This window comes from Bombina bombina, chromosome 4, assembly GCF_027579735.1.
Source record: "Bombina bombina isolate aBomBom1 chromosome 4, aBomBom1.pri, whole genome shotgun sequence".
NCBI classification, from domain to species: domain Eukaryota; kingdom Metazoa; phylum Chordata; class Amphibia; order Anura; family Bombinatoridae; genus Bombina; species Bombina bombina.
In genome coordinates, this window is record NC_069502.1 from 644,244,830 (window position 1) to 644,533,187 (window position 288,358).

General features: G+C 37.7%; 2 protein-coding genes across 2 annotated transcripts in view; both read left to right on the plus strand.

Annotated features, from left to right (window-relative positions):
* The first annotated feature begins 66,721 nt into the window (after positions 1–66,721).
* Positions 66,722–209,499, plus strand: TMEM244 (transmembrane protein 244). The gene is made up of 6 exons (XM_053710690.1): positions 66,722–66,808; positions 72,689–72,774; positions 74,214–74,287; positions 130,203–130,328; positions 182,467–182,511; positions 209,405–209,499. Exons 1-6 carry the CDS (start codon positions 66,776–66,778, stop codon positions 209,497–209,499), a joined length of 459 nt encoding a protein of 152 aa, XP_053566665.1. The 5' UTR covers positions 66,722–66,775.
* Positions 209,500–258,339: 48,840 nt separating this feature from the next.
* The window catches only part of ARHGAP18 (Rho GTPase activating protein 18), a 492,802-nt gene continuing 462,783 nt past the window's right edge, over positions 258,340–288,358 (plus strand). Inside the window, exon 1 of the mRNA XM_053710692.1 lies at positions 258,340–258,621. Within this exon, the coding sequence (XP_053566667.1) occupies positions 258,548–258,621 (74 nt within the window). The 5' untranslated portion in view covers positions 258,340–258,547. The remainder of the gene's footprint in view (positions 258,622–288,358) is intronic.

Consider the following 288,358-nt stretch of genomic DNA (forward strand, 5'->3'; position numbering starts at 1 on the left):
GGAGTTAGTTAGGAGTTTTTAGACTGGACTTGTTCCAGGAAGGATCTGAAAGAGTCTTGTTTCTGATTTGAGGAGGAATATTGTTGGTTCCTTGATTGACGAAAGGAATGAAAACCATTTGAAGATTTACTTTTTCCCTTAGACTTCACCTGAAGGAGAAAAGCACCATTATTTGCAGTAACAGTGGAAATTATAATCTCTTAAACATCCTCCATACCTGTATGGGTGTCCACACCAGGTCCAAATAAAATCTTCAGCTTGAAAGGTAGAGTTTGAAGTCTTTACTTTGACACCATGGGGCTGAATTATCATGCTCTGAATGGAGCTTGATGCCCCTGTTTCTGTGCGAGCCTTCAGGCTCACCGGAAACAGTAGCTATGAAGCAGCGGTCTAAAGACTGCTGCTCCATAACTTGTCTGCTGCCTCTGAGGGTGCGGTTTTCGATCCGCCCAATCCTATACAATCGGGCGGATTGACACCCCCTGCTAGCGGACGATTGCCTGCGAATCTGAAGGGGGCAGCATTGCACAAGCAGTTCACCAGAACTGCTTGTGCAATGATAAATTTGTGGTGGGGGGTGGTGTATGGGGCTGTGGCAGTTTAGGGATTATTTGGTTAGGTGGTGTTTGCAGTGGGTGTTTGTGGTGGTTTAAAGGTTAATAGGTTAGGGGTAGTTTGCGGTTGGGGTATTGGCAACATAAGCATTATGTAGTGTAGGAGTAGTTTGCTATGCGGTTATGATGGTATTGGGTGTTAAAAAAAAGTCAATACCAAAATTGTTATTGCTTAAAAATGCCTTTACTACCCATTCCCCAGCTTTGCACAACCAACATTGTTATATTAATATACTTTATAACCTTTAAACCTCTAAATTTCTGCATGAACTTTCTAAGCTTCTACAGACAGCCTCTTATCCCATGCTTTTTTATTTGCTTTTCACAACAGGAGACTGCTAGTTCATGTGGGCCATATAGATAACATTGTTCTCACGCCTGTGAAGTTGTGCACAACAAGTATATTAATATTACCATGTTGGCTGTGCAAAACTGGGGAATGGGTAATAAAGAGATTATCTATCTTCTTAAACAATAACATTTTTAGAGTTAACTGTCCCTTTAAGTAGTGTAGAGGTTATTGCAGTGGGGGTCATGGTGGTATAGGGGTTAGGTAGTATAGGAGTTATAGAGTTGGGGGTCATGGTGATATAGGGGTTTAGTAGTGTAGGAGTTATAGCGGTGGGGGGTCATGGTGTTATATGGGTTAAGTAAGTAGAATAGGGATTATTGCAATGGGGGTTATGGCAGTATAGGGGTTATGTAGTGTAGGGGTTATCGCGGTGGGGAGTTATGACGGTATAGGGGTTAAGTAGTATAGGGGTTATTGTGGTGGGTGGGTGTGGCAGTATAGTGGCTTATTAGTGTAGGGGTTGTTGCGGTGGGTGGTTATGGTGGTTTGGCACTTATTAGTCTAGGCTGTGCAATATATTTAAAAGGGATCCTTTACTTTACATTGCCAATATAGGTGTCAATGCTGCTTGCAATATACTAGCATCGCCACCCCTTTGCAATGTATAGTAAAACGCCTTTCAGCGATGCTGCCTTTTGTATGTACTATCAGGGTCTTTATACCATTTTCACAATAGTACAGGCACTTTTAAAATATTTATTATATATAAGGGTTTAGAAGGCCTCAAAAAACATATATTGGGTGGGTTGGTACAGCTTTTGGATGAAGGCTTAATGCAGTTTATCCATAGATCTATCGTGACAGATGTCAGCTTATAAGTGATTGATATATGTGTATCATATTATTATCACTCATAATAAAGTTACCTAAAAATATACACATAAAAATATATACAATAGTGCATGTTGGACAGCAAAATCAACTAAAACAAAGGGCTAGATTAAAAGTGGAGCCCTAATTTGCCTGTTTACAAAGTCAGACCTCTGGTTAATTTTCTAAATGTCCCCAAATTGACCCCTTTTTTAAAAATAGAACATAGTAGCATTTTGTTTTATTAGCAAAAACAGCACTAAGCAAAAAGTTAAAAGTGCCTTTTCATAGCGGTCTATGGGAACTGTGTGTTCCCTGTAAATATATATGTATATGAATATATACTGTATATTTATGTGTTAATATGTGTGTATATACATATTAACACATAAATATGTATGTATATATTCATATTCATATATATCTAAATCTGCTACCCCCTTCACTGCACTAGTTCTCATGACGTGTCTCACGGCCATTGGAGTCTATAGAAGCGCAAGGTTGCGTTCACATTGCAGGCCACTTAAAATACCAGCACAAAATTGCATGTGCTGGTATTGCGAGTGGAGAGCAATTATTGTAATTGCGCACAATTTTGCGCTCCACTCGCAATCTGACCCAAAATGTGTTAAGGTACAAGGAAAATAAGACTGATGTCCTTAGATGCTTTCAACAACATATTGCCAGTGCGAACATGTTCAGAAGGAGATAGTTCTATGTTAAACATCTGAGCTGCACCTCATTTTAAAAATGGTGGCTAATTGGCATCAAAAAAGTGACTCAACTAAGTGCTTATGTACAGAGCCTAATTAGTTCCCTTCTCCTTAAATCAATATCTGTGCTGCTATATGCTGGGCTACTAATCACACATAGTAGCTTTAGGGCTGTAGAACCAGTGCTGGTTATGGCACAGAGGTATATTCAGCCAATTCACATTGAGTCTGCAACTGATATTAATGAAGCAGCCGTTTAAACCGTTGCTTCATAAACTTGTTTATCCTGTCCGCTCACAAATTGATAAATCTTGGCGAAAGTATAATTATAAGAACACTATTTTTTTTGGTGTATTAAATTGGCAGTTAATAGAGATATAGATAAACAAATCACCCCCACCAAAAATCTTTCAAATGTAAAAAACATGGCCTAAAATGTTGACAATAAATAGGACAACAAAATATGTTTCATAAATATATATGTAAAGAATAGGTAAGTGGATGTCACAGTGATTCCCTTATAGTTTAATGCTCCAAACTCAGGAGAATGACGTTAACAGGTTCTTTAAAGCAATTAGAATGATTAATATTGATCCAATCATATTTCTTTTACTCTCCAGTAGATATCTAGCACAAAAACATAATGTTACCATGGAAACATGACATGCTGAATCTTGAGTACCTGCATTTATAAATGAAATAAGGACAATGTGACCAGCTAATGAAATGTATTCCTGACCAGGCAGAAATTATATTAATAAATTCATATTATGCTGTCAAAACTAATTGTATATGGTTGTGGTACACATGAATCCCAGAAGAGAGCTGTATATCGGTGAAACACTGCCAAAACCTTTACCATACCAGAAGCCTCAAACATCAAAATACCTGAAAACATATGTCTAAATTGTTAGTGCAATACAGTTCTGTTTTACAAGTGATGTGTACAGTTTGTGCAAAATAAATCCAAATTTATAAATATAATTAACAACCAATTAGTTTAATAATAAATAGTAAAAAAATGAAAAAGATAAGTTAGCACTGTCTGTAAAATGGTCATAAGAAGCAAAGCAGTAAATTCTCAAAATCACACAGATGAACTCATACAACTCTAGCTAAACTATATAGAATGAGACCTGGGCCTCCCTGCTGCTTCCTTTTATCTTAGACATTGTGTTTCTCTTAAAAATAAAACTAGTACTGTATATAAACTTATTTTATAATAGTCACCAAGAGATAGTAGTCTGTTTGTCTAGCCATGAAAAAGTTGAATTCCTTAAGGGATTAAATGCCATACACTCCTCTGTGGGAAACTTAAATAATAACGTAACTATTTACATAATAACATTTACATTAAACTGTAACCTTATTTCTAACATAGAAATAACAACGCAACAACTTATTGGTTATGAAACCTGCAGGTCATGTTTATTTTAGCAACACAAGGAACCCAACGAACAGCTCAAATAACATGGACCAGGGGGGCGGCAATCAGGTACTAGCTAATGCACAGTAACCCATGCTAACAAGATAGGCAGTACCAGGGATACAGGAGAGTAAGCAGAGTGTAGCTCAATACTAGAATGGCTTAGGGAGTTCTCGGCTTTGGATCGCACAGACAGGGGACCCCCCACAAGCATGTCTGAGGATTTCACCTCTGTCCGTAAGTGGCTGTCACTCTACCTCAATCACATCCTGTCCCCTGACACCGTCCAACCGCCATGAGATTGCCCACATATTCAGGGCAACTCTCGCCGCCACCCACAACTCACACAAATAGGAGTAGGCACTGTCTCAAATCCTCAATAAACCCACCGGATGCACGTCTGAGAAGGCCTTCAGCAAAGCATAAGGGCAACTTAAAGTTCCCTGGTTTGTAGGAAGCCACATTCATGCGCCCCTACTTTCCTGATCCACTTTGGATTGAGGGATAAATAGCAATACCCTATTTTCAGCAAATTTAACATGCTCACACAATACCCCTCCAACTTTTGCAATTTTTGACTGTGGTACTAATTCTCCTACTCTAAGGGCTCTGTGAACAGGGCCGGACTGGGAAATCAGACCAGCCCTGCAAATTTGTATAGACCGGCCCAGCCCCGCCCCCTCCAGTCTAGCCACGTCCACTCCAGCCCAGCCACGCCCCTGGTTTTCCCTTCAACGCACACACATATATATATATATATATCTATATATATCTATATATATATATATATATATAATACTGTATATAATATAATATATATAATATATATATTATATATATATATATATATATATATATATATATATATATAATAGAAGGAAAAAAAAGTGCAGACGACTTTTCCAAATATCCAAAACTCGATTTTATTGCAGTAATAAATCCATGTGTACACGATCAGAGAGCATGTCTCACAATTCCAGCATAGACTTGTTGAAAAACTGCTGCTGACATGTTTCGCCACTCACGGCGTAATCATAGCTACAGATAAGATCCCTGCTTACCTATTTAAGGTAGCAGGGAAAACCTAATTGGTTAAAACTTAATTGGCAAGGAATGCTGGAGTAGGTGTTTAACCCTATGTATACTTTGAACATCCATAACACTAAAGCCCTTTATAATTCAATATGCAGTTTCCTATTCACAATGAATTTGCATAAATTGGGTGGCATAAGTTTGCTTCAGAGTACATCTGAAAAGCATCTAGACCCAATACTGACAGTCACACTGTCCCACAGTGAGTGAAAGTTACTAGTTGCGGAGTCAGAGTGAGGCTGAGGCAGCAGCGGACAGCGGTCGGATGGAGGGGTTAACAATATAAAAAAAAATAACTTAGAAAGAACTGAAGTAATAAATTAATAACTTTTACTAATTACTACACGGATCGGATGCTGACTGTTCACAACAAGAACTTACTTAGAGCAATTTAGCTTAAGCTGCAATAATATACAGCAGCCATGCCACCAGCCCAGCTGAGCTGCTGGTCGGCGGCCCACCGGGATTTTTCCCGGTATCCCAGCTGCCCAATCTGGCCCTGCCCGTGAAATGCCATCACAAATGCTGCGGAAAAGAGTTGCACTTCATAATGGAGCAGACCTCAGGCAGAACCTAGAGTAAAAGGAGTAACCTATCAGCAGTTATGGGTTCATGTATGTCCTTTCATTGTACCTCTGACCTCCCCCAGCCCCGAAGAATTTTGTGAACCAAAAACGTCTTGGAAGAGTCAGTCAGGGTAAACAACTTACAGAAAAAGGATACCACTGCTAGCCTAGCTGTTACCGCCCCCTTTTTTACCTGTCTACCTCTGAGCTCCACGAGCCATTGCAACAACCAATCTTGCTCACTTGTGCAGAATGAAAATCCCTGAACTTCACAGAAGAAAACCCATTCTTCACAATACCTCACGTATGATTTCCAAGTGGAAGGTGCCAGTGAAGCCTTCAGCAGCTGTATCAGTGATTGCCATCCAGGGCCACCTGCCAAAGGAAAGGATGACAGGGAACAACGTGAGTTGCAGCGTTAGGCACAACCCTCCTAAAAGTATCCCATTGAAAACAGGAAAGCACATCAGCTATGATATTAGAAATCCCAGGGACATGCCTCACCTGAAACTTAATGTTCTGCTTAAGGCATCCCAAGACCAGAATCCCAAGATATCTTACCACAGCTGGGGACGATGAAGAGAGTCTATTAATGGTGAAGACCACACTCATGTTGTCTGTCCAAAAAACAACTGAACTATCCCTCAGTTTGTTACCCCATATCTCCAATGCAACCAATATGGGGAAGAGCTCCAGGAGGCAAAGGTTCCTGGTAAGCCCTCTGTCCATTCCACAGGCCATGGCTCTGCACTCCACTTACAGTTTAGGTAAGCTCCATAGCCAAAGGATACTGCAGCATAGGTAAATAAATGGATGGAATGCGAGGACGTCTGAGGTTTGCATCAAATTTAAACCCCATTGAAATCCCTCAGAAACTGATCCCAAATCTGGAGATCATTCCAATCCTTGTCTTCGGGGAAGTCACTCCTGGTAACAAGTGCTCCATTCTATTTAGAAAAATTCTTCCCATAGGGATAACTCGCCCCGCGAAGTTGAGCAGGCCCAAAAGTGATTGCAACTCTTTCAGCATGCAGAAGGCAGAAGAAGCATTTCTTCTAACCTCTGCCAGCATCAAAGTAAGTGCAGGAGATCGAACACCCCATTGGGAGACAGCAATCAACATAGAAGGATCCATTGAAAAAACAACCCATTAAGTAAAAAGAAGTTGGGTGAATTGGCTGTAATCGGAAAGCTGACTCCACATCTAACTTTGCCAGCAGGGGACCTCATCCTGCCTTCTGAACTACCATTAGTGCGTTGTAGAAGCACTAATAGTGCACCATGCTCAGCTAAACCTGGATGCATCATTCACCGACTTACCCTTGGGAAATTAAAGGTGTTAAATCATCATAAATTTCCCTGGATCCTTCTTCGGCACCACTCCTAATAGGGAAATAACTAACCTCGGTATTGACTTTTCCTAAAAGAGCCTGCCATATGACCCAGCAAAAATTCCTTATCCAACTTCTCCTTCAGTGCATCAGGGATCTGGTATGCAGATTTCAAATTCCTGTGCGTTGTGGAGCTTGTAACCTTACCCTGAACAGGAATGACAAAGCCCTCCTGAAGGCCATCCCTCAATAAGGCAGCTGCACAAATCAGGTTACAAAGCGAGCCATGGCCTTACTTCGGCCACTTTCAGTGGGCTGGCCACCCTTACCAGCAGCAGCGCCTCTTGGTCCTGCCCTCTCCTGTTTTTCTAATTTTTTAACGCAATCTGCAGCTGGGTGAGGCCCCCCACAGTTGCGGCATATGTGCCGAAAGATACACAAAGTTCCCAGTGCGCAATGCTTGTCCTGGAATTTTCAGCAGACCTCAGTGGGACGCCTCTGAAATCTGTTGGCTGAACGTACCTGTGGTGTACCTGTTGGAGAAGCAGAAGTCCTAGGGACCCTTTCTGGAACCAGACAGGCCCAGAGCTGCATCTACACACATCCAAAGTCCAGGAGAGGGTCACCTACCATTTTCCTACGAAAGGCCTCTTTGTAATCATGCCAGGCTCCTTCGCGATAGTTCTCCTCAATAATCTCCATGTTTTTCATGTATTTTAATATGGCCAAATTCTGATCAGGTCTCTTCTCCAAATAGCAAGAAGAGTAGACCCTGAAACATCTTCTACACTCTCGGAATGTATTCGGGCGCTGGAATTTCTTAGGCCCTGTCCCATCCTTGGCTCTCTCCTTTTGCCAATAGGCTTCAACAGAGAGTTTGAAGATGTTAACATACTTCCCGTCCTGAATGCGCTTGACCTTCTTAGTTTTAAGATGCTCATGCTGATCATATGAGGACCAGGAGTGTGTGTCACCATGGAGTGCCACTGTGCGGTTGGCAGGTCCACGTACGTCAGTGAGTCTGGTTTGCGGTTGGGATGCCCTGGCTGATATGTCAGAGGTAACAGGCTCTAATGACGTTTGTAACACTTTCCTAGCAGCCTCTTTATTCTCTGTCAACCACCTAAGCATCCTGTACTTACGTTATGCCCTTTGGCGTCTAAACCCGAAGCCTTGTCATTCTCAGAACCGAAGTCATCCGAAGATGACGCAAAACCCCTAAAACCCACTGAAACTAAGGCCTCAATGGCCTGTGTCCCCATCCTGGATGGTATAGCCACCACACCCGATATCAATGGATGCTCATTCTCTGACACGATGGAATCAGCACCAGTCTCCATACCTCTTTCCAGGACAATCCAAGTCCACATTATCTGCCACATTCTAACTAGGTGCTTCCTCACCTTTATTGCGGCCTGTAGTGGCCTTTGCCGCCGATCGCGCACTTGCGCTTTTATTGTCCACTTTTTGCCTTGTTTCTGAACCCATTCTGGTCCCAGCTTGCCCCACAATAGTTCCGCTGCCCTCTTTTTATCAGCACTAAGCCTCTGTGCCTGGGATAGCCTGCCACCTACCACCCCTTGAGGTTTTCCCCCCGTAGCTAAAGTTGCCCCTACACGGCACTACTTTCTTACCTATGGAGCCACGTGGGGAACTCAATGGCTCCTCTTCATGACTGGGTGTCGAATGGCAATTCTGGAAGTGACATCACTGAGACGAGTACCCGAGACCAGAAGTTGTCTCGAAGAAGACTGTAGCCACCGGAGGAGCACACAGACCACTGGCAGATGGACCCTGGACTGAAGAGGACCCACCCGGAGCCCTGGCCACCACCAGCATCTGGAAGAGGGACACTGCCGCCGAGATGGAGTCACTTGACAAAGCCGATGAAGGCCTAGGTAATGCCCCGGCGCTCCCACACTACCCATCACTGATCAAAGTGAATGATATGGGCCAAGGGGGAATGGTAAAATTACGAAAGAGACCAACGACCACATCGCCTATAACTTGTAAAGACCCAGCCTGGGCCATAGGGCTCAAAAATTCAGATGCTGCATCTGAAGGGCCTAAATCCTCTTGAGCCCCCCAACCACCCTCCAAATCAACGGCCTCCAACAAGGCCTAGTCCAAAATTTTGGGGATAATCGTGGAGTTGCCCCCCTAACCATATCCACCCACAGTGGGAAGGGACATGGGGGGATTAAGTAATGGAGTATGACCCACCACATCAGGTGAAGGTGCGATCCATTCATCTGCTTCTGCTTCACTTTCCTCCACGACTTATTTTTCTGCAGATTCCTCTGGGGCCTCCATGAATCAGGCTGACAAGGGGGGCTGTATAGTTGTCATGGGGAGGGCTGACTACATAAAAGAGGCCCTACAACAGCTTACAGATATTCAAGTATATAGTGAATTAAGCTACAACCCTACGGAAAGATTTGGTATTGAGTTACGGCACCTCTTGGACGATGGCCTGATTAAGGTTTTTTTCAATCTAGATACATTTAATTACTTGCTAGTCCAATGACCAGTAATTCCTATATTCCATCACCTCCCCGAGGTGCATAAAACCTTGGTGGAGGTGCTAGGGAGGCTGATTGTTTCAGGTATCGGGTCTCTCTTTGAAAAATTATCAGACTGGATCGAATCCCTACTACAGCCTGTCGTTCAATTTTTGCCATCCTACCTGAAAGACAAACACCTGTTAAATGTCATGGAAGGTGTAAATTGGGAAGATAATTGTATGTGGTTAACGGTAGATGTAGTGGGCCTCTACTATGCCGCATGAACATGGTATTAAAGCGGTGAAATACATGTTATTACAATTTAGTAACTATGATGTGGATCTATATATTGGAGGTCCTCTCGTTCCTTCTTGCCCACAATTATTTTAAATTTGAGGAGACCTTTTATCTCCAGAGATGTGGGACAGTGATGGGGGCTAAATTTGCCCAATCATACACCAACCTTTTTATGGGTTTGTGGGAGCTGTCCCACGTCTTTGGAGATATCAACCTATTCAGAGACAAGATAAGATCCTTTAAGAGGTTCATAGGTGACCTCTTATTTAGCAATATAGCACAGGAATTCATGATCTACCTTAATGCCAATGAAGTGGGCCTTGAATTTACCTCACAGATTGAAGAAAATATCATACCTTACCTGGATGTCACATTGATAGGAGATACCATAAGTGGAAGTATTCTTACCGCCTTGTATCACAAACCTATTACATCAAATTCATTACTCCATGCAAGGAGTAATCATCCATGCCATTCAGGGTTTGGGGTAGCCAAGGGGCAGTTGATGAGGATTAAAAGGAACTGCTCCTTGGAGGCTGATTTCATCAAACAAAGTGAAGTGTTAAAACAACTCTTGACAGAGAGGGGGTACACACAGAAAATGACCTAGAGGTTAGTAGAATGGATAGGAACATCATGTTAAAAGATACCCCCACTATATCTAACAGGAATAGAAATGATGCACTCAGACCAACTTTTGTTACCACATACAGTCTGCAATTTAATGACATCTGTAATAGAGTTAATAAACATTTACCTATATTAACAGCTGAGGATAGTTTAAAAGAATATGTGGCTAAGGGATGTAACTTTGTATCAAGACCTGCGTGAACTATTGGTAATTTGGTGGCCCCGGGCATGCTAAAGAGTAAGACAAAGACTGGCAGTAGCTGGCTCAATGTTAAAGGGCATTTTAGATGCCATTACTCAAAGTGCATAGCATGTAAACACTGCAAAGTTACCTCCCAATTCCAGTCAAGAACCACTAATCGAATTTTCAATCTTACAAGCTGTGCCAACTGTAGGACCACGTTTGTGGTATACCTTATAGAGTGTTCACTATGTGACGGCCAGTATGTGGGTTGTACAACCAGGGAGGCTCGCTCCAGAATTAGGGAGCATCTTAATGACATCTCCAATGATGATGAATGCTCCGGTCTTTCTAGACACTTTATATCCATACATTGGGGTGATGTTTCATCACTATCGTGGCAGGTTATAGAGTGTGTTCGTAACCCCAGTAGGGGAGGTGATAGATCAGCCCAGTTGTTGTTACGTGAAGCATTCTGGATTTTTAAATTGAAAACCACGAGACCTTATGGTTTCAACATTGATGGCGATGTCATTAATTTTTGGAGAAGAAACTGAAAATTTCACTACAAGTCTCTCTTAGGGAGTACGGACAGATTTAATTATATGGTTAGCACCCTTATATGTATGTTTACATTTTTCTATATCAATAGAATTGATGAATGAGATAATTCATAATGATTTTTTTCATAAGTCCCTCACCCTACTCTCCCCCCCCCTCTTCTTGTATAAATGAGCAATTGGCAGTGTTCTTATTTCCATTAGCTTTAAGCATGCATATGCATATAGTATGGTAAAGCACATGTTTAATAACATCCAAGTCTTGTGTTACAGTCTGCGTTTATACGGTGTATACCATAGCTATACTGTTGTTACCTACTTGGTTATAGCATTTTGTATAAGGTATCACAAGAATTATAGCATTGTGAGTGGGAACCTGTCTAGCCTAGGACCCATATCTGTTTATGGTGACATTATTTGCAAAATAACGTGAGGAAAAAAATTATCCTGTGTGGTAGATTGGCAAAACTACATTAAGAATACGTTAGATTTGTTATTAATGTGAAGTCATGAAGTGAGACTGTTTAAGCTATTATATTTGTTCTCATTATTGGGAAGAAAATTGCCAACTAATCAGGATAATATAATAAAAACACAGATGTTTTTGCAAAGTGAGTTAATGTCACCATTCATTACTAAATGTACCTCAAGTAGTTAATATTATAAGGTATGTCAGTTTTATCCAATAGGATATGAGTATAGTGTATATAAGGCAGAGGAAGCGTTAGCCAATCATGTCTATGATTAAGGCAAGAGCAGCCGAAACATGGAGGATGGATTGGTGCCTTGTCTTGACATATCTTTTCAGCAGTGATTTAAAGGATCTGATGTTTTTCCATGTTTTTTGAATATAGAAGTTTTTTAAGGATTGCTGTGTTTTCCTGTTTGTTTGCCTCCATGAATCGTTCTGGAGATACTTTTACTCTCTTAGAACGCTTCATATGAAAACTTCAAAGAAACAAGCAGAAAGAGTACTTGGACTTACTGTACTGGTCTTAAAAAGGTAAGCCAAACCCCTCCTCTCTAACTGCAACATTTGTTTCACTCACACACACAAAAGAACACTCCCACTCCGTCCTGGCCTTAAACCTTATGTGCATTCCAGGCAATTTGCCTTACATTTCCTGAATGGGAGATCACATACACTCATGTTAACCAAAACACCAGTTTATTTATTTATCTACCATAGACAATACATGTTTGTAATCATTATCAGATTAGTGATAATATGTGTAGTCCCTAATATCTCTCTTTATCTAATTTATAATCTACACTAATTAAAAGAGAAATGTGACCAGAATGTCTGGTAACTGTTACATGCATGTCGCAGGCATCCTCTGAACACTTTCATAGCTCCCAGATACCACTAAGCGTTTCTTGAGGATCAAGCAGCCCCTTACACCCTTCCTTTTACAGCACCGTGTGTTGTGCAGACTTGTGGGAGCACAGAGTGGTGTAATAGGTAGGTTTCACAAACATTCCTGCTTCACTATGGGCTTCTATGCCAATACAAATAGAATTTCCTGTGCTTGATTATGTTCAATACATGCTGCATTTACTGTGTAGCCTTCTGTTTCAGTATGAATTCCTGTTTCAGTATGAACTCCCGCAAAATATCATCTCCAGTGCAAATTCCAGCAATTCTTGGGTAAGCGCTAGAGCATGTTTTTCTGCTCTACCGATATTCCATTCCCCTGAAACAAAGTCCCAGCATTAAGACCATATCTCCTAGATTTATATTTGTAATACTGGGACTGAGAGGCTAAGGATAGAGTCAGGGTAGCCCAGGGTGGAGTTTTGTGGTCTGGGTGCATAACTGGGCAGAGTTGGTGGGCAAAGTTGGTCACTGGGCATGATGGAGTCAAGGTGTATATTGTTTTCATAGATCTTAGCTTGTTCAAATTTGCAAAAACCTATGTGCACATTACTAAAACAGTGACCTATTCACAGTTTGATACATTTATGTGATAGTCATATACGTGGGCAGTCTTTTTCACTATTATATCTGCTATGGAAATGATTTATTATTATTTTTAATATATTTGCATATTTTTATGTGCTCTGTATTCCACTAATCACCATTTATTGATGGAGTAGCCACCAATTAATCTCACTTTTAAGATGAGGTTTTATAGCATAGTTTGGGGAAAATAGTATTTTATCTGAGGTTGACAATCACTACGGATTGATCATTTTTGAGGTATCGACTACAGAATAAAACAGTTTAACAGTTTTCATCAGATTTGCCAGGGAGATTAGTTAGGTTAGCCTCTGATGCTTTTTAAAATAAGAAATAAAAAATCAGTATTTTGAAAGGGTATTTTTTGGCAGTATAGTTTCCCCATTTATGAACTCTGGACAGACTAACTTCCCAGGCAGATCTCTTTTGTGCAATCCCGCCCCCTGCTTTTGTGCAACCAATCACCTAGGAACATTGTTGTCACTCACCCAGGTCAGATCAGTCTGTCATCTCTAATGAGAGGCTAGGAAGCCGGTTCAGTATGGATGCATCTCCTTAACTTGCAATTGCAAGCTTGCATAAAGTGAACCTGAACCACAAGAGGGGGTTTATTTATGATAGTGCGGACCAGCATGATACAATGTAGCGTATCATGTCCGCGGCACATTGATAAATGCCGACAGCATACGCTGTCGGAATTTATCATTGCACCAGTAGTTCTTGTGAACTGCTGGTGCAATGCCGCCCCCTGCAGATTTGCGGCCAATCGGCCGCTAGCAGGGGGTGTCAATCAAGCCGATCGTATTCGATCTGGTTGATTTCTATCCGCCGCAGGCGGACAGGTTATGGATCAGTGGTCTTTAGACTGCTGCTTCACAACTTGTGTTTCTGGTGAGCCTGAAGGCTTGCCAGAAACACGGGCCTTCAAGCTCCACACGGAGCTTGATAAATAGGCCCCGAGCTCTGAAGCTACAAGTGCAGATTCATAAATGAAGGTCATAGTGGTTTTCTGTACATAATTAGTATATATTACCAGTGTTAGTGTTTAAGGACATCTGCAGAATTGTTTTTGAGGGCAAGGGCAAAAAAATAGAAATAAAAGGGCAAAATATAAAATCGTGGCTCAGTGACAAATGTGACATCAAACAAGTTTCTGAAGTGGGTATTTATGTTAAAATAAAAACATTTCAGCGTGGCTTTAATACCTATTTCCTCCCCACCAGACATTCTACTGGTGTACAAGAACAGTAGGGTTTTTGCAAACAGAAAGTGGTTTTCTTACATGGGGACTTATTTTGTAGACATTTCCCATTACTTTACGGAGACAATTTACAAAAAGTAAATCAACACTATTTGGATATTGTTCCAGGGAATGGAGAAAGAACTAATCAGCTTAGTTATGCTCTCAGGGACCCAAAGTGGGGCAATATGGACATTATGGACATTATGGAGAAGTTTAGCTATGTTCTTTTTTGACCCTGATAGCTCATTTGAATTCAAATGAATTGGGTAGTAATGCCTTTACTACCCATTCCCCAGATATCTGCCTGTTTCTAAGCCCCTCTTATCTCAGTGTATGTTATCCCTTTTCACAACCAGACAGCGCTAGTTCACGTGTGCCATATAGATAACATTGTGCTCAGTCCCATGGAGTTATACTGGAACCAGACCTAATTGTCTAAAATACAATTTTTAAAAAGCATAAGAAAAAGGGACAGTCTGTAGAGGCTTAGATACAAGGTAAAAAGTATATTAATATAACGTTGTTGTTATGCAAAACTGGGGCAAGGGTAATAAATTGATATCTATCTTTTTAAACAATAAACATTTTCAAGTAGACTGTCCCTTTAATACTTGTGTAATTAGCTAGACTAAATAAACTATTTAAATATTTTCCCCAGGAAGTAAGCAGAATCAAATCTCCTGGCAAAATTATGTTTATGTACAGCTCACATGTAACTGAGTTTTCAGTTGATTCTAAAATGTAATCATGGACATATTTTATATCTAATATTAAACTAATATATGAAGACTACAAAAAAGTGCTAGCAATATTACACCGCTTATGTTATTATCTTGTTTTTCATGGTTTATAGATGGAGCCCTGTTGGAGCTAAATATGTCTGGATCAGTGATTTTTAGCAATAACTTTCTATCACGGCTGCTAATCAAATGCCCTAACAAAATAAGCATGCACTAAGCAGTGGGCTAGATTACGAGTGGCGTGCTAACAGTTGTGCACGAGTGATGACTTGACGTATGTTTTTTTTCCCACTTTTCATAGAAGCAAGTTGGGTAATACATTAGCGTTGTTGTGATATTTTAACTTCATTTTTTTGCACGTGTTTTGGATTAGCATGTGAACAAAAACATTTTACTTTCAACTTGTAATAAGCCAGGTACCTGCACCCCCAGTTAATCCATAAGCGGGACTGATTAATAGGGCCCCAATAGTTATCTAGCCCAGTGTATCTGACCTGATCTTGCTTGCCTTGTCAACTTTATCAGTTCAACTCATAAAAGTAATTTTATTATAGAACAATCAAACTACGCTTATAAATAAGAAAATTCATAGAAATTCAAAATTCAAATGTTAATCAAGGAGTTTTACATTTATTGTTAAAAGGCCAATACTTTCATGAATTTAAATTCTTCCTTATGGGAACCCCCATCATTTTTGAAAATTATATTTTAAACAATTATTCAGAAATACATTTTTCATTACTGATATTAGTCCACATATAACAGTAACACTTGGAATCACAATCTACCCTTGATTCTGTATTCAGATGCCACTTTATGCAAAGTATGTCTACTGTTCTTATAAGGGTGTGGGCTTTCATTTACACAATATGTCCTGCAATATAGGTGATCTCATGAGTTTACATGCTAAATTACATAAGAGAAATTGTTTAGATAAAAGTTGATGGATTTTTTTTAACCTACACAAAGGAGTTTTAGGCAACACATGAACCTGAAAGCTTGAAGCAAGTCTCACTGAGAAAATCATTGCAAAGTATAGGAGCAGTATGAAAATAATCTTGTAGACAGGTTTTTAAAGATGTAGTGATAAAGAAGGAATGGAGAAGGTCTTAGGCACAGTGAATGAAGGTGTAGACAAAGGCAGATATGTTGGAAGATGTAGTGTTACACAGTGTTATGCAGTGGTTTAGTACTTTAGGGGGGTCGGAGCCTACTTCTGAAGCGGCAGGACACGCCTCTATGAAGGTCCTGGATTTAGATTAGTTTTTTGGGGATATTATTTGATATAATTACCTATTGGTAATTTCTTTAAACCTGCTAAGTTGAAAATAGACTTGTGCTGCACACCAAGGGCAAGATTACATATAAGGCGCAGGTTTATGTGCAAGTGCTGAAGCCCACACTGCCCGTAATTTCACCTCGCAAGTCAGGGTGTTACATAAACCCCGCCGGCATTTCATAAAGTCCTGTAAGTCGGATAAACTAGCGATGTCCAGAAATGACTGTAAATACAAATTTTTGGAGTCACCAGTGACTTTAGAAACTGCCGGCACCTAAGAAAATTCCCACCTCCCAAAAATAAACCAGACACGTAAAACCCCTATATCCGAAATCAAGCCCACATCAGAACTAATAATAAAAAAATATTATCCCCTAAACCGACAACCCCCCTCAACGCAATATGCCTAATTAAACTATTAACCCCTAATCCGCAATTCACCCACATCGCACCTACCTAATAAAAGTTTTAACCCCTAAATCCCCCAACCCCAAAATTACAAACTACCTATTAAAACAATTAACCCTTGCTGCCCGGTATCCGTGACAACTCCCCCCTTCCAGTTCGGCAGACCCGGCTAGATCCACACGGGTCTACTTGGGGCTGTCCGACTAGCATTCTATTTCAGTCTGCCGGGAAAGTCCATCGGCATTCCCATTGCTCTTTCCCGGCCTATACTGAATGTCGAAGTTAAAGGGCTGCAGGGCTAAACTCCACCTTAGTAAATGTCCATTATCTCCTGACACTAGGTTAAGCCACACCACGGGGTTGTGATTGGGCCCCAATAGTTATCTAGCCCAGTGTAGCTGACCTGTTGTCTTGCTTGCCTTGTCAACTTTATCAGTTCAACTCATAAAAGTAATTTTATTATAGAACAATCAAACTACGCTTATAAATAAGAAAATTCATAGAAATTCAAAATTCAAATGTTAATCAAGAAGTTTTACATTTATTGTGAAAAGGCCAATACTTTCATGAATTAAAATTCTTCCTTATGGGAACCCCAATCATTTTTGAAAATTAGATTTTAAACAATTATTGAGAAATACATTTTTCATTACTGATATTAGTCCACATATAACAGTAACACTTGGAATCACAATCTACCCTTGATTCTATATTTCTGATGCCACTTTTATCACTACATCCTCAAACACCTGTCTACAAGATTATTTTCATACTGCTCCTATACTTTGCAATGATTTTCTCAGTGAGACTTGCTTCAAGCAGAATAACTAGACATACTAGCATTCAGGTGAAACAGGAACTGATTTTATTGTAAAACATACACTCCTTTTATACACACAGCTCATCTTGATAAGACCCTGGACAATACCACAATTATCCCGCCCCTCCAGACCGACCGGCACCTCCATAGAAGCCACAGTCCCACAGAATCCCAGTACCTAGGGGTGGCTGTTTTGGGGTGATCAGTGTCACTTCTAGGGTGTCATTTTAAAGCTCTCAGTCCCCAGATGCCACAGTCCAAACATCAGTGTGATTAGTTACTGGGGACTGGAGTTACAGTCCATTGAAGTTATGGGGTTAGGGGTGTCCAAAACCCCCGGTTCCCAAAGGAGCTCCCCTCCGATAATTCCCCCAGCTCTTGTACTCCCCAGGGGCTACCAATCCCCAAAAGAGTGGAGCTCTGGGGCAAAGGGCGGCTGGAGCGACCAGGGGTAAAGTTAGCGGGTGTCCTGCTGTCCTGTGGCCGACCAGGAGTTCTAGGAGCCCGGCCAGCCTGAGAGCGGTTAGGCGGGTGTCTGTTGTGAGGCGGCCGACCGGGATTTCCAGGAGCCTGGCCAGCCTAGGAGCCAGCCTAGGAGCGCTTTCCCGGTCATAGAACAAGCCAACAAAAAGCAAACAAAAAACCACTGAGAAACAACAGGGGTGAGGTTGTAGGGGGGTAGGGGTTTAACCCTTGAAGCCCGGTATCCGTGACAAAGCCCACACATGCTAAACCATCAAAGCCAAGGACTATGAGAGATGGACTCAATAGAGCAATGGTTCTGTCTTACTTACTGTTTGTAAATAGTCCAACATATTGGAAGCAAGACAATTTATCAGAGTACAATCTTGTTCTTGAATTGGATTTTTTACCTTTTACCTTGGAGACCGCATACAAGGAATTGGTTAGATACACCACAACAGTGCTCTTTATACTAATTTTAGTTGAGAAAAGACAATAGTTAGTTGTGTGGACTAATTGACCTAAGTGCTTAGCCTTGTGTCCTAATACCATACATGAGTGTCTATATATTTTTAAGTAGGTGTTCTCATGCAGCTTAGATGCTGAATTCCGAGTTTTAGTTACTGTGCCCTTTTCTTTTTCTGCTTAGAGTCCTGTTAAGAATCTATGTAACTTCTAATGCTCTGCAGTTTAGCTAGGTGTTGAAATTGTCTGCTGCCAGTGTTACACTGTGACTTTAATGAGACATGCATCATAACTTTTATACCTCTCTCTCACTGCCGCTTAGGGCTTTTATTCAATTTAGGCATAGGTGATTTCAAGAAATAAGTATTGATTATTTTATTTTAGTCTATTAAAGCAGTCAGTTCAATACTTAGAAATATAAAATGTACCCTCATGTATGTTGTTCTTAATATATATGGTCGGTTTATATGCTTCAGCTTAATGCAAAGAAACTAATGACATGCCATAGGTTAGAAATGTTTGTAGCTGATCTCATCTAAATTCCCTAATCTGATAAGTGTAAGGTTCCTCTCCTAGCCGCTGTTGCGGCAAACTTAGTAGATGTGGAGAGACGCCAAGACCAGTCTGCCAGCAGCTGCGCCTGCAACGCTGTAGGCATGCGCAGTCGCATGCTGCCTAGATTTAAAGAGCTAGTCATCAATTACAGGAACTCCCACCTGGAAGACACAGGTGTGGGAGTCGCTATAAAAGACTACTTAGTGCCTCACTCTGTACTGAGTTATTGAATAGGAAGGTCTTGCTTCCTTCTCCTCTGTGGTGATACTTGTGTATGCTTAAACTGCTGCTGAGACCAAAGACCTCTGCCGTGATACTTGTGTATGCTTATACTACTGCTGAGACCAAAGACCCTTGCTGTGATACTTGTGTATGCTTTTACTCAGGGGTCAAGTCCTACAAAGAATGTGTGGGAACTCACCAAGACTTCCATCCACCATCACCATTAACATTATATATATATATATATATATATATATATATATATATATATATGTATATATATATATATATATATACATATATATATAAGCAATTAGTTCAGTCCAAAATCTATTAGACAATAAGTCAAGACTAAATAGTCTTATAAGTGCCCCAAGATGCAAATGCCCATAGATCCCCTATGCAGTGGCAAAGCTTGGTAATTATCCATTAATATATACACAGTCTCATTAATGCAAAAAGCCCACAGAGGTTTGTCAGGGCTGCTTCATTCCCCAAACATGAGATAACATCAGTATGGGTCTTACTAAAGAAACAACTGAATCCGTGTCAGTGTAAAAAACGCTATGCGGCTGTGCCCACTTACCGGTCTTATAGTCCTTCATCAAACCGGACAAATACCTTTGCGGCTCCTGGTTCTGTATGCCAAAGTATTCTCTGTTCAGTGTCTGTTCCTTCCGTATCAAGAGCTTTGCGTGTATTCACAACCATGTGATCCAGCCCATCCAATTAGACATCCGGATGAACAAAAGGTTAGGCCAATGAGCTGTAAGCCTCCTGCAAGCATTAGCCCAGGGTCTAGCTGTCAGTGCATCAAGGGGCAAATGGAGCGAAAAAATGCATACCCCCTCTGCTATCCTTGTAAAATTGCAATTAGAGTACAAGAAAGTTCTGCAGAGGCGGAAATGCAGTTTAAAACTTCAAATTTATTTATTCTATTCAAAAATGGCTAATAAAGACATAGACCTAGATTTGGAGTTTGGCGGTAGCCGTGAAAACCAGCGTTAGAGGCTCCTAACGCTGGTTTTAGGCCACCGCCGGTATTTAGAGTCACTCAAAATAGGGTCTAACGCTCACTTTTCAGCCGCGACTTTTCCATACCGCAGATCCCCTTACGTCAATTGCGTATCCTATCTTTTCAATGGGATCTTCCTAACTCCGGTATTTAGAGTCGTTTCTGAAGTGAGCGTTAGACATCTAACGACAAAACTCCAGCCGCAGGAAAAAAGTCAGTAGTTAAGAGCTTTCTGGGCTAACGCCGGTTCATAAAGCTCTTAACTACTGTACTCTAAAGTACACTAACACCCATAAACTACCTATGTACCCCTAAACCGAGGTCCCCCCACATTGCCGCCACTCGATTAAATTTTTTTAACCCCTAATCTGCCGACCGCCACCTACATTATCCCTATGTACCCCTAATCTGCTGCCCCTAACACCGCCGACCCCTATATTATATTTATTAACCCCTAATCTGCCCCCCACAACGTCGCCTCCACCTGCCTACACTTATTAACCCCTAATCTGCCGAGCGGACCTGAGCGTTACTATAATAAAGTTATTAACCCCTAATCCGCCTCACTAACCCTATAATAAATAGTATTAACCCCTAATCTGCCCTCCCTAACATCGCCGACACCTAACTTCAATTATTAACCCCTAATCTGCCGACCGGAGCTCACCGCTATTCTAATAAATGTATTAACCCCTAAAGCTAAGTCTAACCCTAACACTAACACCCCCCTAAGTTAAATATAATTTAAATCTAACGAAATAAATTAACTCTTATTAAATAAATGATTCCTATTTAAAGCTAAATACTTACCTGTAAAATAAATCCTAATATAGCTACAATATAAATTATATTTATATTATAGCTATTTTAGGATTTATATTTATTTTACAGGTAACTTTGTATTTATTTTAACCAGGTACAATAGCTATTAAATAGTTAAGAACTATTTAATAGCTAAAATAGTTAAAATAATTACAAATTTACCTGTAAAAGAAATCCTAAACTAAGTTACAATTAAAACTAACACTATACTATCAATAAATTAATTAAATAAACTACCTACAATTACCTACAATTAACCTAACACTACACTATCAATAAATTAATTAAATACAATTGCTACAAATAGATACAATTAAATAAACTTGCTAAAGTACAAAAAATAAAAAAGAACTAAGTTACAAAAAATAAAAAAATATCTACAAACATAAGAAAAATATTACAACAATGTTAAACTAATTACACCTACTCTAAGCCCCCTAATAAAACAACAAAGCCCCCCAAAATAAAAAATTCCCTACCCTATTCTAAATTACTAAAGTTAAAAGCTCTTTTACCTTACCAGCCCTGAACAGGGCCCTTTGCGGGGCATGCCCCAAGAAGTTCAGCTCTTTTGCCTGTAAAAAAAAACATACAATACCCAAGCCCCCCAACATTACAACCCACCACCCACATACCCCTAATCTAACCCAAACCCCCCTTAAATAAACCTAACACTAAGCCCCTGAAGATCATCCTACCTTGTCTTCACCATACCAGGTTCACCGATCGGTCCAGAAGAGCTCCTCCGATGTCCTGATCCAAGCCCAAGCGGGGGGCTGAAGAGGTCCATGATCTGGCTGAAGTCTTCATCCAAGCGGGGCAGAAGAGTTCTTCCATCCGATTGAAGTCTTCATCCAAGCGGCATCCATCCGGAGCGAAGCGGCAGCATCCTGAAGACCTCCACCGCGGAACATCCATCCTGGCCGACGACTGAACGACGAATGACGGTTCCTTTAAATGACATCATCCAAGATGGCGTCCCTCGAATTCCGATTGGCTGATAGGATTCTATCAGCCAATCGGAATTAAGGTAGGAATATTCTGATTGGCTGATGGAATCAGCCAATCAGAATCAAGTTCAATCCGATTGGCTGAGCCAATCGGATTGAACTTGATTCTGATTGGCTGATTCCATCAGCCAATCAGAATATTCCTACCTTAATTCCGATTGGCTGATAGAATCCTATCAGCCAATCGGAATTCGAGGGACGCCATCTTGGATGACGTCATTTAAAGGAACCGTCATTCGTCGTTCAGTCGTCGGCCAGGATGGATGTTCCGCGGTGGAGGTCTTCAGGATACTGCCGCTTCGCTCCGGATGGATGCCGCTTGGATGAAGACTTCAATCGGATGGAAGAACTCTTCTGCCCCGCTTGGATGAAGACTTCAGCCGGATCATGGACCTCTTCAGCCCCCCGCTTGGGCTTGGATCAGGACATCGGAGGAGCTCTTCTGGACCGATCGGTGAACCTGGTATGGTGAAGACAAGGTAGGATGATCTTCAGGGGCTTAGTGTTAGGTTTATTTAAGGGGGGTTTGGGTTAGATTAGGGGTATGTGGGTGGTGGGTTGTAATGTTGGGGGGCTTGGGTATTGTATGTTTTTTTTTACAGGCAAAAGAGCTGAACTTCTTGGGGCATGCCCCGCAAAGGGCCCTGTTCAGGGCTGGTAAGGTAAAAGAGCTTTGAACTGTAGTAATTTAGAATAGGGTAGGGCATTTTTTTATTTTGGGGGGCTTTGTTATTTTATTAGGGGGCTTAGAGTAGGTGTAATTATTTTAAAATTGTTGTAATATTTTTCTTATGTTTGTAAATATTTTTTTATTTTTTGTAACTTAGTTCTTTGTTATTTTTTGTACTTTAGCTAGTTTATTTAATTGTATTTATTTGTAGCAATTGAATTTAATTAATTTATTGATAGTGTAGTGTTAGGTTAATTGTAGGTAATTGTAGGTAGTTTATTTAATTAATTTATTGATAGTCTAGTGTTAGGTTTATTTGTAACTTAGGTTAGGATTTCTTTTACAGGTAAATTTGTAATTATTTTAACTATTTTAGCTATTAAATAGTTCTTAACTATTTAATAGCTATTGTACCTGGTTAAAATAAATACAAAGTTACCTGTAAAATAAATATAAATCCTAAAATAGCTATAATATAATTATAATTTATATTGTAGCTATATTAGGATTTATTTTACAGGTAAGTATTTAGCTTTAAATAGGAATAATTTATTTAATAAGAGTTAATTAATTTCGTTAGATTTCAATTATATTTAACTTAGGGGGGTGTTAGTATTAGGGTTAGACTTAGCTTTAGGGGTTAATACATTTATTAGAATAGCGGCGAGATTCGGTCGGCAGATTAGGGGTTAATGTTTGAAGTTAGGTGTCGGCGATGTTAGGGAGGGCAGATTAGGGGTTAATACTATTTATGATAGGGTTAGTGAGGCGGATTAGGGGTTAATAACTTTATTATAATAGCGGTGCGGTCCGGTCGGCAGATTAGGGGTTAATAAGTGTAGGCAGGTGGAGGCGACGTTGTGGGGGGCAGATTAGGGGTTAATAAATATAATATAGGGGTCGGCGGTGTTAGGGGCAGCAGATTAGGGGTACATAAGGATAATGTAAGTAGAGGCGGTTTACGGAGCGGCAGATTAGGGGTTAAAAATAATATGCAGGGGTCAGCGATAGCGGGAGCGGCAGATTAGGGGTTAATAAGTGTAAGGTTAGGGGTGTTTAGACTCGGGGTACATGTTAGAGTGTTAAGTGCAGACGTCGGAAGGGTTACCGCATAGCAAACAATGGGGCTGCGTTAGGAGCTGAACGCGGCTTTTTTGCAGGTGTTAGTTTTTTTTTCAGCTAAAACAGCCCCATTGTTTCCTATGGGAGAATCGTGCACGAGCACGTTTTTGAGGCTGGCCGCGTCCGTAAGCAACTCTGGTATCGAGAGTTGAAGCTGCGTTAAAAATGCTCTACGCTCCTTTTTTGGAGCCTAACGCAGCCTTTATGTGGACTCTCGATACCAGAGTTATTTTTATGGTGCGGCCAGTAAAACGCGGGCGTTAGTTTTTCGGGTCGTTACCGACAAAACTCCAAATCTAGCCGATATGGAGGTATCTTAACAAACAATCTTTTTTTTTTTTTTTTTTGGTTTTCAAAGCTTTATTAAGATTCAATGAAAAGAACAGTACATACATCAAAAAAGAAATGATAGGTTACATAATGTTAGACTGATCTTCCACCACACTATCTACAACAGAGCCATAAAGTCATCAAAGTTCTTGAGTGGAATGGAAGAGGCGGATAGGGCGGATACAGCTCCACCCTTTTGCTTATGCATGCATTGACGTATAACCAAAAAAAAGAAATGTCACAACTGTTCTACAATTTGTAACCTGGTTATGTACAGGTTATGCAAGTAAGAGAGATGAGAATTCCCGGAACAGCAACAAGGGAACTCTCAAAGAGAAAAGAGAGCAAGAGAAGGGGGAAAGAGAGAGAAGAAGAAAGAAAGAGAAAAAAAAAAAAAAAAGGGGGGGGGGATGGGGAGGATGTCCCCGCCAGCCACAATAAAGCAAGTTAGAACACAATATCAGGTAATCAAGGACGTCTCTATGTACTTGCACCTGAGACAGAAGACGCCTGTTTCCAGCGGTCGAGCATATATTCGTGAATTTCTGCCCTATCATCTCTCAAGAATCTGTATCTCTCAAGTGACAGGTATCTTTCTACTTGTGTGAACCACTCCCGGACTGTGGGGGTTTCGACACTCTTCCATTTCCTCGGGACGAGGGATTTAGCGCTATTAATCATTATGAGAAACAGCTGTTTTGTTGGTTTATCTCTAAATTTGGGGAGCTCGTGATACAATAATAGGTTGGGTGTTCTAGGGACGGGGGATCCGATTATTGTCTCCATTTTATCCAACACTGAGTGCCAATATTGTTCAATGTACCTACAACCCCACCATATGTGTGTGAGGGTGCCCCTCTTAACAAACAATCTAAGCATGAAAAAATGCTAACATGTTTTGGCACTAGACCGTAATCATAGCTAATGGGTACACCTGTTTCATGACATATGTACCCTACAGAAACTTGTCATTGGTTAAAAACAAATCATGCTGTTCTCTGTAAATACCATATTTAAAAGTATATTTGTCATACATTGTTATTAAATGCCTGTGTTTACTCCAAATAAATGTTAATGTATTTATATTTTTTTAACTTTTTTTTACTAACTGTCATCAAAAAAAGACTTTATAAATATAGTTACACACAGACTAGAACGGGAATTACATGAAAAGCACTTATATATTTATAATAGCAAAATAAATACATCTAACCAATTTCAGAATGTCAACAATGTGTCTGTGTCTAAGGTGTAATAAATTGTTAGTTGAGTTTCAAATTCACTTAGAAATTAACTGTATGACTGACATAACAAAAAACTCTCATACTATACCAAAACTGCAGCTTACGCTCATTTGTTAACATGAGACACAATGTTTATTTCCAGTAATTAATTAAATTGTTTTCAGAATTCATCCCAAACGGAACTCGTGTAAAATGCTGGACAAGAGGGCTAGTGGCCTCTCCCGAACTGATAGTTGATAAGTGGTTTCTAATGGTTAACCTTACATATTGGATTAAACATTCTGTACATGTTATTACATAAACAACATATAAAGTTGTGCAGTTCCGGCATGACTCAATGCGAAAAACCTCCCCTGTATTCATAGACTGAAAATTCCCTGAGATCAGGGCATATTCACAAGGTCTTCATCTTCCCTTACCGCATCTAAACATGCCCTTGTGCTGAAGCCATGAGCTCTGGGCCCTGTTATCCTTTTTTAGCAAACAGGAGGGGGATAAAAAATTCCCCAAAGTTTTGCACTTTCTGTATGAGCATTTAAACCCCCTATCAACACTGCTGACCAGCCCATCATCTGCAGCTAGGAGTCTGAAGTGTTTCTTGACAATCTTACAGATATCTCTATATTGGGCACTATAGTCTGTAACAAAATAAGTACCCTCACTTTTCTTTTTGTGTGTTTAGTATTGATCATTCTGTTGTCAAGAAGAGTCTTTCTGTCTAGACTAGCCACCTGTTTTTGAGCTCTATCCAATATTGTTTCTGAGTAGCCCCTTTCTTTGAGTCTTTTTCTCAGTTCATCAATCTGCCTACCATAAGCCTCATCCTCAGTGCAATTCCTTTTTAATCTTATGAACTGCTCTTTAGCGACCGAAAATGGCACATGCAGAGGATGACAGCTTCTGGCGTGCAGAAGTGTATTACGTGTGATTGGCTTACGATGGGTATCACTCGTAATATACCCATTCTTATTGCCTGTCAAAGCCAAATAAAAAAATAAATATATTATTTACATGATGTTCAAACGTGAATTTCAGACCCATATCATTGTTGACAACATAAAAAGACAGCAGCGCCACATGGCCTAGAATTGTTTGACTGAGTGATGATATGAATAATAAATATTACACTCACATTGGGTAGAGTACCCCTTGTGGTGCCAGGGAAGCAGACTGGGATCAAAACAGTCACTCAGCAGACTGACCTCCGGTGTTGTTACAGCAATCTGTAGGTGATGTAGAAAAACATATACGCCAATATGGCCTAGTATTGTTTGGTACAACAAGAGTATGTGTAGTTAAAGTTATACATGTGATAGAGCACCCCTCTTGGTACAAATGTGGCAGGCTGGGATCAAACAGTCACCCAGCAGACTGATCTCCGATGGAACAGGATACTTGAAAAGCTCACCAGTGGAGTCCAAAGAGGTGTATATATATATTATATTGACAAAGTGATGTGACAAATGATGATGTGAACTCACATAAAATGGTATTAAAAAAATAAAAAATAAAATAGAAATAAAAATAAAACTGGATAAAATAAAATAAAAATATGGCAGCAAGTGGTAAGTTTCCAAACTTACTTTAATAGAGATAAAATCAAGCAACACTTTTCTCAACACTGGTTGTTTTCATCAGGCTTCATAACAACAATAAAAGAACACTTGCCATATATACCATACAATCTATCAAACAGCAATGGGCAACACCTGGTGGGGGTGTTGACCACCTAAGGGAATCATAATGACCACATGATACAAAACAAGACATCCATAAGTAACATCAATAGTGGTGTAATACATGAGAAATAGATATGCAAGCTAGTAAATATAAAATGCATCTATTAATGTACAAACTTGATGAACAACATTCTTATCACATGTTAACATAAAAATTGACTTTTTACACAAATTGGCAATCTAATTAAAACAATAATGTACACCACCCATCTAATCCTGGAAAAATAGTATCATTAAAAAACAGCATGTCTGTGTAATTGTATATATTAGCAAATATTGCAAATTATCATTTTAATACAATAGTGCATTATAATGGACCCATTATTGGAATTCGTAATGACACAATATAATGTGCAAGAACTGTCAATTTATTATTAACAACTGCAAAAGTTTGTCTATGTGTATATACATACTACAAATAATACTTCACACATCTGACAAAACCCTGACACTCAGCCCTTTGTGGGAGGGGAGAAAAGCGTCATGACTGAGCATGCACGGAAGGTGATCAGCTGAGAACTGATTCTGTGGCACTTGGAGTTAATGAGAACGCTGAAGCGTACTCTGTAGGTAAGTAAGTGAAGAAGCCAGCCGTAGCTAAAAGGACTCTCACACTGATTCAACTGTGATGCAGGTACCTGTGAAGTTGTTAAGTGCTTGGGCTTAAAAGTCTTGCGGTTTGACAGCCTGGTTTTGTCTTGTCAGTGTACATTGTGCATTCTCCCTCAAAAGACGTAGTCTAATTCATTCACGGGTCCAATTCACTGTGTGGAGCAACCAATTTATGAACTCTGTTGTTAAGCTGCAATATCGTATTAACATATTGAAGGTCTAGTTCAGAACCAGAGCGTGTGTCTACACTTATGAGCCTGGGATATGGACATTTATTAATGATCTCAACAGCTGCAACTTTGGGGCCCCATTCTAAGATTTATGGACTGGAATAATTGTATCTCAGTTCTACATGATTAGTAATCTATAACAGTTGATACTTTGTATATGTTGAACGTGAGAGTGATATGAATATGACATAGATCTTGTGAGTTTGCCAGGTCTGTTCGTATGCAAGTGTATTTTATTGGGTTTGTTAACTGCAACTAAGGAAAAGGGTGGAGGGTAGACATTCTGATTTGTTTGTTTTTGTTTGGAGGTACTTAGTAATAAAGCTTCTGGGAGACTACGTGCAGCCGGTGTCCCTCTTTGATTGACTGATAATATTGTTCAATCCTGTCTCTTTAAGTGGAAATGTGTATATACATAGTATCTAGAGGTTTGTGGGTGTGGTTACTAACCGTGACATTATTTGTCCTTGAAAAAAAAAACAGAAATGGTTTGATCTATGTTTGGCAATGAAGTGCAGAATGAAACAGTCAATAATGGAGTCTCCACCGATCTAAAACACTACCAGTTAGTGGGCAAATGAATAGACACACGTCTATTTTCTCAATGCTACGGAGCAAGAGGGTGGCGGGACAAGCACAGATGGAATTCGTAACGCAATTGGATGCTACAATAGGCGTCACATTGATTAAACACCAATAACATGGGTGGAGTTCACACGCCCATTATATGACATGTTAATTCACAAGGGGTCCCCTTGAAAAAATAATATCCAATAGCGCAAACAACAATAAAAAAAACCTGATCTGAAAGCCTCACCAGATCATTGATGATGAAGACTCTGGAACATATATTAATGATACATACTATAGACAGGGTTATGTCCAAATCACGTCAACTGTCTATAATAATAATTGGACTGAGAAACTCCCATTCTATACGCCCATCTCTATGACAGAGTATGAGAGCTGGGGGACTAATTGGTGGGGAATGGTAAAAAAGACGTACGCCCATTTCGGAATTACATAGTAAGCGGCTAAGGAGATATAGTGACAACAGCACCACTATTGTAGTGATAGATGGTAAATCTATTCACAAAGGTGATTCAGTCCTTAGCCATAATGCTAAATGCACTGAATCAATAACAAACTTATTTCAATATGTGATGAGAGAAAGCGCGAGACTACACAAAGTGGGGACAAGAGTGAACACAAAATATCTAACTACTAGAGCGGGTAGTGATTGGAACAGTTAATAGTTACAATTGAGTGTGCCTATAACTATAACATGATAAGTGTCAAAGTGGCTATAAATGGTCAGGTTATAATAAATATTTTTGTTATATAACATGTTTGTGACGGTTGCTATACAAAATCTTGTGAATGGCTTAATGGTGACTAATATAATGAGTGTGAAAAGAGGAGTGTATCTACTAGACTAATGTGAAATTATTATGTAAAAAGTGATTAATCTGTATATAAATAATATATTAGATCATATAATAAGTGCAGTGATATCTAATAAATAGATAATAACCTGTACACTTGTGCAAAGGTGATTAGATCTAATATGATAGGAGGTACAATCACCAATAAACTATATAATGAATTAACTATAGTATATATGTATCTAAAGGGCGTAACATGTGTATGACACTAATGATGTTGATGTCACAAAATGTGACCGTGTTATTTAGACTATGTGATAATAGTATATGAGGAATGGTCACCTGAGGTGATAAGTGTTACATCAAGGTGATATAGACCACCTAAATATGAATCATGGGCTTGTGTCCCCTAAACACTGATGGTGAGTAAATATTCGAAAGTGTGACTAATAGAGTGATGGATAAATGAAAAGTTAAAGAGCAAAGGCTGCAAGATCCACACATTCATTTAAACCTTCTGGGGTTAAGGTATGTAGCTTGTGGATCCAGTATGTCTCCCTATGTCTCAAAAGAAGCATGGGATTATAATTATTTCTAGAAATTTGTTCAATCAGAAAAATAGATAATGTTTTGGAACTTCCCCTATGAACATATGTACAATGTCTTGAAGCACTATGTTTCAAAAAATTTTTTTTGACATTGAGGATGTGTTCACTCCAACATTTTCTTATTTTACAACTCGTACGTCCTACATATTGGGCCCCACATAAGCAGTAGCACTGTATTAAATATGTAACATATGTGGACTCACATGTGAGGCACTTCTTAATGATACATTTTTCTCCTGTAGTACTAGACTGGAAGGTCTTGGTGCCACTTTTGACAATCTTACACATATTACATCTGGATTTATGACACTTGAAAACACCACAGCTTGGTACAAAATTGCCCAGAAAGGTTTTTTGTTAGTGGTAATGTTGGTACCCATGGTTTTATTTAGATGTATTTTATCCCTAACTATTTTGCTTGATGCCAATTTGTTTTTAATCGTAGGGGCTCTTTTAAAAACTATTTTAGGCTTGGCAGAAATATGGTTTTTCAAGAAAGGATCATCACATATGATGGACCAATGTTTAGAGATGATTTTTTTAATTTCACGATGATGGCTACTAAAACCAGTGATAAATAAAGGCGTATTGGACACATCTGAAGATTTTTTAATGATCGTATTATGCTTGATATTCTTATTTGTATTTTTAGTAAAATATTTAGTTCTATCTTCATGTAATGCTCTGAGGTAACCTTTTTGTATAAGATCTAATGGATATCCTTTTTCCAGGAATCTATCTTTGAGGATAATTGCTTGTGATATATAACTCTCCCTAGTACTGCAATTCCTTCGTATTTTTCTAAATTGTCCATATGGAACATTTTTTTTCCAGCTTAGATAATGGTTGCTATTGAAGTCTAAAAAGCTATTGCAATAAACTTTCTTGAAAAAAGTTTCAGACACAATATGGCTAGAAGATGAAAATGACAATGTTAGATCAAGATAATCACTCTTTGTAGATTAAATGTTGCTAGTGAATTCCAGACCATAATCATTAGAATTGAGAGAATCACTAAATCTAATTGCTTCTTCATAGGGCCCCTTATATAAGAAAATTAAATCATCAATGTAACAGCCAAAGAAAACCAGACTTGGCCCCTCGGAGGAATTGTATATACAAATATCTTCAAAATGGCCCGTATACAGGTTAGCAAAACTGAGGGCAAACCTGGTGCCCATGGTCGTACCCTTGATTTGTAAATAATAACATCCCTGATACTTAAAATAATTGTGATGTAAAATGAAGTGAATAAGGTCACTAATGTAATTTTGTTGTTTGACTGGCAAAAATATGTATCCTAGGTAAGATAGGATAGTGAGAAGGCCTTTGTCGTGCGGGATATTAGAATATAAGGAGCTAACATCACTAGTGATACACCAAAGATCTTCATTGGTTTTTTACAATTCCTAGATTGGTGAGTTTTTTTAAAAGCTCTGTAGAATCTTTAATAATGGACGGCAATGCTATAACATGCTTTTGTTAAAAAGAGTCAATATATGCAGATAAATGATCCGTAAGGCTACCGATCCCAGCTATAATAGAGTGCCCGGTAGGATATAGTGCATTTTTATGCACTTTTGGTAAGTGATAGTAAAATGCTGTGTTAGAATCTTTCGGGTATAAATAATCTGTTTATTTTTTTGTGAGAATGCCCTCCTCAAGGCCTTCTTGTAACAAAGAATATATATATTTTTTTTTTAAAAAGAGCAGTGGGATCATTAGGTAAACACCTGTAATAGCTGGTATCGGTAAGAATACGGTCAGTTTCTGTGAAATAGTCCACTGTGTTTTGGAGGACTATACCACCCCCTTTGTGCACCTGACGGATAACTATATGTTTGTTATTTTTCAGGGTCTTTAGCGCCAGGGTCTTTAGTTCACCTGAGCTCAGGTTATGTTTATATTTAATTTTTTTAGGGAGTTTTTCTAAATCTTTCAGAACCATTGACTGAAAAATAAGAATATGTGAATTTTTAGTTCTTGGGGGATTGAAACTAGATTTTGGCTTAAAATCAGTATGTTGGTAATTTTTGATCAATTGATCTAAAAGAGTGCTATTGGATATATTATTTTTTCTAGGGGACCCCTTGTTGTGAATTAACACGTCATATAATGGGTGTGTGAACTCCACCAATGTCATTGGTGTTTAATCAATGTGACGCTTATTGTAGCATCCAATTGCGTTACAGATTCCATCCGTGCTTGTCCCGCCTCCCTCTTGCTCTTGCTCCATAGCATTGAGAAAATAGATGGTGGAGGCTCCATTAGTGACTGTTTCATTCTGCACTTCATTGCCAAACATAGATCAAACCATTTCTGGGGTTTTTCAATGAAAAATAACGTCACAGTTAGTAACCACACCCACAAACCTCTAGATACTATGTATATACACATACACAAACTTTTGCAGTTGTTAATAATAAATTGACAGTTATTGCACATTATATTGTCTCATTATGAATTCCAATAATGGGTCCATTATAATGCACTCTTGTATTAAAATTATCATTTACAATATTTGGTAATATATACAATTACACAGACATGGCGTTTTTTAATGATACTATTTTTCCAGGATTAGATGGGTGGTGTACATTATTGTTTTAATTAGATTGCCAATTTGTGTGAAAAGTCAATTTTTATGTTAGCATGTGATAAGAATGTTGTTCATCAAGTTTGTACTTTAATAGATGCATTTTATATTTACTAGCTTGCATATCTATTGCTCATATATTACACCACTATTGATGTTACTTATGGATGTTTTGTTTTGTATCATGTGGTCATTATGACTTCCTTACTTGGTCAACACCCCCACCAGGTGTTGCCCATTGCTGTTTGATAGATTGTATGGTATATATGGCAAGTGTTCTTTTATTGTTGTTATGAAGCCTGATGAAACAACCTGTGTTTGGTTGAGAAACGCGTTGCTTGATTTTATCTCTATTAAAGTAAGTTTGAAAACTTACCACTTGCTGCCATATTTTTATTTTATTTTATCCAGTTTTATTTTTATTTCTATTTTATTTTTTATATTTTTATACCATTTTATGTGAGTTCTCATCATCATATGTCATACCACTTTGACAATATAATATATATACACCTCTTTGGACTCCACTGGTGAGCTTTTCAAGTATCCTGTTCCACCGGGGATCAGTCTGCTGGGTGACTGTTTGATCCCAGCCTGCCACATTTGCACCAAGCAGGGTGCTCTATCACATGTGAGTGTAACTTTAACTACACACATTCATGCTGTACCAAACAATACTAGGCCATATTGGCGTATATGTTTTTCTACATTACCTACAGATTGCTGTAACAACACCGGAGGTCAGTCTGCTGGGTGACTGTTTTGATCCCTGTCTGCTTCCCTGACACCACAAGGGATGCTCTAATCAATGTGAGTGTAATGTTTATTATTCACATCATCACTCAGTCAAACAATACTAGGCCATGTGGTGCTGCTGTCTTTTTATGTTGTCTACAGATTGCTGTTTTTGGATTGGGACCTTGATCCACTCACAGATAGCTGCCTGGACCTAACACTTGAATTTCCTTTGGGATTATACATCTATACCTCTATTTATTTGGGACATTTTGTTATATCTGTTTTATTAGTGTCACTACATCGCAACCGGCAATTGTTATTTTGGTAAGCTAGTCTGGGCTTGGTTATCTTCCGAGCCTAGATATTACATATTTTATATATATTACTTTATCTATATTTTTCTGTCATTTTAATTGATATATATATATATATATTTATCAGAGTCCATCCGACTCTTGAGTCCACGATTACAGCGTATGCCTTAAACATTTGATATTTATATTTGTGGCCATTATACACCAAAGGCCCCCCCTATATTTATCATTTCACCATATCATTGTTGTTGATATCATTTATAAATGACCCCAGCTCTTCTTATGTACCTTGCCATATGAGCAACAGGTCATCTATGTATCTCCTGTAAAACACAATGTTATCTTTATAACTGTTCCCATCTCCAAAGATGTGGGACAGCTCCCACCATCCCATATACAGCTTGGCAAACGATGGTGCAAATTTAGCACCCATCACAGTCCCACACCTTTGGAGATAAAGCTGCCTTTCAAAACTGAAGTAATTGTGTGTCAGGAGATACATAGTTACTCTTAGTATAAATTTCCTCAGATTTTCTGTAAAATCCATACAAGTTCTCAAGAAAAGAGACATTGGGGCCTATCTATCAAGCTCCGAATGGAGCTTGATGCCCCATGTTTCTGGTGAGCCTGCAGGCTCGCCAGAAACAGCAGTTGTGAAGCAGCAGTCACAAAGACCGCTGCTCCATAACCTGTCCGCCTGCTCTGAGCAGGCGGACAGACATCGCCAGAATTCAACCTGATCGAGTACGATCGGGTTGATTGACACCTTCCTGCTGGTGGCCCATTGGCCGCGAGTCTGCCAGGGGTGGCGTTGCACCAGCAGCTCTTGTGAGCTGCTGGTGCAATGCTGAATACGGAGAGCGTATTGCTCTCCGTATTCAGCGAGGTCTGGCGGACCTGATCCGCACTGTCGGATCAGGTCCGCCAGACTTTCTTAAATAGAGGCTATTGCCTCAAGCCTCTTTTCATGGGGAATAGAGTGCCGTCACATCAATCGTTAACCACCTGTAATGGCCTTCAATCCATTCCTTTTCCCCCAGCAAGTTAATAATGTGTTTTGTGTCCCTCAAGTAACTATGCAGCCTAGTTACCAGAGGGTTTAGAATAGCGTCTAATCATTTGGATAGATGCTTTGATACAGAGCCAATACCACTCACAATTGGGCGACCTTGTACATTGTCAAGGGTCGTGTGAACATTCGGAAGATGGTGGAAGATGTGAACCACAGGGTGTTCAATGAAAAGATAATCCCTTGTGGACTGATTTATGTGCCCATCTTCCAAACCATCATCCAAAAGTGTTCTCAATACTCCCTGATACAGCTTAGTGGGGTCATCCTGAAGGGGAACATAGTTTTTGGTGTCCTGTAATTGGCGAAAAGCCTCATTAATGTAATCTACTCTACTCAAGACAACTATTAAACCCCCTTTGTCGGCCTTGCGTATAACTACATCATCCATACATTTGAGTTCATTAAGGGCTTTTCTTTCCCTATGGGATAAATGATATATTACATTCCAGTTTACTGCCCCTTTATGCAAGGACATTCCAGATGCCAGGAGGCATTTTATCTAAGATTTTTACATCTGCATAAAATGTTATATAGGCTAAGATTGCTTAGTGTTTGAAATGAGACAGGTTAACATATCACTGTTCAGTTTACACTAAAGCTGACTTAAGTTTGAAATACATGCAAACAATCCTAAATCCTGCATTTATTCAGATCTTATGGTATAAGACTGAGTACGGCAGCTTATGGTTCCACCAAGACCATATAGAGTACAGCATTTTCAAAATCCATAAGTACAGCTGACAGATGGGAACATTTGTACACCAGATTTGAAGTGGTGCTCTTAGTTGGGGAAAATGGAAAAAAACGAAAAAACAAAAATAAGTCAGCCCTTTAAAAGTACTTTTCTTCATCTACCCATTCTGACAGATCATTAATGTACAATTTTGAATTCACAGAAGTATTTTTGTTTGCACATTTACAAATATGATTCTTTAAAAAGTGATCTCTTAATTTCTGCTATGTTTTTTTATCATGCATTTCACACACTGTTAATTTAGGGGATGGCAATGTGCAGAACTTTTACCTCCTGTGAGTGATTCTGTGGGTGTCTGTGTTTATGTATTTTTGCTTTTGTTGGTGTCTCTATGAGTGTGTATGTATTTTTTTCTGTGGGGCCTCTCTGTGAGGGTATGTGTGTCTTTGTGCATTTTCTTTGGATGTTTCTGTGAGGGTATGTATGTCTTTGTGTATTTTCTGTGGATGTCTCTGTAAGGGTGTGTGCATATGTATTTGTGCATTTTCTGTGGATGCCTCTGTGAGGGTGGGCATGTATGTCTTTGTGTGTTTTCTGTGGATGTCTCTGTGAGGGTGTGTGCATGTGTGTGTGTGCGTATGTCTTTGTGTGTTTTCTGTAGATGTTTCTGTGAGGGTGTGTGTGTTTGTCTTTGTGCATTTTATGTGGGTGTTTCTGTAAGGGTGTGTGTGTATTTATTTGTGCACTTTCTGTGGGTGTCTTTGTGAGGGTGTGTGTGTGTGTGTATGTGTGTCTTTGTGTATTTTCTGTGGATGCCTCTGTGAGGGTGGGTGTGTATGTCTGTGTGTTTTCTGTGGATGTCTATGTGAGGGTGTGTGTGTGTGTGTATGTATGTCTGTGTTTTATGTGGATGTCTCTGTAAAGGTGTGTGTGTATTTCTTTGTGCATTTTCTGTGGGTGTCTCTGTGAGGGTGTGTGTGTGTATGTATGTTTTTGTGTATTTTCTGTGGATGCTTCTGTGACGGTATGTGCATATGTCTTTGTCCATTTTCTGTGGGTGTCTCTGTGAGGTTGTGTGCATATGTCTGTGTGTTTTCTGTGGGTGTCTTTATGATGGTGTGTGCATATGTCTATGTATTTTCTGTGGGTGTCTCTGTAAAGGTGTTTGCATAACCCAGAAATGCTACCCACCCCTTCTATTAACAAAAATCTATGATACTTCCCTTCTGTAAGAAGAAGAAGTCTCTGCACTCCTATCCTTGGCTCATCTCACAACCTGCCCACTTGACCCTATTCCTTCAAGACTTATTCCCTCTCTCTCTCTGCTTCACTAACCCCTACCCTAACTCATCTATTTAACCAATCTCTCACTGCTGGCACATTTCCTGACACATTCAAGCATGTGTCAATCATACCAATCCTAATAAAGCACTCGCTTGACCCCTCCATGCCTTCTAACTATCGACCGGTCTACTTACTTCGTCAGCAAAAGTTTGCAAAGCCCAAAAAACGTTGTATCGCCTTTTTACTGTCTGGAGTAGGCCAATTGATTATGGCCTAAATCTTCTTGGAGTCCATACATATTTTTCCAGGTGTTAAGATGAAGCCTAGGAATTCAACTGATATAGTGTTGAAGATGCATTTTTCAAGTTTTGCATATAGATTATTGCTTCTTAGAAGGGATAATAATGTTGATACATGCTCATGGTGCAGTTGTTCAGTAGAGGAGTAAATGAGTATGTCATCAAGGTAAGCTATCACAAAGATATTCAGGAAAGATATTGACAAACCACTGGAAGGTAACAGGGGCATTGGATAACCCAAAAGGTATACTCATAGTCCCCATAACATGAACGAAAAGCGGTTTTCCATTCATCTCCTCTTCTTACTCTAACGAGGTTGTAAGCGCCTCTTAGGTCAATCTTGCTAAAGATGACAGCTGATTCAGTCGATCCATTAGCTCTGGAATGAGTGATAAGGAATATTTGTTTTTGACTGTAATGGCGTTGAGATCCCTGTAATCAATGCAGGGGCAAAGTCCTCCATCCTTTTTGCTGACAAAGTACTAATATATATATAAAGGGACATACATAAGCTTCATGATTGTTTTCTTTATTTGCGTCTGTATTTTGAGACATTGCATGTACTTACTTTCTTTCATATAACAAGCTTAAGAAGAGCTATATCTATTAATTTGCATTAAAACAATGATTCATTAGGTATTTATATAATTCTTCCTCATGTTATCTTACAAATTTAATTTATATAGTTACATTTAGCCAAATACTGATATAAAGCAATTTACATTAATGTTAGCTTAAATGGTTAGAAACCTTTTCAAATTTGTATGAATAAAAAATACATTATAAGATACCTCAATACTAAAACTTTTAAATGCACTTACTTTAAATCCAAAAACAAAGCTTCTAATCATAAATAAATAATTTATTTTTTCCTTCTAATAATGGCTCTAACGACGGCCCATAAAAAAAGCTGGAATTTTCAGTAATGAATTATCTCACATGCTCCAATCACACTGCCATATGACGCTTCTAATTTGAATATTCATGATGTTATGCTTCTTGTAAAATCACATGTGCTATATAATTTAAGGGCAATCGCATGCGCGCTGTACATTTTAACTCCTGTTCGCCATTTTTATGTATCTGGTCCCACACATTGGCAGACATAATATAAAGTCATAATCACACTGATCAAATATGCTTGTCAGTCTAGGGGTTTCTAAATACTTACCTCTGTGCGCTTCTCTATGTCTGACTGGTGTCCGTTCTGTCTTCTGAACTCTGGTGTGCCCTCCCACAATGTCACAACCTTCGTCATCATTCAGTGCAGGGTTGATGACGCACCTGCTGACACTAAACTAGTAAAAATCAATTTGTGCATGCGTGGGTCAGATACCATTGGAAATGCGCATGCGGGCCGCCATGATTGTTCTACTCAGGTAGAACACGCTAATATGCTATTAATAAAAAGGATAAAAAATGGACTTGGGCAGCAATAATAATTTTGTCAGGAAACTACAAGTAAACCATAAAAATTTGCTTATACATGTTATTTGCACTATATAAGTATTTGATAAGAGGTTTTGAAATGTGGAAAGTTTTTGTTTTGGGGTTTACTATCCCTTTAAGATGTTTCCTAGACCTTAACACATGGAAATATATATATATATATATATTATTTTTATTTTTTTTATTTTCAGGAGAATGATGAAAAACAAAATGTTATTTCAATATTTTGCAGAAGTGAAACAAAAATACAAAAACAAGATGTAGTTTTTTGGTGAAATTATATTTCTTTTGTATATATGTTGTTAATAGTTAAATCACATGTGGCATTATAAAATAGTTTATTACTGACATTGTTGAACAGAAGGCATATAAGACAACAGATAATACCACATCATTGTTGCTTTGTAAAGGAGAAGATAAATAGGTTACCATCTACCACTGCAGGATTCTTCAATGAGTGTTTATAATTAAGAAAATATATTTTAGAACAAAATGCCAACACACCACAGCAAATCCAACAATGCCAATAAAAAAAGTATTTAATATATACCATTGCTATAAGACCAGTGACTAGGCTATAAAGATAGTACTGCTAGTTAAAGTGAAGGTAAACTGAAAGCCCAGTTTTTAAAAATACTATTAAAAACAGGGGCACTTTCATTCATCAAAGTTTAGAAAGCAGTCGTTTTGTTTAAAAACTTACTTTTGGTTTTTTTTTCACAGCCAAAGCAGCTTTCCCCACCCGGAGATCCTCTCTTCACACGTCAGCAATGACTAATCTGGTTTCCTCCAATCACGGCATGGCCACAGGCAATGACTCCTCTGGGGGGAAAGCGTGATTGGAGGAAGCCAGATTAGTCATTGCTGACATGTGAAGAGAGGATCTCCAGGTGAGGGAAGCTGCTCCAGCTGTGAAAAGAAGAAAGGTAAGTTTTTAAACAAAACGGCTGCTTTCTAAACTTTGATGAATGAAAGTACCCGTTTTTAATAGTATTTTTAAAAACCGGGCTTTCATTCATCAAAGTTTACCTTCACTTTAAACAGAAGTATAATAATAATTAAAAAAAAACGGATATCACATATCAAAATTTTAAAGGACAATTTAGACTGTGTTCATTGACTATAAATATATATATACTGTATACATGGCATGATTTTTTAAATATTTTTTTATTAAGAGCAAAATGTATGGTCTAATGCAAACATTTGAATTATGGTGCTGAGCCCCAGAAAATGTTGATTTGTTTGTTTAGCTGCACAGGGTATATTTACCAATCTTATATAAAAATCTTAAAAAGATATATGTAAGTTAATTGGCAAAAACATACATTTATGCCAGTGTTCTCACTTATCGGAAAATAGGGGAAATTATGGTCTTACATTCGCGTAATGGAAATTAGAAATTTGAACTCTGTTCTACCACCTTTCCCCAATTATAAATTTGTGAATAAATAAAGAGATTATCAATAAGTATGGGTAGTAAAAACATTTTATTCATTAGAAAAGTGCACATTTTTTTAAGAATCATACTGTAAATTACAAGTTAGCAACTCACATTGCTCTCTGTTTTACAGCTAAAGTATATATTCTAGATGTAAGAGTGAAAATACCATAATCAAATGTTGCCTCTGTCTTTATACTGACAGGGAAATGATGATTATTTTCAGTCAGTTTTCATTCCCACAGTGCATTATTGTTAGTGTCCATGACTTTATTCTGTAAATGTAACACACAGTGTACATTTCAACATAATTTATTCCGCACTGCATTGTACTAATGAATGATTTTGACTAGCAAAGTATTTGACTAGCAGCTTACAGAACATCAGTCAACATACGTGGAAGCATATTTTTTACGTAAATCAAAAGATTGATTGGTCACATATAATAAAATCTTTTACTGGAAATTAAATATAGTAATTGTAGAGGTCTACAGTTCTTATAAAAATTACCATCTTCCCACTCATACTTCAGTAAATTAGAAGTTAAACAAAAGTGAACAATTATTTTGCAAGGAATGTATAACTTCAGTTTCAGTATGCTTTAAGTTGGTGCCAATTAAAATGTTCCTAAGATTTATAATAAAAAACCTTGAAAAATGAAAAGCTGTAATTTATGGAATTAAATAGCTCTGCTTCATTTTGCTTTGAAACATATTTGACCTACACTGTGATATACCTAACCTAGTTTGATCTTCAGGGAATTTATAACATTAAAGGGACATGAAACCCAACATTTTTTTATTCTTATTTTTCATGATTGAAACAGAACATGTGATTTTAAACAACTTTCCAATTTACTTATTTTATCCAATTTGCTTCCTTTTCTTGGTATTCTTTTTTGAATGAGCAGCTATGCAATACTGGGAGCTATCTGAAGACATCTGGTGAACCATTTAAATGAGGCATTTTTCTGCAGCCACCAATCAGCAGCTAGCCCCCAGTAATGCATTGCTGCTCCTGAGCCTACCTTGATCTGCTTTTCAACTAAGGATACCAAGAGAATAAAGCAATTAAGATAATAGAAGCAAAATGGAAAGTTGTTTAAAATCACATGCTCTGTCTGAATCATGAAATACAATGTTTGGGTTTAATGTCCCTTTAAGAGCTAGAATACAAATAGAGCACTAAATTATCTCGTGCCTGCAAATGGCAAATTTATAATCCATTATATGTGGCTGATTATTGCTACCGCGAGTTTGTGGCAGCAATTAGCGCTTATAAAATTAACCAGAGATCAGATCTCTGATTCATTTTATAAATCTGCCCCAAAGCCCCCAGAATATTGTGCAGTGTATTTTATTAAAAAATAAAGATGGTAGCATCTTTATTTTTTAATAAAATAACTGCACTAGGCAGTATTTTGAGGTTAAAGTTGGGGGAGTGGAATGTAGGAAAAATATGGCCCTGAAAACTGTCTTTACATGGCGGTCTATGGGAACTGTGTGTTCCCAGTAAATATATATGTATATGATTATATACTGTACATATATATGTATGTTTTAATGTGTGTATATACACATATTAACACATACATATATATGTATATAATCATATACATTTATATTTATATTTGCTGCCATCGCTGTGCTACTTACTTCCTGACGGCATCAGAACGAGGCTCCCATAGGAGCCTATGGAAGTGCGCTCTCATGAGCGCAATGCTTCCCAGTGATGCCAACTTATAATACCAGCACACATTAGAGTGCCCTGGTATTACAAAGTGGAGTGCAAATATTGCTTTTATGAAAGCTATATTTAACGGCCCACTTGTAATCTGGCCCTAAAAGTACTAGGAAAAGAAATGAAAGGAAAAGGAATTTTTGAATAAGTGATTTATGTCCTGCAAACTTTGTAATGTTCCTGCAACATTGCATCAAGAGATCTGCTTGATGACATGCTGTTAGAGTTTAGGGGAACTTTAGAGATGTATGAGGGACTTCATCACCTGTTCAAACGTTTACTCTGTGTAAGCTCAACTTGAAATCTTTATTTTTTAAACTGATTTTGTGGAGTTCAACAAAACCCATCCAAATGATTTTACCACTCTGCACATGCAGAAACATCTAGATGTGGGTTATCTATGCCTAGAGAAGGAGCAGGGGAAATAGGGCGGCATAATTAGACCACAGGTACAGAATATGGAGAGAAACAGTATAACCCTGATCAAAGGATCTTCTAATACCATGGCTAGGCACATGGAGGAAAGGAACTTCATATACAGCCCGACTCTGCTCAGTCCTGCCCAAATAACACCTACAACATCTCCTTTACTTACCCTGACTCTTTCCACTAAAACACCCGTGACTCTGTCCACATGTCTCCCTGATTCACTCTCCAGGCTCCTGAAACTTTTGAGGGTAAGTAAATGTTTTCCCTACCAATTGTTATTTACTAGAATATCCTGTTATCAGGGGTCTCATATTGTTTTAAGACTTAATATGTTAATATCAGTATTAATCTGTGTAAGAAAAAAATGTTATAGCAAATGTATCATAACATTTAGAAGTCTTTAAGCCATTAAATGTGCAATAAAGCACAATAATGATCCATAGTTAAAGTATAAACAGAGATAAAATAAAATCTGCTTTTGTTGTTATATCTGTGGAAAAATATAAAATTTAATTTATTTGGCTCTTTGACCAGCATGCTCTTCTGGCTGTTGAAATAAATAATGCTCCTCTTAGCTCCATCTCTTGCTCCTTCAGGGCCTCGGGTGTTATTTGGATGTCATTAAGAAAGAGCACTATTGATGTGCCCTATTGTGAAGAAATCAATATGTCACAACCATTTGGACCAGCATCTCTGCTGAGTACTGCACTACCTATAAGGATTATGGTGTCTTTAACAGGATGAAGCCCAAAGGCAGGAGTAGAGGAAAGCTGGGCAGATTTCATAGCAATAGACTCAATTATATAACAGTCTTATTTATTAGGAGGGAGTAAGGAGCAAGGAACTTTTGGGTCAAGCAAATGAGTGCCTACTTCAGGGCCAGCAAAGGAATGCCTGTTTCTGAGCCAAGCAAAGAATGCCAGGGTGCTGAATACTGGATGCCAGCAACAGCAGACAGAGGCAGAGTTGGAGAAAGGATAATCAAATATTATTCCACAAACTCCTGCAGGAAAACATCTTCTAGTGGCACAACCGGAGCCAGCCAGAATCTGAACCTGGAGTCTCCTCGTTAGCTCCCAGGAAGGGCACAGTGAGGGAAGCTACTATCGTCACCCTTGGCATGTCCAATATTAGAAATGAGAAACAAACTGGGAGAAAAACATTTTACCAGTTGTCTTCTGTTTTGGGGGATATAAACAAAATGCTTTAAAAATGTAGGTTTTGACTCTGCTGGGAATTCCTTTAAATTTCTGAAAAGTTCCAGATAACATAAAGCATACCATGTACTTATCTACTTGAGTCTGACTTTGGTTCCATTTGTAGTCTTAACAAATTATAGAGTTGTATAAGCTAATCTCTCATTAACCCTGTAATGTTCTAACTTTAATATCAGTAAGGGTATTAAGATCCACTCTAACACTAGCAATATTTGGGGCACATACTCTCCAAAAGAGTTTAGGAACAAAAATAAGTTTTTCATGCCCTTCTTTTCATTTGTGTCCATGCTTGTAAATGAGAATAACAAAGGCTTCTATAGCTGGGCGATTATTTAACGGGCGTGTCAGTCAACTTGACCCAATAGAGGCATAGATTCCAAATGGAGTGAAAAAATATTATCGCTATTAAGCACTAATACTGATTAAGTTAAAATAATAGCACTCCTATTTTTGCGCTTATATTACAAGTTGAAAGTAAAAAGCTATCACTAGAGCGAAACCTGCAGCTCAGATAGCACGGCCACGATATGTCCTTCTCCTTGTAGACTTCTATGGGATGCCCTACAGAACCCTGTTCTGGCTTTTACTCAATCGCTAAATATAGCATGAGCTAAGCCAATGTAAGCAAAAGCTGACATTTCATTAAGAAAAATAGCATTGCTCTTCACTCAGAAGAAAATGTTATATATATATATATATATATATATATATATATATATAAAGAAAAGAGGAAAACGGCGCTAGAAAATAGACAGACCAAGAGATGTACTAATATGTGACTCTCACAGACAAATGTATATCTCTCTATGTGTGTATGAATCACAGAGCTATAATATATAAAAAAAAAAATAGTCTGTATATAAATCCAGAAGTCACCAGATCTCTACACCTCCACTGAATACATAGGATATATGAGTAAAACAATGTAGGGATGATCACTACTTATAATGAAGCAGCACCCGAAATTAAAAAGATCCTGAAAAAATATTGGCCCATCTTACAACAGGACAAATACCTGAAAAAAGTATAGGACAAGCCCAAAAAGTTATTTTCAGAAGAAACAAAAACCTAAAACAAATTTTGGCACTGAGCAAACTAAAACAACAAACAATTAAAACATATTAGCTCACCAATAAAAGTAAAGGGTTCTTTAAATACAATAGGGCAAATTGCAAAGGATGCGAACAAGCCTATGACCAGAAAAAAACAACTAAAGTGGTATTTTGTAATATCCTCCCTAATAAAAGCTGTACTATTAATAATTTAACTAATTGTAAGAACACCTACATAGTCTATCTTTTCGAATGTAGTTGCAACGTACAAAAAGCCCCTACAAAATACGTCTCTTAGAACACATCAAAAACATTGAGGCAAGTTTCAAGGGACATAGTCTATCTCGACATTTAAAAAAAATACATAATCAGCACCCTAAACATCTTAAATGTACTATACTAGAACATGTACAATTATCAGGTCGGGGGGGGGGGGGGCAGATTTAAAAAATTAAGACAGAGAGAGACCTATTGGATTCACTATATGGGGATGATGAATCCAATGGTTCTCAATGAAGATATGGATCTAGTGGCCTTTCTCTGATAGACATGGTCACCAACTTCTATAAAGGCTCTAACAGATTACCTCAAGGATTTTTTAGGGTGTCTCATCACCCCCACTAGGTTTAAATTGAATAATGATATGACTAATCTTTCCATTATGAGTAACAAGCCCCAAAATAAACTACCTTTACTATACAAATGGATAGTAGTAGAGAAAGACAGGAAGCGAGACGATAAGTACAATAAGCGATAGCCTCTGAATTGAGAGACTTAAAGGTCCTTTAACACTGGGGAACCATACTTTCACAAAACACTTGATGTGTTGTCTATTATATAACACAAGTTAAGGCAGTAATGCTGTAAAAGGGAAATACAAGTACAATCATAAAATAAGCTATAAGTATGAAAATAGCTTCTAAACAGGTAAAAAAATTCCTGTTTTTCATTAAGTTCGTAAATACACACTATAGCCGCTGAATTTGTGTAACATTTGAGCCTAAGACATTTAAGAACAGCCCTTTCCATGCTATTTAAATTTACAGGTTTAGATTCTTTTATAATAGTGCATATTTCTCTCTTGAGTATGTATAAGCAATCTTTTTTAAACAGTGTACAAAAGAAGCAGGTATCCATTTCTATAACAACCAAGTAAACATTGCTTCTGTGTGGTTATTCGGAAATCACGTGATGCATGACGTCAGACACCGGAAAAATAATGCCCACTCATTTAGCTCTTTAAAATTTGTGCCGGGTAATCTGAAAATCCTACTCACCTCTGACAAAGAAGTGAAAGTAATAGTTTGAAATGCGTAAGATTACACCGAGTGGGCTTTCAGAACTATATGTACCAGCAGTTTTTATTTAAAAAGTGACTTAGCTTTTTTAGCAGCAACCAGTTTTAGACTTGCTTCAATTATCCATCACGTAATTTTGTATGAGGGACGAACTATTGTGAATAGTCTCTGTTGATCGGGAGATGACTGGGATATTTTATTGCTTTATAGCTTTCCTCAATATGGATTGAGGTTTTTTTCTGTAAGTGTATATATATGTCTAAAAATAAATCCTATACAGTGTATACAGCAGGGGCATATTAAGGCATAGGCCAACAAGGCCCGTGCCTAGTGCAGCAGATTTTAGGGGCGGCACTTGCCCCCGGTTGCTGTACTGACTATGGAGCTAAAAAAATATATAAAATTGTAATCACCGGCTTTCCGACAACATTTTCCACCTGCCGCCTGCTGTCTACATTTCAGACTGACAGCACACAGTTAACAGGCTAAGCACAACACACACGCTGTAGGTGAGTGAACTGGAAACTACACCTCAGACTGACCGCGCGCAGCACTTAGCTTGGTAACCAGCACCTGCCTCTGCCTGCCCTCCTCTTATTTACAAATGCTGTGTGCGGTCAGTTTGAGGTGTAGTTTCCACTCACCTACAGCGTGTGTGTTGTGCTTAGCTTGTTAACTGGCGCCCGCACTATGGACATAGTAAGTGGTGACAGTGGAGGGCGGCCGATATTCTCCTGAGAGGTCTGTGTCTAGTTTCCCTTTCAGGGAGCACGGAGTCACCAAACCAGAGTACAGGTGGCCCTCGTTTTACAACGGTTCAATTTACACCGTTTCAGAATAACAACCTTTTTTTCCAGTCATGTGACTGCTATTGAAAAGCATTGAGAAGCAGTGCATTTATTAAAACAGCCAGTAGGTGGAGCTGTCCGCTTGTGTTGCAGAAAAAGCCAAGCAAGCTGAAATTAATCAGTTTAACAAGACCTGAGCTATCGAGCAGATTTCAAAGGAACAAGATCTTCTTGTCTATAAATCAGTCCAGATTGGAATGCATAGAAAGAACTGTTTGCAGAAAAATGCAAGTGAAGTCTGTGTTGTGTGATTATTTTATTAGGCTTATAATACTGTTTAGCAAATGTTTTTGTTCATTTTGCTTAGTTTAATTATATATTCTGTGTTGTGTGATTATTTTATTAGGTTTATAATGCTGTTTAGCATTTAAAGTCTTCATTTCAAAGCTTTAAAAATAATGTATTTGATGTTACTTATGACAATTTTGAGAGGGGCCTGGAACCTATCTCCCTCACTTCCCATTGACTTACATTATAAACTGGGTTTCAATTTACAACGGTTTCGATTTACAACCATTCCTTCTGGAACCTAACCCTGGCGTAAACTGAGGGCTACCTGTATTATGAAGAATTAAGAATCTCCAAACTGTCCAATGACATGGACGTCAATCTGAGGTACCGGCACATTTCTCCCTTAGACTTTATGCAGGTTAAGGTAATGTTTTACAATAACTATTGAATTGTTCAGATCATTATGCAAACAGTAAATTAGCTATTTTTATGAAAGCACTATCTGTGTTTGCGTGGTACAACACATGAGTGCTGATGTCAGAGTGGCCATTTATGTTTACAGCACTGTACTGAAACCACAGCAAGGGCAGACATCAATTAAAAATTGTATGATAACTCTCATGCCCTCTTGCAATTCCTCATTATATACTGTCTTGGAAGCTTTTCATAAAATATGTTCCATAACAGCATACTTCCTCTAGTATATCCCCATATCCCTCTCTCACATACAAACAGAAATGCACTCATAAAAATGTCAATGTCAATGCCAATATATATATATATATATATATATATATATATATATATATATATATATATATATATATATATATATATATATATATATATATATAACCTGGGTGTATGCAAGTGTGTTGCATGTCCTAATAAATATTTCCTTAAAAAAGTCCTGTTATACCCTGACCAAAAATATTATGGCCTCAAACTTGGGGGGGTGGGAGCAGAATTATGAGTGCCTAGGTCAGCAGTAATCCTAAATATGCCACTGGTATACAGTGTTACGCTATGTGATTTATGTTTTTCATCCACATCCACACCATTTCTGGATTAAATCATCTACAACTGAGGGTTAAGGGAGCAGAGATCACCACTTACGAATACCACAGCAGAGATATAGAAGGGTGGATTCAGATTCCTCTCCCCATAAAGAGCTTTAACCTTACCTCATACGATTGAGGTGAGATCTGGAAAGCAGTATTACACTCACCTGTGTGTGATTATCTGCACTTAGAGTTTGGGAAAAGGGATAGTGTCACGATTACATATTGCCTAAGAACAACCTGTTACTTTTACTGAGAATATGCCTTTAATTGTCTGATCAATTCACCTGCTATGCTATTTAAGCCTCCTCCCCCTCTCCACTTTGCTTGTTATTGTTTTCCACTCACCATAGTGTGATTCAAACAGAGCTCTAGTATTTTGTTACCTCTTGGGATTTTATCCAAAAATCTACCATTCCGGATTCACCAACTCCTCCTGCTGAAACTAGCCTACCTCTCTTGATACCGGATTGACTCTTTGACCAGCCGTTGCTGTCAGCTTGCTCCATTCAGCTGAATCTTCCGCCCTGCATCGTGGAGCTGTGACGTCGCAAGCCAACCTGTTCGGCACCAGCGCTGCAACCGCTTCTCCGCTTCAAGCTGTGAGATTTCTCTTCAACTCTCTAAAACTTTGTTTTACCTTCCAGGTACATTCAGTAACCTCATGCCTTTTTTCAAGCTGCTACCTTTTGATACAATATCTCCTACCCAAATTTACTCATAATTTCTGATATATTGTGGGTGAGGTCTATTTTGACATTGTAGCTATTTTTTGTTGTGTTAACACTGTTTCATTTTTTCTCTGGTTATAGACACGGTTTTTCTGTTGTTCCAACAGTAATCATTTACTCGAGACAGCTATAGAAATATCTAATGCTATTTATCCTTATAACAAATTGCTAAGTTTATACTCGGATTCTGACATTACTTCTTTTAGTAATTCATGTTATTATCCAGTTTAAACCTTGCTACAAATCCTATGATCTCAGCAGTTGTGATTCATTTAAATTATTGCATACTACAACATAGTATCTTTGACATTACAGAATAACAAGCCTTAAAACATGGATCCAGCTGAGATGTCTAATCAGATACAAACTCTCTCTCAAAAAGTGGATGCTTTAACTGATGGCCTCAATACTCTCAAACAAGAAAACCAGGGACTGAAAACTTATATTAAAGACTCTGTAGATAGTAGAACTCGTTTTCAGGAACCACAAGTTAGTCTCCCAGATATATTCTCAGGGGATAGAAAACAATTTAGAGATTTTAAAAACTCTTGCCTTTTGCTGTTTGCACTAAAACCATACACATATCCCACTGACAGAGTTAAGGTGATGACTACCATTTCCTATTTAAGAGCAGAACCCAGAAGCTGGGCTAATTCCTTCCTGGAGACAAACGATGATTTACTTAACTCTCTAGATTCCTTCTTTTCTACCCTTGGTCAGCTTTATGACGACCCTTACAAACAACTAACCGCTGAAACTGCCATGCGCTCTCTTAAGCACAAAAGAAGGGATGTAGAAGATTATATTGCAGACTTTAAGAGGCTAGCTACTGACACCCAATGGAATAATTTGTCGCTAAAAAAACAGTTTAGATTGGGTTTGTCAGAATCTATTAAAGACGAACTCTCTCGCATTGAAATTCCTCACACTTTGGAGGAACTAATTAATCTCAGTATCAGTATTGACAGAAGGCTTAGGGAGAGACAACACGAGAAAGTTTATCATGAGTCAACACATAAGAAACAAAACCCTTCTTTACCTACACACTCTCATGTTAAAAACACCACTGAACCTATGGAAATTGGTTTTCTTAAAGGCCCTTTAAGCAACCAAGAAAAGTTAAGAAGGCGCTCCCAGAATTTATGCATGTACTGTGCATCAGAAGAGCATACTGTCAAAGCCTGTCCCATTCTCCAAAAACAGAATAAGGGTAAGAACTCCCATCCTTTTTATTCCTTAAACGCTGTATCAAACTCTGCAAGCTACTGTAACCTATGCCTTTTCTTGCAGTGGGATCAACTTCGAGTGAACGTTTCAGGGATAATTGACTCTGGTGCTTCTGCCTCTTACATTAATGTGTGTTTTGCCACAAAAAATAAAATTCCACTTATAAAAAAAAAAGGCTCCTGTACCTTTAAGGGGAATTGATGGGGAGGTTTTGTCCTCTGGACCGGTAATTTACGAAACAATACCACTACTCCTATCCACACCAGACCACCATAGGGATTACATTTCCTTTGATGTCATTACATCCCCCGTCTTCCCTCTTATTCTAGGCCTACAATGGTTAAAATTACATAACCCTCTGATATCATGGTCCAATCTCACTGTACAGCTTAATTCTGATTACTGCTTATCCACTTGCTACCCTACTCTGCTTTTACAACCACCTCAAATCTCCACTGATATAGAGATACCTAATGTTTATGCCGACTTTATTGATGTTTTCAGTAAAAAAGAATCCCAAAACCTACCGCCGCATCGTATCTATGACTGCCCTATTGATTTACTTCCAGGTGCAGTCATACCCTGCGGCCATGTGTTCCCGTTGTCCAAACCTGAACTGGAACACTTAAAATCATATATTGAGGAAAATCTAGAGAAGGGATTCATCAGACCATCTACTTCCCCCGCTGCTGCCGGTATGTTTTTTGTAAAAAATAAAGATGGCAGTTTAAGACCCATAGTGGACTACCGGCAGCTGAACAAGGTTACTGTTAAAAACCGGTATCCTTTGCCCCTTATCCCAGAGCTAATTGAGCGTTTGGAAGGTGCCAAGGTCTTCACTAAACTTGACCTGCGAGGTGCGTATAATCTCGTTCGTATGAGGGCTGGAGACGAATGGCTGACGGCGTTCCGTACTCGCTATGGCTTGTACGAATACACCGTCATGCCATTCGGTCTCTGCAACGCCCCGGCAACCTTCCAACACTTTATTAACGATATCTTTAAAGATATTCTTGACACCTATATTGTGATCTATCTTGACGATATTTTGATCTATTCAAAAACACTAGAAGAACACACAAAACACGTCAGACAGGTATTATCATGCTTACGCTCACATTCTTTATATGCTAAAGCCGAGAAATGTATATTTCATACAAAACAGATCACCTTTCTTGGTTATCAGATTTCGGAATTTGGTATACAGATGGACGACTCTAAAATCACTACTATTCGACAGTGGCCAGAGCCAAGTAATAAGAAACAGGTACAAAGCTTTCTAGGCTTTGCAAATTTTTACCGAAAATTTATAAACAATTTCGCAGCAATTGCCAAACCACTTACCAACCTCACAAAATCAAACATTAAGTTCCTCTGGACTGCAGAATCCCAAAAGGCTTTCGATCTCCTAAAACAAAAATTCACCTCTGCACCTATATTACGCTACCCAAATAACCAACTCCAATACGTATTGGAGGTCGATGCCTCCGATTACGCTATTGGAGCTGTTCTTTCACAAAGAGAACACCTAAAGAAACCTCTACATCCTGTAGCTTTTTATTCACGATGTTTGACGGCTCCTGAGTTGCACTACCCTGTGGGTGATAAAGAGTTACTGGCTATCAAGGTTGCTTTTGAACAGTGGCGTCATCTCCTTGAGGGAGTGACATATCCAACCATAGTGTATACTGATCATAGGAATTTACAGTACCTAAAATGTACGAAAACCCTCACTGCACGACATGTTCGTTGGAATCTGTATTTCTCCAGATTTGATTTCCTTATCACTTACAGACCGGCTACTAAGAACAAGAAGGCAGACGCTCTGTCACGCCTGCCTACTCCTTCGGATCTCTCTCTTCCAAAAGAATCTGTAATTCCTGAGAACAAATACCTGTTGTTTCTCATTGATTCTATTCCATTCCTAAGAGATGAACAACATAAAGATCAAACTAAGCCTCTTCAACAGTTACGAATGAAACAGGATTCCCTTTATTACTTTGATGAGAAGTTATATATATGTACCCCCTTCTATCAGAGATTTGATATTACATTCAGCTCATGAATCCTTATTCGCTGGACACACCGGAATCCACAAGACACAGGAGCTTATTAAAAGGAGCTATTGGTGGCCTGATATGAATACCGACATAACGAAGTACATTAACACCTGTTCAGTGTGTGCTACCACTAAAAGGTCAAAACATAGGCCCTATGGATTACTCATGCCTTTACCCACTCCAACACGACCTTGGGCAGACATAGCCTTGGATTATGTTGTTGATCTCCCCATATACTCCAATAATATTACTATCCTTGTCGTGGTTGACTTGTTCAGTAAGATGATACATCTCATACCCTACCACAAGCTACCTACTGCTGCCGAAACTATACATTTGCTCCTACTACACGTCTTCAGACTTCACAGTCTCCCTCGACGGATCTTAACAGACCATGGCTCGCAGTTTACTAGTTCTCTCTGGACGGAATTTTGCATGATTTTCAGTATTGACAAAAGACTTTCAACCTCTTATCACCCTCAGACTAATGGTCAGACTGAAAGGTCTAACCAAAGCATTGAACAATTCCTAAGGTCTTACTGTCATTCCGACCAACACTCTTGGTCTCAACACCTGCCCTATGCCGAATTTACCTTCAACAACACAGTACATTCCACAACCAACCAGACTCCATTCTTCATTAACTATGGATTCCATCCAACATTTCAACTACTACCCCAAATCAGTTCACTACCATATATCGGTGATCTAACAAGTTCCATCACTTCTAATTTTGCAAAAGTCAGCACCGCTATTGAACAAGCTAAAACCAAACAGAAACATTATTACGACTTAAGAAGGATGGCTCCACCACAGTACTCCCTTGGAGATCTAGTTTGGCTGTCAACCAAAAACTTGCATCTTAATACTCCGAGCAAGAAACTTTCACCATTATTCATTGGTCCTTTTCAGATAATCAAAATCATAAATGAGAATGCAGTTCGTTTACAGTTACCCAGCACTCTGAAAATACACCCTACCTTCCATGTTTCCCTACTGAAACCCTACCGATCTGTACGAAATGCCACTTCACGCCAATGTATACCTCCTGTTTCCATTGATCCCAACATTGAATATGAGGTTAAATCCATACTTGACTCTAGAATGTACCGGGGTAACTTACAGTATCTGATAAGTTGGAAAGGCTACACTTCAGAACATGACTCTTGGGAGCCAGCTGTTAATATTTCTGCCCCCAGACTCATCTCGCGCTTCCATCAGCGGAATCCGGATCGTCCTCATCCCTGATCCACGTAGTGGCTCATTTGGGGGAGCATCCTGTCACGATTACATATTGCCTAAGAACAACCTGTTACTTTTACTGAGAATATGCCTTTAATTGTCTGATCAATTCACCTGCTATGCTATTTAAGCCTCCTCCCCCCTCTCCACTTTGCTTGTTATTGTTTTCCACTCACCATAGTGTGATTCAAACAGAGCTCTAGTATTTTGTTACCTCTTGGGATTTTATCCAAAAATCTACCATTCCGGATTCACCAACTCCTCCTGCTGAAACTAGCCTACCTCTCTTGATACCGGATTGACTCTTTGACCAGCCGTTGCTGTCAGCTTGCTCCATTCAGCTGAATCTTCCGCCCTGCATCGTGGAGCTGTGACGTCACACGCCAACCTGTTCGGCACCAGCGCTGCAACCGCTTCTCCGCTTCAAGCTGTGAGATTTCTCTTCAACTCTCTAAAACTTTGTTTTACCTTCCAGGTACATTCAGTAACCTCATGCCTTTTTTCAAGCTGCTACCTTTTGATACAATATCTCCTACCCAAATTTACTCATAATTTCTGATATATTGTGGGTGAGGTCTATTTTGACATTGTAGCTATTTTTTGTTGTGTTAACACTGTTTCATTTTTTCTCTGGTTATAGACACGGTTTTTCTGTTGTTCCTCCAGTAATCATTTACTCGAGACAGCTATAGAAATATCTAATGCTATTTATCCTTATAACAAATTGCTAAGTTTATACTCGGATTCTGACATTACTTCTTTTAGTAATTCATGTTATTATCCAGTTTAAACCTTGCTACAAATCCTATGATCTCAGCAGTTGTGATTCATTTAAATTATTGCATACTACAACATAGTATCTTTGACATTACATATAGTCTCCACAGAATTGCAACACTTGGACTTTATACTATAACCATAAGTAGAGACTGTTTCTGTGCGCTTACACAGTTTTTGATTTTCTATTTATTTTTGATATATATATATATTTATATACATATATATATATATATATACACTCACTAACCACTTTATTAGGTACACCTGTTCAATTGCTTGGTAACACAAATTGCTAATCAGCCTATCACATGGCAGCAACTCAATGCATTTAGGCATCTAGACGTGGTTAAGACAACTTGCTGAAGTTCAAACCGATCATCAGAATGGGGAAGAAAGGGGATTTAAGTGACTTTGGACATGGCTTTGAACGTGGCATGGTTGTTGGTGCTAGATGGGCTGGTCTGAGTATATCAAAAACTGCTGATCTACTGTGATTTTCATGCACAACTATCTCTAGGGTTTAAAGAGAATAATCAGAAAAAGAGAAAATATTCAGTGAGCGGCAGTTGTGTGGACGACAATGCCTTGTTGATGTCAGAGGTCAGATGAGAATGGGCAGACTGGTTTGTGATGATAGAAAGGCAACAGTAATTTAAATTACTACTCGTTACAACCAAGGTATGCTGAATAGCATCTCTGAATGCACAACACATCGAGCCTTGAAGCAAAGGGGCTACAGCAGCAGAAGACAACACCGGGTGCCACTCCTGTCAGCTAAGAATGGGAAACTGAGGCTACAATTCACACAGGCTTAACAAAATTGGACAATAGAAGATTGGAAAAACGTTGCCTGGTTTGATGAGTCTCAATTTCAGCTGTGACATTCAGATGGTAGGGTCAGAATTTGGCGTAAAAAAACATGAAAGCATGGATCCATCCTGCCTTTAGGCTGGTGGTGGTGTAATGGTGTGGGGTATATTTTCTTGGCACACTTTGAGCCCCTTAGTACCAATTGAGCATCATTTAAATGCCACGGCCTACCTTAGTATTGTTGCTGACCATGTCCATCCTTTTATGACTACAGTGTACCCATCTTCTGATGGCTACTTCCAGCAGGATAATGCACCATGTCACAAAGCACAAATCATCTCAAACTGGTTTCTTGAACATGACAATGAGTTCACAGTACTCAAATGGCCGCCACAGTCACCAGATCTCAATCCAATAGAGCACCTTTGAGATGTGGTAGAACGGGAGATTCACATCATGGATGTGCAGCGGGCAAATCTGCAGCAACTGCGTAATGCTACCATGTTAATATGGACCAAAATCTCTGATGAATGTTTCCAACAGCTTTTTGAATCTATGCCACAAAGATCAAAGGCAGTTCTGAAGACAAAAGGGAGTCCAACCCGGTACTAGCAAAGTGTACCTAATAAAGTGGCCAGTGAGTGTGTGAGGTACTTAACCGCAGCTGCTCCCAGTCTCAATGAAAGCTGAGGATGATCTCTTCAGTCTCAGCATCTCATGTGGAGGAACGCAGAGACTCAACTCCAGCTACTGCAGCCTTCTAGGCACAAATGGCCACACGCTGCCTAGATTTAAAGAGGCCATGCCTTAATTATCGCAACTCCCTCCTGGAGCCAATAGGAGTGGGAATTCCTATAAAAGGTCACTCAGCCCATCTCTCTGGGCTGAGTTATTGTGTAACCTACCTGGTTTCTGAAAGCCAAGCATACTTACATATTATCTGTTTATGCTCACCTTGTTCCAGAGACCAAGCATACTTGCCTTGTACCTGCTTATGCTCACCTTGTTCCTGAAAGCCAAGCATATTTACCTGATACCTTTGAATGCTCACCTTGTTCTTCAAGCTGTACCTAGCTGGTATCCACTGAAAGTCTCACCAACAGTACCGCTGGGTATCATGTGCCTACTGAGTATCCTGTGTCTGCTATTCCAGTGCCAGCTTTCCTCAAACCAGCTGTGCCTGCCTACCTACCTGGTATCCCTTGACAGTCTCACCAACAGTACTCGCTAGTTATTCTGTGCCTGCTGAGTGTCCTATGTCTGCTATACCAGTGACAGTTTTCCTCAAACCAGCTGTGCCTGCTACACATACCTGGTATTCTGTGACTATCTCACCAACAGTACTCGCTGGGTATTCTGTGCCTACTGAGTATTCTGAGTTTGCTATACCAGTGACAACTTTCCTTAAACCAGCTGTGCCAGGTAGGTTATCTTGTGACAGTCTCATTATCTATACCATTGGGTGTATTGCACAATTAAAGCATCAGTGTTCACTGGACTTTGCTATTGCAACCTACCAAAGAAATTTTTTTGAACAGGACTGTTCTGTCTTGGGCCTATGTTCAAATTTGCTGTTTCTTTGATCTTCAATTTAAACTACCAATTGCTCTTTTGCTTATCATTCAGTAAAGCTTTTAAAAGTCTTTTGGTGTTTAGTGTTTCTGTTCCTGCTTTCTGAGAATATATATATATATATATTGCAGTTAAAGCACTCAATGATTTAACACAAAGAAATGTGTAAACCTTTATTGATGTTTTGGAGACTTCAATCCCCATCCTCAGAAGGGGATTGAAGTCCCTGAAATGTCAATAATGTTTTTACACATTACTTTGTCATAAATCCTGAGAATGCTTTTGTTGGATTATATATTTTACTATATTAGCACCTAGGTCCTTTTTCCTAATTTGGAAAGCAGATTCATTGCTGCATTTATTTATTTATATGTATATGTGTGTATATTTGTACATGTATGTGTATGTAATACTGTATGTGTATGTATGTGTGCACATATACTGTATATGTACACATACATACACATACATACACACACATACACATACATACACATACATACATACATACAGATACATACATACATACACATACATACATACACACATACATACACACATACATACATACACATACATACATACACATACATACATACATACATACATACATACACATACATACATATACATACACACATACACATACATACACATACATACATACAGATACATACATACATACACATACATACATACACACATACATACACACATACATACATACACACATACACATACATACACATACATACATACAGATACATACATACATACACATACATACATACACACATACATACACACATACATACATACACACATACATACATACACATACATACATACATACATACATACATACACATACATACATACACATACATACATACATACATACACATGCATGTATGCACATACATACATACATACATACATACATACATACACATACATACAAAAGCAAATATTAACCAAAAATGACAAGTGAACAATCTCAAAAAAATTGGCAATATATTTCTTATCTTACTTCCATAAATGTGAGTGAACCTAGTTAACCAGCAAGGAAATAACATTAAGAGTAATGAATATGCTAGATAAGAAATTAAAGTATTTATGCACCATACAGGTAGGGTCTTTATCACTGATGTCATGGTGCATAAGAAAATCTTAGTGTATAAAATAGCACTTCACTATTGACAATTGTGACTTTGGCTGCATTAGAGGAGGTAACAGCGCAACTTTGGAATGAATAAAGTAAAATCAAGTGATATCTGAACCTCTGTACAAAAATCAACATTACTGACATAGTATTCTCAGAAGGCAGATTACATTTAGCAGGGGAAACATCAAAGTAAAATACACATAAAGCAAAATACTATTTTAGTAGCTAATAGTGTAGGTTGGTTTTTTAATTGTTTGCAACCTACACATCATGTGTAGGATTCATACTTTAAGGGACCTCAGCATAATAATTAGCTACTAAAATAGTATTTTGCTTTAGGTGTATTTTACTTGTAGGGAATCAAATAATCTTGTAAATATCACACTTAACGCATATGTAATATGCCCCATATTGCCCAAGTTCTGTGTCTGACTTAGTAAAGACCAAATAGCGTCAGAATGTATAGCTGACTTCACGACAGCCAGGGAGATTAAGTAACCTGATCCAGGAAGGTTATTGCCAAAAGAGATATGGATGGCCAAAACTACAGCCACTAATAATTCAGACTTGGGGCCCGATCCGATATGCAGGGTCGCCCACAAAAGCCGGCGATGCCAAATTTTGCACTGGTTTGGTATTCTATATACGGCGTAACATAGAAGTTACGCTCGTATATATTTCACCCTTCGTCCGTAGTTTTTTGGCCCATAGAGTGATATACCAAACTCGCGCAGTTTGGTATCCAATATACAGCGTAAGGACTTACGTGGCGAAAATGGAGAAATCTTACTCCATTTTCACCTCGCCACAAAATGCAGGCGTAGTAAGCCTTACGCTGAGTATTGGAGTCCCGTAACTCCCTAAACTGCCTGCAAAATAAAACCTAACACCTAACGCATGCGCAATGTCTATCTACCTGTCAACCGCAATCCCCCACCGCAATACCTAATAAAGTGTTTAACCCCTAAACCGCCGCTTCCGGACCCCGCCGCCACCTATATTATATGTACTACCCCCTAATCTGACCCCCCTACACCGCCGCCACCTATATTAAATATATTAACCCCTAATCTGATCCCCCTACACCGCCGCCACCTATTTTAAATATATTACCTCCTAATCTGATCCCCCTACACCGCTGCCCCCTTTTTTTAAAATATATTAACCCCTAATATGATCCCCCTACACCGCCGCCACCTATTTTAAATATATTAACCCCTAATATGATCCCCCTACAGCGCTGCCAGCTGCATTAAATATATTAACCCCTAATCTAATCCCCCTACACCGCCGCCATCTATATTAACTATATTAACCCCTAATCTGAGCCCCTACACTGCCGCCACCTATTTTAAATATATTAACCCCTAAACCTAAGTCTAACCCTAACACCCCCTAACTTAATTATTATTGAAATAAATCTAAATAATATTAATATTAACTAAATTATTCCTATTTAAAACTAAATACTTACCTATAAAATAAACCCTAAGATAGCTACAATATAATTAATAATTACATTGTAGCTAGCCTAGGGTTTATTTTTATTTTACAGGTAACTTTGTATTTATTTTAACTAGGTACAATAGCTATTAAATAGTTATTAACTATTTAATAGTTACCTAGTTAAAATAATTACCAAATTACCTGTAAAATTAATCTTAACCTAAGTTACCATTACGCCTAACACTACACTATCAATAAATTAACTAAATAAACTACAATTATCTAAACTAAAATACAATTAAATAAACTAAACTATATTACAAAAAACAAACAAACACTAAATTACAAAAAATAAGAAAAGATTACAAGAATTTTAAGATAATTACACCTAATCTAAGCCCCCTAATAAAATAAAAAAGCCCCCCCAAAATAATAACATTTCCCTACCCTAAGCTAAATTACAAAAGTAATCAGCTCTATTACCAGCCCTTAAAAGGGCCTTTTGCGTTGCATTGCCCCAAAGTAATCAACTCTTTTACCTGTAAAAAAAAGAACAACCCCCCTACATTAAAACCCACACACCCCTACTCTAAAACCCACCCGATCCCCCCTTAAAAAAACCTAAGTCTAACCCCCAGGCGGAGAAGGTCCTGTTCCAGGTGGTGAAGTCTTCTTCCAAGCGGCGACATCTTCTTCTTCCAGGTACCAGCTGGCGCGGAGCGGAAGAGTTGAAGACCGATGACCGCGGAGCTGAAGGCCGTCCACTCTGGAAGTGAAGACCGGCGATGCTGGAACTGAAGATCGGCGACGCTGGAACTGAAGACCGGAGCCATGGAGCGTGGAGGATCCTCTTCATACGATCTCCGTCGTACACTGAATAGGAATTCAAGGTACGCAATTAAAAATGGCGTCCCTTGAATTCCTATTGGCTGATTTGAGCATTCAAATTCAAATCAGCCAATCGGATGAGAGCTACTTTAATTCTATTGGCTGATTTGAATATCCAATAGAATAAGAGCTACTGTAATTCTATTGGCTATTCTAATCAGCCAATAGAATTACAGTAGCTCTTATTCTATTGGCTATTCAAATCAGCCAATAGAATTAAAGTAGCTCTCATAGTAATATTATTTAGATTTATTTAATTAATAATTAAGTTAGGGGGTGTTAGAGTTAGACTTAGGTTTAGTGGTTAATATATTTAATATAGGTGGCTGCGGTATAGGGGGATCAGATTAGGGGTTAATACATTTAATATAGGTGGCGGCGCTGTAGGGGGATTAGATTAGGGGTTAATATAGGTGGCGGCGGTGTAGGGGGATTAGATTAGGGGTTAATACATTTAATATAGGTGGCGGAGGTGTAGGGGCATTAGATTAGGGGTTAATACATTTAATATAGGAGGCGGCGGTGTAGGGAAATTAGATTAGGGGGTAATACATATAATATAGGTGGCGGCGGTGTAGGGGGGTCAGATTAGGGGGTAATACATATAATATAGGTGGTGGCAGTGTAGGGGGTCAGATTAGGGGGTAATAAATATAATATAGGTGGTGGTGGTGTAGGGGGTCAGATTAGGGGGTAATACATATAATATAGGTGGCAGCGGGGTCAGGGAGCGGCGGTTTAGGGGTTAATACATTTATTGTTAGGAGTGAGAGGGGGGATTGCGGATAGAGGGGTATACGTGTCGGGCTATTTTTGGGAGGCGTGTTAGACAGTAATGGGAGAGTTAATATTTTAGTTAGTTTTTTTATGCGGCGGCAGTTTCTAAAGTGCTGTAAGTCACTGGCGACTCCAGAAATTTGTACTTACGCTGATTTCTGGACATCGCTAGTTTGTCCGACTTACGGCACTTTAGCAACTGCCGGCGCCATATATGTGATAGCTCGCTGTGCGAGGTGAAACTACGGGCGGCGCAGGTTTCCACTCTTGCGCCGAAACCTGCGCCGTATATCGGATCGCGCCCTTGATGCTTTGACACAGAGCAGAATAAGTCTGTGGTCATCTTACAGTGCCACCCACCAGAAGTCTGAGTGTAATAAATTTTATTTTAATATGTTTTTCATGTTAGTTAATACTTTTGTTGTAGCGCTCTCTTTACCGCTGTTATGTGTTTTTTTTAAAGCCAATACATAACTCACAACTTGGAATTTGAGCAATGTTTGCCATTGCTGTACTTTTCATTGAAATTATAGAGAAAGCTAAATAGATGTCAGAGTCGGACACACTAAAAATTCTCTGGGGATTCTGTTTTACAAAAATGCTCGAATTAACTGACTATCTGATTCAAATCAGCCCAATAACCTAACCAATGAATCAGGTAATGGGCCTAGAGAGTATACAGTTAAATTACATGTGTGTAAGTTACACATAATGTAAGAAACCATTAAATTCAGGACTGTTACAAAAATAAACATATGCATATGAAGCTTTGTGATGTTTGTACAGGCCTACCTATATGTTTATATAGCACATGTATATAAAAAGAATTAAGAAATATCTTTTTTGAATGATTGTGAAATAAAGATGGCTAAAAAATAACAGAATTGTAAGGCAGTAATATAAGTTGTCAGATGTATGCGTAATGTTCAAATGTCATAAGCTATGTGCCATCTGCATAGGTAACACTTAGAGTGTTTTATTGCTATCAAAACAGCAATGTTAAAATGAAAATGTATTTTCATGTAATGTTAAAGGGACAGTCTACACCAGAATTATTATTGTTTTAAAAGATAGATAATCCCTTTATTACCCATTCCCCAGTTTTGCATAACCAACACAGTTATATTTATATACGTTTTACCTCTGTGATTATCTTGTATCTAAGCCTCTGCAAACTGCCCCTTTATTTCAGTTCTTTTGACAGACTTGCAGTTTAGCCAATCAGTGCTGGCTCCCAAGTAACTTCATGTGCATGAGCACAGTGTAACTTCATGTGCAAGAGCACAGTGTTATCTATATGAAACACATCAAATAACACCTTCTAGTGGTGAAAAACTGTTAAAATGCATTCTGAAAAGAGGCGGCCTTCAAGGTCTAAGAAATTAGCATATGAACCTCCTAGGTTAAGCTTTCAACTAAGAATACCAAGAGAACAAAGCAAAATTGGTGATAAAAGTAAATTGAAAACGTGTTTAAAATTACATGCCCTATCTGAATCATGAAAGTTAATTTTGGACTAGACTGTCCCTTTAACACTTTCTTATTGGCTATCCGTCTCTATTTTTTCCTTTATCAAAATAAATAAAGACTTTTTGATGCAAATAAATGCATTTGTTTTGTAAGTGGTAAGGGTTAATTGAGATGGTGAAATCTGCTGGTTTGTGGAGTTAATATTGCAATGGAACAGCAGTTAGGGAAATTATTTTTAGATTTGTTTTCATATTTGTGCCTTCACAGGGCATTGTGCTAGATCAGATTAACTTGTTTTGCCTATTACAGTACGCACAAAAATATTAACCAACTACTTGTAATTTTAGTGCAAAAATTGAAGTTTTATGGATTTAGTGTGAGTGATATTAGGGCACTAGCAAATAAAAGAGATGCTCTTCATTCCACTATATCTGTGTGAAGAGGAGTGCAGCCTATTGGACCCTGCTATTCTCAACAGGAGCATTAACCCTTGATGAACTGAGAACTTTGGGAGTTCATTATACTCCCAGCTTAAGGGTGATTGTTGTGTATCATCAATTGTGTATATATTGTTGTACTTGTGTATTTTATGGTATATGCCTTACTGTACATTTTTTATGTATAGAAAAAGCGCCCCTATTGATCTATTTTTAATAGCTCTCATTGAATAAATATTAGGGCCCTAAACTGAATGCATGTGGCACTCCAGTTGTTGTTTGGCGTAAATGTAAAATCCCCATTCTTTGAGCAATATATTTAAATGTTATTTAAGTTGTTGTGCTCCCTCTAGTATTTCTTTTACTTTATTGTTATATTCAACGTTATGTGAATTCTCGGTCCTGTTCCACCCCTGAGCTGTGAGGTCACATCCTGCCACCATTTTAGTTTAACTCTGCATGTAAGGTTAGCTAGAAACTTTTGTGAATAGCTTTGTAGAGGCAAATTCCGTTTACCTTGCATTGCCACTTCTAGAAACTAAAACTTTCGTCATCTATAGCAATAAAGCATATGAAGAATTCACAAATCACAGCTGTGGTACTTGTCTGAGTTAAGCTACTGCCAGATTCTCCTAAATGTCAGAAGGATTTTGCTTCTCCACGCATGTCAGAATAGGCCTTCTGTGCAACACCAATCTGTGGTGAAAGTGAGGTATTGCAAGATAGCAAAACTCCCAGTAAATCTACAGCTGCCTTCACTTACACAGGATCTATACCTTGCATTGATGCTTCGCATTTTAATGCCCAGGCCTATTTTTGTTCCCAGTCCGGTCCTGGCTCTCATCTTACTTGGCCACTCCCAGAGGAGGGGTCTTCCTCTATAAAACTCTGCAGCTCACTCTAAAAAATTGCTTGGAAATTGCTGTGAGTTTCTCCAGTTTCCCAGCTCATGTTGCGTGTACCTGTGTTATTACCCGGATTCCTGTCCTCTGCTTGTTTTCTCTGGACTTTGTCCCCTGCTTGCTCCTTTTGTATTAAAGTCTTGTTTGGATTGCCTTTCTGTGTATGACCTGCTCCTTTTGTATCTAAGCTTGTGCAGACTGATCTACAGTTTATTACATCACCTGTTGCTATGTACTGCCCTCTGCCTTTCTAGTTTACATCTGCACAGTGGGACCATGACCCAAAACCATAGGTGGCAATCACCTCTGCCTGACATAATGGAAACTTTAACATTTATGACATCCACACTATAACTATTGCAGTACTATCTCATCTTAAAAATGAGCTTTATTGTACAAAGCAGTCAAACTTCACTGGGAAAAATCAATATTTGTCATCTTAAAACAAATTATTACTTCTTGATATAAAAAAATAAAGCAATTAAATTGTCACTGTTATCAAAATATCAAACAATTTTAATATAAGCTGAAAATTATAATAATCATTGTAACATTCTAACATATTTTAAATTAATTGTAATTATTGTAGTTTGAATTGTTCCCTAGAAAATTATTATTACAACATTTTAATGACATAAAACCTCATTTGAATTAAGCATTAGATGATTATGACAGAAGATTAATTGCTTCTGGAGTTTTTGTCAGGATCAAAAGCCATTTGTAACATTAAAGCAATTATTGTCCTTATGATGTAATGTTTACAAACATTAAGAGGATGCCTTTAAAATCAAATCTAAGATTTTATTTGCACATCTTAAAGAGGCTTTATAATGATAAAATAGCATGCGCTAATGTGTTATGCAATGCTATAATGTTATGTCCTAGATTACAATTGGTGCACTATTTATAGCGCAGGGTGTGAGATCAACATCACTGGACCGTGCTATAATTAGAATTTAGCAACCAAATTTATATTACAAGTCTATGGTGAAATTTTAACGTGTCTGACACCCTATAGGGCATCCTGCACTTTCAATGGATATCGCAACTGGGCTAAACATTGCTGATATTACAAGTTGAAAGTTATGGCTTGCACTCGAGCAAAAGACAAAATAGTGCTAGAAGAATTAGCGCAACCTAAGACCTGAAGTTAAGTGTTAGGGCATATTATTATAAAGTATTACACTCATATATAAACATATTTAATAAAAAATATATATATATATATATATATATATGTATAAGTTTAATATTGAAAATAAAAATGTATGTAAATGGTAATTGTCAAGGTGTTTGACTGGGAAGGGCTCAATAGTATATGTGTATACATGTGTATTTATGCCTTTATATGTGTAACATACATACATACATACATACATACATACATACATACATATAAGCACATATACCTGTATACATATAGACACATATATTAGACATTTATTTATACACTTTTGAGCCGTTCTCAGTCAAATATCTTGAAATATGCTTTATTTTTATAAACAATTTTAATATGGTTTTAGTTTTTTTTTATTGAAATACTTGAAATTCTTATAAATTAGAGCATGTCTTTTTATCACTATAATGGCCCTTTCACTGCTAAACCATTTTAATTATCCTGTGCTAGATCTGTTTTTATTTGTAAACTTTAATTTCATCAGACCTAGCATTCTTAGTAAATAACTTGCAGAACCATCATAATATAGAAAAACACGACCATATTGACTGTAAAATAATTACATGTTGTGTCAATTTCTACACCTTACTTAGTAAAAAGCAGCACAGGAGTCAGTGTTTCCAAATTATTTCAAAATCAAATTTTGTTGCCCCAAATTTAGCATCAGTCCATCTTATCAAAACACCAAAATTACATTTTTCAATAACAATTGATCATTGAAAATCAGAAGAAATATATATATATATATTTGGCCCTATGCACCATCTTGCAATTTATACAGAAAGTGAGTATGTATAAAATATCTAACCATATATTAGATACATTTTAAAATGACACAATATTCTGATTTCCAATTTTGACAATGTAGGTATGTTCCTACTCCTGTTCAAACTCACTCAGGGTAGCAAAACATATTTAAATAAAAACCCATAAGTTATATCAAAAGTTTTCCTATTTAGAATTTTACAATATATCACATATTTTACATTCTCCTAGTTCTCCCCTTTATTTATTCTTAAACGTATTTATTTGTTCAGAAAAACAAATAAAGATCAACAACACCTAGCAGTTACTGCCAGGTAATCATTATTACTATGACAATAGCTATAAGGACATGAAACCCCTTATTTGAATTATTGGAGCTCACTCATTTAAATAAGGCGTCTTATAATATATTTCTATGATGAGATGGGTAATAAAGGCCTATTAAAAATCACCAGAACCCCGCAAAATAAAACTAATGCTTTGATGTATCGTGAGGGAGTCATTGTTATGACAATTATTTGGCATCATGACAAATAAGGATGACTCATTTGAAAGGGCAGGAATGCTGCTTTCAAATAAAGGGTCTCAAGTTTGTCTATGTATTATGGGGGGACAACTTAGGACACACCCCACCCTCTTGTTGTAGTTCCATATGCCTATGGTTCTGATCACTGATGCCATGGTTATCAGCTGATAGCCACCTAGACATGTGACCACTCCTTTAATATCGGGGCCTCTTTTTTTTTCAATTGAGGAGTCTCTTGGCCCAATGTAGTGGTTTTTGGGGATAGAAGGGCACCATTTATAGCCTAGAGCACAGTAAAAGGCACCTAGAAAACAAGTGATTGCAATTTCTATGGCAGTGACCTGCTATCTAAAGGGACACGAATCCCATCATTTGAGAATGGGTAATCCCCTATTTCATGTCAAGGGTATTGTGGGCATATGTGCTATATGCTGTCTTTAGGGGATGGGGCTCCTTTGCAGCCACTGACCCAATGCATTAAATACATTTATATGTCAATCACCCACTAATGGCAATGGTATAAGACCACACATTGGAAGAAAGAAGGGGATTGTCCCCTTTTTCTAAACTGTCTGAAACATTGCAACACTGATAATGGTGATCACGCGAAATTCAGAGGAGGTGTGACCTCTGATTTAAAAGAGGAAAACACATTTTAACATCCTTTTAAGGACATGAACAATTGTAACTGATAAAGAATTCTGTTTCTTTATAAATGTATTATATGAAAAATATTAAGTGAAATGTAATCTTGTGGGGTTTTTTATTTAATATTTCAATTTTAAAGGAGGAGGACTATAACTGAGAAATATTCACAATATGTTTGCGGTATGCTTCTGAAATGTGGACATTACAGATAAGTATTTCTTTAGCAGATTATCCTACCAGATGGTTCCTGTCTTTGCTGAGATCAACCTTGCTAAGCTGCTAAAATACACAGTACAGTGCACAAACTAGAATGCTTTAGAAAAGCAGTATTTGTCGTATAGCACATTTTTATTTTCATTTTAGAATGTTAAGATGGTTCTCAAGATCAAAGTGTCGGAAAGCAAGGTAAAGATATATGATGTACATTGCAATCCAGTAGAATTTCTATAGTATGTAATATTTATTAATCTTGCAATAAATACATTGTGTACAACTTCTTAGGAAACTGATTTATAATAAAACCAATGCATACATTATTGTATGGTTAAATATGATATATTTTTGCTAAAATTTTAATTTTATTGAATACATGTGTTTAACTGTATAATTATATTAAATATTTATAGTGCAATGTAATTTGACAAAATCTATTATCAGATGATTATAGTTAAGACACTAAAAGTTAAAGCAATTTTGTCTTTTTAGCCTTGAAAAGATAGCATATGGTGTGTAAATGCCAAAGGGTATATTAGAATTTCATATAAATTAGTTATAATTTTGAAGTCCAGATGGTGTGTTTTAAATCACAAAAAAATCTCTACACATTTATATTTGAATAACCGTTCTAGCTTTTTCTTGCAACATGAATTATTAGTGACTTTTAAAAAGATACAAGACATCTGTCAGCTCTTATATGTTTTTTAATTAAAGGGACAAATCCCTCATAAAGTATCCCACCACTTCAATTGTTTTATTCTCATATAAATCTAGGAGCATATCACCATTAGAAATTTGGAAAACATTGATATGATCTGCAGCAATCAACTGAACTGGTCTAATTTGTTTTGTTTTTTTTAATTATTTTACCAGAGATCTTGTATTCAAGTTTTGTGTTTATTTTTTTATTTAATTTTAAATGTAATAAATAAATATTGTTTACTGAAAAAAGTAGAGGAGTTATTTCCTTAATAGAATTCTCTTTTATTTAATATTGTTTAGCAATAAATAAAATATCCCATAGTGTTTAAAATATTCTTATTATTATATTTAACCCTAAAGGGACAGTGTACTCTATTTTTTTTTCTCCCCTTTAATTAGTGTTTTGAGCATTTTGATAAATGCTCACCAACTTGTAACTGGCGTGAAAAAAACTGTGAGATCTGTAAGATGAAAAGGTTTAGATAATTACTCTTGGATTTGAGAGACAATTTCATACACTACCATGGAACGCCCATTTTAAGAGAAAACAACAATTACGCTTTGTATTTTGCGCTTATAAGTTAAAAGTTCTATGTGTTTTTTCCACATCCAGTGTACTTAAAATGTGATTTACGCTGTGCATATGTTATACTATTTATTCCTGAGTGTTACATTTTTGATAAAATATGATTTTTGGTGAGCAATGTAGTTACGATTTTTGATGCATCTTAAAAATACACATTTTTTATATGTATTTTTGTGTGAATGGTTTAATTCTTCATTTTTTATGATTTTAAAATTAAGAATTTCATTGTACACTTTTGTAATGTATGCATCTCTTTCCCATGCGGAAATGCAGTATACGCCCCTTAACGAGTCACCATGTTTCCAGGGCAACAGATGTCTTTAGATAATTCCACCAGGGAAATAAAAGTACTGGCGAGCATTCTTAAATAATCTCGCCAACCTAGAGACCTTTAGATCATCGGACCCTTTAAGTAAGCAGTAATAAAGAAGATAAGGAGGACTTGGGTAAATAATTATATAGATAAGATAACAAGGTCCTTGCTAGCTCAACCTATTTCATTGGGTTGTGGTTTCATTTAGCACAGGGATGTCCAAACATTTTTGGAAGAGTGCCAGATTTCATGAAGTGAACATGTGCGAGGGGCCGGCCATTTTGCCTGACATTCTTTGAACCATTTTAAAATAAATGCAAATTAACTATTTTATGCAAAGTTTATTGAAAACGGCATACTTTTACATTTTGTGACTTGGATGACAAATCTAAACAGGTGTTAAATCACTCTGCCTTTAATATAAAAAAACAGGAAGCTGAAATATGTCAGGAACATTGTAAAGTACATTACACAAACTAATAAAGGTTGTCTGTCAACTTTTAAGTTCAGAAAATGTGAACAGGAACATAACACCAAGTATACATGTGTTCAAATATATTTATAACTGATTTAAACTGACATTAACTGAGATTTTACAATGTATTCATCTCAATTGAAATAAACGAACTTGCCTGCACTAATGTGAAGGGTGAAACTGAGATCTGGACTGCAGCACATAGACTAGGTCTGGTTCAAAGGCTGTGGTTTTGATGCGCAAAATGTCACGCAGGTGAGAGTCACTTAGTCTTGTCCTCACGCGGTTCTTGTTAAAGTTCATAACAGAGAATGTCTTCTCACACAAATATGTTGAGCCAAACAAGCTCAACGTTTTCTTAGCCAATGTTCGAATCTCTTGAAACCGGCTCTTATCCAGTTGGCGGTAAAAGTTCAAAAGAGAGAGCTGTTGGTGACGACTGCGTAACTCGCTGTCACAATGCAGCTCAATGAGCTTGAGCTGCAGCTGATCTGGAGCATCGTTGGGGTCAACAGAGAATGGAGAGGAGAAAAGGCTGATCTCCTTTTCAATAGCTGCAAAATCTTGAAAGCGCAGTTTACACTCCCAGCCATAGATGTGATGTCTGCTGCATACATGCTCGTTTGCGCACTGATATCATCATGTGGAAAACTGTTCTTTATTTCCTGCAACGCTGAAAAATGAATGGTATTTGGCTCTGTTTGTGACAAATGCCTTAGGAAAAGTTGCAGCTTTATTCCAAAGGCTTTGAGGTGTGAATAAAGCTGGTTCACCGCTGCATCTTTGCCCTGAAGACTTGTGTTCAGTACATTCAGATGCTTTGTTATGTCGACTAGAGACCCCAAATCAGCCAGCCAAATAGGATCAGATAGTTCACGCATCGGTTGTCCCTTTGTTTCCAAAAATTCTCCAATTTCCTTTCTGAGAGAGTAGAAGCGTTGCAGTGCAGATCCCCGACTGAGCCATCTTACATCATTATGATATAAAGCATCTTCGTATTCAGCCTGGATATCCAGTAGAAACTGTTTAAACTGGCGGTGGCACAGGGCTTTAGAGCGAATAAAATTAATGGTCTTTTGCACCGGTTTCATAACATGATCATATTTGAGATGTTTAGCACAGAGAACTTGTTGATGAATGATACAATGAAGTTTAATAGCTTTGCCTCCTTCTTCGATCACCTTGTTACAGATTAGGGTTGATAATCCACTTCGTTCACCAGCCATGGCAGGTGCCCCATCAGTAATAATCCCAGTAACTTTGTTCCAAGGCATTTTCATGTCATCTATGGCAGAACTAACAGAAACAAATAAATAATTTCCTCTTGTTTGGTCCTTAAGGCTCTGGAGGTCAAGTAGCTCTTCAGTCACATTCACTTCATCGTCCACCCCTCTCAGAAAAATCAGTAACTGAGCTGTATCAGAGAGGTCCATGCTTTCATCACAGGCTATTGAAAAGAAGTCAAACTCAACTCCTTTTGACGTTAACTGTCTCTTAATATCTGATGAAATTTCTTCAATTCTCCGTGCTACAGTGTTACGAGCCAGGTAAATTTTGGAAAAATCTTGCTTCTTCTCGGGACAGATATTCTGCATCATTTTCATAAAGCATTCTTTGATAAAGTCACCCTCAGCAAAAGATTTGCAATTTTTAGCAATTAACGTTGCCACCTCATAGCTAACCCTTGTGGCATTTTCATTTGACTCACGGGCTTTTGTAAAAAATCGCTGTTGTGACATTAAAACAGCTTCAAGTTGCTTCAATTTTTCACTGCGGTCACGCCCTGTTAGCTTGTCATAATTTGTGCTATGTCTCGACTGGTAGTGTCTTTTAACATTGAATTCCTTATAAACAGCCACAGTCTCTTGGCATATCAGACAAACACAGTGATTCTGTATTTCAGTGAAAAAATATTCCATTTTCCACCTGTCCTGGAAGCGGCGTCCATCACTGTCAACTTTTCTTTTCTTATTTATAGTTGCCATTATTAAAATTGGATACAGTCCAGTATTATATAACTATGTGTATGTAATTATAGATCTCTTATGTATGCAACCAAATATGCAACTGTGAATACTACTCTGTTTAGAGTCCCACTAAAGTACACAGGGTAGGTATGTGAATGTTCATAACGTTTCTCCCAAGAAAAAGCTGTGTATGCTGTGCCTTTTACGTTTTTACATTGGATGACATGTCATAAATTGAACTTTTTATACCTTGAAATATCTCCTTGCTTATTCCTGTGAGACGTTTTGGTGCTATTATGAAAATTGGCCAGATTCCTATGCGTCAGAGATCTCGCGAGATTTGGGCTTTCCCCTTCTTCCTGTGCCGGTTGATGACGTCAAACCAGAGATCTCAGGAGTCCTGAGCGGCGTTCGGGGACTCACTGAGCGGCACTCTGGGACTTAACTGAGCGGCGGTCGTGGACTCACTGGGGGGCCATATAAGGTATATTTGTAAAATTATCTGTGGGGCCATATCAGTCCGGTACTCGTGCCGCAATTGGCCCGCGGGCCGGACTTTGGACATGCCTTATTTAGCAGAAACAGCTATTTCCTATACAAAATGACACCTAAATGTGACATTTCCTATACATTTTAAACACTAGAACTGTTATAACAAGTCATTGTAAACACAGAAACCGATTTTACACTAAACTGTACCCCTAAATCAGATGGAATAATAAAAAAGTAAAATTTTTCCTATTTTTATGGATTCAATTTCACCTTGAAAATGTCTTAATCTTTAATTGCACACTATTCATATGAGTTGTAAAATATTGAAATACTTTGGATAATTCCTTAAAAATACTGCTTTGCAGAGTCATTCTTTTCTAGAACCCATTGATGTCACATTTTTTCTGCCAAGAATAATAATACAATAAAAGTTTAAAATTGTCTTTCATTGGGGTCAGCTCCTGTCTATTGGGATTGCCATTTGAGAAGTGCCTTGAATGGCTTTTTGGCAAGGTTTTTATTTAAAGCCATTCCAGTTCATTGCAACAGCTTATCACAATCTTTTCAAATGCATTTAAGATGGCTTACATGGGGACAATTTGAAAAATTATCTTTTCTTTTTTGATAAAAAATTTAAATGTTGCTCACATTACACATCTAGATGATGAAACTTATAGAGAAACTGAGAAAAAACATCATAGTGTTCATTTATGACTGCAATTAAAGGGACAGTACTTGTTTTTTTAATAGCCAAACACCGCCCATCACTTGGTTTATTTGGAAGAACCATTCTGGAGTAGACAAGACTAGTCAAGGCCATTAATTTAGAAAACTATACATTATTTTGCCAGGCTTATCTTATTATCTATGCTGAAGCCAATTAGGGACAGATATGTGTCAGGGCTAGGCTTGTGAAGCCTTCTTGGCACACTATTAGTTCTCAGAATTTGAAAACTCTTAACATAAATTATAAGAAAACGAAGTAAAATAAATATATAAATCAAGATTTTACTACACATAATCAAATATTCTATGTTCCAATCTCAAAGTATTTATTGTCCCTTTACATATTTGTAATTTGTATTGGATAAGAAAACAAGAAGAAGCCATTGTCTGGTGTTTTTGTGCTGGTATTCTGAGGGATTAGAAAGGAGGCAATAGTTAAAATATGTTTGTAGAATTTAAGTGAATGACATGCTTAAAACATATTTCTTTCCTTTTATTTGGACACCTGCATGTAATTTGGAACAGTATAAAAAAGACCAATTATACAAGAAAGAATGTGAAATACAAATTCACAATTACTGAACCACTCTGAAAGAAATTAGCATATCACAGCTTGGTACCTGAATTAAAATGTCTTGTTTTTATAGAATGGCTGTCATGCAGGCACATTACCCTCATAAGAACATCTTTTTAGTGTCCTGCATTTATTTTTTATTTTGAAATATTACAAATATTTTATGTTCAAGCTATTTTTTCGGTCATTTTCTTCAATTATGTGTTCTTAATTTAATGTCTTTCTTCCTAGCAGATTGTCTTTCAAAACGTGCTAATCTGTGCAGTCATTTTCTACACTGTTTACTATCTGTCCCAAGTAATTTGTTTCATAGCACTTAGGTAAGTAATCTATTTGCTTCCTCTACTGACTACATGTACACAGTCATTGCAATAAAATATTTAGTCAAGTTAAACAATGTGTGCACAAAATAATTTCTACATCACAAAGCATAATTTAACCCCTTAACAACAGGGTATGTCGCTGGTCTTAATTTTTGATAGCGCTATTATAAGTTGACAAAACCTTAATGACCCACAATGTACAGGGTACGTCATGGTCATTAAGGGGTTAAAATGTACAAAAATAATTAATCCTACAAAAGTTGACAATTTATGACAGATGTTCTTTTTTACATAATGTTATAGCCCTTCAAAACAGTGATATTGCCGGGGGCCAGGGGTGCTGTATATACAACATAATGGCTGTCTCCACCATGTGCCCACAAACTTTAGATGTCTCTCGGTTTTCCCACCACATCTCTGTACAGGATTCACCTGGTTCCTCCCGGTCCCACCCACAAAATGCCAATGAACCTTAGGGAAGTGCCCTTCCCGAATAATTAAGCCCTAGAGACACCAATGCTTCAAAATAATTGCCAAAAAAAACAAAAGGTGTTATATGATTTTCTCATTCCCAAGCTCTTTTGTTGTTATTTTTACTTATGTTTTATAGAGAGTGTATTTTTTCCAATTTTCATTATTTTGTTTTGCAAGGTTTTGAATGTGTTTTTGAAATGCTGGTATCCATTACAAAATAACTCATTCTATGCATAAAGACAAGAACGAAACAGTTAGATATGACTCCACTACCTACAATGAGTGGTTTGCAAATTAAAGCTGTGACGAAGAGTACTAATCTTTATCAGTTTTGCAATTTTTGAGTTGTGAAACTGCAGCACATTTTTTAGTCAGATACTAGTTTTGTGTATTTGTTTTCTAAATCTAGTCCATTGTAACCATCTATATACTGTCCAAGGTAACAGTGACTAAAACCCCCACTGTATCAGGTTTTAACACTAGCCCCAACCTTAACCATTTTTAAGGAATAAGCATTGAAAACTTGATAAGCTTGAGGGCACATTATTGTTGCAATCAAAATTCCATTTTGAAAAATACCTATATTACAGCCTACACCTTACTGAAGGGTTCAAAACGCTGGATGTATTACAATTTGTGATGTATATGTTTTCTGAAGAAAGATGGGACTGTCTTGGAAATGTTTAGGAGATATAAAATGTATAGGCCCAAACAAAACATTTTAGTACTGTAAAAGAATAATGTTAAATCTATAGCAGCCAAACCTTGCTGTAAAAGACACCAAGCTGGCAATACAAATAATAGGAAAGGTACCCAGTGGAAAGAGGTGCTAATGTAATAAGTGGTGTTTGATATGTGATGTCTGATTTATGCACATGACAGTCATATACAATAATTACATTATAAATATTCTTGGAAACATTTATTTCCTATTAATAAATATTCTTTTTTAATGTTTACAGATTGGGAAGCTTTGATGAACTTGGCCCATTTGATTTCAAAACCCTTCCATCATGGTTAGACAAAAAGTATTTAGGTAATATTTGCCAAAGCTGAATGCTTACACCCTGCCATTACAATTTACATTTGTCTTTGATTTTTAATTAACTCATATTCTGTTATTTTTGTACTAATTGGTATGCAATTTTAGTATGTAAATTCATCCCTGTGGTGCTTAATTAATAGCACCAGTGGGGTTAAAGGGACATTAGACACTAAGGCCTAGATTTGGAGTTTGGCGGTAGAAGGGCTGTTAACGCTCCGCGGGCTTTTTTCTGGCCGCACCATAAATTTAACTCTGGTATCGAGAGTTCAAACAAATGCTGCGTTAGGCTCCAAAAAAGGAGCGTAGAGCATTTTTACCGCAAATGCAACTCTCGATACCAGAGTTGCTTACGGACGCGGCCAGCCTCAAAAACGTGCTTGTGCACGATTCTCCCATAGGAAACAATGGGGCTGTTTGAGCTGAAAAAAAACCTAACACCTGCAAAAAAGCTGCGTTCAGCTCCTAACGCAGCCCCATTGTTTCCTATGTGAAAACACTTCCTACGTCTGCACCTAACACCCTAACATGTACCCCGAGTCTAAACACCCCTACCCTTACACGTATTAACCCCTAATCTGCCGCCCCCGCTATCGCGGACCCCTGCATATTTTTTTTAACCCCTAATCTGCCGCTCCGTAAACCGCCGCAACCTACGTTATCCCTATGTACCCCAAATCTGCTGCCCCTAACCCCGCCGACCCCTGTATTACATTTATTAAAACCCTAACCTGCCCCCCACAACGTCGCCGCCAGCTACTTACAATAATTAACCCCTAATCTTCCGACCGCAAAGCGCCGCCACCTACGTTATCCTTATGTACCCCTAATCTGCTGCCCCTAACACCGCCGACCCCTATATTATATTTATTAATCCCTAATCTGCCCCCCTCAACGTCGCCGACACCTGCCTACACTTATTAACCCCTAATCTGCCGAGCGGACCTGAGCGCTACTATAATAAAGTTATTAACCCCTAATCCGCCTCACTAACCCTATCATAAATAGTATTAACCCCTAATCTGCCCTCCCTAACATCGCCGACACCTAACTTCAATTATTAACCCCTAATCTGACGACCGGAGCTCACCGCTACTATAATAAATGGATTAACCCCTAAAGCTAAGTCTAACCCTAACACTAACACCCCCCTAAGTTAAATATAATTTAAATCTAACAAAATAAATTAACTCTTATTAAATAAATAATTCCTATTTAAAGCTAAATACTTACCTGTAAAATACATCCTAATATAGCTACAATATAAATTATAATTATATTATAGCTATTTTAGGATTAATATTTATTTTACAGGCAACTTGGTAATTATTTTAACCAGGTACAATAGCTATTTAATAGTTACCTAGTTAAAATAATAACAAATTTACCTGTAAAATAAATCCTAACCTAAGATATAATTAAACCTAACACTACCCTATCAATAAATTAATTAAATAAACTACCTACAATTACCTACAATTAACCTAACACTACACTATCAATAAATTAATTAAACACAATTCCTACAAATAAATACAATTAAATAAACTAGCTAAAGTATAAAAAATAAAAAAGAACTAAGTTACAAAAAATAAAAAAATATTTACAAACATAAGAAAAATATTACAACAATTTTAAACTAATTACACCTACTCTAAGCCCCCTAATAAAATAACAAAGCCCCCCAAAATAAAAAATTCCCTACCCTATTCTAAATTAAAAAAGTTAAAAGCTCTTTTACCTTACCAGCCCTGAACAGAATCAAGTTCAATCCGATTGGCTGATCCAATCAGCCTATCAGATTGATCTCGCATTCTATTGGCTGATCGGAACAGCCAATAGAATGCGAGCTCAATCTGATTGGCTGATTGGATCAGCCAATCGGATTGAACTTGATTCTTATTGGCTGATTCCATCAGCCAATCAGAAAATTCCTGACTTAATTCCGATTGGCTGATAGAATCCTATCAGCCAATCGGAATTCGAGGGACGCCATCTTGGATGACGTCCCTTAAAGGAACAGTCATTCGTCGTTCAGTCGTCGGGCCGGATGGATGTTCCGCGCTGGAGGTCTTCAGGATCCTGCCGCTTCGCTCCGGATGGAAGACCATAGAAGATGCCGCCTGGATGAAGACTTCAATCGGATGGAAGATCCTCTTCTGCCCCGCTTGGATGAAGACTTTGACCGGATCATGGACCTCTTCAGCCCCCCGCTTGGGCTTGGATCAGGACATCGGAGGAGCTCTTCAGGACGGATCGGTGAACCTGGATGGTGAAGACAAGGTAGGAAGATCTTCAGGGGCTTAGTGTTAGGTTTATTTAAGGGGGGTGTGGGTTAGATTAGGGGTATGTGGGTGGTGGGTTGTAATGTTGGGGGGGGTATTGTATGTTTTTTTTTACAGGCAAAAGAGCTGAAATTCTTGGGGCATGCCCCGCAAAGGGCCCTGTTCAGGGCTGGTAAGGTAAAAGAGCTTTTAACTTTTTTAATTTAGAATAGGGTAGGGAATTTTTTATTTTGGGGGGCTTTGTTATTTTATTAGGGGGCTTAGAGTAGGTGTAATTAGTTTAAAATTGTTGTAATATTTTTCTTATGTTTGTAAATATTTTTTTATTTTTTGTAACTTAGTTCTTTTTTATTTTTTGTACTTTAGCTAGTTTATTTAATTGTATTTATTTGTAGGAATTGTGTTTAATTAATTTATTGATAGTGTAGTGTTAGGTTAATTGTAGGTAATTGTAGGTAGTTTATTTAATTAATTTATTGATAGGGTAGTGTAAGGTTTAATTATATCTTAGGTTAGGATTTATTTTACAGGTAAATTTGTTATTATTTTAACTAGGTAACTATTAAATAGCTATTGTACCTGGTTAAAATAATTACCAAGTTGCCTGTAAAATAAATGTTAATCCTAAAATAGCTATAATATAATTATAATTTATATTGTAGCTATATTAGGATGTATTTTACAGGTAAGTATTTAGCTTTAAATAGGAATAATTTATTTAATAAGAGTTAATTTATTTCGTTAGATTTAAATTATATTTAACTTAGGGGGGTGTTAGTGTTAGGGTTAGACTTAGCTTTAGGGGTTAATCCATTTATTATATGTCGTCAGATTAGGGGTTAATAATTGAAGTTAGGTGTCGACGATGTTAGGGAGGGCAGATTAGGGGTTAATACTATTTATTATAGGGTTAGTGAGGCGGATTAGGGGTTAATACATTTATTATAGTAGCGCTCAGGTCCGCTCGGCAGATTAGGGGTTAATAAGTGTAGGCAGGTGTCGGCGACGTTGAGGGGGGCAGATTAGGGATTAATAAATATAATATAGGGGTCGGCGGTGTTAGGGGCAGCAGATTAGGGGTACATAAGGATAACGTAGGTGGCGGCGCTTTGCGGTCGGAAGATTAGGGGTTAATTATTGTAAGTAGCTGGCGGCGACGTTGTGGGGGGCAGGTTAGGGGTTAATAAATGTAATACAGGGGTCGGCGGGGTTAGGGGCAGCAGATTAGGGGTACATAAGTATAACGTAGGTGGCGGTCGGCAGATTAGGGGTTAAAAAAATTTAATCGAGTGGCGGCGATGTGGTGGGAGCTCGGTTTAGGGGTACATAGGTAGTTTATGGGTGTTAGTGTACTTTAGAGCACAGTAGTTAAGAGCTTTATAAACCGGCGTTAGCCCAGAAAGCTCTTAACTCCTGCTATTTTCCGGCGGCTGGAGTTTTGTCGTTAGAGCTCTAACGCTCACTTCAGAAACGACTCTAAATACCGGCGTTAGAAAGATCCCATTGAAAAGATAGGATACGCAATTGACGTAAGGGGATCTGCGGTATGGAAAAGTCGCGGCTGAAAAGTGAGCGTTAGACCCTTTAATCACTGACTCCAAATACCAGCGGGCGGCCAAAACCAGCGTTAGGAGCCTCTAACGCTGGTTTTCACGGCTACCGCCGAACTCTAAATCTAGGCCTAAATAAATGCCAGATAGAATGATGCATTCAAAGAAAAGAGTAGTCTGAGGATAACATGTAGATGGATTTTTTTTTTAAAGTTTCATTAGCTGTTCAAATATTGAAAAAAATAAGTGTAACGTTTTAGTTTGGGAGCAGTAATGTTGGCCAATTACAGAAAGTTATAAATAGGTCACTAGAGTGTGCAGCCAATGACTATGTGGAATATAACAGTGTTCTGCACTTCCATTTCTAACAGGAACTGAAAAGCTCACAATTTCTGGATGGAATTATAGAAAAGGGGGAAAGATAAATAATAAAAGTATACTGTACTTTTTTTTCATATATTCAATTTATAATTTTATATTACCATCTCAAAGTGATTAATGTCCCTTTAATGTCAAATACAGATATTGATTTAACTATAATGTATTTAAGAGATGATTAAAATACTGTTTTTAGTAGTGTAGATCTTTTGTTGAATAGGAAGAGTTACTGAATATAATATAATTCCATTGCAGCAAGGGATTATAGAGATTATGGGACACACAAATGAGATTTACTGTGTCTCACATTTTGCTTATAAATCCAGTGTTGCATAAGATAACTTTAATGGGTGTTACTCGATTGTTATACTCACTATACATTACTTCATGCCCAGAAATATTTGAAAATACACCCATAAATTTGCCAGTTTTATCAAGCAACACTGCTTCTGCATTACAGGTTTTAGGCTAGATCACAAGTGGCGCTTCAGAGCTCTGGTTAACTGTTAAGCAAGATTTTTAAAAAATGCACAAAACACTTAAAAAAAATACACTGTGAGACTTCCGGTGGGTGGCATACCAAGATGGCAGCAAGGTATTGAAGCTCTGCTACTTCTTGTGGAAAAATCCTTCTTGCAGCCTGAATTTAACGCCATCCACATCTCTCTTGACAATCTTTGTGTCCGAGAACTATCGTGGATAGAGGAATTGACATCTTCTCTTCCCCAGAAGGCACTTTAACAGTTTATTTGAGACAAAGTAAAGGTGTCTTCCACTCTCCAAGATGGATGCCATAACTAAAGAACTGATAGGAATATTCCTACCGCACCTAAATAATCTTCTGAACTCTTGCCTAGCACTTTATGAAGAGATCCGGTCTGCTCAGGGACCACACTCAACACAGATTACTGCCACACTACCCGCTAAGAAAGACCCTCAATCACTGCACCCACCTCGACACCACTTACCTCGGGGCGCAGCAGGGCTGGACGGCACTCGCTCTGACTTGGGAAATGATAGCTCTCACTGCAGTTTCGAACCAGCATCGAGGAGGAACACCACCACAGCTCACGAAATGGGAGATATTCAATGCATGGAAAATGGTGCTGCAGCCTGCCCACGGGGAGCGGACTGCAGCCATTTGACCCCAGCTTTGCCTCAGAACAAACGATACCGAACACAGGAATGATTCCCTCCTGCCTGAACCTGTCACTATCTGCTACGAGCTCGCCTCTGGATCCAGGGGGAGGGGTACTGAGAGCTCCAATACAGATAATCATCCTAGCCCTAAACGTGGATCCAAACCCACGCTTAGTAGAGAGATCTCCCTACAACGTCTCTCATCCTGCAATGGCGGCAAAGGAATCCTATAGCTCCCGGGGGCATAATCATATATTTTTAACCCGTGTGGGAATTGGCTGAGCTAATTGTTTGGCCCTATCCACCTGATCCTGGGTCACGACTCCTCCGTATGTGCCCCTGGGGCTGGCAGATAATTGGAGTCTTACTGTTATTTGTAGCCAACGTTAAAACGCTACCTGAACATAACCCAGCTAACTTGTCTGTGGTGGAGTTTTAGCGCAAGGCGAGAACGCATCATAATAAATACTCGTGGTGCAATCTGTATGGCTACTAAACCTGTACTATTACTGTTTCATATTAGTTCATCCTTGGCCCTGTTGCTTAGTTTTATATGGTTACTATTTTTTGACACGAGTGACACTTTGGGAGAATACATGAGTGGAGGTTGTCACACTATATAATGACTCTTTGAACTGCACATTGTTATGTAAGACATTTGCCAACTGAACTAAGGTTTGTCATATCAATTCAAAATCCATCAGCTCATGTAGTGCATTTTGTTTGTTTGTTTCCTTAATGTTCAACCCATGCTGCTCTTATATAAAACCATTAGCCACCGCATTAATTCCGGTATTGAAGTACCTTGCGTATACCAGTCATACCTATAGCAGATATGTGCCCCTCTTACTATTTGAAGGTTGTCACTTATCCTTGGTATTCATAGGTTTACCCTCAATGCGGCAATCTTTCCAACATTGGGCTCCATGTACTAAGAGGCGGGCGGACAGCTTCTTAACTCGCGAAGCTGTCCGCCCGCCTCCGCTACACACGGGCAGCGGATCTATTGATCCGCTTGCCCGTATGTATCATTACACACTCAGCGGAGTGTGTAATGCCCGCCCCTTCAGTCGCGCGACCAATCACGCGACTGAAGGGGCTGTCAATCACCGAGAGCGAGCGAGCTCTCGGTGATTTTGCTTCGCCACCTAAGAGGTGGCGTAGGGTGTAGGAAGCAGCGGTCTAATGACCGCTGCTTCTTACATTGCGGGAAGCAGGCTCGCATATGCGAACCTGCCCCGCAAAGGCTCCGGAGCAGCTTTCGCTGCTTCGTACATGGAGCCCATTGATGAGGGAAATTGTAAATAAACCCTTATCGCCCTATCACAAATCCAGACACACCTATACTGCATGTTCCACCCTGCAAAGTTTCTGTATCTATACAATACCAGTCCCTATCAATATATAACTTTAACTTTTTGGTAATCTACATAACACTAATTCACCCTCTTAACCCATGTATAGAGAAGAACCTTATACTCTGATATACCTAAAAGTCATGCTGAATTTCTCATTTTATAGTTTGGAATAAAAGTAGGGGCGCAAAACTTATACATGACTCACCAAACTTTCTTTAAACGCCCCTATTACATTACATTACTTTACTTTAAATATAAGCATTCCTACGTAGAATCATATCTCTGCATGTGTAGTATTTTACAGTGATCTTCCGGACTGAAAATGTCAGCTTAACTGAGACCACACTCTGTAAGGCCTATTAATATTGATGCTACTTATTACTCCAAGGTACTGACACATTATTACAAACTGGTCCATCTTAATTAATGTGGGTATCCATATTTATTTTGCAGGGTGACACATATTCCATTGGGAGAGTGCACTAGTTCGCAGTTTTATTTTGTTTTTGGTTTATAAATGTTTAGTTTGGTTGTGTTAGTTTACATAAAAATAAAACCTCAACATTGTGGTACAAATGAGTACATATGCTAGAAAGTTCTCTAACCCATATAAGTCTTTTACAGATCGCAATACAAATATGAACACTATATTCTACTATATCTGATAAAAATATGCTGTTGTACGTTGTTATATCATATTGCCTTATCAATTTTATATTATCTTATCACATCCTGCATGGTGTGTCATTGATTTGTAACATATTACTGTATTTGTTGGTTATAAATAAAATTAAAAAAAAAAAAAAATACATTGCACAGTACAGTTACACTCCATAATACATCCATAACGTTTCGATGTCGTTATGACATCTTTGTCAAATGTTCTGCTAACATCACCAATATAGGACAATCATGTTCCCAAAGTAGAAAATCGCTAACAACATACATCTATATACAACCTTATATACCCATTCATATTCACATCTTCCCGCTCCTGCAGTTCCTCCATCTCCCCCCTGACGTCATCGCGCTCAGACGTGGGCGCGAGCGTGAGACGTCATTCGCTTCCAATTGGCTATGTGTCTCCATGGCAACCGCTTGTAAACACACTACGGTATGTCTTTCTTAGCCGCTCCTACTGTTGTCATCACGCAACAGCGTGACTATAGCCCTATCGTATAGGCTAATCAGCAGGCGGTTGTCATGGGAACCTACAGCCAGGAAAAAACATAAACACCAACAGACTGTGTTAGTCCCAGTATAAGGCGTATGAGTTCAGATGGGCATCGAACGATATGACAGCTTGAGGATGAAGATAAACTTCATATGAAGCACAACAGTGCCTTTCAATTAAAAATCCACAAGTGGTTTAACCGCGATCGATACCATCCCCACACGTAACAGCCCAGAAATAAAGGGACACATTGAATGTACACAAAATTAAAAACAGTGTAACAGTTCAGCAAATATCCCCTATGCTAATAGTTTGCAATCCCTGCCTGACATAGTTAACATTATATTTCTTAATGAATCATTATCTTTAATGTGTACACTTGACTCTATTCTTGTACATATTTTTGATACATAAAAAACCATCTCCTTCATGCCTGATTGGAATAGATAGAAACCAGTGTGTACCCACTAGAATGAAGATTCATGTGGATTCCTGGAATATATTCCTACACATTGGGGTGGTAGATCAAAGTATATGTCCATGTTCAGTTTATGGGTTATTTAGTGTAGAATGGTCCAAAGTCCAGATTAGTGTTCAATCCCTTTGGTATGACCGTGTCCAGCATGTGAATCCATTTGGTTTCTCTCTGGAGCAATCGATTTGCTCTGTTGCCACCTCTTGGTAATGGTGGAATGTGGTCTATGACCATCGTTTTCATACTCGAGACACTATGTCTGTGTTGTGCGAAATGGAGAGCTACAGGTTGATCTGAATCACCCGATTTTAATGCTTCGCGGATGGCACATCGATGGTTTGCCATCCTATCTCTGAAGCTTGTGACAGTTTTCCCAATGTACACCAGGGAACATGGGCAAATCAGCATGTAAATGACATGTGTGCTGGTGCAGGTCAGTCGATGACGAATAGTGTAACGTTTGTTCGTATGTGGATGTTGAAAAGTCTTCCCTCTTATCATGCCATTGCACGTCGTACAGCCACCACAAGTGTAACAGCCTTTACTTGAGGGCTTCAGACATGTGTCTTTCTGGTAACAGCTGACTGGATCAGTCTTCACTAACAGATCACGTAAATTATCAGCCCGTCTATGCACCATACGTGGTGGCCTGGTGCCATAGAAAGGGAGCGTTGTATCCGTTTCCAGGATTGACCAGTGTTGACGTACATATCTGGTCAATTTCATACTCATAGGAGTATAAGTGCTGATAAAGTTCTGTTGGGTTGTGGTAATGTGTTTTGATTTATTCCCATTGATGGCCGTGCCTTCCAATAACTCCACTCTTATGTTATGGACCACTCTACTGGCATAACCCCTCTTTACTAGCTTATCTTCCATCTCATCCAGTTGTTTTAGCATCGTGGGTACATCACTGTTGTTGCGGATGACCCTAGTGAGTTGTGATTTAATAAGCCCTGTTTTTTGGTGCCTAGGGTGAAAGCTGTTAGCTTCCAACAAAGAGTTACGGTCAGTTTCCTTAGTATATAAAGATGTGCCAAATACACACTGTTCATCATCTAATACCTTAATTATATTAAGGTCCAAAAAATGTACCTCCGTATCACTGTACTCAAGTTTAAATCTGATGGGACAGTCCATGGAGTTCAAACCTGACACCCATTGCTCCAACTCAATCGCATCCCCTCTCCACACCAGGAACACGTCATCAATGTAACGTACATAGTACCTGATGTGGGGATGGGCATGGGGTTTCATGGCCTGCTGTTCGTACCATGCCATGTACAGATTTGCATATGAGGGTGCCATGTTTGAACCCATGGCTGTCCCAGAGATTTGTAAGTAGTAGTCACGTTCGAACCTGAAATAATTCTTGTCTAAACATAACATGACTAGTTCACACAAAAATTCCACAGGTGGCCCTTCATACAGAGGATTGCCAGTCACCATGGATCTGACAGCCCCCACTCCCCCCTCATGAGGGATGGAGGTGTATAGACTGTCAACATCCATGGTTACCAACAAATCATCTGCATTTAAGTCAGTGTAACTCCTAAGAGTTTGTATCAAACTTGCTGAATCCTGTAGATATGCAGGGATGCCTTTAACTACAGGTTGTAGATGGAAATCAATGAACATAGATAGACTGGATAATAAAAAATCCCTGGCAGACACAATCGGTCTGCCAGGGGGATTTTCTAGAGTCTTGTGCACTTTTGGCAACAAGTATAGCACTGGAATCTTTGGATGGTCAGTGATTAAAAAATCAGTTTCCTGTTCAGAGAGTATCCCTGATTCCAGACCCATACGTATCTGTTGGTCTATAACTCTTTTATAAGTGGCTGTAGGATTACCTTTAAGTTTCAAGTATACCCCTGTGTCTGAAAGTTGACGTAGGGCTTCTGCCCTGTAGTTAGTATAATCCTGTATGACTATAGAGCCACCTTTATCCGCTGGGCGGATGATAATTGAATTATCATCTCTCAGCGATTTAATTGCTAATCTTTCCTCAGTATTTAAATTAGGATACACAGTATCTGTTTTAGAGTTATTGATGTCATGGCATATCATTCTTGTGAATCCCCTGATAGAATGATGTGTTCCAGGGGGTTCAAAAGAAGATGGTTTCCTGAATGTGGGCATTGGTCCCATGGTCTCATTCTTAAAAAATTCTTTTAGTTTTAGTTGTCTCTGAAATTTATGAATATCTACCATAGTGTTGAAAGTGTCACACTTAGGGGTAGGTATAAAAGAGAGACCTCGATTAAGGACAGACATTTCACTTTTACTCAATTCTCTTGAGCTAAGGTTAAAGATGATATTTACTTTTTCTTTATTACTTTTTTGCGTGTGTCTCCCTCGCCTATTGTGTGGTCTTCTCTTTCTTTTATATCTCTCTGGCCGGGTAACGGCGGCTTTGCCGTGGATCTCGTAGCCACCCCAGAAAAAGACTGCTGTTGTGAAGTCCCTTTTGCATTGGCCCCTGAACTCTCATTGCCAGATGAATCCCCCCCCCACTGCTATCAACAATACTAAGTGTGTTCCTACCACGTGTGTTTCTACGTTTGTGTCTGGGCAATTCATCTTTACCATATAACCAACGATAAACATGTCTATCTCTATAATCATTTTCCACCGTGTTTAGTTTCTTATTTTTAAACATTATTAACTCATTTCTGTATTTAGTTACCATGTTATCTAGTTTGGTAACCCAATCTTGTGAGTTATCCTCCACCATAATCTGGTAGTTCTGCAGCTTAGTGGTTTCAATTTCCACTTTGATTTTTGCTTCCAGTCTGCTGACCTCCTCTATGACTAAAAGTAATAAGTCATAGGAGCACTTATTCAATATTGCACACCACTTTCTGCAGAACTCCATATTCTGGCGGCCTAGTGTAGGTACATTTTTTATTCTGAAGCCCCTTGGTATATATTTTTTACGGTGATACCCCGAGAGGTACACCGCATGTAAGTGGTAGTCTATCTCTTTCTTTCTCAGATTTAACAATTTATGGTATATATTTATAGGGGTATCTCCCCTTAACTCACTCAGGTCATCCACAACTCTTATTCTTTCGGCGTCTTCATCTGTGAATCCTAGAGCCTCTCTATATATATATATATATGTGTGTGTGTGTGACTCTGTACATACAGTAAGTATTTATGTATTTATATGTGTATATAAGTCATATAAACAAAAAATACATATGTATATATATATATATATATATATATATATATATATATATATATATATATACAGGTGGCCCTCGGTTTACAACGGTTCAATTTGCACCGTTTCAGAATAACAACCTTTTTTTTCAGTCATGTGACTGCTTTTGAAAAGCATTTAGAAACAGTGAATTGATTAAAATAGCCAGTAGGTGGAGCTGTCCACTTGTGTTGCAGCAAAGATATGCAAGCCAAGCAAGCTGAAATTAATCAGTTTAACCAGACCTGAGCTATCGAGCAGCTTGCAAAGGAACAAGATCTTCCTGTCTATAAATCAGTCCAGATTGGAATGCAAAGAAAGAACTGTTTGGAGAAAAATGCAAGTAAATTTTGTGTTGTGTGTTTATTTTATCAGGTTTATAATGCTGTTTAGCAAATGTTTTTGTTAATTTAACTTAGTTTAATTATATATTCTGTGTTGTGTGATTATTGTATTAGGTTTATAATGCTGTTTAGCATTTAAAGTCTTCATTTCAAATCTTTAAAAATAATGCATTAGGTGTTACTTATGCCAATTTTAAGAGGGACCTGGAACCTAACTCCCTCACTTCCCATTGACTTACATTATAAACTGGGTTTCAATTTACAACAGTTTTGATTTACAACCATTCCTTCTGGAACCTAACCCCGGCATAAACTGAGGGCTACCTGTATATATATAGTATATATATATATATATATATATATATATATATATATATATATATGCATTGGAGCCCTTTGCTGTCAAGTAGGTCAAAATTAGAAAAATCATACTTATGCAATATTCATATTTAATCAAATATTTAACCGTGTATTTACTGTAAATATTACACATTCCAACATTCTTCACATAGGGTAATATATTGTAAGTATTTTTAAATAGATATTCCTATAATTATCTTTATATATATATATATATATATATATATATATATATACCTATATATAATCATATACGGCTAGATTACGAGTTTTGCGTTATGAGTGAAAAAGCCTCATAACGCTGCTTTTTCCCTACTGCTGGTATTACGAGTCTTGCATGTATATCTGTACCGCACACTTTTTTGACCGCAGCTTTCAAAAAGTCCTTTTTTAATGGGACTCCCATAGCGCCGGTATTACGAGTTTGCCTGTCCGGCCAAAAAGTGAGCGGTACAGCCTATACCGTCAAGATCTGTACCGTAAACTGAAAGTCAGTAGTTATGGCTCTTATGTTACAAAGCCATAACATAAAACTCATAACTAAAGTGGTAAAAAGTACACTAACACCCATAAACTACCTATTAACCCCTAAACCGAGGCCCTCCCACATCGCAAACACTAAAATAAAATTATTAACCCCTAATCTGTCGCTCCCGACATCGCCGCCACTATAATAAACATATTAACCCCTAAACCGCCATACTCCCACATCGCAAACACTAGTTAAATATTATTAACCCCTAATCTGCTGCCCCTAACATTGCCGCAACCTACATTACTGTTATTAACCCCTAAACCTAACCCTAAGTCTAACCCTAACCCAAACACCCACTAACTTTAACATAATTAAAATAAATCTAAATAAAAATTACAATTAATACCTATATAATTACTATTTAAAACTATATACTTACCTGTAAAATAAACCCTAAGCTAGCTACAATATTACTAATAAGTTACATTGTAGCTATCTTAGGTTTTATTTTTATTTCACAGCTAAGTTTGTATTTATTTTAACTAGGTAGACTAGTTAGTAAATAGTTATTAACTATTTACTAACTACCTATTTAAAATAAATACAAACTTACCTGTAAAATAAAACCTAACCTGTCTTACACTAACACTAACCTTACACTACAGTTAAATCAATTACATTAATTAAATACAATTAACTAAATTACAAAAAAAATAAACACTAAATTACACAAAATAAAAAAGAAATGATCAAATATTTAAACTAATTACACCTAATCTAATAGCCCTATCAAAATAAAAAAAGCCCCCCCAAAATAAAAAAACCCTAGCTTAAACTAAACTGCCAATAGCCCATAAAAGGGCCTTTTGCGGGGCATTGCTCCATACAAATCAGCTCTTTTACCTGTAAAAAAAAATCCCCCAACAGTAAAACCCACCACCCACACAATCAAACCCCCAAAATAAAATCCTATCTAAAAAACCTAATTTCCCCATTGCCCTGAAAAGGGCATTTGGATGGTTATTGCCCTTAAAGGGCATTTAGCTCTTTTTCAACCCAAATCCTAAGCTAAAAATAAAACCCACCCAATAAACCCTTAAAAAAACACTAACTCGAGGGGCGGAGCCGGCCGGGAAAGAACATGGCCGCAACTAACTGAAGCTCCGGCTACATCCACTTGATATAAGCATAGCTAAGGGGGCTAAAGCAAAGTAAACGGGCATGCAATAACGTGCCATAATCTCTGAATTAGGGGGTTAGGTGTGGAGACCGAAAACAGGCATATAAACGGCGGAGAAACCCAGACTACAGCGGTCATTAGCAGAGGCCTCTCGGAATCACCCACGTGGCGAGCAGCGTCTCGCGGTTAGAGAAAGACCGACAACTTGGGACAGACAGAGCAGTGCACTTACAAAGGTATCCTCAGACACCGGCTTCCAAGGCACCGATTGCCACCTCCGGCCAGACGCTACAGAACCCGATACAGGGAACGAGCCTCTTGGAAACACAGATACAGAATCAACCCTGTAACAAACAGGAGAGAGCAGCAGCGACACCAAACATTAAGTAAGTCGCACATCCCAACGTTATAACAGTTTATTAACCACATATGCGAAGAGAGAGGCCCTGCACACTGAACGATATACCAGCTAAAGGGACACAAACCAAAACCACATAATACAGACGGAGCTAGTTGCCACGCACATAAGAAACTAGGCCCTGGGGACATAACTCCGCAGAGACACATCATTACTATATTCTGGGGGGAATACAGAGGAAAAGGACCCCCGATAAGGCCATCATTATTGTTACCACTCTATGTTAATACTGCCATATGGCTACCAGAAAACAGAAACCTGACAAGCAACAGAAAACTACAACCCTTGGTGGGGGGAAATTAAATGCATTCTTTAAGCCATTTGACAATGTAAATGCGCTTTCTGTGGAAACTGCACAGTTAGACATGTCGGATCTCACGGATCACGCAACTGATCACACACCTATAACGCGGGCAGACCTTAACCTACTACCCACTAAAGATGACCTGAGCACATTTATGACCCATGTCAGCAAGGCAATAAAAGACGGTTTAGCTGAAGTTAAGAGAGATGTTAACGCACTGGGTCACAGAGTACTGCATTTGGAGGAACAAGCAGAGGAATACACCAGAACCACAGATGACATGACTATAACATTACAGCAACAGAACACGACAATATTGCAACTGCAATCCCAAGTCGAAGACCTTGATAATAGAGGCAGACGTCAAAACCTGAGAATCAGGGGGGTGCCAGAGGAAATTACACCACCACAAATTCCATCATACTTACAAAACCTATTCAAATTTTTACTAGGTCTAGGCAAAGATGACATGATATCTTTAGACAGAGCACACCGTGCCCTTAGACCCAAACCATCGCCATCGGCACCCCCTAGAGATATAATATTATGTTGCCACAAGTTTGCAGATAAGGAGAGAATCATGCTGGCGGCAAGAAAAAGTTCCCCACTTAGATTCGGGGAGGACTCTCTACAGATCTTCTCAGACCTGAGCCCACTAACATTAGCAAAGAGGAAGGAGGCGAGATACCTTACATTGCATTTAACAGACTTAAATATACCCTACAGATGGGGTTTTCCCTTTGCTATAAAAGTCATTAAGGACAATAAAACATACACATATAAAGACCCTGAAGACATAGAAACATTCTGCCAACAGCTTGACATCCCACAACCCAATTTGCCTTCAATAAAAGATCTCATCACAGATAAACCTTCACAAAAGAAAACTCCGAAAACTAATCAACAATCAAACTGGTCAACAGTACCGAAGAAAAGAAGAAACAACTCCACAACTTCACAGGCCCAATCGGAAGCGGACTCTGAACCATCATGAAGGGAGTACTTTATTTCCTTTTATATTTGTTCTGCACTTACTATAACTCCCTAAGAGAGTTTTGAACAAAGACTATTGCGGGAATGTCCACCCAAATGAAAAGACTCTAGTATATAGTACAAAGCTATAATAGGTTGCTCAGTGACCCACGGAAATTCCCCCCCCCTCCACCCTCTCCACCCCATACCCCTTTAACTTAAAAGCTAGCCCCCATGACCACAACAAATATCTTGACATAATATCAAGAATGGATAGGCACAATAGATGCCTTTCTCCCCCTACCACTCTTGCCTACCATCCCCTCTCAACGGAAGCAAGAAAATTCATTTCCCTAATTCCCCATTACCTTGCCCCCCCCCTAATTGTACGATGATAGTACATCGTACTCTACGACAAATGGAATGTTATTGTTATTGTTGTTTGATACTTTTACCATTGTTGTTTTGCTTACATGTTTTGCTTATTTATTTCAGTATTGGAACCACCATCCATCCTTTTTCTTTTTTCTGTGTCATTTCCGGAGAACTGAATACAGCCCTCTTATCTACAACTCTCTTCCACTCTTACCTACGCTGTACCAGTAAAGTATTACAAACCAAGCTACAGATGATCCTCCTGAGGGTAAGATCACATTGTTCGCTAACACACACACTCCAACATGGCTGACCCAGCAGTAAACATTATATCTCAGAATGTGAAGGGCCTCAACTCCCCTACGAAGAGAGCGATTGCACTGCGCAGCTTAGCTAAGCATAAAAATGCAATCATATTCCTACAGGAGACACATTTCATAAGGGAGTCAGAACCTAATTTTCACTCAAAAGAATTCACAACAAGTTATTACAGCTCAGACAGAGTTAAAAAGAACGGGGTATGCACTTTAATACATAAAAACATACAATTCCAACTTAACAAACAGATTGTTGATACAGAAGGCAGAATATTAATCCTAACAGGTTTACTGTTCCACCAACCTGTGACGTTAGTAAATGCATATGCCCCCAACGGTAAGAAAGCCCAATTTTTCCAGACACTACAGAACCTAGCAGTAGAAAATAAAATTGGTACTCTCATTTTAGGAGGAGATTTAAACGTCGCTCTAAACCCAACACTGGACGCTTCCTCTCACAGACCAACAGCTCAAACACGACCTCCTAACATAGTATACAAATTCCTAACACATTTAGGCTTACTTGATACATGGAGACTAAAACATCCGTCACAGCGCAACTACACCTTTTTCTCCTTCCCCTGGTCAGTGTACACTAGAATCGACTATATCTTCATAGACAGAAACCACCTCTCTTTACTTAAAGACGCAGACATCCAGCCAACACCATGGTCAGATCACTCTCAAGTTTGTGCCCAACTACAATGGCCCGACCACCCAACGACCCCCTATATTTGGAGAATGGACGACTCGTTATTACATCAACCAGACACAACTGACACCTTGGCAACTTCACTAAAGGAATACTTTAGCATTAACGCTACTCCAGACACCTCTCCACACACGTTATGGGAGGCTCACAAAGCGGTACTCAGAGGCCACTGCATTAAACATACTTCATATAGGAAGAAAAGGTACAATCAGACAATAGATGCCCTGCCTACTCAATTAGCCGGCTTGGAACTCTCCCACAAAAATTCTCCGAAAGACAATACATTACTTAAAAGGGTGACAGACACCAGACAAGAACTCAATAAAATACTCTTGAAAGAGGCCCAGAGACGTGCATTAAATCTTAAAAAAATCTACTTTTTCGAGGGCAATAGAGCAGGTTCGCTCCTAGCCAGAGCCCTAAAAACCCAGACACTAAAAGCACAGATACATAAGTTAACAACCCCTGACAAGCGGGATATACTAGACAGTGAAGGTATTGCTAACCACTTTAAAGAATATTACGCTAAGTTATATAACCTTAGCAAAGACGACACACCAGAACACCTAACGCAGATGCGGGCATACATTGACGACGCAGACCTACCCTCTTTGCAACCAGAGCAACGCACTACACTAGAAAACCCAATAAGCTTGTTAGAGGTCTTGTCTGCAATAAAAGATTTACCCACAGGTAAAAGTCCGGGTCCAGACGGCTTCTCAAACACATACTATAAGACTTATAAACATATCCTAGCCCCACACCTACTTAAATTATTCCAAACATTGGAGAACGAGGGCTCTTTCTCGCAAGACATGCTGTCGGCACATATTTCTGTAATACCCAAACCCCAGAAAAGTCCAACAGACCCCAGTAGTTATAGGCCGATATCCCTCCTAAACACGGATATAAAAATTTTAGGCAAAATCTTAGCAAAAAGAATCAACGTAGTACTGCAGTCCCTAATACATACGGACCAAGTGGGATTTGTCCCGGGGCGAGAGGCAAGGGACAATACAATAAGAGCCCTGACTTTAATATCATACGCTAAACATAACAAAATTCCATCAGCCCTCTTGGCGGTAGACGCCGAGAAGGCGTTCGATCGCATAAATTGGAGATTTCTTGAAGAGACACTAAAGGCGATAGGATTTGGACCTCACATGATCTCACGCATACTTAGCCTATACACCAGTCCCACCGCTAAAGTTAAGGCAAATGGAATGCTATCAAACCCCTTCCAAATTCAAAACGGCACACGACAGGGTTGCCCCTTGTCGCCCATATTGTTTATTCTAACAATGGAGGTCTTTGCTACACATATTAGAAATAACAATGAGATACATGGTATAAAGATAGGCCCTCACGATTTTAAAATTGCATTATACGCTGACGACGTACTATTCACAATTACTGATCCACACCGCACAGTTCCTATAATCTTAAAAGAAATTAACACCTTCGGCCGGTTCTCGGGTTTCTCGATAAACCCGCAGAAATCGGAGATTCTAAATATTTCCATGGCCCAGACTGATTTTCTTAATGTTTCAAACACCTGCCCAATGATTGTCCGAGACAGGTCCATAAAATACTTAGGGATACATATCTCCCCTAACCACACACAACTATTTAAAGAAAATTACACCAAACTTTTATTAACAACGCAACAAGATCTTCGCACTTGGTCTTTAAAACCAATTTCATGGTGGGGACGCACACAATGCATTAAAATGACCACTTTGCCCAGGGTATTGTACCTACTTCAAACGGTACCCATAACTCTTCCCAAATGGTACCTAGCTCAACTCCAAAGACATATAAATGCCTTTATCTGGGGAAAAGGAAAACCTAGGATTAACAAATCCAACATGTACAGAGCCACAATAAATGGAGGACTGGGGTTACCAGACTTAACAGTATATTATAACGCAGTCACCTTACAAAGAATTCTAGACTGGCATAGAGCAGGTGACTCGAAAGCCTGGGTATCCTTAGACTCCAACATCCTTAGAGTTCCTTCAGTGGGAGCTCTATGCTGGGTACCAAAATCTTTACGGCCCCCACAGTGTTATGATCTAATGATTCATAAACATGTTTTTGACTCCTGGGATAATATTAATCTTCACCAGACGTATCTCACTGGAGCTCGCTCCCCTCTTTTTCCCATACCACTGAACGCTGAGATGATAGGAGGGTTGGATAAAGGACAACAGAGACTAACTGAATGGGGATACACAGTGCCACTAAAAGAATTTACGCTTCATGGGAAGTTAGCAGGGAGAGAAAATCTAAGTGCAGTAGCGGGAGGACGATACTCTAACTGGTTAAAATATTCTCAACTACACCATTTTATATACACTTCACCACACCAAAAAGACTTCCTTAGGGAACTGACACCGTTCGAAACTCTTTGCATAAATACAACTCCGCTGCGGCACTCACTGTCATTGACACGCAAACTTATACAAACAGAACACACACACACGCTCCCCTCATACACGACCAAATGGCACGAGGAGCTGGGACATGATATAAATGGGAAGGATTGGAAGAAAATCTTTCAAAACACAAAAAAGTCGTCAAGCTCACCCCAAATGTTAGAACTTAATTTTAAAGTGCTACTGAGATGGTACTTAACACCTTCACGCATCCACTCCATCTACCCGGAGGCAAGCAGTAACTGCTGGAGAGGTTGCCCTACTAGAGGCCAATACCTACATATGTGGTGGGAATGTGATGTAATCAAACCACTCTGGTGCGAAATAGAAACTTTTTATAGGCAAATACTGACTGAGGAATTTGAGCTGACACCCAGACTAGCGTTATTAAATGACCTCCCCCCGTTCCCTTGCAAACTGAGACTTAGACTTTTACAAATAGGCATCACAAGCGCCAAATCTCTAATAGCGTTTCATTGGAAAACACAACACAGGCCAACGCTATTAGAATGGATCAATAAGGTCACGGACATGCTAGCACTCGAGGAATATAGTTACTACAAAAGAAAACAGATCGGCACTTTTGCAGACATTAAATTTCTCTGGGAAGAACTAACTACACGGCAGGTCCCTTTACGTAGGCCAATAACATAAAGTCCCTTCTCTCCCTATTTACCTGTCTCTCTCTTCGTTTCCTCTTATATCTCTTGTTGACGCTGATCTCGGGGGCCTCCCCCCCTTGGAAGGAATGGTGGTTCCAAAGTTTATAGTTAAGTTTATCGTTACAAAGTTATGAGAATAATTTCACCAAGGAGCAACGAAACTACACACCTATGTGTTAACCTCATCCAAATCGTTACATTGGGAGAAGACTGTAAAAGACTATATTTATGTAATTGTTGTCTCTTAATTTTCTATTTTTCTTCCATGCTCTGTACATTTTTTATTTTTGTGGATGACAATAAAGCTCTTTGAAAACCTAAAAAAAAAAAAAAAAAAAAAAAAAAAAAAAAACACTAACTCCCGAAGATCCACTTACAGTATTTGAAGACCGGAGATCCATCCTCAATGAAGCCGGGAGAAGTCTTCATCCAAGCAGCAAGAAGTGGTCCTCCAGACGGGCAGAAGTCTTCATCCAGGCGGCATCTTCTATCTTCATCCTTCTTGGATGAAGACTTCTTCCGGCTTCGTTGAGGATGGATCTCCGGTCTTCAAAAACTGTAAGTGGATCTTCGGGGGTTAATGTTAGGTTTTTTTTATTTTGTGTAATTTAGTGTTTATTGTTTTTTGTAATTTAGTTAACTGTATTTAATTAATGTAATTGATTTAATTTTAGTGTAATGTTAGGTGTTAGTGTAACTCAGGTTAGGTTTTATTTTACAGATAAATTTGTATTTGTTTTAACTAGATAGTTAGTAAATAGTTAATAACTATTTACTAACTAGTCTACCTAGTTAAAATAAATACAAACTTAGCTGTGAAATAAAAATAAAACCTAAGACAGCTACAATGTAACTATTAGTAATATTTTAGCTAGCTTATGGTTTATTTTACAGGTAAGTATTTAGTTTTAAAGAGTAATTATTTAGATATTAATTGTAATTTGTATTTAGATTTATTTTAATTATGTTAAAGTTAGTGGGTGTTAGGGTTAGACTTAGGGTTAGGTATAGGGGTTACTAACTAGTATAGTGGCGGCAACGTTGTGGGAATCAGATAAGGGTTTAAAAAGTGTAGGTAGGTGGCGGCGATGTCGGGGGTGGCAGATTAGGGGTTAATAAGTGTAAGGTAGGTGGCGGCGACATTGGGGACGGCATATTAAGGGTTAATAACTGTAATGTAGGTGTCGGCGGTGTTGGGGGTGGCAGATTAGGGGGTAATAAGTATAATGTAGGTGTCGGCGATGTCGGGCGGCAGATTAGGGGTGTTTCGATTCGGGGTTTATTTTAGGGTGTTAGGTGTAAACCTACATTTTCTTTCCCCATAGGAATCAATGGGGCTGCGTTACGGAGCTTTACGCTCCTTTATTGCAGGTGTTAGGCTTTTTTTTAGCCGGCTCTCCCTATTGATGTCTATGGGGAAATCGTGCACGAGCACGTAAAACCAGCTCAAAGCAGCGCTGGTATTTGGGTGCGGTATGGAGCTCAACGCTGCCATATTGCCTGCTAACGCCGGGTTTTTGCAAACCTGTAATAGCAGCGCTATAGGGAGGTGAGCGGTGGAAATAACTTGCAAGTTAGTACAAAGCCGCTCATAACGCAAAACTCGTAATCTAGCCTATAGATAGGTATAGATATATATATATTTTACTTAAAAAAATCATGTTTATATATAAAAATTTAAGAATAAATAGAACATATTCTGCTATGTGAAGAACATTGGAATGTGACATATTTATATTTCTTGTTGGGTTAGCGCACTTGGTTAAACATGATCGGGTTTGTGCACAAGTATGGGTGTTCATTTTTTCTACATTTCATGCTCCATTAAAGTCTAAGGGGGAGTACGTTAATGCCGTCACAATATTCTAAGTTCCAGTTTTAGCGCAAACTTTTTACTTGCAACTTGTAATACAAGCACAACCTGACGTACACAAAAAGGCTCTGTCTAGCAAAGTTAACGCATGGGTGGGAGCACTAATTAGTGCTCCACTTATAATCTAGCCCTTTATTTGTGTTCTCACCTGCACTGTGCACAAGCCGTATTTAGAGAGAGAGAGAGAGAGAGAGAGAGAGAGATATTGATTGATTGCCACAGATTGCCACCTGGGTGCAACTTCTTTTAGCCCAGTAATGCTTTTCACAGAGTAGAACTCTCCTGTAGTATATCTGTATATACCTATACCTGTATATATTCCTCAATATATAGGTAGAGATATATATTTAAGATTAACATTATCAGATGTATATAGAAATATATATTTAATAGTGAAAACTACATTTTTTTTCTGTCTGAAGAACATTGGAATGTAAAATATGCGTAACTCGCTTCGGGTTGTGTGCTTGTCAAGGTTTAAAGTGGTGCCAGGTTAGCGCACATGAAGAATGAGTAATCTTAACACTTGTTATGTAAAGTATTAAAAAATATTAATAATAATCATTAATAATTATTATATATACTAAAAAAAAATATTATTGTTTTTTTTTTTTTGTTTTTTTTAAATCAATTTTTATTGAAGTCATAAACAAGTGTAACATAAGAGATACGCCCGAAACAATGACAGATAAGAAGGTATACAGTGCTATTACAGAGATATTGCCGAGTCCACTAATACAGGTTGTGCCTACCTACAATACATTTGTGAAATTAAAGAGTGGTACGCATAGGCAGTAATTATCAAAGTAATTAGGCCATATTTGGCTGGAGAAATGGAGAAGAAGTGAGGTCAACTAGGCAAAGAAAACATGTAGAAGGGACATTATGAACCCATTTATCTAAAGTGTTAGTAAGGAATGTGGGCTATCTATAGTGAGACTTCAGTTTTGTAATATAACATCATAGAAAGAATAAAAATAAAAACGTTCCCCATATTGCCGTAGAAAATATAGGTTAGGTTATCTATTCAAGTAGGATTAGGGCTAGTGGGGTTGGTTTTATGTTTTTTGGGGGAAGGGAAATTCAGCGGGCGAGAGCCGCTCTAAATGAAGTAAGGGGGAGGGTGGGAGGGAGGGCGGAGCTAGTTAGAATGTCAAACTAGTGAACACTTTTGGGCCTCTGAGCTTTCGTGTACAATACAAATAAGGATATCTCCTATTTATGCTATGAGTAGAGGTATATAACTGAAGTATGTTTTGGTTTCTATCACAGTATAAGCACTCAGGCAGCATATTATATATTAATTTAGTAATTAGTAGTTTGTGCCTATATAAGATGCAATGAAGCCTAACACCATAGGATAGGCTGGGTAGCATGTACAGTTGATATTTACCTTTACAGTATCATTAGGGATATACTCGCACCGTTAAGAAGTATTAGTAAATAGAATTGATAAATATAATTGAGGGAGCTAATGTATCCTCAAACTGTACCTACATCTCTGTCGCGGCCGCTGGCAGAGCGCAGGTATTAAAAGCAGAAAATAGGGCTCCCTCATATGTATATACTGTAGAAAGCTATAACTACGAGAGTCCAGATATCCATGGGTGAGTAGTTGCTATACTATTAATCAGTCCTACCCTAGGTGAGCCAAACTAAATATTTGGAGGGGCCAGTGTTAAAACTGATCTAGGTAGAATAAACAGTTATACACATATACTGGTATATGATGTAGTAGCAGTGGGTAAGGTTATCCTTCTCCATATAAATAAGGTTACACTTGCATCCCAATATGAACATACCTAAGTGGGTCTAGGGAACAATACTGTTAGCTTGAATTGCAATATGAGTCCTAGTATATCACTCTGTGCGTTGCAATAAAACCATCTATACATTGCTAAAGTACTATAAGCATTATGGAAATTTAGAAAGATAGGAAGCAGTTATAGCACTCCCTAAATAGCCAGAACATATATCAGGTAACAACAAATTCTAAATATTAAGCAACATTAAACAACATTGTTGTTATTTAAAAAGCAAAATAACGATAGTGGCTTTGGTATGCGCCCATGACTTAAATTTGGGCAAAGGAGTGTCATCAAGAAAGTGAAAGTTTCATAGTAGCAGCTTCAAGGCTTGCTGAGGGCCCACTGGCCTGTAGTTGCATCCTCTATGTAAGTAGATTCAGTGTGTGGCTGTTGAGTGACACCCCGTAAGTCATGGCCATGTTTTAAGCTTATGCAGGGAGTCACCGTCTCTTTCATGATAGGGTCATCGCCTCCAAGATCCCACTTACCATGCTGGCACATCTTGTCCCGTAGCAAAACGTATTGTGTGAGAGTCTCAATGATGGTCAGTGTCCCCAAAAGTGTAACCAACGGATTCTTGTGTATTATCATTTTGGCCACACCGTGTTGCACCGATTCCAGGGAGAGATTTCTCATATTGATCACGGGGGTGACAGATGGTTGTGGAAAATAAAACTTGGGCTCCGGCTGCCGTGTAGTTATTCGCTCAGGAACAAGCGATACATAGGGTTTTTCTGTAGAACATTCAGTCTCCATAAGAGGCGTCAGCCTGTTTTGCACCATGGGGAGAGCTACAATGTGTTTTATCTGCTTGGGGTCTTGGGAGCTGAGGGCAGCATGCCATAAAGGTGTCTCTGTTTCAAGCTCCCCGGATTGGCGCAGATCATCAAACACGTGTATGTTTTCCGTTCGAGAGCCTTAAATAAGTCTTTGAAGACTGCATCAGATATATATGTGAATGACAAGATCCCTAATGCTGCAGTAGTGGATGAGCTACTCTCTGTGGAGAGATGCCAGCATGGTCTAGCTAACAAGATGGCGTCTTCCCCGTGTTTGCTGCGGTGATCTCTGTGGGAATAAAAGGTGAAGCGTGCCGCTGATCAAGTCACTTTTGCTATCACTGTTGCCCAATGTGTTTCCTCTGTTAATCGGCCACCTTTCAGCGAAAAGTATTCTGCTCTGAGCGGTCGAAAATGCTTAGATATGATGAGTATAGCAAGAGCTAATGTATAGTGCGACCGCTCAGATGCAGAGCTAGCTCCGCCCCCCGTATTATTGTTTTTTAAGGATTATTTAGAATTTTTAAGCACATCTATAAAACTTATTTACATTTTTTTTTTATTTTAAATTCTTTATTGAAAATTTTCAAAAACAATACAAAGTATGTGGCACAATAAGATAATAAAAAAAGGCTTTACATATTACTGCTATCACAATTGCTTTGGTTTACAACATTTCTTCACAAATGGTATTACAAATATCTTAGGGTAGATCATTACACATTTACAATGGTTGCTAGATCATTTTAAATAGATTGTTATAGTTACAGCAGGTATATAACTTGTTATTTAATATTTAAACACATAAGAATGTCAGACACTGAAATATTATTGGCATTATGATTGGACTTGGGATGAACAGTCTAAACCTTAATATAAGTTAATTATCAGGAGCGGGTGGATTTGGTACACATATTCTTCCCATATTAAGTATATAGATTGATAGTCATCTATCTGTTTTCGGAGTGTAAAGTGGTATTTGTCAAGGTGTAGTGTTGAAGTGACAGTACTTCGACATTCTATAATAGTTGGTGTAATAGATTGTTCCCAATATTTTGGAATTAGACATTTAGCACTGTTGATCAATGTCGATAATAAGTATCGTTTAAGCTTGCATGTAATTTTGAGAAATTTATTGAACAAAATGACTACGGGGTCTAACTCTATTTGGGTCCCTATTACTTTTTCTATTTTTGTCAGAATATTTATCCAATATCAGCGGATGCCAACACATGTCCACCAGATATGAGCAAAATCTCCTCTTTCCCCACACTGTCTCCAACAGTCTGCAGGGGTACCTTTGTATATTACAGCTAATCTGGATGGTGTTAAATACCACCGGCTCAATAGCTTCATATTCATCTCCGTAATTTTGATAGAGGAGTTTGTCCTACTCATATTTTTAAAAATAATATTCCAGTCAGAATTTGACACTTGTGTTTGTAGTTGAAGTTCATCCTTCCATTTCTTAGTATAGGAGGGAAGATTTCTGGAATGGGGTGAGATGAGGAGTTTGTAGGAGAGTGAGAGTATGCCTTTCATTAGGAGATCAGAGCAACAGATACATTTCCATGTTGAGAGGTTCTGGTTAGGTTACTTTTTTGTGCATGTTCAGCTAAAAAGTGGGATAACTGCAGATACCTATACCAATGGCTAAAAATTAAGTTTCCTATATTTTTCAGGTCTTCCCTTGATTTCAGTTTGCCATCCTGAATGACATGATAGCATGGTAGGACATGTGATAGAGTGTTGATTATTTCTGAGTGGGGGTGTTATGTTAATTAAAAAGTAGCAGAGTTAGAGGCGAGGGAATGGTAGAGATATTTGAAAACTTCAATATATGTTTATCCCATATTTTGTATGTTTCAGTCGTGATTGATGTTGTTTGTGGCCCTAGCGTTCTCTGTATGGGCGTCAGTCAACATTGTCCACCTAATTGGATAGATTCTGCTAGGCTTTGTTCTAGTATGATCCATTCCTTGTGTGTTGAGTTCCTACATCAGTCTATTAAGTGAGTCATAAAGACTGCTAATCTATAATAATTTACATTTGGTATGCCAAGTCCCCCTTGGTCTTTTGTGCAATACATAGTCGCCTTTGCTACTCTAGGCCTTCGATGTTGTCAGAATTTAATATATTTTGCAGTTTAACTAGGAAGGAGATAGGAAAAGGAATTGGTAGTCTTTGGTAAATATAATTTTTTTTGGGTAGAATAGACATCTTTATTTCATTTATTCTTCCTACCCATGATAAAGTTTTGTTATGCCAGAAGCGTAATTCTTGTTGGATAGTTTGTAAAGTCTGTGGATAGTTGAGGGTCGGGGGAGAGTCAGGGGAGAGTCGAATTCCTAAGTACTTTACAGAATCTTTACGGTATTTAAACCTGTGTGTTCTAATATTTTTGTGCAATCTTTTGATATTGTTATCCCTAAAAATTCGGACTTAGTAGCATTGATCTTAAAGTTTGAAAATGTTCCATATAGGTCCATTTCTTTTTTTAATTCTGTCAATGAAATTATCAGATCATATTTTGTGTACAAAGGTATCTCCAAATCCAAACTTTCATAATGATTTTTGTAGAAATTCTCAATTAAGCCTATCAAAGGCTTTCTCCACATCCATAGACACAAATACAGATGGGAGATTTAGCCTTTTCGAGTATTCCATTAAATTAATAATTTTCACGGTAGTATCCCTAGTTTCTCTAAGGGGTGTGAACTCTGCTTGATTTATGTCTATACGTTGTGGGAGTATTTTATTTATTCTTGATGCAAGAATTTTGGCATATATCTTTATTTCTACATTTAGTAGGGAAATTGGTCGAAAGTGTGTGGGAGTGTCTGGTGATTTTCCAGGTTTTGGTAGTACTGTCACATGGGCCTTTAACATAGAAGGTGGGAAAGGATCTTCTCACGATGCAGCATTGAATATAGACTGCAAGTGTGGGATCAAGATTGCTGCAAAGGCCTGGTAGTATTTCACGGTAAATCCGTCCGGGCCTGGGCTTTTTCCCATATTCAGATCTTTAATAGCGAAGGCTATTTCTGGCATTGTGATAAGTTACTCTAGTTCTGTGGATTGCACTTTTGTCAGCTGTGGTAAAATACAGTGATCTAGGTAGGAATTAAGGGAGTCATGGTGAGTATTTGGATTGGTAGATTGGTAGATTGGGGGATATATACAGATGTGAGTAGTAGTCATTAATTTGGTTCAGAATATCCAATGTGTATAAATGATTTTAGTTTTTTGCATTTGAGAGCTCTTGCGAGCAGCTTTTCTGCCTTGTTTCCCTCACAATAGAATTTTTGTTTAACTTTTAGTGATGATTTTTTATGCTCTATCACTAAGTAGTCATTTAGTTGTATGCGGACTTGTGACAATTCAGTATAGATAGAATTATTGGATGGGTCTTGGTTATGGCGGTATTCTAACTGAGTTAGTTTGAAGTTGTCTTTATATGTTTGTCAGAGTTTTTTTTGTATTTGTGCTTTTAATTTTATAAGTTTGCCTCAAATTGTACATTTGTGTGCTTCCCATAACGTGAAAGGGTTTGATACTTAGTTTGAAGTTAACTGAAAATATTCACATATGATAATTTCCATCTTTTCTAGGTGAGAGGGATTGCCTAGCAGGGAGTCATCTAGTCTCCAATTATATGGCCCTGAAGGGGTATTGGACCATTTGATCCAGATACTAACCTCAGAATGGTCTGACCATGATGTAGGCGATATTGTGGATTTAGTTACAGTTGCTAATCCTATCTGGTTCGTAAGAAGGTAATCTATTCTGCTATATGTGGAGGATGGATGTGAGTAAAATGTGTAGTCTTTGGTATTTGAATGCAAGAACCTCCAAATATCATATAGATTGTGGTCTCTGAGGGCTTTCCACATGTATGAGATTGTTTTTTTGTTTTTTTTTTTGTTTTTAATGAGCTTTATTGAGAAAATAAGCATACAACATTTAGAAGGTTGATAAGTATTGCATACAATGGAATAGTATAAAGGAAAAATAGAGTCCTTCAAGTAAGACACTCTACAAATCATTTGATCCAGTATTGTATATTAACAAAAAGAGTCCCGTAACATTAAGAATATAAAGTCTTAGAACAATAACAAAAGGGGACAGCTTCATCATCAGCATTCATAGAATATTAGATTCTCAATTAGCTCTATATTTACAATTTTCCAGTTTTTCTATATCTTGTGCCATACCTTACAATAGGTGGCATGGCATGACTAATAAAAATGAAAAAAGCATAATAACTTGTCAAAACAACAGTGATTATAAAAAGGAATATTGGAGAACCCTATTACAGCGCTACACAAGGGCACTCCAGCAATCTCTCACTTCTTGACTAGAATACAGTCAGGAATAGGGTCAAGACTTACAGAATTCAGGGAAAGATGGGTAGAAAAGAGGAAGAGGAGAGGGAGAGAAAAAAGGGATAATTTTCCCCCATAAAGGCAACTACTCGGGATTACATTATTTAAGAGTCTGTATTTCACCCAACAGGTTGAGTGAGCACTTCCCCAAAGCTCCAACAACATCTCATAGACATCCAGTTTGGAGATCTTGATATAATGGTATTTTTCCAGGAGAAGGATATTTTGTACATTCTGTCTCCAGTCTGCTAATGTGGGAATCTGAGCTGTTTTCCAATGAATTGGAATCAGGTTTTTTGCCCCCGTCAGCATTAACATTAAAAGGGTCTTTTTAAACGGATTCTGAATTTGGTTTGGAGAGTGAAAAAGTAGAATCTCATGAGTTTTTGGAATTTCCAGTTCTAACAAACTCTGCATCTCGCCCCATATCGAGGCCCAGAATCCCTCCAATAGTGGGCAATCCCACCAGATGTGTAATAACGTGCCCGTCTCACCACATCCCCTTCAACATTTATCTGAAACTTTAGGGTATATCTTTTTAAACCTGGACGGGGTAAGGTACTAACGACTTAACAATTTATAGTGAGATTCTTGTGTGCATGCCGAAACTGATAAGGTCTTGACTGCATGGAAAATCCGCTGCTGAGTTTTTTTATATGCTGGGGTTAGGATTAGTTGTGTCAATTGAGAGTTGGAAGGGTAGGTTGCAGTCTCTCCCCAAATACACTACTTCTGTGGAGATATCCAATAACTTATTAAATATTGATTTGAGAAAAGGTAGGTGATTAGTTTTAGGGGGCATATATATTTGTCACTGGTCTACCATACATTAAACCTGTAAGCCCTAGAAACCTGCCTTCATTGTTTGTTTATGTTTAAACGGTATAGATTGTTTAATTAGAATACTAACCCCCCGTTTTTTGACATTTGCAGGACTATGGAAGTGCTAGGCCCTAGGTATCTTGGTTCTTTGAGACATTTCAAAAAGAGAATATCTGCACCCCTCTTTTTTAGGTCTGATAGAGCATTAGATCTCTTACTTGGGGAATTAAATCCCTTTACTTTTTGTGTAACTATACAGATATTTTTAGCTTCCTGAGTCTCCATATTTTCAATTTTTCTGGGCTATTCTATGTGTTACCTGCTTGTAATACGTGAATTTTGTGTGACAGAATGTGACATCCATTGTGACAATAACAAATAGTGCAACTAGCATAACCATGACTAACAAAAACAACAACAAAAACAGAGCCTGGCAAAGTTGCCAGAAGAAATACAATGCACATCCACACCTGCATGGGTATTGGTCTGTACACTGCATCGCTTATTCTGAGAAAAAAAGTGGGGTAGGTTAAGTGGCCTGTTTAGATTCTCATGTGACCTTTTAATATATTAGCAGATGTTGGTGATTATTTACATAAGGGGTGTGCACTTCTTATTCTAATATTAAAATTACAGAGTTTGCTGCTTCTTGCCATTTAGTATGAAGGAACCTTAAATGGGAAAAGCCAAACAAGCAAATACTTGCTTAATTAACCAACATAACTTAACTTAACTTAGGGATGAAGTATCACAGTTGTCATTCAATATATAAAGGCTGTAAGAGGAGAAATAAGGCACCCACAACATAGTCTAAACATTATAGGAATATACCTTGCCACCTCTTGTTTGAGTGTCCCAGACAACTATTCAATGCAGAGAAAATCGATTCATCTATGCGACTTAAAGATCAAGGTACTAAATTTCATAGTGTCCTTTTGTGGTCTCAAAAGTTCTGGGTAACAAGTTTCAGATCTTTTCATTTTGAGCACGTGGAGAGGTCAATCTTAGTAACTTCGGATCTGGGTAGAATCCAGAAGGTTGTTCGGTCCTTTGTGTACAAGGGATAGTCCTCCAGTTCTCCATGGTTTTATTTGGATGCTGACTTCGGTCATCTGCATTATTGGATGAAGAGAGTGATGCCTTACCCAGTGTTTCTAGATTTAGACCCTTGCATAGTTATGAGACTTCTGAGAGGTCTCTACAGAAAAGACTTTTATCTTCATGGATGTCTATTATTTGTGAGGGGAACCCTTATCGATACAGGATTCTTTTATTCCTAAGGAGTTGTTTGAGTGGGGCAAATTCCCTCCTCTTTTGAAGAGTCCTGGGTGAGAGATCTGAGTAAAACGGTGCCCCTGAAGCGTATGGGTTGATTTTTCCTAGAGCGTCCAATAAGCATTGTATATCTGCTGCAGTTGTTGGGCCTCATAAATGGGAAAACAATGCCGGTAAGTGTGTGGGTAAGTCCTTGGGTAGTACAGACTCTGGCACTCTAATACGTATATTTTTCCTGCGGCTTCTATTTTCAAGGTCTTCAACCTTCTCAGCAAGTGAATCTAGAGAGCTTTTATAAAAATTCAATTGCTGTTGGTGTTCAGTAAATTCTTCTCTGATTGAATCTGTGCTGTCCTCTACAGCTTCAACTCTAAAGCCCAGTGTATGCATATCTTGTAGTAAATCTGCTAATTCTTCCATGAAACATGTGCATACAATGTTAGCTATGTCCTCATTTGAGGGAAGCGATGATAGTATATTCGCCGGCACTTGTAGTGTCTCCTGGGCCATATTGCTGTGCTGAGTATTAGGTGGTAAATTTGTCAGTATGTTAGAATTATTGCTAGTTGGTGAAGTAGAATGATCTGCAGCTGTAAAGTAAGAGGTCACCATGTGACCTTTACTGGGCTGAGATTTGCTAAGTTTTTCCGATTTTTGTAATCGTTTAGAAGCCATAATGCGCTGCAGTATGAAGCCTATGCGGGCTTGTAACTTCTTTTAACGCACGTGGCTTAAATATCTTTTGCATGGTTGTAGATACTCTTAATTATGCCACCGTATGTGATTGGTAAGTTTTTCGTTTTTCTTTTCCCCCTTTTTCTTTTAGTTAAGTGCACCGTGCTAATATCAGCTCTTGACTATTGCCTTCCCCAATGTTAATTGCTGGCGGTGATGTGTTTTATATGTACTGTCCCCTGTGAATCACTTACGTATTTTGTTGTGCAGTCTGCAGTAAAGAGATGGGATATGGTGCGTCACAGTTAGGCCCGTGCCAGGAGCTTGAGTTTTAAGGCCATTTGTTTTTTTGTTAGTTTCGGACAGATTCTTCTAGGTGCGTTCTTGCTTGTCTGCAGTGGAAATCGCCGATCAGTAGTATGGCATTAGCCTTGGTGATCCGTATGCCTGTGTGGCTCACTACATTAAGTAGGCCCTTGCTACTCCTTGCTTGAGAGCCGTTCCCGCCGCTACATGTATCGCCGTGTATTAGGGTTGGTAGCGTTGTTTGAGCTCCTTGAGTGATGGTTCCTCTGAGTCCTGAAGGGTATATAACCGATATGGCAGCAAGTGATGGTGTCAAATTAGCGATGGCACATCTTTTCTTTTAAAAAGTTTGGGCCACTGTAACGGAGTGCTGGAATTAGGCCGCCATTTTAGCCGCTCCCAGCTCCGCCCCTCCTTTTTATTTACAATTTTTATTAATATTTTTCATTATTTTATATTTAATACTTTTATATAACTAATGTCAGTTTAGCCCACATGAAAAAATATTGTACCTCTGTGTGATTTTGCTTATAGCAATGTTTATGCATGAGAGGGAGTGCTAAATAGCACACTACTTGTAATCTAGCCCTTAATGTGTTATATTTCCTTTCTCTGGCTGATAATGTCACACCTTAACACACACTTTTCCATAACTTTTTTTTTTGCCTTTATTATGAATTTTGTAGTAAAATAATAATCCCTATAGCCTGTCTCATTCTCAGCCTGTCTCATTCTATTTTTATTATGCTACTGATGCTTACACAATGGTGTGCTTCAACATTTCACTTGCCTATACTCCTGCAATATCTAACCTTAAACATGTTTTTGAATATTACAATTTGAGTGTTGAGTCTCATAATTTTAAATATATTGGAATAAATATTTAAATACAATATTGCTACATTTGAATATTTAAATGTTATGATTTGTATATGAATGTTAACATTTGACCTGACATTTAAATGTATGTTAACGATTCAAGATCAACTGTTAAGGGAAACTTAAGTTCTGCTATTCAAATGTCATAATACAGACATTTAACTCTCCAAAATTACCATTGTGACAATTTTTAGCTATGCCTGTCATAATTTGATGTCCTAAATTTGCAGGATACACTTACGCCTAGATTTAGAGTATTGTCGGTAAAGACCCGCGTAGCTAACGCTGCTTTTTTTCCCAGCGCACTCTTCAAACAACGCTGGTATTTAGAGTTGTCTGAGTGGCTGTGTTAGGCTCAGAAAAGGGTGCATTGAGCCTAATTTAGCTCCACTTCAACCCTCAATACCAGCGTTGCTTATGGTAGCGGTAAGATGGAAAAACATGCTCGTGCCCAATATCCCCATAGGAAACAATGGGGCAGTTTGGGCTGAAAAAAAACCTAACACCTGCAAAAAAGCAGCGTTCAGCTCCTAACGCAGCCCCATTGTTTCCTATGGGGAAATACTCTCTAAGTCTGCACCTAACACCCTAACATGAACCCCGAGTCTAAACACTCCTAACCTTACACTTATTAACCCCTAATCTGCCGCCCCCGCTATCGCTGACACCTACATTTTATTTTTAACCCCTAATCTGCCGCTTCGGACACCACCGCAACCTACAATTATCATTATGAACCCCTAATCTACTGCCCCTAACATCACCGACACCTATGTTATATTTATTACCCCCTAATCTGCCCCCCCCCAACGTCACCGCTACCTAACTACACTTATTAACCCCTAATCTGCCGACCAGACCTCGCCGCCACTATTATAAATGTATTAACCCCTAAACCGCTGCACTCCCGCCTCGCAAACACTATAAGAAATAGTATTAACCCCTAATCTACCCTCCCTAACATCGCTGCCACCTACCTACAATTATTAACCCCTAATCTCCCGCCCGCACCGTCGCCGCTACTATAATAAAATTATTAACCCCTAAACCTAACTCTAACCCTAACGCCCCCCTACATAAATATAATTTAAATTAAACAAAATAATATTCCTAAAATTTAATAAAGTATTCCTATTTAAAACTAAATACTTACCTATAAAATAAACCCTAATTTAGCTACAATATAACTAATAGTTACATTGTAGCTATTTTAGGATTTATATTTATTTTACAGGCAATTTATTTTAACTAGGTACAATAGCTATTAAATAGTTAATAACTATTTAATAGCTACCTAGTTAAAATAAGTACAAAATTACTTGTAAAATAAATCCTAACCTAAGTTCCAAATACACCTAACACTACACTATCATTAAATTAATTCAATAAATTACCTACAATTAGCTAAATTAAAATACAATAAAATAAACTATTCTATAATACAAAAAAAAACCAACACTAAATTACAAAAAAATAAAAAAGAATTACAAGAAGTTTAAACTAATTACACCTAATCTAAGCTCCCTAATAAAATAAAAAATCCCCCCAAAATAAAAAAATGCCCTACCCTATTCTAAACTACAAAAGTAATCAGCTCTTTTATCAGCCCTTAAAAAGGCTTTTTGTGGGGCATTGCCCCAAAGTAATCATCTCTTTTACCTGAAAATAAAAATACAATACCCCCCAACATTACAACCCACCACCCACATACCCCTACTCTAACCCACCCAAACCCCCCTTAAAAAACCTATCGCTAACCCCCTGAAGATCATCCTACCTTGAGTCGTCTTAACCCAGCCGAGCTGAATTCTTCATCCAAGGTGCGCAGAGGAGGTCCTTCAGCCGGTAGAAGTCTTCATCCAAACGGGGCAAGAAGAAGTACTCCATACGGTAGAAGTGTTCATCCAGGCGGCGTCTTCAATCTTCATCCATCCGGAGCGGAGCCATCTTCAAAGGAGCCGACGTGGAGCCATCCTCTTCAACCGACGACTTCCCGACGAATGAAGGTTCCTTTAAGGGATGTCATCCAAGATGGCGTCCCTTCAATTCCGATTGGCTGATAGAATTAAGGTAGAAAAAAATCTGATTGGCTGATACAATCAGCCAATCAGATTGAGCTTGCATTCTATTGGCAGATCGGAACAGCCAATAGAATGCGAGCTCAATACGATTGGCTGATTGGATCAGCCAATCGGATTGAACTTCAATCTGATTGGTTGGTTGCATCAGCCAATCAGATTTTTTCTACCTTAATTCCGATTGGCTGATAGAATTCTATCAGCCAATTGGAATTGAAGGGATGCCATCTTGGATGACGTCCCTTAAAGGAACCTTCATTCGTTGGGTAGTCGTCGGTTGAAGAGGATGGCTCCGCGTCGGCTCCTTTGAAGATGGCTCTGCTCCGCTCTGGATGGATGAAGATTGAAGACGCCGCCTGGATGAACACTTCTACCGGATGGAGGACTTCTTCTTGCCCCGCTTGGATGAAGACTTCTACCGGATGAAGGACCTTCTCTGCGCACCTTTGATGCAGAATTCGGCTCGGCTGGGTGAAGACGACTCAAGTTAGGATGATCTTCCGGGGGTTAGCGATAGGTTTTTTTTTTTTAAGGGGGGTTTGGGTGGGTTAGAGTAGGGGTATGTGAGTGGTGGATTGTAATGTTGGGGGGTATTGTATTTTTATTTTCAGGTAAAAGAGCTGATTACTTTGGGGCAATGCCCCGCAAAAAGCCCTTTTAAGGGCTGGTAAAAGAGCTGATTACTTTTGTAGTTTAGAATAGGGGAGGGCATTTTTTTATTTTGGGGGGATTTTTTATTTTATTAGGGGGCTTAGATTAGGTGTATTTAGTTTAAACTTCTTGTAATTTTTTTTATTTTTTGTAATTTAGTTTTTTTTTTGTATTATAGAATAGTTTATTTTATTGTATTTTAGTTTAGCTAATTGTAGGTAATTTATTTAATTAATTTAATGATAGTGTAGTGTTAGGTGTATTTGTAACTTAGGTTAGGATTTATTTTACAGGTAATTTTGCTAAATTTTTTGCTAAAGATAGTGAGCACTTCCCCAAAAGCTCCAACAACATCTCATAGACATCCAGTTTGGAGATCTTGATATAATGGTATTTTTCCAGGAGAAGGATATTTTGTACATTCTGTCTCCAGTCTGCTAATGTGGGAATCTGAGCTGTTTTCCAATGAATTGGAATCAGGTTTTTTTGCCCCCGTCAGCATTAACATTAAAAGGGTCTTTTTAAACGGATTCTGAATTTGGTTTGGAGAGTGAAAAAGTAGAATCTCATGAGTTTTTGGAATTTCCAGTTCTAACAAACTCTGCATCTCGCCCCATATTGAGGCCCAGAATCCCTCCAATAGTGGGCAATCCCACCAGATGTGTAATAACGTGCCCGTCTCACCACATCCCCTTCAACATTTATCTGAAACATTACGGTATATCTTTTTAAACCTGGACGGGGTAAGGTACTAACGACTTAACAATTTATAGTGAGATTCTTGTGTGCGTGCCGAAACTGATAAGGTCTTGACTGCATGGAAAATCCGCTGCTGAGTTTTTTTATATGCTGGGGGTAGGATTAGTTGTGTCAATTGAGAGTTGGAAGGGTAGGTTGCAGTCTCTCCCCAAATACACTACTTCTGTGGAGATATCCAATAACTTATTAAATATTGATTTGAGAAAAGGTAGGTGATTAGTTTTAGGGGGCATATATATTTGTCACTGGTCTACCATACATTAAACCTGTAAGCCCTAGAAACCTGCCTTCATTGTTTGTTTATGTTTAGACGGTATAGATTTTTCATTTAGAATACTAACCCCCCGTTTTTTGACATTTGCAGGACTATGGAAGTGCTAGGCCCTAGGTATCTTGGTTCTTTGAGACATTTCAAAAAAAGAATATCTGCACCCCTCTTTTTTAGGTCTGATAGAGCATTAGATCTCTTACTTGGGGAATTAAATCCCTTTACTTTTTGTGTAACTATACAGATATTTTTAGCTTCCTGAGTCTCCATATTTTCAATTTTTCTGGGCTATTCTATGTGTTACCTGCTTGTAATACGTGAATTTTGTGTGACAGAATGTGACATCCATTGTGACAATAACAAATAGTGCAACTAGCATAACCATGACTAACAAAAACAACAACAAAAACAGAGCCTGGCAAAGTTGCCAGAAGAAATACAATGCACATCCACACCTGCATGGGTATTGGTCTGTACACTGCATCGCTTATTCTGAGAAAAAAAGTGGGGTAGGTTAAGTGGCCTGTTTAGATTCTCATGTGACCTTTTAATATATTAGCAGATGTTGGTGATTATTTACATAAGGGGTGTGCACTTCTTATTCTAATATTAAAATTACAGAGTTTGCTGCTTCTTGCCATTTAGTATGAAGGAACCTTAAATGGGAAAAGCCAAACAAGCAAATACTTGCTTAATTAACCAACATAACTTAACTTAACTTAGGGATGAAGTATCACAGTTGTCATTCAATATATAAAGGCTGTAAGAGGAGAAATAAGGCACCCACAACATAGTCTAAACATTATAGGAATATACCTTGCCACCTCTTGTTTGATAGGGGTTGAGTGTCCCAGACAACTATTCAATGCAGAGAAAATTGATTCATCTATGCGACTTAAAGATCAAGGTACTAAATTGCATAGTGTCCTTTTGTGGTCTCAAAAGTTCTGGGTAACAAGTTTCAGGTCTTTTCATTTTGAGCACGTGGAGAGGTCAATCTTAGTAACTTCGGATCTGGGTAGAATCCAGAAGGTTGTTTGGTCCTTTGTGTACAAGGGATAGTCCTCCAGTTCTCCATGGTTTTATTTGGATGCGGACTTCGGTCATCTGCATTATTGGATGAAGAGAGTGATGCCTTACCCAGTGTTTCTAGATTTAGAGCCTTGCATAGTTATGAGACTTCTGAGAGGTCTCTACAGAAAAGACTTTTATCTTCATGGATGTCTATTATTTGTGAGGGGAACCCTTATCGATACAGGATTCTTTTATTCCTAAGGAGTTGTTTGAGTGGGGCAAATTCCCTCCTCTTTTGAAGAGTCCTGGGTGAGAGATCTGAGTAAAACGGTGCCCCTGAAGCGTATGGGTTGATTTTTCCTAGAGCGTCCAATAAGCATTGTATATCTGCTGCAGTTGTTGGGCCTCGTAAATGGGAAAACAATGCCGGTAAGTGTGTGGGTAAGTCCTTGGGTAGTACAGACTCTGGCACTCTAATACGTATATTTTTCCTGCGGCTTCTATTTTCAAGGTCTTCAACCTTCTCAGCAAGTGAATCTAGAGAGCTTTTATAAAAATTCAATTGCTGTTGGTGTTCAGTAAATTCTTCTCTGATTGAATCTGTGCTGTCCTCTACAGCTTCAACTCTAAAGCCCAGTGTATGCATATCTTGTAGTAAATCTGCTAATTCTTCCATGAAACATGTGCATACAATGTTAGCTATGTCCTCATTTGAGGGAAGCGATGATAGTATATTCGCCGGCACTTGTAGTGTCTCCTGGGCCATATTGCTGTGCTGAGTATTAGGTGGTAAATTTGTCAGTATGTTAGAATTATTGCTAGTTGGTGAAGTAGAATGATCTGCAGCTGTAAAGTAAGAGGTCACCATGTGACCTTTACTGGGCTGAGATTTGCTAAGTTTTTCCGATTTTTGTAATCGTTTAGAAGCCATAATGCGCTGCAGTATGAAGCCTATGCGGGCTTGTAACTTCTTTTAACGCACGTGGCTTAAATATCTTTTGCATGGTTGTAGATACTCTTAATTATGCCACCGTATGTGATTGGTAAGTTTTTCCTTTTTCTTTTCCCCCTTTTTCTTTTAGTTAAGTGCACCGTGCTAATATCAGCTCTTGACTATTGCCTTCCCCAATGTTAATTGCTGGCGGTGATGTGTTTTATATGTACTGTCCCCTGTGAATCACTTACGTATTTTGTTGTGCAGTCTGCAGTAAAGAGATGGGATATGGTGCGTCACAGTTAGGCCCGTGCCAGGAGCTTGAGTTTTAAGGCCATTTGTTTTTTTGTTAGTTTCGGACAGATTCTTCTAGGTGCGTTCTTGCATGTCTGCAGTGGAAATCGCCGATCAGTAGTATGGCATTAGCCTTGGTGATCCGTATGCCTGTGTGGCTCACTACATTAAGTAGGCCCTTGCTACTCCTTGCTTGAGAGCCGTTCCCGCCGCTACATGTATCGCCGTGTATTAGGGTTGGTAGCGTTGTTTGAGCTCCTTGAGTGATGGTTCCTCTGAGTCCTGAAGGGTATATAACCGATATGGCAGCAAGTGATGGTGTCAAATTAGCGATGGCACATCTTTTCTTTTAAAAAGTTTGGGCCACTGTAACGGAGTGCTGGAATTAGGCCGCCATTTTAGCCGCTCCCAGCTCCGCCCCTCCTTTTTATTTACAATTTTTATTAATATTTTTCATTATTTTATATTTAATACTTTTATATAACTAATGTCAGTTTAGCCCACATGAAAAAATATTGTACCTCTGTGTGATTTTGCTTATAGCAATGTTTATGCATGAGAGGGAGTGCTAAATAGCACACTACTTGTAATCTAGCCCTTAATGTGTTATATTTCCTTTCTCTGGCTGATAATGTCACACCTTAACACACACTTTTCCATAACTTTTTTTTTTGCCTTTATTATGAATTTTGTAGTAAAATAATAATCCCTATAGCCTGTCTCATTCTCAGCCTGTCTCATTCTATTTTTATTATGCTACTGATGCTTACACAATGGTGTGCTTCAACATTTCACTTGCCTATACTCCTGCAATATCTAACCTTAAACATGTTTTTGAATATTACAATTTGAGTGTTGAGTCTCATAATTTTAAATATATTGGAATAAATATTTAAATACAATATTGCTACATTTGAATATTTAAATGTTATGATTTGTATATGAATGTTAACATTTGACCTGACATTTAAATGTATGTTAACGATTCAAGATCAACTGTTAAGGGAAACTTAAGTTCTGCTATTCAAATGTCATAATACAGACATTTAACGCTCCAAAATTACCATTGTGACAATTTTTAGCTATGCCTGTCATAATTTGATGTCCTAAATTTGCAGGATACACGTACGCCTAGTTTTGTCGGTAAAGACCCGCGTAGCTAACGCTGCTTTTTTTCCCAGCGCACTCTTCAAACAACGCTGGTATTTAGAGTTGTCTGAGTGGCTGTGTTAGGCTCAGAAAAGGGTGCATTGAGCCTAATTTAGCTCCACTTCAACCCTCAATACCAGCGTTGCTTATGGTAGCGGTGAGCTGGAAAAACATGCTCGTGCCCGATATCCCCATAGGAAACAATGGGGCAGTTTGGGCTGAAAAAAAACCTAACACCTGCAAAAAAGCAGCGTTCAGCTCCTAACGCAGCCCCATTGTTTCCTATGGGGAAATACTCTCTAAGTCTGCACCTAACACCCTAACATGAACCCCGAGTCTAAACACTCCTAACCTTACACTTATTAACCCCTAATCTGCCGCCCCCGCTATCGCTGACACCTACATTTTATTTTTAACCCCTAATCTGCCGCTTCGGACACCACCGCAACCTACATTATCATTATGAACCCCTAATCTACTGCCCCTAACATCACCGACACCTATGTTATATTTATTACCCCCTAATCTGCCCCCCCCAACGTCGCCGCTACCTAACTACACTTATTAACCCCTAATCTGCCGACCAGACCTCGCCGCCACTATTATAAATGTATTAACCCCTAAACCGCCGCACTCCCGCCTCGCAAACACTATAAGAAATAGTATTAACCCCTAATCTACCCTCCCTAACATCGCTGCCACCTACCTACAATTATTAACCCCTAATCTCCCGCCCGCACCGTCGCCGCTACTATAATAAAATTATCAACCCCTAAACCTAACTCTAACCCTAACACCCCCCTACATAAATATAATTTAAATTAAACAAAATAATATTCCTAAAATTTAATAAAGTATTCCTATTTAAAACTAAATACTTACCTATAAAATAAACCCTAATATAGCTACAATATAACTAATAGTTACATTGTAGCTATTTTAGGATTTATATTTATTTTACAGGCAACGTTGTATTTATTTTAACTAGGTACAATAGCTATTAAATAGTTAATAACTATTTAATAGCTACCTAGTTAAAATAAGTACAAAATTACCTGTAAAATAAATCCTAACCTAAGTTCCAAATACACCTAACACTACACTATCATTAAATTAATTCAATAAATTACCTACAATTAGCTAAATTAAAATACAATAAAATAAACTATTCTATAATACAAAAAAAAAACAACACTAAATTACAAAAAATAAAAAAGAATTACAAGAAGTTTAAACTAATTACACCTAATCTAAGCCCCTAATAAAATAAAAAATCCCCCCAAAATAAAAAAATGCCCTACCCTATTCTAAACTACAAAAGTAATCAGCTCTTTTATCAGCCCTTAAAAGGGCTTTTTGTGGGGCATTGCCCCAAAGTAATCATCTCTTTTACCTGAAAATAAAAATACAATACCCTCCCAACATTACAACCCACCACCCACATACCCCTACTCTAACCCACCCAAACCCCCCTTAAAAAAACCTATCGCTAACCCCCTGAAGATCATCCTACCTTGAGTCGTCTTAACCCAGCCGAGCTGAATTCTTCATCCAAGGTGCGCAGAGGAGGTCCTTCAGCCGGTAGAAGTCTTCATCCAAGCGGTGCAAGAAGAAGTCCTCCATACGGTAGAAGTGTTCATCCAGGCGGCGTCTTCAATCTTCATCCATCCGGAGCGGAGCCATCTTCAAAGGAGCCGACGCGGAGCCATCCTCTTCAACCGACGACTTCCCGACGAATGAAGGTTCCTTTAAGGGATGTCATCCAAGATGGCGTCCCTTCAATTCCGAATGGCTGATAGAATTAAGGTAGAAAAAAATCTGATTGGCTGATACAATCAGCCAATCAGATTGAAGTTCAATCCGATTGGCTGATCCAATCAGCCATTCGTATTGAGCTTGCATTCTATTGGCTGATCGGAACAGCCAATAGAATGCAAACTCAATACGATTGGCTGATTGGATCAGCCAATCGGATTGAACTTCAATCTGATTGGTTGGTTGCATCAGCCAATCAGATTATTTCTACCTTAATTCCGATTGGCTGATAGAATTCTATCAGCCAATCGGAATTGAAGGGATGCCATCTTGGATGACGTCCCTTAAAGGAACCTTCATTCGTCGGGTAGTCGTCGGTTGAAGAGGATGGCTCCGCGTCGGCTCCTTTGAAGATGGCCTCCACTCCGCTCTGGATGGATGAAGATTGAAGACGCGGCCTGGATGAACACTTCTACCGGATGGAGGACTTCTTCTTGCCCCGCTTGTATGAAGACTTCTACCGGATGAAGGACCTCCTCTGCGCACCTTTGATGCAGAATTCGGCTCGGCTGGGTGAAGACGACTCAAGTTAGGATGATCTTCCGGGGGTTAGCGATAGGTTTTTTTTAAAGGGGGGTTGGGTGGGTTAGAGTAGGGGTATGTGGGTGGTGGATTGTAATGTTGGGGGGTATTGTATTTTTATTTTCAGGTAAATGAGCTGATTACTTTGGGGCAATGCCCCGCAAAAAGCCCTTTTAAGGGCTGGTAAAAGAGCTGATTACTTTTGTAGTTTAGAATAGGGTAGGGCATTTTTTTTATTTTGGGGGGATTTTTTATTTTATTAGGGGGCTTAGATTAGGTGTAATTAGTTTAAACTTCTTGTAATTAGGTGGCCATGCAACGAAGTTGCAGGACAACCTATTGTTATTGTCAGGATTATTATTATTATTATTATTATTATTATTATTATTTTTTTTTATTATTATTATTATTATTCCGCCACTTTTTCTATTGCCCATAACTTTTGAACTGCTAAAGCAAAGCTCTTAAAATCAGGTATGCTAGTACAGCCTATTGCTCTGCTACATCTCATGCAATATTGAACTCATAGGTCATAAGGTTACGCAGCCATATTGCTTTTTGCGACAAATTTCGATAAACGCTTAATAATCTTTATCTCCGGAACTGCTAATGTTACAACTTTGAAACTTGCTGTGCTCAGTGCTGCTATGAACTAGATTTGCCATTGCTCAACAGAAGTGCCTTGGTCACATGATGTAGCAGCCATCTTGCATTTTGCGAAAATCTTTAAACATCTTCTTCTCTTAAACAGCTTAGTGCAATAAAGCACAATTTTGCACATATGCTCCTTGCAAGGTCCACTACCAAGTTTGTTAAAATTGCGATTTTTCCATAATCAACATGGCTGCTGTGAGACATTAACCTTTTTATCGCCATTTAATTGCGTAATTTTGCACTTTATACATTAGTTTTAAAATGTTTAACAATATTACAGTGTAATAGACACATGATTACACATAGTCATAACCCTTAAAGACAATATTGCAGTTAAAATTCGCATTGCGCAATCGCCTTCTTGAAATAAAACATTTGCAAATTTTCATGAAACTTCTGCAAATTGTAGAGGTCTATAGTGAGCATTAGTATGTGCAATTTGAAAGCTATACATTGCATAGCTTGGCGGCCATTTTGTTTCGTATGCGCCATTTTTACAAACTCTAAAAATCTTCTTCTCCGAAACCGCTTATGGGACAGACTTGAAATTTTGTTTATAGAGTTATCTTATGACTAACATTCAGATTTGTTCAAGAGAAGTTGATACGTCATGTGGTTTGGCAGCCATTTTGAATTGTTCAAAATTGCTTAACGATATTTTTAAACTAATAATAAAACAAAAACCGTTTTACAAAAATGCTTTATTTTTGCCATGTTTATTGACATCTATAGTGAGCACTATTGTGCGTAATATGGAGGCTGTATATCTTACGATCGGGCAGCCATCTTGGTTTACGCGAAAATTTCGAAAGTCTATTTTCTCTGCAACCGCTTATGTAAGAACTGTGAAATTTGCTGTACTGTCTTATATTGTGACCTAGATTAGGAGAGAATCAGTCACATGATGCGGCAGCAATATCGGTTTTATGTTTATCGTAATTATTTGTAATTCAATACTGCCTCTTTTGAGTCAATTGCTCACAAAACACAAATTACTTATGCTAAACTCTTGAAATCAGGTATGCGGGTACAGACTATTGCAATGCTTTATCTCATGCAATATTGAACTTATAGGTCATAAGGTTACGCAGCCATATTGTTTTTTGCGACAAATTTCGAGAACTGCTTAATAATCTTTAGCCCTGGAACTGCTTATGTTGCAACTTTGAAACTTGCTGTGCTTAGTGCTGCTATGACCTAGATTTGCCATTGCTCAACAGAAGTGCCTTGGTCACATGATGTAGCAGCCATCTTGCATTTTGCGAAAATCTTTAAACATCTTCTTCTCTTAAACCGCTTAGTGCAATAAAGTGCAATTTTGCACATATGCTCCTTGCAAGGTCCTCTACCAAGTTTGTTAAAATTGCGATTTTTCCATAATGAACATGGCTGCTGTGAGACATTAACCTTTTTATCGCCATTTAAAAGCGTAATTTTGCACTTTATACATTAGTTTTACAATATTTAACAATATTACAGTGTAATAGACACATGATTACACATAGTCATAACCCTTAAAGACAATATTGCAGTTAAAATTTGCATTGCGCAATCGCCTTTGTGAAATAAAACATTTGCAAATTTTCATGAAACTTCTGCAAATTGTAGAGGTCGTTAGTGAGCATTAGTATGTGCAATTTGAAAGCCATACATTGCATAGCTTGGCGGCCATTTTGTTTCATATGCGCTGTGTTTAAAAGCTACAAAAATCTTCTTCTCCTAAACCGCTTATGGCACAGACTTGAAATTTTGTTTACAGAGTTATGTTATGATTAACATTCAGATTTGTTCAAGAGAAGTTGATAGGTCATGTGGTTTGGCAGCCATTTTAAATTGTTCAAAAACGCTTAACGATATTTTTAAATTATTAATTAAACAACAACCATTTTACAAAAATCCTTTATTTTTGCCGTGTGTATCGACATCTATAGTGAGAACTATTGTGCATAATATGGAGGCTTTATATTATATGATCTGGCAGCCATTTTGTTTTACGCAAAAATTTCGAAAATCTATTTTCTCTGCAACCACTTATGTTAGAACTGTGAAACTTGCTGTATAACCTTATATTGTGACCTAGATACACAGTTGTTCATGTTGATGGAATTAGTTACAAGCTGTGGCAGCCATATTGATTTACGCGAAAAGTTTGAAAATGTGATTTCTTTGCAACCGCTTATGTTAAATCTTTGAAATTTGCTGTATAGCTATATATTGTGACTTAGCAGCTTGTATGCCATTGCAAAGTCGATGCGCATGGCCACCTCTATCGCTGCTTGCAGCTATATTTAGGTGGCCAAGCACTATAGTGCTGGACACCTATTGTTTTTGCTCAGATTATTATTATTATTATTTTTATTATTATTATTATTATTATTATTTTTCCGCCGTTTTTTTCAAATGCTTATAATAACAACAGCATAACTCAAAAACTCATGAAACTTGGCACAGTGCTAGAGATCTATGCTGTACATAATCCTATGCAATATAAATCTCATAGGTCATGTGATCTAGCAGCCATATTGTTTTTTGCGACAAATTTTGACAAACGCTTGAAAATCTTCTTCTCTGGAACCGCTTATGTCACAGTTGTGAAACTTGCTGTGTGTACTGCCGTACTGACCTCCAATAAAGTTTGTTCAAGAGAAGTGATTTGGTCACATGATTTAGCTGCCATGTTGAAATGTGCAAAAATATTTAAACATCTTCTTCTCTGAAACCGCTAAGTGCAATGAAGCGCAATTTTGCACATATACTCTTTGCGAGGTCGTCTACCAAGATTGTTAAAACTGCAAATTTTCCATAATCAACATGGCTGCTATGAGCGATTCGCCTTTTTATCGCTGTTTAATTGCGTAAATTTGCACTTTATGCATTATATTTACACTATTTAACTATATTACAGTGCAGCAGACACATGATTACACATAGTCATGCCCCCTAAAGGCAATATTGCAGGTAAAATTCGCATTGCGCAGTCGCCTTCACGAAATAAAACATTTGCAAATTTTCATGAAACTTCTGCAAATTGTAGAGGTCTATAGTGAGCATTAGTATGTGCAATTTGAAAGCCATACATTGCATAGCTTGGCGGCCATTTTGTTTCGAATTCGCTGTTTTTAAAAACTACAAAAATCTTCTTCTCCGAAACCGCTTATGGCACAGACTTGAAATTTTGTTTATAGAGTTATCTTATGACTAACATTCAGATTTGTTCAAGAGAAGTTGATAAGTCATGTGGTTTGGCAGCCATTTTGAATTGTTCAAAAATGCTTAACGATATTTTTAAATTAATAATAAAACAAAAACTGTTTTACCAAAATGCTTTATTTTTGCCATGCTTATTGACATCTATGGTGACCACTATTGTGCATAATATGGAGACTGTATATCATATATTCTGGCAGCCATTTTGTTTTTTGCGAAAATTTTGAAAATCTATTTTTTCTGCAACCACTTATGTTAGAACTGTGAAACTTTATGTATAACCTTATATTGTGACATACAGTTACATCTGTTCATGTTGAAAGTATTGGTCACATGGTATGGCCGCCATTTTGAACGCAAAAACTTCGAAAATGTGTTTTCTTTGCAACCGCTTATGTTAAAGCTTTGAAATTTGCTGTATAACCATATAATGTGACCTATAGTTACATCTGTTCATGCTTAAAGTATTGGTGATATAGTGTGGCAGCCATCTTTAAAAACGCAATAATTTAAAAAATGTGTTTTCTTTCCAACTTTTTAACTTAGAACTGCAAAAACTTGCTTTATAGATATATATTGTGACTTAGCTGCTTGTATGCCATTGCATAGGCGATGCGCTTGGCCACCTCTATTGCTGCTTGCAGCTATATTTAGGTGGCCAAGCACTATAGTGCTGGACACCTATTGTTTTTGCTCAGATTATTATTATTATTATTATTATTTTTATTATTATTATTATTATTTTTATTATTATTATTATTATTATTTTTCCGCCGTTTTTTTCAAATGCTTATAATAACAACAGCATAACTCAAAAACTCATGAAACTTGGCACAGTGCTAGAGATCTATGCTGTGCATAATCCTATGCAATATAAATCTCATAGGTCATGTGATCTAGCAGCCATATTGTTTTTTGCGACAAATTTTGACAAACGCTTGAAAATCTTCTTCTCTGTAACTGCTTATGTTACAGTTGTGAAACTTGCTGTGTGTACTGCTGTACTGACCTAGAATAAAGTTTGTTCAAGACAAGTGATTTGGTCACATGATCTAGCTGCCATTTTGAAAAGTGCTAAAATCTTTAAACATCTTCTTCTCTGAAACCGCTAAGTGCAATAAAACACAATTTTGCACATGTACTCTTTGCAAGGTCATCTACCAAGATTGTTAAAACTGCGAATTTTCCATAATCAACATGGCTGCTATGAGCAATTCGCCTTTTTATCGTTGTTTAATTGCGTAAATTTGCACTTTATGCATTATATTTACACTATTTAACTATATTACAGTGCAGCAGACACATGATTACACACAGTTATGACCCCTAACGGCAATATTGCAGGTAAAATTCGTACTGCGCAGTCGCCTTCGTGAAATAAAACATTTGCAAATTTTCATGAAACTTCTGCAAATTGTAGAGGTCTATAGTGAGCATTAGTATGTGCAATTTGAAAGCCATACATTGCATAGCTTGGCGGCCATTTTGTTTCGAATGCGCTGTTTTTAAAAACTACAAAAATCTTCTTCTCCGAAACCGCTTATGGCACAGACTTGAAATTTTGTTTATAGAGTTATCTCATGATTAACATTCAGATTTGTCCAAGAGAAGTTGATACGCCATGTGGTTTGGCAGCCATTTTTAATTGTTCAAAAATGCTTAACGATATTTTTAAATTAATAATAAAACAAAAACCGCTTTACAAAAATGCTTTATTTTTGCCATGCTTATTGACATCTATGTTGACAACTATTGTTCATAATATAGAGACTGTATATCATATATTCTGGCAGCCATTTTGTTTTTTGCGAAACTTTCGAAAATCTATTTTCTCTGCAACCACTTATGTTAGAACTGTGAAAATGTATGTATAACCTTATATTGTGACATACAGTTACATCTGTTCATGTTGAAAGTATTGGTCACATGGTATGGCCGCCATCTTGAATAACGCAAAAACTTCGAAAATTTGTTTTCTTTGCAACCGCTTATGTTAAAGCTTTGAAATTTGCTGTATAACCATATAATGTGACCTAGAGTTACATCTGTTCATGCTGAAAGTATTGGTCATATAGTATGGCAGCCATCTTTAAAAACACAATTTAAAAAATTTGTTTTCTTTACAACTGTTTATCTTAGAACTGCAAAAACGTGCTTTATAGCTATATATTGTGACTTAGCTGCTTGTATGCCATTGCATAGGCAATGCGCTTGGCCACCTCTATTGCTGCTTGCAGCTATATTATTATTTGTTATTGCTTGTATTATTAAAATTATTTTTCCGCTGTTTTTTTCAAATGCTGATAATAACAACAGCATATCTCAAAAACTCATGAAACTTGGCACAGTGCTAGAGATCTATGCTGTGCATAATCCTGTGCAACATAAATCTTATAGGTCATGTGATCTAGCAGCCATATTGCTTTTTGCAACATATTTTGACAACCGCTTGAAAATCTTCTTCTCCAGAACCGCTTATGTTACAGCTGTGAAACTTGCTGAGTGTACTGCTGTACTGACCTAGAATAAGGTTTGTTCAAGAGAAGTGATTTAGTCACATGATCTAGCTGCCATTTTGAAATGTGCGAAAATCTTTAAACATCTTCTTCTCTGCAACCGCTAAGTGCAATGAAGCGCAATTTTGCACATGTGCTCCTTACGACTTCCTCTACCAAGTTTGTTCAAACTACGAATTTTCCATAATCACCATGGCTGTTATGAGCCATTCGCCTTTGTATCGCTGTTTAATTGCGTAAATTTGCACTTTATGCATTATGTTTACACTATTTAACTATATTACAGTGTAGCAGACGCATGATTACACATAGTCATGACTCCTAAAGGCAATATTGCAGTAAAAATTCGCACTGCGCAGTCGCCTTCATGAAATAAAACATTTGCAAATTTTCATAAAACTTCTGCACATTGTAGAGGTCTATAGTGAGCATTAGTATGTGCAATTTGAAAGCCATAGAATACATAGCTTGGCGGCCATTTTGTTTCGTATGCGCTGTTTTTAAAAACTACAAAAATCTTCTTCTCCGAAACCGCTTAAGGCACACACTTGAAATTTTGTTTACAGAGTTAGCTTATGACTAACATTCAGATTTGTTCAAGAGAAGTTGATAGGTCATGTGGTTTGGCAGCCATTTTGAATTGTTCAAAAACGCTTAACGATATTATTAAACTAATAATAAAATAAAAACCATTTTACAAAAATACTTTATTTTTGCCATGTTTATTGACATCTATGGTGACAATTATTGTGCATAATATGGAGGCTGTATATCATATGATCTGGCAGCCATTTTGTTTTATGCGAATATTTTGAAAATCTATTTTCTCTGCAACCGCTTATGTTAGAACTGTGAAGCTTGCTGTATAACCTTATATTGTGACCTAGAGTCACAGTTGTTCATGTTTAAGGAATTGGTCACAAGCTGTGGCAGCCATATTGGTTTACACGAAAATTTCGAAAACGTGTTTTCTTTCCAACCTCTTATGTTAAAACTGTGAAATTTGCTGTATAACCATATATTGTCATCTAGAGTTACATCTGATCGCGATGAAAGTATTGGTCATATGGTGGGGCAGCCATCTTCAAAAACACAAACATTTCGAAAATGTGTTTTCTTTCCAACTGCTAATGTTAGAATTGTAAAAACTTCTGTAAGCTTTATATTGTGACTTAGCTGCTTGTATGCCATTACAATGTTGATGCGCATGGCCACCTCTATCGCTGCTTGCAGCTATATTATTATTTGTTATTGCTTGTATCATTATAATTATTTTTCCGCCGTTTTTTTCAAATGCTTATAATAACCACAGCATAACTCAAAAACTCATGAAACTTGGCATAGTGCTAGAGATCTATGCTGTGCATAATCCTGTGCAACATAAATCTCATAGGTCATGTGATCTAGCAGCCATTTTGCTTTTTGCGACAAATTTTGACAAACACTTGAAAATCTTCTTCTCCTGAACCGCTTATGTTACAGTTTTGAAACTTGCTGTGCGTACTGCTGTATTGACCTAGAATAAAGTTTGTTCAAGAGAAGTGATTTAGTCACATGATCTAGCTGCCATTTTGAAATGTGCGAAAATCTTTAAACATCTTCTTCTCTGAAACCGCTAAGTGTAATAAAGCGCAATTTTGCACATGTACTCTTTGCGAGGTCATCTACCAAGAATTTTAAAACTGCGAATTTTCCATAATCAACATGGCTGCTATGAGCAATTCCAGGATACTACAATATCTCACAGCGCTCATATAGTATTCCTACTAGCTCCTGGGTACAAAAGGGTACCTAGCCAACCCTTAAATGTAGATTTAAAATTAAGAAAAAATAGACCTAGGAGCGCCAAAATAAGGCAGAGGAAATGAAAATAAAATATACCAACGACTATAAGAGTAAAACTCTTATATCATAAAGGATAACAAGTAAACGACGTCCTAAGATTTACAAAAGGCTGACACCAATATTCCTATTGATATCTTAAGTAGATAAATACAGATTTTGTATATAAATACAAATGTGATACAATTTATTACAAATGCAAATGGGATACAATTAATCACAGTTACAACTTATTGGGTAAAATCATGGATCCATGTTACAGTACATACAAATTATATAAAAACACAATCATATAGTATAAAAAAGATTTGTATAAAATGCAGATGGTAATAAAATGATATTGGAATAGATATAGCTGAAATTGGGTACAATATTCCCTAAACACTGTGCAAGATTGCATAAAAAATAGCATAAAAAACTCCAAATGTGAGGTGACAAGCTGTGGTGACAAACAATATAATAAAAAATATGCAAAGGATGGGGGGGGGGGGGCCTCAAAAAACAAACAAGTGGAAGTGGTCAAAAACTGTCCATACAAAAAATATGAGAAAAAAATGAAAAAATGAAGAGTGAAAAAAAATTTTTTGGAGTGAAAATAAGTGTCCGTGATGAAAAGTCAATTTGAAACAAAGTTAGTGATATAAAGTTCCAAAATGAAGGTGTGTGTATGTGAGTGAATCTTCCTTAAGTCTCCTCAAATGAAGGTTCCAAATAATATGGATGTGGTGGGTAGAGGAATGTCCACTTGTTTGTTTTTTGAGGGCCCCCCCCCCCCCATCCTTTGCATATTTTTTATTATATTGTTTGTCACCACAGCTTGTCACCTCACATTTGGAGTTTTTATGCTATTTTTTATGCAATCTTGCACAGTGTTTAGGGAATATTGTACCCAATTTCAGCTATATCTATTCCAATATCATTTTATTACCATCTGCATTTTATACAAATCTTTTTTATACTATATGATTGTGTTTTTATATAATTTGTATGTACTGTAACATGGATCCATGATTTTACCCAATAAGTTGTAACTGTGATTAATTGTATCCCATTTGCATTTGTATAAATTGTATCACATTTGTATTTATATACAAAATCTGTATTTATCTACTTAAGATATCAATAGGAATATTGGTGTCAGCCTTTTGTAAATCTTAGGACGTCGTTTACTTGTTATCCTTTATGATATAAGAGTTTTACTCTTATAGTCGTTGGTATATTTTATTTTCATTTCCTCTGCCTTAATTTGGCGCTCCTAGGTCTATTTTTGCTATGAGCAATTCGCCTTTTTATCGTTGTTTAATTGCGTAAATTTGCACTTTATGCATTATATTTACACTATTTAACTATATTACAGTGTAGCAGACACATGATTACACATAGCTATGACCCCTAAAGGCAATATTGCAGTTAAAATTCGCACTGCGCAGTCGCCTTCGTGAAATAAAACATTTGCACATTTTCATGAAACTTCTGCAAATTGTAGAGGTCTATATTGAGCATTAGTATGTGCAATTTGAAAGCCATACATTGCATAGCTTGGCGGCCATTTTGTTTCGAATGCGCTGTTTTTAAAACTACAAAAATCTTCTCCGAAACCGCTTATGGCACAGACTTGAAATTTTGTTTATAGAGTTATCCTATGACTAACATTCAGATTTGTTCAAGAGAAGTTGATACGTCATGTTGTTTGGCAGCCATTTTGAATTGCTCAAAAATGCTTAACGATATTTTTAAATTAATAATAAAACAAAAACTGTTTTACCAAAATGCTTTATTTTTGCTATGCTTATTGACATCTATGGTGACAACTATTGTGCATAATATGGAGACTGTATATCATATATTCTGGCAGCCATTTTGTTTTTTGCTAAAATTTTGAAAATCTATTTTCTCTGCAACCACTTATGTTAGAACTGTGAAACTTTAGGTATAACCTTATATTGTGACATATAGTTACATCTGCTCATGTTAAAAGTATTGGTCACATGGTATGGCCGCCATCTTGAATAGCGCAAAAACTTCGAAAATGTGTTTTCTTTGCAACCGCTTATGTTAAAACTTTGAAATTTGCTGTATAACCATATAATGTGACCTAGATTTACATCTGTTCATGCTAAAAGTATTGGTCATATAGTGTGGCAGCCATCTTTAAAAACGCAATAATTTCAAAAATGTGTTTTCTTTCCAACTGTTTATCTTAGAACTGCAAAAACGTGCTTTATAGCTATTTTTGTGACTTAGCTGCTTGTATGCCATTGCATAGGCAATGCGCTTGGCCACCTCTATTGCTGCTTGCAGCTATATTTTTTTTTTTGTAATTTAGTTTTTTTTTTTTGTATTATAGAATAGTTTATTTTATTGTATTTTAGTTTAGCTAATTGTAGGTAATTTATTTAATTAATTTAATGATAGTGTAGTGTTAGGTGTATTTGTAACTTAGGTTAGGATTTATTTTACAGGTAATTTTGTACTTATTTTAACTAGGTAGCTATTAAATAGTTATTAACTATTTAATAGCTATTCTACCTAGTTAAAATAAATACAAAGTTGCCTGTAAATTACATACAAATATAAATCCTAAAATATCTACAATGTAATTATTAGTTATATTGTAGCTATATTAGGGCTTATTTTATAGGTAAGTATTTCGTTTTAAATAGGATTAATTTATTTAATTTTAGGAATATTATTTTGTTTAATTATTAGGTGGCCATGCAACGAAGTTGCAGGACAATCTATTGTTATTGTCAGGATTATTATTTTTTTTTTTATTATTATTATTATTATTATTATTATTATTCCGTCACTTTTTAATTGCTTATAAAAACAACAGCATAACTCAAAAACTCATGAAACTTGGCACTATGCTAAAGATCTATGCTGTGCATAATCCTTTGCAACATAAATCTCATAAGTCATATGATCTAGCAGCCATATTGCTTTTTGTGACAAATTTCGACAACCGCTTGAAAATCTTCTTCTCTAGAACCGCTTATGTTACATCTGTGAAACTTGCTGTGTGTACTGCTGTACTGACCTAGAATAAAGTTTGTTCAAGAGAAGTAATTTAGTATCATTACCAAGCTGCCATTTTGAATTGTGTGAAAATCTTTAAACATCTTCTTCTCTGCAACCGCTAAGTGCAATGAAGCACAATTTTGCACATATGCTCCTTGCAAGGTCCTCTACCAAGTTTGTTCAAACTGCGAATTTTCCATAATCAACATGGCTGCTATGAGCCATTAACCTTTTTATCGCTGTTTAATTGCGTAAATTTGCACTTTATGCATTATGTTCACACTATTTAACTATATTACAGTGTAGCAGACACATGAGTACACATAGTCATGACCCCTAAAGGCAATATTGCAGTAAAAATTTGCACTGCGCAGTCGCCTTCGTGAAATAAAACATTTGCAAATTTTCATAAAACTTCTGCAAATTGTAGAGGTCTATAGTGAGCATTAGTATGTGCAATTTGAAAGCCATACAATGCATAGCATGGTGGCAATTTTGTTTCGTATGCGCGTTTTTTAAAAACTACAAAAATCTTCTTCTCCGAAACCGCTTATGGCACAGACTTGAAATTTTGTTTACAGATTTATCTTATGACTAACATTCAGATTTGTTCAAGAGAAGTTGATATGTCATGTGGTTTGGCAGCCATTTTGAATTGTTCAAAAACGATTAACGATATTTTTAAATTAATAATAAAACAAAAACCGTTTTACAAAAATGCTTTATTTTTGCCATGTTTATTGAGATCTATGGTGACAATTATTGTGCATAATATGGAGGCTGTATATCATAAGATCTGGCAGCCATTTTGTTTTTTGCGAATATTTCGAAAATCTATTTTCTCTGCAACTGCTTATGTTAGAACTGTGAAACTTGCTATATAACCTTATATTGTGACCTAGAGTCACAGTTATTCATGTTGAAGGAATTGGTCACAAGCTGTGGCAGCCATATTGGTTTACGAGAAAATTTTGAAAATGTGTTTTCTTTCCAACCGCTTATGTTAAAGCTGTGAAATTTGCTGTATAACCATATATTGTCACCTAGAGTTACATCTGATCATGATGAAAGCATTAATCATATGGTGGGGCAGCCATCTTGAAAAACGCAAAAATTTCGAAAATGTGTTTTCTTTCCAACTGCTAATGTTAGAATTGTAAAAACTTCTATAAAGCTTTATATTGTTACTTAGCTGCTTGTATGTCATTGCAATGTTGATGCGCATGGCCACCTCTATCGCTGCTTGCAGCTCTATTTTAAATTATATTTATGCTAGGGGGGTGTTAGGGTTAGAGTTAGGTTTTTGGATTAATAACTTTATTATAGTAGAGGCGACGTTGCGGGCGGGAGATTAGGGGTTATTAATTGTAGGTAGGTGGCGGCGATGCTAGGGAGGGCAGATTAGGGGTTAATACATTTTATTATAGTGTTTGCGAGGCGGGAGTGCGGCGGTTTAGGGGTTAATACATTTATTATAGTGGCGGCGAGGTCCGTTCGGCAGATTAGAGGTTAATAAGTGTAGTTTGGTAGCGGCGACGTGAGGGGGCAGATTAGGGGTTAATAAATATAATATAGGGGTCGGCAATGTTAGGGGCAGCAGATTAGGGGTTCATAGGTATAATGTAGGTGGCGGCGGTGTCCGGTCGGCAGATTAGGGGTTTAAAAATTTTATTATAGTGGCGGCGATGTGGGGGGGCCTCGGTTTAGGGGTACATAGGTAGTTTATGGGTGTTAGTGTACTTTATAGCACAGTAGTTAAGAGCTTTATATTCACGCGTTAGCCCATAAAGCTCTTAACTACTGACTTTTTTGGCGGTAGGAGTCTTGTCGGTAGAGGGTCTACCGCTCACTTGTTCCAAGACTCCAAATACCAGCGTTAGGCAGATCACATAGAAAAGATAGGATACGCAATTGGCGTAAGGGGATCTGCGGTAGCCTGGAGTCGAGGTAGGGAAGTGAGCGTTAGACCCATTCGTGGCTGACTCTAAATACCAACGGGCGGTAAAAAGCAGCGTTAGGACCCCTTAACGCTGCTTTTGACGGCTAACGCCAAACTCTAAATCTAGCCGTATGTCTAATTACCTTTCTGTCCTAACTTATTTTTTGCTATATCTTTCTGTCATAAAATATGTATTAGTAATGTATAGTAGCCTCTCTATTTTTGGAAACTAGTCATGCACTTAATGCCTCATTGGATTTGTGAAAGTATTATTTCTAATCTAAACTATCATTAACATATCACTATTTATTTGAAGCTAATTTGATCTCTCTTGAGTCAACCTGTATCGTATCCGGTCTGCTCTTTGCATTGGTTGTAGAAGAATGGATCTGGGACTATGCTTGCACTGTTACAGTATTCCACATTTTCATAACTTCAATAGGTAAGTAACATTTTATTATGCTTTTATTAAGTAACCTTTGCTATAGTTTCTTGATGATCATTCAGAGGTGGCTTGAAGTAATATTACTAAAACTAAAAGAAAGCACTTTCAAATTAACTAATATAAATTGCTGATCATATCAAAGAAAGCATTAACCCAAATGTAGCTGAATATAATTTGTTCTTGGTGTTGACTTTTGTTTTTATGAGTACACCCCAACAGGGGTCAAGTCGGGTGGGAACACATAGGAATGGAGTTCTTGCACTAATTTTGCAGGAGGAACTATGTTCCCTCTGGACAGAAAACAGAAACACTTCAATAAACACTGCTGCTGCTGGTGGGAGGAGCTGGACCACAGTCTGGTTAGAGGGATAGTGAGTTCCTCTAGTAATGGGCAGTAACACTTCCTACAATACACTAAATGTAAGACTGTCAGCGGCCCTGCTGTGTTATCACCCCTGTTTTGAATATTATCTTTATTATCTTTTATTACACATGGTGCTTACATTTCTATGTGGTTTCAGAGGAGGATTTTCAGGCCCAAAGGCAACCATTCAATGCTTCATTGGATTTAATTTGCTTTCATTAACCAAAGTCTATAGATAATATACATATAAATACAGTGAGTATATATATATATATATATATATATAAACAATCGGCTAGATTACGAGTTTTGCGGGATGAGTGAAAAAGCAGCGTTAAGGCTCATAACGCTGCTTTTTCACTCCCGCTGGTATTACGAGTCTTGCAGGTTTAGGCCGTACCGCAAATTAACTTACGCAATTTGGTAAAGTTTATTTTTCAATGGGACTTCCATAGCACCGCTATTACAAGCTTTTTCTGGGAGGCTAAAAATTGAGCGGTACAGCCTATCCCTCAAGATTCGTAACACAATCTAAAGTCAGTAGTTATGAGTTTTATGCTACAAAGCTGTAGCATAAAACTCATAACTAAAGTGCTAAAAAGTACAATAACACCCATAAATTACCTATTAACCCCTAAACCGAGGCCCTCCCGCATCGCAAATGTCAGCCGCTCTGGAATCAATCCGGGATGTAACCCAACTGCTAGCGTGAATTGAAAGCACACGCTAGCACACTGAGAAATATCCAGGACGTGACCCACTCAGGAAGCAGATTAGAAGATAACAAAAATGAATATTGTTCCAGAATGCAGGAAAGCCACAAAGGATAAAACGTCCCTTTAAGTAGTACAAAGAACAAAAAGGAAATGCTCTTACTTTGAAGCTTCTGAAAAAGGTCCTCTTTAGCAGGCTTGTAAAACAAAGGAAAAGTTCTCTTTTGCAGCTTGTAAAAGTATAATGTCCCTTTAAGCAGGTTTATAACAAACAGAAAGGCAAAGTTCTCTTTTGCAGCTTGTAAAAGTAAATGTCCCTTTTAAGCAGGTGTATAACAAACAGAAAGGCAAAGTTCTCTTTTGCAGCTTGTAAAAGTATAATGTCCCTTTAAGCAGGTTTATAACAAACAGAAAGGCAAAGTTCTCTTTTGCAGCTTGTAAAAGTAAATGTCCCTTTTAAGCAGGTGTATAACAAACAGAAAGGCAAAGTTCTCTTTTGCAGCTTGTAAAAGTAAATGTCCCTTTTAAGCAGGTGTATAACAAACAGAAAGGCAAAGTTCTCTTTTGCAGCTTGTAAAAGTAAAATGTCCCTTTAAGCAGGTCTTGTTTAACAAAGAATAGGTTTAAAGGTAAAGGCCAAAGCAAGGTCAGGCAGGCAGAAGTCGGCATCCAAATATCAGCAAAAGGTATAGGCAAAAGACAGGGTCAGGCAAGCAGAAGTCGGCATCCAAGTGTCAGCAAAAGGGTAATAGCTACAGGCAAGGTCAGGCAGGCAGAAGTCAATGTCAAAATATCAGCAAGTAGGGATTAGGCAAGAGGCTTGGTCAGGCAGGCAGAAGTCGGTACACAGAAGAATAAAACTGATATGGTACTCACAATCCAGGGAAACAAACAAACGGGCCCAGATTCAGATCTCCCGCCGAGATTTAAAGGGCAGGAGCGTAACCGTCATCAGAGGGGTGTGAGAGAAAGCGTCATGTTGCTAAGCAACATGACGTCAGAGACACAGAGGAGTTCCGGGAGCCGCGGCGACACGGCGATGAACGGAAGCGCTCATGACAGCACCCCCTCCTCAAGGGCCCCTCCGGGGGACAGGACCAGGTCTATCAGGATGAGTCTTGTGGAAGGTCTTGACCAATATTGGAGCATTTACTTGATGAGCAGGTTCCCAAGAACGTTCCGTGACTGGATAACCCTTCCAATGAATGAGATAATACAATTTCTTGCCCCGCAATTTGGAATCTAGAATATGGCTGATCTCAAACTCAGGATGTCCATGCACCAATAACGGTGGAGGTTTAGAAAAAGGCTTAGAATACCTGTTAATCATCACAGGTTTTAAAAGAGAAACATGGAATACCGGATGGACTTTGAGAGACTTGGGTAAAGCTACCCGATAAGCAGTGGAACATACCTGACCCAGTATTCGGAAAGGACCCACATATCGTGGTCCCAATTTGTTAGAAGGTTGTTTCAGGCGAAGAAATCGAGAGGAAATCCAAACTTTATCACCAGGGCGATATTTGGGAGCCTTTTTCCGTCGAAGATCCGAAAAGAACTTGTAACGTCTAGAAGTTACAGAAAGAATACGATGTATCTTCTGCCAATGTCGAGTTAATCTTCGGGCTGTAAGATCAGAAGCAGGATTCACTGTGGAGGAAGTATGCAAAGGGAACGTCCTAGGCTGATATCCGTAAGCTGCATGAAAAGGAGAAGTCTGAAGGGAGGAATTGTACCGGGCATTATGGGCCAATTCAGCCAAAGGAAGGTAAGAAGTCCAGTTAGAATGATAATGATCCACATAATGTCTAAGATATGTTTCAAGACACTGGTTTACTCTTTCAGTCTGACCATTCGATTGTGGGTGGTGAGAAGTAGAGAGAGATATAGTAGTACCAAAATGTTTACAAAGTGACCTCCAAAATCGAGAAACGAATTGTACCCCTCTATCTGAAACAATATCAAGAGGAAATCCATGGATTCTTACAATATGTAGAATAAAAAGTTCAGAGAGTCTTTTGGCAGATGGTAATCCTGGCAAGGGTACAAAATGAGCCGTCTTAGTGAACCTGTCGACCACCACCCAGATAGTATTGTTCCCAGTGGACAAGGGAAGATCGGTAATAAAGTCCATGGATACATGAGTCCAAGGCTGGTGAGGTATAGGCAATGGTTGGAGTAATCCTGAAGGAAGTTGGCGTGGAGTTTTGTTCATGGCACATTGTGTGCATACTGAGACGTAATCCTTCACATCTTGAGAGAGTGTAGGCCACCAGACATGTTGTTTGAGGTTTCGAGTGGTAATACTGATGCCAGGATGTCCAGAAAGGGGACTATCATGAGCCCAAAATAAAATCTTGGAACGAAGGCGTTCAGGAACAAAGAGTAAACCATTGGGAGGTTTACAGGACAAAGGAAGACGCTCTTGAGCGGACTGTAATTCTTGTAACCAAGAAGTTGTTAACTGGGCAATGACTTCATGAGGTTGGAGAATGGTACCAGACTCAGGAACTGGGGTATCTTGAAATTGTCTGGAAAGTGCGTCTGCTTTAATATTTTTTGAACCAGGTATGTAAGACAAATTATAGTGAAACCGAGAGAAGAATAAGGACCAGCGTGCTTGCCTGGAATTTAGTCGTTTGGCTGTTTGGAGATACAGAAGGTTCTTATGATCAGTAAGTATAGTAAATGGCAAAGAAGTACCTTCCAGCCAATGTCTCCATTCATCCAATGCCATCTTGATGGCAAGCAACTCTTTATTCCCTACGTCATAGTTAAATTCGGAAGGAGTGAATTTTTTAGAGAAAAAAGCAACAGGATGAATCCTTCCAGTCTCTGGTATTCGTTGAGACAGAACCGCTCCAGCAGCAACAGAGGAAGCATCCACCTCCAGAATAAATTGAAACTCAGGATTTGGATGACGAAGGATAGGAGCTGAGGAAAAAGCTTCTTTGAGAGATTCAAAAGCTTCTATAGCCTCAGACGGCCATACTTTACAGTTTTGTCCCTTTCTTGTGAGAGAAGTAAGAGGAGAAGTAATAGTAGCAAAATTCTTGATGAACTTTCTGTAATAATTGGCGAAGCCTAGGAAACGTTGTAAAGCCTTCAAAGAATCAGGTCTAGGCCAATCCAAAATGGCAGAAAGTTTAGTAGGGTCCATTTCGAATCCAGATGCCGATATTACATAACCCAGAAAGGGTATGATTTTTTGATGGAAAGAACATTTCTCCAGTTTAGCAAACAGATGGAATTCTCTTAGACGTTGAAGTACTTTCTTGACGTGGTGCACATGATCTTGGTGGTTCTGAGAAAAAATTAAGATGTCGTCCAGGTATATGATAACAAAAATATTCAAAAAATCACGAAAGATCTCATTTACAAAATGCTGGAAAACCGCCGGAGCATTGCATAGCCCAAAGGGCATGACCAAATATTCATAATGCCCAAATCGAGTGTTAAAGGCAGTCTTCCACTCATCTCCTTTGCGTATACGGATCAAGTTGTATGCACCACGTAGGTCGAGTTTGGTGAAAATGGTGGCTCCCTGAAGATAAGTAAAAAGTTCAGGAATAAGGGGCAGAGGATAACTGTTCTTGATGGTAATCTGATTCAATCCACGATAATCAATACAGGGTCTTAATCCGCCATCCTTTTTTCCCACAAAAAAGAAACCAGCCCCTACAGGGGAAGAGGAGGGTCGAATAAATCCTCTAGCCAGATTGTCTTTTATATATTCTTCCAGAGCCATGTTTTCTGGTTTAGAAAGTGGATATGTTTTGCCTCGAGGATAGGCAGCCCCAGGAAGGAGGTCAATGGGACAATCAAAAGGGCGATGAGGAGGAAGACGTTCCGCTTCTTTTTTGGAGAAGACATCCACAAAGTCATGGTAATGCATAGGTAAGGATTCCGGAGTTTCAACTGTGAGAGCAATAGTGAGTGGTAACTTAGTAATCTCTTGAAGACATTTAGTCTGGCATGTAGATCCCCAGGAAGTGAGTTCACCGAAAGTCCAAGAAAAAATGGGATTGTGAATCTGGAGCCAGGGTAATCCCAAGATAATGGGAAATTGCGGAGTGGGAATGACATCGAAACAAATTGTCTCAGAATGAAGTATTCCTACGGTGAGGATTAAGGGTTGAGTAGAAAACTGAATGTATCCAGAACCCAAAGGATCTCCACTGACCGTAGAGACTGAAATGGAATACTCCTTCTTTAGTAAGGGTATAGAATGAGTAGAAACAAATGTAGAGTCAATGAACACACCTCCAGCACCAGAATCAATTAGGGCTTGGGTATAGATCTTCTTTTGTCCAATTAGAAGAGTTACTGGAACAAAGAGTTTCTTGTATAGGGAATGACCACTATTTTGGCTTAACTCAGTTCCCTGGACTAGAGTTAAGCCCTGGCTTTTACTGGCCTAGTAGGACAATCCCTTAATAAATGTCCTTTAAGGCCACAGTACAGACATAAGCCAAGAGTCCGTCTTCTTAAGCGTTCAGTCTCAGTTAATTTTATACTTCCTACTTCCATGGGTTCAGCCTGATCAGTAGTAGGAGAGGCTGGAGTGACTGGACTAGAAAAACGAGGAGCTAAACGAAAAGGAGTTCGAGTGGCAGTCCTCTGTGTTCTATCCTTTTCTTGTTGGCGTTCACGAAACCTGGCGTCGAGACAGATACAGAGATTTATTAAGGCTTCTAAGGACTCTGGAAGTTCACGATACACCAATTCATCCTTGAGACGCTCAGAAAGTCCTTTACGGAAAGCGGCTCTGAGTGCTCCCTGATTCCAAGTGGTTTCAGAGGCAAGGGTGCGGAACTCAATTGCATATTGAGAGACTGGTTGATTTCCTTGACGTAAATCCAGGAGAGTTGCTTCAGCAGCGGATGACCTTCCAGGTTTATCGAATACGTTTGAAAATGTAGATAGAAATGTATCAACATCCAACAGTATAGGATCATTCTTTTCTAGCAAAGGTGACACCCAAGCCAAGGCTTTTCCTTTCATTAAGGAAATAAGAAACGTGATTCTAGAAGAGGCAGTAGCAAAGAGAGTAGGGCTATTTCGGAAATGAAGACGGCATTGATTCAAAAAGCCTCTACATTCTTCAGGATTCCCATCATATTTATCCGGAAGAGGAATCCTGGGACTTAGTTGTACCTGAGACTGATTGTTAGGAATCGGAGGAGGTAATGCCTCAATCGGATTTGGATTGGGATTAGGATTGGGAGGTGCGGTAGCAACCAAATTTTGTAATAGAGCAGTAATTTGATCAAGTTTAGTGTCCAGAGACTGCAAGTGAGTGGCATGAGAACCCAAGAGCTGTCCCTGGTGAGCCACGGCCATAGATAATTCAGTGGGGTCCATTTTTATGGCCCGTTTGTAATGTCAGCCGCTCTGGAATCAATCCGGGATGTAACCCAACTGCTAGCGTGAATTGAAAGCACACGCTAGCACACTGAGAAATATCCAGGACGTGACCCACTCAGGAAGCAGATTAGAAGATAACAAAAATGAATATTGTTCCAGAATGCAGGAAAGCCACAAAGGATAAAACGTCCCTTTAAGTAGTACAAAGAACAAAAAGGAAATGCTCTTACTTTGAAGCTTCTGAAAAAGGTCCTCTTTAGCAGGCTTGTAAAACAAAGGAAAAGTTCTCTTTTGCAGCTTGTAAAAGTATAATGTCCCTTTAAGCAGGTTTATAACAAACAGAAAGGCAAAGTTCTCTTTTGCAGCTTGTAAAAGTAAATGTCCCTTTTAAGCAGGTGTATAACAAACAGAAAGGCAAAGTTCTCTTTTGCAGCTTGTAAAAGTATAATGTCCCTTTAAGCAGGTTTATAACAAACAGAAAGGCAAAGTTCTCTTTTGCAGCTTGTAAAAGTAAATGTCCCTTTTAAGCAGGTGTATAACAAACAGAAAGGCAAAGTTCTCTTTTGCAGCTTGTAAAAGTAAATGTCCCTTTTAAGCAGGTGTATAACAAACAGAAAGGCAAAGTTCTCTTTTGCAGCTTGTAAAAGTAAAATGTCCCTTTAAGCAGGTCTTGTTTAACAAAGAATAGGTTTAAAGGTAAAGGCCAAAGCAAGGTCAGGCAGGCAGAAGTCGGCATCCAAATATCAGCAAAAGGTATAGGCAAAAGACAGGGTCAGGCAAGCAGAAGTCGGCATCCAAGTGTCAGCAAAAGGGTAATAGCTACAGGCAAGGTCAGGCAGGCAGAAGTCAATGTCAAAATATCAGCAAGTAGGGATTAGGCAAGAGGCTTGGTCAGGCAGGCAGAAGTCGGTACACAGAAGAATAAAACTGATATGGTACTCACAATCCAGGGAAACAAACAAACGGGCCCAGATTCAGATCTCCCGCCGAGATTTAAAGGGCAGGAGCGTAACCGTCATCAGAGGGGTGTGAGAGAAAGCGTCATGTTGCTAAGCAACATGACGTCAGAGACACAGAGGAGTTCCGGGAGCCGCGGCGACACGGCGATGAACGGAAGCGCTCATGACAGCAAACACTATAATAAATTTATTAACCCCTAATCTGCCACTCCCGACGTCACCACCACTATAATAAACATATTAACCCCTAAACCATCGCACTCCCGCCTCACAAACACTAGTTAAATATTATTAACCCCTAATCTGCCGCCCGTAACATCGCTGCCACCTACCTACATTTATTAATCCCTAATCTGCCGCCCCCCAACATCGCCGCCACTATACTAAATTTATTAACCCCTACAGTATAACTAATAGTTACATTGTTTATATATATATATATATATATACTCACTGTATTTATATGTATATTATATGTATATGTATTTATATGTATATTATCTATAGACTTTGGTTAATGAAAGCAAATTAAATCCAATGAAGCATTGAATGGTTGCCTTTGGGCCTGAAAATCCTCCTCTGAAACCACATAGAAATGTAAGCACCATGTGTAATAAAAGATAATAAAGATAATATTCAAAACAGGGGTGATAACACAGCAGGGCCGCTGACAGTCTTACATTTAGTGTATTGTAGGAAGTGTTACTGCCCATTACTAGAGGAACTCACTATCCCTCTAACCAGACTGTGGTCCAGCTCCTCCCACCAGCAGCAGCAGTGTTTATTGAAGTGTTTCTGTTTTCTGTCCAGAGGGAACATAGTTCCTCCTGCAAAATTAGTGCAAGAACTCCATTCCTATGTGTTCCCACCCGACTTGACCCCTGTTGGGGTGTACTCATAAAAACGGGCAGAAGTCTTCATCCAGACGGCATCTTCTATCTTCATCCATCCTGCGCGGAGCGGCTCCATCTTCAAGACATCGGCGCGGAGCATCCTCTTCTTCCAACGACTAACGATGAATGAAGGTTCCTTTAAATTATGTCATCCAAGAGGGCGTCCCTTGAATTCGGATTGGCTGATAGAATTCTATCAGCCAATCGGAATTAAAGGTGAAAAAATCCTATTGGCTGATGCAATCTAATAGAATGCAAGCTCAATCATATTGGCTGATCAGATCAGCCAATAGGATTGAAGCTCAATCATATGGCTGATTGCATCTATCAGCCAATCGGAATTCAAGGGACGCCCTCTTGGATGACGTCATTTAAAGGAACCTTCATTCATCGTTAGTTGTCGGAAGAAGAGGATGCTCCACACCGGATGTCTTGAAGATGGAGCCGCTTCGCACCGGATGGATAAAGATAGAAGATGCCATCTGGATGAAGACTTCTGCCCGTCTGGAGGACCACTTCTGTCATTGAGGAAGTATGTCCGGTCTTCAAAATTGTAAGTGGATCTTCGGGGGTTAGTGTTAGGTTTTTTTAATGTTTTTTTGGGTGCGTTTTATTTTTAGATTAGGGTTTTTGGGCTGAAAAAGTGCTAAATGCCCTTTTAAGGGCAATGCCCATACAAATGCCCTTTTCAGGGCAATGGGGAGATAGGTTTTTTTAGTTAGGATTTTATTTGGGGGGTTGGTTGTGTGGATGGTGGGTTTTACTGTTGGGGGGTTGTTTGTATTTTTTTTTTTTACAGATAAAAGAGTTGATTTCTTTGGGGCAATGCCCCGCAAAAGGCCCTTTTAAGGGCTATTAGTAGTTTAGTTTAGGCTAGGGGTTTTTTTATTTTTTTTTGGGGGGGGCTTTTTTATTTTGATAGGGCTTACGCAATTTGGTAAAGTTTATTTTTCAATGGGACTTCCATAGCACCGCTATTACAAGCTTTTTCTGGGAGGCTAAAAATTGAGCGGTACAGCCTATCCCTCAAGATTCGTAACACAATCTAAAGTCAGTAGTTATGAGTTTTATGCTACAAAGCTGTAGCATAAAACTCATAACTAAAGTGCTAAAAAGTACAATAACACCCATAAATTACCTATTAACCCCTAAACCGAGGCCCTCCCGCATCGCAAACACTATAATAAATTTATTAACCCCTAATCTGCCACTCCCGACGTCACCACCACTATAATAAACATATTAACCCCTAAACCATCGCACTCCCGCCTCACAAACACTAGTTAAATATTATTAACCCCTAATCTGCCGCCCGTAACATCGCTGCCACCTACCTACATTTATTAATCCCTAATCTGCCGCCCCCCAACATCGCCGCCACTATACTAAATTTATTAACCCCTAAGTCTAACCCTAACCCTAACACACTCTAACTTAAATATAATTAAATTAAATCTAAATAAAAAATACTACCATTACCTAAATTATTCCTATTTAAAACTAAATACTTACCTGTAAAATAAACCCTAAGCTAGCTACAGTATAACTAATAGTTACATTGTAGCTAGCTTAGGGTTTATTTTTATTTTACAGGCAAGTTTGTATTTATTGTAACTAGGTAGAATAGTTACTAAATAGTTATTAACTATTTACTAACTACCTAGCTAAAATAAATACAAATTTACCTTTAAAATAAAACCTAACCTGTCTTACACTAACACCTAACCTTACACTACAATTAAATAAATTACCTAAATTAAATACAATTACCTATATTGCAAAAAAACAAACACTAAATTACACAAAATAAAAAAAGAAATTATCAGATATTTAAACTAATTACACCTAATCTAATAGCCCTATCAAAATAAAAAAGCCCCCCCCAAAAAAAAATAAAAAAACCCCTAGCCTAAACTAAACTACTAATAGCCCTTAAAAGGGCCTTTTGCGGGGCATTGCCCCAAAGAAATCAACTCTTTTATCTGTAAAAAAAAAAAATACAAACAACCCCCCAACAGTAAAACCCACCATCCACACAACAAACCCCCCAAATAAAATCCTAACTAAAAAAACCTATCTCCCCATTGCCCTGAAAAGGGCATTTGTATGGGCATTGCCCTTAAAAGGGCATTTAGCACTTTTTCAGCCCAAAAACCCTAATCTAAAAATAAAACGCACCCAAAAAAACATTAAAAAAACCTAACACTAACCCCCGAAGATCCACTTACAATTTTGAAGACCGGACATACTTCCTCAATGACAGAAGTGGTCCTCCAGACAGGCAGAAGTCTTCATCCAGATGGCATCTTCTATCTTTATCCATCCGGTGCGAAGCGGCTCCATCTTCAAGACATCCGGTGTGGAGCATCCTCTTCTTCCGACAACTAACGATGAATGAAGGTTCCTTTAAATGACGTCATCCAAGAGGGCGTCCCTTGAATTCCGATTGGCTGATAGATGCAATCAGCCATATGATTGAGCTTCAATCCTATTGGCTGATCTGATCAGCCAATATGATTGAGCTTGCATTCTATTAGATTGCATCAGCCAATAGGATTTTTTCACCTTTAATTCCGATTGGCTGATAGAATTCTATCAGCCAATCCGAATTCAAGGGACGCCCTCTTGGATGACGTAATTTAAAGGAACCTTCATTCATCGTTAGTCGTTGGAAGAAGAGGATGCTCCGCGCCGATGTCTTGAAGATGGAGCCGCTCCGCGCAGGATGGATGAAGATAGAAGATGCCGTCTGGATGAAGACTTCTGCCCGTCTGGAGGACCACTTCTGCCGGCTTGGATGAAGACTTCTCCCGGCTTCGTTGAGTATTTCGTGCTTATCACCCCTGTTTTGAATATTATCTTTATTATCTTTTATTACACATGGTGCTTACATTTCTATGTGGTTTCAGAGGAGGATTTTCAGGCCCAAAGGCAACCATTCAATGCTTCATTGGATTTAATTTGCTTTCATTAACCAAAGTCTATAGATAATATACATATAAATACAGTGAGTATATATATATATATATATATATATATATATATATATATATATATATATATAAACAATCGGCTAGATTACGAGTTTTGCGGGATGAGTGAAAAAGCAGCGTTAAGGCTCATAACGCTGCTTTTTCACTTCCGCTGGTATTACGAGTCTTGCAGGTTTAGGCCGTACCGCAAATTAACTTACGCAATTTGCGTAAAGTTTATTTTTCAATGGGACTTCCATAGCACCGCTATTACAAGCTTTTTCTGGGAGGCTAAAAATTGAGCGGTACAGCCTATCCCTCAAGATTCGTAACACAATCTAAAGTCAGTAGTTATGAGTTTTATGCTACAAAGCTGTAGCATAAAACTCATAACTAAAGTGCTAAAAAGTACAATAACACCCATAAATTACCTATTAACCCCTAAACCGAGGCCCTCCCGCATCGCAAACACTATAATAAATTTATTAACCCCTAATCTGCCACTCCCGACGTCGCCACCACTATAATAAACATATTAACCCCTAAACCATCGCACTCCCGCCTCACAAACACTAGTTAAATATTATTAACCCCTAATCTGCCGCCCGTAACATCGCTGCCACCTACCTACATTTATTAATCCCTAATCTGCCGCCCCCCAACATCGCCGCCACTATACTAAATTTATTAACCCCTAAGTCTAACCCTAACCCTAACACACTCTAACTTAAATATAATTAAATTAAATCTAAATAAAAAATACTACCATTACCTAAATTATTCCTATTTAAAACTAAATACTTACCTGTAAAATAAACCCTAAGCTAGCTACAGTATAACTAATAGTTACATTGTAGCTAGCTTAGGGTTTATTTTTATTTTACAGGCAAGTTTGTATTTATTGTAACTAGGTAGAATAGTTACTAAATAGTTATTAACTATTTACTAACTACCTAGCTAAAATAAATACAAATTTACCTGTAAAATAAAACCTAACCTGTCTTACACTAACACCTAACCTTACACTACAATTAAATAAATTACCTAAATTAAATACAATTACCTATATTGCAAAAAAACAAACACTAAATTACACAAAATAAAAAAAGAAATTATCAGATATTTAAACTAATTACACCTAATCTAATAGCCCTATCAAAATAAAAAAGCCCCCCCCAAAAAAAAATAAAAAAAACCCTAGCCTAAACTAAACTACTAATAGCCCTTAAAAGGGCCTTTTGCGGGGCATTGCCCCAAAGAAATCAACTCTTTTATCTGTAAAAAAAAAAAATACAAACAACCCCCCAACAGTAAAACCCACCATCCACACAACCAACCCCCCAAATAAAATCCTAACTAAAAAAACCTATCTCCCCATTGCCCTGAAAAGGGCATTTGTATGGGCATTGCCCTTAAAAGGGCATTTAGCACTTTTTCAGCCCAAAAACCCTAATCTAAAAATAAAACGCACCCAAAAAAACATTAAAAAAACCTAACACTAACCCCCGAAGATCCACTTACAATTTTGAAGACCGGACATACTTCCTCAATGACAGAAGTGGTCCTCCAGACGGGCAGAAGTCTTCATCCAGATGGCATCTTCTATCTTTATCCATCCGGTGCGAAGCGGCTCCATCTTCAAGACATCCGGTGTGGAGCATCCTCTTCTTCCGACAACTAACGATGAATGAAGGTTCCTTTAAATGACGTCATCCAAGAGGGCGTCCCTTGAATTCCGATTGGCTGATAGATGCAATCAGCCATATGATTGAGCTTCAATCCTATTGGCTGATCTGATCAGCCAATATGATTGAGCTTGCATTCTATTAGATTGCATCAGCCAATAGGATTTTTTCACCTTTAATTCCGATTGGCTGATAGAATTCTATCAGCCAATCCGAATTCAAGGGACGCCCTCTTGGATGACATAATTTAAAGGAACCTTCATTCATCGTTAGTCGTTGGAAGAAGAGGATGCTCCGCGCCGATGTCTTGAAGATGGAGCCGCTCCGCGCAGGATGGATGAAGATAGAAGATGCCGTCTGGATGAAGACTTCTGCCCGTCTGGAGGACCACTTCTGCCGGCTTGGATGAAGACTTCTCCCGGCTTCGTTGAGTATTTCGTGCCACTTGGATATAGACTTCTCCCGGCTTCGTTGAGGATGGATGTCCGGTCTTCAAAACTGTAAGTGGATCTTCGGGGGTTAGTGTTAGGTTTTTTTAAGGGTTTTTTGGGTGGGTTTTATTTTTAGATTAGGGCTTTTGGGCTGAAAAAGAGCTAAATGCCCTTTTAAGGGCAATGCCCATACAAATGCCCTTTTCATGGCAATGGGGAGCTTAGGTTTTTTTAGTTAGGATTTTATTTTGGGGGTTAGTTGTGTGGGTGGTGGGTTTTACTGTTGGGGGGTTGTTTGTATTTTTTTTTACAGGTAAAAGAGCTGATTTTTTGGGGCAATGCCTTTTAAGGGCTATTGGTAGTTTAGTTTAGGCTAGGGGTTTTTTTATTTTGGGGGGGGGGGCTTTATTATTTTGATAGGGCTATTAGATTAGGTGTAATTAGCTTAAATATCTGATCATTTCTTTTTTTATTTTGCGTAATTTCGTTTTTTTGCTTTTTTTGTAATTTAGGTAATTGTATTTAATTAATTTAATGTATTTAATTGTGGTGTAATGTTAGGTGTTAGTGTAAGACAGATTAGGTTTTATTTTACAGGTAAATTTGTATTTATTTTAGCTAGGTAGTTAGTAAATAGTTAATAACTATTTAGTAACTATTCTAGCTAGTTAAAATAAATACAAACTTGCCTGTAAAATAAAAATAAACCCTAAGCTAGCTGCAATGTAACTATTAGTTACATTGTAGCTAGCTTAGGGTTTATTTTACAGGTAAGTATTTTGTTTTAAATAGGAATTATTTAGGTAATGATAGTAATATTTATTTAGATTTATTTTAATTATATTTAAGTTAGGGGGTGTTAGGGTTAGGGTTAGACTTAGGTTTAGGGGTGAATAAATTTAGTATAGTGGCAGCGACGTTGGGGCGGCAGATTAGGGGTTAATAAATGAAGGTAGTTGGCGGCGATGTTAGGGGTGGCAGATTAGGGGTTAATAATATTTAACTAGTGTTTGTGAGGTGGAAGTGCAGCGGTTTAGGGGTTAATATGTTTATTATAGTGGCGGCGATGTCCAGAACGGCAGATTAGGGGTCAATAAGTATAATGTAGGTGGCGGCGATGTCGGGGGCAGCAGATTAGGGGTTAATAAGTGTAAGATTAGGGGTGTTTAGACTCGGGGTTCATGTTAGTGTGTTAACATAAAATTTGTTTCCCCATAGGAATCAATGGGGCTACGTTACAGAGCTTTACACTGCTTTTTTGCAGGTGTTAGACTTTTTTTCAGCCAGCTCTCCCTATTGATGTCTATTGGGAAATCGTGCATGAGCACATAAAACTAGCTCACCGCAGCTTTCAGCAGCGCTGGTATTGAAGTTTGGTATGGAGCTCAATTTTGCTCTATGCTCACTTCTTGCCTTTTAACGCTGGGTTTATGAAAGAAAACCTGTAATACCAGCGCTGTAGGAAAGTGAGCGGTGACAATAACGTGCAAGTTAGCACCGCACCTCTCATACCGCAAAACTCGTAATCTAGCCGAATATTAATTGTGAGCGAGGGTGGAAGTTTTGGTGAGACTTGACCCCTGCACCCCAGTGACTTTAAATACGTATGGTATACTTTAGTCACAAAAAATTTATAAAAACAGGGCTCTTATTGAATTCATAAATCATAAATAAAGATTTACAGGTATGTAAATTATAAATCACATATAAAAATACAAAATGTAAAAAATATTTAAATATAACTGGTGGATCTAATGTTCTATTTATTATGATTATTATTATTATTATTATAATTGTTAAAATAGTCCTCTCACTGCATCAGTGGTGAATAGTGGGGAGGCCCAGAAAAGCCCCACAGAGTATGTGATTAAGATGTATGAAATGTTTATTATATCCTTTGTTAGTGCCACTTTACAGTTTAAATGTCACAAATAGGGTAGTAGATTCAAAACAGAATTTATGCTTACCTGATAAATTACTTTCTCCAACAGTGTGTCCGGTCCACGGCGTCATCCTTACTTGTGGGATATCTCTTCCCCAACAACAGGAAATGGCAAAGAGTCCCAGCAAAGCTGGCCATATAGTCCCTCCTAGGCTCCGCCCACCCCAGTCATTCGACCGACGGACAGGAGGAAATATATATAGGAGAAACCATATGGTACCATGGTGACTGTAGTTAGAGAAAATAATTCATCAGACCTGAATAAAAAACCAGGGCGGGCCGTGGACCGGACACACCGTTGGAGAAAGTAATTTATCAGGTAAGCATAAATTCTGTTTTCTCCAACATTGGTGTGTCCGGTCCACGGCGTCATCCTTACTTGTGGGAACCAATACCAAAGCTTTAGGACACGGATGAAGGGAGGGAGCAAATCAGGTTACCTAAACGGAAGGCACCACAGCTTGCAAAACCTTTCTCCCAAAAATAGCCTCCGAAGAAGCAAAAGTATCAAATTTGTAAAATTTGGCAAAAGTGTGCAGTGAAGACCAAGTCGCTGCCTTACATATCTGATCAACAGAAGCCTCGTTCTTGAAGGCCCATGTGGAAGCCACAGCCCTAGTGGAGTGAGCTGTGATTCTTTCAGGAGGCTGCCGTTCGGCAGTCTCATAAGCCAATCGGATGATGCTTTTAAGCCAAAAGGAAAGAGAGGTAGAAGTCGCTTTTTGACCTCTCCTTTTACCAGAATAAACAACAAACAAGGAAGAAGTTTGTCTGAAATCTTTGGTAGCCTCTAAATAGAATTTTAGAGCACGGACTACGTCCAAATTGTGTAACAAACGTTCCTTCTTTGAAACTGGATTCGGACATAAAGAAGGTACAACTATCTCCTGGTTAATATTTTTGTTAGAAACAACCTTAGGAAGAAAACCAGGCTTAGTACGCAAAACCACCTTATCTGCATGGAACACCAGATAGGGCGGAGAACACTGCAGAGCAGATAACTCTGAAACTCTTCTAGCAGAAGAAATTGCAACCAAAAACAAAACTTTCCAAGATAGTAACTTAATATCTATGGAATGTAAAGGTTCAAACGGAACCCCTTGAAGAACTGAAAGAACTAGATTTAGACTCCAGGGAGGAGTCAAAGATCTGTAAACAGGCTTGATCCTAACCAGAGCCTGAACAAATGCTTGAACATCTGGCACAGCTGCCAGTCTTTTGTGTAGTAAGACAGATAAAGCAGAGATCTGTCCCTTTAGAGAACTTGCAGATAATCCTTTCTCCAAACCTTCTTGTAGAAAGGAGAGAATCTTAGGAATTTTTATCTTATTCCATGGGAATCCTTTGGATTCACACCAACAGATATATCTTTTCCATATTTTATGGTAAATCTTTCTAGTTACCGGTTTTCTGGCCTGAACCAGAGTATCTATCACAGAATCTGAAAACCCACGCTTCGATAGAATCAAGCGTTCAATCTCCAAGCCGTCAGCTGGAGGGAGACCAGATTTGGATGTTCGAATGGACCCTGAACAAGAAGGTCCTGTCTCAAAGGTAGCTTCCATGGTGGAACCGATGACATATTCACCAGGTCTGCATACCAAGTCCTGCGTGGCCACGCAGGAGCTATCAAGATCACCGAGGCCCTCTCCTGATTGATCCTGGCTACCAGCCTGGGAATGAGAGGAAACGGTGGAAATACATAAGCTAGGTTGAAGGTCCAAGGTGCTACTAGTGCATCTACTAGAGTCGCCTTGGGATCCCTGGATCTGGACCCATAGCAAGGAACCTTGAAGTTCTGATGAGACGCCATCAGATCCATGTCTGGAATGCCCCATAATTGGGTTATTTGGGCAAAGATCTCCGGGTGGAGTTCCCAATCCCCCGGATGGAATGTCTGACGACTCAGAAAATCCGCCTCCCAGTTTTCCACACCTGGGATGTGGATCGCAGACAGGTGGCAGGAGTGATCCTCCGCCCATTGAATTATTTTGGTCACTTCTTTCATCGCCAGGGAACTCCTTGTTCCCCCCTGATGATTGATATACGCAACGGTCGTCATGTTGTCTGATTGGAACCTTATGAATCTGGCCTTTGCTAGTTGAGGCCAAGCCCTGAGAGCATTGAATATCGCTCTCAGTTCCAGAATGTTTATCGGGAGAAGAGACTCTTCCCGAGACCATAGACCCTGAGCTTTCAGGGATTCCCAGACCGCGCCCCAGCCCACTAGACTGGCGTCGGTCGTGACAATGACCCACTCTGGTCTGCGGAAGCTCATTCCCTGGGACAGATGGTCCAGGGTCAGCCACCAACGGAGTGAATCTCTGGTCTTCTGATCTACTTGAATCATTGGAGACAAGTCTGTATAATCCCCATTCCACTGTTTGAGCATGCACAGTTGTAATGGTCTTAGATGAATTCGTGCAAAAGGAACTATGTCCATTGCTGCAACCATCAACCCTACTACTTCCATGCACTGCGCTATGGAAGGACAAGGAACAGAATGAAGAGCTTGACAAGAGCTTAGAAGTTTTGATTTTCTGACCTCTGTCAGAAAAATCCTAATTTCTAAGGAATCTATTATTGTTCCCAAGAAGGGAACTCTTGTCGACGGAGACAGAGAACTTTTTTCTATGTTGACCTTCCATCCGTGTGATCTGAGAAAGGTCAGAATGATGTCTGTATGAGCCTTTGCTTTTGACAGGGACGACGCTTGTATTAGAATGTCGTCCAAGTAAGGTACTACTGCAATGCCCCTCGGTCTTAGAACCGCTAGAAGGGACCCTAGCACCTTTGTGAAAATCCTTGGAGCAGTGGCTAACCCGAATGGGAGGGCCACAAACTGGTAATGCTTGTCCAGAAAAGCGAACCTTAGGAACTGATGATGTTCTTTGTGGATAGGAATATGTAGGTACGCATCCTTTAGATCCACGGTAGTCATAAATTGACTTTCCTGGATAGTGGGTAGAATCGTTCGAATGGTTTCCATCTTGAACGATGGTACCCTGAGAAATTTGTTTAGGATCTTCAAATCCAAAATTGGTCTGAAAGTTCCCTCTTTTTTGGGAACTACGAACAGATTGGAATAAAATCCCATTCCTTGTTCCTTTATTGGAACTGGGTGTATCACTCCCATCTTTAACAGGTCTTCTACACAATGTAAGAATGCCTGTCTCTTTATTTGGTTTGAGGATAAGTGAGAAATGTGGAACCTTCCCCTTGGGGGTAGTTCCTTGAATTCCAGGAGATAACCTTGAGAAACTATTTCTAGCGCCCAGGGATCCTGAACATCTCTTGCCCAAGCCTGAGCAAAGAGAGAGAGTCTGCCCCCCACTAGATCCGGTCCCGGATCGGGGGCTACTCCTTCATGCTGTTTTGTTAGCAGCAGCAGGCTTCTTGGCCTGCTTACCCTTGTTCCAGCCTTGCATCGGTTTCCAGGCTGGTTTGGGTTGTGAGGCATTACCCTCTTGCTTAGAGGATGCAGAATTAGAGGCCGGTCCGTTCCTGAAATTGCGAAAGGAACGAAAATTAGACTTATTTTTAGCCTTGAAAGACCTATCTTGTGGAAGGGCGTGGCCCTTTCCCCCAGTGATGTCTGAAATAATCTCTTTCAATTCTGGTCCAAATAGAGTTTTACCTTTGAAAGGGATGTTAAGCAATTTTGTCTTGGATGACACATCCGCTGACCAAGACTTTAGCCAAAGCGCTCTGCGTGCCACGATAGCAAACCCTGAATTTTTCGCCGCTAATCTAGCTAATTGCAAAGCGGCATCTAAAATAAAAGAGTTAGCCAATTTAAGTGCGTGAACTCTGTCCATAACCTCCTCATATGGAGTCTCTCTACTGAGCGACTTTTCTAGTTCCTCGAACCAGAACCACGCTGCTGTAGTGACAGGAACAATGCACGAAATGGGTTGTAGAAGGTAACCTTGCTGTACAAAAATCTTTTTAAGCAAACCTTCCAATTTTTTATCCATAGGATCTTTGAAAGCACAACTATCTTCGATAGGAATAGTAGTGCGTTTGTTTATAGTAAAAACTGCCCCCTCGACCTTAGGGACTGTCTGCCATAAGTCCTTTCTGGGGTCGACCATAGGAAATAATTTCTTAAATATAGGGGGGGAACAAAAGGTATGCCGGGCTTTTCCCACTCCATATTTACTATGTCCGCCACCCGCTTGGGTATAGGAAAAGCGTCGGGGTGCACCGGAACCTCTAGGAACTTGTCCATCTTGCATAATTTCTCTGGAATGACCAAGTTGTCACAATAATCCAGAGTAGATAACACCTCCTTAAGCAGTGCGCGGAGATGTTCTAAAATTAAATTAAATTTAAATGTCACAACATCAGGTTCAGCTTGTTGAGAAATTTTTCCTGAATCTGAAATTTCTCCATCTGACAAAACCTCCCTCATGGCCCCTTCAGATTGGTGTGAGGGTATGACAGAACAATTATCATCAGCGCCCTCCTGCTGCTCTTCAGTGTTTAAAACAGAGCAATCGCGCTTTCTCTGATAAGTAGGCATTTTGGATAAAATATTTGCTATGGAGTTATCCATTACAGCCGTTAATTGTTGCATGGTAATAAGTATTGGCGCACTAGATGTACTAGGGGCCTCCTGCGTGGGCAAAACTGGTGTAGACACAGTAGGAGATGATGTAGTATCATGTTTACTCCCCTCATCTGAGGAATCATCTTGGGCAATTTCATTATCTGTGGCAGTACTGTCCTTACTTTGGACGATATGGCACAATTATCACATAAATTTAAATGGGGAGACACATTGGCTTTCATACATATAGAACATAGCTTATCTGAAGGTACAGACATGTTAAACAGGCTTAAACTTGTCAACAAAGCACAAAAAACGTTTTAAAACAAAACCGTTACTGTCTCTTTAAATTTTAAACAGAAAACACTTTATTACTGAATATGTGAAAAAGTATGAAGGAATTGTTCAACAATTACCAAAATTTCACCACAGTGTCTTAAAGCATTAATAGTATTGCACACCAAATTTCAGAGCTTTAACCCTTAAAATAACGGAACCGGAGCCGTTTATAAATTTAACCCCTATACAGTCCCAGCTATAGTCTTTGCTGAGACCCAACCAAGCCCAGAGGGGAATACGATACCAATTGACGCCTTCTAGAAGCTTTTCCAGCAATTTTTAGATCCTCACACATGCATCTGCATGCCCTGCTCTCAAAAAACAACTGTGCAGTAATGGCGCGAAAATGAGGCTCAGTCTACAACTAGGAAGGCCCCCTGACTGGAAAAGGTGTCTAACACAGTGCCTGCCGTTTAATAAACGTTCCCCAAGTTTATAAATGCAAATTGTCAGCATAAATATGAATAAAATGCCCAAATAAAGCAATCGATTTAGCCCATAAAAATGTCTACCAGTTTTTTAGCCCATAATAAGCCCTTTATTCTGTTTGTTTGACTAAGAAAATGGCTTACCGGTCCCCATGAGGGGAAATGACAGCCTTCCAGCATTACATCGTCTTGTTAGAAATATGGCTAGTCATACCTTAAGCAGAAAAGTCTGCTAACTGCTTCCCCCAACTGAAGTTACTTCATCTCAACAGTCCTATGTGGAAACAGCAATCGATTTTAGTTACTGTCTGCTAAAATCATCTTCCTCTCACAAACAGAAATCTTCATCCTTTTCTGTTTCAGAGTAAATAGTACATACCAGCATTATTTTAAAATAACAAACACTTGATAGAAGAATAAAAACTACATTTAAACACCAAAAAACTCTTAACCATCTCCGTGGAGATGTTGCCTGTGCAACGGCAAAGAGAATGACTGGGGTGGGCGGAGCCTAGGAGGGACTATATGGCCAGCTTTGCTGGGACTCTTTGCCATTTCCTGTTGTTGGGGAAGAGATATCCCACAAGTAAGGATGACGCCGTGGACCGGACACACCAATGTTGGAGAAAAATAATTTGAGGAAGCACTTCATTACAGAAAAAGTGATTGATTTATGGAATAAACTTCCTCAAGAGGTAGTAGCGACAAACACTGTGGGGGACTTTAAAAATGCCTGGGACAAGCATAAGGCTATTCTACAAACTAGATAAGTTTATACTGTTAGATAATATCGGGCAGACTTGCTGGGCCTATGGCTCTTATCTGCTGTCAATATCTATGTTTCTATGTTTGAATAAATTTTCCTTTTATTTGCATAGAGGCTCATGGAAGCCCCTATGTGCAGATCAAAGTTACATAACTATACAGAATGTCCCTTATTTATATGTGGAAAATCCCTTCTTTTTACTATAAAGTTTAGGGGCGAAACACACACACACACTATTGTTTATAACCTTGTTATAAACACTATTTGTTGCAAGTCATGATATATAAATAAAATGATGACATAGTTTATAATCTGAGTCTACTGAAAAAACAAAATAGGGCCAGATTACGAGTGGAGAGCTATAGTTTGCGCAAGCGATATCAGGTTTTCGTGATTGTTTGCGGGCAAGTTAAATTGCCCTTGTATTACAAGTTGAAAGTAAAAGCGATCAATTGAGTGCAATTGAAGTTTAAGCGTGTCGGGTTAACGTGTCCTCAGAGCTGTGGTTAACTGTTTTGCGAAACAAAAGTGTTACAAAACACATAAAAAATATATTACATAATACAGTTACACTCATAATAACACTATCTAATAAAAATTGTTTTTTTTTAAATATTGCACAAAAAAAGTTATAAGGGCTCAAAGATATGAAATCTCAGGTAAAGGGCTTTACATTTCTAAAGATGTCTTTTTATGTATACATATGTATTTGTGTATTGTATGTGTATTTATGTATTAACAGACACATATATACACATATAAACGCATAAATACAAATGTACACATGTATAGACATATACCATGTCATAAAAGAGCTCACCTTGCAGCCACGCATACCCCTCTGAGGAAGCGTATGTGAAACGCGACCGCATCAGGGGATTCTTTGTATTTTAATTGCCCTCCAGTTGTTGCAATATGACTCTGCGTTGAACTAGTTTAAAAAGATAAAATTTTGGAAAATCATTTTCCATTAGAGAAGGGTGTACTTATCGGTACTGTCCTAGTACAGATAGGATTGATAACACTGCAAGTGTTGTTACTGTGTTGATTTAAATTTGTAAAACAAAGCTAATAGCTAATGCTGAGTGATTGATCAAAGTTACTTATAGACACAGTACTTGTTGGTGTCTAAAAAATACATTAGCATATTTCCTCTCTCTAGCAATACATTCTAATAGCATACTAGTTACAACATAATTTTTCATTTTTCTATACACTTACACTGGAGGTGTGTTTTTAAAGGGACACTGTACCCAAATGTTTTCTTTCGTGATTCAGATAGAGCATAACATTTTAAGCAACTTTCTAATTTACTCCTATTATCAATTTTTCTTTGTTCTCTTGCTATCTTTATTTGAAAAAGAAGGCATCTAAGCTTTTTTCTTCATCAGAACTCTGGACAGCACTTTTTAATTGGTGGATGAATTTATACACCAATCAGCAAAGACAACCCAGGTTGTTCACCAAAAATTGCATTTGCATTTCAAATAAAGATACCAAGAGAAAAAAGAACATTTGATAATAGGAGTAAATTAGAAAGTTGCTTAAAATTGTATGCTCTATCTGAATCACGAAAGAAAAAATGTAGGTACAGTGTCCCTTTAAGTGTGTGTTTGAGCAACAAGCAGCTCTTTCCATTTTTTGCTGCTCTTTTTAATTTGAAAATTCAATTAAAACTTACATTTTAATGTACAATTACTCAGGTATTTACATATAGTACATAAAAGCAAACTTTTTTGAGCATACCCACCTCTTAGTAGCCTCTGCTCTTATTCATTTAATTTAAACTGTTGCTTAAAGTACTACTACTTATATTAACCTACAAATGTGTTTAACAAGGTGAATAAGTAGAAATTACCACATATCAGTTTTTCATTTTTCTTTAATGATATATAAGTGCATTGGAGCCCTTTTGTAGTTAACTAGATGAAAACATGAAAAAGCATGAAACGTCACATTGAATAAAGGTGACTATTTTGAAAATCCCGGTGAGTTCATCCCTTCATTGATATTTTGATATATTTTATATATACTGTATATATATATATATATATATATATATATATATATATATATATATATATATATATATATATAGGGATATCCTCCATGTGTATCTGCACTCGCAATACTGTTGGGCCAGTATGCAAAGTCAGTAGTACTCAGTATGCAAAGTCAGTAGTACTCACAGTCTGTTTCAATGAAGGACTGCACTCGCTGGATTTAGATACAGAATTAATTATTTATTGTGGTCACAATAAATTTATTGTACCAAATTAGTATCAGATATATATAGAAATATGTATTTATGAATAAATAGAACATATTCTTCTATGTGAAGAACATTGGAATATAAAATATTCATATTTTCATGTCAGGTTAGTGCAATGGAGAATTTGCGTTCGGGTTAGCATGAGAGTGGGGTTTTTTGTGCTATTAACTTTTATGTTTGAATAGTTTCTAACTTCGACTTTTTGTGGTCGTCTCGTTAGTACAAGAGCAATAACTTTTTACTTTCAACTCATAACTCTATGAGCTCTAATGAAAGCGCTAAATAGCTCTCCACTTTTAATCTGGCCCATATTCTATAGAATGCATCTATTTTTTAACAGTATTTTTAATAATTTTAATAAGAAGAATAACAACATTTTATATGTAATATTTCAATAAAGCGCTTAAGATTAAGTTTTCATTTGTGCTGACCCAACCAAGTTAAAATATAAATCGCTAAACGTATATTTTACATTCCTATGTTCTTCACATAGAAAATAATGTACTTTTTATTATTAAATATATATATTTCTATATATATAACTGATACTTTTCATGTAAAATACATATTGTTACCTATATATCTATAGAAATGGGTATAGCTATATATATATATATATATATATATATATATATATATATATCTTATATATAGATATATATACTGTAGATATATATATATATAGAGAGAGAGAGAGAGAAATATGTATTTACAATAAAATGTACATCGTTCAATTAATGAAGATCATTGGAATGTTAAGTATGTACAGTAAATAAATATATATATATATATATATATATATATATATATATATATACAATTAGTAAGAGAAAGTTAGTAGAGTGCACTATATTAGAAAGCTCCCTGTGTGGGAATGATTAACAACTCTCACTTGCAAATTTGCAACCTATGCCCAGAAACAAGGGATTAAACAGTCCGTTGAAAAAGAAAACTTAGCACAGAGTTCAAATGCATGCACACTCTTGCCCCGGACTCTTCAGACAAACCAACAGCACAAATGGAACATGCCATGTGAGATTAACTTTGCCACAGTAAAATCGCTGGCTATACTCACTACATCAAATGCGGTGCTGCGTTGTCACAATCTGTCCGGCTCCGTGTGCTGCAAATAGATCCCCTTAGCTCACCGCTTCTTGCAGAGTCCTCTGTAATGTGCCGATTCAGTGTGTTTCTCAATTCACACAGTGCACGTCCAATGACGTATGCACAGCCGGTCACGTGGTATGCGGTGTCCAATCGGTGTATCCCTTGTCTTTTCTTCAGTAGGTAGTATGCAGACGTAATCAGGGCTGTAGGGGCAGGCGAATCCAAACTCAGCCTGCTAAGTGAGAGGCTTTCGAGCCTAAAGACCCCAGATACTGGCGTAATGTAGTAATAAGTAGAAAGAAATCCAGGGTCAGAGAATGAAGTAAAATAAAATCCAAACTTTATTGTAGTCCACTTGTGGATTAAAACCATGGGGGTCAAAAAGCATACAACACTCAGCACTTGTTGCTTCCAGCTGACATGTTTCGGTGTGATACCGTAATCATAGCTGATGGAATACACAAGTGCTGCTTCATTTAAAAGCAGAATGTAATTCTGATTGGTTAATAACAAAAACAAACCTACGTGTGAGTGTGCAGACAGGTGATTGTGTCAAGAATTAACCATTTACATACCTGAAGTATTAAAACATATGTTGTGAATGAAAGAGAACATTATGTATATTAGTAGAAGCATAACTTTTAAAGCTTAAAGCTTGAACATTGCTAAGGGATTCAACCTGCCATAATGGAAAACACACATTGTATCCATTACTTATATAATAAATTAGCAAGTACCCCTAATCCTATATTTCAAAATAAAGGATAAAGAGAGAACAAAAACCTAAAAAGAAAAGAAAAGAAAATTATTCCTATTTTCTTTTTATTTGTTAATGCTCAACATTGTTTGACTTAATAGCGCTTATTTAAAATAGTATGGATAAACTATATGAGCAGTATTACTAATTTCAGAAATAAAAATGTAATAACACTTTCTTTCTTTTTTCACTGGTCAAAACAAAAGAAGAGAAACATAAAACTGATGCAACACATATAAATACAATAAACCATCTCTGGGTGTAGTAAAAATTAGTGTGTAAAGCTAACAGTAAGTGTCAATGTTTATGACCAAACTCATATAGAAATTAGCGCTATATAAATAGTACAGAAAGTAAGGATTGAATATAACCCAACTAACTAAAGCCTTATTATTATATTTTATTTTGAGGGCTTATTAAACTGAGAAATGTAGGGTTCAATAGATAGCTGCAAAATGTGGGATTCTTTAGGATACTCTGTAACCTACTACTTCCAGTAATTAATCAGATCATATTCTGAATTAAGTCCCCTGGGGACACGAGTCTGTAACTTAAAAATCCAGAACATCTCCCTTTTATCTAAAATGTGGGATCTGTCTCCTCCACGTAAGGGAGTAGTAACCTTTTCGATAGCTTGCCATCTCAGTGTTGCACTGCTCTGGTTATGTACAGATTTAAAGTGTTTGACTAGTGGGGTACTAGCTTCTCCGATTTTAATAGTAGAAAGGTGATTATGAATCCTGGTATTGACCTCGGTACTAGTGAGCCCTACATACTGTAAATGACATTCAGTGCATGAAAGTAAGTATATAACATAGGAGGATGTACAGTTGAGGCACGCCTGGATCTTAAACTCTTCTCCTGTGACTGTTGAATGAAACTTATCCGAAATAATGGCAAGATCACATGGTTTACACCTGGATTTGCCACATCTGTACATCCCCCTGTGTTTCAACCAAGAACCCTGTGGTTTCTCGGAGCAGGGCGGTAACTCTGATGGTGAGAGGATATTTCCTAGGGTCTTACTCCTTCTAAATGAGCAGCGTAAGCCTTTCTCTACTGTACTCACAAGCTTATCATCGGCTGCCAACATTCTAAAGTGTTTATTGACTATATTACAGATTACTTTGTATTCCATGCTATAGTCCGTAACAAAGGTAAATTTATTATCTGTCATTGCAACCTGTGTCTTATTCTGAGTTCTAGATCCTTTAAGGAGGTTCAGAAAATTTGAAATTTGTTGATTTTTCTGAGGCATGTGATGTCATCTCACTACAACAATTGGGAAGACAAGGGGAAGTCTTAGATCCTTCTAACATGATATCTAATTTCAGTGGTTTCAAAAAACCATCAGAATTTTACCCGATACAATCCAGAGGTACCACACTTGAAACTTTTTTCAAAAGAGTAGAGAATGATCTTACTCTACTCGCCTCTAAAACAGAGACTAGTGGGGAATTTAGGACCAAATCTAACCTTACAATTACTGAAAGAAAGGCTATCACTGAATTACAGGGTCTGATGAAGGGGTGTATTCCCCGAAACGTCACTGAATAAATCCAGTATTGTCAAGACCAGTGAGTGCTGTCTCCTGATTTCCATATTCTACACCATATTCTAGCACCCTGGCATTTGGAACTAAAGTGATATATAAAGAATGTCCAGAGAGAGCACTCGCCATGAAAAAAATGTTTAATGGTAGAGAGACCTCTCTTGGCATTCTTTCTACATATTTCTGAGAGCACCCGACTTTGCCTAAAGTAACAGTATGTGCTTGTATTTCACTACAGGATATATATATATATATATATATATATATATATATATATATATATATTTATTTATATATATAAATACATTTGTACACACATATAAACATATTTTTGGTGTGTTTTGTGCAACTTTTTTCTTGTGTGATAGTTAACCAGAGCTCTTAAGTCGTGCTAACACATTAAATGGGATTGCGCTCAAGAAAATGCATTCACTTTCAACTCGTAATACATGTAATACTTCTGACGCGTATAAAGAGCCTTGAAATACCCCTTATCGCTTGAGCGCAACAGTTAGTGCTCCATTCGTAATCTAGGCCTTAGAAAGTAGTAATGTTTTCTGTTTATGAAAACTTGCTCTCATAGTTGTTGGAGTCTAATGGCAATGCAATTGTAATCAGTTTTTCTGAGAACATCAGAAATGCCATCTAGCTGGAAATAAACGTTAGGTGATGAACATAAAACTAAACTGAGGTTTGCTACCCAGCTAAACTATGCCATAAATTGTTGAATTCAGGACTTCATCATACATGTTCATATTTTCCAATTTTTTTCTTTACCCATCAATCAGCGAGCACTACCCAGACTCTGAAATAAAAATGAGCCGGCTCCTAAGCTTACATTCCTGCTTTTCAAATAAAGATCCTAAGAGAATGAATAAAAATTGATAATAGAAGTAAATGAGAAAGTTGCTTAAAATGCATGCTCTATCTGAATCATGAAAGAAAAAAAATTGGATTTGATATCCCTTTAAAGTGTTGTTAAGGCTGCAAAACAGTGTGCATCTTTATCTAAGTGTAAAAAAATAAAGATTTCTGACATTCAAAAAAAGTGCCATAAAACATTTTGAGTTATAAGAGCTTATAATTATTTTAATAAAATTTCCAAAAATCTTCAAAATGACTTACACTTTAGTGTTGCCAAGTGTAGCCTGCTCCACCCCCCCCCCCCCTTTATCAGTGTCCTACTCCAGACCTTGTGGTATCATGTAACAAAAGTGTGCACGTGAGGATAATTACTTCTGCAAGCAAGGGGGTAGAGGAGGGACAGCAGGTGCTGCTATTAATTGTTGCCAAGAGTCTTGCTCATTTCCATGTGGATAATGTCACATGCTTTGTGAAAGCTTCTGCATTATACTGTGCACTGCTTTAGTCAGGTGTCATTAGACTCTGCCCCCTACCATGCACTTTCACAAGTGCATTCTGCTGAAGCTATGGCCTGGATAGCTTTGTTTTATGCAACTTTTTTTGTGTCATAGTTAACCAGAGCTCTTAAGTCATGCTAACATGTTAAATTTGATTGCGCTCAAGCAAATGCATTTTCTTTCCACTCGTAATACGCAGAATACTTCTGAAAAGTGGAACGAGACGTAAAATACCCCTTATTGCTCAAGTGCAACAGTCAGTGCTCCACTCGTAATATAGCCCTTAGAAAGTAATAATGTTTTCTGTTTATGAAAACTTTCTCTCATAGTTGTGGTCTAATGACAACTCAATTGTAATCAGTTTTTCTGAGAACATTAGAAATGCCATCTAGCTGGAAACAAACATCTTAAATTCTTCTGTTTTGAGGTGATAAACAAATTACTTGGGCTTTAAAGCAGTGGTTTTTATGACTTGTATGCAGTGCTTGCAAAAGATAGTTTTGGCAATAGCATTGAAGAATTCTCTCTGTTCCTTGAAATGTACCAGCAGCTATATAGTGACTTGCCCTGAGCTTTAGTCAGGTGTCATGTGACTCTGCCCCCTACCATGCACGTGTACAAGTGCATTCTACTGAAGCTATGGCCTGGATAGCACCTTCCATATATGGGAATGCCCAGGGGGAACTTGCTGCAAACAAAACTATGCCTGAATTAAAGGGGTTAACGGGGGTTAAAACAAAAAACATTTTGCAGGTAAGTTTTGGCTGCATTATATATTTAGATGTTAGTTCATACTGTTTTTTGTCCCTTTAATGCTCATGAATGTGTTTTTTTATTCTTTAAACTATGCACTACACAAATATAATGAGCTTTTTTGTAAGTGGTGTTACAAAAACATATCATATGAGTACTTATATCTTCTAATATTCATAATCATTTTATCACATTACAATTACAACAATTACAACTCACCTAACATCGCCTAATATCGTAGCCGCAGACCTGAATACGCTCTCCTTATTTATCAAAAAAGCTGTCAAAAAGCTGTGCACCAAGTACGGGGCGATGAGCAGCGGACTGTTGTTAACTAGCAGTCATCGATCTCGCTGCTATTCGGCTTTATCCCAACTTTATTTATATCCTTTCACTAAACACAGCCACTATACTAAAATGTTTAACCCCCTATCCCGCCGCTCCCGGAGCCCACCGCAACTAAATAAATATATTAACCCCTATCCCGCTGCTCCCGGAGCCCACCACAACTCTAATAAAGTTATTAACCCCTATCCCGCCACTCCCGGAGCCCACCGCAACTAAATAAATATATTAACCCCTATCTTAATGCTCCCGGAGCCCACCGCAACTCTAATAAAGTTATTAACCCCTATCCCACAGCTCCCGGAGCCCACTGCCACTAAATAAATAAATTAACCCCTATCCCGCCGCTCCCGGAGCCCACCGCAACTAAATAAAGTTATTAACCCCTAAACCCCTGGCCTCCCACATCACTACCACTTACTAAACCTATTAACACCTAAACCGCCAGCCCCCAACATTGCCATAAACTAAATTAAGCTGTTAACCCCTAAACCTAACAACCCGCTAACTTTACATTATAATTACCTCATCCCTATCTTATAATAAATTTAAACTTACCTTTAGAATTAAAATAAACTATATTAAACTATTAATTAACCTACCCTAACTATTATACTAAAATTACATTAAACTATTAATTAATCTACCCTATTATACTAAAATTACATTAAACTATTAATTAACCTACACTAACTATTATACTAAAATTACATTAAACTACAAATTACATTAACTATAATATATATTTAAAAACTTAACCCTACTCAAATTATTTAAATCTACTATTAAAAATTACAAAGTTACAAAAAATAATTAAGTTACAAAAATAAAATACTGTTACACAAAATAACAAACACTAAGTTACACAAAATAAAAAACACTAAGTTACACAAAATAAAAAATAAATTATCAAATATTTAAACTAATTACACCTAATCTAATAGCCCTATCAAAATAAAAAGCCCCCAAAATAAAAAAAACCCTAGCCTACAATAAACTGCCAATGGCCCTTAAAAGGGCCTTTTGCGGGGCATTGCCCCAAAGAAATCAGCTCTTTTACCTGTAAAAAAATACAAACACCCCCCAAAAGTAAAACCCACCACCCACACAACCAACCCCCCAAATAAAATCCTATCTAAAAAACCTAAGCTCCCCATTGCCCTGAAAAGGGCATTTGGATGGGCATTGCCCTTAAAAGGGCATTTAGCGCTTTTTCCTCCCAAAGTCCCTAAGCTAAAAATAAAACCCACCCAATAAACCCTTAAAAAAACCTAACACTAACCCCTGAAGATCCACTTACAGTTTTTGAAGACCCGACATCCATCCTCAACGAAGCGGCAGAAGTTGTCAGCGAAGCCGGCAGAAGTCTTCATCCAAGTGGGACGAAGTCTTCATCCAAGCCGGAAGAAGTCTTCATCCAGACGGCATCTTCTATCTTCATCCATCCGGCGCAGAGCGGCTCCATCTTCAAGACATCCGGTGCGGAGCATCCTCTTCTGACAACGTCTTCTGAACAATGAAGTTTCCCTTTAAATGACGTCATCCAAGATGGCGTCCCTTACATTCCGATTGGCTGATAGAATTCGGAATAAAGGTGGAAAAATCCTATTGTCTGTTGCAATCAGCCAATAGGATTGAGCTTGCATTCTATTGGCTATTCAAATCAGCCAATAGAATGCGAGCTCAATCCTATTGGCTGATTGCAACAGCCAATAGGATAAAAGCTCAATCCTATTGACTGATTGCAACAGCCAATAGGATTTTTTTCACCTTAATTCCAATTGGCTGATAGAATTCTATCAGCCAATCAGAATGTAAGGGACGCAATCTTGGATGACGTCATTTAAAGGGAAACTTCATTGTTCAGAAGATGTCGTCAGAAGAGGATGCTCCACGCCGGATGTCTTGAAGATGGAGCCGGATGGATGAAGATAGAAGATGCCGTCTGGATGAAGACTTCTGCCGGCTCGGATGAAGACTTCGGCCCGCTTGGATGAAGACTTCTGCTGGCTTCGCTGAGGACTTCTGCCGCTTCATTGAGGATGGATGTCGGGTCTTCAAAAACTAAATGGATCTTCGGGGGTTAGTGTTAGGTTTTTTTAAGGGTTTATTGGGTGGGTTTTATTTTTAGTTTAGGGACTTTGGGCGGAAAAAGAGCTAAATGCACTTTTAAGGGCAATGCCCATCCAAATGCCCTTTTCAGGGCAATGGGGAGCTTAGGTTTTTTAGATAGGTTTTTATTTGGGGGTTTGGTTGTGTGGGTGGTGGGTTTTACTGTTGGGGGGGTGTTTGTATTTTTATTTACAGGTAAAAGAGCTGATTTCTTTGGGGCAATGCCCCGCAAATGGTCCTTTTAAAGGCCATTGGTAGTTTATTGTAGGCTAGGGTTTATTTATTTTGGGGGGGCTTTTTTATTTTCATAGGGCTCTTAAATTAGGTGTAATTAGTTTAAATATTTGATCATTTATTTTTTATTTTGTGTAATTTAGTGTTTGTTTGTTTTTGTAAATTAGTGTTTTTTATTTTTTGTAACTTAATGTTTTTTATTTTTTGTAACATAGTGTTTTTTATTTTGTATAACTTAGTCATTTTTAATAGTAGATTTAAATAAGTTGAGTAGGGTTAGGTTTTTAAATATGTAATATAGTTAATTTAATTGTTAGTTTAATGTAATTTTAGTATAATAGGGTAGGTTAATGAATAGTTTAATATAGTTTAGTGTAATTGTAGTATAATAGTTAGGGTAGATTAATTAATAGTTTAATTATAGTTTAATGTAATTTTAGTATAATAGTTAAGGTAGGTTAATTAATAGTTTAATATAGTTTAATTTAATTCTAAAGGTAAGTTTAAATTTATTATAAGATAGGGATGAGTTAATATTTAATGTAAAGTTAGCGGGTTGTTAGGTTTAGGGGTTAATAGCTTAATTTAGTTTATGGCAATGTGGGGGGCTGGCGGTTTAGGGGTTAATAGGTTTAGTAAGTGGTAGTGATGTGGGAGGCCAGGGGTTTAGGGGTTAATACATTTATTTAGTTGCGGCGGGGTCCGGGAGCGACGGGATAGGGGTTAATACATTATTTAGGTGGTGGCGGGGTCCAGGAGCGGCGGGATAGGGGTTAATAATTTTATTTCATTGCGGTGGTGTCGGGGAGCGTCGGAATAGGGGTTATGTATGTTACGTCACAAATTTCAACTTTTGCTGGTCTGTCGGCTTTGATAAATGAGGCGAATCAGGCTCGCCACAATTACGCTGCGGAATTCCAGCGTATTTGCGGTTGACGGCTTGATAAATAGGGCTTTATATTTGTTCTACAACTCAAAAATAAGCTTCATTTTTCAACTGCCGAATTTTTTTTCTATGGCATTTAAAATATTAGCGCTAGATTACAAGTAATGCACTAACATAAGCATGCACGGTAATAGAATATCACGCCCATTTTCAATTTCCAAATGGAGCTTGATGCCCCTTGTTTCGGCTCACCGGAAACAAAAGTTTTGAAGCAGCGGTCTAAAGACCGCTGCTCCATAACGTGTCGGCCTGCTGAGGCAGCGGACAGGAATCAACCCGATCGAATACGATCGGATTGATTGAGACTCCCTGCTAGCGGCTGCAAATCTGATTGGCCGCAAATCTGCAGGGGGCAGTATTGCACAAGCAACAACAAATGCTGTTGGCATTTATCGATGTGCAGCGGACATCATACGCTACATCGTATCATGTCCGCTCGCATTTTGATAACTATACCCCCTTGAGTAAAGGTTTAGGGCTAAAAAAAGTTGCACTAAACACAACATAAATACATTAAAATAAAGTTTTATACTCATATATACACTATGTATTCTAATAAAAGTTATTCACATAAATATTAAAAAAAAAAGGTTATAAGGGTTTAAAAATATATGGTAAATGACAAGGGCTATAATATATTTATACACATACAAATACATATACTTGTCTAACTATGTATATGTATGTATGTATGTATGTATATATATATATATATATACAGTGAAACCTGTTTAAGACGGAATGGCATTGGACAACGGAAATTTTCCGTCTTGGACAGGTTTCCGTCTTATACAGTTAGTAACTGATGGAGCATCTTTTGACATGTGCAAATTCAAAAATGGCAGAATAATGTTACTGTATTGGTCATGAAGCCAGTCTGACCTGCCTTGCCGCAAGGGAGCATAGGATTGAATTCCTGACCAATTAGGAAGTCGGGCGGCAGGTAATGACCTGCTGTCCAGCTTCCTGATTGGCTGGGAAGCCATTTCCATGTTCCCTCGCGGTATTGCAGGTCTCCCTCTGACCGTCAGTTCTGGTATCAGAGCATTTTGGCGCAAATGCTCAAGATCAGCACCATATCATAAAGTACCAATATCAATGCATCCCTAATCAGAATCAATTTCTTGTTTTTCTTGCATTCAAGTAACAAAGACAGTACAATTTTTCTGCTTAATCATTACAGTCTTTTATTTAGTTTTTATCTGGATTGCCTTTTTTTCTCTAACACAGAAAATGGGTGAGAAAACATAAATTGTATACAAACACAGTACAGTACTGTATTAAAAGATTATGTGTTGCATCAATTACTGTTCAGTAATACAGTACACAAACTTTAAGTCTTCTAAACTCTACCTGTACAGTATGCAGTACAAAGACATCTACAGGTGCAGTATCTATTGTGCACAATTACCACAGATACAGGTACAGTAATCACACCTTATGCAAACATTTTAAATACTGTAAAATGTACAGTAAAATACTGTAAAAATAAAAATACAGGTACAGTACTGTACATGCTTTTTATTTTTTAGTGTACACCTGTACTGTACAATACTGTATCTGGATTTATTTTTACAGTTCTGTACTACAGTACTTTTTTATTCTAACATTAAATGGAACAGTACTGAACATTATTACCGGTAAAAGATTAACTGTAATTGTTGCATCAACTTGGTTCACAATTACAGTAATACAGTACACAAACTTAAACTCTTCTAAGTACAGTACAATCACAGCTACAGTATCTATTATGCGCAATGCCCACTAATACAGTAATCACATTCACATACAGTAATATGCAAACATTTTAAACTACAGTACTGTAAATACTGTCCAGTAAAATATTGAAAATAAAAATACCTGTGCAAGAACTGTTAATAAAATACAGTACAGTACTGTAAATAAAAATACAGGTACTGTACTCTACCTGTATGTACTTTTAATTTTTTTTAGTGTACACCTGTTCTATACAGTACAGTATCTGGATTTATTTCTACAGTACTGTACTTCAGTACTTTTTTTATTCTAACAGAAAATGGAACAGTACTGAACATTATTAAAAGATTCATTGTTGCATCAACTTTGTTCATAATTACTGTACTGTAATACACAAACTTCAACTCTTCTAAATACAGTACTGTACTGTACAGTACAATTACAGGTACAGTATCTATTGAGAGCAATGCCCACTAATAATCACATCTTATGCAAACATTTTAAAGTACAGTACTGTAAATAAAATATGTACAGTACTGTAAATAAAAAAACAGTACAATTACTGTAAATAACATAATGTACCTAAAATAGTGTACAACTACTGAAAATAAAATTCTGTAAATAAAAACACAGGTACTGTACTCTACCTGTACATACCTTAACATTTTTAGTGTACACCTGTACAGTACAGTACTGTATATGGATTTATTTTACAGTACTTTACTTCAGTACTTTTTCATTCTAAAAGAAAATGGCTCTGAAGACATGAACTGCCTGTATATTCTATACAAATACAGTACTGAACATTATTAAGTGTAAAAGATTAATTGTTGCATCAACTTGGTTCACAATTACAGTAATACAGTACACAAACTTAAACTCTTCTAAGTACAGTACAATCACAGCTACAGTATCTATTGTGCGCAATGCCCACTAATACAGTACAGGTAGCCCTCAGTTTACGCCGGGGTTAGGTTCCAGAAGGAATGGTTGTAAATCGAAACTGTTGTAAATTGAAACCCAGTTTATAATGTAAGTCAGTGGGAAGTGAGGGAGATAGGTTCCAGGCCCCTCTCAAAATTGTCATAAGTAACACCTAATACATTATTTTTAAAGCTTTGAAATGAAGACTTTAAATGCTAAACAGCATTATAAACCTAATAAAATAATCACACATCACAGAATATATAATTAAACTAAGTTAAATTCACAAAAACATTTGCTAAACAGCATTATAAACCTAATAAAATAATCACACAACACAGACTTCACTTGCATTTTTCTGCAAACAGTTATTTTTATGCATTCCAATCTGGACTGATTTATAGACAGGAAGATCTTGTCCCTTTGAAATCTGCTTGATAGCTCAGGTCTGGTTAAACTGATTAATTTCAGCTTGCTTGGCTTTGCTGCAACACAAGCTGACAGCTCCACCTACTGGCTATTTTAATAAATGCACTGCTTCTCAATGCTTTTCAATAGCAGTCAAATGACTGGAAAAAAAGGTTGTTATTCTGAAACGGTGTAAATTGAACCGTTGTAAAACGAGGGCCACCTGTAATCACATTCACATACAGTAATATGCAAACATTTTAAACTACAGTACTGTAAATACTGTCCAGTAAAATATTGAAAATAAAAATACCTGTGCAAGTACTGTTAATAAAATACAGTACAGTACTGTAAATAAAAATACAGGTACTGTACTCTACCTGTATGTACTTTTATTTTTTTTAGTGTACACCTGTTCTATACAGTACAGTATCTGGATTTATTTCTACAGTACTGTACTTCAGTACTTTTTTATTCTAACAGAAAATGGTACAGTACTGAACATTATTAAAAGATTAATTGTTGCATCAACTTTGTCCACAATTACTGTAATACAGTAAACATTTTAAAGTACAGTACTGTATAGTTTTTTGTATCCAATCCAGTACTGTACTTTAAAAAATTTTTAGCTGCAGATGGAGACAATGTTTACATACTGTACTTTAAAATGTTTGTACTGTACTGTTGCTGGAGAGGTCTTGCTTGAAGGTCCGGATACAGAATGATCTGGAACAGGCCAGTGTGTTCTAAAACAGGGAAATACAGTAGTTAGTCATCAGAAATAATGATCATAAACAAAACATTCAACAGTACTGTTAAATAATGTACAGTACTGTACTAAAAAAAGTACAGTACTGTATTTAAGCTTTACATACTCTTATACAGTACTGTACTGTATTTAGATAGTGTACTACAGTTACTGTCTACTGTATGTTTTTACTGTACATACCTGTACCTTTATTGGTTTTCTTGTCCCCACAGTGCCAATAATGTTGCTTGTTTTCTTGGGGCATTGGTTATCCTTTTTTCAATTAAATGTCTAGTGGATGTTATTGGTTCTAGAAGCTCCGGGCAGTTATTAAATAATGCAAACTCTTGCAACTGGTGAACTATCTCTAGAGCATCTTGGTAGCTTTTGATTGCTGGCTCACTGGGAATTTCTGTGGTTTCAGCACTTTGATCGTCATCCATGTTCTCATCACTATCTTGTTGTTGATCTATAAGTTCCACAGCATTTGTAAATGTGCTTTCCGTCGCAAGTTCTTTGTCTATGTCAATGTAACGGTCTATTTCACTGTCAACAAGACCTCCTTGCTGGAATAATGAACGAATATCATTGTTTTCTTCTACAGTCACCTGTATTATTTCTGGCAATTCTTCATTATGGTTCCTGTTTGAATTAGAGAAACCAGCTTTTACAAAGCACTTGCAAATGGTATCAGCAGAAATAGACTTGCATGCCATAGAAATCCATAGAAAAGAAAAAAGCAGAGGAGCGCCGACTCAAATGTAGGGATAAAACAATTTATTAGAACAAAAAATGCGGTTCAATAACACTCACAAGATAAAAGGGGTATAATACATATCTGGGCCGTCTGCCATGAAAAATCCCCCTGCGGTCAGTACACAGTCACTCCGATGTTGGGAGGTAAAAATTCCGGCTGTTAGAATCTCCCGCTTAGTATTCGGTCCTTACCACACCGCTCTGCAGTCGCGGGTGGTGACGTAAAATTCAGCGTGCAGTATTAGTGGTTGAAAGTAGATCAATACACTACGGATCCCTTGTAGGGACAAACAAAGTTGCGAGCCTGGATCTTTCTTCTACGCGTTTCGTCCCGATCGACAGGACTTTGTCAAGAATACTTGAACGGCTCTGCTGGCACCTTAATATACCAGCTTTTAACCAATGCGGTTCAGGCTCTGGATTAGTGTAACTTAGACAGGTCAAGTATATTCACTAACTTATTAGCGATTATTGTTAAAAAGCTATATACCTTACAAATTTGTGATCTAATAATATACATGATACTAAAAAATATACATATAACAGTGCATATAGATGAATATGGACTTAAAAGGCGAACTGATTGGATATAAAACTAAATATATAAATGTCACAAAAAACCAGCGAATGGATACATAACCAGTATTAGATTTGCTATATATACTGCATGAAATATTAGTATAAAATCATTATATAATATACAAATACATACCTATGGTTCAAATATTAGATCATAGTTTCTCATAAAAACAAGTTTCATAGGAATTTCTATATATTCACTGTAAAATAAAATTGTAAAAGAATAAACTATAACACTTCAATAAAAGCTGTGTATCATATTACTAAAACAGATATATATAGAACCATTAAAACTGGATATACATATAAGGAGAACCAAGATAAAAATTACTTCTTAAAAAATAAATTATTTCATAAAAACGCTTGTATATCTAGTTCAATGTTTAACCCCTTAGGTTCTAAGCAGTCTAGAGTTTTAATCCAATAGGTTTCTCTTTGTCTTAATTTCAACAGTCTATTAGTGTCCCATTTGTCGGGTGCTACCCATTCAATGATTTTTATACTAAGATCTTTTGGATTTTGATTGTGGCAAACTTTAAAATGATGTGAAACACTATGATTGTCGAAACCTGACTCAATATTTTTAACATGCTCTCTGAGTCTGTATTTGATTTTTCTTTTCGTCCTACCTATATAGATTTTTCCACATTTACAGCTCAACTGATATACAACATAAGTGGTATGGCAAGTGCATCTGAATTTGCACTTGTATGTCCGTTTGCCATTGTAATTGTTAAATGTAGTATGGTTACTATCAATCAAAGGGCACATAATGCATTCAGAGACCTTGCATGGATACAGGCCTACCTTACTACCACACCAACTAGTAAGAGTACCATTTACTGTTTTTTGTCGAAGTTTGGTGGGTGCTATGTAGTTTTTAAGATCCTTATTTTTCCTAAATATGACCTCAGGCTTATCACTAAGTGCCTTCTGTAATACTGGGTCCAGTTTTAACACATTCCAGTGTTTATTGATAATCTTTTTAATGTGGTGATGTTGATTGTTGTATCTTGTAATAAATTTAACAGATCCCTCATATATACACCTGTTTCTCCATAGAAATCCAGTTGACAGCATCAAGGACTGTTATGGACTTGGCAAGCTGGTGTACATTTTGTGTGGTAGAAATGTTTGCAACCAAGGACTGTAGCAATAATTTTCTATAGTGTGTCTTCAGCGTGTAGATAACACCTTGGTCCATTGGCTGTGTTACGCTTGTTGTGTTTGCAGGGAACCAGGCTAATTTTACATTGCTAAGTTTCAGATGTGGATGGCAGGTAGCGTTATCCAAAAACAGGATGACTTTATGACCTTCTCTCTTCATTTTTCTGTCAAAAATCTTGAGCCATTCAGACATTAGTTCTGCTGTCATCCAGGCTTTTTTATTTGCACGCCAAATAACGGGAAGCTGTGTAGTGTCTATGTTTTTGAAGCAACGTGGCTTTGCTGCCTTACCAATCACAAGAGGCTTCTCCAATCTCCCATCCATGTTTCCACAGAGGAACACCGTCAATCTTTCCTTGGATAACTTTCCTCCTGTGCATTTTTCACGTTTAACAGCCAGAGTTTTTGAAGGTAGCAACCTAAAGAATAGGCCAGTTTCATCGCCATTGTAGATATCTTTTGTAGCGTATGGTTCCTTAAGCATTTTGAGCTTTTCTTCCCATTGGCTAACAGTTTCTTGATCTACATCCTTTGCTTCTCCACATATTTCATTCCATACAATGCAATGCCTCCTTTTAAAACTTTCCAACCAGCCATTAGATGCCTTAAAATCTGTTTTGCCTAATTCTTTGGCTAGTGCGAGGGCTTGTGTTTGTAGTATAGGACCAGAAATTGGTACATTTTTAGAGCGTGCAGCTACAAACCATTCCCACAGGAGCTTGTTTAAATCTTCATTTCCAGTTGCCTTCGCTTTCCTCTTCACTTCGCCATTGCCAGCTAACCATTCTTCCATGATTTTCTCTTTATTTTTGATAGCTTCATAAATTTGTGTTTTGCCACACTTAAATTTCTCAACACATTGTTTTACAGACAACTTATCTTTTGTGTAGGCCTCAATCACTTTAACTTTCATAGCAAGAGTAAGAGTGTTGCACTTTCTAGGAGCCATTCTTTGTCACACACCTCTTAAGTCTCTTAAGTTTCAGGGTCCTTCCAACACCCCTTCCGCTTCGTTCCCACACCACTAACGTTTCTGCATCCTTCTCACATCACTTCCGTGTCAGCGTCTGTTCCAATACCCCTTCCGCTTCCTTCACACACCACTTAACACCCCTTCCGCTTCCTTCCCACACCACTTAACACCCCTTCTGCTTTCTTCGCACACCACTAACGCTTCTGCGTCCTTCTCTCATCACTTCCGTGTCAGCGTCTGTTCCGTCGTCTTGTTCTTACCTCACTTCCGTTCCGCGTTACATTTTCCAGCTTATCCAGGTTTTTCGGCTTATCAAGGTAAGTGAACCAAAGGTATGCGTAATTAACACTGTGACCACTTTCCGTTTCCGCGTTGGACAGTTTCCGGCTTATCCAGGTAGTAAAACAATGAAAGTATACACTAAGCGCCGGGACGGAGGGATATTTCCGACATGGACAGGTTTCCGTGTTATACAGGGTCCGTCTTGGACAGGTTTCACTGTATATATATATGTATATATATACATATATATATATATATATATATATATATACATATTTATGCATATACTGTATATATACATATATATGCATATATATATATATATGTATACATATACACAGTATATATATATATATATATATATATATATATATATATATATATATATATATATATACAGGGAGTGCAGAATTATTAGGCAAGTTGTATTTTTGAGGATTAATTTTATTATTGAACAACAACCATGTTCTCAATGAACCCAAAAAACTCATTAATATCAAAGCTGAATAGTTTTGGAAGTAGTTTTTAGTTTGTTTTTAGTTATAGCTATTTTAGGGGGATATTTGTGTGTGCAGGTGACTATTACTGTGCATAATTATTAGGCAACTTAACAAAAAACAAATATATACCCAATTCAATTATTTATTTTTACAAGTGAAACCAATATAACATCTCAACATTCACAAATATACATTTCTGACATTCAAAAACAAAACAAAAACAAATCAGTGACCAATATAGCCACCTTTCTTTGCAAGGACACTCAAAAGCCTGCCATCCATGGATTCTGTCAGTGTTTTGATCTGTTCACCATCAACATTGCGTGCAGCAGCAACCACAGCCTCCCAGACACTGTTCAGAGAGGTGTACTGTTTTCCCTCCTTGTAAATCTCACATTTGATGATGGACCACAGGTTCTCAATGGGATTCAGATCAGGTGAACAAGGAGGCCATGTCATTAGATTTTCTTCTTTTATACCCTTTCTTGCCAGCCACGCTGTGGAGTACTTGGACGCGTGTGATGGAGCATTGTCCTGCATGAAAATCATGTTTTTCTTGAAGGATGCAGACTTCTTCCTGTACCACTGCTTGAAGAAGGTGTCTTCCAGAAACTGGCAGTAGGACTGGGAGTTGAGCTTGACTCCATCCTCAACCCGAAAAGGCCCCACAAGCTCATCTTTGATGATACCAGCCCAAACCAGTACTCCACCTCCACCTTGCTGGCGTCTGAGTCAGACTGGAGCTCTCTGCCCTTTAACAATCCAGCCACAGGCCCATCCATCTGGCCCATCAAGACTCACTCTCATTTCATCAGTCCATAAAACCTTAGAAAAATCAGTCTTGAGATATTTCTTGGCCCAGTCTTGACGTTTCAGCTTGTGTGTCTTGTTCAGTGGTGGTCGTCTTTCAGCCTTTCTTACCTTGGCCATGTCTCTGAGTATTGCACACCTTGTGCTTTTGGGCACTCCAGTGATGTTGCAGCTCTGAAATATGGCCAAACTGGTGGCAAGTGGCATCTTGGCAGCTGCACGCTTGACTTTTCTCAGTTCATGGGCAGTTATTTTGCGCCTTGGTTTTTCCACACGCTTCTTGCGACCCTGTTGACTATTTTGAATGAAACGCTTGATTGTTCGATGATCACGCTTCAGAAGCTTTGCAATTTTAAGAGTGCTGCATCCCTCTGCAAGATATCTCACTATTTTTGACTTTTCTGAGCCTGTCAAGTCCTTCTTTTGACCCATTTTGCCAAAGGAAAGGAAGTTGCCTATTAATTATGCACACCTGATATAGGGTGTTGATGTCATTAGACCACACCCCTTCTCATTACAGAGATGCACATCACCTAATATGCTTAATTGGTAGTAGGCTTTCGAGCCTATACAGCTTGGAGTAAGACAACATGCATAAAGAGGATGATGTGGTCAAAATACTCATTTGCCTAATAATTCTGCACTCCCTGTATATATATATATATGTATGCATGCATATTTATATGTTTATATATGTATATACATATATTCAAATATAAACACATATATACCCATGAATACACATATATACATTTGTATCATATAGAATATTGGATTGTAAAATATTCATAACTGCCTTTGGGTTAGCGCAGTAGGTTTAACACCTGTCGGGTTAGAGTGCGAGCAACAAGTGTTACAGGTTTTTTTGCAGTTTCCACTCCCCATTGAAGTCTAGAGGAGAAGAAGTTAGCACGGTCACAATATTCTAAGTTCTTAGGTTAACGTGCGTCTGCTTTTGCTCGCACACAAACATTTTACTTTCAACTTGTAATACGCTCCTATATGTTTTCTAAAAGTACAAGAAATGTAACATTTAAAAACAGAAACAGATGTGAATTGTGAAATTGCGGAGGGTTCCCAGGGTGTGCATTTAAGGGGGCAAAGTATCTGGCATGTGCTTGAGGGTACGAGGTTGTCTGGAAGAGGGCATAAGGAGAATTGGGCACCTGGGGATTGTACAAAATAGTTGGCAAGCACTTTGGCAGTGGACATAAAATTAAGAGAGTGAAACCAAATAAAGAGAAGGTGTTAAAGATACTAAACACTCTCACTCTAATATGCTAACCCTAAGCATGGAATATCTCCTAAAACCAACCAAAAAAAGGATACAGAAAAACAGAGTAAGGGTAGCACTAAACAGCTTAGAGGATAATCAAATAAAATGAATATTTCAGAAGTAATAATAATGTTCTTATCTATTAGGGGCAAATGGACATGTGTGGTGTAGTGCAATGATATGTGAAACGCTAAATAGTGGAGAAAACTTTCTATATAAGGCTACATATATATAAAAATGTACACCAAGTACGAAATAACAATGTAGATTTTAATTTATAAATAAAATATATTAAAAAAATGGAATAATGTATTAAAGGTGCCGGCACCAATGACAAAAATTAAAAATTAAGAATGTATAATACAGACAAATGTAGTCTAGAATAAAAACAAATATATAAGATACAAAGGAAATATATAGTAAGTTGTTGGATACAATTTGTGACCACAGTATCTAACAGAATTCATAAAAAAGGATCTATAACTCCTAATAAAAGTCAGTCCCGTATGTAGGATTTATAATGGCAATCAGTTGTTCCCAGTTCTATTGATAATTGTTTACCGTACTGGTGTTTCTGGTTACCGTCCTTAGATAGTTGGAAACAGAACTGTTTGCGGCCGTGGATGATAGAAAAAAAAAAAAAAAACGCTCCGGCGGTACTGTCTAATCCTTTGTAGGTGGCAAGCGTTGTTGCTATTAAACAGCAATTAGAAACAGTTTAAAAATATAAAATCCCAATATGTCTGGGTAGCCTGTGTATTGCCGTGGAAAAGTTGCAGGTAAATCCTGGGGCCGAGGTATTTGCTGGCAGCCGTGACACAAACTTCTGGGCTGTACCTCCAGGTCCTATTACCTGTTACCTGTTCCGGTGTATGGATTAACAGGATAGGGGATCCGTTGGAAAAGATATATTGTTTGACTAGGTATATTGGGGATTCGGTAAATAGATCCTGGGTGAGGGATTACGCATATGTATACACCGCTTGAATGTTAAGACGGCTTTAATGCACCTCACCTACTAAAACCGAGTTCCCCACTATGAAAGAGAGTAAATGAGAGTTGTATGAGCAAATCTACGCGTTTCAGCCGGGTAGGCCTTTATCAAGATGCTCATCATAGTGTTAGACGGATTTAAATATCCTCATGTGATGCTTGATAGGTCAGAATTTGACTCCCACAGGGTGTGTTGTAATCTTGAATCACCTGTCTGTTAGACATTAGTTGGTATACAATTTCTATAGCTCACTGGGAAACATAGGAGGGATGTCCATTCAACTAACACCACTGCAGCTATACATAAAACCATATAAAATGTTATAAAAATGCCATTGGGACAAAGAATCTTTCCAAAACATTTTATAAAAACATAAATTGAAAAAATAAAATGAAAAAATAAATTGAAAAAATAAAGGGTTAAATGTTATAAAGAAACTCATTATAAAAACTTGACTAGGTGTACTTAATTTTGTTTTTATCTATTAATCTTAGATATGTCAAAGTGCAAATTAATACTATAGATAGAAAGTCTAGAAAACTGTAAAAACAAGAGGTCATGTTGATCGAATGAATATGATATAGATTATTGTAATTTAAAAGCGTTTATCAACTAATGGATATGGACTTTCTAAATATATATAAAGACTGTCCTAATGAGGGAGAGCATTAGATAGTGGCAAGAGAGCGATGAACTAAATAGAATAGTGTGTTAGTTTAATGTGTTATTTGAATTTAGGATCGTGAAATTATGTGCCATATATATTGCGCTTCTTAAATAAATAAACTATAATAATAATTGTTAGGCTGTGTTTATAAGTTAATAAAGGAATTAGAAGAGAGTAAAACAGTGTGGAAAAAAGTGCTTGTTATTATTGAGGATCATGGAACAAGAGGGCATGTTCATATTAAAAATAGATTATATTAAAATAGAAAATCCTATTTGAATAACACATATATGAAATAAATAATAAACAAATATGAAAGGAAAATATATTCTTCTCTGCTGAGATTTAGATATATAAAGATACTGAATATATATATATATATATATATATATATATATATAGGAGTTGGTGAAGTGTAGATTGACTTCACATGCCATAATCGTAAGATAAAGTGTGACAGGGGAATATAAGTATAATTAATTCTCAGAAGACTGTCAGGGGGTTGAATCCATGACTTGAGATCCATGGGGATAAGTGCAAGATTTATTTAGGGTAACAGATTTACATATAATCTAGGTTTGCTTGTACATATAGAGAGAGAAAGCAATTAAAGCCTCAAAAGGCTATGTTTGTTTAGTTATTTATTTTGACTTAGCTATACTATATTTATTTATTATTTAATTAATGGAAAGTAAGTTTACTGTATAATTTTAAAGGCTAATGGGATATATTGGTTTATATTTTATATTTTATATTAGTGAATTTAAGTCTAGTTCAGAGTTAAGGCCATCTGGGTATAGTGTATTGTAATGAAATATGTATTCAGCTTCCTTTTTAATGAGAAGGGTGTTCATATTACCTCCCCTTTTATTAAGCTTGAGTTTTTTTATTCCCCAAAATTTAAATTGTTTTAAGTCACCTTGATGGACTTCTTTAAAATGGGAATAGAGTTTGGTGTCTGTAGCTTCGTGTTCTATTTTTAGCAGGTGTTCTCTAATCCTATCTTTCAACATTCTACTTGTTTGACCAAAGTAGAAAAGTTTACAGGAACACTGTATACAGTAGATGATATTTTTGTCTGTACATCTAATTACTTCTTTTATTTTGGTATAGTAGTTAGTTGTTGGTGAATGAAGTTCTTTTAGTTTTGTACTATGCTGACAAGATTTGCAGGTGATACATGGTAAATAACTACTGAGTTGGTTACCTAACAAGTCTCCATCAAGTAATTGATTTTCTTTCTTAAACTCACTAGGTGAGAGTATCATTTTTAGGTTTCTAGCTTTCCTGAAAATGATATCTGGTTGGTCTTTTATATTATGTCCTAAGACTTGATCTTGCTTTAAGAGGTACCAGTGTTTTTTTTTAAATGTTTTTAATTTCTCCGTGTTGTGAACTGAAGCCTGTTATAAATGGTATAAATAAGTTATCATGTTTATTATTTAAGTTACTTGTTTTTTTCTTTGATTTTGTTGTCAGTAATGTATCTCTATCAATATTAGCTACTTCAGATTGTGTCTTCTTAATGATAGCTGGATCATACCCTTTGTCTATGAACCTATCTTTGAGGATTTGTGATTGCAAATGGTAGCTATCTTGAGAGGAACAGTTCTTTTTAATCCTCATGAATTGACTTTTGGGAATATTAGATTTCCATTTAGTTAAATGGCAGCTTTCCGAATGTATATAGTTATTGGCATCTATGTCTTTGAAATATGTTCTTGTCTGAATTTGGTTATTTTTAATCTCTATTTCAATGTCAAGAAAATGGATTCTACTACTACTATATTCATGGGTAAATGTTAAGCCCATGTCATTCTTGTTTATATCCGTGATAAATAAATCTAGTAATTCAGTGTCTCCTTTCCATATTAGGAAAATATCATCGATATATCTGCAATAGTGCACAAGGTTCGCCCCCCATGGGCCTTTATCAATGCAAAGATCTTCAAAGTGGCCCATGAACAAGTTGGCATAACTAGGGGCGAACCTTGTGCCCATTGCAGTACCCTTTATTTGCAAGAAGATATCATCATTAAAGAGGAAACTGTTATTTGTTAAAATGAATTCTATACAATCAAGGATAAATTTGTTTTGTTTGATTGGGAGTATTTCATCTCTATCTAAATAGATTTTGATTGCTGATAAACCTAATGTATGGGAAATATTAGTGTAAAGTGAAGTAATGTCACAAGTGACAAAAATATAATTCTCCTGCCAGGTGAGGTTTTTTAATGAGTTAAGAAAATGTGTTGAGTCCTTAAGGTATGATTTGAGAATAACAACATATTTCTGGAGAAAAAAATCTACATACTGTGATAAGTTGCTGGTGAGTGATTCTATCCCTGATATAATAGGGCGGCCTGGAGCTTTAGTTCTGTGTTTATGTATTTTGGGTAGAAAATAAAAAGTAGGGGTCTTGGGGTGGGTTATCGCTAGAAAATCGAATTCTGACTGATTAATGATGCCCTCTATGCTTGCATTCTTAAGAAGGGTATCTAATTGTTTGGATTGTTTCTGAAGTGGGTTTATTGATAACTTCTTGTATGTGGTTTTGTCATTTAGCAATCTGTTGGATTCCTCTATATAATAGTCAGTATCCATGACTACAATACCTCCCCCCTTGTCAGCTGGTTTTATTACTGTTTTGTTATTGTTTTTTAGTTCAGTTAATATTTCAAATTCTTTTTTGGATAGATTATTCCTCAATGGTTTGGTCTGGTCTAATGATATAAGATCTTTCTTGATATTTTGTTCATAAAGTTTAATATGTTCGCTTTTCTCATTGGTTGGATAGAAAACAGACTTGGGTTTGTATTCTGTATGTAAATAATCATCTTTTTCGGTCAAAGATTTATATTGTACAGGGTTTTTTAGAAAATATCTTTTTAGAGTGATCTTGCGTATATACTGATTGATATTGATTAATGTTTCGAATTTGTTCAACTTACATGTAGGGGCAAAAGTCAAGCCTTTACTAAGGACTGCTTCTTGTTTGTCGCTTAAGGTCAATTTACTAATATTAAAGACACCAGATTTATTATCTACTTTAGTTGATCTTATCTTTTTATTGTTTTGTTTAGAGGTTCCTCTCCCTCTTCTACCTCTAGTCTTCTTTTGTTTTGTAAGTTTCTTTGTATTTTCACTGGTTCTTGTAAGTTTTTTGAGGGCCCCGCTCTTGCGGGGGAATATCCTAAAAAAGATGTCTTAGTTATTCCACTGTTTTGTTTATTACTTTCATGATCATTTGTATACGCCCTATGATGGTTAGGTGTTTGTAATAAGGGTTCATATCTATTTTGGAGGGGAATTCTCCAATTGTGGTTGTAGTTATCTTTATGCTTAAAGTGTTCTTTATGGTGTGAAAAATGATTTGGATAAGATCTGGTGTAGTCATTTTCGTGTTGTTGGTTATAATGATTTGGTCTATGATAATTGTTCGTTTGCCTATTCGAAAAGCTGTCATATGTATATGATTGATTATATTAGTGGGGTTGATACGTTGATCTATTTTGAACTGAATGGGGATTGGAATAGGTGTTTCTATCATTAGAGTTATATTGAACTGGATAATTGTTACGTGTGTCTCTGTTTGTTTCAAAATTATTGGACCTATTCCTATTCCAATATTGATTATTTTTAGTGAAACTCTGATTGTGTTGTGTGTTCGTATTTGTATATCTTGCCTTGTTTGTGTTATATTGCCTCCAGGTTGGTTCATTGTAATTATTTTCTCTTTTATTACGTGTTTGATGATGAGTCAGTGTTCTATTTAGGTTTGGATTGTCTATATTACTATTGTGAGAGGTGGTATAATTAGATTTATTGTGTATTTTTGAATGATTTTTACTAAATAGAGAGGCCAGGTCTTTCTTAGATGAAGTGGTAATATTATCCGCTATTGTGTCTGCATTTTCAGTACATGTCTGTTCATCATTCATAGTGCTAGTATCTTCTGTTTTTTTATAATCATCCAAATCCCTATTGAATTTGGAATTCTTTTGAGTGATAATGATTTCTTTTTGTTCAGAGAGTTTATTAATAATCTCTAATTGGGTCTGTTTGTAGTTATCGTTTATATCTAAATTGTCAAGTTTATTTTTAGATATTTCGATTGTTTTTTTAATATCATTAAGGTGAATTTTTCTAGCTTTAACAATAACTTTCATAAGTCCAATTGAAGCCATTTCTAAAATCTCAAACCATTCATCTGATAATGTGTCAGGTAAATCAAATGTGCAGTTTTTTTTTCAGCCTTAGGCCTCTAGGTACCATGTTGAGATCAATATAATTCTGTATATATTTGATTTCTAAAGTATGTTTAATTTCTTTTAGAAGTGTATTCTCTAAATCTGAAAACATTTCGTCTAAATTAGATTCTGTAGGTATTACTGTTGTAGTATTAATATTAGATGCAATATTTTTAAGAATAATGTCCCTCTGTGCAAAAATATCCATATTTGTGTATAGATGAAAGTACTAGTATGTGTCTAGTGAATGTCTATATATATATCAAACTTTATAGTGATGGGTATATAAAAGAATATGAAAAATATTAAATATTAATGTCAATGTTTGGAGTGGAGTGAAAGAATAATAGTGATTATGTATATATATAAAAAAAAGGGGGAAATTAAATAATATGTGATAAAATGTGCGAAGTGCAAATTGTGAATAAAAATAGATGATAAATTTAAAACATAAAATTAGAAATAGATACATTTCTAAAAAAGCAATATGTGTTGCTATAGTGTCTAAAGAGAGTGGATCTAAAACTGGAGATGAAAGTGAAACCAAATAAAGAGAAGGTGTTAAAGATACTAAACACTCTCACTCTAATATGCTAACCCTAAGGTTGGAATATCTCCTAAAACCTACCAAAAAAGGATACAGAAAAACAGAGTAAGGGTAGCGCTAAACAGCTTAGAGGATAATCAAATAAAATGAATATTTCAGAAGTAATAATAATGTTCTTATATATTAGGGGCAAATGGACATGTGTGGTGTAGTGCAATGATATGTGAAACGCTAAGTAGTGGAGAAAACTTTCTATATAAGGCTACATATATATAAAAATGTACACCAAGTACGAAATAACAATGTAGATTTTAATTTTTATATGGTTTTATGTATAGCTGCAGTGGTGTTAGTTGAATGGACATCCCTCCTATGTTTCCCAGTGAGCTATAGAAATTGTATACCAACTAATGTCTAACAGACAGGTGATTCAAGATTACAACACACCCTGTGGGAGTCAAATTCTGACCTATCAAGCATCACATGAGGATATTTAAATCCGTCTAACACTATGATAAGCATCTTGATAAAGGCCTACCCGGCTGAAACGCGTAGATTTGCTCATACAACTCTCATTTACTCTCTTTCATAGTGGGGAACTCGGTTTTAGTAGGTGAGGTGCATTAAAGCCGTCTTAACATTCAAGCGGTGCATACATATGCGTAATCCCTCACCCAGGATCTATTTACCGAATCCCCAATATACCTAGTCAAACAATATATCTTTTCCAACGGATCCCCTATCCTGTTAATCCATACACCGGAACAGTTAACAGGTAATAGGACCTGGAGGTACAGCCCAGAAGTTTGTGTCACGGCTGCCAGCAAATACCTCGGCCCCAGGATTTACCTGCAACTTATCCACGGCAATACACAGGCTACCCAGACATATTGGGATTTTATATTTTTAAACTGTTTCTAATTGCTGTTTAATAGCAACAACGCTTGCCACCTACAAAGGATTAGACAGTACCGTCGGAGCGTTTTTTTGTTTTTTTTTCTTCTATCATCCACGGCCACAAACAGTTCTGTTTCCAACTATCTAAGGACGGTAACCAGAAACACCAGTACGGTAAACAATTATCAATAGAACTGGGAACAACTGATTGCCATTATAAATCCTACATACGAGACTGAATTTTATTAGGAGTCATAGATCCTTTTTTATGAATTCTGTTAGATACTGTGGTCACAAATTGTATCCAACAACTTACTATATATTTCCTTTGTATCTTATATATTTGTTTTTATTCTAGACTACATTTGTCTGTATTATACATTCTTAATTTTTTATTTTTGTCATTGGTGCCGGCACCTTTAATACATTATTTCATTTTTTTTATATATTTTATTTATAAATTAAAATCTACATTGTTATTTTGTACTTGGTGTACATTTTTATATATATGTAGCCTTATATAGAAAGTTTTCTCCACTATTTAGCGTTTCACATATCATTGCACTACACCACACATGTCCATTTGCCCCTAATAGATAAGAACATTATTATTACTTCTGAAATATTCATTTTATTTGATTATCCTCTAAGCTGTTTAGCGCTACCCTTACTCTGTTTTTCTGTAAAATTAAGAGATTGCCTGGGAATATGTACAAAAGGACAGGAGAGTTGTATGAGAAACGGTGGGAAAGCAACTGGAGTGTGTATGGAGGATTTTGTAATAGTGGGAAAGATGATCAAAATTATTTAGTGAGGTTCCTTACCATTTTTGATCTCCAGTGTACCCCCAACAGGCCAGGTTTTCAGTATAGCTGAACTAATGCACAGATAAAATAATCAGCTGATCAGTAACACCATTGTTATTAAGCTGCTCTCACCCATCAGCTGATTATTTCACCTGTGCTCTAGTTCAGCTATAATGGAAAACAGGACTGTTGGGGACCGTGGTTGGGAAACACTGATCTTTACCACACTAAGTACACAGAAACAGCTGAGTTAAGAATCACAGGAATTGGTTGTGATGCTAGTGGAGTGTTTGGGCATGTTTCCCCTATCATTATTAAAGGGACAGTCTAGTATAAATTAAACTTTCATTATTCAGATAGGACTTTTAATTTTAATCAACTTTCCAATTTACTTGATCCCTAGGAATCCCTGCTCAGTCAGTTCATAATAATAGGAAGGGATCAAGGAGATGCTAGTTATGCTTCCTGCAGGGGCATACTCAGGCGCATTTCTTCCGGGTTGTTAAAACCCCTTCCTACTTTCTCAGCACTGGTTGGCTTTAGCGACACTTAAACATATAATTAACATGAAGGTTATCAGATCATCACATGCTTTAGATCATAAAATGTGTAGACCCAACAAGTGTGCCTGTTAGCCAACTAACTCTAGTCTCACAACTCATAAAATAACTGATAACGCTTGTCCACTTTACATATTCATTTTCACACTCACAGCAATACGTTATTCACCATGCACAAATAAATTATATACATGAAACCGAGGCAGCTAAATAACACTACCTGAGTTTAATCAAGCCTTACTTTATTACATAATATGCTGCAAACCACAAACAAAAAATCAGTATGTTTAGGGGTGTTTAATAAAAAAGGTTAATCATTTAGAGAATTTTCTTTCCGGTGTGGTATGTAATTCAGGTAATAGTACATTTTAATATAACAAATTTTAACCAAAAAGAATAATTTCAAATAATTTTTTCTTTTGTAGTTATGATGGAATTTCCCCAGACGGCTCACTGGTGGATATCATTAGGTAAAAGATATATTTTATATTTCTATAAACTATAGTGTTTAATTATTATTTTATTTTTTGTTAGACAGCTAAATTAAAAGGTTCATGAAAGAAGAATATGCTGCAGACATAGAATAAAAAATAATTTCAAAATGTAGCTACAAAAGTTCATGTCTACAAACTCTATTATTTCATATTTTTAGTGCAAATATTCTGGGCTAGATTACGAGTTGCGTGCAAGCAACAAGGGGTTTATCACGGCTCTGTCCATCAGAGGTAGCACGCATATTACAAGTTGGAAGTAAACGTGTTTACTTGAGCACAATTTAATTTAACACACATCAGGATAGCACGACTTCAGAGCTCTGGTTAAAGGTTATGCTTGACAAAAAAGTTACACAAAACACATCAATAGTATATTAAAAGTACAGTTACACTCGTAATAACACTACCTAATAAAAATATTTTTTAAAAAATGCAAAAAAAGTTTTAAGGGCTCAAAGATATGAGGTCTGAGTTGCTCGAAAAAGGCAAAGAGATGTAAAATAGAGATACATAGATACACATTTCTAAATATGTATATGTATGTATATACAGTATATTTATATGTGTGTACATGTGTATTTACGTATTTATATGGGAATATATGTATTTACAGACATATATACACATATAAACACATAAATACATATGTATACATAAGTAGATATATAAGTGCATTGGAGCATGTTGCAGTTAAGTAGCTGAAAACATGTAAAATAATTTTTATGCAATATTCATATTGTATAAAGTGTTATACTGTGTATTTACTGTAATATTTAACATTACATTGTTCTTTACATAGGGGAATATGCTCTATGTATTTTTAAATAGATATATCTGTATATATATATCAATACCTATATATAATTTTATATATATATATATATATATATATATATATATATATTTATAATTTACCAAAAAAAATATTATTATCATTATTATTATTTTCGGTTATTTGTAGAGCGCCAACAGATCTCGCAGCGCTAGATTATATATAAATAGAACATATACTGCTATGTGAAGAGCATTGGAATGTGAAATAGTCATATTTCATGTCAGGCTAGCACACTTGGTTAAACAAGATCCGGTTTACATACAAATAAGGAGTTTTTTCCCCCTTTTTGCACTCCTTTTAAGTCTATGGTGAATACGTTATCAGTCACAATATTCAAAGTTAGTCTTTTTGCATGCGCTGGGTTAGGGCTCGTACGAAAACATTTTAGTTTTAACTTGTAATACGCACGCTACCTGAATCATGCAAAAAGCCTCTGTCTATCAAATTTAATGTGCGAGTGAGAGCGATAAATTGTGCTCCACTCGTAATCTAGCCCTCTATATTTATTTGTATTAAGGATTGCCTATTGAAAATATTCCTGGTCTCCAACCTTTTGTACATAAATGGAAGAAACATTTATGTACAAAATGGTGTTACTTTATATTTTTAGGTAGCAATTACCATTCAACTTACAAACGGCTAGATTACGAGTTGTGCGTTAAGGTAAAAAAGCAGCGTTAACAGGTCCTAACGCTGCTTTTTTACGCCCGCTGGTATTACGAGTCTTGCAATTAAAGGTAAACCCTTTTTTCTATGGTACTTCCATAGCGCCGGTATTACTAGTCTGTCCTGGGAGGCCAAAAAGTGAGCGGTACACCCTATACCGTCAAGATCCGTAACGCATTCTAAAGTCAGTAGTTATGAGTTTTACACTACAATGCTGTAGCATACAACTCATAAATAAAGTGCTAAAAAGTACACTAACACCCATAAACTACCTATTAACCCCTAAACCAAGGCCCTCCCACATCGCAAACACTAAAATAAAATTATTAACTCCTAATCTGTCGCTCCGGACATCGCCGCCACTATAATAAACATATTAACCCCAAAACCGCCGCACTCCCGCCTCGCAAACACTAGTTAAATATTATTAACCCCTAATCTGCCGCCCCTAACATCACCGCCACCTACATTATACTTATTAACCCCTAATCTTCCGCTCCGGACATCGCCGCAACCTACATTATATTTATTAACCCCTAATCTGCTGCCCCCAACATCGCCGACACCTACATTATATTTATTAACCCCTAATCTCTCTCCCCCAATGTCGCCGCAACCTATCTACATTTATTAACCCCTAATCTGCCACCCCCAACATCGCCGCCACTATATTAAATGTATTAACCCCTAAATATAAGTCTAACCCTAACCCTAACACCCCCTAACTTAAAGGGACATAATACTAATATGCTAAATCACTTGAAACTGATGCAGTATAACTGTAAAAAGCTGACAGGAAAATATCACCTGAGTATCTCTATGTAAAAAAGGAAGATATTTTACCTAACAATTTCCTCAGCTCACCAGAGTAAGTTCTGTGTAAAAAGTTATACTCAGCTGCTCCCAGCTGAAGGTAAAAAAAAATTAAAAAATGAAGAAATGAACAGCAGCCAATCAGCATCAGCAGTGCTGAGGTCATGAACTCTTACTGTGATCTCATGAGATTTGACTTAACTCTCATGAGATTTCATAGTAAGCTTCCTTTACCTCATTGGTGAAATAATATGAGAGTGCACGAAGCTCATCCTTTCAGTTGTCCCGGGACAGACATACTAATATGCTGCTTAGAAATCCTTTACAATGGGAGGTGGCTACTGAGGAACTTTTGAGGTAAAATATCTTTCTTTTTTACATAGAGATGTTCAGGTGATATTTTGTAATCAGCTTTTTACAGCTATACTGCATCACTTTCAAGTGTTTAAACATTTGGGTATTATGGCCCTTTAAATATAATTTAAATAAATCTAAATAAAAATTACTATCATTAACTAAATTATTCCTATTTAAAACTAAATACTTACCTATAAAATAAAACCTAAGATAGCTACAATATAACTATTAGTTACATTGTAGCTAGCTTAGGGTTTATTTTTATTTTACAGGCAAGTTTGTATTTATTTTAACTAGGTAGAATAGTTACTAAATAGTTATTAACTATTTAATAACTACCTAGCTAAAATAAATACAAATGTACCTGTAAAATGAAACCTAACCTAAGTTACAATAACACCTAACACTACACTACAATTAAATAAATTACCTACATTAAATACAATTAAATATACTGTAAAAACCTAATCACTGAAGGGGGCGCTCAAGATGCAGTATAATCATTAATCTAGAACAAAAGTATATATGATGGGGCAATGTTAAGCTATCATAGATGAGTATATACACAATAAAGGCAGAAAACAGTAAATTATTAGATACTGTAGTGAAAATACACTTGCAATTGTGAAAAAATTAGACAGTCCTTTATATATTCTTCAAAGGATAACGATTGCTGTAGCGGCTGCCTCCTCCTCACTGGATGGTCCAGGTGGTACTATATAAGATAAAACAGAATGGAGGGGCGCCTCATGTGTGGTATCATCTATTAATAAACAGCAAGTCACAGAACTATTGCCAAATGGGTACTCACAAATTTGGAGAGCACACTTATGTGCTGGTAGGGGCAGGCTGCAGAATTAGAAAGGTGTAACAGCTCACCCACTTGAAGGCGCTCTTGGCGTAAGATGGTGGTGCTATAAGGGAGACAAGAAATACGGGCACCACATGTGCAGACTATTAATGGTACAACCACAACAGATTCTTTAATGTGGAGGGTACTCACATATTCCCAGAGCACACCAATGTGCTTGTAGAAGCAGGCTGCAGATTGGTAGAGGTGTGGCAGCTCACCCAAACTCTAGGTATCTTGATATTTGTATGATAATGTGTTCCCTCAGGTGCTGGGCTGGTCTCTCATAGGTGAACAATGGCAGATGGTGGGTAGAAATGAATCCACTCAAAGGATAAAAGATATATCCAAATTTATTTAAAAAAGCATAAAAGTTTAAAAACAACAGCACAATGATTGCTGATGAGAGTGGATAACAGGGTGTCCAATAATCACCCAATCATGCGACGCGTTTCACGGTTCACAGACCGTTTCATCAGGCATAAAAAATCATAATTAAATTAAATTAGCTAAATCACAACAAAAAAACACTAAATTACAGAAAATAAAAAACAAATTACAGATCTTTAAACTAATTACACCTAATCTAAGAGCCCTATCAAAAAAAAAAAGGCCCCCCCCCCCAAAATAAACCCCCCCCCAGCCTAAACTAAACTACCAATAGCCCTTAAAAGGGCCTTTTGCGGGGCATTGTCCCAAAGAAATCAGCTCTTTTACCTGTAAAAAAAAAATACAAAAAACCCCCCAACAGTAAAACCCAACTCCCACACAACCAACCCCCCAAATAAAAGCCTAACTAAAAAAACCTAAGCTCCCCATTGCCCTGAAAAGGGCAATTGGATGGGCATTGCCCTTAAAAGGGCATTTAGCTCTATTGCTGCCCAAAGCCCTAACCTAAAAAATAAAACCAACCCAATACACCCTTAAAAAATCCTAACACTAACCCCCGAAGATTCACTTACCGGGAAAAGTCTTCATCCAAGCGGCAAGATGTCCTCAATGAAGCCGACAAAAGTGGTCCTCCAGACGGGCAGAAGTGTTCATCCAGACGGCATCTTCTATCTTCATCCTTCCGATGCTGAGCGGCTCCATCTTCAAGACATCCGGCGCGGAGCATCCTCTTCAAACGACGTCTTCTTCGGAATGAATATCACTTTAAGTGACGTCATCCAAGATGGCGTCCCTTAGATTCCGATTGGCTGATAGAATTCTATGTTCCAATCAGCCAATAGAATGCAAGCTCAATCCTATTGGCTGATTGTATCAGCCAATAGGATAGAAGTTCAATCCTATTGGCCCGCAAAAGGCCCTTTTAAGCGCTATTAGTAGTTTAGTTTAGGCTAGAGTTTTTTTTATTTTGGGGGGGCTTTCTTTATTTTGATAGGGCTCTTAGATTAGGTGTAATTAGTTTAAAGATCTGTAATTTGTTTTTTATTTTCTGTAATTTAATGTTTGTTTGTTTTTGTGCTATAGCTAATTTAATTTAATTTATTTAACTGTAAAATTATATTTAAGTTAGGGGGTGTTAGGATTAGACTTAGATTTAGGGGTTCATACATTTAATATAGTGGCGGTGACGTTGGGGGCGGCAGATTAGGGGTTAATAAATGTAGGTAGGTTGCGGCGACATTGGGGGAGGGAGAATAGGGGTTAATAAATATAATGTAGGTGTCGGCAATGTTGGGGCAGCAGATTAGGGGTTAATAAGTATAATGTAGGTGGCGGCGATATCCGGAGCGGCAGATTAGGGGTTAATAAGTATAATGTAGGTGGCGGCGATGTCCGGGGCGGCAGATTAGGGGTTAATAAGTGTAAGATTAGGGGTGTTTAGACTCAGAAAAAATGGTGGGTATAAGGTGCGCAAATCTACCCCTGCACTACACACTAATCTGCTCCCATAAAGCAGATAATCAAAGAATAACAAAGAAAATATAGGAGTATTTATATTATAAACCCATTAGTTTTGTATTACACATCTTTGACACACTCATTTATAAGAAATATTTTACAACTGTAGATTTTCTTTATCACCGCAGCTGTTTAGCGCATACACACAAATCTTTTCTCTGTGTTTAGACTCAGGATTCATGTTAGGGTGTTAGGTGTAAACATAAATTTTGTTTCCCCATAGGAATCAATGGGGCTGCATTACTGAGTTTTACGCTGCTTTTTGGCAGGTGTTATACTTTTTTTCAGCCGACCCTTCCCATTGATGTCTATGGGGAAATCGTGCAGGAGCACGTACGACCAGCTCACCGCTGACTTAAGCAGCGCTGGTATTGGAGTGCGGTATGGAGCACAATTTTGCTCTATGCTCACTTCTTGCCTGTTAACGCCGGGTTTGTAAAAACCCGTAATATCAACGCTGCAGGTAAGTGAGCAGTGAGAAAAAACTTTTCTTTAGCACCGCACAGTTCATAACACAAAGCTCGTAATCTAGACGAAAGATTGTTGAATGTAATGTTTTTGACATTTTCTCATTTATATTTCAATGTAATCTTGGTGTAATGCGGTTTTGATTCTCTAAGCATTAAGGGCCAGATTACAAGTTGAGTGGTATTGTTTGGCCGCAAGCATTATCAGATTTTTGTTTTCATTTGCACGGAAGGTAAATTGCAGTTGTATTACAAGTTGAAAGTAAATGCGAATGCATGAGCGCAATCGCTATGTACCCTAGAATGATTACCACAACCTCAGAGCTCTGGTTAACTGTTTCGCAAAACTAAATTTTTTTACAAAAGACATAAAAAAATACACAGTACAGTTACACTCATAACAATGCAGATGGATCTTGATTTAATTCATCCCTCTGATGAAGTGAACGGAATTCACAAAACGCATAAGGGCACGCCCACAACTGACGTCATTTCCGGTCTGGCAAGACCGTCAAAGATTACACTCCCAGGAACGGACCCTGTTATAGAAAGGAATTAAATCAAGATCCATCTGCATTGCAGGACATTTTTTTTCGAAAAATACCTACCTGGACATTCGACAGACACTTTAAGGTAGCGTTTACATTACGTCTTCTTCAACTTTTGAAAAACAGAAGTCACCATTACTCAAGTTTTACCCTCCTCACCAACTCCAGGGTATTAGCGTTTTTCACAAAACGTTTTTGGTACACAGACAGTTACAAACTCACTGCCAAAGAAACTATCACAAGCCCATTTCTCATTGGAGACACATTTGAGATTTTTTTATCAGGAGAACAGAGACAATTTTTTTGGGGGTGGTTTTCTCCCTGAAAATCATCCTTTCACATATCTTTCTATCACAAGCAATTGTTTGTGTTTTTAGTCTGTGAAAAATAAAGTATTTTTTTTTTTTTTTTTTTTTAAATATGTTTTTTATTGAGGTTATAAGAAATGTTAAAGAAAATGTTCATTCATTGACATTAATGGTTTAACATTGGAACATACATAGTATACTCATAAACATAGTGAAGAAATAAGAATATAACAGTTCTGGACATATATTCTGTGCTTCTCCAGAAGAACAACAAGATAATAACCATGTAGCATGGAACTGTATCCGGTATTCTTATTGTACTAATTGTGAGTAAATAAATTTGTAGCAAATATCAAGTCAACCAAAGTAATATTGTAAGATATGGATAACTGGTAAAACCACAAATAGCAATGAAACCTCATTTTTATATTATATGAATAATAAACCTGATCTCCACATTGCAACTTGAACGTTTATTTTTAATAGAGTAAAAAGGAAAATTGCGGCAAGTGGTGATTAGCTGTTGATTGGTCGCTTTTGGACCAAATTGGCGGGGAGGGGGAAAGGGAGTGCAGCTGGCAAGAGCCGCTCTAAGTGGAGTGGGGGAGGGGAATGGGGGGTGGAGCCTTAGATTATATCAAAAACATAGAGTGCAAGGGGTGGATATAGAATGTATTACAGAGCTAAAGGGATGGACTACAAGGCCCAATCTGATGGTTATGTAGTTAATAGGGGGGAGCAGAGATTGCTCAGGGTATGTTGATTTATAAATGTAGTTGAGGGGCTAATTGGAAGGCCCTATCCAGCTAGATAGGAAGGTTATGGCCGCGTATCTATAAGTATAGAGGGTGAGGTACTGGAGATATCCTATGAGGGAATGCTCTATTTAATTGGATATCATGATTCCTCTAGGGAGGTCAATAAAAAATGTAAGTTGGTTGCTAGAGGTTATTATTTAGAACTATTATTTAATGAGGGGCCATAGTTAAGTAGAGAGTGACTGTATTCTGGTCCAAGACGCGATACAAATAAATCTGCTATCTATAAGATGAATGAGGGTGGTTTTTATGAAAGTTATGTGGAAGGGGGGATATTGGTATGTATGAGATATAGAATATAGGGGACTTCTGGGTGAGCTCCTCTCCTGGGGCAATGCCAGCTATAGGCGATGTGGGAAAAATGAGTAGGGGTATGACCCGCAGGCAACCAGTACCGGCGGGAAAGGGAGGAGAGGGGCCCGGCAGGAACAAATAATTTGTACTAACCATAAATTCACCCTAGGGAAAATAATTTTCTAGGAAAATAAATATAATAAGGCTTGCAATAGAACATTCATATATATCCTTGGTATGTAAGAGATGGGAGCTATAGATAGAGTAGCATCACAGTTGAAAATTTTCTCTTAAGGTAGTTTAAGTCATAATAATAAACTTCTATTATTTAACAAATGTGTAAGTATAGTACCCAAGGAACCGCTAACTAGAAAACAAACAACACCCAGCATGTAATAGATGACATTTATAAGGAGGTATTGTAAGGTCTCTAACATCTATGCAGTGGGGTATTTTAAGAGAGATAAGGTAGTCGCTTGCGTGGGCATTTCTAACATTCTCATGCTGTGACAACACTGACATAAAGGATACCAAGGGAGGAGGTGGGTATAATATATCACGGCCAAAGTATATAAATAGCTGTGAGGTAAATATCTTCGGCACCATACACACTGTCATTTATTACCCACATACTTTGAACCAATTTAGTTAATTTATCTTATAACTTGTAGCACAACATATGTCCAGAGCCTTGCAGTTAAAGCCCACATATTTATATAAGTAAAGAATAAAAACCGTGCTTTCCCAGTTGACACAGCCCAGCAGCATCTAATAATACATGTATGGAGAAACTGCAGTAGATAGACAGCATGTCTCTGAAATTAAGAGTGTTGTTTGGTAAGATCAAAGCGATACATTTTTCACCTAAAATCCAACCAACTCACCATCTAAAAAAAGGCTTGCTAAATAATAAGTTTCTCATCAGGCTATCTATATATTATTTACAATAAACCTCATGAAATAGCTTTTAGAACATTAATAACCAAAATATCTAAACCAGCATATAAAGCATGATCATACTATCCTTTACAATCCATAATGAATACCTTTGCCAGGCTCATCTTCTTTACATGTCGCTCTTCATCTGCCGCACCTCTCTGACAATCCGTTTACTGGCTTCCTCTTGCCTCCAGGATTAAACACAAAATTCTCCCTTTGACACACGAAGCCCTCAACTGCATTGCTTACCCCTACATCTCATACCTTGTCTCCAGATACTCTCCCTCCCATCCTCTTTGCTCCGCTCATGATCTCCTACTCTCCTCCTCTCTTGTTACCTCCTCACATTCCGTTTACAAGATTTCTCCAGACTGGCTCCCATCTTATGGATTATTATTATTATTCTTTATTTATAAAGCGCCAACAGATTCCGCAGCGCTGTCCATGGGTACAAAGATAAAAGTACAGTACAATACAATATAGAAGACACCAAAGTTTAACAAAACAAATACAGGGGGAATTGAGGGCCCTGTTCCCATGGGAACTTACAATCTAGATGGTAGGAGGGTGAGAAACAGGAGGTGGGGACTGCAAAGGTGAGAATGATGTTAGTGTGGAGTTAGATGGGGCAGCAGTTAGGCAGGTAGAATTCATTTTTTACTGATTTAGAGATAGTCTTCCATGAACAGAAAGGTCATTAGGGAGCGTTTAAAGGAGGAAAGGTTAGGGGAAAGTCTAACAGCTCTGGGAAGTGCATTCCAGATGGTTGGTGCTGCACGAGAGAAGTCCTGTAGCCTGGCATGGGAGGAGGTGATGGTAGAAGATGCAAGGAGCAGGTTATTGTTGGATCTTAGGGGGCGGGCTGGAGTATATTTCTTGATGAGTGAGGACAGGTAGGGGGGGGCTACGTTGGTAAGGGCTTTGTAGGTCAGGATGAGAATTTTGAATTTAATTCTGCTGTGGATGGGTAGCCAGTGAAGGGACTCGCAGAGAGGTGCAGCAGATACAGAGCGTCGGGAGAGGTGGATTAGCCTAGCAGAGGCATTTAGGATGGATTGAAGAGGGGAGAGGCGGGAGAAAGGGAGGCCAGTTAGTAGGTTATTACAGTAGTCAAGTCGGGAGATTACCAGGGAGTGGATTAGCTGTTTAGTAGTTTCAGCACTTAGAAATGGACGGATTTTGGAGATATTGCGTAGATGGTTGCGACAGGAGGAAGAGAGCAATTGGATGTGGGGAATGAAGGACAGATTGGAGTCAAGTGTAACTCCTAGGACACGGACTTGGGGTGATGGGGAGATAGTGGTATCACCAACAGTGATTGAAAAGTTAGGAACCGGGGTAGAATTAGAGGGGGGGATTAGAAGGAGCTCAGTCTTGGACATATTGATTTTTAGGTGGTGAGAGGCCATCCAAGAAGAAATGCCAGATAAGCAGACACCGATGTGAGCAAGGATAGAAGGAGAGAGTGAAGGGGCGGATAGGTAGATCTGGGTATCATCAGCATAGAGGTGGTAGTTGAAGCCATAGCTACTGATAAGTTTTCTCAGTGAGGATGTATAAATAGAGAAGAGTAGGGTACCCAGAACAGAGCCTTGAGGTACTCCAACAGACAGAGGCAATGGAGAGGAGTCGCCACCAGCAAAGGAGACAGAAAAGGACCTATTAGAGAGATAAGAGTGGATCCAGGAAAGGGCAGTGTCAGAGAGCCCAAAGGAGCTGAGAGTCCGTAGGAGAAGGGGATGGTCAACTGTGTCAAAGGCAGCAGACAGATCAAGTAAGATAAGTATTGAGTAGTGGCCATTTTGTTTAGCAGAAAGAAGATCATTAGTAACTTTGGTGAGGGCAGTCTCAGTTGAGTGTTGGGAACGGAAGCCAGATTGTAAGGGGTCAAGCAGTGAGTTGGAGGACAAGAAGTGGGTTAAGCGATCGAAGACTAGTTTTTCCAGGACTTTTGAAGCTAGCGGAAGCAGTGATATGGGGCGGTAGTTTGCAGGAGAATTGGGGTCGAGGGAGGGTTTTTTGAGGATGGGGGTGACCTTTGCATGTTTGAAGGAAGATGGGAATGAACCGGTAGTAAGGGATAGGTTAAATATGTGAGTAAGAGCTGGAGTGAGGGTAGAAGACAGAGACGGTATTAGATGTGAAGGGATAGGGTCAAGTGGGCAGGTAGTGAGGTGTGAGGAAGACAATAGGGAACTCACTTCATTCTCAGAGGTAGTGGGGAAGGTGCTGAGAGTGGTGGAGGGGGTTGCCAGGGGCGGAGATGGAAGGTTGCAGACTTGTGTTGGGATATTACTTCGGATGGTAATTGTTTTGTTGAAAAAGAAGTCTGCCAGGTCTTGAGCACTAAAGGCAGATGAAGGGGGTGGTGAAGGTGGGTAAAGGAGAGAGTTGAAAATGGAGAAGAGACGTTTAGGGTTTGTGGAGTGAGTAGATATAAGAGAAGAGAAGTAGGTTTGCTTGGCTAAGTGAGGGGCAGAGGAGTAAGAATAAAGAATGAACTTATAGTGAAGGAAATCTGATTCAGAGCGGGATTTTCTCCAGGCACGTTCAGCCTGCCTCGCTCCACAAGACTATCACCTAGTTGTAAAAGCTTCAAGTGCTCCCTGAAGACTCTACTATTCAGGGACGCATACAACCTACACTAACCTTCCTATCTCCACTGCTATCCCCTTAAACCCCATAGCTTGTACACCTATGAGCCCAGCTGTTTGTAGTTCATCTTCATAAGAGCCGACTACAACAGTGCAACTCTCGGCAGGACCCTCTACCCATTTGATCCCTGTAATTGTTTTTCATATACCACCTATGTTTATAGCACTGCGGAACCTGTTGGCGCTCTACAAATACCTGATGATAATAATAATAATAATACATGGAGGAGTGAAGGGGAAAGTCTATAACAAGTGTGTGCAGATCCACAGAATGGAGCAGTACTGATAACTTACAGAATTCCACTGTTTCAGATGTGCTGAGGGAGTTATAGAGTTTGATGCAGAGCATAACAAGAAGTGAGAGACTGCAGAGTTATGTGCTGGAGGAGTGAGGTGTGTATAGAGGGTAAATGTGGATGGCAGAAGACAGGAAATGTCAGTGGTGAGGTGATGCAGGGGGTAGTAAATTCTGTTGTGCTAAAAGGCACTTGTTTTATGATGAAGTTATGCAATATGAAAAATAAAAATAGAGCTAAAATGATTGTGGCCATACTGAATGTGAAATACACAGAACAGCATCACCTACTGGTCAACCTGAATAACACATGTGTCTTGATACTAATAGTAGTGATCATGCAATTTTTTTGCCTGCCTGGGCACACTATGCTGTCAATATGTCGGCAATCATTTTCATTACCTCATGTGTTTAAATAAAAAATACAAAAGGGGCATTTTGAAAACAAACCGTGACCCACCCAAAAAAACACATAGGTAATTTATCTATAGGAAAATATGTATTTGTTATAAGAGGGTTCCTTTAACATGTGATGGATTACCTGGAAAGCAGGGATAGACATTGGGGGTGCACCAGACAGTTTTCATTGGTTCAGTTTTGCAACATGCATTAAATGAAAAAATATTCACAGGTTCAGGGTGCAGTCAGAAAACATTTAAAGGGACATGAAGGATTCATGTTGAGGATTCAGATGAGAACATACAATTTTAAACAACTTTCCAATTTACTTTTATTTTGAAATCTGCTTTATCCCCTTGATATACTTTGCTGAATGAGCAGCAGTGCACTACTGAGAGCTACCTAAACACATCTAATCAGCAAATTACAAGAGACAAATGTGTGCAGGCACCAATCACCAGCTAGCTCTTACTATTGTAGGATATGTACTTATTCCTTTTCAACAATGGATACCAAGAGAACAATGTACATTATAAAATAGAAGTGAATTTAATATTGTCTTGAAATGGCATGCTCTATATGAATAGTTTAATTTTGACTTTCCTATCCCTTTAAATATATATGTAACAGAAACTGGATGTAGATGGGAAGAGTTCACAAACCGAAACTGTTTAAAAAGGCATGGACTGCACTACACGCAGAATATGTACATTCAAGTTAATGTTATCAATGCTCACCAGTCAAGCATTGCAATCAACATGTGAGTATGACACCTACAACCATATGCCTGCTTGAATGACACGCACACCGCATACAAACAGAGGAGAAGCTTTGCAGTGTTAAACAGCCAAAAGACAGACGAATTTTTAATGCAAACGTTATACATTTTTAGTAAACCATAAGCACAAACTGTGGAGCCAAAATGTAGATGACAGTGCACTATCCCTTTAACAGAACAAATGATCCAACTATGATAAGAGTCCTACCTTCATTTAATTTCTCTTGTTAAGTGTATCCAGTCCACGGATCATCCATTACTTATGGAATATATTCTCCTTCCCAACAGGAAGCTGCAAGAGTCCACCCACAGCAAAGCTGCTATATAGCTCCTCCCCTAACTGCCATATTCAGTCATTCTCTTGCAAGCCTCAACATAGATAGGAGGTCGTGAGAGTCTGTGGTGCTTTCTACTTAGTTTATTCTTCAATCAAAAGTTTGTTATTTTTAAATGGCACCGGAGTGTGCTGTTTATCTCAGGCAGTATTTGGAAGAAGAATCTGCCTGCGTTTTTCTATGATCTTAGCAGACGTAACTAAGATCCATTTGCTGTTCTCACACATTCTGAGGAGTGAGGTACTTCAGAGGGGGAATGGCGTGCAGGTTTTCCTGCAGATAAGGTATGTGCAGTAAAATATTTTTCTAGGAATGGAATTGACTAAGAAAATACTGCTGATACCGAAGTAATGTAAGTAAAGCCTTAAATGCAGCGATAGCGACTGGTATCAGGCTTATTAATAGAGATACATACTCTTGTAAAAATGTGTTTTAAAACGTTTGCTGGCATGTTTAATCGTTTTTTAACATATGTTTGGTGATAAAACTTATTGGGGCCTAAGTTTTTTCCACATGGCTGGCTTAAATTTTGCATAGAGTATAAAAAAGGAAAATAAGGGTAACTCCTCTTGTAAAAATCCCAAAGTATTTTTATTAGACAGGATCAGACACAGAACACCACAACGTTTCGGGGTCAGTACCCCTTAGTCATCACATGACTAAGGGGTACTGACCCCGAAACGTTGTGGTGTTCTGTGTCTGATCCTGTCTAATAAAAATACTTTGGGATTTTTACAAGAGGAGTTACCCTTATTTTCCTTTTTTATACTCTATTGCTGGGAGTGTGGCAGTCACTCCAAAGGAGTACCCTCTATCTTGGGGTTTGAAGCCGGTGCTGGATTATCCTCATTTCATATATTAAATTTTGCATAGAAACAGTTAACTGAAGCTTCCCACTGTTGGCTGTGGCAGTTTGTTGTGTCTGTTTTTAAAAACGTCTATGTTATTTTTTTTTTTTTTTATCTGTTTTTTGCATTAAGGGGTTAATCATCCATTTGCAAGTGGGTGCAATGCTCTGTTACCTTATTACATGTACTGTAAAAAATTCGTTTGTTTTACTGCCTTTTTTTCACTGTTTTTCAAATTTTGACAAAATTTGTTTCTCTTAAAGGCACAGTAACGTTTTATATATTTGCTTGTTAACTTGATTTAAAGTGTTTTCCAAGCTTACTAGTCTCATTATTAGTCTGTTCTAACATGTCTGACATAGAGGAAGCTCTGTGTTCATTATGTTTTAAAGCCATGGTGGAACCCCATCTTAGAATGTGTACCAGATGTACTGATTTCATGTTAAACAATAAAGATCATTTTTTGTCTTTAAAAACATTATCACCAGAGGATTCTGTCGTGGGGGTAGTTATGCCGACTAACTCTCCCCACGTGTCAGACCTTTTGACTCCCGCTTTAGGGACTCACGCTCAAATGGCGCCAAGTACATCAAGGGCACCCATAGCGTTTCTTTTACCAGGGGATTCTGTCGAGGGGAAAGTTATGCCGACTGACTCTCCCCACGTGTCAGACCCTTCGACTCCCGCTTCAGGGACTCACGCTCAAATGGCGCCAAGTACATCAAGGGCGCCCATAGCGTTTATTTTACAAGACATGGCAAAGGTGGTGAATAATATTCTGACAGCAGTATTAGTCAGACTACCTGAAATTAAAGGAAAGCAGTTAGCTCTGGGGGTAGATACAGAGCATACAGGCGCTTTAAGAACCATGTATGATACTACCTCACAATATGCTTAGTCTGTGGGTGATTTTTTTTTTTGACTCAGGGAAGATGATTTAACCTGATTCTGATATTTCTACATTTAAAATTTATGCTTGAGAACCTCCACTTGTTGCTCAGGGAGGCTTTGGCTGCTCTGAATGAATGTGTACAATCGCAGGGCCAGAGAAATTGTGTAGACTGGATAAATAATATGCAGTGCCGGTGTGTACTGATGTTTTTCCAATACCTAAAGAGGTTTACTAAAAATTTTTTTAATAAGGAATGGGATAGACCAGGTGTGCCGTTCTCTTCCCCTCCTATTTTTTAGAAGAATGTTTTCTAATAGTTACCACCACACGGGACTTCTGGCAGACAGTTCCTAAGGTGGAGAGAAGAGTTTCTACTCTAGCTAAGCGTACCACTACCTCTGACGAGGACAGTTGTGCTTTTTAGATCCAATGGATAAAAAATGTTTATTCAACAGGGTTTTATCCTGCAGCCCCTTGCATACATTGCTTCTGTCACTGCTGCTGCGGCGTTCTGGGTTGAGTCTCTTGATGAGGCTTTACAGTTAAGCGACTCCATTGGATGAATATATTTGACAAGCTTATGCTAGCCAATTCCTTTGTTTTCTGATGCCTTGTTCATTTGACTAGACTAACGGCTAAGAATTCCGTTTTTTACTATTCTGGCGCGCAGAGCGCTATGGCTTATATCATGGTCAGCTGTCGTGACTTTAATAAATAAGCTACTTAACTTCCCTTCAAGGGGCAGACCCTATTCGGGCCTGGTTTGAAGGAGATTATTGCTTATATCACTGGAGGAAAAGGTCATGCCCTTCCTCAGGATAGGTCTAAATCAAGGGCAAAAAAAAAAAAAAAGTCTAATTTTCGTACCTTTTAAAAACTTCAGGGCAGGTGTGGCATCCTCTTCCTCTAAGGCAAAACAAGAGGGAATTTTTGCTCAGTCCAAGGCGGTCTGGAGACAATCGGACCTGGAACAAAGATAAGCAGGCCAAGGAGCCTGCTGCTGCCTCTAAGGCAGCATGAAGGAACGGACCCCTATCCGGTAACGGATCCTATAGGGGGCAGACTTTCATTCTTTGCCCAGGCGTGGGCAAGAGATGCCCAGGATCCCTAGGCATTGGAATTTATATCCCAGAGATATCTTCTGGATTTCAAAGATTCCCCCCCCAAAAAAGGGGAGATTTCGCCTTTCACAATTATCTGCAAACCAGATAAAGAAGGAGGCATTCTTACATTGTGTACGAGATCCATCCAGTTCCAAGAGAGGAACAGGGACAGAGTTTTTACTCAAATCTGTTTGTGGTTCCCAAGGAGAGGGAACCTTCAGACCTATTTTGGATCTAAAGATCTTAAACAAATTCCTCAGAATTCCGTCATTTAAGATGGAAACTATTCGTACCATCTTAACTATGATCCAGGAGAGTCAATAGAGGACTACAATGGATTTGAAGGATGCTTATCCTCACATTGTGATGCATAAAGATCACCATCGTTTTTCAGGTTTGCCTTTCTAGACAGGCATTACCAGTTTGTAGCTCTTTCCTTTGGGAGATCTACAGCCCCAAGAATCTTTATGGAGGTTCTGGGGTCGCTTTGGCGGTCCTTAGACCGCGGGGCATAGAAGTGGCCCCTTATTTAGACGACATCCTGATACAGGCGTCAAACATCCAAATTGCCCAGTCTCATACGGACGTAGTACTGGCATTTCTGAGATCACATGGGTGGAAAGTGAACAAGGAAAGAGTTCTCTATCCCCAATCTCAAGGGTTTCCCTCCTAGGGACTCTGATAGATTCTGTAGAAATGAAAATTTACCTGACGGAGTCCAGGTTGTCAAAGTTTCTAAATTTCTGCCGTGTTTTTTTCATCCCATCCGCGCCCTTCGGTGGCTCAGTACATGAATGAAATTGGCTTAATGGTAGCGGCAAGGGACATAGTACCGTTTGCACGTCTACATTTCAGACCGCTGCAACTATGCATGCTCAGTCAGAGGAACGGGGATTACACAGATTTGTCCCCCTGTTAAACCTGGACCAAGAGACCAGAGATTCTCTTCTCTGGTGACTATGTCGGGTCCATCTGTCCAAGGGTATGACCTTCCGCAGGTCAGATGGGACAATTGTTACAATAGATGCCAGCCTTTTAGGTTGGGATGCAGTCTGGAACTCCCTGAAGGCTCAGGGATAGTGGACTTAGGAGGAGACCCTCCTTCTAATAAATATTCTGGAACTGGGAGTGATATTCCATGCTCTTCAGACTTGGCCTCAGTTAGCAACTCTGAGGTACATCATACTCAGTCGGACAATATACACGACTGTGGCTTACATCAGCCATCAAGGGGGAACAGAAGTTCCCTAGCGATGTTAGAAGTCTTACAATAATTCACTGGACAGAGACTCACTCTTGTCTATCAGCTATCCATATCCCAGGTGTTGAGAACTGGGAGGTGGATTTTCTAAGTCGTCAGACTTTTCTTCCGGGGGAGTGGGATTTCCTCCGGAGGTCAAGACCAAGCAGGAGAGGGCTTTGGTGTTTTTGACAGCGCCTGTGTAGCCACGCAGGACCTGGTATGCAGATCTGGTGGACATGTCATCCTTTCCATCACGGTCTCTGCTTCTGAGACAGGTCCCTCTACCTCAGGGTCCTTTCAACCATCTAAATAGAATCAATCTGAGATGGACTGCCTGGAGACTGAACGCTTGATGTTATCAAAGCATGGCTTCTCCGAGTCAGTCATTGATACCTTAATACAGACATAAAAGCCTGTCTCTAGGAAAATTGAACATAGATATGGTGTAAATATCTGATTGTTATGAATCCAAGGGTTACTCATGGAGTAAAGTCTGGATTCCCAGGATATTATCTTTTCTCCAAGATGTTTTTGAGAAAAGGGTTGTCAGCTAATTCCTTAAAAGGGGACAGATTTTTACTCTGTCTATTTTTTTGCACAAGCGTCTGGCAGGTATTCTAGACGTTCAGGCATTTGGTCAGGCTTTGGTTAGATCCAAGCCTGTGTTTAAAACTGTTGCTCCGCCATGGAGCTTAAACCTGATTCTTAAGGTTCTTCAAGAAGTTCCGTTTGAACCTTTTTTGTTCCATAGATATCAATCTTTATCTTGGAAAGTTCCTTTTGGGTAGCTAATTCCTCGACTCGTAGAGTCTCCAAGTTATCTGTGTTACAATGCGATTCTCCTTATCTGGTCCTTCGTACGGATAAGGTAGTCCTGCGTACCAACCTGGGTTTTTTCCTAAGGTGGTATCTAACAAGTACATCACTCAAGAGATAGTTGTTCCATGCTTGTATCCTAATCCTTCCTCAAAGAAGGAACGTCTATTACACAATATTGGACGTGGTTTGTGCTTTAAAGTTTTACTTACAAGCTACTACAGTTTTCATCAAACGTTCACCTTGTTTGTTGTCTATTCTGGACAGAGGAGAGGTCAAAAGACTTCAGCAGCCTCTCTGTCTTTTTGGTTAAAAAGCATAATTCATTTAGCTTATGAGACTGCTGGACAGCAACCTCCTGAAGGGATTACAGCTCATTCTACTAGAGCTGTGGTTTTCACTTGGGCCTTTTTTAAATGTGGCTTCTGTTGAACAGATTTACAAGACGGAGTCTTGGTCTGCGCTTCATACTTTTCAAATTTAACAAATTTGATACCTTGCTTCTTCGGAGGCTATTTTTGGGAGAAAGGGTTTTTTACAGGCAGTGGTAACTTCCGTTTAAGTACCTGCCTTGTCCCTCCCATCATCCGTGTACTTTAGCTTTGGTATTGGTATTCCATAAGTAATGGATGATCCGTGGACTGGATACACTTAACAAGAGAAAACATAATTTATGCTTACCTGATAAATTTATTTCTCTTGTAGTGTATCCAGTCCACGGCCCGCCCTGTCACTTTAAGGCAGGTAATTTTTTCATTTGAACTACAGTCACCACTGCACCCTATGGTTTTTCCTTTCTCTGCATGTTTTCGGTCGAATGACTGAATATGGCAGTTAGGGGAGGAGCTATATAGCAGCTTTGCTGTGGGTGGACTCTTGCAGCTTCCTGTTGGGAAGGAGAATATATTCCATAAGTAATGGATGATCCGTGGACTGGACTGGATACACTACAAGAGAAATAAATTTATCAGGTAAGCATAAATTATGTTTTTTATCAAGATACCGTAGTTCACAGAATGCAATGAGTACATCCTTTCATATTTGGTTATAATATGTAATAGAACAATATTTAGGGGTAGATTTATCAAAGCAATTTGCCTGTAATTGCGGGCAAAATAACGCATATAATGCATCGCCATATTTAGGAAAGCAATCTGCGCCTATAATTGCGCAAATCTGAAAGAAACTTCTTTGCACTTCACTTGCATTCAGCTAGGCGCACAGGCGTGCTCCTGGGTGCACCAATTAGGGTTGCCACCCGTCCCTTAAAATACAGAACACTTATAAGTTACACATGCTGCAGGGTGTGCAGGGAGGAATATAAATAGTGCTGTCCAGAAACACAATGCATGTTCCTCCCTGCACACCCTGCAGCATGTGTAACTCATAAGTGTCAAAGAAAACATGGCTGAGGTGGCAACCCTAGCACCAATATACATTAGTAATAGGCGTAATTTCACAGGCCGACCTACAAATATGCCCAGTGTCTTATTTATCATTGTTTTGCGTCGATAGGGAAGTGAAATTTCTCCTTAAATTGTGTGTTCTATATTTTGCCATACAGACTGAGGCGAACACCATTATCATGCATGCTTTTACATCTTGTGATGCAGTAATTTCTTTTTTTAACTCATTTTTCAAATCTCTGCGCCAAGAAGAGACTGTTATTGCCAGAAATTTGCGCTTCCACAGGCGCATACGGGTACCAAGAGTTATATATATATATATATATATATATATATAAATATATCGATATATTGATATATTTATTTTTGCGATCTTAAATTACAAACATATGGCAAAAAAACAGCACATAAACATTATATAATATAAATATGTGCAAAATAGATACCTAAAAAACGCTTTTTTAATTATCAAGACATGGAGGCGTAAATATTTATAGGGATGTACTGTGATAAATAGGGAGTAAATGCTTTTTCCGGCAAAATTTATCATTATTACGCCCAGCTCACCTGTGTGAAGTTACGTCTAATATTTTGATAAATTCAGGTGCACATGTGCGCTACTCCGGAGGCGAGCTGGGGCGCAGTTACAGGTGAAGCACATGCAGAGTTCGCCTAGCCTTTGATAAATCGACCCCTTTATATTTCTATGTATGGCTCAAATGAGAAAGGCAAAACCTTTAGATTTGTACTGCAAAAGTCTCTTCAAAAATGGAACTTGGCTAATTAAAACTGCTTAGCCACAACTGTGTAATTTAACTGCACATAAGTTCTGAATGTGCTGCATACTAGTCAATTAACAGCCTGGTGCTCTTGCAAATTGTTATTATCTGTCCATAATAAAAATAAAAGGGCCTATATACCTACACTAATGAATTCAAATTGTGACTAGGAGGTACCACTGCATGAATGCCTTTTTTTACTGATAATTAAAACACACATGTATGTATATATTATCCCCTTCAATGTATTCCCAATGATCCATTTCACTTGCGATAGTGTATTAAATTGTTTACAAATAGTTACTTTACCTTTATTTTGTCATTTGAAATATTGTAACTGATTTTGCCAGACATTTTCAGTATTTCAGTACTGGTTATAGTTATAAAAGATGCAGAAGAAATCAAGCTCCCATTGGGGTTGGGAGAGAATCCACTAAAATCTTAATTTTCAATTGTTCTCTCTAAGTTTTGGGCTTTTTTGTATACAGTTAGAGGTAAGAAGGACTTTGAGAATATATAGAGTGAAAAGACAATTATTACTGCTCTTCCTACCAGATCAGACCATTTGATTGGGCTGTAGTTGCAATGAGTGAAAACAACTATTTCATATACATCAATAAACCTGGTTGAATCTTATTAGAATAAAATACATTGTGCAATTATGGTAAAGAATATGTTCTAGATTCAAACTGAACCCTAGTTGTCAGTGACAACTTTGCAATTTGACATTACCAAACTTGCTTCATTCTCTTGGTATCCTTTGTTGAAAGAGCAGCAGTCCACTATTGGGAACTAGCTGAACACATTGGATAAACCAATGACAATAGGCATAGACATGCAGTCACGAATCAGCAGATAGCTCCCAATAAGGCATTATTGTTGCTTAGCCTACCTAGGTATGCTTTTCAACAAACAATGCCAAGACAACTAAGCAAATTACATAATAGAAGTAAAATTGGAAGTTGTTTACAATTTCATACTCTATCCAATCCAGGAATTTTGATTTTAATGGCCCTTTAAACCTAAAGGTGCTGACCCCCACCACAATGAACAAAACTGAAGTCCATGTTGCCACATTAGCACTAATTGTACCACCTGCTATCGCCTGAATGTATCACAAATGCCAGGACCACTATCAATCAGCCTGATTGCACCCTGCATGCCATATAAACTCTAACAGCCCAAATTAATCCCCTGGGACCCCCAATGCAAAAAAAAAACTAGCAATGATAACTCCTGGTGTACTGACCCTTATCACTACTCCTATTGCAGGTTATAGTGTTAATCATTTATGGGGGATATAGCTTTTATATTTTTTATTGCAGAGGGTAGGTAGGGTATATTGTGTTTGAGGGTCATAGTTATGTCACTGGATTAGCAGGTGATGTGAGGTGATAGTACAATTTTTATGGTACTATCACTTAAAAAGCTGTCACTTAAAATTAATGAGTAACAAATATGGGGCTGTTATGGTTTTAATATCTGCTGTTTATTATGTTATAGCATCTGATTTTATGCTTTGTTTCTCCTACTTGAGAAAATATTTTACCTTAATCCATAATGGATACTGCCTTAAAATACTATATAACATGTAAATACTCTCTTTTATTTAAACAGTTTTTTTCTGGTTTAAGAAAAAAAATCAATATACTAATAATTCCTTCTTTGAATCTACACTAGTTATATAAAGGTTATATAAAAAAAAATAGAACACATTTGTAATTTGTTTCTCATATAGATCAAGCAATACTAATTTGAGTTTTAGTGGAGATAAAAGTGGGTTAATTCCTCCATTTCATAAAAGTAAGACTTTAATTATATGGCTCATATAGATCAAGAAGTACATCGCCACCTAGTGTCATTATTTAAAAAAATATTTGACGTTACGTGTATAGGTATTAGATTGTAAAGTATATCTTTATCATTTCACAATAGTTTGAAACTACTATACTACTAATGACTTTTCAATTGGAGAAAATTCTCATGTGGATCATATGCACAAGATTATATAGGTCTCCATATTAAAGGGACATGGAAGTTCTTTTCTTTTCAGACAGAGGGTACAAATTAAAAAAAGAAAAAAAGAAAATTGAATTTAAATGTATTATCAAGTTTGTATCTACTTTAATCATATTTATCAAATACTACCTCAATAACCTGCTATTGAGCTAAATATATCTCCAACTCTTTAACTACACTGTGCTTATTTACAATAATGCACTATAATACTACCTATTAATAATCTAATTGTAGCTCAGCTGCTGTCATACCATCCATCCTATCTCTGCAATTATTCTAATAACTATTCAGACTCCTTTAACCCCTTTACCAAATTAGACGTATATATACGTCATTTGGTACGAAGTTCATCATAACGCATAAGTATATATACGTCCGAGCTGCAGGAAGCTTCAGCAGTCTTGGCTGTAAAGTTACAGTCAAGAGCTGGAGTTCCTGAGCTCTAGGCATCTGCCTGCATATAGAACCGAAGCACGATTGATGCTCCGGTTCCATATGAAGAAAGATGTCAGATTGTTACAGACAGTGACACTGTGTGTGTCACCATCTGTATCAATCACCTGCTGGTGTCTGTCTAAGGTGTGGGAGGGAAAGCGGGACGCAGGTGGGCGACCCAGTGGTGGAGGGGGGAGAGAGGGAGGTAGTGGGATGGGCCCTTCAATGCAGAAAAAAAAAGAAGGGAGGGGTGTGGAGCTACACTGAAGAGAAAAAGGGGTGAGGGGCCCTAGCTATGCTGCAGAAAAAAAGGTGGGGTGGGGGGACTATTACACTACAGATTAGGGAGGTGGGAAGGTTGAGTAGGATCACAACACTGCAGAAAAAAATATATATACTGTCTATACTGTCTGCCAGTACCTAAAATGGGATTAACCATTGGGAGTGAGAAAGGGAAGAGATCTGTTTGGAAGGAATCTTGTAGGGATCAGGAGGTGGAAGGTGTCAGGTGGGAGGGTAATGTCTACACTAAAGCTTAAATTAACCTTAAAAGCTACCTGATTAACCCCTTCAAAGCTGGTGTGGCGCACAGCTGCAATTAGCGGCCTTCTAGTTACTAAAAATCAATGGCAAAGCCATGCATGTCTGCTATTTCTAAACAAAGGGGATCCCAGAGAAGCTTTTTTAATCATTTGTGCCATGATTGCACAAGCGGTATGCAAATCATTTTAGTGAGAAACCCAAAGTTTGTGAAAAAGTTAGTGTTTTTTGGCGGTGAAAATGGTGGCATGAAATATACCAAAATGGGCCTAGATCAGTACCTTTGGTTGTCTACATAAAAACAATATATCGTTTTGACAGGTAAATAAAAAATAAAAATAGGCTCAATTTCTGATAGAAAAAATGCTAAAAAGTCTCTGGTATTTTATGCAAGTTCTTCTCTGACATTCCCGGTAGCGAAGGGGTTTAATCATTTTCATATATCCTTAAATTTTTCCTCCTTTTTTCTTTACTCAAGTTAAAAAGATTAAAAGTTATTATGCATTGCTGTTTAAAAACAAAACAAAAAACCCCCCAGCAAATAAGCTTTAGTGATTTTGCCTGCTTTTCCTGTAATTTAAATGTAAAACTTTGGTTTTTCTTCACTTTTTCAAAAGAGGATTGGTTGGATCCTGACTCATACTGTACAGTGATTGCCTAATTTTTGTAAGAGCTAATTTATATCTGTTTATAATTAGCTACAATAAGGTAGGTAATATAAAAACACTCAAGAGGTTTTTCAAGCAGTTTGCCTCTGTAATGCAAAACAAAGGAAAGTTGTAAATGCTTTTAAAACATTTAGGGCTAGAGTAGAAGTGGGGTGCGATAAGCAATATTGCAACCACACTAACTTGCACTCATATTACAAGTTGAAAGTAAACGGGTGTGCTTGAGCACATAAGTTATCAAGACTGAAGACCTAGGGGCCGATTTATCATAGTCTGACAGACATGATCCGCTGTAGCGGATCATGTCCGCCAGACATCGCTGAATGCCGATGACATCATATGCTGTAGGCATTTAACATTGCATAAGCAGTACTGGTGAACTGCTTGTGCAATGCTGCCCGTGCAGATTCGCAGCCAATTGGCCACTAGCAGGGGGTGTCAATCAACCCAATCATATGTGATCGGTCTGGTTACTGTCCGCCACCTCAGAGGAGGCGTATGAGTTAAGGAAACAGATGCATTGGGGCCGATTGACTGTGTGATAAATCGGCCCCCTAGTGTAAGGTGTATAGATTAAAAAAAATGTCGACCAAACACAATATAAATAAATTAAAATAAAGTGTTACACTCATATATACACTTTCTGATAAAATGATTCAAATAAATATATATATTTTTTATTAGGCTTATAAGGTATATGGTTTATGACAAGGTATTTGACTAGAAAGGACCATAATCTATGTGTGTGTGTGTGTGTGTGTATATATATACAGTATATAAATATATATATAAATATAGCTACACCTCACTGACGAGGCCCAATGAAGGCCGAAACAATCATCTGGGGTTACTGTGTTCCTTGTTCAGAGAAGAATTGCCTAGTATTTCGGTGCTGGACTGACCGTAATAGGCGGGATCAGACTGATATACTACAGGAAAGTTTTACTCTGTGAAAAGCATTGCTGGGCTAAAAGAAGTTCCACCCAGGTGGTAAATCGCCATAGAACAGGCTAACAATGGTATTGAGCTGGATGTTCGTTCCTGTGAATGCATTTCTCTCTGTATGTATTTAGTCTCCCTAAGGGAAAAAGGGGCAACCAGACGTGGACTCCTTGCTCAGTGTGCTTAGAGGAATGTGGCTACACCTCACTGACAAGGCCCAATGAAGGCGAAACGATCGTCTGGGGTTGCTGTGTTTCTTTTTCAGAGAAGAATTGCCTGGTATTTCGGTGCTGGACTGACCGTAATAGGCGGGATCAGACTGATATACTACAGGAAAGTTTTGCTCTGTGAAAAGCATTGCTGGGCTAAAAGAAGTTGGTAAATCGCCATAGAACAGGCTAACAATGGTATTGAGCTGGATGTTCGTTCCTGTGAGTGCATTTCTCTCTGTATGTATATATATATATATATATATATATATGTGTGTGTGTAAATATGTGTTTATGAATATACATGCATATATACACATGTGTATATATATATATATATATATATATGTGTGTGTATATATATATATATATATATATATATACAGAAAGATGAGAATACTGCGCTATCCTGATGTTATATATGCAAACATAAACAAAATGATACAATATTATAAATTGCAGGTATACAAAATTGCATAAAAAATATATATAATGCAAAAATAAAAGTATTCAAATGAAAACCAGTTAGTTTCAAGTCCGTGGAATAATTAAATTCAGAAGGTAGGCAGCTGAACTAAATAGTTGCGTGAAGACTCCCACTATGTCTTCACTAGATGAATATAGAAAAAAAGTCTTGTTCTGCGCCAATTTTCTATGGACATATATTGCAGGGAAAAAGGCTCCTCTATATCTAAACACTTACTTAAAAGACCTCAATCGATATGAGGTAAGTAATCACCCTTTAGAAGAAAATCCTTATAGGCATCTGCAGCTCCTGTTGGTTTAATCCGTTCGAGTAGTAACCTGAAGCTGTATTCGCCAAGTGCTGTATACTGAGGCAGTAGTAACGATCCTCACTGGAACAGTTGATGGCTCATCATATGTGTAGGGAGACAAAAGACAAAGGTCCCAGGATAGTGAAGTATGTCTTTATTAATAACCCCACATAACAGGACCCCCAAAGTCACCCACTCACACTTAAAAACCTCAATCGATATGAGGTAATTAAAAGCACATAAACAACAATAGTGACAATAGGATCATACAACTGGCCTCAATGGAACCCAAATGTATCCGCACATTTATATATTCATATAGATTTAAAGGGTATAGATATATCTTTTTAATAAAAAAAACTCAGATATATATAGCAAGCAATATATATTTAAAAATAAAAAGAAGATTTTAATCTATAAAAAGAACATTAGTATGTAAAATATTTATAACTTCCGTCAGGTTTTTAATGCTGTAGGTCTAATGTGGTGTCTGGTTAGTGCGTTGGTAATGTTTTAGTGGTTTTTTTCTTCAGCGCAGTCCATTGAAGTCTTTGGGGAGAAGTTAAAGCAGCCGTGATATCTGAAGCCCTGAAGTTAGCGTGCATTATGTTTCACTTGGGCGCAAACAATTTACTTTCAACTTTCTGCGAGCTGACTGCTTGCATAAAAAGTTTACTTTGAGCAGTGTTTGAGCGTGAGCAAATAGAAAAATTAGTGCGTCAATTGTAATCTGCCACTTAATCTGTAAGCAGATATTTTGCAAAATGATGCAACTATAAAGAAATTACACTACTATCCCTTTTAAATGCATGCATAGAACACAAGAATACAAGAAAAAAAAATGTTTTAAACAAAAACACACTTTATTTATTATGTTTTGCTAAAATAAATTTGGTAGATTATTGATTATTACCTTATTTATGTTTCAGGTATTGGTTTGACTGCAATGGTTTCTGGAGGACAAATCCTGGCTTATATTCTCTTTAAAGACAACTTCATCTATCCGGACCTTGATGATTTTTAAATAAGCAAACCATTTCTACTGGTTGTTGATAGTTTTTATCATATAATGTGTATGTATGTATACTGTATACTGTATATATATATATATTCTCTCTCTCTTTTGACATTTTCATATATATATATATATATATATATATATATATATATATATATATATATATATAATATATAATATAATATATAGAAAGTGCCTTAAAAAGTATAAAGTATATGCATAAAATCTTTGCCAGTGTATCTCCAATTTCCTAAATTGTTCACCTCCCACATAATTTGCTACAAGTAATTTCCCTCAAGTTAAGTAATAGATAAGATTTCAAGACAAGGTTTATCCACTTTGTTGCTAGCATTCAGGATAAGATAGAAAAGGAAAAGGGAGTTTTTCTCAAATTGGACGGGAAATATCCACTTTGTTTAATATATTGTTAGCACAATTTGCTTTGTTTTGCTGTCTCAGAGCAGTCCTTGGTCATAACCTTAAAAAATATTTTCAATATGTTTTAACCTTTTTTCTAGCAAGTAGCTAAATCCTGCTAGATACAGTCTAGAAAAACACAATTTTATCAGAAAATTACATGAAAAATGATGTAAGTAGTTTGCAAAGTATTTTACCGTACATGATTAACTCAGTCATGGAGGATTTAATTTTAAGTTAAATGTCCCTTTAAGAGGGAAACATTGACTCCAAAGTTCTCCATTAATCCTTAATGTATTTTGGATATAGCTAAATTTGCCACTATACATGTAAACCACTGCCCAACTGTTTAGCCCAGGATTATAACATACTATCTGAGTTGATTGTAGTTGCCTGCAGTCTCTTCCCCTGCACCTAAAGGTATTCTCTTTCATCTTTCACCGTGTAGTTAAAGGGGCATAATACTCACATGCTAAATCACTTGAAACTGATGCAGTATAACTGTAAAAAGCTGACAGGAAAATATCACCTGAGCATCTCTATGTAAAAAAGGAAGATATTTTACCTCACAATCTCCTCAGCTCAGCAGAGTTTGTTCTGTGTAAAAAGTTATACTCAACTGCTCCCAGCTGCAGGTAAAAAAATTTAAAAAAATGAAGAAATGAACAGCAGCCAATCAGCATCAGCAGTGCTGAGGTCATGAACTCCTACTGTGATCTCATGAGATTTTACTTAACTCTCATGAGATTTCATAGTAAGCTTCCTTTACCTGATTGGTGAAATAATATGAGAGTGCATGATGCTAGTCCCTTCAGATGTCCCAGGGCAAACACACTAAAATGCTGCTTAGAAATCCTTTACAATGGGAGGTGGCTACTGAGGAACTTTTGAGGTAAAATATCTTTCTTTTTTACATAGACATATTTTCTAATCAGCTTTTTACAGCTATGCTGCATCACTTTCAAGTGTTTAAACATTTGGGTATTATGGCCCTTTAATCTTACATGCATTGTAAACCCCTAGATACATTTTTATTGCTTTACAAATAACTAAGGAAACCAGAATGCATTTTCCATCTCAAAATATTTTTAAAAAATTGGGTTGTGTGTGTAGGCTTTTTCCTGCACATTAGATAGGAATAAAGTAAAGTGTAGCCTTGTTGCAATCAGTTTAGAGTTTCCCTTCATGAGGATTGCATTTTTGCATAATATAGAACAGCCAAAGCTATGATTTGGCTTATTTTATCATACAAAATGGGCTGGATGTATTGCCCCCTCCCATTTAGAAAAATAACACCAAGATATATAAAAAAAATTCTACAGCATTTTAAATTGGTGGCTCATGACATTAAGAAACAGTAACTCAACTGGGTGCTTACACTGAAACATTAGATGCAAAATCCCACACAGGGCCCCATCAGGTTATGGTGATACTCTTTGGATGTGCTTATCCATCCCATGAGAAGGTACTAGTGTAATCCAAGTCTGAGACCCTATTACATAATGTAGAGAGGTGCCTAGTCAGCATATCAGTTTTTTGGGATACTCTCTGGATGTGCTTATCCATCCCATGAGTAGGTACTAGTGTGGTAAGACCTGGACCCTATTACATAATGAAAAGATGCATACTCAGCATACCAGGTAATAGTGGTACTCCCTGGATCTGATTATCAATGCTATGAGTAGGTACAAGTGTGGTAAATTTGAGACCCTATGATATCATGCAGACAGGTGCCTAGTCAGTGTACCAGTTTATGGTGATACTTTCTGGATGTGCTTATCCATACTTTGTATCACTGACTTCCAGAAGAGAGAGTGAGTGTCATATTTGCATAGATCTGGCTACTGAATTACAGTGAGCACAGAATTAGCTTCAGAATTACAGTAAACTTCAATGTATCTGTTTTTCTAATGAGACCTTATATTGTTATTGTTGATTAGCAGGAATCTGACAGTAATTAAATTTCAATTTACCTTTTACAAAGACCTCTAGTGCCTTTTAAAACAACACTTAATGCATCTAATGAAACTGATGTAATTGTCACCTTTGCATAATTATTTGGGCAACATCAGAAATACCTAGAATAGCTACAGTACATCTTTAAAAGTGTACAGTATTTTCTACAGAATATAAAGCCATGAATATATGTAACATTCTGTGCAGTTGTTTGCTAATGTTTAATTAATCATAAAGATTAGAAGTTTGATAATAAAAATTTTCTTATCATATGTTTTCTAAAAATAAACATTTAGAAGCCATTTCCCATTAAATCTTGTATCTGATTAATAATATATAACCAAATTATGTACATAATCTTACATTATTAATTTATGGGGCATGCATTTGCAATGTATTTTTACATGTAGGAGATGTAGCACAAGCTTTAAATTATTTAGATTTATTTTCTTCTATTTTAAGTTTGGGCTTAGAGACATAAAAGTGCATTAATGTTTACTAATTAAAAAGGAATCTTAGACATATTAAAATTATTTCATAGAAATATATGAGCTTTTTAACAGGAATATCTATGTTAAAACAACATATTTATAAACCATAAGTACTATCTAGTAGTTATAAAGCAGAAGGGAGGAAGACGATTGTTTAGTAATAAGTGTCTACTTATTGACCTTGGGTAAATTAATAAATAGGTCAGCATAAGTAGTAGTTCTTAAGCATTTATGTAATTATTCAAATAAGGACAAATCTCACACAAGGGTGAGTGTATCCAAAAAAAGAATGCTTTTTTTGCACTAATTGTAATTATCAGGAATTGTAGTAAGTTAAAATATAGCTTTTATTTCAAACTTAGTAAAAAGGCAGCAAATAGTAGCAGTATCTTGCTGCTCACACACACACATTATTAAAAACACATCACCTGTATAGTGTTATTCTAATATTGTATATTAAGTAAGTTATATAGTGACAGGAGAGATTCGTAATTTTTATGTGTGACTAGTAGAATGATGCTCAGTGATTTGTAGCACAACAACAGAAGTCTTTTAACAAATGGTCTTGATGGTGTGATTTTAGGCTTGTTTTAAGTTGTATCAGGATTCTGAGGTTTGCCAAAGTATTCCTACGATACCGGTGAGATTAAAGGGACACTAAACCCCCAAGAAATTGTACCTGCAATCGCAATATCAATATATTATCATTTACTTAGTGTAATTTACATGTAGTTTCAAAGAAGTACCATTTTTGGGAAATCCTATTCCAAAAATCGAACGATTTCCAAACCCACAGCTGGCTATACATTTCCATCCTCCAATCTTGACCGATAACCCAGGTTATCATAATGGCGGAGTATAGCCGCTATGCGCATGCGTGATATGCTTAATCGTCATAATCAACGTCACTCACCAGCAGACCCGCTGTAATTGTGCTATCATGGAGGGGATATGCGCATGCGCAAATCTATGGATCGCAATACGCATGCAACTGATAAATCAGGTTATCATAATGGCAGAGTATAGCCGCTATGCGCATGCGCGATATGCTTAATCTTCATAATCAACGTCACTCACCAGCATACCCGCTGTAATTGCGGTAGCACCGAGGTGATATGCGCATGTGCAAATCTATTTATCACAATACGCATGCATATGGTGACAAAATAGTCACTTAATTATATGCAAAAAATCAAGATCGGATTGGAAATGGATTTAGATAGTGCACAGCCTATTTTAGAGGGTTGTCTTGAACGAAGTCATCTGACAAAATTAAAAATTAATTTTATATGGCAGAAAAACATTGTTGGAATATAAAAGTACATCATTTATTATATATGCCTGTTTGGTAATTTAAATTTGTGATCACGGTGTAGACAAAAAAAGAAAGTTTTGGAATCCTTTTAATGCTTCCCTCCCTACTTTAGAGTACTAAGCATGCAATAATTGCTATATTACAACAAAAGAAATGTGTAGCTTTTTAGTATAGCAAGTGTAAGGATGCTCAGTAGATTTTATATAAGTGGCAAAAAAGATATAATACTCACACTCAGAATATAAATAAACCCCATAACTTAATTCAATTTAATGAAAGGGAAATTGAGGTATCAGAATCAGACACCTCAGTAGATAGTGTAAATTCAGATACAAATTCGAACTGATAAAAGATGTGCATCTATTTACTAGAAAATTGTTATTAAAAAAACTATGTATGCTAAAAACGAACTGGGCAATGATTGGACTATATCAGATCAATCCACCTTACAAGACTTACAGAAACTTTTACAGGATAATACAGCAGAAACAAACCTGATACCCATTGGAGACAAAATATAAAAAACAAATCAAAGTATCTCTCAAAAGAGGTACAGGTTTTAACCAAATGGTGTGTCAGCAAATTGAAGAACTACCACAATACTGGTCTACACTAAATTTATCCACTCAGGAAAAAAAAAAACACTAAAAGAAATTCAAACGTGGCAAGATACCATCATTGAACCCTCGGATAAGGGAGGAAACGTGGTACTATGGCAAAAAGATATGTATTGTGACAAGGCAGTTGCCAGTGCACTTAGATAATCAGTCAGGACAGCTAGTAATTGCAGAATGTCAGCCTTTTTATTATAGCAAACATATTGTGGGTTTACTCTCCCTTTAAATTGCAACAAAAAAATGAAAAACTGGTAAACATCAGAATAAAAACCTACTCCTTTTTTAGGAGGCTAACTAAACAGTTCAGCAGAGCGAACTACAAGAACCCTGGCCAGCTACCCTGCACCAAAGTTTACATAAACTGTTCAAATCCAATAAAGTTTGTATAGCTCTCTCTTCTAACCAGATTACTGTGGGTTTGTAAACTGCAGGATTCTCCCAGTCCTGTCTCTCTGGGCTTCAGCTGCTCACTGAGAGAGAGAGAGACTGCCTCACACAGACCTGTATAAAAAACAACTCACTAATTACATTCACTACAGGTGTGTGTGGGCTCAGGGAGAAGGTTAACCATTTTCTTACAGAGGAAAAACAGCTCTCTCTAATCTCCTGCTTATGTAAACCCCATATTCACCCTGTCACAGTATCTAGAGGAAGCCATGAAACAATTGGACAATGAACAATGCTATAAGAAACTTTTCAGTAACCCTACACTGATGTATCTTGAAAATATAACAAAATCATTGAAAGATCAAGTAATAAATACATCTGAAAAATAGATTCTAACACAACCACATCCAACCAGAGCTACCTTTTACCTTATCCCAAAAGTGCACAAAGATATTCACAAACCCCCAGGTAGACCTATCGTCTCTGGTAATAACAGCCTAGCTGAGGAAGCCAGCCAGTATATCGACCAGAGATTGAGAGAATACCTTTACACATTAGCGTCGTATGTCAAAGACACAATGGAAGTTCTCCAGAAATTGGAGAACTTAACTCTGTCTCAAGACTCTATCTTAGTTACAGCCGATGTAGAATCACAATACACCAATAATAAACACCAACTTGGGGAACAGCCTATATCTTATTTTTTGTCTTCCAACCAAAGTGACAATGAAGATCATAATCACTTTGTAAAACAATGTTTACATTTCATCTTACATTACAATTGCTTTACGTTTAAAGACTCTTTTACCTGCAAACTCAAGGCACTGCCATGGGCACAGCATGTGCCCCCACCTATGCAAACTTGTTTCTTGGATGGTGGGAAAATAAGACTGTCTTCTCAGATGTAAACAACACATCCCACTGTGGATTCGATATATAGATGACGTCTTATTTATCTGGTAAGGCCCAGTGGACATCCTTAAATAATTCATGAACAGTCTAAACAACAACAATCTAAGATGTACAGAAAAGCAACAGCTACCAATACTCTTCTACACCACACCAGTGCCCATGCCCCCAGCACTCTCAAAGCCATCCCTAAAGGGGAATTTATACGGCTGAGACTTAATTGTTCAAACACTGCAGAGTATTAACAAGAAGCAAAAAAATCTTTCCAATAGACTTAGGGACAGAAGATATAGTAACCGCTCCATCAAACGGCACACACACGTGCATTAAAAATGGAACGTCAAAAATTGTTACAACCTCGACAAAGACCAACTGATAACACTACGAGATTAATTACCAAATTTAACCCTCAAATGAAACAAGTTATCATTGTTATAAATAACAACTGGCATATTTTACAAAATGATCCCCTCCTAGCAAGCCAGATAGGAGACTGAGGGGGGTAGTTATCAAGCCGTCAACCTCAAATACGCTGGAATTCCGCAGCGTATTTGTGGCGAGGCTGATTCGCCTTAGTTATCAAAGGCTAGAGACCGGCAAAAGTAGAATTTTGTGACGTAAGCTTTGATCCGCCGGACTCAGTCCGACACAGATCGATTCTTACGTCACTCCAGATGTTCCGCACACAAGTGCGGCACAATCTGACTACTTTTGCTAGTTATAAAAAAACTAGCAGGTACGCTCGGCACTTTTCCGGCCCAGCGTACCTGGTTTTCAATCCGCCGCCCTGGAGGCGGCGGATACCATAGAAATCAATGGGAGTCTGACCATAGCAAAAGTATAAGTTCGCTGCTGCCAGACATCCCATTGATTCCTATGGGAGCTGTCTACACCTAACACCCTAACATGTACCCGGAGTCTAAACACCCCTAATCTGCCCCCCCCTACACCGCCGCAACTAAATAAATGTATTACCCCCTAAACCACTGCTCCCGGAGCCCACCGCAAGCTACTCTATACATATTAACCCCTAAACTGCCGCTCCCTGACCCCGCCACAACTATAATAAATGTATTAACCCCTAAACCGCCGCTCTCGGATACCGCCGCAATATACATTATACCTAGTAACCCCTATCCTGCCCCCCCTATACCGCCGCCCTCTATAATAAAGTTATTAACCCCTATCCTGCCCCCCTATACCGCCGCCCTCTATAATAAATTTATTAACCCCTATCCTGCTGATCCCGCACCTCGCCGCAACTAAATAAATAGTTTAACCCCTAAACTGCCGCTCCCGGACCCTTCCGCAACCTATATTAAATTTATTAACCCCTAATCTGCCCCCCCTACACTGTCGACACCTATAATACATTTATTAACCCCTATCCTGCCCCCCACTACACCGCCGCCACTGTAATAAATGTATTAACCCCTAAACCTAAGTCTAACACTAACCCTGACACCCCCCTAACTTAAATATTAATTAAATAAATCTAAATAATATTTCTATTATTAACTAAATTAATCCTATTTAAAACTAAATACTTACCTTTAAAATAAACCCTAATATAGCTACAATATAAATAATAATTTTATTGTAGCTATCTTAGGATTTATTGTTATTTTATAGGTAACTTTCAATGTATTTTAACTAGGTACAATAGCTATTAAATAGTTATTAACTATTTAATAGCTACCTAGCTAAAATAAAGAGAAATTTACCTGTAAACTAAAAACTAACCTAAGTTACAATTACACCTAACACTACACTATACTTTAATAAATTATTCCTATTTAAAACTAAATACCTGTAAAATAAACCCTAAGATAGCTACAATATAATTAATAATTACATTGTAGCTATTTTAGGATTTATTTTTATTTTACAGGTAACTTGGTATTTATTTTAGCTAGTTAGAATAGTTATTAAATAGTTATTAACTATTTAATAACTACCTAGCTAAAAGAAATACAAAATTACTTGTAAAATAAATCCTAACCTAAGTTACAATTAAACCTAACACTACACTATCATTAAATAAATTAAATACAAATAACTACAATTAAATACAATTACATAAACTAACTAAAGTACAAAAAATAAAAAAGCTAAGTTACAAAAAATAAAAAAATAGGTTACAAACATTTAAAAAATATTACAACAATTTTAAGCTAATTACACCTAATCTAATCCCCCTAATAAAATAACAAAGCCCCCCAAAATAAAAAAAATTCCCTACCCTATTCTACATTAAAAAAGTTCAAAGCTCTTTTACCTTACCAGCCCTTAAAAGGGCCTTTTGTGGGGCATGCCCCAAAGAAAACTGCTCTTTTGCCTGTAAAAGAAAAATACAACCCCCCCCCAACATTAAAACCCACCACCCACATACCCCTAATCTAACCAAAACCCCCCTTAAAATAACCTAACACTAATCCCCTGAAGATCATCCTACCTTTAGTCATCTTCCCTCAGCCGAGCCACTGATGGAACTGAAGAGGAGATCCGGAGCGGCAGAAGTGATCCTCCAAGGGGCGCTGAAGAAATCTTCCATCCGATGAAGTGATCCTCCAGGCAGCGCTGAAGAAGTCTTCCATCCGGGCGATGTCATCTTCCAAGCGGCGCTGAAGAAGTCTTCTATCTGGGAGATGTCATCTTCCAAGCGGGGTCTTCAATCTTCAATCTTCATCCCGCCGACGCGGAACATCCTTCTTTCCCGACGGACTACCGACGAATGAAGGCTCCTTTAAGGGATGTCATCCAAGATGGCGTCCCTTCAATTCCCATTGGCTGATAGGATTCTATCAGCCAATCGGAATTAAGGTAGGAAAAATCTGATTGAATGCGAGCTCAATCTGATTGGCTGATTGGATCAGCCAATCGGATTGAACTTCAATCTGATTGGCTGATTCAATCAGCCAATCAGATTTTTCCTACCTTAATTCCGATTGGCTGATCCCTGGTAAGGTAAAAGAGCTTTGAACTTTTTTAATGTAGAATAGGGTAGGGATTTTTTTTATTTTGGGGGGCTTTGTTATTTTATTAGGGGGCTTAGATTAGGTGTAATTAGATTAAAATTGTTGTAATATTTTTTAAATGTTTTTAACTTATTTTTTTATTTTTTGTAACTTAGCTTTTTTTATTTTTTGTACTTTAGTTAGTTTATGTTATTGTATTTAATTGTAGTTATTTGTATTTAATTTATTTAATTTATTTAATGATAGTGTAGTGTTAGGTGTAATTATAACTTAGGTTAGGATTTATTTTACAGGTAATTTTATATTTCTTTTAGCTAGGTAGTTATTAAATAGTTAATAACTATTTAATAACTATTCTAACTAGCTAAAATAAATACAAAGTTACCTGTAAAATAAATATAAATCCTAAAATAGCTACAATGTAATTATTAATTACATTGTAGCTATCTTAGGGTTTATTTTACAGGTAAGTATTTAGTTTTAAATAGGAATAATTTATTTAAGTATAGTGTAGTGTTAGGTGTAATTGTAACTTAGGTTAGGATTTATTTTACAGGTAAATTTCTCTTTATTTTAGCTAGGTAGCTATTAAATAGTTAATAACTATTTAATAGCTATTGTACCTAGTTAAAATAAATTGAAAGTTACCTGTAAAATAAAAATAAATCCTAAAATAGCTACAATATAATTATTATTTATATTGTAGCTATATTAGGGTTTATTTTACATGTAAGTATTTAGCTTTAAATAGGAATAATTTATTTAATAAGAGTTAATTTATTTCGTTAGATTTAAATTATATTTAACTTAGGGGGGTGTTAGGGTTAGACTTAGCTTTAGGGGTTAATACATTTATTACAGTGGCAGTGGTGTAGTGGGGGGCAGGATAGGGGTTAATAAATTTAATATAGGTTGCGGCAGGGTCCGGGAGCGGCGGTTTAGGGGTTAAACTATTTATTTAGTTGCGGTGAGGTGCGGGATCAGCAGGATAAGGGTTAATAACTTTATTATAGAGGGCGGCGGTATAGGGGGGGCAGGATAGGGGTTAATAACTTTATTATAGAGGGTGGCGGTATAGGGGGGGCAGGATAGTGGTTACTAGGTATAATGTAGGTTGCGGCGGTGTCCGGGAGCGGTGGTTTAGGGGTTAATACATTTATAAGAGTTGCGGCGCGGTCTAGGAGCGGCGGTTTAGGGCTTAGTAACTTTATTGAGTTGTGGGGGGCTCCGGGGGCGCCGGTATCGGGGGTAGAACAGTGTAGTTAGTGTGGGTGCTTAGTGACAGGCTAGCAATAAAGCTGTAAAAAAGCCGAAGAGCAGCGAGATCAGATGAGTGATAACTCTCACAGTCCGCTGCTCATCGCCCCGTACTTGGTGCGCGGCTTTTTGACAGATTTATTGATAACTTAGGCAAATTTTTTCAGGTCCGCGGCGGCGATGGTAGGCGGGCGTATTGGGCCGGCGAAGGCAGGAAAGTTGACACGTTGATAACTACCCCCTTGAGTATCTATTGGCTATAGAAGGCCAAAAAAACTGAAAGACATGTTAGTCACAAGTCACTATGTCCACAAACCCAGAAAAGTAAGCCAATCCCCAGGCATGTTCTCATGTGGCACATGCAGCACATGTCCTAAGGTTCTGAAAATGAAAGACATTCGTGACAAATATGGCAAAAAACACCTGTACCGCCATTGGAGTAATTTATGTTCACAATGTCCGTGTAACTTGTTCTATGTTGGGATGACGACAAGTAAGGGCACAAATTTTGGAACACAGCAGGAATATCTGTAATGCCAGAAAGGACATAGGAAAGGACAAAACTATAACCAGCATTGCGAGACATTTCCATAATAGACACAACAGCAATGATACAATGCTTACATTTGCTGTACTTTAACAGGCCACTCTTGGCATAAGAGAAGGTAATGTCGAACAGACATTACTAAAAATTGATGAATTAATTTATTGAACAGCACATGACCCTTTGGTATGAATGACAGTAACAACTGAAAAGTATACCTGTAATGATCCCCTCAATAAACTTAATCATGCAAGATTAAAATAAGATCATACAACTATATCATTACTATGGTCATACCTATACATCAATAGATAGGAACAATTTAGATTACTCTCTCGACATACTCTTAAGGAAGTAATCCCCCAACAGATTCAATACACTAAGGTGTTGAACAGGATACAACAAAGAAACAAGAATCTTAAAATCTATCATAACACATATCTATATTTGTTCACTCATATTATAGAAGACCATCTATAATTAATATAAGAAACTTTGATACATCAGTTATATTCATCATTCCATCAACAAATATGCATTAAAACTGTATTACAGTATATTTCTTAAGAATACCTTTTAGTTTGATTTCTTAATTTAAATTAGTATAAACTGGGGTCAACTGGCATCACCCATCACGCACCATCACAACATACAAATATCACTGTCACAGCACTGTTTGCCTTGCTATTTTAAAATCTACACTAGATAACTTTAGTTCTAGGGCGAAAAGAAGAGACAGCGCAACCCCACATCAAGGTAGTAGTTTCACAGTTTTTAATTAACACACAAAAATAATGCACTTACAGACAGAATAAAAAGATGTCGCATTAATCCCTTTATAGGGAACAACAAGAAGCAAGTCCCAGTTCTCTCAGGAATCTGTTCCAGTCCACGGCTATCAGTGCTGCCGCTTCGATATTGCTTACACACAGACACACAGTCTCAATGTATCAGAGCTGTCCTTGGCTCCGCCCCCAATGCGTTTCGTCTGTGCTGTCCAGACTTTCTCAAGAGGAAGTGATGATGCCTAGTACGCTCCCATGAGTCACTATTTACATCCACTTGTGGTTTCTCATTGGATAATGACTGTCCTATCCGGTAGCAGTATGCGGACAAGCCTCTCTTGTTACAGGCAATAGATTCCGCTTAGAGTAGAGCAAACATAAAATCTGACATGACATCATATGGCTATTAAATATTATTAAACACTTAAAAGTACAATTTAATAAACATCGTAAAATCGACTATAAAAAATAAACATTGTATAAATCACAGATTAATACGATAATAAAAAACACATCTTATAAAGGAAAACTAAAACTTGCACGAGAAAGTTAACACACATGATACGCATTCTTTAAAAATACTAAAGTTGATACGAATTCATTCAAAATGTTTTTCTTTAAAGGAACCTACATAGTAAAAAGAAGAGTTAATACAAGAGTCAATTAAAACTAAAACGCTATACTTAAAACAAGAGTTGCTAATTTAAAACATAAAAGCTTGCAAGTCTATGTCGACATTTAACCCTTTTGGGGCCATACAGTTAAGTAAGTGAATCCATTTGGTTTCACATTTTCTGAGGTGCATTAGTCTCTGTTGCTCATTGCCCACTGTCTGTGGTATAATCTCTAGAATTTTCACCTTTAAACTATTTGAATTTTTATTATGCACCTTCCTGAAATGTTCAGATAGACTATGGTTCTCGTATCCTTTTGTTATGTTCTCTATGTGTTCATATATGCAGCGTTTGACTTTCCTTTTCGTTCTTCCCACGTAAATCAAATTACAATCACACATGAGATAATACACCGCATATATGGATACACATGAAGCTCTATCTTTAATTTTAAATTCCTTGGAATGATCCCAATTGTAAACACTATCACCCTTACTGATAAGACTGCACATGCAACAGTTAAGTCTACCACATTTGAAGGTTCCTCCTTTATTTATACACCAATCTGAGAGGGTCCCTTTCTTTTTGTTATTCAATTCTCTCAGCTTTGATGGTGCTAAAATATTTTTGATGTTCCTATTTTTCTTAAAGATGGTTACTGGGTAAGGCTCTAGATGGGGTCCTAACACAGGGTCAGCCTGCAGGATATTCCAATGCTTTTTAAGTGTGGTTTTAATAAAGTTAGCACCTAGATTATATGTAGTTATAAATTTAGCTCCCAATTTCTTAACCTCATTCTGGGTTTTAGTAGTAATTTGTATTTCATTATTGCTAAGCAGAAGATCCTCTCTAACTTTGTTTCTACTCTCAGTTCTTGCTTTCTTTACTAGGCCACTATCATATCCTTTCTTAAGAAATTTATCTTCTAACTGATCCGCTTCTATTTCAAAATCTTCTATGTTGGTACAATTTCTACGGATCCTAAGAAATTGGCCATAAGGAATATTTATTTTCCATTGGGGCAGGTGGCCACTTCCTGCGTTTAGAAATCCATTGCTATCTACTTCTTTCTTGAAATTTTTAACTCCTGTTTTGTTGGTAGTTGGATCAATAAAAAGACATAAATCTAAAAATTCTATTTCATTCCTATGTATTTCACTTGTGAATTCCAGATTAAAATTATTATTATTGAGATGGCTAATGAACTCCATAGCTTTGATGTCACTACCATTCCATACAATGAGGATGTCGTCGATATAGCGCCGATACACCACGACACTCTCACTGTATGGATTGTTGTTCCACACATAATTCTCCTCGAATGCAGCCATGTAAATATTTGCATAGGAAGGGGCCATGGGCGTACCCATGGCCGTTCCTTGTATCTGCTGATAAAAATTTTTTTCGAAAGAGAAGAAATTGTGGAACAGGATAAACTCTATCCCTCTAGCTAAATAACTTACTTGTATTGGTGGTAGGTAGAGGGAGTAAAACTCCTCAAAGGCTTTTACTCCCTCTACATGAGGAATATTTGTGTATAATGAAGTGATATCACAGGATATCCATAAAAAGTTATCGTCCCAAGTTATGCCTTCAAATAATTTAATTGTTTGGGTAGTGTCTTTTAGGTAGGATCTAGTTTTTCTAACAACTGGCTGTAGATACCAATCAACATAACTGGAAAGATTACTAGTTAAGGACCCTACCCCGGAGACTATAGGTCTCCCTGGTGGGTTTTCTTTATCCTTGTGCACCTTCGGAAGGTGATAAAATAGAGGTACCGAAGGACAAGAAATCAAAATAAAGTTCGCTTCCTCAGTAGTCAATACACTTTCTTCCCTTCCTTTTAATACAAAGGCATGTAGCTCTAAACTGTATTGGGAGGAGGGATCTTTTTCAAGTCTTTTGTATGTTTTTTTACAGTTTAACAATCTATGTGCCTCATTGATATATATATCTCGATCTTGAATAACAATCCCTCCTCCCTTATCTGCTTGTCTTATGGTGATAGTTAAATCAGATTTGAGTTCATCTAAAGCCTTTCTTTCTTGCTGGGTTAAATTGTCTTTATACTTATAATTTTCTTTCTTTTTCAGTGTTTCAAAATAACTCCTAAATTCTTCTTTTACAATTTCATTAAAAACTGGGATATAGTTGCCTCGTGCAAAAATGGGGTTAAAACTCGACTGTTTTTTAAAATTACTATGCTTAATGGGAATTTCTTCCTCATATACACTCATGTTAAACAACTCTTCCTCATCTTGTTCTACTTCTGTATTGTATGTGTTAGGTAAACAATTTTCATTTAAACTTACTAATGTATTTAGAACTTCAATCTCCTGCTGATCTGATTGAAAATGGCTAATATCCTTTCTTTCTTCTCTGGACTCAATTTTTAAAAAATAGCGCTGCAAAGTAAGCTTACGGATATATTTCTGTAGATCTATAAATATTTCAAAGCTATTGGGCAGGCTATGAGGTGCAAATTTTAATCCTTTACCCAATAGTTTATATTCACTTGTGGTTAGAATTCTCTTGGATAAATTAAAAACATCTTTTTTCTCCAGTCTTATCAGTAAGGGTGATAGTGTTTACAATTGGGATCATTCCAAGGAATTTAAAATTAAAGATAGAGCTTCATGTGTATCCATATATGCGGTGTATTATCTCATGTGTGATTGTAATTTGATTTACGTGGGAAGAACGAAAAGGAAAGTCAAACGCAGCATATATGAACACATAGAGAACATAACAAAAGGATATGAGAACCATAGTCTATCTGAACATTTCAGGAAGGTGCATAATAAAAATTCAAATAGTTTAAAGGTGAAAATTCTAGAGATTATACCACAGACAGTGGGCAATGAGCAACAGAGACTAATGCACCTCAGAAAATGTGAAACCAAATGGATTCACTTACTTAACTGTATGGCCCCAAAAGGGTTAAATGTCGACATAGACTTGCAAGCTTTTATGTTTTAAATTAGCAACTCTTGTTTTAAGTATAGCGTTTTAGTTTTAATTGACTCTTGTATTAACTCTTCTTTTTACTATGTAGGTTCCTTTAAAGAAAAACATTTTGAATGAATTCGTATCAACTTTAGTATTTTTAAAGAATGCGTATCATGTGTGTTAACTTTCTCGTGCAAGTTTTAGTTTTCCTTTATAAGATGTGTTTTTTATTATCGTATTAATCTGTGATTTATACAATGTTTATTTTTTATAGTCGATTTTACGATGTTTATTAAATTGTACTTTTAAGTGTTTAATAATATTTAATAGCCATATGATGTCATGTCAGATTTTATGTTTGCTCTACTCTAAGCGGAATCTATTGCCTGTAACAAGACAGGCTTGTCCGCATACTGCTACCGGATAGGACAGTCATTATCCAATGAGAAACCACAAGTGGATGTAAATAGTGACTCATGGGAGCGTACTAGGCATCATCACTTCCTCTTGAGAAAGTCTGGACAGCACAGACGAAACGCGTTGGGGGCGGAGCCAAGGACAGCTCTGATACATTGAGACTGTGTGTCTGTGTGTAAGCAATATCGAAGCGGCAGCACTGATAGCCGTGGACTGGAACAGATTCCTGAGAGAACTGGTACTTGCTTCTTGTTGTTCCCTATAAAGGGATTAATGCGACATCTTTTTATTCTGTCTGTAAGTGCATTATTTTCGTGTCTTAATTAAAAACTGTGAAACTTCTACCTTGATGTGGGGTTGCGCTGTCTCTTCTTTTCGCCCTAGGATTCACATTTAAAGAGAGTGTTTGGAAACAAGCCTCTGGAACCAGCTGCACCTCATTATCAAAAATCTGTGAATAGGAGTTGGCAACATAAAAATCCTTGCAACTAACATTGCCATACGTGTGTACTCCTAAGACCACTTCCCTGCAGTGGGTAATATCATTCCAAAAAAACTCATCAGTATTTTTATTTACCTGTGTTTTTTATTTACCTGTGTTTTTTATTTATTTATTTTTTTGCTCCTTTTAACAAATGTATTTATGAATGTGTACGAATATTTTGATTGGTTTACTAGTGTTTATTGATTTATTATTGTTGCAATATTAATTTCATAATCTTACAACTTAGAATTACTCGTAGCTATTTGCTATATTTGCTATATTTCTTATCTCTCCTTTTCCAACGCTTATTAATTTACATCCACCACTCTACCTAGCTGCGATGTTAATACTTTTAGTGTAGTGAGATAACTTTAGTTAGTTAACTTTAGTTTGGAATAACCTTAGTATTATATTTTAATTCAAATTGTTATTTATTTTATTCATGAATATATCACACTATTTAGCAAATTTTCCTCATTAAACTCTGTTACCTTAGTTATAAGCTTCACATAACATATAAATAATGAAAGTGCAAAAAGTATCACCATTTATGTTTCCTTCACAATGTCTATCACAATCTCAAGCAAATACTCAAGATTTCAGATCATTTATCTGAACACTTTGTATCACTTATAGACACATAATTAAATCTTAGATTATCATCACTATTAGAATAACCTATAGTAGCTACTATCAGCACTTTGTGATTTTCACAGTTTATTAACACAAACACATCTTTGGAACAAACCATACAATCGCCCAGTAACCGTAATATATAATATCCCAGAAGTAATAATACGTATTCAAATGTTTCAATACTATGACAATGTTTTATTCTACTGATACTTAATAGCTAAAACCATTTACCCTCTCAATAACATAAGCCAGGAGCAACATAAATATGTTTTGAGGTGTGCTCGCTATTTGCCTGATGATTGGTTTGACGGATTTTGTCTCTCCTCCAATAAGAAAGGAGAACGTCACCCAAGTAAACAAAGTGGGCGTTGTTGGAATAACAAAAGTCATGGGGGCCTATTTATCAAGCCGTCTACTTTACCTGCCTTCGCCGATTCAATATGCCCGCCTAAGCTTGCCTACCATCGCCGCCGGAGGAGATCCGGAGCGGCAGAAGTGATCCTCCAAGGGGCGCTGAAGAAGTCTTCCATCCGATGAAGTGATCCTCCAGGCGGCGCTGAAGAAGTCTTCCATCCGGGCGATGTTATCTTCCAAGCGGCGCTGAAGAAGTCTTCCATTCGGGCGATGTCATCTTCCAAGCGGGGTCTTCAATCTTCTTTCTTCAGGATCCATCTTCATCCCGCCGACGCGGAACATCCTTCTTTCCCGACGGACTACCGACAAATGAAGGCTCCTTTAAGGGACGTCATCCAAGATGGCGTCCCTTCAATTCCAATTGGCTGATAGGATTCTATCAGCCAATCGGAATTAAGGTAGGAAAAATCTGATTGGCTGATTGAATCAGCCAATCAAATTGAAGTTCAATCTGATTGGCTGATCCAATCAGCCAATCAGATTGAGCTTGCATTCTATTGGCTGTTCCGATCAGCCAATAGAATGCGAGCTCAATCTGATTGGCTGATTCAATCAGCCAATCAGATTTTTCCTACCTTAATTCCGATTGACTGATAGAATCCTATCAGCCAATCGGAATTGAAGGGATGCCATCTTGGATGACGTCCCTTAAAGGAGCCTTCATTCGTCGGATGTACCGCGTCGGCGGAATGAAGATGGATCCTGAAGAAAGAAGATTGAAGACCCCGCTTGGAAGATGACATCAACACCCTATATCAGGTGTGCATAATTATTAGGCAACTTCCTTTCCTTTGGCAAAATGGGTCAAAAGAAGGACTTGACAGGCTCAGAAAAGTCAAAAATAGTGAGATATCTTGCAGAGGGATGTAGCACTCTTAAAATTGCAAAGCTTCTGAAGCGTGATCATCGAACAATCAAGCGTTTCATTCAAAATAGTCAACAGGGTCGCAAGAAGCGTGTGGAAAAACCAAGGCGCAAAATAACTGCCCATGAACTGAGAAAAGTCAAGCGTGCAGCTGCCAAGATGCCACTTGCCACCAGTTTGGCCATATTGCAGAGCTGCAACATCACTGGAGTGCCCAAAAGCACAAGGTGTGCAATACTCAGAGACATGGCCAAGGTAAGAAAGGCTGAAAGACAACCACCACTGAACAAGACACACAAGCTGAAACATCAAGACTGGGCCAAGAAATATCTCAAGACTGATTTTTCTAAGGTTTTATGGACTGATGAAATGAGAGTGAGTCTTGATGGGCCAGATGGATGGGCCCGTGGCTGTATTGGTAAAGGGCAGAGAGCTCCAGTCCGACTCAGACGCCAGCAAGGTGGAGGTGGAGTATTGGCTTGGGCTGGTATCATCAAAGAAGAGCTTGTGGGGCCTTTTCGGGTTGAGGATGGAGTCAAGCTCAACTCCCAGTCCTACTGCCAGTTTCTGGAAGACACCTTCTTCAAGAAGTGGTACAGGAAGAAGTCTGCATCCTTCAAGAAAAACATGATTTTCATGCAGGACAATGCTCCATCACACGCGTCCAAGTACTCCACAGCGTGGCTGGCAAGAAAGGGTATAAAAGAAGAAAATCTAATGACATGGCCTCCTTGTTCACCTGATCTGAACCCCATTGAGAACCTGTGGTCCATCATCAAATGTGAGATTTACAAGGAGGGAAAACAGTACACCTCTCTGAACAGTGTCTGGGAGGCTGTGGTTGCTGCTGCACGCAATGTTGATGGTGAACAGATCAAAACACTGACAGAATCCATGGATGGCAGGCTTTTGAGTGTCCTTGCAAAGAAAGGTGGCTATATTGGTCACTGATTTGTTTTTGTTTTGTTTTTGAATGTCAGAAATGTATATTTGTGAATGTTGAGATGTTATATTGGTTTCACTGGTAAAAATAAATAATTGAAATGGGTATATATTTCTTTTTTGTTACGTTGCCTAATAATTATGCACAGTAATAGTCACCTGCACACACAGATATCCCCCTAAAATAGCTATAACTAAAAACAAACTAAAAACTACTTCCAAAACTATTCAGCTTTGATATTAATGAGTTTTTTGGGTTCATTGAGAACATGGTTGTTGTTCAATAATAAAATTAATCCTCAAAAATACAACTTGCCTAATAATTCTGCACTCCCTGTATACAAAGACAGTGACATTAAGTGAGGTGATCAGTTATATTAACTAGATCCCACCCTAAGCAGCAAGAAAAAAAAGCCAAATAGTTATCATGACAACATAGATTACACAAATAATTATAATACATGTGTTCAATCAAAATAAAATAAATGCATTATATAGCACAAATAAGTGAATCATCTTGTTATTTTTATATGGCTCACATTATATACATATAGAAGGGTTGTGAGTTAAGACCATGTATCGATTATAGGGGTCTTAATGACGGAACTCTTTGACTGCCTCAAGGGAGATACAGTATTTTCTAACTTCGATCTGAGAGGATCTTGTTAGGATCAAAGAGGGCCACAAATGGAAAGCAACATTAAACACCAGAAGCGGGCATTATGAATATATTTTAATGCGTTTTGGCTTATGCAATACTCCTGCTATATTCCAGGAATTTATTAATGATGTCCAACGAGATATGTATGTTACAACAGTGTGTTGTTGTTGCCATGACAGGCCAGATAGGCGCTATTTTTGTCTTGGTTCAATTATGTGGTCTCCTACCTGCCTATTAGTAAGAATGTTAGGGCTGATGCTCTCTCTCGACAATTTTTGCCTCTGTCCAAGGAGGGGTCTGTAACCCACTCCAGTTATACCTCCTGACCATATTTTTGGCCACCATACATACCAATTTGACTTCTCCCTTGGGGAGGAGATCCTGGTTGAACAAACCAATGCCTATACAGAGAAACCTAGTGGCAGGAGCTTTGTACCTGAAAATCTTCACACCAAACTATTGCACACTTACCACTATGCTAAAGCCGCAGGTCCCCCGGGCAGGAACCAAATGATTTGGTCTGTCACTCAACAATTCTGGTGGCCAGGTCTTTATTCTGATGTTGCTGCATATGTTGCCTCCTGCTCAGTCTGTGCACAGAATAAGATTCATCAACATTTTTCACTGGGTCTTCTCCAACCTATTGCAAATGATTAGCATCGTTAGACACATCTATCCATGGACTTAATTGTCAACCTTCCTGTTTTCAATGGCAATATTGTTATCCTGATGGTTGTAGACTGTTTTTCCAAATTGTCACATTTCCTTGAAGAAGCTGCCTACCGCTCAGGAGCTTGCTTTAATTTTCACCCAGGAGGTCTTCTATTTGCATGGGTTAAACAAGGAGATAGTCTTAGTCCAGGGTAGCCAGTTTGTCTCCAGATTTTGTCGCTCCTTTTGTGCCCAAATGGGGATCCAGCTTTCCTTCTCCTCTGCCTATCACCTTCAATCCAATGGAGCTGCAGAACTATATAACCAAACACTGGAACAGTTTCTCCATTGCTATGTCTCAGATCACCACAACCCGTTCTGACCTGTTATCTTGGGTGGAGTTCACTCTTAATAGTGCTATCAATGCTTCCTCCAAGTTGTCCCCATTCATGGCAAACTATGGGTTTCAACCATCCTTGTTGCCCTATTTGTTCATGTCTCAGGGTATTCCGGCTTTTGGAGGAGAATCTCAGGCAATTCCGTTCCACTTTGGTGCAGATTCAAGACTAAATGCAGCGCCATTAGTTTCAGCCTGACCAAAGGCGTCTACTCGGGCCTACCAGGTCGGGGAGAGGGTTTGGCTCTCCTCCTGCAACTTGAACCTTTGTGTGCCTTCCAATAAGTATGTGTTCTATAATAATATGTTTTTTAATGGTTTATTGTATGTATGTTATTTTATAATGGTTCTCTTTAGCATTACCCATGTATATAGGTCTTCCAATGGAACTAGGGTTGCCATATTGCTGCGTTAAGGGGGGACACATATGAAAAATATATATGTCAGAGTTCTTATCATGGAACATTTTTCAAACATTTCTTTAACTAGCCCCTGACATATGTATTTTTCATAAGTGTACTCCATTAAAGCAGCAATATGGCAACCCTAGTTTGAATGGTACTGTGACTGTTACGCAAAGTGGTGATGTCACTCTGATTACACCAATGGGTGACTGGTTGGAACCTTAAAAAGGCTGGAAAAAATGAATACTATCATCCTTGAAAAAGTCAGTTTAATACCAGCGAAACATAAGTCAGATGAACTGTGGGACCTTTATATCACATATTAGGTTTACTTGACATACCGTTAGAATTGTTGTTTAGCTGACTTGCTTATATATCAAATGGTTGCTAGACTCAAGAGCAGTGAATATATTCTGAGGATTTAACCTTGTGATTATAGTCTGTATAAATGTCTTTTTGTGATTTTAAATAAATATATTTTAATCCTTACCTTGTTCCTGATCTTCTTTGGTAGCGGAGGGATCTGATACCTACCTGCTAACATAATAATAATCTATATGGCAATATTTATTATGAAACCCAAAATAGGTTCTGAGTAAGGGCTAGGTTAACACAGAAGTCACATTTTAGATAAAATATTGTCAATTTAAGGTCATAATAAATATGGCTTCAATAAGAGAAAGTGGAGGCTGCTTCCTTAAAACAATTCCTTTATTGATTTAATTTAAAAACGGCAAAACACAGCAGGGATAGGACATGGTGTAGAAGGCTGCCTACGGATTTCATCTGAAACGCGTAAGCCAGACTGTGCTGCGCCGTCTACACCATGTCCTATCCCTGCTGTGTTTTGCCGTTTTTAAATTAAATCAATAAAGGAATTGTTTTAAGGAAGCAGCCTCCACTTTCTCTTATTGAAGCTGTCATTGTCCGGGATTTGGCTGTTTCCTGCTGTGCATTACAAAGTTTGTGTACTTCGCAAAAAAGAGTGCATTGTGTGCTGTCCTACATCCAGCAGTTCCCTATTGCAAACAGGAACTGTTTTCTGCTACGTCACTGGCGGAGGGATACTGGTTTTACCGGAGGAACAAGTGTCTGGAATAAGTTGAGGCGGAGCAAGGGATCTCTGCCTCGTTCCAGAGTGTGTTTCATTGGCCAGGATTGGGCCGTGCCCCAATAGAGGCATCCGGACAGAATCGGATTGGGTGAGTGAGAGCTCCACTGTCTCCACTGGAGCGAGTGAACGAGTGGTACATTAAGGAACATTGTAGTTCATGCTTTAGCACTTTGCACTTTATGAGATATCTTTTTTGCTGACTATATATTACAGACTGCCGACCATATTCTGGGTTTCCTTTCTCTTGCATTTGTCATAATAAATATGGCCATAATGATTATTATTAAGAATCAAATCAATTAAACATACCATATAATACTTTTGCTTACATTCCAATCTGGGAACAGCTCTGGGACTGACCAAGCGATGCACACTGACAATAAGCACACTGGTACGTCTCACATAGGAAACCGCTAGGATACTGAGCGGTTACATGAAGTTCCGGATTCAAAAGTACCCCTTGAATAAAATCGGCGCATTGCGCATGTGCAAAACACGGAAACGTGTAGGATAGAAACGTTTATTACGATCACAGGCAGATGAAGTGCTGCTGACGAAATAGAGGAGGGGCAGACGGACATTTGCAAAAGACAAAGGAGCAAATTGTAAGTCATTTTTCTTTAAATTGATTTAGAGGAGAAAATTGGGCTACATTGGTAAATAATAATCGGTTGAAAATGAATATGTATCACTCAGAACCTATTTTGGGTTGACTGTCCCTTTAAAGCTAATGAAAGTGTGAGTACCAATCCACTTGGGTAATGAAAGCTGCTACAATCAATTAGCTGGAAAACTAATTGCAGATTTCATTAACCATATGGCCATTATCTGCTAATTGGACTTTTCACATATCATTACCTCTGTTGTCTACAAGTAATATAACATGATGTATGTAAACAATGCAATATATAAGGTCCAAGACTCTAAGGTAACAAGGCAATGCTAACAATGTCAATGCAGGTAATCCAGAAAGCAGAAAATGTACAGGAATGCTAGAACAGACAGATATTTAATTTCCAACTGTAGATCAAAAATAAATTATCCAATTCAGTGGTTTTCTTCTGAGAGCTGGTAAACAAGGTTTCTTTAAAAAAACAAAAAAACGAACAAAAAAAACCACACACATTAACATTTTGGACAACGCATGCGCAAACAATCGCCTTTAATATTAAAGTTTTCCTTAGTGCATGTATCAGTACTATACTCTGCAGTAACAATGATCATCAACAAGTTGTATTCTAACGAAATATAAACAAACCATGCTGTACAACCAAAGTCACTCCAACCCATCCATTGAACCTCTGATGCATCTCCCATCACAAGACCACTACAGAGCTGGAAAGCTTTCCCAATGCAATAAGGAAATCCAGCAAAAACTGTAATGGTCCTTCGGAAATACTTAAAGGACCAGTAAACACAGTAGATTTGCATAATCAACAAATGCAAGCTAACACGACAAGTAGCCCGAACTTCAAATGAGTAGTAGATTTTTTTTCTGACAATTTTAAAAGTTATGTCTATTTCCACTCTCCCTGTAGCATGTAACAGCCATCAGCCAATCACAAGTGCATACACGTACCATGTGACAGCCAACAACCAGTCACAAATGCATATATGTTTATTCTGTGAATTATTGCACATGCTCAGTATGAGATGGTAACTCAAAAAGTTTAAATATAAAAAGACTGTGCACATTTTGTTGAGACCTGAAACTTTTGACCCAGTATATTGCAATATTTTTGCCATGCCCTTACTATATTTGCTATAGTACCGAGATTACCAATATTCCTCGGTAGTTTATTGTATGGGCAATGCAATATGGCCTTTAAGTTGAATGGTTTAATCATCTCTGATTCTAAATCATAATATGTAACATATTCCGCGTTTGTGAGCCAGTCTAGACCGAATTTCATTAATGTAATAATATTATAATATTTAATTTTAGGAAGGGCAAATCCTCCAAATTTCTTTATTACGCTTAATTTTTCTATTGACAGACGAGATTTCTTTTTTTCCCAGGTAAAACGCGCACATGCCTTATTATATCTGTCTATATCTCTATTTGGAATAAAAATTGGTAAATTTTGTAATAGAAATAATACTTTCGGGAAAAAAATTGTTTTCAGCAACATTACCCTCGCTGAAAGTGAGAGGTAATACAAATTCCATTTCTCAAGATTTGCTTGCATGTTATCGAAAACCACTTTATAGTTTAACTGATACCACTCACCTGGGTTCTTCCCCATTTTAATCCCTAGGTAGTTAATATGGCTGACCTCTTTGAAAATACTATTTATGCTTGATCTTGTTTTAAACACCCATAGTAATTCTGATTTGGAGGGGTTAATTTTATATCCCGTAAAAGTACTGAATCTCCCTATAATATCCATCACTAACGGAATATTTTTGTTGGAATCTTGTATGAATAATAAGATGTCATCTGCGTATAAGGATATTAACATCTTCTGCTCCCCTATTGTTAGTGCTTGTACCTCCATCCTGATCTTTATTGCAAGGGGTTCTAGTGCTAGATCAAATAATAAGGGTGAAAGTGGGCACCCCTGTCGTGTACCTTTCTCTAATTTAATATATTCTGAGAGCTCCCCATTTACTAGTAATTGTGATTTCGGTTTGTTATATATTAATTTAATCAGCTCAACAAGGTTACCGGAAAATTCGAAATTCTCTAGTGTTGAAAAAAGATGATTCCATATAATGGAATCAAACGCTTTTTCTGCGTCGATTGTAACGATTGCTAAGTCTTTCTTGGGTTTTTTCCCTTCTACCTTGCCGAGCTGATAAAAGTGGTCTAGAATTGTCAGTACCCTACACATGTTGCGAACTGCATTTCGTCCGGGTATAAACCCCCGCCTGATCTGAAAGAATCAGTTCTGCTATTATTTTTTTAAGTCTTGCTGCAATGATTGACATTAATATTTTATAATCTTGATTCAGTAAAGATATAGGGCGATATGATGCTAAATTTTCTGGGTCTTTCCCTTTTTTGTGTATCAATGTGATTATTGAATCCGTAAAATATCTCAAATTCATCTCCTTTTTCTGGTAGTAATCATTATATAGTCTGGTTAATAAGGGTGAGACTAAATCTACTGTTATCTTGTAAAATTCAGCGGGCAGCCCATCTGGTCCTGCCGCTTTCCCTATTTAAGAACTTTTAATTATTTGGACAACTTCCGCCTCAGCAATTGGCAGGTTAATTTGTAGGAGTGCCTCCCACTTTATCTGGAGTAGATTAACCCTCTGCCAGAACCTTTCCTCCTATACACTGTTTATCTTTTGCCTACTATAGAGTTTTCTATAATATTCCAAAAAGGCCTCCCTAATTTCTGAAGATGTTTTGAGGCATCTGTCTCCTGACCTGATTGCGCCAACTATATTGTTTTTCTTACGAAATTTGGTTAGTTTGGCTAAGTGTTTTGCATTCAAGCCTTGATAGCCCTGATATATGACCCTTGCCTTTAAGTCTTCCCTAGCCCATTTTTCTTTAAGGAAGCTCTCCCTTTCTTTTTTTCTACTTAAGTATCTGCGCCAATTGGAGTCAATAGGGTTTCTTCTATATCTCCCAAAAGCATTCCTTAATTGATTTGCTAGTTGTATCTCCCTTGCTTTCAGTTTGCGTACCATCTTTACCATATAAGCTTTCACCTCCCCTCTTATTACCGCCTTCCCTGCCTCCCATAAAATTTCCGTATTATCTGTATGTTGGTTATATGTATAATATTCTTGCCATTTCTGGTTCAGACAGTTTGTAAATTGCGGGTTGTTACATAAATATCCTGGAAAATGAAATGTGTTTGTCTTTCTTTGAGATCTGTCTGTGGCAAATATTGTCAGTGTGATTATAGCATGGTCTGTCAGGATTATATCAGCAATATCTGTCTCTATTTCCAGTCTAAGAAGCTGTTCGTCTATCAAGAACATGTCTATGCGGGAGAAGTTTCTATGTGTTTTGGATTCGCAAGTAAAAATCCGGTCGTCTGGGTGTTGCAGACGCCAGACACATTTTGTTAATGAAAGTAAATTGGAAAGTTGTTTAAAATTGCATGCTCTATTTGAAAAATGAAAGTTTAATTTTGACTTGAGTGTCCCTTTAAACTACACTTCCCAATTTTTAAAAGCCATCATTGCTAAGTTATTGCTTATGTAAAAACCATAACTTTTAAATTATAATGCTTTAAATCAGGGGTATGCACTATACACCTCAATGGGTTGCGATGCTCTAAAAATATTCAAACCAGCATCACCACCGGCATTGACGTTGTAAAGGAACCCATTGAAATATATCACCAAGCCTAGTAAATGTACCTATTTACCCAATAACTGACATAACCCCACCACAATCATCCCTACTCTACTTAACCCCTATACAACCTTTACCCCACCGGAATCACCCCTACACTACTCAACTCCTACACCATCAATACCCCATTGCAATCACCCCTACACTACTTAAAGGGACATAAAACAAGTTGGGATAGAGACATAATATAATAATATGAATTTTAATTACTTTACCTGCAAATTTATACTGCAATTCCTCCCCATTAACCCTTTCATTCCAAGTTTCCGTATTGTACAGCTGTAATCCCCCACGCACATTTCCTTCTATGGCAGTATCTATATCTACCATTGATTTGGTAGAATGCAGAAGTGAACACTCATTATCTGCTGGAGCATGCCTAGAAGCAAATAAGGCGATGTGAACACAGTTGAAATACAATGCCTGTGTTTCTGATACTAAACACTGATAAGGGGAGGGGGGGGTTGCTGACTACTACAGACAGAATGGCTATTTAAGTAATTTTGCTTGTTTTTGAAAAAAAATTAAAAATACTTGCCAGAAATTTTTAAACAATTTTTAATGGAAACATTTTTTTTTAATTAATTAGATTTCCCTTATAAGCACATTTGGTTGGGCATTGACATAGATGGGCATTTTTTTTAATATAGGGATTTCTTATTCTTTATTTACAAAAGAGCTGTAATCGCTTTAGGTCAATGCCCTACTAAATGCCCTTTTCAAGGAAACCTTTTTTTTAGGAAAGGATTTTTTCTTAGATTATGATTTTTTTAGAATAGGGATTTTTTTAATGGGCAAAAGAGTTTAATCACTTTTGGGCAATGCCCAACCAAATGCCCTTTTCAGGGCAATCTTTTTTTTTATAAGGTTTTTTTAGATTAGTATTTTTGTAGAATAGGGATTTTTTTATTGGGCAAAAGAGCTTAATCACTTTAGGAGGTTTCTTGTGGTGGGGGGTTGTGGCGGTTTAGGGGTTAATAGGTTAGGAGTGATTAGGTTAATAGGTTAGGGAAAATTAATGGTTAATAGTGTTGGGGAGTTAGAATGCACTGGGGGTGAGGGAGCATAAGGGGTTAATAGTTTAGCGTAGCATTACATTTATGTACAATGTTTAAATAATATGCATTTTCCTGTATAATGCATATTTTTCTTTGCTTGTTCTTTTTATTATTTTAAACATTAATATATAATTTAATATATAATAGTACATTATCAAAGTCAGTAGCTGAAAATTTAAATTTTTACATAACGGCATTTGTTTTACTGTGCAAGGTTAAACAAATGCAGTTATGTAAAACTATACATTTTCAGATACTGTCTTTTATAACAGAACTATATATTTTAAATGATATATTATTGTTTAATAATAAAAATAGCACACAAAACAAAGAAACAGCTGTTTAAAATAAAAACAATACTTAAAATACATAGTATCGCATTGTACAATAGGATACATATAAATGATACATTGTATATACATGTATTGACATGGCTCATATAGTTAAATAGGATGTTTATTTGTTTTTGTCTTTATTAGTCAGCTATAGACATTACGGAGATTATTACTGTGGGATTTAGCTGGGGAGTAAACTGCATTTTAATTGGGATACATCGCCAGTTGAGCAATATATTCCAAGGGCAGCCCTGTAGGTTAAGTATGGAGATTCAGCCATATTTGTCTTTACCTTTTCAGTGGAGAGATTTTCCAGTATTAGGCAGATAGTGTAGGTTTAGTTACGGTTAGGTTAGGTATGTATTATTTTTTTTATTTTAGTGAGTGCACTGAATTTACCATCAGACTGATGGCTGCAAGCCTGGCAAACCCAAGCAGGCAGTTTCTTGTCGGTATGCTGATGTTTTGAATATTGAGGCCTAAGTAAAAAACTGAATAATAATAAACTGAGAGTGAAATTATCCAGAAGGTGGGAGATATACATTTACTGTGATTACATGGCTGTGTCTTTGTAAACTCAGAATGAATATAAACATAAAGTATAATAGCAAAACAAAAAACGTTAAAACTACTGGAGTGAAGCTCAGTGAATGTTATCACTAATGTAAAGATAGCATTAAGGGTTCAATAACCCATGTAAAATAAAAAAGGGCAAATGCACTTTATGATATTAATGGAAGATCAAAATCTGAATGAACTCCATGCTGCCTGGTATTATGCTGAAAGATTTATGAGCACTTATAGCAACAGCTATTGGACAGGTGGGAAGTGCTGAGGCAGCAGCAGTTACACTTTTCCCAGAAGAGATAAAAAGCTTTCAAAGACAAACTTACTAAATGCATGCTTAAAAGCACATGTGTTTTACCACAGGTTGCAGTCTGTTTAACTTGCTCTGCACACACAGGGAAATGTTCCTCTAGTATATCAGCTGCTTTGTGACTGGATAAAACCCTGAAAATGCTATAGTTTTATATTGTAATATAAGTGTAAACGCTGCACACATACAAACATACATCTACTTACATATGAACACGCACATACACACATATATCTACATACAAATACACATACATATACACCTGTGACCTCTTCCCAGTCCAGCACCTTATCATAGACCATATCACTTTAAATCACTGTTAAAACATTTATTTAAAAATAGACCTTGATTTCACATTTAATATGCATAAATATGAGTGAAATACTTTATTTGAATATATTTTACATGTGCTTTGTTATGCATATATTCAAGCGTTAGCAATTTAATTCATGTCACCAAAAGTGCTACGTTTTTCATTTCTATTTTATATTGCAACACTTAACTTATTACTTGTTATATAAGCGATAATAGTGCACATTGCATAGAAGTATTTGAATCCAAAAGCAGTAGATTCCTTTATGAATGATTCCAAAGATATTCATGATGATATCAAAAAGATTTTATAGACATTAAACTAAAAAAAAAAATCTATGGTGTTTATTAATGAGCACCGATCAAACATCTTAATATGAAAGGGTTCATTTGGCTTTTTGAAACAAACAGGAAGCCATGCATGTACAGAACTGACCCATGGGATAGATGTTTACTGGCTAATAAGGACAATTCCTCAAGCTCTGTTGGTGGTGGACAGTAACACACACCAGAAGCATAAAACTATTTTTTTTAGTACAGGAGTAAAAGGAACATTGTGTCACCATCAGTTTTCGGAGGAATCACAAACTTTCAGTGGAGATACATGCTTCTTTGGTTGGAGATAATGCAACAGCCACTTCTATCTGAGATTAGTGAATATGGACTTATTAAAGAACCATTAAATACAGAAGAATCACAGATTCATTTAGTATATAATAAAAAGACAAAGTAAAAGTATTTATTTTAAATAAGCAGTAGATTTTTTTTTTATGATAAATTTCAAAATGTACTTCAATTTGCTGCCCCTTTATCATATGACAGCCATCAGCCAATGGCAGACTCATATATACGTTTACACTGTGAGCTGTTACACAACCTCAATAGTAGCTGGTGCATCAGAAAGTATTCATATAAAAGCACTGTGCACAATTTGATAATTGAAGTAAAATTTCTAATGCTCTATATGAATCATGAAAGTTTATTTTTTACTTTAAAGGGACAGTTTACTCAAAACATTTTCTCCCCTTTAATTTGTTCCCAATGATCCACTTTACCTGCTAGAGTGTATTAAATTGTTTCAGGGGCGTATTAAGGCATAGGCCAACGAGGCCGGTGCCTAGGGTAGCAGATTTTTAAGGGGCAGCAGAATTTTGAGTCCCTAGGGCCACTCTACTGAACTCAGGGCCGGGTGGCTAAATCAACCAATTACAAATGACTTAAATGGCTGGCCCGGCTATTGCTATCTTATGGGATTGTATGTGGGTGCACATGACGTGGTGACAGTGGAGGCGGAGCTCACTTGCGCAGCCTGGCCTGGACTGAGAGGGAATGCGGTATTCTTCCTGGATCCACCGCGTGATTGAGACTGACACAGACTACACAGTGCAGTGTGCACTACAAAGTGACCACTGTGAAACAGCATATGCCTTTCTCCCTTCAATACATCTTCATTAGGCATAACTACTGTTGTATTTTTTAAGTACTTTTAAAGGCCAGTTTGTATATTCATTACATATTTATCCAAGCAGATATTTTGCGTAAATAACAGTCAATCACCAAAGAAGATGTTTAAGGTTAAACAACTACCTACTGACAAACTATCATACAGTGAAGGATATTTTTTTCTGATATAAACACGTTAATCATCTGACTTGCAAAATAATGTCTTAATATAAATAAATAAATAAATAAATAAATAAATAAATAAATATATATATATATATACAGTGTATATATATATATATATATATATATATATATATATGTGTGTGTGTGTGTGTGTGTGTGTGTGTATGACCAGAGTGAATGCAAGCCCTGGTGAACATCTACTTAAGACATCATTTTTTTTAATTTTTTACACCCTGGCCCAAATATATTATGTCTAAAAAAAGGCCTTAAACCTGGGGTTGGGGGGGGGGCAGCAGAGTTTTGAGTGCCTAGGGCAGCACAAAACCTAAATACGCCCCTGAATTGTTTATAAGTATTTCCATTGCCCTTATATTGGCATTTGAAATAGTTTATGTAGCCTGTGGTATCCCCACCTATCCTGAAAGTTTTTGGACTCAAGGTCAAGCTGTGTTAACACAGCCAGTAGAAGAAATTACACCCCCAGTGGGTTATAGAAGAGATAAGGTAATAACATTTTAATTTTCCATTGTTCTCTCCAAGTATTGGTTATTGGTGATGGACAGATATAAGATAAAGAAGCAGGTATATGTGCACAATGTGATAAAGTAATGAGATCTGATTATACCTACAAAAAGCAAATCTCATACATTTTATACTCTGCAGCTGGTAAAAAAAAAAGTAATTGGAAACACATTAAGGGAAAAACAATTTTATAGTATACTGTCCCTTTAATGTAGGGTGACCATATTGCCGCTTTAAAAAGTGACACATATGAAAAATACATATGTCAGGGTTCTTATACAAAACCTTTCTTTAAACAGCCCTGACATATCTATTTTTTATATGTGTCCCTTTTTAAAGCAGCAGTATGGTCAGCCTAAAGATAATTAATGCAAGTTAAGCATAATTGCTCTACTGAGGAGTTATATGAGATATAGGCTGGTGACACTATTAATATATTTTTGGTGCAAAAATATTCACAAAAATATTGAATGCATGTTAAACAACAAGTTTATGCCAGTGAACGGGGAAAGCTGTTGGAAACTCTGCACTGCATGAATAATGAAAAATCACTCAGATAATATTTTGTATGTGACTTCCTTTATAATAGAAATCAACAAGATTTGCAAAAAAAATGTAAAAGCAGATACACCCATATGAAGTTCTGCTAAAAAAAATTGTCAGCTATTTGGGCTAATGGCTGCAAATTTGTTAAAGTGACAAGAAATCCAATTTGTTTTGATTCTGATAACGCAAAGGCTTTAAAAAAAAAGTCCAATTTATTTATATTGGCTAATGTCTAGCTCTCTTGGTATCCTTTGTTGAAATGCATACATAGGTAAGTTCAGGAGCTGGGAGCTAGCTGCTGATTGGTGGCTGCACATATGTGCCGCTTGTCATTGGCTTACCAATGTGTTACGCTACCTCCCAACAAAGGATACCAAGACAATAAAGAAAAAATGATAATATAATTAAATTGGAAATCTGGCATAAAGAAACTTCAGTCCACCTGGACGCAATGGGAATTGAAAGAAATCTTAAATTTATTATGACATCTACACTTGACTCAGATCAAAATCTTGCATAGGTTCTATTACTCCCAAGAAAGTTGCTAGATGGCTTAAGTGTGATAATAAATGTATCAGACTTAGTTTGATAGACCCCTCTTTAAAACATTATTTGTGAGACTGTCCCAAAATAAATCAATATTGGGCTAAAATTCACTTTTGGGTATCTAAAATTTTAAAGCCAAAATTAATACCAACTTTATAAATATTTTCTATTTGATGAATAAGCAGTTAGATAATGAGAAGGCTGTGTTTTTGGTAACGCTAATATTAATGGCAAGGAAGTATATCTTGAGAGAATGGCTGTCGTAACGAATTGCGAGTACAATATTAAGGAAACTTGCTTAGCCCTGATAGAACAACTAAATATTGAAATATGTGACGTCCTATATGATAAAGCAATAAGAATAAAACAAAAATATATGGAAATGGGTAGAATTTATCAATGCCTTAGAAACCCCTGTCCAGAATCAAGTTATTGGGCCTTTGGTCTGTTGTATGTCAGATCATTTTAACTGGGGACAAGAATTAGATCTAGAGAAGTTTGTCCTGTAGTAGAGCGGTTTAGGCGGCTATATTTTTAGTATTGGCATGTACAGGTTATTACTGAATTTTAGGCTGTAAGATAATGTGTTATAGGGGCGTCCTATAGGGAAGCTCAGTAGGCACCAATTTCTATGATGTTAATACTACATTGGCAATCTTTAAGAGACTATTACCTGGCAATGCCAAGCAATTGTACTAAGCACTTTGTACTGTAGTAGAGAAAAGGTTATGTTTTTTTATTTCAATGCATAGGTATATGCATTTTATTATATGATTTATGGCTGTGTTTCCGTAATAATAAATAATGAATAAAAAAAAGAAAGCTTTTTTAAAATGTATGCACTAGCTGAAACATCATGAACGATAAATTTTGAGTTTCATCTGCCTTTAACAAGAGGAAACAAAACATAAGTTAAAATTCTGTTTCTATCCTTACTTACAGCTTTTAAAAACAGTTTTCTCTTGCATTTGTAGGTGTTTCAAAGACTACAAGTCATTTTTTAGATCAAACAATATATTTCCAGTAATATGTCTTATGTTGCTTGTTTATTAAAGAGAAACCTATTTTTTTTTCTTTCAATATTCAGATAGAGCATGTAATTATCAAATTTTCTTCATTTTTTTTGGTATCTTTTGTTGCACATATCTTGAGCACTATATGACAGCAGTTTTGCAAGAATATTATCCATTTGCAAGAGTGCTAGGTGGCAGCACTATGTCCTGCCATATAGTAATCCAGACACCTACCTACCTAGGTATCTCTTCAATAAAGACTACCATAGTAACTAAACACATTTGATAACAGAAGTAAATTGGAAACTATTTTAAAATGGTATGCAGTGCTCTTTCTGAATCACAAAAGAAAAATGTTGGGTTTCATATCCCTTTAACATGTTAAGGATGTAATAAACGTGCATTGGCAAAATGAAAATAACCTTAACAGAGATTTACTTATGTAGCACCAAACCTTTAAATTAAGCAGGGATGGGGAACCTTGGCACTCCTGATGTTTCAGAACTACATTACCCATGATGCTTAGGCACTCGGAAGTCCAGTTGAGCTCAGCATCATGGGAAATCATCATGGGAAATGTAGTTCTGAAACATCTGGTGGGTCAAGGTTCCCCATCACTGGAACAGAGCATAATTTTGTTTTTTTAAAGCATAGAAAGCATTAAGTATTTGCAGAATGATTATAGGGAACAGGTTTTAAATGGACAATCTAGTCAAAATTAAACTTTCATGAAACAGATAGGACATGCAATTTTAACCCCTTAGTGACCACAGTACTTTTCGATTTTCTGAACGTTTGGGACCAGGGCTATGTTTAAATTTCTGCTGTGTTTGTGTTTAGGTGTAATTTTCCTCTTACTCATTTACTGTACCCACACATATTATATACCGTTTTTCTCGCCATTAAATGGGCTTTCTAAAGATCCCATTATTTTCATTATATCTTATAATTTACTATAAAAAATATATAAAATATGATGGAGGAAAAAACACACTTTTTCTAACTTTGACCCTCAAAATCTACAACCACCAAAAAAACACCCATGCTAAATAGTTTCTAAATTTTGTCCCGAGTTTAGAAATACCCAATGTTTACATGTTCTTTGCTTTTTTCAAGCTATCGGGCAATAAGTACAAGTAGCACTTTTCTGTTTCCAAACCTTTTTTTTTTTTTCAAAATTAGCGATAGATATATTGGAACATTGATATCTGTCAGGAATCCCTGAATAACCCTTCACATGTATATATATATATATATATATATATATATATATATATATATGTTTTGTTTAGTAGACAACCCAAAGTATTGATCTAGGCCCATTTTGGTATAATTCATGCCAACATTTCACGGTCAAATGCATTCAAATAAAAAAAAAAATTAACTTTTTCACTAAAATTCTGCAGTGTTGGATCCCCCCTTAGGCCCCAAACTCCCTGATCTCCCCAAAAAGCTCTCTAACCCTCCCCCCTCTACCTAGTAGCAGCCATCTTGCATACTGGCAGCTGACTGGCATCTTGGCTACCAGCAGCTGTCTGTCCATCCGCACTCTGGATAAACATGATACGGAAGATAACCACACATGGGCCGTCCACAGAGTGGCCCTCTCTGCATCGGTGGGTAAAAAAGGGTATTGCAGTGATGCCTCAATATTGAGGCATCACTGCAATACCCTGAAAGCATCTGTAAGTAATCATGAGCGCTTCCAGAACTTTAAACACCAGAGGATGTGTCATACACGTCTTTGGTCATTAACTGTATTTTTTGGTAGGATGTGCCTGACACGTCCTTGGTCATTAAGGGGTTAAACAACTTTCCAATTTACTTTTAACATCAAATTTGCTTTGTTCTCTTGGTATTATTTGCTGAAATCTAAACCTAGGTAGGCTCAAAAGGATTTCTAAACTGTTAAAAAAAAAAAACTCTTATCTCAGTGCAATGCATGTGTGACATATAGATAATATTGTGCTCACTCCTGTTGAGTTATTTAAGTGTCAGCACTGATTGGCTAAAATGCAAGTCTGTCAAAAGAGCTGAGCTAAAAGGGCAGTCTGCAGAGGCTTAGATAAAAGGTAATCACAGAGGTAAAAAGTATATTAATGTAACCTTGTTGGTTATGCAAAACTGGGGAATGGGTTATCACGGGAATATATATATTTTTAAACAATAAAAATCTGGAGTAGACTGTCCCTTTAAGTTAGTGTGGTACATGTTGTATATATGAAGTATTTGTATACACGCCGCAGGTCACAGCACCCTACAGACCAATATCTGGCACTACAACACCACAAATATCTGCTGCCAACTTGCTCCTGAGCAACCAGTGTCCTTTTTTAAAAAAATCCTTTCTACATTAAATTTAAAGAAGATTGATGCATCAGTATTTGCTGTAGGTTTAACTATCCATAATCATATTAAGTGCTATGCAAAAGTACTTTTTGTTTTTTTTACAACACGTAATGTTTTAAAAAATGCTAGACAAACTTACTTCAGATTTTCAGCATTTCCAGTAACTGGTTACCCAAAAATTTCAAAGACATTTGTTATCCAATCATAATTTAAAAGCACCAGTTGTGAACAATAATTACTGGTAGTTTGATGATTTAAAAATGACAATGTGAGTTACTCTCTACAAGAGTACCACAGTGAAAAATAAATTTGTCTCTCTTTATGTATCTTTTTTAATGAAATGGTTAAAAAGTAACATTTTATTTATAAGGATCCCAGTTAACCTCTTTTGCTTAGTGTAATGAAATTCATTATGCTGTTGCCTAATCTCACCTAAGATCATGTCTGTCCAGTTGCATGGTAATATTTAGAATACCTGAATTTGGAACTGGAACCAAATGAGCAGGAAAGGAACAGTTTTCTGCTATCATGATATAAACTATATGTAGGCAAGCCAAAAATCAGAGCCAGAGATTTAGTCCAAAACCAGGTCTACAAACAAATAGATGTGACAGATATGTAGGTCAGGGCACAGTTCCAGAGTTCAGTAGCCAGAGAATCATTCCAGTAAATGCCTAGCTTAGTAAAGGGGTAAGAAAGGTTGTGTGATCCAAAAACTTTGCCAGGATCAGAATCTAAGTAACAGGTCGCAAACTCGCAAACAGGAATGCTTTGGTCTTCATGGAACAATAACCAAGCACTAAATGGGAGTCTGAAGGAGACTTAACACTTTCTAGTCTTGACCACTGCAACAAAAAAGGAAGTGATAAGTAGGATGCCACTGGAAAAGTTAAAGTATCCAGAAACATGATTATCTTCTTTGGAGACTCTCTTAGGTCATACAGGTCAGTGACAAAGGAAGTGGCCACCTTTTCCACAATAGAAGCATAGATTTAGGGCTTTCCATTTGGAATGATCAGAAGAGGAAATGGGGCACTTGATAGCACCAATCTGCATTAGCTCCTGCTGGGAAGCGAATTTAGCAGCAATGGAACTTGAAAAAGAATTAACAGAAAAAGTTTGAGCAGTCCATGGACATTGACAAGCAAGTCTCTCTTATTGTCTTTTACAAAGACATCTGTCAATTTGGATTACTAAAGATATCATACTTTCCAGATTGCTGGGTGGGATTACATGAGCAAGTTCATCTTTTAGCTGCTCAGAAAAATGCAGATGAAATTGATCAAGAAGTTCTGGAGCATTCCATTCTGAAACTTGGAACTTGAACTAATTTCACAGAAAAGGAACAGCTTTCTGTTAACAGTCCAAACCAGATAAACAAACAAAGGGATGAGACAGATAGTTAAGTTAGAGCACAGTTCCAGAGTTAAATAGCTAGAGAATCAGTCCAAGAATTGCTTATCTTAGTAAAGGTGTAAGACAAGCAGTGTGATCCAAAAACTTTGCCAGGGTCAGGGTCCAGGTAACAGGTTGGGAAGAGGAATGCTTTGGTCTTCATGGAACAAACGTCAAGTACTGAATGGGAGTCTGAAGGAGCCCTTTAATGCCTCCCATTCAGTCTTGGTGCCAAATGCAAGACAAGAGGTCAAATCCATAGAACACATATAAAAAGAGTTCTACCAAGAACACATACTTTACCGGAAGTCCAGAAATCCACAAAGAACACACCATGGATGTTGCCACTCTAACTTAATGTTATTTAGCAGAGCCACTGGTTTCTGCAGTGGAAGATACCCTCACCACATCTATCCTGACTCCCCTTAACGCCTAAACCGCATGACCCTTAGTGCGCTCAAGAAGCAGATGACTCTTACATACAGTACGGCTTTGACCGCACTGCAGAAAAACACATGTAAGTACAGCATAGCTTCGACTGCGGAGCCCCTCATTTCTGCAGCGGAAGATCCCCTCACCACATCTATCCTGACTCCTCCTAATGCCTAAACCGCATGGCCCTTAGTGCGCTAAAGAAGCAGACGACTCCTACATACAGTACGGCTCTGACCGCACTGCAGAAAAACACATGTAAGTACAGCATAGCTTCGACTGCGCTCAACAGCTTACATCAGTGAGGAAAAGTGTCAAGGCAGGGCAAGTTCCCTGCCCCCCAGAAATTTTGCTTCTTATATCTAACATAAGCATGATTTGAGTTAGATAACAAGAAATATAACAATAAAAAAAGGGAGTGCTCTATCCCTATTATACATGACACATCTGAATCAAGTAATCAGAAATATGAAGATTCACCAAAACATCCCAATTGTTTTAAAGTGTCCCAATATAGAGTCAGCTTCTTGGTTCTAGAGTGGTTAAAAACATCTGTATTTCAATCAAACTGTAAGAAAAAATACAACGGTGCAATATAACACAGGTTTGCAGGACAAACTACACAAACATATAGAATATTACTTTCAAGTGGAATACACTTAGAGGTCAATTTATCAAAGGCTTCGCCAGCCTTCACCCCCCTACAACTGCAAGTTCTCTTGTGAGACCCAGCAGTCCGTATTTATGAAGCAGTGGTCATCAGACTGCTGCTTTCCTAACCTCTTTGCCACCTCTTAGGTGGAGAAATTCAATCTCCTGGTCTCGTCCAACCGGGGAGAGTGACAGCTCCTGCCCATGCCTAATTGGCTGTGTGCAGGCAGGGGGCATCATTGCACAAGAGCGCAAAATTGGGATCTTGTGCAATGCTGAATTCTGGCAGCAGAATTCAGCCAGACAGAGGCAAATTGCAGCGGGCAGGGGCGCGTATGTATGCCCCTGTCCACCAAAGCATGATAAATCGACCCCTTAGATAGAAGCGCAAACAAAAGGGACTGGAATACTTAGCAGCCTCCAAGTTGACTGATATCCAATGTTATCCCTGAATGTAAAGATAAAAAAGAGAGGCCTCTTCCTAGTGCAATATGTATGGACTTATCAGGAGTGACAGACTCTTTTGCATATACTCACAAAATTGGAGCACCATAAGTGAAAAAGGTGCTAAACAGGTGTAAGCTCACCAGATAGCTTGCTCCATGCAATACCAGAAGGTTTCCACAACTGTTAACCAAATAAGCAATGATTGCAAAGAAGTCCAGATAAACATTTAAAATGTAACTTTATTACAAATACTAAAAACAAACACAGCAACGTGTTTCTCGATTAACACAGGATTGTTTCCTCAGGCTTAATGTTTGTAGCAATGAATTCAGACTTTTAAATGCATAGTACCCATTTAAAAGATATTAGGAGCTGATTTAACAAGCTCTCAATCGGCCACAATGCAGCTGTTTTCATGCGAGCCTTCAGGCCTGCCGGAAACAGCAGTTAAGAAGCAGCGGTCTTAAGACGACTACTCCTTAACTTGTATGCCTTCTCTGAGACTGCAGACATCAATCCACCCGATCATATACGATCAGGTTGATTGACACCCCCTGCTAGAGCCCGATTGGCCACAAATCGGCAGGGGGTGGCACTGTGCAATGCAGTTCACCAGAACTGCTTGTGCAATGTTAAATGCTGACTGCATATGCTGTCAGCATTCAGCAATGTCTGTCGGACATGATCTGCTGAGCGGATCATGTCGGACAGACACTTAATAAATCCGCCCCTAAGTATCAAAAACAGCCTACTACAGTCTGCCTAGAATGCACATGCAAGAAACAACAATATCATGTGACTTTACATCACTATATAGTTTGGGCTCATAAGGAGAAGCTAATGTATCTAATGGAAATCTAGTACAACACGTGTCTCTATACCGACAATCATTTGTTTTAATTTTAATCAGTGATTAGTTTCCTAAAATATCAATGTTAGAGATATTGATCAAAAGACTAAATGTTACTATAGCAACAGTCATATACTAATCACTTGACTATATGATTGACACTTATAAAGAGAAGCTAATAAACTGGCTTTCAATTTAGTGAACACACTTCACTATAGCGACATTCACGTGACTTTTATTGAAATCAGAAATTAGTTCCTAAAATGTCAATCACAACCAATTTCTGATATTGATCAAAAGACTAAACATTGCCACAGCAACAGTCATCTAAAAAAAGCCACCCCAATTGGTTGATTTACTCAATTGTATATACAAAATTTAGAATTTTAAAAAACATTTTTGTAAGTGCCTTATAAATAAGACTACATATCACATCTACAAGGATACCAATAACGACTATAAAAACATATTGTAGCAAAGAAAGAAAGAAAGTATACACTTATAGCACTCCTAGGTCTAAAGATAAATTTAATCTAACTGAATGACACAAATTATTCCATAAAGAATAAGTGAAAAGGGGAGAAAACAAATTACAATTTTAAAATATAACTTTTATTGGGTTAAATTTAAAATAGGAATGAATTTAAAATCACACTTAGGCACCGATTTTTTATGATTGATGCAAACAAATTAATACAAGTTAAGATTATTGCTCCTGGTACTTCTGTGTTAATTGTAGGCTGGAGTGGGAACTGCTATATACTTGTATCTTGGAGATGTGATACATCAGACGTTCTGTATAAGAAGTTACCAGTTCCTATATGAGAATTGAGTATACAACGTGTTATTTTTTATCTATGTCTCCAAAGTGATATATCTTTATATGCGAAGCTTAGTATAAGTTGAACATTGGGTATATAATTTTGTATATTTCTGCTTATATTCAGCTGAAATTATCTACACCACTTATTACTTGAATTCTAAATATATTTCAAGATGGGACAAGTTTATATAACGTTTTTCGTCAACAATTATAAACAGTCTCACTACTTGTCCAAAGTAACTAAACTTCTGTATTAGCAATTACCTACTAAAAGATTGAAGTGTAGGCTATTCGCTCCGGAAATCAAGAGCTATCTTTCGTGAGCGCTCTTATAGTGTATACAGGTGATTAAACTATATTATGATACAATTTCTGTTTATTGAAACATTGTATATCGTTATTCAACTGGATAAACAATATAATGTTAAATTCCTCTGCGGTTATGTATAAACCGCTGTTACTGGATATACTCAGACTCTAATTGCAAGGATTGTGTTCTTTATTATATGCACTTGAGCTGTATGTGCTGAATAGCTCCGTGGATAACTCAGTTTAATAATGGTAAGTGTCACTGTTTTGTGCTTGCCAGAACATACAATCTCTATTAAGGTGCCCTTAATTATTATATATTATTTATGAACGTAGTTGGATTACATTTGCTAATGCTCTTCATGTATATATTAAGCGGCTCTTAGATCCAGTATGTAGCGTGTATTAAAGCTGTAGTTGAGGGTATGCCTGAGTGGTATATTGCACAACTTATGAGTCAAAAATAGTTTGTATATATTAAACGAACTTAGGTAGAATTTGTCTGCTCACAGTTTCTTTGAGTGCCAGTTTAAGTAACTCTCTGTGATGCGGCAATTCAATAATGTGGTATATTGCAGCAATGGAGCGTGTCTATTCCAAGCACCACAGATTTATTTTTAGTACCGATTTAAGTAACTCACAGTGTTCCGGTAATTAAATAGTGTAGTCTATTACAGCAATGGAGCGTGTCTGTTCCCAGCAACACCTGAGTTTTGGCAAAAAGATGTTCCAAGATTCTGCTTGTATTGTAAATCTATGAGGTTAAACCTACTGTTCGTTTAGATTTGCATACTCGCAGCTGATTACACTAGTCTGTGTACGTTCCACCCCCCATACAAACAAGATCTCCACAGATTAAATTTGTGCACTGCTCTATTGTATGAGCCGTGTTAGAGGCAAAATTGTGCCTTTGTGATCAAGCTGCACTTAATAATTAAACGCAAGGGCAAATACAATTGCGTTCTAAATATACTTAGTGCACATTGGCTTTAGGAGCAGAGATATCTTTCAGCAAAAAGTATATCGTGAATATACCCAGTACAACTAGAGGTCGATTTTAACTTATTAGGCAATAGCCACAAACGTAATTCTATTGTCCAGTTATTATACACTATAAGATTTAAAGTCGGCTATTACAGGAGGAATAGCACTTACAACAGTATTCGGTACCAGCACAATACATTAACACATAGTTAAATCTGAGCATTCATTATTACAAGTGAAATGTTTGCTGACTACAGTAATTTGCGGTAGCCTAAGGCTGTCTAAAAACACAGGAGCTCCTAGGACTCCTCACCATTGCCCTATCGTCCCTAACATGTTTTGCAACTTAACGTTGCTTTTTCAAAGGTGAACGCGCCGCAATATTGGCGGCTTTTTAAGGCCATTGGAAACACGCCCCCAATAGGCGTGTATTGTAATTCAGACCAATGACATGAGATGGGCTTATGATTGACGTAGAGGGACGCTTCTGAATTCTATTATAGAACGGTTTATTTGATCCTGTCTGCGAGCTATCCTTGGATTCTTTCAATAGCCTGATGATAAATAAGAATGAAATGATGGTGTACTAAAAACAGTTATCCTGTTCAGAATAGTTTTCATTGGCCGATTCTATTGACAGAGGTAGCTAATGTTGTGTTGAACACAGTGGCTCTATACATATATTCGTGTTGTTATGACATGCTGTCTTATATTAACTTATTCCTAAGGGGTTATTGAATTTGTCATATTGATAGATCTGATAAAGATACAATCAGAACTGTCACCAGGATTGTGTTCTGTGTGAAACCTTACCTGCTTGTGATATATTTTGACGAACATATTATAGAGTAGCGTGTTAAAACCGTGAGTAAAGAATATTGAAAAGAATATTAAAAAGGGGGGAAAGAAGAGGGGGGTGTTTGGACTATTAAACTCAAACATAACTGGACATATATGTGTGCTTTTGTCGTGAAGATAGGGGATCATCAGACCCCTAAGACGTGCATTATAATGTGTATTAATAATTTATTCTTAAAGAGGAGACATGAGAAAAAATCTTAACATGATTTTATGTGCGTTTATAGATCATTGATGAAGATCATACTGAAGTGGTGTTATAGTTAGTGCAACAACACTTATACAGTGACTTAGTGTTTTGGGAGTGTGTTAGTATAACGTGATAGAAATGAGGTTTGTATTAATTGTTTTTGTTGCAAACATTAGTTTATTGACAATGCACTTAAAGTGTGCCCGTGTATTTTGCTACTATTGCTGTCTACCTTATTTAATTATGAACAGAGATAATCTGTTTTTATAAAAAAGGAGTAAAGTTATTTACTTCATTTAATCCATTCGGTTGAACTGAATTCAAAAGAAAGATCCATTTGCTCTCCGCTCTGAGCAGGACATTCTCTACATTGCCACCTCTTATGCCCAAATATATTTTCTGAATCCCAAAGCATTTCAGTTCAGACTGTTTGGAATTATGTCTTTTCAGGAAATGACGAGCTACAGATGTCACATTTTTTCCTTCTTGCAGATCTTTAGTTGCATTTTTTATATTCCTCAGATGTTCTTGGAGTCTTTGTCTTATTTTTCTTGTTGTCATGCCAACATATAACAGATTACATTTGCATTGTAAAACGTATATGACTCCTTCCGTGTGGCAATTAATGTAGGATTCAATTTTATGGATTTTCTCAAAACGATCAGTAATTTCTTGTTTATTGACCATGAAGCTGCATGTACTGCATGTTCCGCATTTAAATGATCCTTTCTTGAAGGCTCCCAAGGTTCTTGGTCCCTGTTCTTCATCAATGATCTATAAACGCACATAAAATCATGTTAAGATTTTTTCTCATGTCTCCTCTTTAAGAATAAATTATTAATACACATTATAATGCACGTCTTAGGGGTCTGATGATCCCCTATCTTCACGACAAAAGCACACATATATGTCCAGTTATGTTTGAGTTTAATAGTCAAACACCCCCCTCTTCTTTCCCCCCTTTTTAATATTCTTTTCAATATTCTTTACTCACGGTTTTAACACGCTACTCTATAATATGTTCGTCAAAATATATCACAAGCGGGTAAGGTTTCACACAGAACACAATCCTGGTGACAGTTCTGATTGTATCTTTATCAGATCTATCAATATGACAAATTCAATAACCCCTTAGGAATAAGTTAATATAAGACAGCATGTCATAACAACACGAATATATGTATAGAGCCACTGTGTTCAACACAACATTAGCTACCTCTGTCAATAAAATCGGCCAATGAAAACTATTCTGAACAGGATAACTGTTTTTAGTACACCATCATTTCATTCTTATTTATCATCAGGCTATTGAAAGAATCCAAGGATAGCTCGCAGACAGGATCAAATAAACCGTTCTATAATAGAATTCAGAAGCGTCCCTCTACGTCAATCATAAGCCCATCTCATGTCATTGGTCTGAATTACAATACACGCCTATTGGGGGCGTGTTTCCAACGGCCTTAAAAAGCCGCCAATATTGCGGCGCGTTCACCTTTGAAAAAGCAACGTTAAGTTGCGAAACATGTTAGGGACGATAGGGCAATGGTGAGGAGTCCTAGGAGCTCCTGTGTTTTTAGACAGCCTTAGGCTACCGCAAATTACTGTAGTCAGCAAACATTTCACTTGTAATAATGAATGCTCAGATTTAACTATGTGTTAATGTATTGTGCTGGTACCGAATACTGTTGTAAGTGCTATTCCTCCTGTAATAGCCGACTTTAAATCTTATAGTGTATAATAACTGGACAATAGAATTACGTTTGTGGCTATTGCCTAATAAGTTAAAATCGACCTCTAGTTGTACTGGGTATATTCACGATATACTTTTTGCTGAAAGATATCTCTGCTCCTAAAGCCAATGTGCACTAAGTATATTTAGAACGCAATTGTATTTGCCCTTGCGTTTAATTATTAAGTGCAGCTTGATCACAAAGGCACAATTTTGCCTCTAACACGGCTCATACAATAGAGCAGTGCACAAATTTAATCTGTGGAGATCTTGTTTGTATGGGGGGTGGAACGTACACAGACTAGTGTAATCAGCTGCGAGTATGCAAATCTAAACGAACAGTAGGTTTAACCTCATAGATTTACAATACAAGCAGAATCTTTGAACATCTTTTTGCCAAAACTCAGGTGTTGCTGGGAACAGACACGCTCCATTGCTGTAATAGACTACACTATTTAATTACCGGAACACTGTGAGTTACTTAAATCGGTACTCAAATAAATCTGTGGTGCTTGGAATAGACACGCTCCATTGCTGCAATATACCACATTATTGAATTGCCGCATCACAGAGAGTTACTTAAACTGGCACTCAAAGAAACTGTGAGCAGACAAATTCTACCTAAGTTCGTTTAATATATACAAACTATTTTTGACTCATAAGTTGTGCAATATACCACTCAGGCATACCCTCTACTACAGCTTTAATACACGCTACATACTGGATCTAAGAGCCGCTTAATATATACATGAAGAGCATTAGCAAATGTAATCCAACTACGTTCATAAAAAATATATAATAATTAAGGGCACCTTAATAGAGATTGTATGTTCTGGCAAGCACAAAACAGTGACACTTATCATTATTAAACTGAGTTATCCACGGAGCTATTCAGCACATACAGCTCAAGTGCATATAATAAAGAACACAATCCTTGCAATTAGAGTCTGAGTATATCCAGTAACAGCGGTTTATACATAACCGCAGAGGAATTTAACATTATATTGTTTATCCAGTTGAATAACGATATACAATGTTTCAATAAACAGAAATTGTATCATAATATAGTTTAATCACCTGTATACACTATAAGAGCGCTCACGAAAGATAGTTCTTGATTTCCGGAGCGAATAGCCTACACTTCAATCTTTTAGTAGGTAATTGCTAATACAGAAGTTTAGTTACTTTGGACAAGTAGTGAGACTGTTTATAATTGTTGACGAAAAACGTTATATAAACTTGTCCCATCTTGAAATATATTTAGAATTCAAGTAATAAGTGGTGTAGATAATTTCAGCTGAATATAAGCAGAAATATACAAAATTATATACCCAATGTTCAACTTATACTAAGCTTCGCATATAAAGATATATCACTTTGGAGACATAGATAAAAAATAACACGTTGTATACTCAATTCTCATATAGGAACTGGTAACTTCTTATACAGAACGTCTGATGTATCACATCTCCAAGATACAAGTATATAGCAGTTCCCACTCCAGCCTACAATTAACACAGAAGTACCAGGAGCAATAATCTTAACTTGTATTAATTTGTTTGCATCAATCATAAAAAATCGGTGCCTAAGTGTGATTTTAAGTTCATTCCTATTTTAAACTTAACCCAATAAAAGTTATATTTTAAAATTGTAATTTGTTTTCTCCCCTTTTCACTTATTCTTTATGGAATAATTTGTGTCATTCAGTTAGATTAAATTTATCTTTAGACCTAGGAGTGCTATAAGTGTATACTTTCTTTCTTTCTTTGCTACAATACGTTTTTATACACAGCACCCACATCCTGACAAACTATTGAAGAATTGTAGGAATATAGGTCTCACACGATAGTAGTGCCATTGGTTTCTTTTCAAATTCCGACTATAAAAACATATAAAATAAAATGACATACATAAAAAACTAGAAAACACTCTGTAACATAAAAAATAACATATCCCCAATAGGACTTGTAGAATAATATCTCTGATTAAAAAAACATTAAACTAAATCCTGTCATACCCTTAAATAGATATAACAGAAAGATAGAATATATCTGCAAAATAAGTGATGTGAAATTTTAGGGTGAAGAAAAAAATAAATTAGAAAAAATAATAATATATATATGTGTGTGTGTTTGTAATATATAATACAAGACTGGCCCCAGAAAAAAAGAGAAATCCTGGTTAATGCTCACCTGTAATTGTAAGTGGTAGCAGATGAGCAGTGCACAGAGGTATAATATCATTAAATACAGAAGAAAAAAAGAAGAATTGACTCCCTTGGAGAGGGAGATTCACAAAAAGCTACCCACCCCTACACAGGGCAATCCAGTATACCTAGAGGAAAATAATTAGTTAAATCAGGACCATACTAGCGATATGCAACATACTCTACTTTTATTCATACTAGTTACACTAAGTCACAAGCAATAAGAGTCACATCAAGTCCACAGGACTACATTAGAAGGGTACCCTTAATTTTCCAGGGAGCTCCCTGTCAGTTATGCTCCAGAGTTAAAAGATTCATTAAATGTTTTCTCTCTTTATCACAATACCACTTTTTACTTATGCATACGTAAGAATGGCCCTTTGAAGATCTTAAATGTGCACCCCACGGCTGCAATACTGGTAGTCAGAATCTGGATGGGTTAATAATGCAAAATAAAGCTTAGTCCAGCAAGCAACGCCTCTGTTCAAATTTCCACCGTTTCTGGGTTAATGTGTATATCCTTCAAGAAATTTCTCTTTATGTATCTTAAAGTAAATATGTAAATCGAATATATGAGAATGCCAAAAAGTTTTGGGAGATAATTAAAATGTAAATATATCAAATGTTCAATTTCGCTGTCAATATTAGCTAAAATGTTTCAGATATTTATCAGTAATAGCCACAATTTTGAGCCACAAGCAATTTTAGGAGTAAATATAAGTTTTCCATTTCACCTGATAGGTTAAGGAGGAAAGTGATTCCTCTTTAAAAACGATGATCGACTATTACGTCATCAGATCAAGCCTGGACGAAGCCCTGTGCTGTGTTATGGGTGAAACGCGCGTAGCAAACAGCTACTCAATTGCTCCACAGGACGCATCACAATACCTGTAAAGGCCTCAACCCGACTACGATAAAGGGTGATAGTAAAACCCGATGAGCGATGTGGCACCAGGGACCCCATGTAAGTCTGTGATGGACACCACATACAAAATGGACTTTCGGAAGGAAGGTAAGACATAACAGCAGACATTGCTTTACTTACTAGGCTAAGAGAATTGTTGCTCCTTTGCGGACCAGAGAACCCTTGACCCACTTAGATCTGAGGAGTATGTATTGCAGTTATGGTCTTTTACTGGAGGGTTATGAATAAGGACTGAATTGCTTTGCTTTACTAACCACGCTGACAGAGGTGTTGCTTGATGGACTAAGCTTTATTAACCAATCCAGATTCTGGCTACCAGTATTGCAGCTGTGGGGGTGCACATTGAAGATTTTCAAAGCGCCATTCTTACGTATGCATAAATAAAAAGTGGTATTGGGATACAGAGATAAAAAATTGAATGAATCATTTAACTCTGGAGCATAACAGACAGGGAGCTCCCTGACAAATTAAGGGTACCCTTCTAATGTAGTCTAGTGGAATTGATGTTACTCTTATTGCTTGTGACTTAGTGTAACTAGTATGAATAAAAGTAGAGTATGTTGTATATCGCTAGTATTGTCCTGATTTACAACTACCTAAAATGGTAACTTCGTTTTTACAAACAGTGAAAGATACTATTGATAAGTGTACTTATATTAATTGAGTTATCCTTTTATATCAATGAGCCACCATTATTTAAATGAATAGCAACTCACATGTACAGCACTAAACTCTCCTGCTGCACATGTTGCCCCAGATATTATGTTTGGAGCATTTTTATATGAATTAAACCTCACTATGAAAGTGTAGCTAGTTCTAACATACAAAGTAATTTTCACACACTCTGGTACTTTTAAGTGGTATTCTACATAGCCTGATATTATGAGCTTATCCTGAAATAAATGCAAATATTACTGGTTCAGAAGGTGCTGCATAAGTATTTATTATAAAGCTGCCAACTTGAAACATTTTTTTTTTTCCATCAGACAGTTGATAAATAACTTCCATTGTGTTTTAAAGGTCATTCTGTCCACAGGGACTGCATGAACACGCATGCTGTTGTATTAAACTATTTAAGTAAATGTAGCTTGCAGGTTGTGTCGTCTCTGTACTCATCTGAGGCCACTAACCCCTGCTGTGGCAGGAAAACCCACAATAATGACCTCATTCAGAAATGTGCTCTTTCTTCCTGGTCATAGCACTTTAGGAGACTAAAACTACAGTCATATTGATCTGCTGTCCAAAGATCAGTTTAAATGTAAAAAAGATTTGTTAATAAGTATCTGAAACGCATCAGTGGCATTGCTTCCTATTTTCTAAAACTCATTATCATTAAAACAAGCTGAATTCTTTTGTGGACTTAGAAAGTGGAAAATCTGAAGTTGTAAAAATCTATATCTGAAGCTTTCCTGCAAAATATTGATTTACATTTTTCTCTTCAATGTCTCCCTCATTATTGGAAACAACACGAGCAGTGACTGCTAATATGAAGTATATGGATGTGCAACTTTCCTAATAAGCTGTCTCTCTTGGAATCCAGATGAATTCTAAGCAGTTTAATCTGTCCGGGATGGATAATATGGTCACCAAACTTGTGCTCAATATGCAGCGTAGGTAAGACCCATTATCTTTGCTTAATAGTTTTTATTACAGAGGAAAATTACTAAAGTGCGAGTGGAATGGGCTTTCATTTTCAATCTATCTTTATAGACATGCAAGAAAAAGTTATTAATATTTCTATAAAAGTTAAGCATTTTATGTGATGGACAATAGCTGTAGGCAATTCTATGAATTCACTTGAAGCATATTAATAGCAAAAAATATGAATTGCCATATTATTACTGAATTAAAGTATTTGGTTGCTCTTGCTAATAGCTTAGATTTCCAGTGTTAAATATAATTCTCTTTTTTTTTTTTTTTTTAAAACAACAGTAGCATATTAAATATGTTTGCTTAAATATAACTGGTGTTGTATATAAATCTTCATATAATAGACAACAGGGGAAAGAAAGATTGTCCGCTTCCTAAAATAAGTTTTTAAGCATATTCCATTTCATAGCTATATTAGAAACATTTTCCATCTCACTTTTCCCATATACTTTATAAGTCCAATATCACAACACTTGTGTTCATTCATTAAATGTAATTGGGACACTGAGCTTCACCTACTAGATGCATTAGAATTATAAGATACATTTGCATTCAATGGGCTAGATAGATTAAAGCTTTTTTTTGCAATTGCAAATAATCTGGTTACTGTTGGATCCACCCAGTTCTGCAAAGTCTCTTCCAAAAGTCAGTAAATTTAAAATCCCTATATATGCTATCTATCTTGGGTGTTCTCTACAATTGTGGATTAGAAGACTAGAATACTGAGATGCAATTATGTGAAAAGTTAATAAAATAATAATAACAATAATAATTTTAGATTGTGTATTTTGTATGCAATTTAGCAAGAACATAAATAATTGTAGCTGTTTAAATGGACTGTAACTTTAACTTTTACAACTTTATAGTACACGATCTATGTTCTGACACTTTCAAAGTACTTTACATACAAGTGTGCAAACACAAAATGGAACTCCAGCACTCCAAAGGTTAAAAAGGCAATGTTTATTTCAAAGAGCAATGTTTCAGGGTCACAGCCCCTTCCTCATGCTATTGATAGCATGAGGAAGGGGCTGTGACCCCAAAATGTTGCTCTTTGAAATAAACATTGCCTTTTTAACCTTTGGAGTGCCGGAGTTCCATTTTGTGTTTGCTGATTGTTGGAGGGATGTGGCAGTGCCCTTGGTCTCCTGTGCACCCGTTCCTCTGTGCTGTGCTCTTTTTGGGATTACATACAAGTGTAGTACTCCCATCTATGCTTGTTTTACATTAGATTTTTCTTTGCATAAATGTTTTGTAGATGATCAATTTATATAGCCCATCTCGGGGTGTTTTTGTAAAAATGTATAGTTTTGCTTATTTTTAAATAACATTGTGCTGATTTTCAGACTCCTAACCAAGTCCCAAGGATTTATATGTATACTGAGGTCTATAGATTTAAGCTTGCTCCTGTTTGTGTAATGTGTCTTTCATATGCAGGGGAGGGGGGGAGTGTCTGTTCTTCCTTCTTTCTTCTTCTTTCTTAGCCTATTTCAGTGGGTGTCACACCCTTTCCTCATCAACAGTGCTAATTTGGGAGCTTTAACATGTTTTATACTGGATTTTTAGATCAATATCTGTGCATATTCTTCCTTATAGTAGTATCTCTTACATGCAGTTATATGCAAATTGGTGTATACTGTTACTTCAATATACCAGTTGGGCTATTGTTTTCTTATCTGACATGGTGGGTGGTAAGGCCACATTAGATGCCTGTGATGAGTGTGTTTCTGCACTCTGCTTTACCTCTGCTTTTCTGATAGCAGTACATTGGGTCATGCATGAGTTGTAGCATAGTGAAAGAATCAAGCTCACACTACACAGTTTTTTTGTTTAGAGAGATTTACTTTCCATATCATCTTACATCATCTTACACATGCTTATCATCCACTCCCCAGTGAGGTTGACAACCAGGAGCCAAGTCCTACAAAAAAAAGTGTGGGAACTCACCAAGTCTTCCAAACCCTTACAATTAATATAGTTTTATAAACACACATACACACTCACTGTATTTATATGTATATAATTTATACTCTCTGGTTAATCAAAGCAAATTAAACCAATGAAGTGCTGAATGTTTGCCTTTGGGCCTGAGGATGGACACCCATGGTTACATTTTTACATGACAGGGGCAAAATGTTTATTTGTAATTTAGGATTCAACTGATACTGAATACTGAAAAGCCAGGCACACACTTTTTAGAACACATGAAGTGGCATTTGTATATAGATGATGTGGAATAATCCAAAAAGCTAAGAGTCTTAGTAAAATTTTAGAGGTTACTCCCTAGCTCTCAGGATGTGTAAGACTCTGTAATGTAAACATCTGATATCATGATAAAGTTTGTGTGTGCACTCACTCTGCTGTAAAAAATAATGATAATCTGATTTAAAGTAAAATGATGGTCACAGAGTGTCTGAGTGTCATTTTCCCTTACCATTAACACATATACCAAGTAAATGTGGAGCAAGTAACACTGACAGAGGAAGAATGAGGCATGAGAGCACAGTAACATTGAAAGCAAAATATGTCACCTTGCACTTTGGGATGAATCTGGTAAGGTTGAATCTGCAGCAAATACATTATCTTACACAGGTCAGCATTCTGCAGAGAACCTGGTCTGCTGACCATAAATTGCTAGACATACAGACACCAACATATATAAATAGATAGCACATGCTATTAGTGTATAAAATAAAGAAATTGGTCTTATCCTACTACTTATCACAAACACCTTTAATTCCAAGGACTATTTTCCTTTGTGTGTACACATGTATTTCTCTTTCAGTTCTATGTCCAGGGGGAAATTAGTTCCACCTGCAAAAATAATGCAGGAACTCTGTTCCCATGTCTTCCTACTGGACTTGACGCCTGATGATAACCATGTTTCATCATCCTTGGAAGTCGCTTTTCCAATTTGGATCATCGGGACCACCTGCACTGGCGAGTCGGAACGGAGAGAGCAGTTTCATTCCCCATCACTGCCTCATCCTGGAAGGCAGTGTGACGCTACCAAGGGAGCACATGGTGGCATCACAAGGGTACAGGAACTACCTATTAATACAGGGTGTTATGGGGCCTAGCCACAGGGCTGGAGGGAGAACTTTTCAAGCTGCATCTCAGCCCCAAGTCACTTAAAGGGACAAAAGTTCCTAATTTGCAAATGTTCACCAGAAAACCGGTGGTTACTTGCAGTAGACTTCAAGTGAACTTTAACCTGAGAGGGGCTCTAACAGGGTCAATATCCCCCTGTTTGTGGTAGGGTGACAAGTGACTCTCATAAAAAATGGCAATCACCTGTTTTCTAAGTGCCACATATTTTCTGGGCTAAAATGTGGCCCTAACACACCAGAATGAGCACTACAGTGGGACAAATGGCCTCTCTTTTAAAAAAAAAAAAAAAGGAAAAGCCCTTTTTTCAAAAGAGGGGTTGCATGCCCAGGTGGCTTTTAGCTAATGACCATGGCATCAGTGATCACCTGACAGAACCATAGGCCTATGGAACTACATCCAGGGGTATACCTTAAATTAGCTCACACATTGCATGGACACACTTGAGATCTCTTATTTGAGAACAGCAATCCTGCTCTTTCAAATGATTGGTCCTGTTTCCGTCATACTGCTAGATGATTGTCATAACAATGACAACTATCTCACATCATTGGTTCTATTTTGGCTGTTCTGACATTTTTTAAGAGGCTTTATTACCCTTCCACCACAGAAATAGACCCCTCATTTGTAATAAATAATTTAAATAAGGGGGAAATCAGAATACTGTGTTATTTTAAAGGTAACTAACATTTGTATGTTTATTCTGTACTTCTGGTGTGGGAGACGGTACCGCAGGACAGTTGCATGTGGCAGGCGTTCTGAGCTGGGAAGAGAATGCCAAACCAACACGCCAAGACAGCCTGATCCCTTGGCAGTTCGAACACTACTACTCCGGCAACTACTGCCCAAATCTAAGGCACTGCTCAGAGCTGTGGATATCTGTTTGCTGTGAGAGCCTCATTGCTGGGGCAGCGTACAAGAAGCTATTGTTAGCCATAATAAAAAGATCCCGGTTGCCATCGATATCCAGCAACAAAGGTGGCAACAGCCCATTGGTGAATGGGGATCCACCGAGGAGGGAAGGAGCACCCTGGAACTCTTGCCTGTAGCTACTTGAGGGCTAGGTACAACTAGCCTGGACAGGCTCACCTGTGGGGTAGGAGCAAATTGAAGCATCATGTGCTACAATTAATAAAAAGTGGATGATGTTGCATAACAAAGTTATAAAAGTTGTAGATTTGTTAAGGGGCTTTCAATCTTTACCCTTAATGGAAACCTTGGAACTGGCCAGATTGGAAGAGCTACAACCTTGAGTCAGGTTAAAAAGCAAAACCTGATGTAAGGTATGATTTTTTTTTTTTTTCCTTTGAAGCAAAGGAAACTGTGAGGAGATTAGAATGGTAAACTCCAGAGCAGCAAAGCACCTAGGTTCTAGCTGCTGATTGGTGGTTGCATACAGGGAGTGCAGAATTATTAGGCAAGTTGTATTTTTGAGGATTAATTTTATTATTGAACAACAACCATGTTCTCAATGAACCCAAAAAACTCATTAATATCAAAGCTGAATAGTTTTGGAAGTAGTTTTTAGTTTGTTTTTAGTAATAGCTATTTTAGGGAGATATCTGTGTGTGCAGGTGACTATTACTGTGCATAATTATTAGGCAACTTAACAAAAAAACAAATATACACCCATTTCAATTATTTATTTTTACCAGTGAAACCAATATAACATCTCAACATTCACAAATATACATTTCTGACATTCAAAAACAAAACAAAAACAAATCAGTGACCAATATAGCCACCTTTCTTTGCAAGGACACTCAAAAGCCTGCCATCCATGGATTCTGTCAGTGTTTTGATCTGTTCACCATCAACATTGCGTGCAGCAGCAACCACAGCCTCCCAGACACTGTTCAGAGAGGTGTACTGTTTTCCTTCCTTGTAAATCTCACATTTTATGATGGACCACAGGTTCTCAATGGGGTTCAGATCAGGTGAACAAGGAGGCCATGTCATTAGATTTTCTTCTTTTATACCCTTTCTTGCCAGCCACGCTGTGGAGTACTTGGACGCGTGTGATGGAGCATTGTCCTGCATGAAAATCATGTTTTTCTTGAAGGATGCAGACTTCTTCCTGTACCACTGCTTGAAGAAGGTGTCTTCCAGAAACTGGCAGTAGGACTGGGAGTTGAGCTTGACTCCATCCTCAACCCGAAAAGGCCCCACAAGCTCATCTTTGATGATACCAGCCCAAACCAGTACTCCACCTCAACCTTGCTGGCGTCTGAGTCGGACTGGAGCTCTCTGCCCTTTACCAATCCAGCCACGGGCCCATCCATCTGGCCCATCAAGACTCACTCTCATTTCATCAGTCCATAAAACCTTAGAAAAATCAGTCTTGAGATATTTCTTGGCCCAGTCTTGACTTTTTAGCTTGTGTATCTTGTTCAGTGGTGGTCGTCTTTCAGCCTTTCTTACCTTGGCCATGTCTCTGAGTATTGCACACCTTGTGCTTTTGGGCACTCCAGTGATGTTGCAGCTCTGAAATATGGCCAAACTGGTGGCAAGTGGCATCTTGGCTGCTGCACGCTTGACTTTTCTCAGTTCATGGGCAGTTATTTTGCGCCTTGGTTTTTCCACATGCTTCTTGCGACCCTATTGACTATTTTGAATGAAACGCTTGATTTTTCGATGATCACGCTTCAGAAGCTTTGCAATTTTAAGAGTGCTGCATCCCTCTGTAAGATATCTCACTATTTTTTACTTTTCTGAGCCTGTCAAGTCCTTCTTTTGACCCATTTTGCCAAAGGAAAGGAAGTTGCCTAATAATTATGCACACCTGATATAGGGTGTTGATGTCATTAGACCACACCCCTTCTCATTACAGAGATGCACATCACCTAATATGCTTAATTGGTAGTAGGCTTTCGAGCCTATACAGCTTGGAGTAAGACAACATGCATAAAGAGGATGATGTGGTCAAAATACTAATTTGCCTAATAATTCTGCACTCCCTGTATATATATATATTTATACAGATTGTCATTGGCTCACCCATGTGCTCAGTTAGAAACCAGTAGTGCATTGCTTTGCCTTCAACAAATGATACCAAGAGAATAAAGCAAATTTTATCATAGAAGTAAACTGGAAAGTTGTTTAAAATGGTCTGTTATACCTAAATCATGAAAGAAAATGTTGGGGTTTCATGTCCCTTTAAGGTCTCATAAATGATTTAGGACCAGATTACAAGTGGAGCGCTATATTTTGCTTTCATGAAAGCGATATTAGCGCTCCACTGTGTAATACCAGCACATGCTAATGTGCACTGGTATTACAAGTTAACAGCAATATGGAAAATTTTAATTCCATGATCAAAGGGTCTAACTTTGTACACCAAATGACAGGGAAAAAGTATGACATTAGAGGTTACTTTGCATTTGCGATCTATTTGATTAAGTGCCCATGTGGGAGGGTATAAATTGGAAAGACCACCCATAAGGTACCAGAGAGAAATAATCAACACAAGAGCAGTATTAGATGTAACAATAGGGAGGCTCCAGTCTCCTCCCACTTTTTGCAATATGGCCATAATATCAGCCAAACCCTTTCCAGATCATTGATATTGTAGCTTATCTTAGATGGGGGGGTGATAGGGAACTGCTCTTAAAAAACAGAATTTATGCTTACCTGATAAATTACTTTCTCCAACGGTGTGTCCGGTCCACGGCGTCATCCTTACTTGTGGGATATTCTGTTCCCCAACAGGAAATGGCAAAGAGTCCCAGCAAAGCTGGCCATATAGTCCCTCCTAGGCTCCGCCCACCCCAGTCATTCGACCGACGGACAGGAGGAAATATATATAGGAGAAACCATATGGTACCGTGGTGACTGTAGTTAGAGAAAATAATTCATCAGACCTGATTAAAAAACCAGGGCGGGCCGTGGACCGGACACACCGTTGGAGAAAGTAATTTATCAGGTAAGCATAAATTCTGTTTTCTCCAACATTGGTGTGTCCGGTCCACGGCGTCATCCTTACTTGTGGGAACCAATACCAAAGCTTTAGGACACGGATGAAGGGAGGGAGCAAATCAGGTTACCTAAACGGAAGGCACCACAGCTTGCAAAACCTTTCTCCCAAAAATAGCCTCCGAAGAAGCAAAATTATCAAATTTGTAAAATTTGGCAAAAGTGTGCAGTGAAGACCAAGTAGCTGCCTTACATATCTGGTCAACAGAAGCCTCGTTCTTGAAGGCCCATGTGGAAGCCACAGCCCTAGTGGAGTGAGCTGTGATTCTTTCAGGAGGCTGCCGTCCGGCAGTCTCATAAGCCAATCGGATGATGCTTTTAAGCCAAAAGGAAAGAGAGGTAGAAGTCGCTTTTTGACCTCTCCTTTTACCAGAATAAACAACAAACAAGGAAGATGTTTGTCTGAAATCTTTAGTAGCCTCTAAATAGAATTTTAGAGCACGGACTACGTCCAAATTGTGTAACAAACGTTCCTTCTTTGAAACTGGATTCGGACACAAAGAAGGTACAACTATCTCCTGGTTAATATTTTTGTTAGAAACAACTTTAGGAAGAAAACCAGGCTTAATACGCAAAACCACCTTATCTGCATGGAACACCAGATAGGGCGGAGAACACTGCAGAGCAGATAACTCTGAAACTCTTCTGGCAGAAGAAATAGCAACCAAAAACAAAACTTTCCAAGATAGTAACTTAATATCTATGGAATGTAAAGGTTCAAACGGAACCCCTTGAAGAACTGAAAGAACTAGATTTAGACTCCAGGGAGGAGTCAGAGGTCTGTAAACAGGCTTGATCCTAACCAGAGCCTGAACAAATGCTTGAACATCTGGCACAGCTGCCAGTCTTTTGTGCAGTAAAACAGATAAAGCTGAAATCTGTCCCTTTAGAGAACTTGCAGATAATCCTTTCTCCAAACCTTCTTGTAGAAAGGATAGAATCTTAGGAATTTTTATCTTGTTCCATGGCAATCCTTTGGATTCACACCAACAGATATATTTTTTCAATATTTTATGGTAAATTTTTCTAGTTACAGGCTTTCTAGCCTGAATCAGAGTATCTATTACAGAATCTGAAAACCCACGCTTTGATAAAATCAAGCGTTCAATCTCCAAGCCGTCAGTTGGAGGGAAACCAGATTCGGATGTTCGAATGGACCCTGAACAAGAAGGTCCTGTCTCAAAGGTAGCTCCCATGGTGGAGCCGATGACATATTCACCAGGTCTGCATACCAAGTCCTGCGTGGCCACGCAGGAGCTATCAAGATCACCGAGGCCCTCTCCTGATTGATCCTGGCTACCAGCCTGGGAATGAGAGGAAACGGTGGGAATACATAAGCTAGGTTGAAGGTCCAAGGTGCTACTAGTGCATCCACTAGGGTCGCCTTGGGATCCCTGGATCTGGACCCGTAGCAAGGAACCTTGAAGTTCTGACGAGACGCCATCAGATCCATGTCTGGAATGCCCCATAATTGAGTTATTTGGGCAAAGATTTCCGACTCAGAAAATCCGCTTCCCAATTTTCCACTCCTGGGATGTGGATCGCAGACAAGTGTCAGGAGTGATCCTCCGCCCATTGAATTATTTTGGTCACTTCTTTCATCGCCAGGGAACTCCTTGTTCCCCCCTGATGATTGATATATGCAACGGTCGTCATGTTGTCTGATCGGAACCTTATGAATTTGGCCTTTGCTAGTTGAGGCCAAGCTCTGAGAGCATTAAATATCGCTCTTAGTTCCAGAATGTTTATCGGGAGAAGAGACTCTTCCCGAGACCATAGACCCTGAGCTTTCAGGGATTCCCAGACCGCGCCCCAGCCCACTAGACTGGCGTCGGTCGTGACAATGACCCACTCTGGTCTGCGGAAGCTCATTCCCTGGGACAGATTGTCCAGGGTCAGCCACCAACGGAGTGAATCTCTGGTCTTTTGATCTACTTCAATCATCGGAGACAAGTCTGTATAATCCCCATTCCACTGTTTGAGCATGCACAGTTGTAATGGTCTTAGATGAATTCGTGCAAAAGGAACTATGTCCATTGTTGCAACCATCAATCCTATTACTTCCATGCACTGCGCTATGGAAGGACGAGGAACAGAATGAAGTACTTGACAAGAGCTTAGAAGTTTTGATTTTCTGACCTCTGTCAGAAAAATCCTCATTTCTAAGGAATCTATTATTGTTCCCAAGAAGGGAACTCTTGTCAACGGGGACAGAGAACTTTTTCTTTGTTCATCTTCCATCCGTGAGATCTGAGAAAGGCTAGGACGCTGTCCGTATGAGCCTTTGCTTTTGACAGAGACGACGCTTGTATTAGGATGTCGTCCAAGTAAGGTACTACTGCAATGCCCCTTGGTCTTAGAACCGCTAGAAGGGACCCTAGTACCTTTGTGAAAATCCTTGGAGCAGTGGCTAATCCGAATGGAAGTGCCACAAACTGGTAATGCTTGTCCAGAAAAGCGAACCTTAGGAACTGATGATGTTCCTTGTGGATAGGAATATGTAGGTACGCATCCTTTAAATCCACGGTAGTCATAAATTGACTTTCCTGGATGGTGGGTAGGATTGTTTGAATAGTTTCCATTTTGAACGATGGTACCCTGAGAAATTTGTTTAGGATCTTCAGATCCAAAATTGGTCTGAATGTTCCCTCTTTTTTGGGAACTATGAACAGATTGGAATAAAATCCCATTCCTTGTTCTCTTATTGGAACTGGATGTATCACTCCCATCTTTAACAGGTCTTCTACACAATGTAAGAATGCCTGTCTCTTTATTTGGTTTGAGGATAAGTGAGACCTGTGGAACCTTCCCCTTGGGGGTAGTTCCTTGAATTCCAGGAGATAACCTTGAGAGACTATTTCTAGCGCCCAAGGATCCTGAACATCTCTTGCCCAAGCCTGAGCAAAGAGAGAGAGTCTGCCCCCCACTAGATTCGGTCCCGGATCGGGGGCTATCCCTTCATGCTGTTTTGGTAGCAGTGGTAGGCTTCTTGGCCTGCTTACCCTTGTTCCAGCCTTGCATTGGTTTCCAGGCTGGTTTTGGCTGTGAGGCATTACCCTCTTGCTTAGAGGATGCAGAATTAGAGGCTGATCCGTTTCTGCGAAAGGGACGAAAATTAGGCTTATTTTTAGCCTTAAAAGACCTATCCTGTGGGAGGGCGTGGCCCTTTCCCCCAGTGATGTCTGAAATAATCTCTTTCAATTCTGGTCCAAATAATGTTTTACCTTTGAAAGGGATGTTAAGCAATTTTGTCTTGGAAGACACATCCGCTGACCAAGACTTTAGCCAAAGCGCTCTGCGCGCCACGATAGCAAACCCTGAATTTTTCGCCGCTAATCTAGCTAATTGCAAAGCGGCATCTAAAACAAAAGAGTTAGCCAATTTAAGTGCGTGAACTCTGTCCATAACCTCCTCATATGGAGTTTCTCTACTGAGTGACTTTTCTAGTTCCTCGAACCAGAAACACGCTGCCGTAGTGACAGGGACAATGCATGAAATTGGTTGTAGAAGGTAACCTTGCTGTACAAAAATCTTTTTAAGCAAACCTTCTAATTTTTTATCCATAGGATCTTTAAAAGCACAACTATCTTCGATAGGAATAGTAGTGCGTTTGCTTAGAGTAGAAACCGCCCCCTCGACCTTGGGGACTGTCTGTCATAAGTCCTTTCTGGGGTCGACTATAGGAAATAATTTCTTAAATATAGGGGGGGGAACAAAAGGTATGCCGGGCTTTTCCCACTCTTTATTTACTATGTCCGCTACCCGCTTGGGTATAGGAAAAGCGTCGGGGGGCACCGGAACCTCTAGGAACTTGTCCATCTTACATAATTTCTCTGGAATGACCAAATTGTCACAATCATCCAGAGTAGATAACACCTCCTTAAGCAGTGCGCGGAGATGTTCTAATTTAAATTTAAAAGTCACAACATCAGGTTCAGCTTGATGAGAAATTTTTCCTGAATCTGAGATTTCTCCATCAGACAAAACCTCCCTCATGGCCCCTTGAGATTGGTGTGAGGGTATGTCAGAACAATTATCATCAGCGCCCTCTTGCTCTTCAGTGTTTAAAACAGAGCAATCGCGCTTTCTCTGATAAGTAGGCATTTTGGATAAAAGATTTGCTATGGAGTTATCCATTACAGCCGTTAATTGTTGCATGGTAATAAGTATTGGCGCACTAGATGTACTAGGGGCCTCCTGTATGGGCAAAACTGGTGTAGACACAGTAGGGGATGATGTAGTATCATGTTTACTCCCCTCATTTGAGGAATCATCTTGGGCAATATCATTATCTGTGGCATTACTGTCCTTACTTTGTTTGGACGCTATGGCACAATTATCACATAAATTTAAATGGGGAGACACATTGGCTTTCATACATATAGAACATAGCTTATCTGAAGGTACAGACATGTTAAACAGGCTTAAACTCGTCAACAAAGCACAAAAAACGTTTTGAAATAAAACCGTTACTGTCTCTTTAAATTTCAAACTGAAAACACTTTATTACTGAATATGTGAAAAAGTATGAAGGAATTGTTCAAAAATTACCAAAATTTCACCACAGTGTCTTAAAGCATTAAAAGTATTGCACACCAAATTTCAGAGCTTTAACCCTTAAAATAACGGAACCGGAGCCGTTTTTAAATTTAACCCCTATACAGTCCCAGCTATAGTCTTTGCTGAGACCCAACCAAGCCCAGAGGGGAATACGATACCAAATGACGCCTTCTAGAAGCTTTTTTAGTGATTCTTAGATCCTCACACATGCATCTGCATGCCCTGCTCTCCAAAAACAACTGCGCAGTAATGGCGCGAAAATGAGGCTCAGTCTATAACTAGAAAGGCCCCCTGACTAAAAAAGGTGTCCAACACAGTGCCTGCCGTTTTTTAAACGTTCCCCAAGATTATAATGCCAATTGTTAGCTAGAATCTGAATAATATGCCCCAATAAAGCAATCGAATTAGCCCATAAAAATGTCTACAGTTTTTTAGCCCTTTTTAAGCCCTTTATTCTTTTATGTCTGACTAAGAAAATGGCTTACCGGTCCCCATGAGGGGAAATGACAGCCTTCCAGCATTACTCAGTCTTGTTAGAAATATGGCTAGTCATACCTTAAGCAGAAAAGTCTGCTAACTGTTTCCCCCAACTGAAGTTACTTCATCTCAACAGTCCTGTGTGGAAACAGCAATCGATTTTAGTTACTGTCTGCTAAAATCATCTTCCTCTTACAAACAGAAATCTTCATCCTTTTCTGTTTCAGAGTAAATAGTACATACCAGCACTATTTTAAAATAACAAACACTTGATAGAAGAATAAAAACTACATTTAAACACCAAAAAACTCTTAACATCTCCGTGGAGATGTTGCCTGTGCAACGGCAAAGAGAATGACTGGGGTGGGCGGAGCCTAGGAGGGACTATATGGCCAGCTTTGCTGGGACTCTTTGCCATTTCCTGTTGGGGAAGAGAATATCCCACAAGTAAGGATGACGCCGTGGACCGGACACACCAATGTTGGAGAAATAAGGGAAGCATTCTGAGTCCACAAGTTAAATTCTATGCAACCTGTAGGCTTAAATAAATAATTGGATCTAAATGCTTTTCTGTAAATTAATTGTATAAAACTGCTTCTGTATTTCACATCATTGTGTAGGGTTAATACTATTTATGTAAATATGTTTTTAACTTATGTTTGATGTATATCATTTTAAATGACTATATGAAATGAAACAGCATTAATTGTTTTTCTTCACCAGGGGGTGTAGATGCCCCTGGTTTGTGATTGGAGACCCAATTAGGGATATGGCTATATATTGATGCTTCATGTAGTATCAATCGTGCATGATTAGGGTCAGGAGGCCCAGAACGTTGCACATCTATGTGACCCTGCTGTGAATAAAGGCCCTTTTATTTCAAAGTGCTGCTGTCTGTGGATTTATGATTGAAGGATGGACAGCTTCCTTGGCAGTGTGCACTACACTGAAGTTGCTGTGCTCTATTGGTATTATAGGCTCCTATGGGAGCCTAATTCTGATGCCGTCATAGACGGCATCAGAACTTCAGCGCAGCGAAGGAGGTAAGTAGCACAGAGATGGCAGCAATTTTAAATATATAGGTATATGATTATATGCCTATATAGCTATGTGTTAATATGAGTATATAAACATATTAACACATAAATATATATGTATATAATCATATATATTTACTGGGAATACATAGTTCCTTTCAGTGACGTTTTTTTTTTCTAACACCCTACTCCAACCAACTTTAGACCCCAAAAATTGCCTAATGCAGTTGTTCCTAATTTTAAAAAAAATACTACTTTTTTTTTTTTAAATAAAAATCTATAATGCTCTCTATTTTGATGGAATTTGGGGCACTTTTAGAAAATTAACCAGAGATCGGATCTCTGGTTAATTTTCTGTGCACTAATTGCTACCGTGAGCAATTACCAGCCACTTGCGGGCGTGTGATAATTTAGCGCTCCACTTGTAATCTAGCCTTTAATATTTATTTGTCAGATTAGATCGCTTTGCAACAATTAAAACAAATTCAGAAAGATGTTGCTGTATTATCTACTGTAGTATAAAAGAATAGTGGATGTGAAAATTGTAATAGAATAGCAGAAGTGGAAAACTGTGTCTCATATATAGAGGATACCAATAACAGACAGGACTATGTGTTAAAGGACCACTAAATGCAGTACAATTGCATAACTAACAAGTGCATAATAAAAAGACAATGCAATAACACCTACTCTCAATTTCAAATAAGCAGCAGATTTATTTATTGCAATCACAGTCTAGTATATGTATAACCTGTGAGCTTGTGCACATGCCCAATAGGATCTTGCTCCTCAGAATTTGTGAATATAAAAAGACTGTGCAAAATGTGATAATGGAAGTAAATTAGAAAGTATCTTAAAATTGCATGTTCTATCTGAATAATAAAAGTTTATTTTGACTTGAGTGTCCCTTTGAATGAACACGATAATAAGATTATAGGGACAGTACACTGTAAAATTGTTTTTATATTAATGTATTTTCAATGACTTAATTATACCAGTTTCAGAGTATAACATGTATGAGAAATTGCATTTTCAGGTTTATATGTGTATATGAAATAGCTGGTTTTGTGCTTTTAAACCACAGCCTATTACAGTGGGTTGAGCTTTAGGTAATATCTGATCTCATTATTTTATCACTTTGTGTACAAACACTTGCTTCCTTATCTTATATTTGTCTGGAAAACCAAAGCTCAATACTTAGAGAGAACAATGGAAAATTATAATTTTATTACTTAAAGTGCCATAAAACATGTTGAGATATGTGCATATCCTAAAAGGGATAATTAAGTCAAAATAGTTTGCATAAAAAATTGTTTAAAAATCGCTTGCAAGTATTTTAAAATAGTTTTCAAAAATCAGCAAAATTAGTTACAAAACCATGCTGTCCAGAGCAGTCTGCTCCATCCACTCTTATCAGTGTTTAGACACAGGCATTGTATTTCAACTGAGTTCACAGCTTCTAGGCCTGCTCCAGCAGATAATTCTTAAGCACTTTTTCTACCAAAACAACAATAGATATAGATACAGCCATAGAAGGAAATGTGTGGGGGGAGTTAGAGCTTTACAATTCGGAAACTTAAATGAAAGAGTTAATGGTAGGGCACTGCAGTATACATTTGCAGGTAAATTAATTAAATTACATATTATTATATTTTGTCTCTATCCCAACTTGTTTCATGTCCCTTTAACTATCCTGCACCCACTGTGAGTGTCATTTCTTCTGCTGGCTGTGTTTACTTAGGCTATTCAATAGCTGAGACTGCAGTATCAAAACTAATACCACAGGCTAAATCAGCTGTTTCAAAGGCCAACATAGAGGTAAAGGAGCTACTTGTAAACAATTTAATACACCTAAGCAGGTAAAATGAATCATTGAAAACAATTTAAATGGGAGAACATTTTTGGGTGAACTGTACCTTTAAGTCTCTTCAAAACAGAGCTAGAAGATTGCTCTCAAAGAAATATCATTAGAATTATTGGTGTCCCTGAGATACCAGAATTCCAGAATTTAATCAAATTCACTGCAATACAACTTCTACAATTACTGGGAATTCAGATACCCAATCATGTAATTCAAGTTGATAGGGTAAGAAGGCCAGTGCCAGAGAAAAAAAATTCTGATGGGAGTAAAAAAGAAAAACCTATCATTGTTTAAATACCTTCATTTTACAGATAAGGTCACTATAGACAGAACAACCCTTTAATGATAGGTCAAGAAAAAGTATTATTATTTCATGATTTTTAAACTGAGACAGCTACAAAAAGATGTGAGTTGGCCCCAATATGTTTAAGGCTGCTATACAGACAACTTTAATTTACCCTGCAAAACATAACATAACCACTAAAGAGGGAATAGTTATTTTAGATAATGAAAATTCAGCTAATGAATAACTAGCTAAGAACCAGGAAGGGATGCATGGTTCAAAATCATACAAATTTCAAGGTTGTATCTCTTTTACTACTTTTATTGTTAATTATAGATCTTGATTGTCATAGAAGGGGTTTAATACCCTTTAGTGGGGAAGATAGGAATGGCTAGCCGCCTCCTCTTTCTCTTTATTGGTTTTTTTTTCCGCATTGTTTATCTTTTTTTGTTATCTTATGCATGTAAATGAAGATCTAATTAGATTATTATCATGGAATGTCGGTGGAATTACCTTCCCTATGAAAAGAAAAGGAATTATAAATAAATCAACTCAAAAAATATATAAACCTGATGTTGTATTGTAGGGATTGGCGAATGTGTTTATATTCAAATTCGAATGTTAGAACGAATGTTATTGTAGAAATTTGATTTCCATAATAGAATGTTGATAAGAACGAATAGTCTTAAAAATTTTAAGAAATTGTTATTGTTATTTACAGTTTTCGAATGTCACATTTGAATTCGAATATCACATTCAAATTTGAATGTCACTTTCGAATTTGAATATTACATTTATAAAACACAATTGTAGACTAGAAACACTATTTCGAATTCAAATGTCACATTCAAATCGAATATCACATTTGAATAGAATATAACATTTGAATTTGAATATTACATTTATAAAACACAGTATTAGACTAGAAATACTATTTCGAATTCGAATGTCACATTCAAATCAAATATCACATTTGAATTGAATATCACATTTGAATCGAATAGCACATTTATTAAACACAGTTGTAAACTAGAAATACTATTTTGAAATCAAATGTCACTTTTGAATTCGAATGTCACATTCAAATTCGAATATTACATTTAAAAAAACACAGTATTAGACTAGAAATACTATTTCGAATTTGAATGTGACATTCGAATTCGAATGTCACATTTGAATTCAAATATTACATTTAAAACACAGTATTAGACTAGAAATACTATTTCAAATTTGAATGTGACATTCGAATGTAGCATTCAAATTCGATTACATTTATTAAACACAGTTGTAGACTAGAAATACTATTTTGAATTTGAATGACACATTTGAATTTGAATATTACATTTCTAAATTGCATGAATATATAGCTAAATAATATATAAATCTGATGTTGTATTGTAGGGATTGGCGAATGTGTTTATATTCAAATTCGAATGTTAGAACGAATGTTATTGTAGAAATTTGATTTCCATAATAGAATGTTGATAAGAACGAATAGTCTTAAAAATTTTAAGAAATTGTTATTGTTATTTACAGTTTTCGAATGTCACATTTGAATTCGAATATCACATTCAAATTCGAATGTCACTTTCGAATTTGAATATTACATTTATAAAACACAATTGGAGACTAGAAACACTATTTCGAATTCGAATGTCACATTCGAATCGAATATCACATTCAAATAGAATATAACATTTGAATTTGAATATTACATTTATAAAAACAGTATTAGACTAGAAATACTATTTCGAATTTGAATGTCACATTCAAATCAAATATCACATTTGAATCGAATATCACATTTGAATCGAATATCACATTTATTAAACACAGTTGTAAACTAGAAATACTATTTTGAAATCAAATGTCACTTTTGAATTCGAATGTCACATTCGAATTCAAATATTACATTTAAAAAAACACAGTATTAGACTAGAAATACTATTTCGAATTTGAATGTGACATTCGAATTCGAATGTCACATTCAAATTCGAATATTACATTTAAAACACAGTATTAGACTAGAAATACTATTTCAAATTCGAATGTGACATTCGAATGTAGCATTCGAATTCGATTACATTTATTAAACACAGTTGTAGACTAGAAATACTATTTCGAATTTGAATGACACATTTGAATTTGAATATTACATTTCTAAATTGAATGAATACATAGCTCACTAAATATATAAACCTGATGTTGTATTGTAGGGATGGGCGAATATGTTTATATTCAAATTCGAATGTTAGAACGAATGTTATTGTAGAAATTAGATTTCCATAATAGAATGTTGATAAGAACGAATAGTCTTAAAAATTTTAAGAAATTGTTATTGGTATTTACAGTTTTCGAATGTCACATTTGAATTCGAATATCACATTCAAATTCGAATGTCACTTTCGAATTTGAATATTACATTTATAAAACAGAATTGGAGACTAGAAACACTATTTCGAATTTGAATGTCACATTTGAATCGAATATCACATTTGAATCGAATATAACATTTGAATTTGAATATTACATTTATAAAACACAGTATTAGACTAGAAAAACTATTTCGAATTCAAATGTCACATTCAAATCAAATATCACATTTGAATCGAATATCACATTTGAATCGAATATCACATTTATTAAACACAGTTGTAAACTAGAAATACTATTTTGAAATCAAATGTCACATTTAAATTCTAATGTCACATTCGAATTCAAATATTTTATTTAAAAAAACACAGTATTAGACTAGAAATACTATTTCGAATTCGAATGTGACATTCGAAAACTGTAAATAACAATAACAATAACAATTTCTTAAAAATTTTAAGAAATTGTTATTGTTATTTACAGTTTTCGAATGTCACATTTGAATTTGAATATCACATTCAAATTTGAATGTCACTTTCGAATTCGAATATTACATTTATAAAACACAATTGTAAACTAGATGTAAAGTCTATTTCAACTATGTAAGTGGAACGCAACTGCAGATCAATTATTGTTTTGTATCACCAGGGTTTTTGGGCTATTTAGGTGAGCATAGACCAGTAAACCTGTGGTGAATTAATATTAAGTTAGAGGTTCAATGCTGTTAGTACTATCACAACATGAATCCTTCTAAGCACAATATTTCCAATACTGTTAGACTGGCACAGTATGGAAAAAATAATAAAAAAATGATAGAAGAAAAATATGCTTCTAATTTAAAGAACTTGAGAGAACAAAAATTATTTTTTAAGCTTACATTAAATAAACATGTAATGCAGGAGAGAGTTGGTTAATCCTTGTAAGAAGTAAGCTTGGTTTGCAAGAGATATACTTTTAACAAGTCACAGAGAATGCTTCAGTTGTCTTGTAGCTGCTACTTTGTAACTGTGTTTATTGAGAGCAGCTGCTGCAGAGTAAGAGAGGAATTTGGCAAGATGCCCAGACTTGCAGTAGCAAAACCAAGTAACAGTTTTTATTTTGAAATAGTTAAATCCTCTTCAGTTCAAGCTTGTAAACTTAGAGCTCAAAGTCTTGTTCTTAAAGCAGCATATATATTATGAAGTGAGAAAGGAGACAGTGGTTCCCCAGTATGAAATATTGTGCAGAGTAATTTTGAAAACTGCAGTGCCTGTCAGCTCCAGTTAAACTAAGAGTGATGCTGTAAGTGTACAATAACAATTCAGCAGTTAAGTTCTCAAATAGTATGCAAGGAATAAAATTAAGAGGTAACTTAGCTGTAAGTCCAAGGATGCAAACATGATATTTCAGGGGATGTAATCCTTGTAGAAAATAGTCCAGAGTAATCCAAGCAAACAGTCCTTTGTGAAAGCAGTTGGTTTGAGAAAAACAATGCATCTCAGAGACTGTGTGTAAGCTGTTACTCCTGCTAATGAAAATAACTAAGCACCTGTTTGCTGACAGGTGGAGCCTTAAGTAACATGAAAGTGAGAGAACCATGTGATGAGAAGTGAGAGAAGTAAAACATGAAATGGAATCCTGACACTAGAAACACTATTTTGAATTTGAATGTCACATTCGAATCGAATATCACATTTGAATCGAATATAACATTTGAATTTGAATATAACATTTATAAAACACAGTATTAGACTAGAAATACTATTTTGAATTCGAATGTCACATTCAAATCAAATATCACATTTGAATCGAATATCACATTTGAATCGAATATCACATTTATTAAACACAGTTGTAAACTAGAAATACTATTTTGAATTTGAATGTCACATTTGAATATTACATTTCTAAATTGAATGAATACATAGCTAAATATTCTATTATTCGAACGAATATTTTCGAATTTTATTGAAAAAATTTGAAAACAAAAATTTGAAAACAGAATGTTAGAATGTTATATAAACATTCAAAATTCGATTTGAACGAACGAATGTATCAAAATTCATTTTAAATTTCGAATTTTTAGAAACATTCGCCCATTCCTATTGTATTGATTGTATTTTATGATTCAGATGGAGCATGCAATTTTAAACAACTTTCCAATTTACTTCCATTAACAAAATGTGCACAGTTTTTTTATTTTTAATTTACACTTTTTGAGTCACCAGCTCCTGCTGAGCATATGTAAGAATTCACAGAATTTACGTATATGCATTTATGATTGACTGATGGCTGTCACATGATACAGGGGGAGTGGAAACAGACATAACTTTGACATTTGTCAGAAATAAATCTACTACTCATTTGAAGTCCAGACTAAGTGCTAGTGCAATGTCTTTTTATCATGCATCTGTTGATTATACAAATCTACTGTATTTACTGGTCCTTTAAAACAAATAAGATACAAGATAGGATATAGTTACACCCTGCAATACTAGGAAGAGAGGAATTGCCTTCTTATTCAATATAAATTTACATTATAGCATTTTATCACTAGAAATAGATAGCGAGGAGAGATATCCTATGTTTGGAAGCTGAGGGATTCCCATTAGCATTATGTAATATTTATGGCCCAAATTGGAGAAAAGCTTCTGGGAAAATGTGCAAGTTAAATCAATTCAATATACCCACATGAATTTCATTTTAGCAGGTGATTTTAATTTGGTTATGCATTCATTAGACATAAATAGATTAAGATGCATGAAACTGAAGAATACTAATTCAGAAACGAATATTCTGAAAACTCTCTGTAGCTCCAAAGATATTTGGAGAATATATAATCCAGACACTAAAATGTATATATGTGATTCTAAAACTCACTAAGTTATGTCAAGAATATTTTTTATCATATTGGAGAAAAAATGCTAGGGCTAGGAATAGAAAAAGACATCAGAATAAATTGTTTTAATGGGGCCAATTTATCATATGTCCACCAGACATTGATAAATGCCGACAGCATATGCTGTCAGCATTTATAATTGCACAAGCAATCATTGTGTGATACCTTCCCCTGCAGATTTGTGGCCAGTCAGCCGCTAGAAGGTAGTATCAATCAACCCGATCATATGAGATCAGGCGGTTTGATATCCGCAGTCTCAGAGGTGGCGAACAAGTTAATGAGCAGCGGTCTTAAGACTGCTGCTTCTTAACCCCTGTTTCCGGCGAGCCTGAAGGCTCGCACGAAAACAGAAACATTAAGGGCCATTCGGCCCTTATTAAATCGGTCCCAATGTATTTACTGGAGCCTTCCAAAAGAGGAATGTGTGAAATTCAGATTTTCCAAAATATTTGGCATCTAATGTTACAACAAAAATGAAAATAATTGTATTCTTTCAACAATCTATATATTCACATATGGAGAGCACCAGAATGGTGCTAGTAGAGCAGATTGGTACTTCTCAGTTGTCCAGATAACTGCCTCAGGCTAATACAATACAAACTAAAATACACTTTCTATTTAAAACCCAATCACCTAGATTACGAGTTTTGAGCGCTATAGGGAAATTATAAACAAAAGTGGCGTTATTTAATCCCCTATAGCGCTGCCATTACAAGTTTTAGAAAACCAGGCTTGTGCGGGCGATATGGGGTTCCTGCGATCGTGGAAAGAAAAGCTCCATAACGCAGCCCCTTTGATGTCTATGGGGAAAAAGAAAATACCGTTTAAACCTAAAACCCTGTCAGTATATACCAGGGTTATAATACAATTTATTTATATTATTCTTTAAAACAACCTCCAATTAAAATATATATATGAAACAATTGAAATTAATTATTCCTAAATTCTTTAGATTAGTTAAGATTTATATACACATTGAGATATATTAAGTAGAGAAAAGAGACTAGATTATGAATTATCTATACACATATGCTGTTATAATATTCTTAAAAAGATCATAACAAAAAAAAGACCTTTAAAATTAACCTTAATCACAATGAATCGCATTAAAATACCACAATAAAATACCAGAATATGGACCGCTAACTTCACAGTGTTTAGATAAACTATATACCAAGATACTTCACACAATTCATACTGGATTTCAATATAATTAAGATAACTTTCAGACAAGTATTATTATGTTATTTAACCCACAAATTATTCTATATACAGTAACTTCAATTAAAAACACCAGAAATTGTATATATTATTAATGCAAACAGCCAATTTATATGCCAATATGTCTGACCTGAAATGATCTCTTATGTAGCTTCAATAAGGCAAATGCTAAAATATATATATAGCAATAACTGTAATTAATTTATGATATTAAAATATCAAATTCTTTCTAAACATTAATAGTTAATGCCAGTATACTAACTACAATCTAACTAAAGCTTTAGAATATATTTGATTTAAATATAAAAGTATGAAATAACTTTTTATACATTACCAGATAAAATTAAAGCTTACCTCATAAATTAAGAGAGGTATTTTTGCAAGATGGATCAGGAAGTTAGGTTCAGATTTGCTTTATAGAGACTGGATTCCAAGGCAACAGTTTGCCAGTCAAAATTCAGCAACCAAGAATCTTTTCCTTCCTCTTGCATGATGTTATATCACGTGATATACCCCACCCCTTTTCATTCTAATCATTAGTGAACCTTTTTGGATACACCCCACGGAGATTGTCCGTAATATGTTACGGGGAATGCCATTTGGTTGTAACACTGGATTTAGGCCATCGGGGGCAGCAGACAGAGATAAACATTTTCACTTTCAACACTGCTAACAGCTCAATATAGCTATTTATATATCTTCAAATGTATATTTAATATATTCACTATTTTTTGATATTAAGAAACTTTAGCATGCATCTCTAGAGACTAAACATAAGTATACTTCCATACAATTCTACTTATAATATTTCAAGAGATGCAATCAAAGTTAAAAAAAAAATTATGAGGGGACTCAAAAGAATCTTAATACCCTCAGCATGAATTTCATTAATATATCAATTTATATTCTGATATAACATTGTTTTGAATGTATGAAATATGAATACGGTATAATTCATGTAGCAACTTATTGTATGTATATCTCTTCACATTGGGAATTCTTTGTTTAATCCAATTCCTGCAATAAAAGAAACAGGGTTTTTATTCTGAGATTTATGAAACACATTTTAAATTTATTTATGTGGCTAATCATTCAATACAGCATATATTTGTTCAATATAGTATAATTCAGATCAATACATATACACCTATATATATATATATATATATATATATATTCATATATATATATATATATATATATATATATATCCTATATAATAAAAGGCCAGGTATGTTTGTCAGATGCAATCATGTGCAATAGAGACTGCACGAGGACAAACATACCTGGCCTTGAGCAGCAGAGGAGTGCGCACTGCGGAAGCTGTCTGCTGGGGGCATAACCGGGCGTGCTGTGATGGGGGCGTGGCCAGACATGCCGTGTTGGGGGCATGGTTGGACGTGCCTTGATGGGGGCGCAGCTGGTGGGTACGGTGAGTGCGGAAGCAAGCATGAAGGGGCGTGGCTGATGGGAGCAACCATGGTGGCAGTGAGAGAGAGGAGGGGGAGAGAGAAATACCAAAAGAGAGGGGGGAGACCAAAAGAGAGGAGGGAAAGAGCAAAAGAGAGGGCGGAAAGAGATAAAGTGAGCAAAAGAGAGGGGGGAAAAAGAGAGCAAACAAGAGAGGAGAGAGAGCAAAAAAAAGGGAGAGAGAGCAAAAGAGGGGAGAGAGAGCAAAAGAGAGGGAGAGAGAGAGCAAAAAGAGAGGAGAGAGAGAGCAAAAGAGGGGGGGAGAGAGCAAAAGAAAGCACAGAGAGAGAGCAAAAGAGAGGGGGAGAGAGCGCAAAAGAGAGGGGGAGAGAGCACAATAGAGAGGGGGGAGAGAGCACAAAAGAGAGGGGAGAGAGAGCGCAAAAGAGAGGGGCAGAGAGAGAGTGCAAAAGAGGGGGGAGAGAGAGAGCAAAAGAGAGGGGAAGAGAGGGAGAGCAAAAGAGAGGAGAGAGAGAGAAAAAGAGGGAGGGAGAGAACAAAAGAGGGGGGAGGGAGAGAGCAAAAGAGAGCGGAGAGAGAGAGCAAAAGGGAGGGGGAGAGAGCGCAAAAGAGAGGGGGGAGAGAGCGCAAAAGAAAGGGGGAGAGAGCACAAAAGAGAGGGGGAGAGAGCACAAAAGAGAGGGGGGAGAGAGACAGAGCACAAAAGAGGGGAAGAGAGAGAGCAAAAGAGGAGGGAGAGAGAGCAAAAGAGATGGGAGAGAGAGCAAAAAAGAGGGGGGGAGAACGCAAAATAGAGGATGGACAGAGCACAAAAGAGAGGGGGAGAGAGAGCGCAAAAGAGAGGGAGAGAGAGAGAGCAAAAGAGGAGGGAGAGAGAGCAAAAGAGGGGGGGGAGAACAAAAGAGGGGAGAGAGAAAAATAGGGGAGAGAGAGCAAAAGAGGGGGAGAGAGCAAAAGAGGGGGAGAGAGAGAGAGCAAAAGAGGGGGAAGAGAGCAGAAGAGGGGGGAGAGAGAGCAAAATGGGGAGAGAGAGCAAAAGAGGGGGGAGAGAGAGAGCAAAAGAGGGGGGAGAGAGAGCACAAGAGGGGGAGAGAGAGAGCTCAAGAGGAGGAGTGAGAGCGCAAAAGAGAGGGGGGGAGAGCTCAAAAGAGACGGGGAGATAGAGAGCGCAAAAGAGAGGGTGGAGAGAGAGGGAGCAAGGGTTGGAACTGCTGTACTTAAAAAAATTGGCCCGTGTACACGGGCTTTAGATCTATTATATATGTATATACATACATACATACATGTTGTTAATATAATCTTATATGAAGATTAAGTCACAGCATTCCCATATGTCTGTAGTTAACTTGAGTTCAGATTCTTTGTGTATTGAAAACACAGCAGGTACCAATTTGTATCGAAGTGTGAATGGTCACTTCCCCTATAAGATTGTGTTTTTACTCTGCATATACTCAAGCCTCAAAGAGTTCAGTCCCAGACCCAGCAACTGTGTATCGTCACATGGGGTCATTAGTGATCTGATCTGATTCTCAGATGTTCTGTAATCAGGAAAAAGGCATCTCAGATTTGCAATACATAGAATGTATTCAGCGATAAAATGAGCATGCTCAAATTTAATATTTGATAGGTTGCATACTTATTTTATCTTATTATATATATGTATTGTCTTGTCTACTGACATTCATAGATACCCTGACTGACAACCCTAACATAAACCCCACATCTAAACACCCCTAATCTACTGCCGCCGACATCGCCTGACTACAGTTATTAACCCCTAATCTATCGCTTCTGATATCGCTGCCACCTAAATAACAGAATTTATGCTTACCTGATAAATTACTTTCTCCAACGGTGTGTCCGGTCCACGGCGTCATCCTTACTTGTGGGATATTCTCTTCCCCAACAGGAAATGGCAAAGAGTCCCAGCAAAGCTGGTCACATGATCCCTCCTAGGCTCCGCCCACCCCAGTCATTCGACCGACGGACAGGAGGAAATATATATAGGAGAAATCATATGATACCGTGGTGACTGTAGTTAGAGAAAATAATTCATCAGACCTGATTAAAAAAACCAGGGCGGGCCGTGGACCGGACACACCGTTGGAGAAAGTAATTTATCAGGTAAGCATAAATTCTGTTTTCTCCAACATTGGTGTGTCCGGTCCACGGCGTCATCCTTACTTGTGGGAACCAATACCAAAGCTTTAGGACACGGATGAAGGGAGGGAGCAAATCAGGTCACCTAAACGGAAGGCACCACAGCTTGCAAAACCTTCCTCCCAAAAATAGCCTCCGAAGAAGCAAAAGTATCAAATTTGTAAAATTTGGCAAAAGTGTGCAGTGAAGACCAAGTCGCTGCCTTACATATCTGGTCAACAGAAGCCTCGTTCTTGAAGGCCCATGTGGAAGCCACAGCCCTAGTGGAGTGAGCTGTGATTCTTTCAGGAGGCTGCCGTCCGGCAGTCTCATAAGCCAAACGGATAATGCTTTTAAGCCAAAAGGAAAGAGAGGTAGAAGTCGCTTTTTGACCTCTCCTTTTACCAGAATAAACAACAAACAAGGATGATGTTTGTCTGAAATCTTTAGTAGCCTCTAAATAGAGTTTTAGAGCACGGACAACGTCCAAATTGTGTAACAAACGCTCCTTCTTTGAAACTGGATTCGGACACAAAGAAGGTACAACTATCTCCTGGTTAATATTTTTGTTAGAAACAACTTTAGGAAGAAAACCAGGCTTAGTATGCAAAACCACCTTATCTGCATGGAACACCAGATAAGGAGGAGAACACTGCAGAGCAGATAACTCTGAAACTCTTCTAGCAGAAGAGATTGCAACCAAAAACAAAACTTTCCAAGATAGTAACTTAATATCTACGGAATGTAAGGGTTCAAACGGAACCCCTTGAAGAACTGAAAGAACTAGATTTAAACTCCAGGGAGGAGTCAAAGGTCTGTAAACAGGCTTGATCCTAACCAGAGCCTGAACAAATGCTTGAACATCTGGCATAGCTGCCAGTCGTTTGTGTAGTAAGACAGATAAAGCAGAAATCTGTCCCTTTAGAGAACTTGCAGATAATCCTTTCTCCAAACCTTCTTGTAGAAAGGATAGAATCTTAGGAATTTTTATCTTGTTCCATGGCAATCCTTTGGATTCACACCAACAGATATATTTTTTCCATATTTTATGGTAAATTTTTCTAGTTACAGGCTTTCTAGCCTGAATCAGAGTATCTATTACAGAATCTGAAAACCCACGCTTTGATAAAATCAAGCGTTCAATCTCCAAGCCGTCAGTTGGAGGGAAACCAGATTCGGATGTTCGAATGGACCCTGAACAAGAAGGTCCTGTCTCAAAGGTAGCTTCCATGGTGGAGCCGATGACATATTCACCAGGTCTGCATACCAAGTCCTGCGTGGCCACGCAGGAGCTATCAAGATCACCGAGGCCCTCTCCTGATTGATCCTGGCTACCAGCCTGGGAATGAGAGGAAACGGTGGGAATACATAAGCTAGGTTGAAGGTCCAAGGTGCTACTAGTGCATCTACTAGAGTCGCCTTGGGATCCCTGGATCTGGACCCGTAGCAAGGAACCTTGAAGTTCTGACAAGACGCCATCAGATCCATGTCTGGAATGCCCCATAATTGAGTTATTTGGGCAAAGAATTCCGGATGGAGTTCCCACTCCCCCGGATGGAATGTCTGACGACTCAGAAAATCCGCTTCCCAATTTTCCACTCCTGGGATGTGGATCGCAGACAAGTGGCAGGAGTGATCCTCCGCCCATTGAATTATCTTGGTCACTTCTTTCATCGCCAGGGAACTCCTTGTTCCCCCCTGATGATTGATATATGCAACAGTCGTCATGTTGTCTGATTGAAACCTTATGAATTTGGCCTTTGCTAGTTGAGGCCAAGCTTTGAGAGCATTGAATATCGCTCTCAGTTCCAGAATGTTTATTGGGAGAAGAGACTCTTCCCGAGACCATAAACCCTGAGCTTTCAGGGATTCCCAGACCGCGCCCCAGCCCACTAGACTGGCGTCGGTCGTGACAATGACCCACTCTGGTCTGCGGAAGCTCATTCCCTGTGACAGATTGTCCAGGGTCAGCCACCAACGGAGTGAATCTCTGGTCTTTTGATCTACTTGAGTCATCGGAGACAAGTCTGTATAATCCCCATTCCACTGTTTGAGCATGCACAGTTGTAATGGTCTTAGATGAATTCGTGCAAAAGGAACTATGTCCATTGTTGCAACCATCAAACCTATTACCTCCATGCACTGCGCTATGGAAGGACGAGGAACACAGTGAAGTACTTGACAAGAGCTTAGAAGTTTTGATTTTCTGACCTCTGTCAGAAAAATCCTCATTTCTAAGGAATCTATTATTGTTCCCAAGAAGGGAACTCTTGTTGACGGGGACAGAGAACTTTTTTCTTTGTTCACCTTCCATCCGTGAGATCTGAGAAAGGCTAGGACGATGTCCGTATGAGCCTTTGCTTTTGACAGGGACGACGCTTGAATTAGGATGTCGTCCAAGTAAGGTACTACTGCAATGCCCCTTGGTCTTAGAACCGCTAGAAGGGACCCTAGTACCTTTGTGAAAATTCTCGGAGCAGTGGCTAATCCGAATGGAAGTGCCACAAACTGGTAATGCTTGTCCAGAAAAGCGAACCTTAGGAACTGATGATGTTCCTTGCGGATAGGAATATGTAGGTACGCATCCTTTAAATCCACTATGGTCATAAATTGACTTTCCTGGATGGTGGGAAGGATCGTTCGAATGGTTTCCATTTTGAACGATGGAACCCTGAGAAATTTGTTTAGGATCTTCAGATCCAAAATTGGTCTGAATGTTCCCTCTTTTTTGGGAACTACGAACAGATTTGAGTAAAATCCCATTCCTTGTTCTTTTATTGGAACTGGATGTATCACTCCCATCTTTAACAGGTCTTCTACGCAATGTAAGAATGCCTGTCTCTTTATTTGGTTTGAGGATAATTGAGACCTGTGGAACCTTCCCCTTGGGGGTAGTTCCTTGAATTCCAGAAGATAACCTTGAGAAACTATTCCTAGCGCCCAAGGATCCTGAACATCTCTTGCCCAAGCCTGAGCAAAGAGAGAGAGTCTGCCCCCCACTAGATCCAGTTCCGGATCGGGGGCTATCCCTTCATGCTGTTTTGGTAGCAGTGGTAGGCTTCTTGGCCTGCTTACCCTTGTTCCAGCCTTGCATTGGTTTCCAGGCTGGTTTGGGTTGTGAAGTATTACCCTCTTGCTTAGAGGATGCAGAATTAGAGGCTGGTCCGTTTCTGCGAAAGGGACGAAAATTAGGCTTATTTTTAGCCTTAAAAGACCTATCCTGTGGGAGGGCGTGGCCCTTTCCTCCAGTGATGTCTGAAATAATCTCTTTCAAATCTGGTCCAAATAATGTTTTACCTTTGAAAGGAATGTTAAGCAATTTTGTCTTGGATGACACATCCGCTGACCAAGACTTTAGCCAAAGCGCTCTGCGCGCCACGATAGCAAACCCTGAATTTTTCGCCGCTAATCTAGCTAATTGCAAAGCGGCATCTAAAACAAAAGAGTTAGCCAATTTAAGTGCTTGAACTCTGTCCATAACCTCCTCATACGAAGATTCTCTACTGAGCGACTTTTCTAGTTCCTCGAACCAGAAGCACGCTGCCGTAGTGACAGGAACAATGCATGAAATTGGTTGTAGAAGGAACCCTTGCTGTACAAAAATCTTTTAAGCAAACCCTCTAATTTTTTATCCATAGGATCTTTAAAAGCACAACTGTCTTCGATAGGAATAGTAGTGCGTTTGTTTAGAGTAGAAAGCGCCCCCTCGACCTTGGGGACTGTCTGCCATAAGTCCTTTCTGGGGTCGACTATAGGAAATAATTTCTTAAATATAGGGGGGGGGAACAAAAGGTATGCCGGGCCTTTCCCACTCTTTATTTACTATGTCCGCCACTCGCTTGGGTATAGGAAAAGCGTCGGGGGGCACCGGAACCTCTAGGAACTTGTCCATCTTACATAATTTCTCTGGAATGACCAAATTGTCACAAACATCCAGAGTAGATAACACCTCCTTAAGCAGTGCGCGGAGATGTTCTAATTTAAATTTAAATGTCACAACATCAGTTTCAGCTTGATGAGAAATTTTTCCTGAATCTGAGATTTCTCCATCAGACAAAACCTCCCTCATGGCCCCTTGAAATTGGTGTGAGGGTATGTCAGAACAAATATCATCAGCGCCCTCCTGCTCTTGTGTTTAAAACAGAGCAATCGCGCTTTCTCTGATAAGTAGGCATTTTGGATAAAAGATTTGCTATGGAGTTATCCATTACAGCCGTTAATTGTTGCATGGTAATAAGTATTGGCGCACTAGATGTACTAGGGGCCTCCTGTGTGGGCAAAACTGGTGTAGACACATTAGGGGATGATGTAGTATCATGTTTACTCCCCTCATTTGAGGAATCATCTTGGGCAATATCATC

Excerpts from the sequence above, each read along its gene's own strand:
- TMEM244 (XM_053710690.1), top strand. The coding sequence starts at position 66,776 with ATGGTTCTCAAGATCAAAGTGTCGGAAAGCAAG. Across the intron at positions 66,809-72,688 it reads TCAAAGTGTCGGAAAGCAAG|ATTGTCTTTCAAAACGTGCT; the intron begins GTAAAGATATAT and ends TCTTCCTAGCAG. Across the intron at positions 130,329-182,466 it reads CATTTTCATAACTTCAATAG|TTATGATGGAATTTCCCCAG; the intron begins GTAAGTAACATT and ends TTTCTTTTGTAG.